The sequence below is a fragment of the Plodia interpunctella genome, chromosome 25 (genome assembly GCF_027563975.2).
Source record: "Plodia interpunctella isolate USDA-ARS_2022_Savannah chromosome 25, ilPloInte3.2, whole genome shotgun sequence".
Lineage (NCBI taxonomy): Eukaryota > Metazoa > Arthropoda > Insecta > Lepidoptera > Pyralidae > Plodia > Plodia interpunctella.
In genome coordinates, this window is record NC_071318.1 from 4,863,924 (window position 1) to 5,152,281 (window position 288,358).

General features: G+C 35.0%; 5 protein-coding genes and 1 long non-coding RNA gene across 15 annotated transcripts; 2 read left to right on the forward strand and 4 right to left on the reverse strand.

The window, feature by feature from the left end:
* Positions 1-52,355: 52,355 nt before the first annotated feature.
* LOC128680875 (uncharacterized) lies at positions 52,356-77,738 on the reverse strand. The gene is made up of 2 exons (XR_008405907.1): positions 77,453-77,738; positions 52,356-52,923 (listed from the first exon to the last, which is right to left on the reverse strand). It is a non-coding gene; the product is annotated as an uncharacterized LOC128680875 (long non-coding RNA).
* A 5,419-nt stretch (positions 77,739-83,157) lies between these two features.
* Positions 83,158-126,269, reverse strand: Myb (Myb oncogene-like). Of its 6 annotated transcripts, XM_053764082.2 has the most exons (17): positions 126,069-126,269; positions 123,711-123,824; positions 105,287-105,416; positions 104,740-104,889; positions 100,612-100,709; positions 99,395-99,529; positions 98,498-98,645; positions 97,903-98,108; positions 97,152-97,249; positions 96,856-96,992; positions 96,276-96,392; positions 95,601-95,668; positions 94,358-94,553; positions 93,443-93,625; positions 91,823-91,996; positions 87,678-87,797; positions 83,158-86,701 (listed from the first exon to the last, which is right to left on the reverse strand). In XM_053764082.2, the coding sequence occupies exons 1-17, from the start codon at positions 126,089-126,091 to the stop codon at positions 86,582-86,584; spliced, it is 2,217 nt and encodes a 738-aa protein (XP_053620057.1). In that variant the 5' UTR covers positions 126,092-126,269; the 3' UTR covers positions 83,158-86,581. The 6 variants fall into 6 exon arrangements, with proteins under 6 accessions (XP_053620057.1, XP_053620053.1, XP_053620052.1 ...); XM_053764078.2 differs by lacking the exons at positions 83,158-86,701; positions 87,678-87,797 and having other exon boundaries at positions 89,181-91,996; positions 95,601-95,665; XM_053764077.2 differs by lacking the exons at positions 83,158-86,701; positions 87,678-87,797 and having other exon boundaries at positions 89,181-91,996.
* A 2,507-nt stretch (positions 126,270-128,776) lies between these two features.
* On the forward strand, positions 128,777-132,451 carry Hus1-like. Its single transcript, XM_053764171.1, has 6 exons — positions 128,777-128,943; positions 129,031-129,237; positions 129,827-129,927; positions 130,386-130,496; positions 131,304-131,481; positions 131,852-132,451. Exons 1-6 carry the CDS (start codon positions 128,892-128,894, stop codon positions 132,079-132,081), a joined length of 879 nt encoding a protein of 292 aa, XP_053620146.1. The 5' UTR covers positions 128,777-128,891; the 3' UTR covers positions 132,082-132,451.
* On the reverse strand, positions 132,444-146,688 carry Nup62 (Nucleoporin 62kD). Of its 2 annotated transcripts, XM_053764168.1 has the most exons (13): positions 146,464-146,688; positions 146,251-146,316; positions 145,938-146,054; positions 144,050-144,171; positions 143,713-143,782; positions 142,957-143,057; positions 141,851-141,956; positions 139,867-140,544; positions 138,414-138,495; positions 137,337-137,502; positions 136,203-136,375; positions 135,063-135,174; positions 132,444-133,899 (listed from the first exon to the last, which is right to left on the reverse strand). In XM_053764168.1, exons 1-13 carry the CDS (start codon positions 146,534-146,536, stop codon positions 133,741-133,743), a joined length of 2,025 nt encoding a protein of 674 aa, XP_053620143.1. In that variant the 5' UTR covers positions 146,537-146,688; the 3' UTR covers positions 132,444-133,740. The 2 variants fall into 2 exon arrangements, with proteins under 2 accessions (XP_053620143.1, XP_053620144.1); XM_053764169.1 differs by lacking the exons at positions 145,938-146,054; positions 146,251-146,316; positions 146,464-146,688 and adding an exon at positions 145,091-145,248.
* A 1,277-nt stretch (positions 146,689-147,965) lies between these two features.
* Positions 147,966-164,607, reverse strand: LOC128680909 (E3 ubiquitin-protein ligase MARCHF1-like). Of its 2 annotated transcripts, none has more exons than XM_053764391.1 (5): positions 163,773-164,607; positions 162,766-162,876; positions 159,948-160,035; positions 152,263-152,365; positions 147,966-148,649 (listed from the first exon to the last, which is right to left on the reverse strand). In XM_053764391.1, the coding sequence occupies exons 1-5, from the start codon at positions 164,492-164,494 to the stop codon at positions 148,441-148,443; spliced, it is 1,233 nt and encodes a 410-aa protein (XP_053620366.1). In that variant the 5' UTR covers positions 164,495-164,607; the 3' UTR covers positions 147,966-148,440. The 2 variants fall into 2 exon arrangements, with proteins under 2 accessions (XP_053620366.1, XP_053620365.1); XM_053764390.1 differs by having other exon boundaries at positions 152,233-152,365.
* Positions 164,608-182,291: 17,684 nt separating this feature from the next.
* Positions 182,292-200,079, forward strand: LOC128680879 (uncharacterized). Of its 3 annotated transcripts, XM_053764350.1 has the most exons (6): positions 182,292-182,387; positions 186,565-186,751; positions 193,982-194,141; positions 197,522-197,695; positions 198,175-198,341; positions 199,479-200,079. In XM_053764350.1, the coding sequence occupies exons 2-6, from the start codon at positions 186,584-186,586 to the stop codon at positions 199,620-199,622; spliced, it is 813 nt and encodes a 270-aa protein (XP_053620325.1). In that variant the 5' UTR covers positions 182,292-182,387; positions 186,565-186,583; the 3' UTR covers positions 199,623-200,079. The 3 variants fall into 3 exon arrangements, with proteins under 3 accessions (XP_053620325.1, XP_053620324.1, XP_064292884.1); XM_053764349.1 differs by lacking the exon at positions 182,292-182,387 and having other exon boundaries at positions 186,498-186,751; XM_064436814.1 differs by lacking the exons at positions 182,292-182,387; positions 186,565-186,751 and adding an exon at positions 193,422-193,504.
* The last annotated feature ends 88,279 nt before the right edge of the window (positions 200,080-288,358 follow it).

A 288,358-nucleotide genomic window follows, 5' to 3' on the forward strand; every position in this document is an offset into this window, starting at 1 on the left:
TGCCGAATCCGCCAAATTTCAGTGAATTGTTTCACGATAATATGTACAATGTGGCTTAAAGTTCTCCATCTCAACATTATTGTTCTATCCAGCAATGTTTACAGGTCAATGGCATCATGATAGTTTTTACTTCGGAAAGTTTGCTGGGACATCGTTATTTACCAGCTGGCTTGTGTTAAATCACCCAACTTCGGTAAATAAATACGTTGAGTTTGGACGTGTTTATGGATCAAACTGGAATTTTATTCCCTTGGAGGCTTTCAATTTTACGTAAGTGTAATGTGGGTGAGCTAGGTAGATGAGAACTATTAACTATTATCTAGATGAATTGAATGAAAGTGCCTTTGATTGCCGGGAAGAAATTGCTCATAGCGATGAGGGATACACGGGTTATACTTGATATCGAACATCGATGTATCTATTGTCTAAATATTGTCATGTTGCTACGTCTACAGTCCTTCAGAATGACATTCTGAATTTCGACACGGTCTCAACTTCGAAAAACCCACGGAAATAGTAGGTACTCACTCCGTTGGAGTTAATATGGAAATATAATTCCACTAAAAAACCAAAGTTTGACACTAATTTCATCAAAAGCTAAATAAATAATAAATATATAAGGACAAATCACACAGATGGAGTTCGCCCCAAAGTAAGTTCGAGACTTGTGTTATGGGATACGAACTCAACGGTACTATATTTTATAACAAATACATATATAGATAAACATCCAAGACCCGGGCCAATCAGAAAAAGATCATTTTCTATCATGATCCGACCGGGGATCGAACCCGGGCTCCCTCGGTTCAGAGGCAAGCACTTTACCACTGCGCTACCGAGCTCATCAAAAGTCACACAAAACCACATCAAAAGTCATGGAATCACTTCATATTACACTTCACTATTTGCACATACAGTATGCGTATATAACTAACCATTCAAGCCTGGAGATAAAGACAATTGAACAACAATAGAATAGAAGTCTGATCGGCCCGCATGGGAACTTAGGTCATTAATGGGGTAGATGACAAATTTTCATATTGATGACTATTTGAAGGCCCTTGTAAGAATGCTGCTAGATCATTATTATCTTCATCATCAGTATAATCTTAATAAGTCTGTATATATACATATATATATTACTAGCTTCGCCTCGAGGCTTCGCTCCCGTGCGAATTTCGGGATAAATGATACCCTATGTGTTTCAGGTTATATTCTACCCGTGTAACAAATTTCATAACAATGTGTCCAGTAGATTTTGCGTAAAAGAGTAACAAACATAAATACATAAACAGATCCTCACAAACTTTCGTGTTTATAATATTAGTAGTATCTAGAGGATACAAACTTTTTACTATTTTCTGACCTTGTAATTTACCCTATCATAGATTTTCAGGCATATGGCTAAACCTTCAATCCCGGAAAAATTACTGTACCCGTGGGGAAACGCGGTCAAAGCCGCGGGTACAAAGCTAGTTTCTAATAAACTATCTGATGTGACAGAATATCATGTATTTCACAAACAATCTGACCTATATGCAACGGTGATAAAGGCGAATTTGCATTGATTTTAACTGGTTATACTAGTCTAGCGTATCCAATAAAACCCAGATTTTCAACGGCGGCTCTCGGCAAGTTTGCATTTAATCACATTAACGTAACTGCAACATTGGAATTTCCCGTACGAATCCATTACACTAACACGGTATATGCACATTTTAGTATACCAGGAAATATGCTAGTTTGGTTACTCTAATTTTGACTCTCTGAGCGTTTACTTCCTTAGCCACAAAGCTTCCTTATACTTTTCTACTTTTTCTGCTATTTGCACGATCATTAACATCGTGATTGGTCCTAGTTAGTTTTATCTACTGCACTAACGCTTCTTTAGTGAGTAACGTTTTCGTGATTGATTGATTGATGTATTGTGTGATTTTTTTTTCTATTTTTCTTTGATCCAATAAAGAGTGTTGTATGGTTAACATTTTTTTTTTAGAACTATTCATTTAATTTCAACGTGAAACCGTTGTCTGAAAACCGTAAAACCTTCGTCTTATATCATTCGATATGAGAGTAATGACGGTTTTTCATTTGCAGATAAATCATCAATATGAGTGTAAGATAGGTTCTTCCAATGTTTGCTTTCGAAAACAAGTAATCTATGAGAAGTAGCATGATTCGAAATAGTTTAATTTTTGTTTTCTGTAAAAAAAAATGATAAATAAATAAACTTACCCTGTTATTCATTTAAAAGTTAAAACATACTTTAAGCTACTGGTATGCTGTGTCTCTATCTCTGTCAATGGCAAATATTATAAAGTGAGATAATGACAAAAAATATTAATTTTTTTTTATGCTAAAACGCGGTAAAATTTGTATTCTAGGAATAAAATTACCTACACATAAAAATATTCTGCTTAAAAACAGTTTCATAAATAACTTCCTGTCAGAACACTAAACTCGAAATCCAGGATTCAGTTCAGCGGAGTCGATCGATCAAACCTCACAGAGCGTCAAGTTAACACACTGAATACCCGAAATCCAGAATTCAGTTCAGCGGAGTCGATCAATCAAACCTCACAGAGCGTCAAGTTAACACACTGAATACGCCCCTCCTCCATCTCAGTTCATCAGCCATACAAATGCATCCAGTACCCATTGACTTGCATACAGAATTTATAATAACAAAGTTTACGTACAAGTCGTATCGACCAATGCGTTTTTATGTCGCACAGTGCAACTTTGCTATTTACATATCAACATCGAGTCGAGTCGATGTGAAACGCAGCGAACCAATCACATTGCGGTGTGGTTGTCGTTGCGTCACAATTGAGCACTATGATTGGCAAGCTCGATTGTGAGACGTGAATTGCACTTGGCCCTCTGGGAGAGAATCGTCGAGAGTTTTCGAAATGAGACACAGCAAGCCGAATATACAGACCGACAGAAACTGTGCTATGCTGTGCTTACTATTAAACTTAGCTAAAATTCGAAAATAAATAGAATTTTGTATGTCAAAAGATTAGATTAAGTATAGACATAAATTCATTAGGAAATTCTATTGATTTAGGTGTCTATCGGAACGACGATCGCTGAGAAGAAATTGTGAAAGAACTCATTTAATCTACTTAACTTTTGGCGTTACTTAATTATGTATTAAATAACAGGTATTAAACGCGCACATACCTTTTCTAAGTTTGGAAAATAGAAAAGGTATGTGCTTATTTAATCTATTAGTCCCTTCAGGGCTTGATACAAATGAAGTATAAAGTATTTACTTTCGATTTTCAATACTTTACGTGGAATAAAATCTTACTAATTACTATTATAAATGCGAAAGTTTGTGATGATGTATGTATGTATATGTACCTATATTTGTTACTCTAAAATACGCAAAATATATTTTGAGAATAATTTCAGTGGTTCCAACACAAATTCATAAAACAAATCTATGAGTGGGTTGCACCAGTCAACTTTGACGTCAACTTTAACCTGCGCGCTGCCGACAAGACAAAATGGCGTACTTTGCGCTGTTCTACGCAGGCTAAATTTAAAAAAATGATGAGGTCCAACCCACCATTTATTAGAAACAATGTTGAACTGACTCATGTATAGTAGTGATTTTCGTTGACCACCACTTGCTTTCGGTGAAGGAAAACATCGTGAGGAAACCTGCATACGTGGTGGACGGTTTAATTCACTAATGTGTATGCGACTACTTGCCACTAAGTGGCCACTAAGTGATGTCAAATGCCTTTAGGCGACGTGAATTAAATCGGACACCGCAGTGTTAGCAATAACACGCTCGATATGAATGAATTCAAAGCTTCAAAGTCGCTTTTGAGAATAGTTTCAACACAATTTCATAATACGAGTCTGTATGTAAGGAATCCCTTTGAATTCTACCCAATTCCTCTAAGCTATTTGGTTTGTGCTATTACTATATTATGTCGTATTTTAGTCAAAGCCCGTAATCCTATTGCTAGTAGTTTGTCATATCTTAATTCCAAGAATTAGAATTTCAACATTCCTGCGGCTGCATAACCTTGCGGCTTCGCGGCGTATTCCCGGTTGCATATAAGTCTATGACGTCGCGAAGCCCGTCAGAGTTAGCGTAAAAGATGGAACTCAAAATGTTGAAATTACGGTTGTGATTTTACGATCGTCCGAGCTGCTCGACGTCCTTGTGAATGCTATTGTTGCGGCTGTCATTGCTTTAAATCTCTTAATCGCCTCGTACGACATCCACGGGAGGATATGGAGTGCTCATACTCGTATTTTAGGGCGCATACTGACATATATATTGCATATTGACAAGCTCAGAAAATTGTAAAAAAATATAGAATCTTGATAAAATAGATATTTAGGACCATAATGATAATTAATAGACTGTAACAATGCAGCTGGATCTAAATACGAAGATTTAAAGTTGATTGGAAAGTCCATTTTCAAAAAGTTTGAAATTATAAAAATAAATTTAACCACCATTAAAAAAAATCATACAAATTGTATCAACTTTTAATTAAGAAGTCATCACCATAAACGTAATAACTAATTGATGTAGCTGTTGAACATTTTAGCACGTTGTGACGTCACTCCTACATGTCACTTAGTACGGAGCGTTTGGACGAGTCCAAAAATGTGTGATTTTATTTTTGCCATATCTTTGAATGCATTGTAAATTATCTATCTCTATAATTGTTTTCACAGGTGTTTCAATTAATATAAGGGCCCTGGAATTGTCATCAAAACAAAAACTTTGTCTAGTTGACCTGTTACAATATAACATTTGTATAATTCCCGTCTCATTCAAATTTATGGCAACACGCCTTTTCGTATTTATCAAGCCATAAGCATCAATTTCTCTACATGACTGAACTTTGCCAATAAATTATAAGGGGCTCTTCATACCGGCGGCGTAGGCGTAATACAGTGCATACTTCGCCGCCCACGTGTGAAGACGCCTTAATGATAAATGAAACTTGACGGTGCATATAAAGTCTTGACGAGATGTGTTATTTCAGATTTAATAATTACTACCTTTTGCACGCTAAATAGTGCAGATAGATTAATAACTTTAGTATAGATGTGAGGATAGGTTCCAAGATAATGTAAATTTAGATTTGTGTGTATTGATCTATCTAGAAATAGGCTTCGCGGGCGATGAACCTTGGTGGTCACCGACGTGTTCCAGTAACAGTGAAAAAGGATTAATGGCATTGGTAATGGTTAAGACCTGTGCGTCAAGAGATCCAATGTTCTAATCCTACGTGTGCCACATTAGTTTGTATACCAATATGACTCATGTATAGTAGTTTTCATAGACCACCACTTGCTTCCGGTGAAGGAAAACATCCTTGAAAGAAAAAATCCTTGGAGCCTTAACTAAACTCCGGTTAAGAAACCTGCACACTGGGTGATTGTTATTAACTTGTGTGTGAAATAGAGAGGGCAAGGGCAAACCACTCCATTAATAATGCCAAGAAAGTTGTTGTGTGTTTTTCATTCCACGTAATGACCACGACGTGTAAAAATCCGTTTCCCATGGAAATTTCAGGAAATCCCTTCTTAGTGCGCTCCTACACTATCCTAGGAACCTACACACCAAATTTTCTACGCCCAGTAGTTTCGGCTGTGCGTTGTCCATCAATCAGTCAATCAGTCACTCAGTAACGCAAGAGTTTTATACATATAGATTTTAACTATTACACACATTACAAAGTTATAGAAAAATATCTGGAGAAGTGCATGAGTGTATGAGCAATGTTAGGGTTTTCAGGTATTTTCTACACATGTATGTACACAGAGACGTATATTTACTTCCAGACTTCATAAGTACTCGTAAAACAGTTTATATATAATATTTCCAGTAGAAAAGACCACGATTAGGTATAATACTCTGAGAAATGCGGACGCTAAAGTGTTGAGTTGCGTTGATTGTATGAGTGCTTTTATTTACCATGACAAACCAGCAAGGTATGGCAAATCCGCCAAGTTTGACGAACTGGACGGCGATAGTGTGGAGCCGGCATTAAAATTAAATAAAATTTGCGATGATAAACACCACTATAACACTGGGAGTATTATATAATCTGTAACTATAAGATGAAGCTAAACACGTTAGAAGCTCGACCGTGATAACGCCCAAGTCACTTTTAATTACTTTTTCGTCATGGTCGTTCACTCTTGACAGAGTGGCCGTGATTATTGGTCGGAATTTTCGAACTTAACTGCTGTATTAGTATTGTATAGTATTGTAAAGTATTTATTCCGGTCTACAGTTTCTCTTGAACATTCAATTACTTTTGATGAGATCGAGCCATTTCATAGGTGATCGGTCACCTCCCGCTTGCCTTCAATATGACCTGGATAATTAGACGCTCCATCGCGTTATCATTACGGATGACGTGTCCGAAGAATTTCAGAATTTTTAATTGCACAATTAATAATAATAAATACGTAATATGTAGGGACAAATCACACAAATTGAGTTACCCCCAAAGTAAGTTCGACACTTGTGTTATGGGATACTAACTCAACGATATCATATTTTATAACATATACATATATAGATAAACATACAAGACCCGGGCCAATCAGAAGAAGATCATTTTCCATCATGACCCGACCGGGGATCAAACCCGGGACCTCTTGGTTCAGAGGCAAGTACTGCGCAACCAAAGTCGTCATTTACTTTATAGCTTTTAAATATAGCGACGTCATGGAATATTATCTAAGATCTGACAAGCAGATTACGCATCCAGTCTATTGCATGGAGCACGTACGTTGGATTTTCCATCGACATCGCGTAATGTAGGAAGAAGCCTTTAAATCTTGTTAAGTTCGGTTGAGAGGTACGCCAAGTTGTTTTAGCTTTGTAAACTGAATTTGCATACGTATGAGGTAGAAATAAACTGAAACAATGTATATGTAAACTCTAAAAGAAATGTCTTTACTATTGATGTAATCAGGACTGAAGGCGTGAAGCTGGTGATGTTGTAGAATAGAAATAAATATATAAATTGGATCTTTGCAGCCACTTTGTCATAAAATACTTCGATAGAAACCACGATGGCTTGTGGTTCTCTAGAATAGGACCACTCCATATCCACACTTGGAAATCGTAAGAGGCGACTAAATGACAGCCTAGGCAGCTGATATATGTATAAGATGATAGAGATAAGTTTGTTACCTTTTCAAGCTTTATATACTCAACTAGTCTTCTTATAATTTCGCATAAATGTAGTTTAGTATGTACCTAGTTAGAAAGTACAGAGACGAACATGGGGTATCTTTCTGCTCCCGTGTGCGGGAAACAGCTAAATAAATATAAAAATTGCCAATGCAGAAGTTGTTTAACATTTTAAACCACAAAATTACGTCTCGCACGCTCTATCGCTGACAACAGATGGGGTGTGAACAGGCTTCTACACTTGGACGCGAGCCAGCTGTAACATATGACAAGACACCAACATGAAAGAGACTAGATAATGGAGTTAGACAAAATGTAACAACATTGTATATAAAATGTTTATTTCATTTAAAAAAATAATTCAGTTTCGATGATGTGCTGTTAAAAAATAAAAATTTAATTTATTTCGACAGTTGTCTTCCTCGATACAAATTTGCTGTTGCTTTGCAGCTAAATCTTTAGGTTGAATAACCTCACTTTATTATTTAAGTGCAAAGTGCAGGTGACGCTTGAAAAGCTTAATAGCAGCCACACATAGAAGAAAATCGTATCCTGGAAACAGTTAGCCTTTTAGTACATATCTACTATTATTATAAAGAGGTAAGCGTTTGTGAGTTTGTATGTTTGAGGCGGGTAATCTCCGAAAGTACCGAACTAATTTCAGAAATTATTTCACTATTACAAAGGTTATCCAAGATTGCTTGCTATTTTACCTCAAAATTCCCACGGAAGCGAAGCCCCGTGTAACATCTAGTTTATATATAAGTAATATAATATAAATAAGTACTTTACAACCCGCATTTTTCCAGTTTCTTGCTAAAAAGTGGCAAACCTGACTATTGAAAGGTTTGTCCCGGACTGCACTACAAAAAAAGGTCAAGTTCTTAAATTTTTCTTTGAAACAGGATTCACTAGAATCTCATTCACTCACTTCTCTACATAATTAAGTAATTACGAATCTTGTACTTAATTTCAAACTGTCTAAGTTGCAACATTCGCTTGGTCTACACAGCAATAAATTTGAACCATCCGTTACGGCTTGAAGGTATAGTAGTGTAGTCCCTGGAAACGAATACATATTACGTTTATTTGCCTTATTTGTGTACTGGTGTATAATTCAGTGCGATAAAATATTGGAACTACGCTTTTTCGTTTTTATCGTTTTCTTTTTTCAATTCATGCAGATGTTCCATATCCTCTCATGATAGTCATCGGCAAAAATTTAACGCACCGCTCCCATTAAATTGGTACAGTAGTTTTGGAGATTACCCGCCTCGAATATACAAACTCACAAACGCTTACCTCTTTATAATAATAGTATATAGATAGGGGGCTAAAAATAAAGTACATAACATAAAAGCATAATAAATCAGTGTACGAACCAAACAAACACAGCATTTTATATCCAAATAGAAATGCGACCACGGGGATTAGAGTTGCCAAACGGATAGCCCTCTACCGAAGAGCATATCGATAGATTTATTGACGGCAGTTAAATTAATACTATCATCAACTAAATGTTGATCGGGGCTTCGCTCCCGTGGGAATTTTGAGATAAAATATAGACTATAGCAATCTTGGGTATAATGTACCATTCTAATGGTGAAAGAATTTTTGAAATCAGTTCGGTAGTTTCGGAGATTACCCGCCTCAAACATACAATCTCATAAACGCTTACCTCTTTATAATAATAGTATATATTAGCGACCCGCTCCGGCTTCGCACGGGTGCAATATCATGCATGTTACATATGCATATAAACCTTCCTTTGAAATGACTCTATCTATTTAATATTATTTTGATCTCTTCTTCATAGTCTAAGGGTCGTGGTCATTACGTGGTATTAACACACACAACAACTTTCTTGGCACTATTAATGGAGTGGTTTGCTAATGCCGTCTCCATTTCACACGCTAGTTAATAATTAGGTATTAACCAGTGTGCAGGTAGGAAACCTGCACGATGTTTTCCTTCACCCGAAAATGATTTCCATTCTATATTTTGATACACAACTAATATTATAAATCCTTAATTTATACTATTTCCCTCTACTATCCAACATAAGTATCGATATAATCGACATAATCGATATATATATATATATATATATATAGTTTTTAGTATCGATATAATCGATATATATATATATATATATATATATATATATATATATATATATATATATATATAGTATTGCTATATGTTGATAGTATTGCTATATGTAAACATATCGATACCATCGACAGCGCAAAATATTCAAGACCAACTATCGATAAATCAAGCTATCTTCGTTATGGCAACACTAGACCGGAGAAATGAATAGATGCGCTTTAAAAGGGAATGCATTTCTGTTCGGTTGGAATCCGGCTTCTCGTATTGAATGCAAGAATGTATGCAGTTAAATGCATTTGTTGAAATCATTGTGAAACACCGCAAACTTGTTTGTCATAAATACAACAAACGACTATTTACAAACTAAACTAGCGTTTACCCGCGACTTCGCCCGCGTTGGTTCGTGCGTCCGTTCCTAAATTATATTGTCAATATCTCGGGTTCTAAGCAACGTATCGCGATGAAACCTATACCGGATTTTATTAAGTTAGACTATCCGCTACACAACTTTCAAAACCGCATCCAATTCCATCCAGTAGTTTTTACGTGATGCGTGAACGATACAGACAGACAGACATGAAGAAAATAAATATATGTATAAATAACCTAGCTCAAATGAAGACACCTAGGAGACAGCCAGGAGACAATAATCCCCTAGGTCGCATTGTATAATCTGTGCCCTGAAAGCCAAGACACGCCATGACGTCAGAATACCGGAGCAAGACAAGCTATTAAGAGTATTGTGTTGCATTTAGTAAATTGACTCGAGCAATTAAATCGGACAAAGTGAAGGAAACAGATTTTTAACGAACTGCATTTTTTGCCATTGCAATGCAAGGTCAAGATTGGTTGATACACACCCAGTGTTGCCACCCAACAGGATATAACGATTTCTTTCCTTCATTTTCTTGACAGACTGTAGGTAGGTCCCTATTTATATTAATACTTTATGTAGACAGAGCAAGCTTTTTAGCTTGCTTATTGTTTATTGGCTTGCTCCTACTAGTTTTAATCATTATCAGCATGAATTTGTTTCAATCAATCAAAGAATATAAACTTTTCCACCTACTAGACTAGAATACAATTGCTAGATTATCTATATACATAAACTAGCACCCCGTCCCGACTTCGCTCTGGTAAAATAAATTACACATCTAAATCTTCCTCAGGAATCAATCTACCTACTAGTGAAAACCACATGAAAATCCGTGCAGTAGTTGTTGAGTTTATCGCGAACAAGCACAAGCATATTGTTTAGGTTCATTTGAAATTTAATAGTGGGACAAAAGTCAGTGGTACGAACGAAGAATGAATCAGACAGACAGACAGACGCAGTGGACTTTGTTTTATAATATGTAACGAAACGAAAAACAATTGTTTACATGATATAAACATGTAGGATCGATTGACTATAACCTACAAAAGATACTAAACTCTGTAATCCTTCCACGTAGCTTTTTTTCAATGAAATTTGTTTTCAGATAATGTCAAATGGTACTACTAAATCAGTCTTAATTCTCCTCGATCAGTCTATAAGCTGCCGTCCTTACAAACTGCCTCATTTACTGTGGATTGGACTTCGATCGCTTACAAAACACTTTCATTGGGTCGATCAATACTATTAGACGATCTTGTGTCACTTTGCCTCTCAAAGATTGACATTGCATGCTCTACGAATGTAAGGATACAACAACTGAGGATATAGTGTGGTCCTATTCTAGGGCGGAACCACACTGCCCTAATTTACATAGAATAATAAATCGTTACTATACGATGAAGGGCGAAGTGCGGGTTTGCATATCACTTCTCACCGTCGAATTGATTCGAAATCAGACGAACCAATCACATTGCCCAATTGTGACGCAACGACAACCACACTGCAATGTCATTGGTTCGCTGCGTCACACTTCTATTCTCCAGTGGATTTCGTACGAGGCTACTAATGGTCATATAGGTTTGCAGCTGATAGGCATCAAAAGCATTCCCATGGAGGCAGGTGGTTGTGAAATTACCGTCGAATGTTCAAAATATCAAGGTTATTTATGTTGTTTGTTTTCTGTTAGGTAACTAAGATCCATTAATTAATCCTTGTGATTGTGTGTATGTGTTTATATGTTTGTAGACTTACTTGAACGATTGTTATGAAATTTGTTACACGGGTAGAATATAATCTAGAATAACACAAAGGTACTTTTGATCAATAATCCCGGGGCGCACCATTATAAATGCTAAAGTAAGTTTGTTTGTTACCTCTTCACGCTCTATCTACTCAACCAACTTCTTGTAATTTCGCTTACCTATATATAGTTTGAAGTATGCAGAAGGACATTGGGTACTTTTCATCCCGGAATAATAATTGTTCCCGCGGGAAATTTACGCGGGCGAAGCCGTGGGCAAAAGTAAGTATATAATATATCAGACGAACACATGTAAAGTACCTACTAAGTACAGACTGTTTACTTGTTATGTATATATCATTAGTAGTATGCAAACAAGGATAGAACATATTGATCTGTAATCTCCATACATAATTAGTGTGCAATGATCCAGCTCAGCTGTGATTGGCTAATTTCATGATGCTTCTCTCACGCTATTATCCTTTCTCTCATCTTTGCGTGTTCTAGATTATATTCGGAGCTGAGACGCCGTAAAGCTGAAAATCATTGTAATAATACATACTTAATTACAGTTTTTACATCGCAATTAAAAAATGCAACCAATAAGAGACATATTGTTAATGAGACAGAATGTTATATATTTACGTTAGAATTAAATCAAGTATTTATTTATAGAACACGTTAGTTACCCTACTAAAACTAAAGGAAAAAAAACAGGTAAATTCATTTCCCGCGCGGTAAGCACTTAAGCGCTATTCTCATTACTGTAAACGTATTTGATCAATTTTTATAGAAACGAATAATCAAAATATGTGGATTTCGTATTTATAACTAAATAAGCGAATATACATTATCTGCAGTAATTAAATGTCAAATTCGTAATTAAGTTGACTTAATCAACAGTTTATTGGATATTGTCATTCTTTTATGACAATATCCAATAATCTGTTCATTAAGTCAACTTAATAATAAAAGACTAAATGGTATATATAAATCAAACGGTATTGTAGCGATACATAACATTGATGCCGACTTCTATATATTCTTTCTTCTTTTTTCAATATAATTTAAATTTAACCTATAACCACACTACGGCGAAACTGCAGAAATATTTTGAAACCACCTCTTAAATGATTCAAAATGCTACTTTCAGATTGTTATTACAGCAGAATCCCTCGGGATGTTATGACGTCACAAGACGTGAAGCGACAATTGTACGACAAACCCCAGGGGATCATAGCTATTGTTGTGAAGAGATCTTGACAATGCGTATTTTTATTTCAATTGAAACGGGAAATGCTATACTCGGATTATTTATTTATGTTTATTACATAATGTTCAACCTGTCTTATGTAGTCTTATGCTGTGTCTCTGTTCATCCTCCTACTTCTCCTCTATGTATCCTCAAAACAACCAATATCTACAAATTTACCAGATTTGAGAATTGAAGAATATAATCATGCAATATGTGTTTTGAATGTTTCCGATTATATATGGTTGTGTAAAGCGAGCCGGTAATTCGTTTAGATGATAAAGAATGCTTTAAAATGTACCACGTTTAAAATGATAGACTAAATCCTAGAAGAAATGGAAACAGCATCTAACACACCCACCTTAATCGAAGCTCCTCGCTCGCTTCCATATTCATGGTATACATTAGCTAATTGATAGTAGCGCAGATGCTGCCACTACATTTGACAGGACACATTCAGTTTAATGCCCCAAGTGCCAACATGACTCCCGGAGTGGATTAGCTACTTAGCTTGCAAGTTAGGCTTTAAGCATTAATGTGTAGAAGTTTTTAACGCAAGGGTTTCATCGCACAGGGCTTGCGGAGCATCGATTTGCCATATAAATCTAATGTACAAGATACATCACGTCTTTATCTCTTACGGGTACACAGAGCCGAGTTGCGAAACCCGAAAGCATCGTTGACCTGTATGTAGTATCAGCTTGCGCTCCCAGAACTGACAAAGAAGAGACATAGTTAAGTCCAAAATAATATTCAAAAAGTTATTATGATTAGTATGATGAAGCGGTGGTGGTGTATAGGGTAAGCCGCCCACCGAAAGGTCCCAGGTTCGAATCCTACTCGTGACACAGAGTTTGTATTTATAGTTTTCATAGACCACCACTTTTAAGCCATAATTTAATATAGATGTTTCATGGCATAATGATTTTTAAGCATAACGTTCGTACGCATAACGGTTTACATATAATTATTTGAAACTTAACTAACCTGCCCTAAAAGTTAATCCTGCCACATTTACCCGTCTGCCAAATATCTATTACGTGTCAGACCTATTATGCCAAAATATTTTATGCTAAACAAAAGTAGAACAAAATAAATTCGCTGCTTTAGAACGAAAGTGACTTAATTCAAAATCTCAACTTTTTGGGAAATCGCAAAATAAGATTTCATGTTTATTAATTTTTTCATAAGTTAAAGTATATTTCTGAAACGAAGTATGTTAATTGTCTTTTTATGTTTGACATGGTTTCATTAACTATTAGGCTTGATAATAATTGTCTTTTTTTCAAATTATTTTGATAAATAATATTTTAAAATAACGATTTTCAAAAACTAGTCACTATAAGGTCACCCTTTGACCGAACTTATTCTATAAGAGTTTGACTTAATATGAATTAGGTCAGTTTCATTTTAATAACTTAAAATTTATGTGTGGCATTTTGAGTAATATGTCATTTTTGTATTAAAATAAGATTAAGTTGTTTACTAATAAGTCATTTTGATAAAAACTATTTAATAATAAAACCCAAGATTGTGTTCAAGTTATTTATTGTATTGAAATAATAACATATTTTATAGTATTGTTCAGAGTTCTGCCTGCCTGCATTTGGCATATACAAGGTATACCACTACCTCCGTCATAGCCGTTAGGTATGCATAGGGTACCCCAATTAAAGTCACTTCAGAATAATCATTTGACAGGGAAAAATAAAAAAAAAACAATATAAAAAATAATAACAAATAATCAAAATAAGTGAACATTGCGGCATCGTATCAATCGCTCACGCACGAATCAGCTATGAGCCGTTAGTTTGTGTGTGTGTATCGCTATAGTGAAAGCGCTATGCGGCGATGCGAAGGGCACTGTTCATTGCACGTTTTAAATTTTAGCGTTAGTTTAGATAGGGAATTCTTTAATATTTTTATGAGGTTTCTTTGGATGAAATGACGGTTAAATGATAAATTATATAAATTTGCGAAAAAAAAAAAATTCAATCCAACTTCATTATCTCGGAAACTATTGACTCCAGGTATGGATTCTTGGGGGAAAATGTTCATATTAATAGGGAGATGACATGGGTTTCGGCTATATCGAAGGTAATGTTACACCTGTACAGCAGTAACAATTTGTATCAAAATAAACTCATAGTACCTAATATTCCTAAGATTGTGATAATAATATACATAATAATTAGGTATTAATGTTTTTCTTAACTCCATAAGACCTTTTCTTGTATTTTCCGATAACTTCAGTTTTCTCGAAACACTTTCAACACAAGGCATCTTCTTCCTTTTGTTTCTCATGTTGACGCGCTAGTCTTTTGTCTTCAGTATAACTGGTCTTATAATAAAATACAAAAGGTTCATTTTTTACAAACCTTAAAACGCGTATTTTACATCACCCCACAAAATCTGCTCCTTGTCATCATTGTCCTCATTGAAATTGTAGCCCCACTCGTTTTGCAAAGCTTTCAAATCTAACATAGTATCATAGCTCATAGCTAAAGAAAAATGCTGAACCTTGAGAGGTGTCCCAATTTTTAGAGCTCTTAATTAAGCTTATAATATTTATATATCGATAAGGTGGACAAATTGGGCCCGATTTTAAGTTTTTTTTATTTATTTTTCAATGAGGGAGTGAACATTATCGTCCTCATTTTGCGTGTGCCCAGTAATAAGATATTTATTTATTATTGACCCAATGTGAAATTTCGCTATTATATAATGCATAAAATGACGTTATATATTTATTTTTATTCTGTCCTGAGCAGCCGCTGCGAGGGTACCGAGGGTTGTGGTTCTGTATCAGTTGATATTAAAGACTGGGAAATAAAATCACTTCCTGAATTCTTATGTTCTTGTTGATGATTCTGATGAAATGTTCTTGTTGATGATTCTGATCCAAGAACCTAAACATATATACATATGGCTTATATGTATATATGTTTAGGTTCTTGGATAGCTAAGAAGTTAACTGAGGAATGAAGTGGTGGTTCATTTGTAGCTAGAGAATCGATCGAGTTTAAGAAAGAGAAACTTCGAAAAGTGGTACTTTTATTTACCTCACCAGATAACTATCTGGGTCCCTTTTAGGCTCATTGATAAGTGTTACTGCACGATAAGCAGTCACTATTGTCTTTGCCAGTCTATTACAGGGTACTCCTAACTGTTACTTGTGGTACAGATTAATAATTGTATTCAGTCTCAGATAGATTCTTCAGCTAAAATGTTTACAGAGGTGATTAATGATCTTCGATTTTGAAAAAATAGTTTAAATTAGTATTATACATACTTCTAATAATTTCTGGCAACGCATTCTAAAAATAAATACTTAAATAGTTACAGGCTCTATTAGATTCAAACGGTAAGGTTCTTCATGCATGATTTTCAAGAACTGGCGTGTTTTTATCAAACGACGCATTCGGGGAAATGTTTTTTATATTAAATTGTGTTTCCTGAAATAGCAAAAAATAGAGTGCATGTCATCAAAAGCAGCAAACCAAATCTCAAAAATATGTGTTAATAATAAATTATGTTATGCTCTCAATATTAACCATTCAATTCGTGTTTTTATGCTTACTCTACTTCCAACTTCCACCAACCTTAAACCCGCGCTAACCTTGACAAGTCACATATGAGTAGGTATACCTACTTACCGACGTTTTAATACACCAACATCCTCAATATCAGTAAAAGTGATAGAACACATAAAATACGTTTCACAAAAGACTTTCAGTGAGGAAAAATGACATAATGATAATCTAAACAAAACCGGAACTTAAATATTTTCAGGAAATATAAAACGAAGTATGCTTACCTGCTGCTTTTGTTAATTTACTTCTTCGTCCACATTCTTTCTTTTTCTATCATTTTCCAAAATCATGAGCGTTCTCCGTTTTATCTTTCACGAATAACAAAAAAAATCTTATGACCTAAAATAAAAAGCTTATGCCACTATTAGAATAAAATCGACTGAAATCCTATAAGGACGGTATTAACAATAGCAGTTTTTATATAAAAGTGATTTAATCCATAATAGGACAAAGAACATAAGAAAAGTTTTGTAGAAAAGTGTCTTATTTATCGTTAAGTCATGACATACAAAACAATTTTAGTAATAAAGTGACGTAAGTGCGAATAAGTCGTATATATTATGACAATATTCGGAAGAATAACGAGTTAAAACCTGTTAGGTCAATTTAATTCTTACCCTTTTTTGGAATGAAAATGTCTCAAGCGTCAATCGGTCACTTTATTTGCGTTCGGTCAACGTGTTGCGCTTGCGGTTGCGGAAATATCACCAAAAGAGGCGTTGACGTTCCGATCCAGGAGCCCTCGGCGCTCAGTTAGAAAGCGACCAAAATAGAGCGTTCGTACTCTTCTAACACAGTTGGGGCAGTTTCTGATTCATTATGCGATAGAATACGATGTGTAGAGTCGTTCGATGACCTTAAGTCAATTTAAAGATTTTTTGAGTTAAGTCGGTTTCATTCTAACTAAGCGAATTATGTGAAACAAAGGGACCCCATTTTTTATATGTCGCGAAATTTCTTGTTAGGTATAGATTTGTATCAGAATATGGTAAATCCCATGTGTATTCAGTATCAATACATTTCAGCTCTGTAAACAATAGGTTTTGTACGTAAATATTTTCTTTACCCATATATTTCGTGTTCCGAATCCAGGATATGTAGATTGGTAGGATTGAATATACAGGTGTCTAACGCATAACCTTCCAAAGGCGCATAAGGTACATAGAGACAAACATCTTTTGTTCTACGACTTTTGTCTAAACGTAATAAATACAAAAAAAACCTTTTTAGTTTTAATGTCGTTTCTATAAAACGTTAACTCTATGTTCGATTCCGATACATAACGCTACTGTACTGTCTCGTATTGCTTGGCTATTACATAGAGTTAACATGTGTAGAAACGCAAATTAGATTGTATTTTTTTATTTGAAAAAAAAAACTACGAATCACGAAAAGTCGTTGAATAAAAGTTGCTTGTTTTGATGTACCCAAGTAGTCTTTAGGAGGTTTTGCGTTTGATACCAGTAGGTAACAGTGTATATAATACGACCACCTGCGCGAGTTGATTCGCCCTTTTTTGAAGTACTTCTTTCAATGCCAAATTTAATCGAAATCGGTCCAGTAGTTTTTATATTGAATCGTTACTAACCAAAATTTCTTGTTCTTCTTGATAATATTAGAAGAGATTTTTGAAAAAGCATTTTTCTGTTAGTTCAAGCTAATTAGAGTTATCAATGACAGCGGTGGTGGTGTAATTGTTAAGATGCCCGCATGTGAACTGATAGGATAGGTCCCAAATTCGAATCCTACTCATGCCAATGACTTTCAAATTATGAAGATTTGTGCCGTATTTTTGTGACTGCTGCATTACGTCAACCCTCTTTGCGAATGCTGTTGTTGCTTAATGCCAAGACCTTTAGGCCTACCACATTATATTGGATTGCTAAAATAAAATAAAAGTATCTTCATAAAGCTATTTACGAAAAAAATATGAACAAAGTAAGAAGTCCTTTTTTTATAGCAATTGCTGAACCGACTGAATATTTCTTTGACGAGTGTCTTGCAATTAAAGTGAAAGAATTCGATTGTATACAGCCTTTGAATCTTTGAAAAGAATGCTTACGAATACCGATTTTACGTCTTTAGTAAAAAAGTTAAAAATAGAATGGCACTTTTCACAGTAAATACGGAAACGTAAAATAATATTGGCACAAAGTGTCTGTTGCTATATTAATTTGAAGAGAAAATGTAACTTTCTATTTATTTTATATTTTCATTAAAAATAAAATATATTTATTCGACATCAAATTCCATGTTTGAACTCGTAAGTGAAAGTAAGTACGTAATTGAAGTCGAACCTACCTGAAAATATTGTATGAAAATCCATTGTTCAATTGATATCCGGGTTATATTAATTAATTGATTAATAACCCGGTCGAAATAAATGTGAACCTCGCTGCATACAAACGTCATTTAGACAGATCCAAAAATAATTCCGTAGTGTTACATGAATATTTAATGACAGCAATGAGTATTCTTTTTTTGATTGAAGTTTTTTTCACAGAAGACTGGCAGGAAATATTATTACCTATATGTTTTACTGCGTATGTGAATATCTGCTCGATGGACGTCGTTGTAATTATTTATGTATTGGAATTTTATTTCTTTTTATTATCGCCGTAGGCAGGTTTCGTATAAAGTATCACTTGAAAGAAAGTACGGTTCAGAACTTTGTGTTTGCGACCCTCGACTAACGCCTCGGGTCGGTACTTTAATCTTGAAAAAAAATTGCATTCACCATGAGATCACAAACAGTCACTACTTTTCATTAGTCCATGATTTCATAAAACCCGAATACCCACATAACACATTTTTGATGAATTTTGGTGTACGGGTAAAATGTATGCCAAAATTTTTTCCGCTCGAAATTCTTATAATTTACAATTAAAACATTTTTTCCAAAATTTCGATTCAATGTTATTTATACGACGACCTCCATGGCTTAATGGTCATCATGCCGGACTGCTACAGTGGAAGTCCCGGGTTCGAATCCCGGTCAGGTCAACATGAAAAATGATCTTTTTCAGATTGACCTGGGTCTTGGATGTTTATCTATATATGTATATGTTATAGAATATAGTATCGTTGAGTTAGTAGCCCATAACACTAGTTTCGAACTTACTTTGGGGCTAACTCAATCTGTGTCATTTGTCCCTATTTATTTATTATTTATTACATAAATATATAAAAAATATGACTTTTAAGTTCTTATAAAATCGCCAAGGCTACAAACCTAAGAGTAACTTCGACAATCATTACGTACTTTGAAGGATATTCTGCAACTTTATTAAGTAGCTTTCACGAAAGTTACGGTAAAGATCTTTGCACAATTTATCGAAAGCTTTTTCAAGAGTCTTTACACAGTTAAATGTGATGCGAATAATTATTATTTACAAGATTTTTTTTTAAATTGCAAGGTATTTATGTATGTTCGAGTGGACTCTTGTAACTCAATTTTCAAGCAGATATGCAACCGATTGAGCTGAAATTTTGTACACACGTTTATTTTGAATGACGATGGAATATTACGATAAGCATAACGTGATGGTGCACCCAGGATTCCATTCCATAAAAACAAAATATTTTATCGCCTATGTTATGTATAAACTAGCGACCCGAGGCGGCTTTGCTCGGGTAAAGACATCATAAATTATACACCTAAACCATCCACAGGACACTGTCTATTAGTGAAAACCGCATGAAAATTCGAGCAGTCGTTTTGGAGTTTATCGCACGACAGACAGTCGGGGCAGAGGACTTAATTTTATAATTTTTAAGTAAAACAACTCAAAGTAAAACCATTATAATTCGGATACTTCCTTATAGTTAAATATTTAATACCCTCTCATTACAGAGTGGGGGCTGATTTCTTTTGGTTGGTAGGTACTTGAATAAATTACGACGGACCCTTTTTAATGGACTTTTTTATGTAAATAGGTGTCACGATAAAAAAGGTTAATTGTTTGTGTACGAATTTCATTTTTTACTACGTTTTTACGAAGCGCGTGTTGGATGGGAGTAAAATGATAAGTATTTAATAAAAATAATTTTCGCCTCATTTTATATTAGACCTATTAATAATATAACCTATTACACCTATTAATATAATTCGTTTTTTGCTTTAAAAAAAACTAGCAGAATACGAAATATAAAGAACTAGATTATTTACCGCGGCTTCGCCAGCGTAAATTTCCCACTGAAAACTAAATGTATGCAAAATTTCAAGAAAATTTATTGAGCTGATAAAGCTTAAAGAGGTAACAAATAAACTTACTTTCGCATTCATAATATTAGTAAGGATATATCCCAATCCCAACTAATATTATAAATGAAAAAGTAAGTTTGTTTGTTACCTCTTCACGCATTATCTACTGGACCGATTGTTATGATATACAAACAAAGTCATGTAGCAAAAGTAGGATTCTAACCTAAGACCTTTCGATCACAGGACGGACCACTGCACCTTCAAGCATATATATTCGATGCAAAATTCAACCATTTCTGCTTAAAACTATCCAACTTCACTTCTTCCGCGTTTAAATTAATGAAACTTTTTACAAAGCAGTATGTTAAAGTATTTGCGTCAGATTTTTATCTATCGTGTTCAATAAAAAAATCGCCAGAGGTTTAATCTGAAACTATATCGATTTGGATTTATTCATGGAACGCTCGAAAAAGCGCACACCGTCAAAGCTTCATGAAAATCTAATCGGTGTGATCACACGGCAGTCTCTTATGGCGCGCTGTTAGAATAGGGTGACAATATTTTCGCAGATATGTGGGATATTTTTCGTCATAAATTCCAATGTCGTTGCCTTCGTCACCAATCTAAGAACACTCGGGCAGCTAAAACGATAACGATACCCCAATTATATATATCCGTTCATCGGTTTTGAAGATATGAGGTAATAAATAACATACATATATACAAGATACGCGCGAAAAACAGTATCCTTCCTTTGCAGTCGGGTAAAAGTCAAATCCATGGGCACCCTACCTGGTCGGCCAATATTCGTTACATGTATTATTCAGTTTCATTACTTCGCTCAACAATAAATCGAACTGCTTTTATCCATAGATTTTCTTGTTTATGTCTGTTTGGTTTACATTATTATGTAATCTGTGACTGTACATACTTTTCACTTACTTTGCCCTTAAATTTTTGGGTTTTACACACAAGGGGTAAAATGTGACCCTATTATGGACTTCGTTATCCGTCTGTCTGTCCATCTATCACCAGGCTTTATCTCATGAACCGTGATAGTCAGATCTTTAAAATCTTAGCGATAAACTCAAAAAGGACTACAATGTAAGTACAACAGTGCAAGTATGAATTGAAAAACATAGTTTGGGAAGACTGGGACACATAGTACAGACATAGGACGTAATTAATTAGAACGAAGTCTCGGACATTAGGTATATATATTGTAATATGATTTACTAACTTTACCTTTTGTCCGCGCTTTCGTCCGCGAGATATTGCCACGGGAACATTTATTTTTCCAGGATGAATGTTACCCTATGTCCTTCTCCGTACTTCACACTACATGTATGCAAAATTTTAAACAGATTGTTTGAGTAGATTAAGCGTAAGAGGTTACTCATAAACTTACTATCGCGTTTATAATATTAGTAACCAGCTAAATTAGCCAAACAAGTATATGTTAGCCTAATAAAGATTAGGTACGTTAGTCATTACACGTCACATCTTCAACGCCTTAATAAGAGGAGCATAGACATTACAAATAGACATAGACAATAACAGACATAAACCTTGCAATCTCAAAGGAGATTTATATTACTGATAAAAAATTATACATAAATTTATATTTATAAAATGGTATGCCCTTCTGACGTGATAGGGACCAACACTGTTTGAATGAGTTTCTTTCGGCATTTCTTCTCAGCAGTGGTCGTTCCGAAATGCTAGTAGTTTGTAGCATTGGTAAATATCATTTAATTTAGAATATGACATGGAAAAGTGACCGTGAAGGCCTAATTTCTGAATAAATTATTTGATTTTTATTTTTTTGATTTTCAACCCACTTCTCGACCTAGAAAGTGATAAGTTTATGTTAAGTTAATGAACAGAACTGAATCGAAAAGGGATCTAAAGAATATCCTTAATGTAAGGAAAAAGATTTGTTTCATCATTCAATAGAATTGCCTTTAAGAGCCATTAAGTTAATCCGCTTATACCTCTACCAAGATGGCGGATTCGAGCGCGATGTAAGTAAAATGTTCAACGTACATTGCTCGTCTGCGGCGTGGGGATCCGCCCTAGAATAGGGCCACTCGATATCCTCCGTCTACGAATTGTCTATAGGACTTTGACAGCCGATTGACAACAATCGTATTCCCAAGAAGAGATCACAACAGGCTGGCTTTAAAATCATAACCAAATCAAAATTTTCAAAATCTTCAAAGTTTTCAAAATTTTATGGTGTGTTTTTTACGCGTACCTTGGACTTTGGGGTGTCACAGCTCAGAATGTGACCGGGAACACGACAACATCAGAAAGAGACACATAGCCTCGGAAGCTGATGGACAACAATCGCATTCCCAAAGAGAGTTGATGTCAGGCAGGCGGCCGATTGTAAAATCTCAGGTTCAAAATTCGTATATCGTTAATTTTTTACGCTGATCCTTGCCTTTGTCCATCACCACTCAAGATATTCTACACAATCTCAAGATTGAAAAAGCTTATAAATAAATCTTATTAACCCTTCGATCCTGGAGATAATAATACAATTGAACAACAATAGAATAGATAGGTTAAATATACATAATCCTTACATATTATTATTAAAACGAAAAACTACTACACGAATTTCACCAATCGGTTTTCACCAATAGATAGCGTGATTCCTGAGGAAGAGTTAGGGGTATAATTTATTATGTAGTAGCCGGGGGCCACTAGTATTATAATATAGTTAACGCAGCAATGTATTAACAACATAACTGATCCGCCATTTTCTTTCTCACTCACTCCAAGCGAGAAACACAGGCGAGGAGAAAAAGTAATCAGGCATAAAGACTCATGCCGATAAGGAGCCACTTTCTTGCGATAAATTAATATGATTCCCGATCCAAGAGCCCAGTTGATAATGCATTTGCGATGCTTTTATGGTTCTGTTGCTGAATAAAAGATCGGATACATTCTGGATGTCGTCATGGATAATATGGTCGATGATCTGATAACTAATGATGCCGAAGATTGTGCAAATTGGAGGAGAATCACAGATATAACAACATTACTTCGATAGAATGTTACACACAGATATAGATACAGAAGGATATTAAGGTTTTCAGAAAAATGCCATTTTTGACACAATTTAATGTTTATAGTTGTCAGATTTTCTGATTCAATAGTGTATATATAGAAAGACGCTTCTCGTTTCGAAAAATTAAAATTGCGCAGCGAGAAAAATACCCTACAGAACCATCTGTAGAACAAAATATCATGCTACCGTTTTTTCTGTTTTTCCTCATTTTGCTGACGTATTCCTCTATTACCGTCATTTAAATATGATGGAATAATTTCAGCCGATTTGTAAGCATAGCCTTTGTCAGCGAAATTTTTCTCTCGTGGCAATGTTTTTCTAAAATGTTTGATAAAATTTTTGGGTTACGATATAAAAATTAAACAATAGTGATCGTGAATGAATAGTGTTCTATTGATCACGTTTCTATTAATCACTATTTCTTTATTTCAAATTTCTTTATTCAATATAGGATGATATACATCACTTATTGACGTAAAAAAAATTACTTAAACTAAGTCTACTGCCGACTTCCAAAGCGCAGGTGAAGAAGTGAAGAAGAAGCGGCGCAACAATCTTCACCGCAGCCTTTTCTCCAAAGACGTCAATTAACAAATGTAGGTCTTATACATTTATTTATTTATTTATCATACTAATATTATAAATGCGAAAGTTTGTGTTTGTTACTCTCTCACGCAAAATCTACTGGACAGATTGTTATGAAATTTGGTCCACGGGTAGAATATAACCTACTATAATACATAGGGTATTTTATATTTTATCCTGAAATTCCCACGGGAGCGAAGCCCCGGGGCGCAGCTATTATATATATATATGTTTACTTATATAGCCACCTATCAGGTAGGTTGCTTTGCTAAACTATCACTATGACAAGAATCTCCAATTGTCCTAGCCATTGATAAAATTATATATTTCTTTTATCTAGGTCCTAAACCTTTTCCCAAAATAATTATCAGAAAAGCTGTAAATTTCTCTAAAATTATTCATTCTCAAGACAAAAAGTAACAGAAGTCTTATTAAGATCCGAAAAATTCTGAGACACGTGCCTTCGTTATTTTCGATAAAAACAAAACAAAACGCGCCCACTTCGCCCCATTGTTCTGAAATGAAAGCCTATGGAGCATTCTAAATTTTTACCCCTTATATCTTTCAATTAGATCCTAACAACATAACCTATTTATTGCAACGACGGTGTTGTTTGAAACAGTGGTGGTCCAGTTAGTATGTGTCTGATCGAAAAATCCCAGGTTCGAATCCTACTCGTGCCATGATTTTGTATAACAGTCTGACTCGTATGTAGAAGTTTTCACAGACCATCACTTGCTTCCTTAAAGGTCTGGGAGCGAAGAAAAAGCAAAGAATTTGCTGCTTCTCTTCCTGCGTACATTATAATGGTAAATCAAGGGCTGTAAACTGGATACTGTTGTCAAAGGCGATAGGCAAGTCACCAATCCCTATACCTATCTCAATAAAGCTAAATGTGGTCTTTATGTTTCGTAACTCTTGTCCCTGTCTTAAGGCGTAAAGACCACTTACTTGTAGTGAAGGAAAACATCGTGAGGAAGTATGGTTTATCTCACAAATGTGTGTCAATAATTTAGTTTCCAGACATTGTGTTAAAGCTTTTAGCTTACTTTTGAGGGTCATAGATTTTTTAATCGATGTGATCGAAGTGTCGCGACGCAGTCACACAAAATATTTTTTTTTTAATTTTAAGAGCACCGAATCGAAAGAGACAAATGGAATATGCTAGATTTGAAAGCCGCTGGCCATGAGCAATTATTGTTGTAAAATGGAACAATGAAAGTACTGTGGCCATTTGTTGCAGAATTAGCAGATCCAAATATTTCACTAGCAATTGTGTACAATTCAATTGTATTACGCAATTAGGTTAACTAGTAATGACTTGAGTAGGTAATTGTTGTGTAATAGCTGCGCCCCTATGCTTCGCTCCCGTGGTAATTTCGGGATAAGTAGTATAGTATGTGTGGGTAATACCCTATGTATTATTCCAGGTTTTATTCTACCCGTGTAGCTAATTTCATAACAATCCGTCCAGTAAATTTTGCGTGAGAGTAACAAATATATATAGAAAACATCCTCACAAACTTTCGCATTTATAATATGTGGCCTTCCAAATCAAAATTGGGCCTTATGCGGCTGGCATTTAGGTCTTTATTGCCGTTGTTCGAATACAAAACAGCGGCAATAACGGCGTAAATACCGGGCGCTATAAGGTCCCTTTTGATTTGGACGAGCACATATTAGTTTTACAAGTAAACCTGAATCGGTCATTACTTGTAATAAGTACGTAAACAATCTCGCAGCACTAGAAAGATGACATAAGTAATATAATAAATCTGTGTCTGATATCATGCTGACAACATCAACAAGTTATTTGTTACATGAGTTTTAAGAACTCAATAAAACTGATTTCTTAAGTTGTTATTGCCCTGATCCTGTCCTTGCATTCGTACTCCATGTTTGTGTCTTCGCGTTATCTAACGTCACCCGCTCGCCTCGCCTGCAATCCACATTGAGTGTTTATCGTTGGAACGAATAATAAACAATGATTTATTTTTGTGTATGAAAGTAAAATTTTACGAAATCAAAACTCATCGACTATCTGATATTGCGCGGTTGCTGGTGTTTTAAAAACAACCCTATAAGTATAATTAAATGTTTAATGAATTAATTTATTCAATCCGTCAGAAATTATTAACATCCCTGAACGAAAGGGGTATAATCTACCCCTGCAACATCTAATCCACTGATTATTTCCTCAAATTACAAGCAGTTTCGGAATTTCAATCTTGTTTACATAAATACTAATGGCCGCTGGAAAATTACGCTTCAAAATTTTCTTGACGTTTTTGGTACGTGGATGTAAATGAAATAAAAACATATTTGTACTAAAAAATACATATTATTATTGTGTAAAAGGAATCGGAAAAGCACTCAGAGAGAGAAATAGTAAATACAATAAATAATCCATATTTTTCTTTTATCTGTGAACTAAACCACATTTTCATTCAAAAATACTGAACAAACTATATGTGTAACGTAATACGAACGAAAAGAATTTTTTAAAAGTGCATACTGTTCTTAAAAAAAGAGTTACTAGAATTTTAAAAACATTTTCATAACAAAATGGGAATTGAATTTTTCATTAAAAGAGATGAACACATTAGCTCGCGCCAGTACAAATAGTTGAGAGACTGCAAAAGGAGTATTTAATGTACAGTCAACGAGAAAACTGTTTCCGCCCGGTCCTTGCAGAAGCGTTCTTCATATCGAGTGTGTTATTGCTAACACTGGTGTCAGATTTCATTCGAATCACCTAAGCATCTGGCATGACTTTTACGACTACTTACTGCCATCTAGTGGCAGGTAGTCGCGTACACACAAGGGAACTAAACTGTCAACCAGTGTGTAGATTTCCTCACAATGTTTTCCTTCACCGGAGCGGTGATGTATGTAAAAAGTGGTGATTTATGAAAAGTACTATTATAAGTCAGATTGGTATACAAACTCATATGGCACGAGTAGGATACGAACCTGAGACCTTTCGATGAAACGGTGGTGGTGTAATGGTAAGACGCAGAAGCGTTGAGGCCTGATTACGTCCGGACTGAAGGGACAAACCCAAGAAGTGTTGGCTAGACGTTATCGTCAAGAATATGCGTGTCAATTGTCTTCTAAGTTGATATACTGAAAACGAAGCGAAGTCGAAGAGAAAAAGTAGAAAAACGGACTCGCAACAAATTAGCGAATGGCTCGCCATCAGCTCTCGTCTTGTTAATGTAAATAATGTATACGAGTATTTCTTTATTAAAGCTTATTTTCAATTAAAGTTACCTTGCCTTGTTGGAGCGGTATAGTGCGATTATTTCACCGATATCGGTTAAACAACTGCAAAAGAAAATGGAAACGTATTATTAGATTTATTGCTGGTATTTTTTGATTGTCATTTCTGAATTCTCACGCTGTTGCTTTTCTAAATAAATAAATATATAACAAATGGTATAAAACAAATAGCTTCCCGCGGTCTGTCTTTATGTAGATATGCTTAATTTTTTAAAATCCGCAACGAATTTTGATGTTTTTTTATAGATAGCGTTATTAAAGGGGATGTTTTATATGTGTATAACATCCATAATATTTCACCGGTGCGAAGTCGGAGCGGGTCGTTAGTTAATTATAAACAGTTTGTCATCGACTGTACCTATTAGTTATGCTCTAATGCATACTATTTTGCTTTGTGTATTCTCCGTTTTATATAAGAGTTTCACATAGTTTCCGCGAAGCGAAGATATTTAGATTTATGTTTCTTTTAATAGGAATTCACGTCCTTTGTTACTATTAAGTACTTATTTTTAGGCGTCTTAAGCACTTACTATGTTTAAAAATGTAGGTACTTCTTTGAATCTTGAAATATTTAATGATACATTCTTTACTATTTTTTTATTCCAGTAAGTTTATTATCCTTATGAATCTCATTTTTCCAGTGGTACCTAGAGCTCCGTTAATAGATAAAAATTGATTTTTCAGTACTATACACTTCCCCAACACTCCAAGAAGAAAAACCGTCCATCTTAATATTTAATTAACCGAAATTCTAATCCATTTTGCCGTTCTAATGAAGGGACACGAAAAATCACTCGACCTGATAAAATCACCTAATAGATTAATGGACCAAGAAGTAGGTAGACTAATTATACCACTGCCTTGGATAATATCACAGGCAAAATAGTACAGTACAGTGTTCAATCTGAAGCAGAAGTACTGGTACTACCGCGTAGATCGTAAAAGGCAATTAAGGGAAAAGGTTTTAAAAGGTTTAAGACGAAAGTCTAGAAAACTGCCGCTATTTATTTCGGTGTCTATTTCATAAATCCGATGCCATTTCTAAACGAGTTTTTTTTTTTACTTGGCCTTAATATTTGGGGCCAAATACAAATCAACTTAGGGCAAAAATATATTTTTAGTACATACAAAAAATATATTTTTGCCCTAAGTTGACATACATTCGAAAGTTATCGCGTTACTAACATACATATGTTCGCATACATACATAGGTATATGTATTCGAACCGCTGTTGGTCTTTAAAAATATAAAAGGTACATAGGACGAAATCCGATTTGTAATATTCACATATTTTTTAAAATGTGTTGTGTTCGCGAGGTCTAAGTTGACAGCTAACTAGTTTAACCTCATTTAAAAGTTAAATGCTCTTTTAGAAAAGGAAAATCACCGTCTAATGAGTTAATGGTCCGATCCACTTATCCTGCTGATCTGTTGCTCGATGATCCGATATACATCCACAAACATTTGAATACACAATTTCAACAATCGAAATGAAAAAGCAGAGTCCACATAATCCACCCGTAGCGAGGGTGGATAGTTACACCTCAACTAAAATGCTTCTAAAACGCTTCACTCTCTAAGTGCATAATCGACTATTTCTCCCAGTCTCGTATGCTAAAGTTACGTTATCATTACTAGACGTATCGTGTTCTGTAAACGATATTGTACAGGAGGCGTTAGACCGAAATCCATAAATTGCGCGGCCTTGGGCTTGTCATAATTCGAGTATATATTGTTGGCATACTAATGTAGACACGACAACTCGTATCTTTTCTACGTCTTTTTTGCAATAAAAGGTTACATAAATATCTAGTTTTTTTCTGTAAAAAGTCAAGTTTATCTATATCCAAACTTCATAATTACATAAAATAGCCCACTTTACGTTTTTCCGCGCAGGTTAAAGTTAACATCAAAATTGACTGATGCATGCAACCGAACCTTAAGTTCTAAGTGTAATTTTTAGACGTCAATAAGTGATGTGTATCATCCTAACATGAATAAAGAATTCTGAATTTGACCCTATCTATCCATTTGTAAATCTGTGATTATCTACCTGAATCACGTTTCCAATCGCTACAACCTCTCTCTGGAGCTTATCATTATTATGACACGTCGGAGCTAGATACTTAAGATTTCAATATTGATAGAATACAAGTTATGTATTGTTATTGAAATATGTCTTGTTTTAATCATTCCTCGCCTACTATTTTCAATTTCCGACACTACAAAAATATTTGAGAACAGAAGGAATATTGTTAACAAACACGAACTAACACCATTTCTGTGTGGGTATTTTAAAACGGCAGAATTGCAAATATGCAAATTTATTCTGCAATGCAATAATTAAGAACGCCTACCTCATACACCCTGGTTTACTCGGCAATGTAAACATTACCGAAACTCCCGACTGCACAGGATGGCGCAGTTTCAACATTGATTCGACTGTTTGCTGACTGGAATTTTAGACGCATTTTGATAAGCACCTATTTCAATTAGCACCTCAAATATCTGACATTCGCCAGAAATATTATATATAGAAAATAAACTCTCTCTCTCACTTATCTATGCGTGTTGCCGTTAAATCGGATTCATCCGGTTAATCAGATTTTAAAATAAAACCTTATTAAATGAATAATTTCAAGTTTATGTGGCATCCCGTTTTACAATAAAACACAAGTTTATTTGTTAGACAAATTAAAAGCCGCCGACTTTCAATATTCATTTCGCTACAAATTGTGAACGGCTGATTTTCATGAAACATGGCTTCTTAGCTATGTTAGATAATTTTATCCGGAGTGTAAGAACACTCGGGATAAAATTATATATGACACAAAAAAAAACTAAACGAAAATCGGTTCATTCGTTTGATCCATAGACAGACACGTTAAATTTATAACACACCTCTTTTTGCATCGGGCGTTAAGAACAAACAAACCCGATCAGGTTTAGTGATGACTAAATAAACCTCATCTATATTAATGAAAAGAATTATATTTTCGCTTTTAAACATGATAAAAGTAACTTGACACAGGGTTATTTATTAAATATTTAAACTGCATTAAAAAGATAAAAAGCTTAGAAACATTCATGACGACCTCGGTGGCGCAGTGGTAAAACGCTTGCCTCTGAACCGAGAGGTCTCGGGTTCGATCCCCGATCGGGTCATGATGGAAAATGATCTTTTTCTTATTGGCACGAGTCTAAGATGTATATCTATATGTGTATTTGTCACAAAATATAGTATCTTTGAGTTAGTATCCCATAACACAAGTCTCGAACTTACTTTGGGGCTAGCACAATCTGTGTGATTTGTTCTAATATATTTATTTATTCAGCGGAGGGATACTTTGTATTATTACATTATGGTGGATACTTTAACAGTGCTAATAAAATCCTGAATGACACGACAGGATTTCAAAAGCTTGGAATAACCCAATTTGATCAATGGATTGTGTAATGTTAGTCTATTCTGTGTATGTCGTACAAGGCGACTAAGGCAAGCTTTAAAAGGATGGGCAACAATAGTATTCCAAATTTCAATAAGGGTTAACGTTAGCAGGCCTCCTGTATGTAAAATTACAGCAAAATCTTTGAAATTTTCACGTTTACTAGCGGCCCGTCCCGGCTTCGCTCGGGTGAAAACATAATAAATTATACACGTAAACCTTCCTTAGGAATCACAATAACTATTGGTGAAAACCACATGAAAATCCATGCAGTAGTTTTTGAGTTTACCACGAAAAAACAGAGAGACGCGGCTGTCTTTGTTTTATAATATGTAGTAAGTATTTCGTATGCTGGGGTTTGCGACTAGACAACGACACACATGACAAGAGCTCAAAGTGAACCTCTGTGGGCATGGGTTCGATTCCCGCTCGATTCCAAAATATTTTTATCTCATTATAATTTTCAAAATTAGGCTTAGCCGGTTACAATATTACGTGATTATCCTTACATTTTATAAAACAAAGTCGTCTGCCGTGTCTGTCTGTCTGTTCGCGATAAACTCAAAAATTACTGCACGGATTTTCACCAATAGATAGTGTGGTTCCTGAGGAAGGTTTAGGTGTATAATTTATTATGTTTTTACTCGAGCGAGGCCGGAACGGGCGGCTAGTTGTGTATACAAAATCTAGCAATATACCAGTAGGTATATTCCTGCATTTCACAATCTTAAACTATCGTATAGCCTCGAAACGTTCGGTGCATGTCATCTGACCCAAAATCCGATACAGTTGAACTGAAACCATCAGTTTGGCTATAGTTTAGTGCCCACTGAACCCGGAAAATTCGACCTAAAAGCATATTATTTTACCTACAAGCATAACATTATAAATACAAAAGTTTTTCTATCGCTCTGCTTGTCTGTTCCGCTTTTACGGCAAAACCGCTAGATCGATTTTCATGACATTTGGTATGCATTTAAACGTCATGCCAAATGCATACCGAATACTTATGCTTACATGTGTTACCAAATGTCATGAAAACCGACATGATTTTCATACAAACTTTCACCCCCTAACCACAAATGGGGGTTGAAAGTTTGTAGGTATGAAAATCATGTCGGTTCCGCTTTCGCAGAGAAATTCAACCGGCCGCGGGCAAAAGCTAGTATACAATAAATTTAAATACATAATGAACTTGAAAAAACAATATTGATCTTATAGTTTTTATGAACGCGCTAAAAGTAATGTCAAAAATTTTCATTTTGTTTTTTTTTTCTGAATCTTTTTTATGGCCAGCAGTGTAATACATTATTTGCAATTAGTTTTTTTTTAACACAAAACTTGTTGGTTAAATATTCTTTTTTAGATAACATTTATGCACGGGGAGTACATTTTGCGCCAACCTCATAATTAAAAACAGATAAAGAAGAAGAAACGTAATGAAAAATTATTAGGGCTGAATACTGCTTCCCAAAAGTCACCAAAAGTACATGTGGTGTTATATAAATCTATTGGGATCGAAAAAACGTCAGAGTTTGAAAAGCGGCTTTCATAATTTATCACTAGCCACGATTCTGATTCGGAACTGAATGCAATATGCACCTGCCATCTGGGATCATACGTCGTGCGGACTGCATATATTGCTTGCTTATGTAAACGCGCATAAAACTGACGGAATTATGTTTTATTATTATTGAAATGTTTAGTTTTCTTTAGGGATTTTTTCCATCTGAGCATTCTTTCCTCAGCCGTCGGAGCCCAGGGTCCGCTACAAATACAGATGTCTACGTATATATGCCTTACTGTTATTCCTTGGCGTAGACGCGGAGGAGTGAGGTGGTGAAACTATCTGCGACGATTAGTCTCGCGTGGGGCCGCCGGAGCCAGCAGCGCCGCCGGGCGGAGCCGTGATAGAAACTTTGTCTTTGACATAAAGTTGCCATGAAATAAAAAACTAAATAAACGTAGGTAATTTTTATTAACAATCTTTCAAGTGATTGACAAACAGTGACACGACAATAATCATGTCCAGGCAATGTGATAGATGGTTCAATTTATTTCGCCCGAAATGGCATGTCCACATTCGAAGTGTCCGGGCATTATAAATAATGTTAATTTAGTCACCTGGTTCATAACATACTCACTACAGTAGTGCCCTACTTACAATTTCAAACGGGAATATGTATATACGAACTCAAATATCTGAATCGTTTCAAATCCCATAGTGCACCAACTAGGGTGTTCATCAATTCTGAATTCCCAGGATAATCAATACACTATACAATGTTAAATATGAAATAATTTACCTATCCTTACAATACTTGTTTGTGATTCAAATAAAATCTCATGGTAATTGCGAATTCTAAACCAGCAAATCAAGTACAATGAAAAATCAGTCTAAATCAGTAAAAATTAATCCCACGAGGATTAATTTTGAAGTATTTTTGTAATTTTCATGTTGAATATGAAAGATTATTATTTTTGTGGCACATTTTATAAGTGAGAAATCCTCAATTTACATACCTATTATTAGATTTTTTATCTGATCTGATGAACGGTTCGGGCTGAAACCGAACTTCGAGAGAACTTCTGTTAATTATTCTCTCAAAATATGACATATATATACAATTTCATTAATCCCAAAAAATACGAAACACTTTGTACCTGAGTATCTTTTCAATTTGGTTTTTTATCGGTGATAGACTAATATAGGAACATATCAATAGATAAGTAGCGTAGCGTGTATGGTTCCCGCCTTACAATAAAATCGCCGATATCATTCGAGGTGACCAAGGGGTATAAACACTTAACGGCTAATAGACATCAACAGCATCCCCTAAGATTGACGACAAGCAGGCTTATCAGTCACAAATCAGCTATTTTAAATATGGCGAGTAGTGTGGCGGCGTGTAGCTCCGTCCTAGAATAGGATTACTCCATACTCTTGGATGTCGTACGAGGCGACTATGGGACACATAGCCTAGGCAGCTGATAGGCAACAATAGCATTCCCAATTGATTGAAAACAGGCCAGTTGTAAAACCACAACCAAATTTTCTAAATTTTAAGGTTGTTTTTACGCTGACCTCAGGCTTAGAGGCGTTAGCCGACGACAGAGAGCCATAAAATACATACATTATTATACCTTCTTCCAATGCGAGATGGACACCCTACTCTGCCTAACATACCACATAGCGATCGGTTCTGTGCAAACAATTCACAGTGCTAATATTTATTCACAAAGCTAGCTGGAACTCTCAAACTGTAACTAAAAACTCACATAAGTATTTCTATTTTTATTGGAAATTGAAATGCCAATACACAATGATTACGACGAAAATTATTGTATATATATTATTTTTTTTCTAGTAAATAAATAAAAAGCTTGCTTGTTGAGCAAATATTTTTTATAATTTGCGAAAATACGGAAAGTTTCTTCAAGGGTTTGCCAAGATTTTGGACAGACAGATGAAACTAAATAATATTTTATACAATATTGTTAAACCTCGCATATATTTGACCCCTAATCTAAAGTACATTAAGACGAATTACTTGTACTAAAAGATTTTCGCACAATCTCGACAAAAGGACACTTAAATTACACCTAATCCATTACCGTTTGACATCTATGGCTTGAATCACAACCTTATTTGGTCTACTCATGAAGCTCTTATTACATGGGAATAAGGTTTAATCCTGAATGATGAGGTTTAGTTTGTTGACTATAGGATTATTGTGAATCATCTATCATAGAGCCTTTTGATGTCGTGTAGGTCTAGAAAATGATACATGGCTAGACATTCAAGGACATATAAACTTCATAAAAGGTAATTTTCTTTGAAAATAGAAGATGAAATCTTTAAATTTTAAAGGTTATTTTTTTACATGGATCACGGGCTTCGGGACATCACAACTAGGAATGAAACTGATACCTATTTGCCTCATCGACCACCACCTGCTTCTTGTGAAGGAAAACATCGCGAGGAATCCTGCACACTGGTTAATTATTAACTTGCGTATGAAATGGAGAAGGCAATGGCAAACCACTCCATTAATAGTGCCAAGAAAGTTGTTGTGTGTGTGTTTCATTCCACGTAATGATGACCACGACTCTCACGCCATGAGGAATACGACTATGAAAAAGAAAAATTAACCAAAGCTGGAAATATGCTTAGAGTTCTTATAGCAGAGACGAAAGAAACGATTTATGTTTTTGACATAGGGATGTCAAAAATCGCTTCATTTGTCACAAAAAAGGGTTTTTGCTTTGCTTATATAATAAAAGGTACCAGAATTTCCATAGCAAAATTTAACTGGACACGTCTTCGTGAGCAGTAAAATAAATTCTGTTTTTAGCCAACTAAAATCTCGGATGCAACTTTTGCACAAGTTTATACCATACAACACTCATAGTTTTGTCCTATATAAAAAAAGTTAGCTGCACCACTAACTAGCTTTATCATTTTTACTAATTATTTTACGAAAAATAATTACGTTTTTAATATTATACGTATTTTTTAAAGCACCATTGACTATCAAATACACTTTCCGGATAAAAACTTCCCTATACCAGCTACCTCATACAGTTTCATAAAAATTTACTTACAAACTTTCACTCAAACTTTACTCAAAACTTTTGCAAAAACAAAAAAAATCTTACCCTTCACTTTAACTGTGATTATAATTAAAAACTCTGATATTTTGTTATATAATCCTTTATCTATAAGGATGAAGCGGTGGTGATAAACGCTCGCCTGTGAACCGAAAGGTCACAGGTTCGAATTCTACTCGTGAGTTTTTATACCAATCTGACACATGTATGTAGTTTCATAGACCAACTCCTTCCGATCAAGGAAAACAGCGTGAGGAAACCTGCACTCTAGCCGATAATTTATCATCTAGTGTGTGAAATGGATAAGGCAATGGCAAAGAACTCCATTAATGCCAAAAAAGTCGTTATGTGTGCTTCATTCCACTTAATGACCACGACTCACAGTAATATTCCTCATGGCTGACATGAGGAATATTACTGAAGGGGAGGAGTGTAGCATTAATAGCGAGAATGTGCTAATTTAATACATTATTTTAAAAGGGGCATGTGGGGCTAAGCACATGAGACGAAAGCGGTACAAACCGTTTCGCATTGTATTCGAAACTGAACAAGTACGTCTAAAAACATCGCTTGTTGAATCAACCTTATACGCTTACACTTAAGAGTCATGATATATTTTTACAGTTGTGAAAGCACTAGTATAAATCTTCCCCGGTCTGTTTCCCTCTTTTAGTACTGTGACATAATAGACACTAGTTTTAACTACTCTTTTTGAATATTTGTAGCTTCATTAACATGTTTTAGTGTGAGGAATGTACTTTGTTTCGATTTAAGAAGGATTTTCCAAATTTTTTTAAAATTTGCCAACTGAATTCAGTTTTTAATTTAATTTGTATGCCCAGCAGGCCTACCATCAACATTTACAGAACGATTCCAATGCAACTCAGTTCAATTTAGGCAGCTAAAATGAATCGCATTCATACTAAAAATTAAGTCGATGGTACGAATTTGCGATGCAGTTCAGTTTAGGTCGTAAAGTGGATCGCGTTAAGAGATGATGGTAAACCCCCTTGTCTCTCTCTCTCATCTATCTGTTTTTCCGGTTTCTTCCCCAGCCTTAAAGCGTTGAAGCCCAGGGTCCGCTTTCCTTTTTTATAGCCTGTTTTATGTGTCACACAGCTGGACAAAATATATTTATGCAAAATAGTTAATAATCCAAAGATGGGCGAGTAAGTGAGAAATTCACGCGGGCGAAGCCGCAAGTAGCTTTGTAAAACCACGTGCACTATGAGATATAAGTATATTAACAGAGGAATCAAACCACAGGAGATTTATAACGTGAATGGCTCGCAGCCTCGGGCTGACTGGATGATATGTCTTTATTAGGTTTCGAGTTTCAGCGAAAAAACCTTTGGACAACGGACGACAAAATGGCGGATAGTAATATTATGAAAAAGCATTTTGTTGGGAAAATTCATAATTCTTACGTAGCTCTAATTACCATAAATATATCTAAACGGATTTTTTATACATGACACACATGCTTTTTAACTTATTTTTGAAAATAACAATGAGATGAGAAAATCTGGAATTGAACCCGCTCTCCTGTTGAGACAGGGGTTCAATTTCCGCTCGATTAAAGATTTTTTTCAAAAAACATAATTTCTTGCTTGTAACAGTGGGGTATGTTGATTAGTTAAGACTCTCTAATGAAAATACTGCACGTCGGCGTAAGACGTAATTCAGCCGAATTGACATGGTGTCGATAGCTTAGTGGTTAAGAGCACTATCCCGAATAGACAGGGTCTCGGGTTCAATTCCCGCTCGATTCCAGAATTTTTTCATCTCATTATTATATATCGCAGATAGTATGGAGCCTACATATAAGAGCCATGTCCCATTGCTACCTTTCGCTCCATCGTCCACGGTCACGTTGACGGATCAACGCAGAACAACGCACGTCGAAACCTATAGAAAACAACGGAGCACGACTGAACAACGGGGCGTTGCTCTAAGTCAAAATGATTGGAAATATAAAACAAATCAAACATAAATACATGTAATAAAAAATAAATATATTATAAAAGTAGGGCGATGTAGAAACAGTATAGTGTAAGAATAAAAATAAAGTGTCTGTTTGTTTTTGTCTTTATTCTAACGGAGCATCTACACTATAAGAGATGCCGAAATGATACCTTAGCAAAAGTGGTTCAGACTGGTAAGCATTTTTAATTGAGGTATAAAAATGGAAGATCTTGAACATCTGATGTGAAACAGAGAAACTTGCTAGTTTCATAATTATATAATTAATTGTAAAGTAATTATAATAATTATATTAGGACAAATCACACAGATTGAGATAGCCCCAAAGTAAGTTCGAGACTTGTGTTATGGGATACTAACTCAACGATACTATATTTTATAACAAATACCATATATCCAATATCCATATATCCAATATCCAAGACCCGGATCAATCAGAAAAAGATCATTTTCCATCATGACCCGACCGGGGATCGAACCCGGGATCTCTCGGTTCAGTGACAATAACTTTACCACTGCGCCACCGAGGTCGTCATATATAAATATTTGTTAAATACAGCTATAAAATCTGGCAACCACAGATTATATAATACTTCTAGTAGCATAACTAAGTGACAAACAACTTCACTTTCGTATTTATAATTCACCGAAGTCATAGAGTCCACGCGAACGAAGTCGCGGGCATCACTCTAGCAACCAATAAAATGAACTCTTCACTCAAACTCGCGATTGAACAATTTGCAAGTCCCACTCGTGCGCTGCAAACTCAGCTAAGTTAACGTAGTCGAAGTGCAAAAGAAAGGCTGTCCTCTTCAGGAGTTGGGAAACTTGCAAAAATAGCAAGTGTACAGATATAATAACGTTATACGAGTTGTTGTTAACTAGTTATTCGCCACGAACTTAAACATCGCATACACAATTTTGATGAGTTTTTACAAAAATGTGAATTTTTCAATAACGACTTAACCGATTTTGATGCCCCACGAACGTAATTATTACTATATTGACAGATCCTACATACCTTTTAAATTTCATCTAAATCAGACCAACGGTTCGAAAGTTATCGCGTTACAAACAAACATACATACATATGGAAACTAGCATGATTCCATTTTTAAATGGTTTTACTTAGCTCAGGCCGTTTTTACTGATTCTTGTCAATCTAGTATCCAGATTGTTCTAGGACCATGTTAATAAATGGAAACGAAGTTATTAATAAAATAAAATATATTTGAGAAAACTGTATGTATTTTTGCAATAAAAATGTATGAACAGATATTAAATCCACTAACAATTAAAATAAAATATTAATAAAGGGGGCCAAAGGCCTTAACGCGACCGGTCGACGCTCCTTATTAGGTTGGTATGAAACCGAGAAAACTCACAGGAGTGGTAGAAGAGGGGTCTCATAAGCTTAGTAAGGTGTACGTAAATATTTTTTATTCAGGGTCTTTGATGGAGATTTTGATATTTTACTCAAAACATTTTTATATTGGAGAATCACAATTGAAGAAGGTCAACTACGTTTAATATCTATTCTCTTTATATTTTGTATCAACAGACTCTAACATTGTAAACTTACAAGAGTCAAGAACTAAAGAAGTAATTCTGGAGCGAACTCAATTGCACTTGCACATATAATTACTTTTATCATGTCTAAATAGCTCTTTGTGCACGGCAAATTCTTATCGAAGAAAAATCTCTTGATAGATATTCGACCAAATGCAAGCATGCTTCGATTAATCAAAACGATGACTTTGTCAACTATATAATGGAACTACCACAACGTCAACTGGCATATTCTTGACGAGGAAATATCTCTTGAATTAATATCCGAAATTGGGGGTAAACCAAACGCAAGCAGGCTTCGATTAATTGATTAAAATCTCATTGACTAACGATTCGCCAGCTGCAGTCGATTCGGTCATTATCGAGCATCTGCATTTCTTGACGAGCTAATTATCTTGACAGACCTAAGTCGTGTAAGTAAAAATACGGTACTTTGCCAAAATGGACAGTGGTAAAATCATTGTTACAGGACATTGGGTGACAGTCTCGTATATCGATTTAAATAGAAACAAATGAAAAAAATACTTTTCTATAGGTTTACGAGGTCATTTAATAACGATTCAGAGTTAGAACACGTAACTCATGTAACTCAAGTTAACTGACCTACGCCTGACACGGCAGATCTAGATTCAATCTTGATAGTGTGTAGATAGTCCTCTAACGAGAGGCATCGCTATCCTAAAGACAGTCGCCATATTTCCTCCGGTTAAGCAGTAAAGAGGACGTAACAACTTCAAATTGGCTTCGATTAATGAAATTGACATATGTATATAGACTAACGATTCGCCAGCTGCAGTCGATTCGGTCATTACCGAACATCAACTGGCAATACTGGCTATAGCTATTATTGTTTGACAAGTCATTACCGCGGTCATTAGTTCTACCGGCGAGTTATCATACTGTGAATTAACTGCGCTATAACTGGGATGATGGATGGCTGTGGTGCAGTTTATGTAGCACTAGCGACTGGGCCCGGCTTCACACGGGGTCGTTTGTGTCTATAAACCTTCGGGAATAGATTGTCTAAATAACATTGAAAACTGTTGTTGTGTGAGTTGCGTGGTTTAGAAGAAGACTACGAAACATAATGACGCAGTAGGCGATTTTTTTATACTATGTAGTGATTAGCGATACTTCGCCATGTGGTGTATATTTCTAAAAAATCTTTGATTAGGCTTAGAATAGTTATTCTTTGTTTTATCTCGCTCTATCACTGTACTGGAAAAAGTGACAGAGACAAAACGAAAATAACTTTCCAAGCCCAATCAGAAGTGGGTGACTTTTTTTCAAATGTTCCTATCTCTCTTTTGGCAATTAAAAGTAATAGTCTAACTTTTATAATATGTAAGGTTATAAATTTATTTTGGGAAACAAGTGCGTGTAAGAAGGTATGGTGTGAGTTATTGGAACTCAATTGTCCCGGGCCTAGCGGTCATAGTAGAGAATAAAACATGAACTTTACCCGGATACTATGAATAATTTCCGAGGGATTTACAATATTCACTATCGATGTGGCTATTTTTATCCGATGCGGAAAAAAGTAGCGATTAGGAAGGGCTATATTTGATACTCAGTTACAGAAGATTTTATTATGTGTACCGTATCTAATGAAATACAGTACACAAATATACTTTTGATTTTAATTTGTGTACCGTATCTCATTAGATACAGTACACATACCTAATAAAATGTCCTATTCTAAGCGATTTGACTTTTGCAATGCAAAATTTTAATCAAACTGGACGTATTCCTTCAAATCCAGCTCATCTTGGCCCAAATAGCTCACGGGCTTAGCATAAAATACATGCGAGCTATAAATCCTCTCATTTCTGGGGTGGGATTAATTCGTCAGTCGGCGGCAATCCATTACTGAGTGACGGGGTTGTAGATGAACAGACGCTAGAAGTGAATTTTCATAATAATAATACTAGAAAACTCAAATTTCATAACACTAATACCATAAAAATCAAATTGATTTTTATTTTTCACGAGTAGGATTCGAACCTGGGATCAAGTAATTTTGTGTAGATTCCCTGGGGCAATATATAGACAGCACTTATCGGATTTACCGAAATTACCGACGGATACGAGACAACAGAACGGAATCAATCTGAATTTATGTAGGTGTAAGAAGTCGCGAGCAAAAGCTAGTGAGTTATATTGTAACAGATGTATAAATAAATTTATCGTACTTAGCTATTTTTGAATCGGGTTTTTGACATAACTTGTAAAGAGTTTTATAAATTTGCCTGCTGCAAACTGTCGCACAAACAGTTGACCAAACACGTGTTTTCATGTACGTACATTGCTGGATTTTCCACAAGAAATCTAAAGAAAAGTATCAGTGCCTCGTCTAGATTTTTGTATCTGTGACCTCATCACTCCACCGAAGGATCGTAATGTAAAGGCTTTCAAAGAAATCAGACTGGATTCGAGATATTAGATACATTAATGTACTTAGTGCTGTCGCGTTTATCTTTGGATATTACGATATATATATACTTGTATTCTAGAGACTCGCGTATTGTAAAAATTGATTGGCACGCGCGCGTTTTTACGAGCCATCCAATTTCGTGCCCAAAGGGCCCGTGGCCCTACTACATGAAATTTGGTATGAATAGTTAAAGAACCCCGTTCAAACAGAGGGCACCTTTTTAAAAAAAAAATCAACCCCCAATAATCTATAATGGGGGGGGGTGAAAGTTTGTATGAAAATCATGTCTGTTCCATTTTCGCAGAGAAAATCACGCGAGCGAAGCTGCGGGCAATAGCTAGTATAGTCATAATAGTAAAGGTGATTAGACCGCCATTTGTATTTACTGTTGGTAAGTTTTGGAAAAATAAAAAATATCCATAATTAAAAGAAAAGCAAAATTTAAAAAAACTTCTTTATTAAATTTAGGATGATATACATCACTTATTGATGTCATAAATAAAATTACATAATCTAAGTCACCGTCGACTTCCAAATCGCAGATGAAGAAGATGCATCCCTAAAGCAAAAATCAAAGCTATTTCATATAATATTCAATCGCGAATGCAATCGAAAACGAACATTCTCGATAACGACAACATTCATTAGCTACAAAATTGTTGCAAGCACAAATGTACAGTTGGCAGGGCTCCATATCGAGAACATATCCTGAACTTCATGATTAATGTGCCACCAGCACGAATATCAAACAGAATGTTATAGTGTTGCAAAATCGTAGACATAGAAACCAATAGACCCCATCACAAAGACTCACTAATGTTCTCCATTCGGGGCTATGACGCCGCGAATCCCAGGGTCAGCGAAAGCGGTCAAAAATAAACCTTAAAATTTTGCAAATTTCACTATGACTTTAGAATATGGTCGTTAACCTTCTTTGAGAATGCTATTGTTTCCTATCAGTTGACAAGGCTTTGTGTCCCTTAGTCGCCTCATACGATATCCATTGGAGCATATGGAGCAATTCTAGGGCGGAACCACACGCGGCCCCGACAATAAGACTAAGAAAACATATAGACGACGGACGAGTGTAGACCTAACTGAAAAATAAATTTTTCATGTTTTGATATTCGCTCGTCTATTTTTTACGACATCTGTGGTGCATCTATATATGTATTTGTTATAAAATATAGTATCGTTGAGTTAGTATCCCATAACACAAGTCTCGAACTTACTTTGGGGCTAGCTCAATCTGTGTAATGTGTCTTTTATATTTATTTATTTTTGCGACTTTCCAAAACACACGCGGGTCCAACACCCGCATTCACACGCGATGTATTTTTTTTTTTAATGGGCGACACTCAACGGCCCACACTATGATATTTTTTAAGAAATGGAAACAACAAAAAGTTAAATCTTCATTCATGATGAATGGCTCTGTCAAAACGTCAACTTTTCGCATCAAACTAAATTAGTTCGCAGTGATTCAGTCGATCCATCATCCTGATTGGGTTTTGGGATTCGGAAACTTTTACATTTTGAGTTTTGAGCATTACTTTTTTACCTTTAAAAATGTATTACTTGTGGAATTTCGGAGTAAGAAATACCCTATGTGCTATACAAGCTTCCAGCAATTTTTTCAATATGAAATGTGGCCTATGACGTCACCGTGCCCTCGCGTCGTACAGCGTTCCGTCGGACACCTAGATCGCTGATTTTGTATCGATCGTAGCAAGTGAAAATTCAGAATCTTTCAGTAAACGTTTCATCTCTTGCAACTAACTTTAATTCCATATACAAGACGGATAATTCCCAACGCCCTCTGCAGTTTAAATGCAATAAGAAAGTCTCAATAACCCGACACTGGATCTTAATCTACGGAACTTTGTGCTGTTATAACTTAATTAAAGTGCGAATTGAACAAGATAAAATAATTCAGAAAAGTCTGTTATACCCTTCAGTTTGTTTTTGAGTGTTAATATGATAAGAATTTTTGCTTGGCGATAAACCGAGTAAGAAATCGGACTCGGAAAGTTGTGAAGTTGTCCAGTCTTACGTCTATCTGGTATCCACAATCACAAATACCGGAAGCTGTGAAGAGGAAATCAAAAGACGATGTGCCGTGGCACGATCGGCCGTGGAAAAGTTCACGAAAATATAGAAAGATCGCCGAATAGCCAAAAATACCAAGGTTCGTTTAATGAGATGCTTAATATTCCCTATTTTCATGTACGGAGCTGAAATATGGACGATCCGTCAAAAAGATGGTAAAAAGATTGACGCCCTTGAAATGTGGTGTTGGAGACGGTTACTGAGGATTAAATGGACTGCTCATCGCACAAACGTTTCCATTCTACAAGAGCTTCGTATCAAACAAAGACTTTCGTCGATTGCACAAGTACAAATCCTGAAAATGTTTGGACATATCAACCGCAACGTAAGCTCCTCGGAACGATTAATGGTATAAGGAAGAATAGAAGGTCAACGTTCTCAAGATAAACAGATCTCATTAAAACATCGACGAAGGGTTCCCTAACGGAGTGTACACGTAGTGCTATGAATAGGGAGAAGTGGAGAAATATCACAAAAGCCGCAACAAGCATAACGGATGATCCATAACCACGACCACTCCGTCAGGAGTACACGACTGAGAAGAGATAAGAATAAGAACGTTATAAGTAACATTCTTATTCTTATCATCTAGAATAAGAACGTTATAAGTAACGTTCTTATTCTTACGTTCTTGTTCTTATAAGAACGTTATAAGTAACGTTCTTATTCTTATCATCTACTATTCTTTTATCTATGAGTATCCCCTAAATCCGATTATCATTATGTTTAAGACAGCAAGAAGTATATCTTTGTCATAAGAGGATATATCAAAATTGTCATTCCCGTATTCTGTAGTAAAACTAATAAGTTATGCCTGCATTTGGGTACACACTATCACCGAACTGAGATGCGCGGATGAAAGCATTGCGTATAGATTGTATTAACCCCAAGGAAAATCAAGCAATGTACGTCGTAACCGCAAAGTTTACCGAACTGTTTGCCGGTAGTGTATAGTCAACATTAGACATATTTCTAAATGCATAGAATATTCACTGCTTACTGTTATGTATGTTGAAAATGCTAATAAAAACAAGATATACAATTTCAAACAGAATGTTGTATTGACGTCGGTGTTAATTTCGGTGTGTCGACTGTCGAATTTCGCACGAAATCTATCGAGTACAGTGAAACAGTGACCCACAAATGTCAGTCTCACATAGCGTATAAAAATTTGAGTGTAGACAAAAAAAAGTTCTGTTTTGCTCTAACATACGACAGTCTCTCTCTCTCTCATATCTTATTGAGAAACTATCTTTCGCCCGCGGCTCCGCCCGCGTAAATTTCCCACGCAAGCAATTTTTTTTTTCGGGGTGAAAGTACCATTCATGTATGATACTTCAAACTACATGTATGAAAATTTTCAAGAAGATTGGTTTAGTCTATAGAGCGTGAAGAGGTAATAAAAAAAAATACTTTCTCATAAATTAGTCTTCAAAGGCACTATATCACGTCACATTCAAAATTAAATAATATTTACCAAAGCATTTCGGAATAACTACTGCTGTGAAGAAATGCCGAAAAAAACTCATTTAAACAGTGTTAGTCCAAAGCGTCTTTAGTGTGTTGTTCCCTTATTTTTATTATTTCTAAACGCAGTTTTTAGTATTATTTCTAACAAGTACTTACCTAATTAAAAATATATATATATATAATTACTTTTATATTTTTAAAAGTTTTCAACCTTAATTATGGCGTATAAATAATAAATATAATAATAAAATATTCTTTCCACACTTCACACGTCATTACCATATTTACTCTGCTACCCATATACAATTTTAATGTTCCTAAAAGTGCATTCTATTTAGGATCCGTTCGCACTGACGCTTTTAATGCAATGTCGTGTGAATACTTCATTATACGTACACTTTCTTGTCAAAAGCCTTTAGACAGCCTAAACTACTACTATTCTCTCCGTGTACTAAACTTTGTCAAAAATCGTACATCCGTTTTTGGTTTGGTTGATTATTATCAACTTGAGCGTAAAATGGAGAAGGCAATGGAAAACCACTTCATTAATAGTGCCAAGAAAGTCGTTGTGTGTATTTCATTCCACGTAATGACCTTGAACCTCAGCCATTAATACGACTATGAAGAGATGTAGTCGTCTCTAGTTTTATTATCATAAATACCTAATACGTTATTAACATATAAATGGCTTTACATTTTGTCAAAATATTGTAACAAAACATCCAGTGTACCGTGCCTCTGCACTCCAGAAATGCAGCTCTCGTTTCAAAACTTTTTAAATTCCCCATGCAACGGTGTTTTCAGAAAAACCCAGCGAATCCAGGCCTGTATTTGCATAGAAATGTAACGAACAAGTAAAAAAACTAGTGCTACTTTGAAATATTTGCGTTTTGTTTGTGGGAAACAGTTATATTAAAATTTTTAAATTCTTTAAGTATTTTGCTTTTCATCACTTTTCGTAAACGTTTCATCTCTTGCAACTAACTTTAATTCCATATACAAGACGGATAATTCTCAACGCCCTCTGCAGTTTAAATGCAATAAGAAAGTCTCAATAACCCGACACTGGATCTTAATCTACGGAACTTTGTGCTGTTATAACTTAATTAAAGTGCGAATTGAACAAGATAAAATAATTAAGAAAAGTCTGTTATACCCTTCAGTTTGTTTTTGCGTGTTAATATGATAAGAATTTTGGCTTGGCGATAAACCGAGTAAGAAATCGTACAACAAGTAAAAAAACTAGTGCTACTTTGAAATATTTGCGTTTTGTTTGTGGGAAACAGTTATATTAAAATTTTTAAATTCTTTATTTTGCTTATTCTAATACTATATTACTAGTAGTATAATGAGGTAGAAGAGCTCTCTCTTCATAGTAGTATTTCCTCATGGCTAAGGGTTGTGGTTCTTACGTGGAATGAAACACATACAACCACTTTTCTGGCACTATGAATGGAGTGATGTGCCATTGCCTAAAGAGAAGAACAAAATATGTATGTATAAATTGTCTAAATTAACTTTTTTTATATTTGTTCATCGTGTTGTAAAAGGGATTATACTTATTTTAAATTCCAAGGTTTTTTCAATGTTTTGATATTTCGAACAAAACATTGAAAAAATCACGGAATTTAAAAGAAAAATACCGTATAATAGACAATGCTTTTTCGATAATTCGTCAATTTATTAATAATCTCGAACTCGATTTTCCTTGACTAAATCTATATATATATCTCTTGCGTTACTGACTGACAGACAACGACCAACGCACAGCTGAAACTACTGGGCCTAGAAAGCTGAAATTTGGTGTGTAGGTTCCTAGGACAGAAGGAGGGATTTCCTGAAATTCCCACGGGAAACGGATTTTCACTCACATCGAAGTTGTGGGCAAAAATATATTTATTGTAATAAAATTCTGCTTATTACAATAATTATAATTATAGATACTTTCATACTGGTCAATATCATAACCCTCATTTTCGCTTCGCCGTAATCGCGTGAAAGAAAATCCAGGAAAATCTCATCTAAACTTCATAAGATCAATGGAATTATTCACAAAAATTGCCATTGGAAGAATCTCCCTTTGAAAGGGGGAGAAAGGAAGCAGTAAACATTCGGAAAGTAGGCAGAAAAGGCTGAGAACGAATTTGATTGACACTGGGGAGCTAAGAAAGTAACGGAGGAACCAATATTTTAGGGTTTCACTATTTTAATCTTGTGGTACACCATCCACGGAAGCTTATGGAGTGATCGTATTCTATTCATTATTAGCAATTTGAAGCGATGGTGGTGTAATGGTCAAGACGCCCGCCAGTGAATCAAAAGGTCCCAGGTTCGAATCGTACGTATTCCACATGAGTTTACGTACTAATTACTCATGTCTAGTATTTTACCAATAAACTAGTGTACAGGTTATGAAGTCTGGTATTTTAGTAGAATTACACTTGGAATAATACATAGGGTACTTTTCTCCACAAATTCCCACGGGAGCGAAGCCCCTGGGCGCATCTAGTAGTATAGTTACGAGCTTACTCCATTTACTTACAAGTTCGCTGAGTGACATTGAGGGACGCTATTTTGTCATGTTTAATTCATGAGACGAGAAAGCAACTTCAAGAAAAACATGTTTTAATTGGATGTTTTTCTCTTTTGGGACATTTCAGCTGAACAGACTGGTTTTATCGTAACAAAGCTAGTTTTTCTAAACACGAATTGTTTTCCTTGTCATATTATTTATGTGGTAATATCATAAAAAATACTAATATTACATAAACTCTGATGACGGTTTCAGAGTCTGTTCTCTTGACGCACATATAGCGGGCATTGACGAATTAGAATTATCATGTGAAAAACCCATATCAATACTCGATCGATACGATATCTTTCCGTCTCTGTCCCCGGTGGTCCCTGTCTGACGTCTACCTTTCTCGGCGCTTATTAGGTGCCAATGCTATTATCCTTAGTCACCTCGTATGGCGGTACAACTACGGGAGAATATTCTGGGACGGGAATCACATGCCTTTTTGCTTCCTATGTGGTGTTAATGCAAGAAAATTTATGATTTTGGTTAGATAGCTTAACGGGAGGATCGAGCAACGACAGGGATGATATGCGTGCCATGGTCCGACAGCTAGGGATGCCGACGACCGTGCGAAATGGAGACGAAAATCTAGGAAAGCGGATCCTAGGCTCCAACGCTCAACGGCTAAGGGAGCGGCTAAGGGAGGAACCGGTATCATTCCCAAAGAGGATTCACGTTTAGGCGGGCAGCCGGTTGTAATATCACAGCCGAATCTGCAAAATTTCCAGGTTTTTTACGGTGACCCCAGATTTCGCGGCGTCACAACCCCGAACGAAACCGGGAACATCCGGAGATGAGAGAGAAACCTTCGTTAATAAATTGCCTAAATAACAGTGAAAACTGCACCAAAATCGGTTCCCGTTTTTGAAAAAACGAAGCTTAAAAACAAAGACACGACGAGCTTTGTTTTATATGTTGTAATGCTATCAATAGCCGAGAAAGAGACAATACCATTAAAGACGCATAAGAAACGCCATTTTAAACCACTTAATCTCAATCGAAATACGTTAAGGATGAGACAGAATCCCAGATAATTGTTTCCCGACTCAGTTTTAAGGGTTCTTTGTTAGCCACCATCTTTTATGCGAACTCTTTTAACAGTAACAAGATTAATTGGAAGATTTGTATAGACGAAGAAAGGGATTTACGTTTTCGGGGAGGGATTGTGGTATTTTATAAATATTTTTTCCTGCTTTTCTTATCGAGTTGCAAGGTCAATCAACTACATACCTTGATATCAAAATTTCTAAAACAAATTGATAGTATTTTTTTTTTTATTTGATTATAAATTTTTATGTGGTGGTTCTTAGGTGTGTTTGATCAAAATCGGTTCAGCCGTTCAAAAGTTGTAGCGAAATGAATATTGAAAGTCGGGGTTTTTTTAATTTGTCTAACAAATAAACTTGTAATGGCTGATCAATATACGCCGGCCTCTCACATGAGGGTCATGGGTTCGATTCCAAACGCGGTCTGTTATTTGTATATGTTTTTATATAATATTTGTCTGTGTTTATTGCTGTATTGTGCCTTCTGTGTCCATCGAACCGGCCATAGATCAACAACAAAAAAATTGTGTGGGTCGTTGAGTGTTGTCCATTTAATTTTATCCTTGCCTTTCATAAATATTCGCCGTGTGATGAAAAGATTCTTTGATAGATAACATTTCAAACACAGCAACGATCTAATAAACACAATTACCCATTTTACCTTGACTGAAAATCGAACCCAGGTCCTATAAATTCCGAAACAGTTTATCGCTACGCAACAAAGGTTATATATATAGTAACTTCATAATGAACTCTCAAAAGCTACCGAACCACGTGATGGACTAACGTGATTGCCACTCGTACGTAATTGTATTTTTCCCAAGTTTTCCGGAGTTTTCCTAACGCGGGAAAAGTTTCCCATCTATCGAATAAGCCTCCACAAAACCTCTTTACTTGCTCCCGCCTCTAAATCAATAAACGAAACCCACTTTTCGGGAAGTCGGTGTTGCAGGAAAACCACGGTAAGTTCGAAGTAGGACTAAAATCTAAGTTAGTGTTCATTTTTAAACGGATATTATAAGTTTGACCGCTAAGTGTGTCTGTCTGTGTACGTGGCACCGTAGTCATCAACGGGTGAACCGATTTGAATGCGGTTTTTTTTATTTGATAGCTAATTTATATGCTTTATGGTGGTATAATTTATGGTGGTTCTAATATATGTTTGATCAAAATCTCTTCAGCCGTTCAAAAGTTGTAGCGAAATGAATATTGAAAGTCGGTGTTTTTTATTATTTGTCTAACAAATAAACACGTGTGTTTATAATTCGGAAGCGTTGGCTTTGTAACTTCAATTTAGTTAGACACTAATTATGTAGCCAAATATCATTTGAGTATGTTGATTGCAAGTGTCTAGATTTTTTTATGTGAATTTTTATATGTGAAAATAAAGACGGCTGAAATACAAAGGTTAACTTTTTCAACGACATGGCTGGTAAAAGTTAAACAGCTAAGTGCATGTATTAAAAACAAAAAACAATAGACATATTTTGAGTTTGTATATACCTACCACCATATCAAATCTTTTCTTCCCATAAGGATAAATTGAAGTCAAACGAACTCAAAAGTCAAGATATTTCCCAGGAAGTAAAAAAAAAATTGTCGCCTACATTGCTGGTTTTTCATTGCGGAGCTCTCATACAAACCACGCAATGTTCAATCATTCGTGTCGCCATGGTCACAATTTGCTAAAGATAAGGAAAAATACGAATTTGTATCATTACGAGTATATGTTTAACAGTCTTACAGAATGCGAGATAAGAGAATGACTGAGATTTTAATTCATTACTTTTAAGAAATGAAATTAACGCGGGCGTATCCGCCGTCAAAAGCTAATAGGAAATAAATCCTAACTACACACAGGCGAACCAGAATTAAAAGTAACCCATATCACGTACAAACTTCGTAAACGGGAGCGAAGTAATCAACTTGCAACCTGATTTTCTGTGTTCCTAACATCATTCCTTGGAGACATAAGTCCAGTAATTGAATATTACGACTCGAAAACTTCCTAATTTATTTTACGATATTACGATACGATTGATTTTACTTTTTTTTTTGGACTAATTTTTGGTTTTGGATTAATTTTTGGTTTCTACCTCAGTCGTATACGTAAAGCATCAGCGATTTAAGAGACATGTTCGCTTTTAACGTTAAAACCCTCAATTGTACTGATATATTTTTGAAAATTTTTGTCTCCTTTTTATATGGTGTTCTTTTCACTGCCTGCAACAGCCTGCTTTTTGAGGTTTTTAGTTTTTCCTTTTGCGGATTCTTCTTCATTATCGTATTTTCTCATGGATGAGGGTCATTACGTGGAATAAAACACACATAACAACTTTCTTGGCACTATTAATGGAGTGTTTTGCTATTGTCTTCTCCATTTCACACAATTTTATCAACCAGTGTGCAGGTTTCCTCACGATGTTTTCCTTCACCGGAAGCAAGTGGTGGTCTATGAAAACTACTGTACATAAGTCATATTGGTATACAAACTAATGTGGCACACGTAGGATTCGAACATGGGACCTCTTGATGCACAGGTGTTAACCATTACCAATGCCATTAATCCTTTTTCACTGTTACTAGAACACGTCGGTAACCACCAAGGTTCATCGCCCGCGAAGCCTATTTCTAGATAGATCAATACACACAAATCTAAATTAACTTTATCTTGGAACCTATCCTCACATCTATACTAAAGTTATTAATCTATCTGCACTATCTAGGTACTTCTAGATAGATATAAAAACATTATTTGTGACAATTACAGACATAAGAAATAGAAAAATACATAGAAGCTATTTAATTATAAATTGAGTTTGAAAGAAATTTCTCATATTGCAACAAAATCTTAGGATTTGCCGAAAGGATTAAGGCTTTTTCACATAGTTATTAAAGTTTCTTATATGGTAATCCTATTTTGTACTACCTATATTGGAACTTGGAATAACAGTCACGAGACTGAAAAATAAACTGAAGCAAGTCTTCCTCGCAATTTCCCGTGTATAACGATTTAAACACAGTATTTTATATTCCTACCCTATATTGCAAAACGTTCAGGCTGTCAATCCTATTTCCTTTTTTAAATATTAATTCATCTTTTCGTCGTCCATAATTTGTAAAAATGTATTTACTATTGGTTCTCGAAATATAAATGTATAAGAATATCCGACTTCTTGACAGGCCGGCAACACTGCATGATACTTGTTCCTAGGCACCGGTAATAGTCATGTCAGATGCCTTTACGCAACTTTACGCGTTTATAGTCGTATATTTTTTTTTTTATTTGGGACAATAAATTGCAGTACAATTTTTAAATTACTCTAACTTACAATTTACGTTTAAAGTATTTTTAATTGTACGCCTATAACACTGTCCACGGATTGAATACAATAAAATGAAAACACTGCGAGGACTTGGAAAATACAAATATGTGTCTGTGAAGACTTATGTGTGCATATTTTGTAAGTAGCAACTTTTAAGTCTTCACAGACACATATTTTTACAGCAGTAATAAGTTTTACTGTGTTTTATTACAATAATATTGTGACACTATGTCCCGCCAATGGTAATACAAAATTATATTACAAAAATTAAAATACAATGTACATGCATTAAAAAAATATTTAAAGTTATATTCATATATTAATTCATATGTTAGTAAAATGTTGTGTTAGCAATAAAACACTCGATAAGAAAGAATTTGATAGTACATTTTTCAAAGTGAAATTCATTGTACAATGTATTATTTTCGAGAAAAAATGGTATCGCCTTCCTATCGAGGGCTCGCACAGTTCAGTGAGTAAAATAATCGACTTAAACTTTGTCCAAGGCTTCATTCATTTAATTAAGAGAGAGAAGTTTTCGAGCTCGCGTAAACTAATCAGTAAGTCGCGGTTGGCATTTATTTGGATTGGCAAGATGGCGGACTCGATGTACTCCGAAATTTTAAGATTCAACCTCTTCTCGGTTTCTAGTGGCAACCTAAGTAGCAAAATATTTCTGTAAGTACTAAGTAGGTATATTAGATTGAAGTTTTTTTTTTTAACATTTTTGATTTATGATTTCAATGTTGTCAGAGAGATCTTATGTTGCATTCAATGCGTGACAAAAAATGCTCATTAAGAAAACTGTTGCGGAGTTCACTCGCCAGGAGTCAATCATAATCAATAACAAAGCATATCACAATTATGCAAACTTAACGCTTCAAAATTGAATTTCAAGATTCCAGCCGAACATCTCGTAGTTATAAAATAAATTCTGCAAAAATAATAAGAGAGAGAAATTAGTTTCATTTATACGACCTATGTACCAGGCCCTACTTCTGTTATTACAGTACGTAATATTTTACAGATAAACCCATATGACTAATGCTAACTCGCTCAAATAATTTTGTTCGAGATCATAGAAACCAATAACAGTCGGGTTTGAATCTCTATGATTTGCCGCAACATTTTATTGGATGAAATATTTTAGCGCGATGTCAAAACTGTGTCAGCAAAAGTAAACCACAACGCGGTGTGGCCACAACCTTAGAGTTACAAATTCTATAAACTTAAGTTTATCCCGAAAGTTTCAAGTTAAAATTTAAGTTCGGACTGTCCTTGTTGTCCAAAACAACGGAAACTTGCAAACTTTACAAGATTGTTTCATAATAAGCGTGAGATTCATCCATCCACACTTTAAACAACGTAATGGTTGAAGGATTTTACGCTGTTCATGGAATTCGGAGAACCTGAATAGCGCTGTGAACTTTTAGTAAGGGACACATCGAAACATAGATTAATTTTCAAAATTTCTGCGGCGAAATATCAAAATACCAAAAGATCATTAAATATTTAATGTTAGGACACTTGAGAAACACACTGCGTCTGAGAAAGTTAAGTAAAATCAGAAAACGCTTGAGACAGAGTTAAATTCTATAGGACAGAATATACATTATTGCATATACACATAACATACATTTCGTTAACACAACATCCTAATCATGCATTTTAATTATTTTTCTTTCGCTCCTAGGCTGGCTGGTCTGGGAAGCAAGTTACCTATTGTATAACTAATTTACACAGAGTACATCTGTGAGCTGGTACTAGAGCATCTCATGAATATTCCGCGTTCAGATTAATGTCCATTTTCTGTCTACCTAGATTTATTGTGGACGAGCTGAAGGCCCGAGTTACGATTGTGACGTCACTGGACCCAACTTAGGGTCTATTCCCAGTTCTTCACACATTAGAGCCGAACAAGGGCCGTGGCAGCGCTTCGTTGCATAATGCGCCTTTTGCAAGATCTCTTGAAGGCGAAGTGCGGGCTTTTCACTTCTCACTATCGAATCGATTCGAAATGAGACGCAGCGAACCAATCACATTGCGGTATGGTTGTCGTTGTCACAATGGCGACATGTAAATTTTAGCAAAGTCGCACCACGCACACTGGTCGTATAGTGTGCTTTTCGCATAATGTATAATAAATATCGCAAATTGGCCCTTTTCACAAATAGTCCCTTTTCGCAAAATATACTCATGTTTTTTTATCATGGTTTCATTTAATCAATAATAAAACTAATGCTGAATGTTTTCCTGCTAGTAAAAGTAATTACTTTAATTTCAAAAAATACGGAACCACCATCACTGAGGAACAATGAGAAAAACTAAAAACCAGTTGAAAAAAACTTAATTCAGAATCCAACCTAACTAACGTACGTATCCTCATGCATATTCCGTTCTCGGGAGATTTATAGCCCGTTTTCCGTCTGGCTAGATTTACGGGCGCACGGACGGATGGACCCCTGCTTAGGATGGTAGTCCATAGCTGAGCTACGCGAAGTGCAGCGCTAACTCGATCTAACTACTCTACTCTACTCTAGTGTTAACATGCTGCTATCCATTGTTACGTAAGCTAAAGGCTAAGCTGCGTCCAGGAATAAAAATAGTAGAGTAACTTGCATACAAAACAGTGTGGTTCAATGTTCAATTCTAGTATCACATGATTTTAATCCATTTCTTTTAATTCTTCGGCACACTATTCACAATACCTTCTGCCAATCGAGATATAGATCTGCCAAAATAAGTTCACGAAAACGTAAGACATTTTGTAACTTCTGTAACTCAGACGTGAAGCTCATTTGCAAACTATCTCCATGTCTATTAAAAATAATAAAACCTAAATTATTTACAATAATTTAATTTGATATTTCAATTTCAATAATTTGATTTAGTTTTTTTTTTTGTAATTTTACAGCACATTTGTACTTACTTTCCTATTTACTGTCTCTTTCTTTTGTCTGTGTGCATAAATGAAATAAATATAACGGCAGCTATACACCTCATATCTATGTAAAAGTCGCTTCCCAGGTGGGTGCAAGCTTTGCTATTTGTGACTGCGAAGCGTGAGTCGGCCTTAACGGTCCTTGCGGAATCGAAATGTGCCTAATGAGATTCGGAGCTTTAATTAATGTATGTATATGTTACGGCTAAATCCCGAAGTGCGGCTAGACCTGGGTTCAGCCGGCTAGACCTAAGTTCAGCCGGCTAGACCTAAGTTCAGCCGGCTAGACCTAAGTTCAGCCGGCTAGATCTAAGTTCAGCCGGCTAGATCTAAGTTCAGCCGGCTAGACCTAAGTTCAGCCGGCTAGATCTAAGTTCAGCCGGCTAGACCTAAGTTCAGCCGGCTAGATCTAAGTTCAGCCGGCTAGATCTAAGTTCAGCCGGCTAGACCTAAGTTCAGCCGGCTAGACCTAAGTTCAGCCGGCTAGACCTAAGTTCAGCCGGCTAGACCTAAGTTCAGCCGGCTAGATCTAAGTTCAGCCGGCTAGATCTAAGTTCAGCCGGCTAGACCTAAGTTCAGCCGGCTAGATCTAAGTTCAGCCGGCTAGATCTAAGTTCAGCCGGCTAGACCTAAGTTCAGCCGGCTAGACCTAAGTCCAGCCGGTCTCAATGATATTCCTAGGAGTAGCCTGATTATGTTCGGCCAGATCTAGGTTCAGCCTTTATCGTAGACCAAGGTGCAGTCGGTCGCATACGGTTCAATGTAATAAGATTCAATTTAAGTTTAAGTTAATTCGTATACATGCATCCTTATTTAATAATATACTATCTGTATCCCGGGGTTTCGTTCCCATGGGATCTCTCTCTCTCTCTCTCTCATCTGTTTTTCCGGTTCCTTCCTCAGCTGGTGAGCATCGAAGTCCAAGGTCCGTTTTCCCAATGTTTCGTCTCCACTTCGCACGGTCATCGATCTCTAGTTGTCAGACCATTGGCACGCATATCATCCTTGACGACTTCAAGACTTCTTGGGTTTATCCCTTCTGCCTTCTTTTTTACTTTGACCCGGGACTTCGCAGCGTCACAGCCCCGAAAGTAACTAGGAACGAAACAGAGATAGTTCCGAAGATTACGCATACCTACGCGTACACATATTGTCCGTTACTAGTATTCTTCTTCATAGTCTCATATTCCTCATGGCTGAGGGTCGTGGTTATTACGTGGAATGAAACACACACAATAACTTTCTTGGCATTATTAATGGAGTGGTTTACCATTGCCTTCTCCATTTCACACACAAGTTAATAAGAATCGACCAATGTGCAGGTTTCCTCACGATGTTTTCCTTCATAGGACTAGTATTAGGGATGTCAAAATGAAATTTCGCCTCCATTCTAAATGGCTCGACGGCCATACTGGAATAAGTCTCCATGGAATCCCGGGATATTCATGAGGACGTCTACTCAATGCATTATGGGAGATTAATTAGACGATTCATTTAATCTTTTTATAAAGCTTTTATTTTTTTTCCGAAAATAAACTTGATTTTTTGTATACTTTTTGGCCATGTACCTTTAAGTACTTTGTTATACTGTCAGAAAAAAAAAAGTAAAACACTGTGAAACATGTTAGGCCCTTCTGGCATGTTAGGGATCAACACTGTTTAAGTGATTTTCTTTCGGCATTTCTTCTCAGCAGTGACCATTCCGAAACATCAGTAGTTAGTAGCTTTTTGAGAAATTATTATACAATATTAAATTTTAAGTGTGAAATCGTGCCTGTGAAGGCCTAATTTCAGTTACAAATGATTTGATTTAAGATAGAAGAGTATTAAAGTACCTATTTCAATGTGTGTGTTTTTATCCATCCATCTCGGAGTAACTCAGCGAATCCATAATATGCAGTAACTCTTACTGCATCTATATCTTTTAACCCCAGACGACAGAAAGAAGGGAATTATAAGTTTAACGTGCCTGTGTATCTGTCTGTCCATGGCATCGTATCAGTCAAACGGTTGAACCGATTTTAATCTAGTTTTTTTTTTATTTGAACGTGAATTTAATCGTGTTCTTAGCTGTACTGTGCTGTGATTGGAAAATGTGCGTTCAGTTGTTGTGCGTGTATCTCATCGAAGCATGAGTTATTTCCTTTAATTTATAATTTAGTTTTTATTACGAGTCTATATATAGCGTATTATATAAGGTTACAAATTTAAATAGAAAATCTAATAGGCTTTTCGGTCAGTGGTTCAATCCCTCTCATAAGATAGAATTCTCCGTCTCAGACCGTCAAATGTAATCCTTGTCCGTCCGTCCGTACACACATATTACTGGACGGAAGGCGGATGCTATAAATTCGAGCACGAATATGCATGGAGATAGGAATATATATTCCGGTACATATCACACTGTACACTGTAGAATATTACGCTACTAGGTATGTAAGGATGTATGTACATATACTATGTACATTAGGCTAGGTGATAATTGTTTTAGCTGATACGTGATTCGCGAACAAAAGACAGACAGACATAAATAAAAAACAAATCGTTTTGGCTTCTATTCGTCCCATATCCCATAAAAAGATGAGTATTTTTTTTAATATCTCCTATGTACAGACATAGCTCACTTACCGCCTTATTAATAGACATTTAATTCTCTGAATAGGCTTGGAGTAATTTTTCTTTCTTTAGTCCCTCTCTCTCTTTTCAGCATTTAACATTGATAGAACGAGACAATGCGAAGAACAATTCCGAGGCTAATCGGAGAATAATGTTTTTATTAATAATGGGGTTACAGTTTTATCATCATATCGAGTGTTATTGCTAACACTGGTGTCAAATTTTATTACATCATCAATTAATTTAAGAACTTTGTTCTTGTCGGTGGAGCATTTTTCATCTAATTCTGTCCTCAGCCATCGATTTCATCTCCCTACACGACACGAGCTCCGCCTTCTCTTATTTTATTTAAGTTGCCTAAATTACAGTTTTATTATCTACATAGATTAGATTTTTGTCTAAACCAGTTTTATCATCAAGTAATAATCGAAACAAACTTTACCGACAAGAAATTATTATAAGAACCCTATTTTTTGTTTATTTCCTGGTTCCCCAACCCAAACACCTGACGAGCGACCAGTCCTCCAATTATGACATAATTTCACCCATTTCCCCGAAAAGGAACCCTAAAACAACTATTTGATCTTTTAAAACTTATTTGGTAATGTACAAAGCGTTACACATACATCTAGTCGGAAAGCTTGCAATTAATCGTCCATATAAAATATTCATGAGGGCCTACATTTATTCAGACCACATGTCAGGACGAAATCTCCTTTTCATCCCTTTTAATGGCAATTTGTGTAATAAAATTAAAGCAAAATTAAGTAAATAAATAATATTTATTTATTTATTTACTTTACATATATTTATATTAGTACAAATCACACAGATGAGCTAGCCCCAAAGTAAGTTCGAGACTTGTGTTATGGGATACTAACTCAACGATACTATATTTTATAACAAATACATATATAGACAAACTTCAAAGATTCGGGTCAATCAGAAGTAGGAGCTAATATTTTTTGTAATAACTTCGCGACTAGTTTTAGCCCGCGGCTCTTTGAGTGTCAGCTCTGTAGAAAGGAAAAAGTAAATCATCATGTGTATATAATAGTGTTCCATATTCAGAAATATAACGAAGTATGGTATTTCTATGCTGAGAATAGCTTGTATAATCAAAATAAAGGTATTTTTTTTTGTAATAAAGCTAAGGCAAAAATAGTATTTTTGTATAGTCCTATTAATATTATCAATGCGAAAGTTTGGTGACAATGTATGTATGTTACTTTTGCATAATCTACTGGACACATTGTTATGAAATGGTACACGGGTAGAATATAACCTAGAATAACATATAGGGTACTTTTTATCCCGAAATTCCAAAGGAGGGGCGCAGCCAATATTTTATATATCACGAAACGAATACAAATTTTGTTTATCTTTATGAGAAATGTATAATTAGTTTCGAATAGTCTAGTCGACGTATACCCAATTTCATTTAGGGCTGTGACGCCACGAAGCCTAAGAAACTAAACTGAACATTTTGGAGATTTGGCATGAATGATATTATCATTCAATGATATTATCATTCATGCCAAATCTCCAAAATGTTCAGTTTAGTTTCTTAGGATCACGTCATATGCTATTCCAGGGCGGAACCACAAAAGTTGTTCGTGGACTGTATTAATAATTAAGTTATAACCGGAACCGGTCCATCCAGATGCATGGATACAGAAGCTACATGACAGATGGTAACCGACAGTCCCTAACCAAAAAGGCAAAGAGTCCACTGTGTCCGATTCTGTCCGGTTGGACACATTGAAACTGTTGGGTTCGGATGAGATTTTGCGTCGTTAAACGTCACTTATAGAGAGAATTAAAGTTCCTTTTAAGTATGATAGATCACTGATCGATCAAGCGCTGATCATTTTTCATTTAATTACGTTGTCGAATTATTACGTTCTTGCAAAAACTCGTGCTAACCCCACTGGACTGAGGCTTTAAACATATTTTTCTATTGTCAATGATTTATACAAACTTTTATTGTATATGTAAGTTCGAATGGAATCTTGTAACTCAGTTTTGAAGCAGATATCTTCAACCGATTGAGCTGGATTTTGTATACACGTTTAGTTTGAATGTAAATACATTATTATGATATGCATAACTGGTTGGTGCACCCAGAAACAGCTACCGAAGAGGGAACTCCTCTACGGTTTACTGCACGGAAATATTTTTTTTAACATTGAATATAAAAGATCTCTCTGACGATACTTGTGTTAAAAATCACATTTATGTAAAAAAAATAGATTGCACTCCGGGTCCGGCAGTGCCGGCAGAAAGTATTTGGTTACCTTCCATTAATTGGTTACCGGGAGTTTTTCCAGTAACCAATATGAGTGACAAAGACTGTTTCAAATCTGTAACAGACTATATTCGTCCGGATCTTTGCCCATAACAACGTAACCTCTTTATAGTGGAGCTGCAGCTCGTGCCACATGTCACCCTGTCATTTATCCCAGAAATCCCGAGTCTCCGGGAATAAACCCAGGGATACACACACGAGAACCACGGATTAAAAATAAAAAGTGTATTATGGCCAGTACTTTATGAAAATACTTAAGTGGGTGAACGGGTGAATGAATCCTTTATTGTACTAGTAATGATACAGAAGATATAATCGTTATCAATAGTACCTACGTATTGATTGTCTTCTCAATCATCATCATCTAGTGGAGTAACGATTTCAACTTTTACCCAACTTCTTACTTCTCTCGAGGACGATTTTCCGCAGTTAGGCTTCTTGTCTGGGCCCTTTCTGTGTGCGGAGTCTGAGCCGCTGATCATTCCACTGATTCCGCTGATCGCCACTCCAGCTCCATTAGGAAGCGGAACTTTTACCCAAATTCTTTTAGCTTTTAAAAAATATATTTCCAGACTTCCTTCTTATCGAATATGTTCTTCACTATTATTCTTTTATTAAAGTAATCAAAAAGCATCAGACATTACTTTTACGACCCGCATCTAGCGATAACTACACGCATACACACTAGTGAACTAAATTGTCAACCAGTGTGCAAGATTCAGGTTCATGTATGAATGTGTTTACATTAATAAATTACAATTCAATTAGAAAAATCTGTCGTACTTGGGTGATAATCTTTTACACTGAAACTTGGTTTAAACATAGAAATAGGAGCTTTACCAGTCAGTCCATATTTTTATTATTTTTCAACAGGTTCTTGGGTGACGTCCAACCAAATTGAATACCGTGATTTACATACTTATTTCAGCACTCAAATCGCACCTCATTTCATCTCACGATGAACTGAGATTGGTCCATTTTCATAAAATTGTATTTGAATGATGAATTTAAAAGCAGATCAAAGTAAATCGAAGTTGTTATAAAAACTCATAAACTTTCTATTTCTAGCAACGGAAAAGAATTTTTTTTAATCAAAATAAAATCATTTATTCAGAAATTAGGCCTTCACAGGCAAATATAGGCTGTTTTTGATATAATGAACTTTCCTGCCTCAACTCTAAACAAAATTGTTAGCATAACACCAGTAGTACCCAAAAAGGCAGATGAACCTGTTGCAGATATCAAAGTTTGCAATATATGCCTCTGTGTGGAACTACCTGACATGTCAGGAATACCACAGCCTCTCTGCCAAAATATCCTATGTGGTATATACTTTCATAGAAATTGTTTATTTTAGTGGTTGGTGGCTTCTTCTGGTGGTCGAGCTCCAGCATTTGGTGTGGTTACTGGTAGCTGCCCGAGTTGTCTTCATTCTATCTCCTGTAGTGAAAAATAAAACTTTCTAAAGTTTTATCTTTTTTTATATTTATATTATTTTGTGAATTTGTTTTCAACTATTTCAATATCTCATGAACATGGGCCATGAAACCGGCCATACATCTTGGAGTGGTATGTCTACTTAATAGGGCCCTTTCTTCGGCTTCGCTCGGGTAAAACCGTAATAAAAAAGTATGTTACTCCTGAAGGTTTTGTCTACAAATGTGCCAAATTTCATCAAAATCGGCCTAGTAGTTTTCGAGATTAATTACCGACAAAAATACAAGTCTTCTCCTTAGCGTCATGGCGCAAAATGTCCTTTTCTCACAATGTCCTTTCTCATGTGTTTTTCTCGAAATGTCCTTTTAAAAAAAAACTATTTTAGTCTGTCGCTTATCTAAATTATCATCAAAAACACAGGCAAGTTATTTATTAAGTTTAAGAATGTTATAAATTAATGAATAATGAATTTATAAAATTTTATACAAATAAATAAAATTAAAATAAATAAATAAAATATTAATAAATAGGCAAATATATAAATATTAATAAGTCCTTCTCCATACTTCAAATCACATATGAAAAAATTCAAGACGATTCAACACGATTGGTTGAATAGATAGAACGTAAAGAGGTAACAAACAAACTTAAGTTCGCATTTATAATATTTCAAACCTCTTCACGCTCTATCTACTCAACCAATCTTTTTAAAAAAGTTAGTTCTTAAATAAATTTACGAAATGAAACACTGGATTGTCAAGAACAAAGTTCTTAAATTACAAGAGCAGGTTAACAAATCGTCCTCAAAGCAATACGGAGAGCAGTCTTAAGAAAATATCCATCATTCGGCAACCCGTAATCCGGTTAACAGCATACGTGCCAGTGAATTTATAACCGGTAACCACTGAATATATATCTAGGGGAAAGGGCGTGTCACGGATATATGTCTTATGGAAACGGCATGAAAACTTGTACGGTTTTAGTCCAGTTTATTTGTGGTTTATTTGTTTATAATAACTGTATTGTACGAAAATAATACGTAAATTGAAATTAATACAACAAAGATTAAAACGACGAAGGACTTAGCACAATACTCTGTGCTAAGTCCTTCGTTGTACATGTATACACTTATATATATATATACTTCGTTCATGTAAGGATCTCTTTCAAATTGTGTAGTGGCGTTCAGCCTCTATAGACTTAACTGACTCTGACTTAATGACCTTTTATAGTAAAATCCTGACAATGACAGACTAAAGAAAAAAGGGGCCTGTCGACTGGGACTGAGTGCTGGACGAGACTCGGACCAAGACGTCGACGCGACTAAGAGATAAATAAAAAGTGAGTGACGCCCCTTCAAATGGCGATAGATTTATACAGTAGAGGACTCTGTGTTCATTTTATTTTTTCAAATATAATTATAATTTTAACACGAATATTTATTCGATACGGATGAAGGATACTAGAGATAGTAGAGGTACTGTGGTAAAAGACCTAATGCCACAAACAGCGCTCGTGTCACACTCATAATTCTGCAGGCGTCTATAGACTGCAGTGACCAATTACAGTCAGGTGGGATACATACCGTATTTCCCTGCTTGGTAGAAAGTTTAAAAATATATATTTTTAGGCGCGCCGCAATAAACTTCCCTTGCCTCTTTCTTTCTTCTTCTAAAATTCTTTATCTTCGCATATCCTTTTCTGTTTGTGACGACGCGAACGATGCCCGGGGTAAGCGTAAAAAATTAATAAACCTGAAAATTTAAAGATTCAGAACCAGCCGCTAGCCTGACGTCAACCCTGTTTGCCTATCAACTAATAGGCAACAATGTCATTCCCAAGGAGGCGCACTGACAGCAAGGCTGTCCCTTAGTCATCTCGTACGTCATCCACGAGAGGATATGTATAATAAATACAAACACACACACACAAGTAATAGTAACCTGTGATAGTAAGTATATGGCACTTCCATTATCATCATTACATCCGTGTAAGAACATCCTTATGCAATATATCCCGGATCCCGGAACAAGCCGGATACGTCACGGGTCACGATAACGTGTCACAGACGAACAAAACAGTCAACGGCCAACAGTAAATGAAACTACCCCTTCGCACTCCACTGCGCGTCGCGCGATAATGAAGCCGAGCATGTAATGTAGGTGCGTGTGTTACGTTTTTCAACACACTTTCAACATACAGTCTACGAGTCTGTATGTAATTTGACTCGCTCGAAAATTCAAGTAAATTCCTTATGATCTATTTGTTATATATTGTGTACAATAACTTATTAATAAATAAGGATGATAAACGTGCCAATGGTCTGACAACCGGGATAGCCGATGACCTTGCCAAGTGGCGACGAATATGTAGAAAAGCGGACCCTGGGCTCCGACGCTCAACGGCTGAGGAAGAAACTGAGACAACGCTCGTATTAAAGAGAGAGATAATTCATAAATAAATAAAATGAGCGTCAGTTCCTGACATGTGTATTTCCACGAAAATACACCTTTTTTATGTTTTCACGAATTCACTGAGCTTTTGATGTTTACTGAGGTTTGAGTCCACTGAGGCAGAAACATTTGAATAATAAATAGCAGTTAATATAACGTTTCATTAATTTTGACAAAATTTGATTGGATGATTAGGGCGTCCATCGAAAGGTGGTCGAAAGGTGCCAAGTTTAAATTATTTTTGCGCTTCAATGTTGTTGAAGCGGTGGTGGTCAAGTGGTTAAGAGCGTCCGCCTGTGACCGAAAGGTCCAAGGTTCGAATCCAATTCTTGCCACATGAGTTTTTATTTCAATCTGACTCATATATTATTATATACATACCTAACCACCACTTGCTTTCGGTGAAGGAAAACATCGTGAGGAAACCTTGTACACTGGTTGGCAGTTTAGTTCGCTAGTGTGTATGTGACTACTCGTCACTAGACGCGGCCGTAAAAGTCATGTCAGATGGCTTTAGGTGACATTAATAAAATCACACAGGAAATGAAAAAAAAATGTCATCACTATAAACACAATAATTAAGGTAGCTGACGAAAAAACATAGCCTTTATCGCTAAGAAATTACTCTAACGTGACGTCACGTTAGAGTATCATTTAGTGGAGCATTTGGACGAGTACAATAATGTGTGATTTTATTTTTGACGATCTTTGAAAAAAATACAGTACTTAATGTTGGTTGTTGTTCTAAAAGAAAATTTTCGGCTACGAAGTCTGTCATATGTGTGTCCCAATTAATATAAAAATAAAATACATTTCATACAGCAGTCTTTGGAATTAAACAAGATCCTAACACTTAACATCTAGTAAACAAATAAACTCAAATTAAAACCATAATTTATCTAGTAAGGAAGAATATAAAACAATATAGTCTGCGAAACTCGTACTTCCACAATTTCTGCCAAAAATATGACGGTACAATCTTATGTTACACATCTCCTAAACAATTGTACCCTTTAATAGACTAATAAAGTCACAAGTCGCTGAACTTAGGAACTTTGTATGTGGATGACAGATAACAAGAGATATTTTTTTAAATAATCATTTAGTTAATAAGATAGTTGCCAGTGTTATAAATGTATTCACAGAATGAAACACGATAATCAAATGTCACTTTAATGAATCAATCTTATTTGTGTTAACATTTAGTTTTTTTTTTGTTCTCAAGTATATTTGGATTCCAACATTTATAATACCCAATTTTATTGTTATTAACTATTAATTAGGTATTTAGGTCAAGGTCCAAACATTCATTAAGAAATTAAATCTTCACAAGTAAAGTAAGTTTTCAGATCGTATTCTCAGTTAAATAATATTTCTCAATCGAATTAGAATTCATTCTGAACTTTATTGAAATTAGTTATATCTTTTCACTTCCACAATCAACTTATCTTGCTCAGATAAGTTTGGAACTCATTTTGGTACAAGAAGGTTTGTTTTGACTCTGATTTATACTTTCTCGGAAATTCATTTGAATTGTTATGTACAGTCAACAGCACATGAACCTCCCCTAATTCATCGCAAACTCGTCCCTATTACCGCGGTATAAAGATACATAAAGGATAACTTAACACGCGGTCGACTGTACCTAACGTTTTGAAAATATTAATGACATGAAAAAATTACATGAAATCACTTGGCCCGGGATTCGTCCTGGGTCTTGGATGTTTGTCTATATATGTATTTGTTATAAAATATAATATCGTTGAGTTAGTATCCCATAACACAAGTCTCGAACTTACTTTGGGGCTAGCTCAATCTATGTGATTTGTCCTAATATATTTATATTTATTTATTTATTTATTTATTTTATATTTATTGTCACGTGTTGTCTTCATTACGTGAATCGATTCCGCCAGTTCTACCCCAAAATATGATCACTTCATATCCTCCCCCATATGTAGTCAGAGGTGACTAAGGGACACGTTGCCATAGCAGCTGATACGTGGCAATAGCATTCCCAAGGCGGGTTGACGTCAAACGTTCGATTTGGAAAATCACCGCCGAAACTTCTATGGTGTGTTTTTACGCTGATCATGGACTTCACGGCGTAACAGCCCCAAAAGCAACAATGAACACGAAAATGAGTGAGGAAGATGTGCAGCCCAATACATCTGTGCATATATAATGATAGTCAACTTGACAGACTTTCAACGTATTCCAGAATTAAAACACTCCAATATATTGCATCTTATTTATGCACCGGTTCATACATAACACGGCTCCTTTGAAACGGAACGTCGCATGCATCTAATGGACGGCATCAAAGCGTGTATTTAGTGCTAAAAGCGTGGAATGGAACGTGTCTGTGAATTTTGAAGGACCGTACGTAGAATATGCACGATTTCATGTGTTCTATTCCTGGGATTCTTTTATTTATTTCTGATTGATATTTTAAATTAGAACTTTGAAATAGCTTTTCCGATTTTGCGTGAATGGTCTTTCTTTCTTTTCGAGTGTGTTGATTTTTATTAAAGGCATCTGACATGACTTTTACGACTATCTATATACACCCTAATAATCTAAATAGTCAACCAATTCAACAACACTTACGCTACACTACAACAAGAAACAGCATTTGTGCTGTGTAGTTCCGCCCTAAAATATAACCAATCCATCCATATCCTCCCGTGGATGTTGTACGAGGCTACTAAGAGACACAAACCTTGACTGCTGACAGATAACAATCGCATTCGCAAGGAGGGTTAGCATCAGAAACGTGGCCGAATTTTTACACTGATCTGACGCAGCATAAAAAAATTACATCAACAATTTTAAATCATTTCCTTGAAAAATCCTTTAAAATAATGTTTTTCTTCGTTCAATAGTCTATAGATTGTATAGTACCGTCAGCACTCCAGTCCCATTTAGCGAGAGTAAACAACGGAGAACACCTGCCCTGGCCTTCATTACGTTAAAACTCGGAAAAATAGGACTCCAAGAGCCTGGACTGCTAAATATTGATATTACAGATCGATAACTTACTTAGAACAAAAGATGTTAGTCTCTATGTACCTTATGCGCCTTTAAAGTAAAAGTCAAAAATATTGCAAAAGTGTGTATATGTACATGTACATACATACAAGAATAGTAAATATAAGTAAGAGTTTCAACAGATTGCCCTTTCACGCATGCAATATTTTTCAATAACAAAGTTATCAATTTATTATATTTTGAAAGGTTATACGTTAGATATCAGTAACCTAATCATGTAAATGGTAAAAAAATGTAAATCATGACAAACTATATATGTATGTAGCAATTTGAAAAATGATAAATAATTTAAAATTCGACGTGAAAAGTGCTTGTGAATATGTCTTATTTCTGAATAAATGTTATTAAATAGAAAATACTGTTTTCGTCTATTATTCGAAAGAAAATTTTACTTATTTGGAACCGCACGCAAACGAAGTTGCAGACAAAGCTATTTCCTAATTATATTCTGTGAGTTTGACTCAAGTGACACTTCTACGCCTTCTTTAGTTTATACCCCAGCGGAGACAGTTCAATTAAGACGAACGCATTACACTAAAATGTTTCGCGTCTAGATAGAGTTGTTTTGCTTTGCAATATATTTTATTTTGTGTACGATCAACACTCCACTAAGACTACATAAAATGCAGTAAAAATATAAGAAAATAAACAGCGCCTACTACTCGAAGTTTACCCAGGTGATATTACACGGAAACATAAAATGGAAGATGCCGGCGCTAAACCAGTTCGTTTTTCATGTAATTTTTTCTGCATTGCACTATATGATTGGATAAACCACCCAGGAGAGATTTAAGATTATTTGATGTGATATTGAATTTCATTTGATGCCAGCTTCAAGCTATGCGCGAACAGTTCGCCAAACTTCGCGGATTCAGTATAAATTGCTGAATAGGGAGTATTACTGCACATTTATCCCGCCAGAGTACAGCACTGTATATTAGGTAACAAAAGCTTTGCCGCCTTTTGCTATGTCGATTAAAACGTTTATTTTAGAGTAAATTAACCTTTCATTATGTAAGCATTCGTTTGTGAAAATATACAACAATTTAGCATATTCTGGTGTCGATATATTGGGAAAAATCGTTTTCCATCAGATAAAAAAAACTTCAAAAACTATGGGATATATATACGCCTCACGCTGTAAAATTTTCGAGCCAGTCGAAAAAAAGCTCGAACACTTCACACGTGAAGACTTATTAAATAAAATATGGACTTCATACAGGTAAGATCTTTAGTCAAAATCAAGTTTATATCAGTTTATGACCACAGTTGACCAAATAATGTAGAATATAACCTAAAATAGTGTTATTATTTTCAGGATAATCCACTCAATCCTTCCTTTTCCCTTTAAACTCGCACCACGATTGCGTAGAAGGTATTTTTGGTCGTAAATCTGCAACAAAATTAGCGCTTTTTGCCTCCATTGGCAATGTTTGTGTACCTTAGTTGTACCAGTAGCGCCATCTGCGCTGAGCTTTGTATAAAATGCCCTATTGGTAGCTATTTACATATTTCTTTTATCTATAGTATTTACCTACCGTAATGTATGTACGTATGAATGCTTTTAAATAAATAAAATAAAATAAATATAAATATAAATACCTGTGATCTGTCCCATCGATTAGTGTCTTTCTCAATCTTGACATTGGCAAAATCATCGCTTGGCTGTAGCCATAAAATTAAAAAAATAAATTAAGTGAACTATTTCGATGATTCCATTAGGCTGAATTCATAGCGTATTATACTGCTATTTTAAATGGACATAATTTTACGGCTAACTAATTAGTTATATATCTATATAAACATGAATGAAACTGCGTTATCCGCTTCCAGCGCAAACCAGAAGTAAACTATTCTAAGGTTTAATTAAAAAATATCGAATGAGTTTGTCGAGGACAAACTTGCGTCCGCAAGATTTTTGTTTTTGTTCGCAATCTAGTGAATGGTTCTGGAAAAGCTGGTAGCCCTGGATCTAGGGGGAGTGGGGAGGTTGCAGGAGGGTAGTCGCCTGTAGGTAGCTTGGGTATTAAATAAAATGTATAAATTGATAACATAACGAATCACGATAATCATTTATGTCACTATAATTGACCAATTTTATTTTAAAGATATAATAGAAACTAGTTTTTGCCCGCGGCTTCGCCCGCGTGAATTTCTCTGCGCAAGCGGAATAGATACGATTTACATACAATTTTACATTAAAGGAACTTTGGGGGGGTTGACTTTTGAAAAAAAATCCTATGTTTGAACTACATGCGCATACCAAATTTCATCAAATTTAACACATTAATTTAATTTGAAAGCGAACAGACATACAGACTTTCGAATTTGAAATATTAGTATAGAGTATGGAAGTATGGATAAGAAAAGATTTTGTATTTTTAATTCTCATTATATACTAAAAAGTATAGTTGCAACGCGTTTTCTTGTCTTTGACTTTTAAAAATGTGACGTCACTCTTCTCCTTACCGTGATACCGTGAAGACTTAACCGAAACTTGTAAGTATCTAAGTTGTTACTATAAGTAGTACCTGTTACCGACAACAAAGGACGCCGAAGACCGTACGAAGTGGAGGGGAAAAAATAGAAAAAGGGCCCTGGGACCGGGAAAACAATGATATGAGAGAGAGAGAAACATGATTCGATCTGCACCTGCCTTTACGATAACTTTTAATATACAAATTCCGAATTAGTCTGAAGTATTCGTCAGCTAGGGGTTTCCATTTGACAGCGTAAACTCTGCAGCGCGTACTTTAATATCGGCCGGATAATATTTACGCTGGGAAAATGTTGCCACATGGAAAAAAAATTTTGCCCTTCTCGTAAATTATTCCGCACCGCTAGTGTTTCGAATGCGCACTTTAAAATAGGCCTGATTTTACGTAATATGAAGTCTGCTTGCCGATTTTAGATTTTCAATGTGAATTATTTTTATTTATTTTTTACAATATTAATAATTAAAGCTCCACAGTATAAATGGAAACTTAAAATAAAACAACATTTGTTCATAGCCAGAGAGGTTGATCGCGATAAATATATACTTAGTTATATATTGCAAACGATCCACAAAAATGTATGGGTGTACAACATGTTACTACGGCACAACACGGCTGAACCCAGAAGTGACCTGGGATTAGTCCCAGTGCGTACGTTCAGCTAAGCCTTTAAGGTTAAGCTTTTATCATTTCGACTAGACCTTGGCCGGTCTTCGTTGGCTACACCTAGGTGAATAGTGCTTATCTCCGGCTAGATCTAAGTGCAACTGCAACTGGTGCAACTGGTCACAGATGGTGAAGTGAAGATTCAAGATTAGGTTGTTTGTGTACATTCATTTTTTAGACATGGGTTAGTGCATTACAATTCACTTCTCACCATCGAATCTATTCGAAGTGAGACTCAGCGAACCAATCACATTGCGCAGTGTGGTTGTCGTTGCGTAACAATGGCTGATAATTAAGTCGTTATTAGCGCACATTAGGGATCAGCAGGCCTACCATCAACTTTTACGGAACGTTTCAAATGCAGCGCAGTTCAATTTAGGAACTAAAAACAGATCACACTCATACTAAAAATCAACTAGATGGTACGAATTTGCGATGCAGATAAGTTTGTCCTGATCTGGATCACATTAAGATACGATGGTAAGCCACCAGGTATAGCGACTTGATCACATTAAAAGACGATGGTAAGCCCCCAGGTATAGCGACTTGATCACATTAAGAGACGATGGTAAGCCCCCAGGTATAGCGACTTGATCACATTAAGAGACGATGGTAAGCCTCCAGGTATAGCGACTTGATCACATTCAGAGACGATGGTAAGCCTCCAGGTATAGCGACTTGATCACATTAAGAGACGATGGTAAGCCCCCAGGTATAGCGTAGTTTCAACCCCATAACAACATGCATTATGTTAACGTATCTTAATAATAACTCACGTTCAGCCCTTCGACAAACACCACTGAACTATCAGCAAAGCAGAATCGCGATACAGAATACACAAAGCGATAGCAAACATTGATCGGTGTCTGGCTGGACTCGAGTATTTCGCTGGGTAAATCTTTTGTCTCGATTATTCAATGGGCCGTGAGTTAAATAATAAGGATGATCATTCACTGGAAGGGACATCGGTTAGTGATATACAACAATCAAACCGAATATATGATGAGCTTCGTGGCGGTGTGGTTACCACGCCACGCATCTGAAGGTCCTAGGTTTGATTCCCAGAATGGGCAATTATTTGTACTTCTGATCACAGATATTTGCCACGGTTCCGGGTGTTGTGTCTGTTTTTGTGATTGTTTCCATCGAACCCACACACATATCTTTTATGAACGATCTAATAGATTTTGGAAGATTCTATTTACTCTTTTGTGAGCTATCCAATGATTATACAAAAATATTTCTCTAAAAAACTCATGCCACAGTTTACGACGTAAATACACTATAACTCTTCGTGAGCCATGTTGCGTACAAAATCACGGTTGTCCTTCTATAAATTCTCGACAGAAACAAAAGATTGACGGTAGGTAAAGTTCAAGAGACCCTGTAAACTTTTAATGATGGCGGAGTTGTCAGACTAATTCAACAGCAGTTTTAAGATTATTACATTCTGTGTTCGCATAACCTTAAAGTTTGTTGTCAACTAGGAGTTGGGTTTTCGTTATTTCAAGAACAAAATCACATCAAGCAAGATATGCCGATTTTGTTGTAAGGTTTTTAATAGGTGCTAGAAAGGGAGTTATAAGTTTAACGTGTCTGTGTATCTGTATGTCTGTTCGTGGTATTAGTAGCAAAACGGTTAAACAAATTTAGTTTTACTTTTTTTTTTCATTTGAAGAATTTAATTAAGATTTTTCTTAGCTATATTTGCAAAATTTGTGTTCAGCCGTTTGGAAACTGTCAGTTCTATTCTATTCTAAATATATTTCATTAGCTCAATATTCAAAATGGCCCAACAACAATCAGCACACTAGCGCCACCACATTTTTATCAATTTCTTTTATTTATTAGAGAAATCTTTAAAAGTAATTTGTACAAATTATGCTACACTACATAAATGATTTTATTAGAAAGTATTATAGTTTTCTATTTAGAACATTACGGGGGCAGGCAAAAGGCAACCTTTTTGACAAATAACAGTTCTTAATTAGCAATTTAAATTTAAATTGGTGCACATCTTATGTTAACAGATGTAGTCATCTAGATTTTGCAGTATCTTCGGTCTACCTGCAGTGCGGGGTAGCTGCACGAAACAAAAAGATGAAACTCTCGATAATAGACAAACAGATGAACAGACACCTTTTATTCTAATGAAGAAAATAATAACGATTATTTTTTATGTAAATATTTTTAATATTTGTTTAGTTTTACAGCATAATAATAATTTCTTTTTTTTTTTGTTAATCTATGGTCAAAGAATACCTACAACCATAGATAAAACAACGTCGTTGCCTATGACATTCTCCAGCTCTACAGCTCAAACCAAAAACCAAAAATCACCTCAATTCGTTACTCCGTTTTGACGAGAAAGACGATCAAATGAACATAGTTCCACATTTACAATATTAGTAGCTCGTAATATCACTTTTGGATCAAATCTGGGAAGTCCAATGTACAATGGGACTTTTTAGGAAATGCTTCAAAAAATATCTTCTGGAGCGACTAAATTAAGGTTAGACTGAACTTCGTCGCATGAAAATGGTTGCAAGTCAAGTACTTAGTAAACATAGTTACTAACGCAGTGGTTACGATCTGTGTGCACTTTTTGAATATACCTATTTTAATAACAATGGATAAATATTATAGAAATTTTACTAATATTTGATAGTATTTTTAGCAACATTTATGTACTTACCTAACATGTAAGTATGTTTAGTCGAGCGTATCCGCGTGCTATTGGGCTAAAACTGAAAACCAGTGTACCGCCTCACAGGCTCCCACGCTGAGGTTTAACCTTTTTTCACATACAGGAGGATTTGACCTCCTGAATGTTAGATATAAGCTCGTGTAAACCTGGTGTAATATGTATGTATTTATTTCTGTTATGTTTGTTTTAACTTTGTGTAAACAATTGTCAAATTTGTCGCCTGCATGTATGCAGTACCAGTAAATAAACGTTTTAACTATCTATCTACTAGACCAGTAATAGTTTCTCAAGATCCAACATTGATCGTAATTTATGTGGCAATTCACAAGAGAGTATATACTAACTAAACAAAGCGATCTTGTGCAAGCGGAATCTCAGAACTCAAGGAATTTGCATTATATCACGGAGATATAATAAGCGAGTTGTAACGTTCAAAACAGAATCAATATTGTTTTTAAACAAACCAATTTACATTGTAATGAAACTGCAAATTAGGAAGCGGTGGCGGTGTAATGGTTAAGACGCCCGCCTGGGAACGAGGTCCCAGGGTCGAATCCTACTCGTACCACATGAGTTTGTATGCCAATATGACTCAGGTATAGTAGTTTTCATTGACCACCACTTGGTTCCGGTGAAGGAAAACATTATTATTAACTTATGTATGAAATGGAGAAGGCAATGGCAATTAAACCACTCCATTAATAATGCCAAGAAAGTTGTTGTGTGTGTTTAATTCCACATAATGACCACGACCCTCAGCCATGAGGAATACGACTATGAAGAGAAACTGCAATGTAATAACCTGGAATAACACAAGGTACTTTTTATCCCGACACTACCACGGGAGCGGGGCACAGCTAGAGTGTCATAGATGGGTTTCTTGTAAAGTTGGGCAAACTACAAGCAGTATCCATTCGAGCCGGTTTATTGAGATTCATGACCCAGATCTTCGGCGTCCCAGCGCGAGTTTAGAATACAGGAATACTAGAACAGTATAGATATCGGGACAGCAAACAAAGTAGTTGATTGCGAGCAGCGGAGTCTTCTCTGGTGAGATTTAGTAACAATCAGTATAGCTATGAGATTATGTTTCAAACTGCACCGTTTCTCGCAGAAACCCGGGTTAACACAATTTAGTAACAGTACCTATACGAGTATTGTATGTATGGTACTGTTGCACACAACATTTACATAAGTACAATATATAAGTTTAAATTTGAATTTATTTAAAAAGCAGCCCAAGAATTTATTAATTGATATACGTTAAATGATTTTTTTAATGATACACTTAGATAAAATCATAAATTGTTGTAATTTTAGGAATTAGTATAAAATTACCTATTACTAATCTGTTGTTATTTTGTTGTTAGTTAATGCATAGCCTGGTTCTAATTATTGATTTTTGCATAGGACCCATAGTCGGTAAAACGGCTTAGTTTTTTCTTTTAACATCAAATTTGTATTAGGTACTATGACTTTTGCAAATAAATTTGGTCACGCTCGTAGTACATTCAATTGGCCGACAAAGGAGTAACATAAAACTGAGCCGATAAAAAGATGGCCGGTACGTGACCCGCGACCTCAAAGGGAACAACTTACTTTATAACATTTCTGATATTTTTTATAGGTAAGCACATTTTTATTTTCAGAGTAGCTTTTGGCTTTGGCTTCGCTCGCGTCAATTTTCCACTGGAAAAATATTTCTTTCCGGGTTAAAAGCTACCCTATGTCCTGCGTACTTCAAACTACATGTATGCACAATTTCAAGAAGTTTGAGTAGATAAAGTGTGAAGAAGTAACAAAACAAGTTACTTTCGTATTTATAATATTAGTTAGGATAAAACTATTGTTTTAAATTAAACGGAGTATATGTTCTTATGAGCATACATGATAAATATTTTATTTTACTTTATATTCAGATTCAGATTTTCACATGGAATTAGTAGGTAATACGTTGTACGGAGTACCTATCTACTAATTGTACCTAGGTACTCAGTTGTACTGCGCGCCGCTAACGTTTAGACAAAATGGCGTACCTAGGTACTTTGCATTTTTCTGTGCAGGTTAAAGTTAACGTCAAATTTGACTGATGTAACCCACTCTTAATCTATTCCTTTTTCCACTAAGATAATTATCACTTCATATTGAAAACATCACATGAAATATTCTACAAAAAAATCTACACTGAGTATAAAAATCTGCAACAAAACCAAAAGAGGTGTTTCTTTTCACTCAATGTTTCCACAATTTTCAACCTTACCCGTTTAGCATAAGAGTTTCCATTTTAAAGGAGATGTTTGATAAATAAGGCCCCATTGAAAACGGAAAAGGGTCCGGAAAGGTTCTAGAAAACCGAAACACCACTTATTCGCATCTTAAGTGACATCAGTTTGTGAGGAGGCAAAAGATTTCGAAGCTCCGACGCTCGAGATGCGGTTTCTACGAACCCTGAATATATTTGTACAAGAGTAATGGATTTGAAACGCTTTCTAGAATAGGTTATGCCAGCTCCACACTGTCGCAGAACTCGGACATAAGCCGACGCGAATGCGTGAACATTGCGTAGTTAGTATGAGTGTTTTTATTTACCGCAATGCAAAACCAGCAATGTATACCGCCAAAGTTTGACAAAATATTTGACGACGGTGTGGAGCCGGCATTAGAATATTCTCAAATTATTATGTAGAATTTTTTTTAAGAGGAACTTATGTATTATTATAAATTTTTATTTATGACTAGCTGCAGCTCGCTGTGTTACCCGCGTTATTGTAAAGAAAAAAACTAGTTAATATTAGTTTTTAGTCTACTTTGTAATGCGTCTGAAAGACTTTTCGACCAAATACGCGAATCGCGTACCTACTTTTGGGATAAAAACTACCCTATGTGTTAATCCAAGGTACCAGTTACACTTAATAGGTGATGTGATGATGGTCAACCTGTTCCGGTCACGGCGACAACTTCAATGAATGCAATGTTGAATTGACTGGTGTGTTGCGTGTACTGGGAAAAGTTTTCATAGATTTATTGAAGATAGAAAAGACGATCAAGAATCATATTTGCGACCAACTTCTCTGTATTTAAAAGTGAAATTTTTATCTATTTCTCTGCTACATATTTTAAAACAAAGTCCCCCGCAGCCGCATCTGTCTGTCTGTCTGTTAGCGATAAACTCGGAAAGTACTGGACGAATTTTCAAACAGTTTTCAACAACGGGGAGAGAGTTCCCTGAAGAAGGTTTGGGGGTATAATTTATTATATTTTACTTGAGCGAAGCTAGGGCGGGCCGCTAGTATAATAAAATCGAATCCCATCATAACTGAAGGAAATGGAAGGCAAAAGATTGTCGAAAGATAAAAGTTCATTTCATTTGGTTACCCGTTATTTTCAGTTCGTTGGTTCCGAAACGTACGGCCAAAGGTTTTACGGGTAGTAAATATACTTTGAATTCGTATATAAGTACAGTCCACTTCAAGCTACCCAAATTCATCGCAAACTCGCCGCTTACCATAGGGGTTCATGCAGGGTAGCTTGATGTGCTGTTGACTGTACATATTATATAGATAATTACTTAACAAGCAATTTGAAATATGGCACAAAGGTGAAAGCATAGGTTTTTTATTACGGTTTTACTCCTGTACGGACATGATTTCTTTCTCACGTGTAATAAGATATAACCGATAAAACCTTGTCCAAAACTATTTTTTTGTCAAAATTTTGAATTTTCTCAAGAAACTTTTAGCTAATTTAATATTAAAACCGTTCTATACTTCAACGAACGAAAATCTTGACACGGTACATTAAACTGCATCGAATTGCAGCAATATAAAACTTTACGTGATCTTGAAACGGAACCGTTTCAGTTTTATTGAGGAAATCATTCGAAATGAAACGGGCATTACAGAGGCTTTCGACCAAATGACCTTTTAGACGATTAACTGCTTTTAGGCTGCGCACGGACATCAAGATAGCATACGAAATATTCGTTTTTTTAATACATTCGAAAATATAAATTTTACGATAAGGATAAATATTTATTTGGTACATTTACAAAACACGTTACGATAGGTTTTTCCATTTAGTAGTCTACAAATGATCTGTACTTCCCAATATAACGAAATGGATCAAGTAAACTCTTTTTAATTTGACCTCTTTCAGTTGTATTTAATTTTTATTTGGAAAAAAAAACAGAAAGTTTCTGAAATATCGAAAAATTACACTTGTCACGAGTTGTTGCCATCAAGTAAAATCAGATACATTTTTCACACAGAATTGATTAAATATAATCTGATTGAAAACATTCATTAGATACAGATACTATACTATAGCACGTCTATATCCTTTACGGGGCAGACAGAGCCAGAAGTTGACACAGAAAAATCTCGAAAATGTATGGCGGGGTTTGTTGGTGGAATTGATAGTAACACGCGAAGCGGTAGTGGTGTAATGGTTATGACGCCCGCCTGTGGATCGAAAGGTCCCAGGTTCGAATCCTACTCGTGCCACATGAGTTTGTATACAAATTTGACTCATGTATAGTAGTTTTCATCGTCCACCACTTGCTTCCTGGTGAAGGAAAACATCGTGAGGAAACCTGCACATTGGTTCATACTTATTAACTTGTGTGTGAAATTGAGAAGGCAATGGGAAACCACTCCATTAATAATGCCAAGAAAGTTGTTGTGTTTCATTCCACGTAATAACCACGACCCTCAGCCATGAGGAATACGACTATGAAGAAGAAGTGACAGGTTGCTAGGCTAGCTCAGAGAAGATTCGGAAATGTACATACCTTTCCTGTGATTGACTTTTACAATCTGCGCGGGAGGAGAAGCAGCTGGCGCGTTCTATGGTTTTCTTTCGCTCGCAGACTAGCATGAATGATAACACTTTTTAGCGTTTTTTGTAACCCGACTCGCTTGCGGGATGCCTTAGGCTTGAAGAGTCTCCGAAGATATAACTTTAATGATGAACATTATATTAGATTCCCTTCTCGTAAATTTTCATCTTTTGTGTAACTAAACTCGACTTCGTTACTTTACAGTACTTTAAATTAATTAATTTCATTTCAACTGTCATTTGGTAAACAAATAAATGTCAGAAACATTTTTTACTTATTTTTGACACAAGCCTTTATTATTGTCAGAGAGATCTGATTTCATGGAATTAGTAGAAACTTGTACGAAGTACTTACTAAATCCGTGTCTTATTTATCTAGTACTTATTCATTTTATATAGAAAATTTTGATTCTAACTTATTCAAGAAAATTAATATTTTGTCTAACTTTATAATAGTTGACTTGCATTCGTGTGGCGTGTGGTCCCGCCCTAGAATAGGACCACTCCATATCCTCCCGTGGATGTCGTACGAGGCGACTAAGGGGCACAAAGTCTTCGCTACTGATAAGCAATAATATTATTCCCAAGGAGAGTTAACGTAAGGCAGGCGGACGGTTGTAAAATAATAGCATTAATCTTAAAAATTGTAAGGTTTATTTTTAGGCTGGTCTTCGCGGCGTCATAGCCCCGAAGGCGGCGGGAACACGCGAAGATGAGAGACTGAGTTAACTTGGACTTATACAGGCTTTTTAACAGCTTATTTATAACTAAGTACTTCTTATATAAAATAACTTGATGTCTGTCCCACGGGCTTCGCGGGGAGTTTGGTACTTTTAGGCGCAAGACACATGCGCAAAAGACACTTGCGCGCAATCACTTGCGCGAAAAAAAAATTGCGCACAAAGAAACTTGCGCGCAAGAAAGGTGCGCGACAGCACTTGCGCGCTAGAAACTTGCACGCAAGAACTTGGGCGAAAGAACTTGCGCGATAGAACTTACGCGAAAGAAACGTGCGCTCAAGAACTTGCGCGTAACGCAACGCAACGCCTTTTATTAGCGCAAGTGTCCTGATACGCTTCGCGGGTAATAGTGGCCTATGTAGTGACCGTTTCATATATCTCTGTGCCAAATTTCATCAAAATCGGCCCAGTACTTTTTGAGTTTATTAATTACAAACAAATAAACTAAAACACAAATCTTTTCTCTTTATAATATTAGTGATTGACTAATACTTTGGTACAGGTTCCGATCAAAAATCCACAAATATATAATATACCTTGCAAATTTAAAACTTAAACAGCAAAACAACGATTACATTTACAACTCGTACAAAACAGAGCGTTTACTCAAGAAACTAAAAAAATAATTTTAAAATCTTCGCTGAGAAGACGAGTTTTCTCAAATAATGACGTCTAGAAATTACACCATTATTATGCTCGAACGGAGACAGGATCTGCAACGTAGCTTGTTACAGTGGCGACACACGTTTGTATATTACGCATTAAAAAATATAGTGACAAATTACACACAGATTGAGTTTGCCCCACGAAGTATATAACTAAGTATACAGTATATATACCAATATATACCGTGGTTTGCTTCAAAGTAAGTTCCAGACTTGTGTTATGATATACTAACTCAACGATACTATATTCTATAACATATTACATTATATAGATAAACATCAAAGAAATGAAAAAGTTCATTTTCTATGTTGACCTGACCGGGGATCGAACCCGGGACCTGCAGTGTAGCGGTCCAGCAAGACGACCATTAGGTCTTGTCAGTGGTCTTCATCCTTCTGTTTTTCACATCCATTATAATAATTTATGAATTGGTTTTTGAAAAAAATATCCTAGCCTACATTTGAACGGGGTTCTTTAAATTTCATCAAAACCGGTGCAGCGGTTTAGCCGTGAAAGCGTGACAGACAGACTTGCACATTAATAATATTAAGTATGAATGTAGCACGAAGCGCGCCCGTAATTCGCCAAGCTAACTCACTTAGGTATTTACTTTAAAATAGTTGAAGCTGCAGCCGACGAAGTTTGGCGACTAATATGTATTGCACAAGTTTTGTTCGCAGAACTTTCTGGTTAATCTTTATTGCAAGGGAGTTAATTAAAAATGGAGGCAACTCGCGTATTTTATTAAATTACAATCGACAGCTAATCAAGCTACCGGAAGCCATTGCAAACCGCCTGATATTATAGCCGTATAGAGATAACACGTCACACTTATTGCTGGTTTAAACTAGGTTTAAACTAAGATTAGTATAAATTATGTTTTATTCACGTATTTTTGTCACGGTAAATTCTCGAAAAGCTGTTGTTTGCAAATGACGCTTATAGAAGTACTTATCAACGTCTTAGGTAGGTTTATATTTTCTCCAACATATAACGTACACTGCAATAGTATGATCATTTTCTTCACTATATTGGCAATACCATTGATTGGAGACCACTCCAATCCAGATGGTTTCCTAACTTAGCCAGGTTATATGTATATTGTATAACCCGGACAATAAATATCAGTCAGACCGACTTTACTAAATTCAAGCATTGACATGCAATCTTAATTGAACCGGTTTCTCCTCCAATTTATAACTATTCGAGACGGCATAGCGTCCAATCAATATCGAACTTTATGTCTTTAGTGAGACGGTTCAATTTGGAATAACAATTTAAATTTGCTAATATAGCTAGCGGTAGAATATTGTAAGATCGTTCGTTAGGGAAGACATTGTGAAGCCATTTAGTTAGCCCACGAATCGCAAATTCCTATATATAACTCTCATTTTAGATAGTTAACTGAATCTGAATCACAGTCTCTATTTTAGAAACTACAAAACTAAACTGAACTACAAAAATAAAAACGAACAAAAACAAATGGATATTTGGACAATGGATACTTCATATGGGCTAAGTAGGTATATGAAGAGCATTAGGCAAGGATGCCGAAACGGGGCCCCGACGCTAAACGGCTGTGAAAGAAACTGGGACAACGCTCAGATGAGATAGGACAATTTTTTCTAATAGGTTAAAAAATTACCTATATTTTTTTACCACAATCAATCACAGTTATTCTTCCTTTTCTAATTCACAGGGCGATTGTCGCCCAGTGACCATGAACCTTTGTAACAAACCTTTGTCCGAAACGGCTGGGAAATAGAAAACGTATGTGCGCGTTTAATACCTGTTATTTAGTATATAATTATGCAACGCGAATGTTTAAAAGTAGTTAATGTATGCCAAATCCGCCAATGTACAGCCGGCATAAAAATTATTAGCTTTCTCATCGCTTGGCTCGCTATATAACACAAACTAAACTTATTAATTCCATCTCATGCTAATAGGTCTCGCTTCGCGCCAGAAAGCAATTTCAAGACGTTTCGTTTATAAACTAATAGTATATTGCACTGTGATGAGTTTCAGATAGTTTCTAGAGATAGCGCGTCATTACTTTCAACTATATAAAACTGAACGTGCTATCTACGCCATTTAGTTACTTACTTAGACGTGAAAGGCCCTTTTGTAAAGTAGACTAGACAAATTATGTATTTTCAATTATATTTAAGTACTATTTTTTTTGTTTTGATTAAACCAAAATTGTTTGTTCTAATAAAACCAAAATTGAATTCACACGATATCACGACACGTCATTACGTGTTCCATATAAGTTTTCGTTTTTGACATAAAAGTAAGTACAGGTCTACCACTTTTATAAGTTACACCGATGTACCTGCGCAGAAGTCTAATTTTTGTACGACACGAAAATATTTTAGCCGCGTAAGTAAGTAAGTATTTTAGTATTTTACCCGCGAACAGAGCTGTCCGCTATTAGCTGACGCGTACGCGCTATGTCTGGAGTTCGCGCCGTCTCGCGTCGTTCGCACGAATCATTGAATTTTAAGACTTATGTAATATGGTCGTTATTTTATTGAGTTTGTATTCGGTTTGATTCGGCGGTAGGACGCGCTATTCTGCGCCGTCGAATATTGCCGATGTAACTTATAAACGTGGTAGTACTGTACTTATCTGATTTGATTAGCGGGAAAGTAGGCAGTCAACTCCTATTTAATTCACTACCGAACAGATATTCACGTGGTTTTTGTGTGATGACCAGAGGGTAGTAGTGTATCTAAACGGAATATCTCGTTATTCGTTAGACAGGCTACATATTTCGTGCGATTGCAAGTTTAACGCCACAGAGGTTGACAGAAGTATGTTTAACAATTAATACAAATGTTAAAACTTACCGTATGTAAAATATTATCTTCGCTAACGCACTTAAGTACCACATAAAGCCATGATTGAGGTCTAGAAATTCTTCAAAATTCGCTTTCTCAGTATACCCTTTCACTAAAATGTCCTTTCCTCTAAAAAGGCCACAATTAAGAAAAAGGACATTTTTCAGCCGAGAGACATTTTGAGAAACGGAGATTATATGGACTTCAACAAAAGCCTGTTAACTCCACAAATGACTAAGTACTTACTCGTAATTATGTACTTATTTAATTAACTTAGAATGAACTTAATAATTTATCGCAACTTTATTTAAATATTTAATTATCAGGATTACACTTAGATTGCATTGAGATAATATTTTATAGGGACGACAAAACAACACAAAACATTTCAGAAAATATGTTTGATAAACACATGCAAAATATTTTGAGCACTGCACTTATTAAATAGGTAGTGCGTAGATACAGTCAACAGCACATCAAGTTACCCTAATTCATAACAAACCCGCCGTTATTACCGCGCCATAGACTTTCATGCAGGGTAACTTGATGAGCTGTTAACTGTACAAGGAATATCGTCCCTTTAACGAGGCACTTTTTAAAAAAAGGTCATTTTCCTTCACTGCCAAATTTGCCGCCCTAATCTCCAGCCTACATACAATTTCTACTTTCTATAATACTAATAGAAGGAAAAACTAACTAACAGCCTTCCTTACAAGGTATTCTCCATGTCAATTCGTGTGATTTAATTCTATATCAGTTTTGGAGCTCTGGATTTTATAATAATATTACTGTCGAGATTACTGTGATTAAGGGCATTGTCTGTCAGGATTTGCAGAATGAAAACAAAGTTAAACATACTTTTACAATACCAGTTGCCCCTGAGGCTTCGCTTCCGTGGGAATTTCGAGATAAACAGTAGGTACCCTGTGTTTTTCTAGGATAGGTTATATCCACCCGTGTACCAAATTTCATAACCCGTCCAGTAGATTTTACGTGAAAGAGTAACAAATATACATAGATCCACATAAACTTTCGCATTTATAATATTGGTAGAATTTGTATAGTATATTTAATATACTAATCTATAGTCAAAGCATTACTTTCATAAATTAGACCTTCACAAGCACTTATTCACGACATATTCTAATTTAAAATTCTTAGTCTTTTTTAAATAAGTACGTATAAAAGTTTAGCAATTTTCATCATCACTAATAGTATAAAACGAAGTCGCTTGCCGCGTCTGTCTGTTTCTAAGCTTTCTCCTTCAACGCAAACGATTTTGACGCAGTTTTTACTGTTATTAAGACAATATATTAACTAGGGTTTATACATACAAAACAGCCGTGCGAAGACGGGGCAGGTCGCTAGTATAACAATAGAAAATCCTGAAATTAAAATAAAACTAATAATTAAAATCCAATCCTTTATTTCCACCAAGCTAAAACCTTCTTACTTAATGTATTTACAATTACGGTAGTCACATATTAAAACAGGTATAGTCTTTGTATAAAATACCATATATATGGCAGAGTAATAAGGAAACACACAAACTTTAAAATAAGGTACGTAACTGCCGGTTCTCAAAATTGTAATTTGAACTTTATGAAAAGGGAAATAAAGTCGAAAATTACTAGATATTTACTGTTCTTCACTTTTGAACCAATATACTACATTTCTGAGTAAAGTTATCTTGGTATAAAATTAAATGTATAAATGCATTAATATAATGAAACACGATAATCAAATGTCACTTTTCTTGATCAATTTATTGTTATTGTCATTTAGAGCCTATATCAGCACTATGTGTTAAAGTGTCATATTGTAATCTGACATAAACCGCTCGATAAATCTAATTGAAGTTAATTTCCACTTAACCATATCATACACTTGTTAAACACAATTTTTAACATCATCTGTTCGATAGATACTTTAATAGCAAGCTGTGAAACAGGTCCATATTTTTTTAGTTCTCAATAATGAATAGTTGATACGGTTAAAAGAAATGTGACGTCTCGTGTTCCCTACTATCATATAAGAATCATGATTTTCGACATTTAGCAAAAAATAATCTACGCAATAGTTTTGTATATTTCGCCTGTACTGAAGAATACTTTGTCAGAACAAGATAGCAGTATATTCGTTGTTTTCAATTTTTCTTGCTTCGTCAGAAACGAATTATAGTGTTACAAAATAGCATATCTATATATTTTGAGAAACCGATAGCACTATTTTAGGTAAATAATTTAAAAGCGAACAGGCAGAATAAAAATACAGAATAGACAATACAAAATAAAACGTAAAATAAAGTTATTTTAAAGTTAACATAATTAAATCGTTTATAAATATTGCTTCGCTTACTAAACGCTAGAATTAGAATTATCTAAATACTATTTTAAACTCAATGGGCGTATCTAGACATCTTTCCTAGGAGGGGCCTACAGTATTTTTAGGTCATAATTATGTAACCTTTCGGTTTTTTCTAAAAATTCCGACGTAATGTACTGAGCACGAGTATATAATGACATCTCAAATGTTTTACACCACATTTTTTGTAACATTTGCACAATGACATCCATGGTGAAAATGCTGCAGTGGAGTTTGCGCGCTTCTTCTTCATTTGCGCTTTGGATGAAATGAATTTTAAATATATGCAACTATTCGTAAGCCACAAAATTATGAAGATTTAAAAGTGTTACTAATACTGCCTACTTACTTAAATAAAAATATTTTTGACATGTTGATCTAATTGAAAAAAAAATATTTTGATATGCCGATTTCAATAATCACGGTGCAACTCTAATATTTTTCCGTTATTTTTCTGTTTCTTTTTAACAAATAAAATATGAAAATAGACCTTACTTATTGCGATTCCGTGCTCAAAAATTTTTCATATCGGTTTATAATAATTTTGTTTTAATATCAAAATGCAAGGAAACTTACGCCGAATAGATATTACTCAAATCAAACAAAATCTATTTTTATGAAAAATTTAACTAATACAAGTATTATTGTAAAAATATATATTTTAATTGCTATACCATTATGGTAATGTTTTATCATTAAATTTGTACTGTAACGGTTCTATATTACTCTATCAATTTTTAGGAATAAAAAAGAAATTAACTATTAGCCTGTGTTTTCAAACTAATTTATAAATACTTAAAAAATAATATTTATAAAGGAATTTGAATAATAGCAAGTTGCCAATCAAGACTCGACTTTACTATTTATTTTGGTAAAAAAGACTTTCCGAGATTGTATTTATACATGCGATCAGTATGCATGCAAGATTTTTTTTTACTTATACCCGAACCTGAAAAATGTGTTTTAGATAGCCAAATGAATATGCTACAAAACTCCATAATTTACTAAATTTTATCATTTTTCGATAAAATAGACGATACCTAATAAAAATATTCTAAACAAAATATTTACAAAAAAAGAAACTTATACAATAAAAACTTATTCCAAAACTTGACACAATATGGCGGAATGAAGATATATTATTGTAAATACAGCTTGATTTTCTGAATAATAAGCATATGAAAATGGGGTAAGCTAAATATATACAATACCTATATGTGAACTCAATAAATATGAAATAGAATGTTTTACTCTGTTTTCCGATTTTACGTGTAATGGAGCAGGTCATTCTTATGAGCGTTTCGAATGCCGCGGCTGCGCTATCATTACAATTTTACAAATTATAAAGACAAGAATCAATTTTATTGCCATACTTTATGAAGTAATTGACCTATACAACCTAATGTTAGTTTTACTAATATTTGATTTTAGAAATCCCTTAAGAAAATTGACGAATTGTTAAAACACTCGTAGGAATGACCAGTAACCAATTGCGGAGAGGTGTGGCGCGCTGTGATTGGCCGAAATATTTAATTGGCTGAAACATTTTCACGCAATGTAAATATTTCGATTTCTGCGCAGGTACATCAAAACAAGAAAACAAAATATTTTAGAATTTGTTGCTTTTTTCAGTATTATTATATTGACCTACTGGTCAAACAATCAACCATTAACTTATTTATATAAAAACATAATCTAAATCACACGTTTATTTACATACTCCGTAGGTTTACATAATTAAATAACAAACATAATAAACCTTAAGCTCGGCTTAAATCATTAGAAAAGTAATAAAAGCGTGATTCAAGTGAATATATAAATAGCAACATTGCTAATGTTTATACAGGCTGACTTTTAAAACCCGTCCAAAAAAGTTTAATAGTATTTTGTTGTTTTTTTTAATGTTCATTTGTTTTATGCATACTGTTTTACTAAACAAACCTGTGGGGGCTAGCACGAAATTCAGCGACTATGTAATCGTTTCGGCAAGGTCTAAATATATATGGAGAAATAACAGTTCCTCTTACGTACGATAGAGGCCCTGGTCATTTTTTCATATAAATTTTGTCGATGTCGATAGAATTACATTTTCGCAAAAAACTCGTGCTAGCGCTGCCCTGATGTGAAAATTTGGTCGGTGTTCAAAAAGATAACTTGTATATTGACAATACAAAGGTTTAAAACATTCAGTATAACCGAATTTCAACTTCATGTAAGTTATTCATAAAGACTAATTTACAATGACGAATCAGATGTTGCCTTCGCCAAACACGGCAAGGCAGTGCGCGTAGCTAGATTAATAATTTTAGTTTTGATAAATAAACTCTTCATTAGTGCATGGTTTAGCATTGTTTTGAAACAAAATGTTCACTAAGTCAAGTTTTATGACATCAAACGGGCGGCAAAACTTAATTCCGCCCCGGGCAGCGATGGATACGCTACGCCACTGCCAGTAAACATCAAAGTAATCTAGAAGTTAAGGGAGCGGGGTTTTAAAGCTGATTTCCTCAGATACTGATGGGCTAACACCGTCAAATCTAACTGGTCCTGTGTTTTGCCGCAAGCGAATAACTCCCACTTTGGTTCGTCCTGTAATTAAATGTATAGAATGTTATAATGTATCAAATAATTAAAAATAAGTACTTGCCTGTATATAAAAAGTATAAATAAATTAACATAATGAAACACAATAAACCAATGTCACTTTAAATGATCCTATGATTATTATTTCTAGTATAATTGAAACGCTTTTTAAAACATTTGTGACGTCCCTTGTCATACCAGCCGAATAAATTTGTTTGTTTTTGACACACAGAAAAAGTATTTGATTTGACTTAATGACAAATACCGTTATAACGTATTGTGCAACAAATATAACAAGATGTTGCCAATATTTGTTGCAATTGTTTGCAATATTTATAACTAACAGATGATTGCAGCACCGCCCGCGATGGCCTATATTTAAACACTGGTCCTTAACTAAATCGAAATTTCATTGAAACTCTATATATTGTATGTAAATTTGTATAGGATTTGCAATGGTCTTGGTAAGGTTAATATATTTTTGTAATGAGTACAACTCATAACCAATCACATTGCGGTGTGGTTGTCGTTGCGTCATAATGGCACACTGTGATTGGTTAGCTGCGTCTCACGGCGAGTCGACTCGATGGTAAATAGGAAAGTCGCGCTACGCACACAGAAGTTCATAAACGCCAGTGCGTATTATTTTTTATAATATGTAAAGATAAAGACTATTATTTATATGGCATTTGCCCGCGTTTCCGCTAGTTTCTTAGCTTTTGTTTTATTACTGATAAAAATATATACATAAATTTATATTTAAAAAATGGTAAGCCCTTCTGGCATAATAGGGACCAACACTATTTGAATTAGGTCTTTCGGCATTTCTTCTCAGCAATGGTCGTTCCGAAATGCTAGTAGTTTGTAGCTTTGGTAAACATCATTTAATTTAAAATATGACGTGAAAAAGTACCTATGAAAGCGTAATGTCTAAATAAATGATTTGATTTTATGAAAATAATCAGAAATTAAGAATACAAACCATAAACACACTGTAGAAGGACGTGGAGACCGACTTCTCCTCTATGGTCGGCTCTTGGTCGAACTTGATGGAGCGCACGGCCGACTTCTTGACCACCAGCGGCGATCCGGCTCGAGGGACCTGGTTTGTTATTGGCTTCATACACTACTAGATCATTAATGAATGAATAAAATAATAATGGTGGCATGGTAGGGACCAACACTTTTAAAATGAGTTTCTTTAGGCATGTCTTCTCAGCAGTTGTCGTTCCGAAATGCCAGTAGTTTGTAGCTTGTGAGAAATTACTATTTAATATAAAAATTGACATGAAAAAGTGCCTGTGAAGGTCTAATTTCTGAATAAACGTTTTGAATTTGAATCATTCACAAAGATGTTCATGCCGGCTCCACATTATCGGTAAAACAGTTCGCCAAATTATGCTGTTTTTACGTACATTGCTGGTTTCTTGTTGCAGTAAATACACGATCTCATACAAAATACACAATATTCGTGTCGGCGTGTGTCTGAGTTCGGCGATAGTGCGGAGCCGGTTAAAAAGGGAAAAGTAGCTAAAAAAACCCAATTGCCAAAAGCGAAAACTTTCAAATATAATTTTGAGATATCATTTCATTCTAACATTGGTTACCATTGGCAGAAAGGTTAGCAATCCATACTTTGCTTCAAGGAACTCGACAACATTAGTTTATTTAAGCATTCTATTATTCGCGGATGTTCCGCGCCTGTCTATCTTAATTAAATTACTGGCCATAAGACTAAGATTTTAGTTTATGAGCAAAAAATAAATTCATATGCGAAGATTTTGCTTTTTGCTCTGGAGCATAAGAAGAGCTAATTTTAAGCTTACATCCGAAACAAAACGTGAAACTTTACGAACATGAACAGTGAAAATTTACTTTACGTCACTAATGACGTAGAGTAAATTTTCACTGTTTATGTTCGTAAAGTTTTACGTCTAGCCTAAGCTAGACGTACTTGTCAATTTGTACTCTACCATTTATATTGCAGTATATAAATTACTTTGATTTCATTTTCTGTATATTAGAGCTGTCCCTTTTCCTCTCTTATATTTTAGGCACTTCTCTTTCTTATATAAGCGAAACGAAAGATATAACGACGTCTACAGTTATGTCAGTCCACTATTGATTTTTTTCTGTTGTTAATGTTTAGACAGTGGACATATTCCACAGAGAATTTGAGGGTGATATTTGACTTGTGATCTATATTTATATATATTTATCTGCAGTCCTGGTTGTGATGTGCCCGTTTCTGTGTTTTATGATGTATTAGTAATTTTATAAGGACCTCTTATTAATAAAAAAGTTATTCACTTTAAGCTAAAGTATGTTTTCTCTCGTTCTCCAAATATTGCAAAGTGCAAGTCACAAAACATACTTTAGCTTATATAGTATAAGTGCTGTATTTTTTATGAATAAGAGGTTTTAACACATATTTCGTGATATTAGATATTCGACTTGCTACTATGTGGGTTGAAAAAATAGACAGTTATACTATTGAAAATACATTTATTGAAATAAAAAATGACATTGGACTCAATGGGCGATGGAGTGGGCTATATACAATATTGACAGTGACTAAAGTACTCATAGAAAAAAAAGTACAGTAAAAAAAAACACAATTCGATAATACAAAAAGTTGCCATAATACAAAAGAAAAATCTACCACTACAGAATAAATTAAAACATTTCAACATAAATAAGTAACAAAAACAATCGTTTCAACAAGAGAAATAAATAGGTTTTTATAAAATAATAAAAAAATATGCAGATTCAACACTGGCCTGTCAATATTGCTGGGAAAGGATTTGGCGGGAACGGAACGCAAGAGCGGAGGGGAAGGGGATTTTTTTTTTGGTAATGTCATTTGTTTATTTCAAACAAAGTATCCTTAAGTATAGCTGCCGTCTATATTAAAATTGTTACAAATTTAACAAATGAATAAATAATCATTCACAACCGACGCGGACAGCGCAAAATTTTGATCTTAGTCAAAAAAATAGTTACGAATAAAAAAATGTTATCTATGCAAATTACAAAGCAAAATATTAGACTTTCAAAAAAAATAAATACAGGGAAGGGATTGGACCTAACAAAGGAATGTTAGTACCCCGAATATTTTATAGGTTTTTTTAACGTGTCCTTTCAGCCATTTTGAAAACACTGCAATTGACCGTTGATCACACAATATTTTATTTCAATTCACGAATTATAAAACTAACCTAGAAATTAATACTTGAAATGCCTAAATTGTACTTTAATACTAACGTTAAAACGATTTGGTGATTGGTAAACTTGAGGTATACATTTTTTTTTTTGTAGAAAACTAATCTTAAAAACCTAAAACTTTACCAATATATTAAAAAAATCATTCATTTGATGAAAATTTCATCTTTGGTGTCTTACTACCTAATTCCGTTATACGTAAGTTTGGTGCACTTATATTAAATTATAAAAAAAAATAAACGCGATTGTTTTATATTAACTTATTTAGTATGCTTAGATAACACGATTTAAATATTTACACCATTAAAATTAACGTACGATTAAATTTAATTGATAAAAATCCTGATTCAATATTATTAACAACAGTTTTTTTTTATTTTTACAAAGTGGCAACTATTTCGCACACAAAATAATTACAGCGAAGAAAATAACGTTAATTTTTGTCAAGCTGTAGTCATTGTATTGTTAGTGCAAAGATTTTAATATTTTATATTGTGTTAGATTTAGATATCGTGCAAAATTATTTTAGAACCAAATCCCAGCTTTTATTTCATTTTTTATGTACAGATCACATATCAAGTTATTAGGCCAAACACGAAAATTCTTGTTATAGTTATGCTAACCGTATTTACTACGAATATAACCCGAATGATTACTCATAAGAATACTCTTCAAATAAAAACCAGCTTTAATTTCTCTAGACTAAGATTCATTTTCAAGTGATATAATTCCTCGGGGAAATAAGAGATAAAAACTCTAGGGACAGAAAGAAGTGCTCAGTCCATGAATTCGTCGGGATATAGAACTTTCTTATTTGTAAGCAAATACGGTCACCATATCTTTTTTATCTAATGAGGTATTTTCAAGCTCGCAGTGTAGCCGATAATAATAGCGGCGAATTTGCAACGAATTTGGGAAGCTTGATGTGCAGTTTACTGTACATTGTAGATCTCATAATATTAGATAACACAAGATCTTCATTTTCTGCCGTTTAATGATTCGACATAATATAATTTCTCTTGGTTATTATATTATTGTCAAAACGGTGGTTATTATCGGTGGCTTTGCATCTCAAAGCCCCATATCTAAAACCATTTTAGTAAAAAAATATGTATTTCATATTTTGTTTGGCGAATATCATACGAATAAAGTTTCATTTAGTAACTTTACATCGCTAGCAAGATAAACAAAATCTGACCATAAAATCAGAATAAATCATTAATTACATTACTGTATTTCCTCGTCTAACAATTTCCCAAAAGGTTGTCTAGAAGAAATTGCTTACAGCGATAAGGCCGCCGCCTTTTGCACATTGTATCTATACCATGATGTCATGTTATGTGTGATTACATTTTGTACTTATGTATACTATGCAATTAATTTGTTAAATAAAGAATTTTTGTATTGTATTGTAATTAACGTAAACAATTATAAATTTCATTCCAGCGCATATATTCCCCAATACAAATATACTAAGCGTATTCACTCAACATAGCTCCCGAACATATTATAATAATCACTGGAAAACAGCTCCTCTGTTTGTTCCTCTTTATTATCCCACCATTGGTTTTCTTTATCAACTTTGTTAGTATTACAAATTTTATTAGTCAAAATCTCATCAAGCCTTGAAGTCGATGGTTTTTGATTAGTAACTTTATAAATATGATCTGCTAAAGCGTTAGCTAAAACTTCTTTTGGTGCTATTAAATTTTCGCAGTTAATTTCATTAGTCGTTATTGTCCTAATCCTATCTGCATTCAATCTTGTAAAAGATCTGGGCGATTCGTTTAATACATTATTATCGATATTAGTAATATCTCTGAATACTGTGTTTTCGGGGTACAAATTTGGGTACAAGATATCGTTATAGGGGCTGGGTAGGGGGTTAATAGACCTGTGTTGTACCTTGGTTTTGTTCGTGATGACCGTTTCGATGTCTAGGTCTTCGTATTGGCTGGTGTTCGGGGTGTTTTCCGCACTCATGAGGCTGTGGAGGCTCGTGGACTCTTCCAGTATGGAGTTCTTGACGATGGACGGCGGTGAGAACATCACTGAGCTATCGCCGGCCAGAGTTTTGCTCTGGAAATATTAATAATTAAATTTATCAGTTATTTAATTTAGTTTATAAGAAATTTCTTGATTTTTAAATATATTTGTCAAATAATACTTTAATGAAAAGAAGGGAAAAAAATTACATAATTTTTTTCAAAAAAAAAGCATAGTGTTGACCTGGTTGGAAATATTTGTATAGAAAGTCTGTCTGTTACACTTTCACGGCCAGACCGCTGGGCCGATTTTAATCAAATTCGGAATAGATATAACCTCAAGGTCACATATAAGCTAATGAAGGCAAAGACGCGGACAACACCTACTTCTGATATATATTTTTTAAGCGACCAAAAAAGAGTTTGAGAGGGGTTCTAAATTAATCGCGATTTTTATTATTCTTGACCATTCTCTTTTAATTGTTACAGTTAGAGTCTTTTAGTATAGCACATCAAGTTACCCTGTATGAACCTCTATGGCGAGGTATTCGTGGCGAGTTTGCAATGATTTTGGGTAGGTTGATGTGCTGTTGACTGTGCATTACAGTTTTATTAACCTTGCTGATACTATCTATGTATGTGTACAGTAATTCATAGGGTTGTTTAAATTTGTCACAAAGTAAATTCATCACGTTTTTAAAACTTCATATGTCGAAAGTTAATTCGTCACATGCATTTAAAAGTGTGTGTCAGTTCGTCATAGATAGGTTGCAATTTACAATTCTCGATATGGAAACTTGACGAATTAACTTAAGAAAAAAACGTGTTGCACTCTGGGAGTGCCGGCAGAAGTGAAAACTTGAATATTAAAGTCGTGCACTATTGACGTCTTACTAATTTCCGATTATGTGTCCTGACGCAAGTTAAACATGTTTTACATCTCTCATATTCGGTAAGTAGGTTCTTATTACCCCCAAATGGGGCTTGTAAGTGACCAATTAGTGCTCTAGAGTAGTAAGTAATTTTTTTTAAAAATTCACTCTTTCAAAAAGTTCTAATAACTGGCAATAGATATCATGCATTCAGCTCAATGACCAAAGAGGTGGCTTCGCTATTCAGCCTTGTCTTCGTATTTATATATCGTATAATAGTTATCAATTTTAAATAGGTAACGAATATTATTAAAATTAAATGTTCGGTTCTTTTTAATGAAAAAAAGGCGGAAATAGGTTTGTTTTTGTTTTTTTTATAATTATGTTTTACTTCACAATGGAGATGTAAAGCAGAGTAGTTGGCTCGAGTGTAAGCATCAATTGCACCCTCGAATATCTCGGGCTGCAATTGATGCTTTATAGCCCTTGGCTACTAATCCACTATTACCAATCACAAAAAGTGCACAACGCCGCTAAAGAAGAGTTTACATTTCAAAAATTAAAAATTAGGTGTGACAAACTTGCACGTACTTTTTTTCAGTGACGACGAATTTACTATGTGGCAAATGTACAACAGTATAGACATATAGAGACATAGAGATACTGACAGGAGTCTCGAGAACGAAAGCGAGGTCGGGCACGCGTCCGGCGCGCGGCGTGCTGGTGAGCCCGGCCCAGCGCGCGGCCAGCGCCTTGCGCGCGCGTCGTCCCGCCCCCGCCCCCGCCCCCGCGCCCGGCAGGTTCTCCTTGCCGGGCTCCCGCTTCAGGCTGCCGATGCCGGAGTCCTCCATCTGACCCAACAAACTTGTGCTTGGACTTCTCATCGATTTCGATTCTAATGTTATTTAGGTGACATGTCACACGCGCTTTTTTTTTTCTCAATTAAATTATGAAAATAAAACAAAGGGAATTGAATCCACGGATCTGTCTATCCGAGAGACTATTCTAGAATTTTTACATCTGTATATTATTTTCAAAAATATCTTAGTCTTTCGATTTCGACATAGACAGACATAAAAGGATAAACATTTTATGGAATCGAGCGGGAATTGAACCCATCTATCTATCCGGGACTATTCCAATTTTTAAGTTAATTTTAATGAAAAATGATTTTATTTTCACAACACATAAAATAAATATATGTTGGAAGTTATGTTCCTATAGACGACATAGTAACCTTTATTATAACTCAGTAATTTGTCTACTATCATACAAATTTCCCCATATGATACCAATAATAAAGACCATTGTCCTAAAACTTTTAATATGATAGAAACTTCAGAAAACCAGACCCGGAGCTCCAAAGCTATATGGCTGAGGTAACAGAAAACCATAACACCTATAGAAAGGACATTTTGAAAAACACATATTTTGGAAAAGGGACATTCCGAACTTCATCACATCTTTTACATGCCAACAATCTCACAATCAAGCATACCAAAGACCATTAGTAACTTCAGAATACTGGACCCTGAACTCCAAAGTTAAATTACTGAAGAAACAACATATAAATAAAGACTAACCGGTACATTGTGCTGTTCCTGGTCCGCAGTAGCAGACAGCATGGAGTCGTTGAGCTGCACAGTGTTGTCTGAGCTCTGCTCCCGTTTGATCATCTCCGTGATGTCCTCCACGAGGCAGTTGGGGCTGGAGGGCTCGTACTTGAGCCCTGATTTCTTGCCTATTTCAGCCATCGCTATCTTGAACGGTGTTGGGGTCCTGGAATGAAATTTATATTAAGCGTTTCGACTATTGTAAACTAGCGCTATTAATCAAAGATAATATGCCCCAAGCGACAAAAAATTGTACTATAAAAGACCATAGAACGTTTTTTGAAATACCATTTACAGTCCTATAATAAGTCCTATAAAGTGGCGCAATTATGGCACTCATACGTGTTAAAACGAATCTATAGCTGTGTTGCAAATGACATTTTAGTCCATTACAATCGATGTAAGTGTGAGTTACGGCTCTAAATAATAATATAGTGGCTCCCATAAACCAGTAGGCGCCTAAATTCGCAATACCTGTAATAGGTGACGACTAAGATAAAATAGCACTAATTGTAATGACTTTAAGATCATTGTAACACTTGGTTGACGAATAAATAATATGAATATATAAACTAGTTGTTCGCCGCGAACTTAAGACCTCGCGAACACAATAAATATTTCATGAGTTTTTACAAAATTGTGAATATTTCAATGACGACTTAACGATTTTGTTGCCCCGCGAACGAACGAAAATTCTATTGACAGATTTTACATCTTTTAAATTTAATCAAATTCAGATCAAATTCATATCTTTTATTCAGAAATTAGACCTTCACAGGCACTTTTTCACGTCAAAATTCATATTAAATAGTGATTTCTCACAAGCTACAATCTACTGTTCAAAAGTTATCGCATTACAAACATACATACAAAAAATATATTTTTGCACAAGTTGATTTGTAGACATCGCACACAATCCACTAGTGTGACACTAAGCACACTTTTATCAATTTCTAAGCGAAAAAAAAATTTTGACACGACATCAACAATCTCAGTAGAAAATATTATAGTTTTCTACAATACAATATGGACACAGTTGACTAAACAGATTTCGGTGGCAACCATTTTCGATTTAGTCTAACGGTGACTACATAATAGTTTTTACTATTTTTTTTATCTAGTGTGGCATAATCGGTTAACATTTCTTGTTACACTAAGAAATAAAAGTAATCGATAAAAATTTATAGATATATAACATCTTAATGATACTTACTTAGGAGTATCGTTGTCTCTGAGGTTGGGCGTGGGCGTGTGCAGCAGCGGCGACGACGACCACTCCTGCTGGGAAGAAACACATCACATTCATTAAATTCAATCCTAACTTGGTATTATAAATGTGAAAATAAGTTTATTTGTTAGCTCTTTACGCTGTATCTATTCAACCAATCTTCTTGAAATTTTGCATACATGTAGTTTGAAGTACGGAGAAGGACATAGGCATAGAGACATACCTTTCACAACTCCGAAACGGACATTTTCTATTGTTCTGAGATACAAGCATCTGCTTAGTTCAGACATGTTACAGCACCAGCAGACCCTATTAATGTTATTGCACGTTATTTTCTACCCGTGTATCTAATAACAATCGGTTTAGTACATAATTCGTGAAGAGGTAACAAATAAACAAACTTACTATCGCATATAATAAAATTCTTTATTCAATTCTTACAGGATAATAATTAACAGTAAATAAGTATATAAATAAAAGGATTACAAATAAGGTGCCTGAACTAGGATGTAAATAAATCACCCTGTGTTTCAGGCGTCAAAAGCTACAATAATCACAAATTAACAATCAATTGCATACATTATAGGAAAAGTAAATAATAATTACATTTAAAATAAATAAAAGAAATTATAATAAGAATAATAATAAGATATTAGTTACCTTGGCGTGGCTGGCCCTGAGCGGCGAGGAGTCCTGGTGCAGCGGGGAGTTGAGGAACTGCGACGGACTGAACGGCAGCGCCTTGATGGGAGTGACGCCGTCTCCCGCCGTCCACACCTGACACACCGCACATTCGGTTGGTTTTACAATCTATCTATATCTATACATGTAACGGTACATTTTGTTAATCTCTAATATAACAATAATATTTTTTTATTCAAGACTTTTGTCCATTTTTGTTATTTTTTATTTATTTATTTCAAACAAACAAAATACAATTATAAACACACTATAGCACCTAAAACTGTGTAATGGTGTATCTAGGCGCTGCACATTCGCATTAATATACAGAAAATAACACTTCTCGCATAACCATAGATATTAAATTTTTATATGAAAAAAAAAACAATGATCACTAATAGTCATAGAATAAAGTAGTCTTTAGGAGGTTTTGCATTTAATACCAGTAACCCTGTATATATGATTACCAATGATCATTCTACGTTTTCGCTTCAAGACCATACACGTATTTTAAAGGAAGAAATTATATAAAATGAGCGGATACAATACTTTAACTCACATTGTTAGTGGGTTTCTTTGGTTTCCTCCTCAAAATGGGCGGAGGGCTGTTGGAGTCCAGCGTCTTGTTGCCGGGGGAGCTGTACACGGAGGGCACCACGATCTCTGTGATCGGCTCCGACTGGATCGCGTACGTCACTGGGAGATTACATTTTAATGTGTCCATCTATCATTATATTTAGAAATAAGTGAAAAGTTTTAGTAGACATTTTGTGGCAAATACATGGAATTAGTAGGTAGACCTACTCCGGTACGAAGTACTTACTAAATCCATGGACAAATATTATAAACACTTACCGCCATGTTGGTTATCGTTATCGTTCTCGTTGGAAGTTGAAGCGCTGAACAAACTCCGAAGCGGAGATTCCGCCGGGAAAGTCTCCATATTCACAAATCTAGAGAATTAAAATAAATCCTAATTATTATTATAATTTTTGTTATTCACACTAGTTTAGTGTGATTGTGAAGAAATAGGCGGCAAGACTAACTTTGAAAAAGGTGTGTTGAGATATTTGTCATTGTATCTTATATGTAAAAAAAAATGTATTCGCGAGGTTTACGTTCGCGGCGAACGACTAGTATTATAAATGCGAAAGTATGTTTGTTACATCTTCACGCTCTATCTAATCTTCTTAAAATTTCGCATACGTATAGTCTGAACTACGGACACACCTTTCATCCCAGAACAATAGACTCCGGTGGGAAAACACGCGAGCGAAATCGCGGGCAATAAGCTTGTTGCCCTCGGGTTCGCCCGGTAGTTGAATTTAGGTACTTTAATACTCATCATCATTATATCGAGTGTGTTATTGCTAACACTGGTGTCAGATTTTAATCAAGTCTCCACTTGTGCAGGTTTCCTCACGATATTTTCCTTCACGGGAAGCAAGTGGTGATTGATGATAACTACTATACATGAGTCAGATTGGTATATAAACTCATATTGGCACGAGTAGGACACGAACCTGAGACCTTTCGATCGACAGACGGGCGTCTTAACCACTACCTTACACCACCGCCGCTACAATACTAAATCTCTTCGACTCACTTGATGGGAGAGTCCACGATTTGGCAGTCAGCGGCGACCAATCCCCCGCGGTCCGGGCTGGCCTGCCTTACCACGGGCCGCTGCTGCTGCAGACTGGACAGCTGCTCCTTCAGCAGCTGCCGGAAGTGCTGCATCTGTTTGGACGGCGGCTGGCTGCTTGACGATGAGGTGCTTTGTGTGGACTCGTTGAGGTTTTCCGACCATTGCTGTGAGGATAGGATAACGGTATGTTTATTTTTATTGTATTAGTATTTGATGTATGTTACGTTTTTGTCTAGTAAATTATGTAACTGTAAACGCTGTGCTGTTGTAGCTTTTGTAATAACATATTGGAGATTGAGAAAATATTTAGTTTATTTACACGATGTTTTCACACAGTCCCGATGCAATTGCAATTAAACGCAACAGTTGCAAAAAAAAAAAAACATCAATAAAAATGCCCAAACAGAAACAAAAAAAAAATCCAGTATTAATTACAAAAAAAAACTTCTAAAAACAAAAAAAAAATACTACAAAAACATTTTTTTTTAATTATTTTTTTTATGTCAATTTATTGATTTTCGTAAACGTAAACAATAAAAATCCATCAACTAACGTCGTTGTAGACAACGTGCAGGCTGTCGTCGCCGGCGCCCGCGCGCCGCGCGCGCTTGCGGCGGACGCTCTCGAAGCTCTCGAGCAAGTCCGGCTCGTACTTACGGCGCATGGTCGAGTTCCAGTGGTTCTTTATCGCGTTGTCCGTCCTGGGGACGCATTTATTTATTTCAAAACTTGTGTAAAACAGAACAAATTATACAGACGTAACGTCTTTAGTATGGGACAAATGTCTGGTTAGGTCGCTCCCAAATTTATTTTTTCATATTTACTTATTCATAAGTAAACAAAACAGTAAGTTGGATACATACACATGAAATATATGAACATCACTTAGTTTCTACGAATTAACCAAACCGACCAACAATATGCCAACAAAATTTAACATTAAATTTTGCTCACACAAATTACAGTTAAGTGAAAACAATGCAATGAATATATAGGGAACAAGAGGGATACAATACAAAAATGATAATTTTAAATGCTGGCGGTCTGACAACTAGGGATGAACTATGACCGTGCGAAGTGGAGAGACGAAAACGGACCCTGGGCCCCGACGCTCAACGGCTGGGGAAAGAACTCAAATGAGAGAACTCCCAGACCAGCATGGAAGCAGGGAACAATAGCATTTTCAAAGAGGTTTGACTTCAGACAGGCAGTTGTAAAATAACAGCGGAATCAACCTCCTAACCAACATAACTAGATAGAAAAAAGTCTCGTCGCATCCCGCATTCTGTCTATCCTTATACGCAACGGATTTTGATGCAAGTTTTTTTAATAGATAGGATTATTCAAGAGGAAGCTTTAGGTGTATAATTTATCATGGTTTTACCCGAGCGAAGCCGGGACGAGTAGCGCTAGTCTGGAATAAATCCGTTGAATGGAAAAAAAAACTTACCTTCCAGGAAGTAATTTTGCAATCTTCGCCCATTGGTTCCCTAGAAGCTTGTGAGCCTGGTATATAATCCTATCTTCATGTTCCGTCCACGCAGTTTTCTTTATTGACGGGTTGAGGTGATTGTGCCAACGTTCTCTGAAAATATATTTGAAAATCAAATATCACACATTTCTAGCTGTGAAAAGTTATTAGTGGCTTATTTCGTTTAGTATTTGAACACTTTTATCATGGATAAATACATGTCACACATGCTTTTTTAACTTTTGAAAATAATAATGAGATGAAAAAAATTCTGGGAATCGAGCGGGAATTGAACCCGCGCGCCCCTGCCTATCCGGGACAGTGCTCTTGACCACTGAGCTATAGAGACCATGTCAGTTCGGCCGAATTAATTCATCTCTTTCGTCTTACGCCGACGTACAGTATTTTCATTAAAGAGTAGTAGGTACTCTTAACTAATCAACATACCCCACTTTTATCTTACTGTTATTGTTTTTACCATTTTAATTATTCATACTTCCTATTATTTGAATCCATTTTATTTCTTAAATATCACTGTGAACGCCAGTGGTAAGACACAGCGGTCTTCATTAATACCTACTAATACATCTAATGTCACTTAATAAATGAATTATGAATTACTAGTTATAAAATTAAGAGAAACTTTATACAAACTGAGTTTGAATAGAAAAGTTCCTTAATAGTTGGAAAATTAGTGTATTGCTCCTGAGTACTGCAGCACACACACCCATAATCACCTTTTTGTACTTACCCACTTTTTGTTTTATTTTTAATTATATTTTTTTATTATATGTGTGTCTGTAGTTTTTTGAATAAAGTTATTTCTATTCTGTTCTATAAATGTTTGAAACAGTATTCCATTTGGTCCCGCAAATGGACAAAACTTAAAGACTGTCTGAGACGTAATAAATAAAATAACATGAACTAAATATATCTAACTTACGTTGTGTAGACACATGAAACTTAGTAATTCACATGTAAACATTACAAACTAAAAACCGGCAATATACCATCGGCAAACAGTTCGCCGAATTTTCGCCGGTTTTAACGTACATTGATTTTTTTTTTCGAGTTAGTAAACCATAACACAAGTCTCGAACTTACTTTGGCGCCGACTCAATAATTATTTATCTATTATTTATTTAATTATATTTATATCCCATAAGGTAATACGATATTCTTAAACAAGTAATTACCTGCACTGTTTTCCTATCCTGCCCTTTAAATGCCGCGCGATAAGCGTCCACTTTTTCGGTCCGTATTTAGCAACCAACTCCGTTACCTTCTCGTCCTCCTGGAAAAACGAACACAAAATAGGTTAATACCCATTTTAAATTCAAATATTTTATTGTAATTCATATGAAAGTACTATTAGTGTTCTTAGCTAGCTATAATACACTGGTTAAAAATACGAGTAAGTAAAATGCGAACCCTGTAGCGCATTATGCAAAATTGTGGAGAGGAATTGTGCGCGAGATAATTTATAATTAACATAAACAATATACCTACAGGATTTTCCAAAATACCTGTACACATACGATGTATACGATCTCATGTGTGATGTATAAACTCAAAAACCACCGGACGGATTTTTGTACGGATTTCTACAATAGATAGTGTAATTCCTGAGGAAGGTTTAGATGTATATTTTATTATGGTTTTATCCGAGCGAAGCCGGGACGACCCGCTAGACGAATATAAACAAAGTTTTTTGATTGAGTCCTAACATTAAAGATTTCGAAGCTGTAGAATAAAAGCTAGTATATGTATGTGAAACCAAATATATCCCCCACAAAATAATAGGTACTACCTTCCGTTAATTACATTTAACTGCCAGTCAAAATGTATGGGTCATTTGAGATAACACGAGCCGCATTTGCGTGTTCAATAACACGGAGCGTTTAAACCAATTTTGAATGATGAGAAATCGATTTGTTCCAATCATCGATATTAGATCATACCGTGGTATCTACCAAGAGTACGTTGCGATTTTTATGCTGTTTCGATACGGCATGGGTATAAACATGTTTGAGTATATGAATTTGTAGAAATTGGAAGAAATAGACTGTTTGATCTCGGATAATTAACTAGGATATGCTTCTTCCTTCTAACTTTCTTTCAATGATATATCTAAAAAAGGTACCGTGTCGTATCTCCACATTGTCGTCGAACAGTTTGCCAAACTTTGTCGGATTCGGTATACATTGCTGGTTTTTCATTGCGGTAAACAAAAGCACTCATACTAACTACGCAAGTTCACGCATTCGCGTTGGCTAAAGTGTGGAGCTGGCATGACATGTTAGTAAATGTAGTCGAATCGCGCGAAGACATTTTATATCAATGTTTCGCTTTTTTGAACCGGACACTGACAATATTACGTAATAGTACCGCAGCGAAACGAACCAGCTGATCGAGTCGGTTGAAATTCGTATTTTTCGCCCGCCTCGCTGACCTTGTAAACAGACATTTTCACACGAAGATGTTTGTCTTTTTGTCGATCCTTTTTATCGATGAATGGGCCTCTTTAGGGATTAAGCCGGCTCCATATTATTGGCTAACTGTACGCCAAACTAGGTGGTTTCGACGTACATTGCTCGATTTTCGTTACGGCAAGAAAAAGGTCAAATAAAAACTTTGCAATGTACGGTCATTTGCGTGAGCATTTATTACTGGAGCCGGAATAGATTGTAATGACTACACATAAGCCATGAGGTATCTACATTGCTCAGTTTTTCTTTGCTTTGGTATAAAGATCACATTAAAACTAAGCAATGTACGTCGAAAGATATCGGTCATGTAAAGGAAGCTGCTTGGCAGATCCGATGTATAAATTAAGATAGGAAAGTTTTTACGCGATTTTAATTGAGATCATGATTAATCATAATTCATTGACTAGGTACGCTTTGATATTTTCCGTGTTATATACCTAATGTTCAAAAGATTATTTTATAGGCGAAATCAGTTAATACAAACAATGAATTGTTGAAAACTTTTTTAAATCTTCAGCATCTCTTTTGACAATTTTTATTTAGTTGTTTTATGTCTTGTCGTGATGTCCAATTAACCAGAATGGGCACACAACGCAATACTACATTAATTAAAATTTAAGTACATACCTATCTAATCTTTATTTTAATGACGAAAAAATTGACGCTGTCTTTATATTTATTTTATTACACGTGACCTGTAGCTGTGCCCAAGTATATTTTGTCAATGTACTTTAAAATTTAAATCTAATCAAGATTATTTTCTTCAATAAATATTGAGAGAAAAAAAAGATAATTAAAGGCAGTCCCATCTCATGTCCGATAAGTTCACATGTCCCTACATCATAGACATATAATCAAACTGTAAAGTGAGATATACATATTACCTATGCATAAGAAAAAATATTTAATGGGGGGTCTCACATGGGAATAATAGTTTATAATGTAACTGTTATTTTACATCCATGTAGGTATATGAGACAGACAGTTTCTCCACGCGTAACAGAAAAAAAGCTTGGCCGAGCCAAGGCCAGATACCATATGCCACAGTATATGTATGTAATACCTATACGAGGAAAAGTTACGTCAACTTTGGGGACCTCTTTTGTTGGGTGACTGGGTGCTCCACGAATACTGTGGAGTCATAAATACAAACGACTTAAGGAGGTTATAAAAAGTCTTCTATTCGTAACCGTGAAGAAAAATAAAATCTTCTGTGTGACACGTGTGTCAGAGATTCGACACCCATAGATTCCTGAGTATGTACACGAAATCGCAAGAAAAACACTGCTCGCTCGTAGATATCTTACAATACTCGATCTAAACCGTAGGTTTAAACACCTTATTGCAGTTCCTATTGTAACAACTGTCGTTTGGTCTAATAAAATCTTGCAAGTTGAATTTCACCTACTTCCGTTAGTCCTGTTGAAGTTTTCACGACACTTCAGTTTCCAATGCATTATCGTGATAAACATGACCTGATAGTGCACCCCGGATCGGCTCCTAACCAAAGAACTCCTCAACGGTTACTGCACGGACATGGCTTTATGTCACGTGTTGAATGCAATAAGATCTCTCTGATGACAAGAAAACTTGTATAAAAAAACAACTTAAAAAAACTTCCCCGTATCAAAAGCAAGTGCACCTAGAAAGTTTACATATAAATGGTTAGTTTAAGAATACATAGCATTTTCTGTTTCAACTTTAAGCATCCATGAATAACAAATAAGTCCTCGGTTTATTTTTGATACTCAATTTTATGTAAAGGCCTGAGGCAGTCCACTCCCTGATATCACCATTTGGTGACACACCTTAATACATTCTCATTTATAAAACCGTGTGAAGACATGGATTCTCTCGAATTTTTGACACGTGTTTCCTGACCGTCGTATTTTCCTTTTAAACACAACTTCATACTCAATATTGTTTTGTGTATCATACATACAAAAAACTAGCAGAACTTAATGGCATGATAGCTATGATCTAAGATTTTACTCATAAGTAACTTTTGTGTATAAAGCTATTTGGACTTGAATTTCGGAATGAAGTTTATTTAAGTACAATAAGTTTAACTTCGATTAAGGTTTAATAACAAAAAAAGCAATACAAATTGGTGTCAAAAATAATAAAAAAATAAGCTTACAAAACCAGCTATGATTATACAAAATTTAAAAGTAATGAAGTACTTATTTAGAAGAAGCATTAATGTAAACGAATTCTATGAAATAGATGTGTTAGTTATTTAGCGACAACATCACAATAATATTAATTATGCAAGAATCCTATACACAGTGTAGCCGACCTGTGAGTCAACTTCCCCTTGCATTAACTATGGCAGATGCTATTGTTTTACTGTTTGTTTATTGCGTATTTGTATTGTGCTATTTTTAGATAATCTTTTGGGAAAATACTGCAAATAAACCCATCTCTATATAGGACAAATCACACATTTTTACAAAAATCCATAATTCCGAAATAATATTGTAAATTTCAATGTTTGTCACAGTCAAACCGTTGAAGCAGATTTGATAAAATTTATTAAATATGCATATATTTAAAGAGTTTATACTTAAGCAACTTTTTTTTTTAATTTCTACGACCAGAAACCAGAAATGTGGGAGAAAGTTTGCAATACCAAATCAAAGGGTCAAGATTGGTTGATATACACCCAGTGTTGCCAGCCAGGACGACACAGCACCCTCAATTATTTTCTATTATTTATAGACAGACTGTGTAACAACACAACATTGTATTACCAGACAGGCCTCAGTTAGCCACAGCTACTGATGGTCACGATCTTCAGACGACTTTGGTGATGATATAAAACAAACAACTCACCTCCTTGGTCCAAGGACCTTTGACTAGTTCTGGGTTGACGACCTTCGTCCACCGCTGCTGGCACTGGACGTCGGATCTGTCTTTGAACTGGGCCGCTATCAGGTCCCAGTTCTCAGTGTACATCTTCACGTACATTTTTAATCGCTTATCCTGTAAAACAACAAATACTAATGAATAAAAGGAACAAGTCATTTCAACTTCTTTAATCCCCCTGCTGATCATACGCAATTCAATCTTGAAATCCTCGAAACTCACCGCCATATTCTCTACACTCTTACTTAATTACCTCAACTTTCCATCTTCCTTTCTACCCCTATACTACATATATTTTTCTGCGACCTAGAACTTGATGACAGCCTGCGCTTTGTTAAGACAAAACGCAGGCTTTGAGAACTGGAAGAACTCCAGTCCCTAAATTCTCAGATCTCCCATCAACATCAATCATTTTTAAATTAATATTTTCTGCCTCCCAGATCCCTCTCTTAGCTCCGCGTCCTCGAATTCTCGAAACGCTCATCATCAAATTCTCAAAATTCTAACAACTAACCTCATCTTTGGTCCACCTCCCCTTATTGATATTCTTCCGCGACCCAGAAATTTTGGTTGCAACCGGCACATCGTCGTAGTTCGTCGAGTCCTCTGAATACTCGCTTGTTTCGGACTCATAGCCGCTTCGTCTGTTGACAAAAATAATATTTTATCAGCTCAAACACATTAAGCTCAGGACATAATCTAATTTGCAGGAAGCAAATTATACTGAAATATATTTAATCCTCTTGGAAAGAGATGCTTTGTAAGGTAAGATTTACTTTCATCATCAAATTATTGGTGGGAAAAACGAGACCACAAACTGTCAACAGAACGATTCTGATTAAAATATATTAAAATAATAAATGTTTAAAGAAACTTAATCACCTATTAATTAATAATGAGCTAACAAAGGTTAAAAGCATTCACCAGACATCTTAATATTTAGTTTCCTTTAGGAATTTACCAATTTGGAATGTAAGTGTGTCTTAAGAGTGTTTAAATGTTTACATAGGTTTACAACTTTAGCTGAAATATGTAACTTAACAATAATGATAAGGTAAACAAACATTATTTCGTTAATTATGTAGTCATAAAAGGTGTCTTATCTAAGTCTGATAAAACGCCTTTGTTCGTGAAAGCTTAAGATTATACTAAACATCACAAACTAACTTTAACTCTCACACCTTTATATAGATCAAATCACAAATCAAAATGGAAACATTTTTAATTAATCAGTGTTAAATTAAGAACAACCAAAAATACTAAGATTGATTTAATTTAATTCAGTAACTTAAATTCTACTGCCTACATATTTCATACCCTCATATTAATCATTATATAACACAACGTGGCAAACCAAATCTTTAGAAAAAGTTATACGTTAAGCCATTGCAGAAATAACCACCTTAGTGCTGGCTGTCTTCTCCCGGTCACGTTTTAAAATAGAACTAAAAAACTTGCAGATGTATTGTATTGAATCCTGTTTATCCTCGGATAAGGATCATAACTTCACGTCTGCTTACGTAATGAGTAGTCGTCACACGTACTTTTATTATTAGCGTAACTATGATTAACTAAGTTTCTATCTAAGATTATCTAAGTTACTTAGAATGAGAGTCTATAGGTACTTTATTACTTTTGGTAAATATAGAAATTTTATAATACAAAATAATGGTTTAAGCTATCTTAGTTATAGTAGTAACATCTCCGGCAGCTTTGGCAGTTGAAATTGAATTTGTAGCTTTAAGAATCATAAATTATTAGAATTCAATTCGAATATTATTAAAATTCGACATAAAATGGTGTCTTTCCTGAACAAACGTCGATTTTAATTTAACCTCTTTATTGTGAAAAAGCTAGTATTAATGCATAGCTGAAACTATAACCAGAGACTGAAATCAAGAGACATAATTCTTAAAATGCTTAAGCAATATTGTCCGTCAACATACAAACCAAATTGCTAATCTTTCTACACTGTGTAAAACTTGCAGGTAGGCCGTACCTGATTAAGTACCTAATTACGTTTTTTAGATGATATAATTGCAACAAATATTATACCTCAAAGTCCTCAAGACACTTTGCATTTACTTATAGAAATTTTATTATAGGAAGAAAAAACGTAATTTTCACAATACATGTCGAGTAGATAGCAAGCATGGGTATTGCTTGCTGTGGTCAAATTGATGAAACCTGCTACACAGATTCCAAGAATTTGCAATGGAGATAATGTAGTAAAAAAATACATTGGCGCCTAAATTCATATTCAATTGGTAGACATCAATTCTCAGAATAGGGCAAGTACTTTTTTTCTGGCCCTGTAAGCGTACTCTGTGGTAAACATGTGGTAACTAAAATTGATGCTTACTGCTGAAGAGATAAATGTTATGATTGCTTGCAGTACTGATCCAAAGAACGCCGAAGGATCCTAGCACGAAACAAGATCTCGTAATAGGTGTGGAAAAATAACTCATACCGGTTTAAGATAGATATATGAACAGACTTTCGATGAGGTAAGAATGAAATAAAAAATAATGGCAAACAATTTCGCACAGTTTTCAAGTCAGCTGATAGCATAACACGTTTTTATGCCATTCATTTGATAAACTAGATGTCTTAAACTATTCAATGCGTCACCATTTAAAGAATTAATGGGGTCTTCGATCAATTTAAAATCAAGATTTAATACTATGAGGTTAAATAGTACCTAATGCGTTAATAAAACAACATCGTTTCGCCCATTTCAAGAATTTTGATTTGATAGAACAGTCAATCTGTATGATCATCAAACTCACTCATATTCATATAACATCACGTCGAATTATCCAAAAAGAGATGCGTAGTAGATCCTCATCGAACAACACTCCATTATTTACATCAACACATACATTATTTTTACAAAAATTAACACAATCACAAATTAAATTGCACACAAAACGACGCCTCGACGATTTCCCGCCAAAACAATTCCAATCACATTGCTCCACGCACAAGCGTCGCGCGCGCATTCAATCTCCCGACTAAAGGCATAATAAAGATAAAGAAAAATTCAGTCCCTTGTTCCCACACTCACACAACAAAAATTCACGGACACACCTACACGAGCCGCATACGCAAGACATAATAAGGGTGAACGGATCGACAAAAACCCCAGAAGCGAAAACGGGATAGCGAATACAATAATATTGAAAACGAGCAGGATGAAGAATCAGGTACAAAAATCCTACCCTACAGTGGGAATGTGTGACGCAACGTAAGCGAAGGAAAGCAGGTGTAAGCAACTGGTATGTAAAAGGAACAAAGAAAATCTATCTTATATGCTTCTTGTCGGATAGGTCAGCAATAGAAAAAAATTAATGAAAGTCATACGAGCAATAAATTCAAAAGAAGGTAGTCTAATTAAAACCCTGCATGAACTTATATAAATAGAAAAATACATGCTAAATACATTTACAATTGAACTTTTTAACAATTGAAATGAAAACTTAATAAAAACAATATTTTTTATAATGAAATCATACAAGTAGATTCTAAATTCAGAATTTTCGAACTTGTGGAAATTCAGTATCCCCTGATACTTTAGAAATAACTGGAATTCAGTAGAGGACAACATCGGTGTTTGCAAAAAAAAATCAACAAAAACTACAGAATTTTAAAATGAATAGCGGATGCTACGGTAATTTCGAACGGGAATGTGTTTTTGCGATTGGGGTGGGGTGGGACGCACGCAAATATCCAATACCAATACTGAAAGCATTTTGAATCAGACTTAAAACACTTTCTATTTCTTTCTTACTAAAAATGTCTTCATTTACAAACCGTATTGATTACATACATTAAATATATATACTTGAACATTCTCATTTCCTGTCGTAGGCACAACGATAACATTTTTTTTTTTATAGGAAGGCAAAAGTTTAAGGGCATTGCCAGATACGAGTATGATTTGATCTAATCAAAAATTTTGATAAGGTAAACTTTTCACATCGATATTATATTTATGATATTCCGTAAGTTTTCGACATTTTAAAAAGACATCTCATTAGAAGATATCAATGGAAGCAGTTTCTCAACGAGTAGATTAGATCCAAACAGCTGCCTGGAGGTCAAATTATAATAAAACGAGAGACCAACATAACAAGAACTTCAATAATGACAAACTAGAGGCACATAATGAAAAAATACTCCTAAAGGTGTAACTATAGTAGTTAAGTCCAGTTAAGCACATGTTCCTAGCAATAGAATTCATAATAAAAGTAATTGTGTATAATGTTTAGGGTTTTAATTAAAATGAGGAAGTCATTTCCACCTGTTCCTTGGCGCGATGATTTTGATGTCCGATTGTGTCAGAGAACGGAAGCTAAGGTTCTGAAATTATAGAGCGTAACTAAAGATACTTGGATATTTTCTGAATCTTAGATCATTTTTTTGTAACATAGAAGAATTAGTGTCTACTCTTTAATGACGAAATTGACAACGATGATCACTGATTACAAACGTGTTAACAGTAGGATAGTGCCCACTATGTAGTTCCTATATCATGATTCCTTTTTTTGGAGGATTTGAAAAAAATAATCTCAAAATCGATCGATCGAAAACACTTTATCTCAAAACGTAAGTTAGACAATAACATTGCTCAACAAACTTACATTTTTATTTTATACGTCATATTAACTTGATATTATTCTGATTCTGCTCTAATACTTCATCGACATCCTATTGTATCGCGTAATTAACCACAATAATAACATGAACCTTTGTCTTTTACGGAGGGTCAAACGTAGACTTTACAAAAGACAAGGGATATAGCAAAAAATGTCATCGAAGGGTTCCTTAAGGAAATGTCCTGTTAACTCACGCATCGCCCGTGCTTCCTGTGTTGTCCCCTTTTTTATGTATTGATGTATATTAGCACTTTAGGGCTTCTCAGAAGCAAGTTTATATTGAGCAACTTGAACAATGAAAACGCTTACAAGAACGATGTCCATCCAATCCAATGTTAAATAGTTTATGTACTTTTATATTTCTGTAATGCATTACCATCATTCGAAACAGTCACTATCCTAATGACTCGAAGTTGTTATGGATTTAGTGACATTGGAGAAAGTAAAGGCAACATGCAATAGTTCAGGAATTTGGTTTGGTATATCACGTCACGTATTACACTTTAACGATGACCGATATTATGAGTTACAGAAATATTATCAGCGTAATTATAATATTCAATTTCAACAATATATTTAGGTCATTCATGATAAGCTCCAAATATTATGTTAACATGTTACGACAAGTACTTACTATGAAATTCAAGTATGACTGTGAATGAATGAATACAACTGTTATTTTGTCATAACCAAGCCTCAAAAATACTCCTAATCTAGAAGTTAATATTAACAATACCAGTTCTTGGTATACGTATGCGCCCACCTTAAAATTTTGGAAAATTATTGAAAACGAAGAAACCATGGACTGGTGATGTCTTAGAAAAATATATATTTAACAGCTGTTTCTATGCTTTCAACAATAGAAAACCCAAAATCGCTAACCTACTCAACAAATATAATAACATGTAAGTGATGTAATACATGTACCTAAAGATGTTGATAAGGCACCATGGCTTCTCAGAAAATTATATTATTTTGTACGCTAAGATTTCAAACTACATTACTGTATCAAATTAAACGATTATACCCACAGGCTTACAACGGAGTCGAGTTCAATTTGCAAAACTAAAAGATATGGTTTCAGCTCTTATATGTGAGATAAAATAGTCACAAAGGCACAGAATGTTAACATTGTTATTAAAATTAGTCTTTCTGCCAGAGTATATAAGAATGAAGTTACGATGAACAATTAACAGAAACACTTCAGCTAAACGCTGTAACATATTTCGACCGATTAACTACTTGAATGAGTCATATTTTCAGCTGAAAATAACCATTACTGTTTTTTGTTATTAGTTTGGTGGTGTGGTGACATAAATATGTCCTTGTAGTAATTGGAATAACCATATCCAAATCAGAAAATATAGAATTCGTCGAAAATCTCAGAAATCCCTTTGTTTCTCTAGTTTATCATACATATCTTTCTTCGATTGCTCCAGACTATACATCATTAGAGGTTTACTTAAGCTGCGCATATACATTTATTGTAAAACAACACCGGAATCTGTGTGAGAAAGCAACCCAGAAAGTCATGTGGTCGACGTGTGGCCTTGCGTAATCCAATACGTGGCCAATCAAGTGGACTGGAACTGATTGTGTGCTTCCTTGGAGAGATGACTGGGATTGTTTTACATGTCATGCTGGAGACAACATATTCCAAATAGGAGACATGTAAAAAAATCTTCTTCGTGTCGATCAAATTAATTGGGACTTCTTACGTAATAATTGGCCACATCCAAAACTATTATTTTTGCCTTCTATTATATCTCCTAACGTGCATAAATCTGGGCAAGATGGACAGACGAAAACGTGTGACATTGTCTGCAACTCAATGGCACTAAATTGCGATCTACCTGCGATAAAAGAAAAGGTAGAAATATAAGATCCGCAGAAGATCTGAATATCTTCGTAAATAAAACTGTGGTAAAAACACAAATTTTATCATACACCCATCGGCATGAAATAAATAATGATCATAACATCTTGACCTTTAGGTCCAAATATTTATCTCTGAAGACTGTTGAATGATGTGACGTGATGTTGAATTTTGCACTACTATAGTAAGTATACTACCAAACAAGTTATCTTGTATAGTTTCAATTTTAACTAAAATAAAGAAAATACGCATATTTTCTATCTTGTCACATATGTCCTTGAAACTGGAACCAATCAACCGGAGGGACAAAAAAAGAGATAAAATATCATAGACGGAGAGGCAAAAAACGAAGATTGAAATAAAACAGAGACAGTTTTGAAGCAACGAGGACTATCCAGGTTGTGCATATCAAAATTACGCAATTTCTACTATGAAGCATTTTCAGACAGGGGATAAATACACGAAATTTTTTTTAATGTGGATAAATCCACGATCCACCAAAAGCAAAGCAGATCTATTTTGTATACTACCCTATTCTTCCTTCATAACGATGAAAGCACGTCTCAAAAATGCGATAAACTACAATTTCCTCAGAAAAAAACATTCGAAAACTTCGTGACGCTATATTCATTCACCTGAGCTTATTCACCCAGGTGAACTAAACACACTTTTAGCAACATTCAAAAGATGAAATATACACATAGACTATGATTAATAACCCCATAGAAAAGAGACAATAGAAACAGGTTATTTTCCCTTCTAACATAGACAAATAGACATAGGCCTGAAAGGATCTAAACTCACCCAGGATTAAATTACAATAGACGAAGACCAAGGGGTTGCATGCGAATTTTTCAAAGTCCTTGTCTATTCATTTTATGAGGTCCAATTCTCACGCGGATATTTAAAATGATCTGGTCATGTGCAAAAATTATGCATTTGTGTTTTTAATGGACTGTCAGAATTGGGAATAAATTAGAAGACCCATTCAAAAATAATACATCAAATATTAACAATATAGAGTTTCATTAACCATGTGGATATTTTCCATTCTCTCATCAATATGTGCCACTAAGAAAACAAATCAATAGTTCACATTTTTTTTTCAAATGTCATCTTTCACTACGATTCAGTCTATTGAAGAGGATGGCTGGTCAGAAGGAAACCCAAGAAGTGATGTCAAGGATGGTATACGTGCTAATAATCAAACAATTAAGTTAAGCATACAAAGGCTGTGCGAAGTGGAGAAGAAAAAGTCGATGGCTGCGAATGAATAGAAGAAAACGCTCAGATCAGAGAGAGATCTAGCTCAGATAGAATAAGTTTATGTCCATATGTGTTCTTGTGGCTAAGATGATGATCATAAGCAATCATCTTTGTATTAATGACGTAAGTACAGTATACTGATAACTAGAACAAAATCATGGAGACCTTAAACTTCTTAATCATCAGGGAGACTTGTAAATATTATTGAATTTAATATAGAAACAACTAGTGTCAAAAGTGCACAAAAAAATTCTGGAAGTAACTTCCGTATATTTTTTTTAGAAACAAATGTGTGAATGTCCCGGCCATATGCCGCGGATGACACACGGGCCCCTTTGAACTTTTTGCTTGTTAAAGCTGACGTGTGTTCAGCAAATCGTCTTGTTTATCTGCAAAAAGATAACATTTAGTCAACTGCTTTGTTCTTATTACCATTAAACAATTCAAAACAAAAAACGTATTCGTCGTAGAATTGTCCAAAATGGCTTTGTTAGAGGAAAAGTCTGGCCAAGACTTAATTTAAGACTGTGGCACAAATACATTATATTTATATAAATATGCATTAAAAAAATAATTAATAACGCTATTTTACCTATACAGCTGGTTTGCGATAATTATCAAAACAGAAATCTTCAATTCCAAATTCAAAATCGAAGTTGAAAACGCTGGCGACTTTTATGATAAAAAATTTATTGTCAAAGTACAAAGGTCCACCAAGGGTGTTCACCTGGACATTTTCCCCTATATTCCTCAAGATTAATGTCTCAAGACGTAGTACAATGACTCGCCCCCGCGCACATGGCCTGACATTTCTCTACCCCCTGTATTTCGTATTTTTTATACTTCCTCCCCTTATTATATCGTTTTACAATTACAGGCTAGCACGCGCTGTAAAGGTGTTTAGAGAAAGCTGTAATGAACCATTTGTTTATAATTATTTTTACCATTTTTAACATTTTTTAGGTTGACCTTAACAACAAACTTACGCCTTTTTCAGTAGTTTCGAGAAATAGCTCTAGTGTTGGCTTTGGCGATTTTGAAAGGAACTGTGCCATAAAACGTGGCCATAATTCACACAACCCAGTTTATGTGAAACAGATTGAAAGCGAGGGGCCTCCTAAGAGGAAGATTGTGTTTATGGTATGAGGTCATTGTTCCAAGCGCCAGGCTTAAATTGCTATACTTTATTATTTTATCGCGCAAGTGATGACTCTACCGCCCGGCGGCAAAATTCCTGTGTAGGTAGGATAAAAAAAAAGAAAAATTATCATTTGATTTCAAAAACGTTCGAAAGTCAACGACCGGACCGGGGCGTAGTGTTGGGAATTCGCATAAGAATGCGGTCCCGGGTGAATCGAGTTCCGCAATGTCTCGACTCGATTGCAGACTTTATTCACCGAACAAGAGCAGGTGATGAGCCATCTGGCCTTAACCACGTGTCAACGAACGGCAAATTTACGATGCCGATTAGCAATTAAGGGAATATGGATTTCCGAACGGTATCTTGAATGGAACGTTTTTTGAACGCTAATGTGTTAATTTTCGCTAACCCATTTCGCTGGTGGTCTATCATAAATCAATTAAAATAAAAATATTAATCATCTTATTGGTTTTCGAAGGCCGTTTCACTACAACAACTGTGGTGTTAGAATCTATGGCTCAATATTCTTATACAGTCTAGGGGCACGGAAATGCCCCGCCAATCTAATTTTCGTAAATAATTATTCCAATTTTCAGATACGATTCGGACATAATAGAACAGATGCTAATGTTACACTAATTTACTAAACATTTTACTAAGAAAAAACCAACCTGTCATCGTCGGGCATACATTACCATAACACATGCCGGAATGACCGAAATACTTGATCAAATGTACCGCGTATCGATTTATCGTGGTAGTATAGTGAATCGACCGGGAGCGACCATCTGCGCCCCCCACGCACAAAGCTACGTTGATTGCCACGCAGCTGCGCATGCGCCGCCACCGGGGGATGCCGCCGACCAATAACAAAACGCCGTCAGACCCCGGGATAATTCTATCATTGGTTCATCTCTAGTCTACCCAGGTGATTAAGCCCACGCTATTATGATGATAATTTCGTGTATTATTTTAATGCATTTTTTAACTCAACATTACATTTCTGTTCTATTTATTAGATACTAAACAATTGCAAAGTATTGTCCCAACCGTCAAGTTTCTCTATTCGTTGCGTCGCGCGCGTCGATTAGATTATTATACACAGTGGCTACACACAATCGACGAACTCGGACCGACGCGAATTAACTCCTAGAAATATTGCTTAGTTTGTATGAGATATTTTATTTATTGCAAGGAAAAACCAGCAATGTACGTCGAAAACACCAAATTTGATGTACTGAGCAATATTTCCATCTTCAATCAGTTTCTTATTTCCAAATCATATAACCTGAAAACTGTGTACTGTCAATTTTCACCATCGTTCCAATAACAAAAATCACAGAATTAGTAGGTAGATACTGTTGTACCTTCGTACTTACTAAATCCATGGAAAAATCAACTAAATAACGCTCAGTGACGCTTCCGCCAAAGCCGTAGTAGCTTAACTTGCGAATTTCCTGTCATCAAAGTTTCAAATAAATAATAGATAACTAAACTCGTTCTTAATTTATAGAAGTGCAAATGACCCATTTAAAAGGGCAATGCACTTTCGAGATTTTGAGAATCTTCACAATAGAAATTCCCCTTTGAAAGGAGTACATTACTAAGAACGGAAACAGGTATGAAAGAGTTGTTCACTGCAATACTGAGCATGTTTGTTTTAAAAATATTCGTCTTCGTTATTGAAACGTTCGAGACTTTAACCTACTCATCACAGTCAAATTCTTCATTGACATAAAGGAGATATTTAATAATAATCTAGATCTACGGACGTAATGTTATATTCCAGACATTAAATAAAATAAAGAGATATATACATGAATATGCAAAGATGTTTAAATAAAGATACTGTATCGGAAATAAATACATGAAACATTTAGCTTTAATAAGAATGTTGACATTAAGAAAGAGACATGAAGCAAGTACAATAGACGACAACTATAAGATACCCAACATCATTCGACCACCATTACGATCATGGGAACCACAGAATTAAAAAAGACGCGTCATCTGAATCGCTTACAAATTTGGACAGTCTAAAACCTGAGAGACATGCAACGCAAGTTACCCTCATGTCCAAATTGAGAGCCCCTTTTTTTACTCGTGGGAATCCAGTGTTACCTGCATGGGGTGTTTTTTACCCTTACATTAATTATAAGTGCAATAAATAACAATCAGTATTTTGATTCCATTCACGCGTGATTGGATAATTCGATTTGGGAATTACCATATATCAAGTGTCAGCTTTTTGAATTACTTTTTGATAAGGATGCACTGAACACGTTTCAGGCAAGCTTAAAACTTTTAATTAACAAAAATAAGTACTAGATGACATTCAGTATCTTACATGTTTAAAAAGTAAACTTTTTTGTAGATAACACAAGTCATTTTAATGTAAAAGTGCTTAGTAGACAATAAATACAAGCTAAAAAACAACAAAGCAAGGAACAAGTCATCGATAAAAGGCCAGAAAAATATCGTAGGTTGGAAGAGCCTATATAGTTTCGACGACAGAAGTCTCTGTTTTAGACGTATTCACACCAAAAAAAGAACAATTGATTTTAGCCACAAATAAGTCTACTGACAATAAGTCAGGGTTCCCAAGCCCTCATATCCTTAGCCCAGCTGAGCATGACATCACGTGCAATATGGCCGTCACGCTTGTTAATACCTAAACGATAACCATTAAAAGAATTAATTTAATAATAATGAAAAGAACTTTACATGGTCTAATGATGTTGCTACCATTTGCATCTTGTGTTATGGTTTTTTTTTTATGCGTCGTTGAAGTGAACAGGTTTTATCCTGGATGACATGGAATGTTGAAACACTAGACAGGGTTATAATGATGGAAATGGAACTGGATACTCTATAAAATGAAAAGGAATGTTGAGCTTGAATGGAAATCACGTTCTGAACACACAGATTCTATTTGCGAGCTGAAGTTTAACAAAGCGATAATTATTAATATAAAATGGAAGACGGTGGTTGGGGGATAAGAAAAAGAGGAGAATTCGACACTTCGATAGTAACTATTACTTGATGTACTATGTTATATTAAAATGGTAATATCAAATAGACATTTCTTTCTTTCATAAGACCTATCGGTCATTCCAGGTAGCTATAGAGAGATGAAGTACTGAGAAACTTAAAAGCCCTTTAAGGGTAGCAAGAAATAGCGCAGAATAGGAAAAAGTAGAAAATTCTAATTAAGAGGCCTCTGTTTCTAGAATTATCTACTCTTGATGATCCTCTTTAGATTGTAAATCCAGTGAAGTACAAAAACCCAAAATCCAAACCAAAGTTTAATATAACAAGATGATCTGCTAGCTAACCATTTGTTTCACCTATCCGAAGTTATAACTATGACAGATGGCTAACCTAATACTAGTCTATTACAAACACAGACGTTTTGAAATAACATTATTTCAGCTGCAATCTAATACAAACTATCCAGTCCCGTAAAATCGATTACAAATACGCCTTCCATATGTTAGTCGGAAACAATTCAAATCGATAATAATTCAAAACCCTCATGTCGGAACCCTTCATAAGTAAAGGTGAAGTTAACATTAAAATTGTCTAGAACATGTGGGTTCAAGATACGAATGTTTGAACACTTATGGCCCGCATAGCAGTAGGTAAAGATGTTACATTGTATTTTTATATCATTTTATTGTGGCAAATGATTTTTTTTTATTATTATTCGCGCTTTTCTTTATCTTCTCAATATTCCTTCTGATGGATGGTGATTCCTTCTAGTACTCTGCAATAGGCTCGAAGTCTTTATTGCTTTATTATTATATTCTTTATAGCCAAAATTAAAATTTCAAAAGCTATTTACTACATCAAATTTGTTTTGTTGTACCAAGCTTGATAAATAGGAGGAAGTCTGATATGAACTAAGCCCCTATAGTGATTGTAAGTACTTAACTGTTGTAACAGGAAACATGTATATAAAGTACATGGCTTTGCAAGTTCTTTGCTACAGAAGATACATGTATTTCCATCCTTATATTGTTTTATCGCTTGATATTAAGTATTTGTTCACGCGAATATATTGTGAGTATTTATCATCAACCACTAGATCAACAAAAATAATAAAAATGGTATCAACTGTTAATGAATGAAAAGGTGAACATACGAGAAAATCAAATATTTTGTTTATTTTTTATGACCAATATTATTGTCTTAGCTAAGGAATCATAAAAATGCCTCAACATATTACATTTTCAAGAAATGTCTGACTCATGATAGTAAATAAAAACCCCATTTGAATATATACGATTGTGCTATCTCCGGTGCATATTTAAGTTCGTAGGGTTCGCATCGGCACGCGTCGACACAGTCGCGCAACTCCTACGCATCGGTTGGGATCTATATTCATCCTTTGTGAACTTAAGATCAGCTGATTCTGATTGGTTGTGAAAGTTATACGCATACTTTTAAATAGTTACACGGTAAATTATAGTTTTAACGCCATTTCTTGCATAGTTTGCGACCGGTCAAATCCAATCCAATCCACTGTGGAGCTTTAAAAAATTGGCTTATTTCAACTTAGTACTTCTTTGAATGCACTCTTGCACAGCTCTTTGAATAGATATTTACCAGAACTTGAGACATGTTAACTAGTTACATAAGAATCAAGTAAATAAATATATTTAACACTTGGAAGAATGAAAACGGTTAGAATCGTATAAGTACAACTTTAATACGATGATAAGATTTATGTCAAATAGGGAGGGAAACATTCCAATAAAAAATATCGACACGACAACGTCAAGCCCCGATCTCTTTCGCCAAAAAATCGTATAGAACACTGATGAACTTTGACATGGATACAAGACCGACCTATGTACCTTATTCAAAATCGAAAGGGCATATTGCAAATCTGTCTCGCTCCAACAAAAGAACTAGGCTGAAACTTTTGTTCGGAGACGAATTCAGAAAATAATAGGCTCCCCCAATTTCTTAAGTCCCCTTGCAAAGTATTACAATATTTCTTCTACAGAGCAAACAGCTGGTCTATTGAATGCCTTTTGTTGAATGGAAAAAAAAATGCCGTCCTTTGAACCACGTGGTCGGAAATTCGACTGGTTCCTTCATAGATAATTCCCTGATAAATATTATTATCTGACTCGGTCGTCGATACATCAAACTTTGCGCAATGTGATTGTATGACATTCACCTTATTCTAAACCGGGATATTTGCACATGGATTTGTGATTCGGGAACAGAACATTGAACTTTTCAAATTTGTGATTTTTTCTTTATTATTTCATAGTATTCTGCGCTCTTGTCCTTTTCTAATAACTGATTTATGAATCCTTTTTTTTAACTTTCACATGTCACTTGTTCGCTTGTATGTTGAATAATGTCATGTCATATACTTAATAATCTATTGATTGATATTTATGTGAATGAAAAAATACCGCAAAGAAACAACCAATTTCCTTCAACATTACGTGTAACAAAGTAAACATCTAAAATGTCAACATTGCTATACATTTACAACCACCTCATAAAAAAGGGAGTTATTAAAGATACTAGTTGCAGCAGTTGCACTCGTGTGAAAGTGCCGTCCTGCACTCACCCCAATTACATTGGTATTCATAGAAGAGTCGATGTTAGATAAGGATGGGGAGACTATCGATATTAACGATAAACTTATCGTAGATACCGAACACTGAATAGTTCGCTTCGCTGGAATAACCACGAATGACAAAACAAAATACGTTTAAAATGTTCTTGTTTAAAATGCTTTCAAATTAAGAAAATAAACGTGTATTGGTTCTATAGGTGTATTTTCATTATTATACATTACATTTATTTATTTTATCATTGAGAAGACACATGTATATCTCACTTCACAATCGACAAAAAAAATTGCTAAACTTTATTTCCAACATATAGGGGGAAATATCGATATCGCGGGGCCATCACTGGGTAGCACCTTGCCAGCCATCTGCCGACGCACATGAAATAATTAAGGCATTGGGGGTACCACCCTCTGTCGTGGTCGTTTACCCCCAGGTAAAGAGGGGTGGCGTGGTCAATGTACTTGCATTATTGTTCATCAAGTATTCTCTCACGGTTAAGTTTTTATTGTCATCTTATGGTCGACTTGATAGCGCATGTAAACAATTTATTGGTGATATGGTAATCTTGAAAAAACTATGATGGGAAAGAAATTAAAAATCACATTTCAAGTGGATAACTTAAGTACTTACATCTCACAAATGGTCAGAGAAAAATCTTGCTGGAAAAGTTTATCTTCGATTTTTATTTGTATAACCTGCCTTAAGACTATGTAATGTACTAACAAAATACCAAATTCTTTATATTTTTACAGGCAAAAATCAGAAAATTAAGAAAGATGTTATAAAAAACATAACAAAAAATAAGCCCAAATATCTAGACTTAATTTTTAATTTACATACTTAATCAGAATAATATCAATAGGCTCGTTTATCATTCGGTTAACATGACTCAGAGCTAAATATATACTTTTTGTATCACTCATAAAAACAGTAACAAAAAAGCGAAGATAATATAATTCCTCTCGCGAATTACAGGATTCAAGGTTACGCTTGAGGCCTCATTTTTGAATGGAAGCTTCATGTCTCCATTCAACTGGCGTGCTTAGTGACTAGCGAATTCCTTCGCACCCACGCACGAAGGCTGTATAAGAAGTAAACACACATTTCATGCTTATCTAAAGTTGATTTGAATGACTTGACTGGTTGCTCAGGATAAGAATAGGGACGCCATAACAAAGTCAAAATATTTTTATTAAAAGGCAATATTCATAGCACTTTTAAATCATCATAATATCATGACTTGCAAACTATTTAAAGTCAGTAACGTATTCACCGAGAGCCTTATGTTGAAAATTTTGTTGAAGCTGGGAAGGGAAGGATAAAATCCTATTTAACTTTTGGACTAACTAGAATGCAACTAGTGTAATGTGTTAAGTGTTAGTTAACCCAATCTGGAATTAAGTTTACTCGCTTTTTACAGCGCATAATACATACATATTTTCACGTGGTAGATCATACAATGGCTAGAAAGTTTAAAAGCAGGCTAAAAATGGAAAAGGGGATCTCGAAATCGTCGACGGCTTACGTTTTAGTTACTTCGTATCTTCTATCATCAAACATGCAATTTCAAGTTCGAATATAGTAAGTAGAAATTAATTTTATCGACTATTATATTGTTAATCTGACCCATTACTAGTCGAGGCTATCTTTGATCATTTCTCATGCCGCTCTATAATAAATAGCTGCCCAGCCCTGATTGTAGATAACCTGGCGGCACGAGCAGGAGTCAAGAATTTTGGCAAGAATAACCTAAGAATTTTAGTACGTGAGACATTGGTGTCCGATCCAAGGTCTCGGAAAGCACGCAAGATTATCCGGACGAGTTCAAGGTCGCCGGAGGTCCGAATATTCAAATTTGCCGTTTGGTAATAGCAATAAGGATTTTGTAACTTGATGTTCAATTGTTAGATAGTTGACAATCAATGAACGAGTTTATCGTTTCGAAAAGCACGCCTTTCCGAAGTTGAACTTCTCATTATTACGATATTATAGGTATCCTTATATTAGAGAATTTTCGGCATTTTGAGTCGGAACCTAATAATTTATAGAAATAATTTTTAGCCATACATACCTAGGGGTATGTATGGCTAGAAATTCTTTCATATTTTAGGTACTTAGACTAAGTTAAATTATTTTACGTGAAATGGGAAATTGGTAGGCCACACGCGTGTGACACCGCTGGTGTTCAGGCACTGATAGGCTGTGGTGAATGTGGTGATCACTTATAACATCAGAGGGGCCGCATGCCACCTATATAAAAAATCATTGCAAATCTGGATCTTATGTCATTTTCAAGGAAATGTCATCAGAAAATCAGGGATCAAATCCACACCACCAAATCCAGTCTTCAAACTGTGCGTCGTCGTAGTCGTGTCGTGGTCGATAACAAGAAATAAGTAAATAAGAAAGTACCTAATAAAGGAAGGAACTCCACCAAGTGAACTCTTCACTGGCGTGTGGTACCTGTGGTTCCAGCTCTAGGATAGGACCACTCCATATCCTCCCTTAGATGTAGGTACGAGGCGACCAAGGATAAACAGGTATGAGAGAAAGAGCAAGCAATTTAAGGAGAATTCAGCCACTATTTTTGTTACCACTCTGTAAATGTAATGAATATACCTATATTTTTTCATTTCTTTTTCGATTTATAGGTGGCACGAGTTTTTCAGAATGTAACCCATATCATATCTTGCGAAAGTAATTACCTACCTACCTACCTTTTGTACCTACGTTTTGATTATTCTACACAACTATTCGATTTGCCCAAATAAAATAAATACCTATAGGTACCTATAGGTAATAGGTATTTACCTAGGTAAGTTTGAGACGTAGACTTGATGTTCCTACTAAGCCAGTAGTAGTCGGTTTATAAGTTAGGTACCTACCTACCTATAAATCGATGGTAGGTATACAGGTACTCCTACTCTGCTGCGCCCGGGTGGGGGTGCCGTGGGAATAGCGTTATAAACGATGCAATATTTGAGAAAATACGGAAAATATCCCGTAGTCGGCTGTAGGTAACATTGTAACAAATTTAAAAAAAAAAAACAAAAATATTACTTGCATAGTAAATTAAGAGCTTTAAATCATAGGGTTTCAGCATATGGAAATTACGTAAAATTCATGGTCAATATGAATAAATACGACCGTGGAGAGTGAGTGCATAAACTGCATTCAGAAATGTGGGTAACAATAAAATAAAACTCACTTTCTGCGGCTGTTAGCACCGGCGTTCGAATTTTCACTCGAAAACGTGAAGGACTCGCCAAAAATCCGATATTGCAATTCGTCCCCATCATCGATTTGATATTGCATCTCTCACAACTGTTGCAGGGCGCGATGACGTATCAAAACACCCCTATTTCTATTAATCATTATGCATTTTTAACAAAATCACTCCATTACAATCACCGACGTGAAATAACCTCAAACTTTTCCCGCGAGAATGAAAAGAAATCGCATAGACTAAAGAATTACTTTTTTATTTTATATTTTTTAAATAATCATCATAACACCAAGGAATCACGGTCGTATCGCGCGCGGAGCCGGACTGACTAAACGAGGTTTTGAGCAGGCGAATCGAAGTTTTACCTCGCCTCCCCGACCCCCTTCGAAGTTGCTTTGCTATTCAATGAGTAGTACATAAGTTAGGTAGGTACCTTTAACTACAAATAAAATAATAAAATGCATTTTATTGCATGCATTTAACTACTATCAGGCAGGTGGAGTGGTTTTATTTGTAAAAAGAAAAATATATTTCTGCTAATTAAAACGTAGTATCTAGTTAGGTAGGTACATACCTAAAGCAACCTAGGACAAACCTAAAAGCTTTCTTTGACAGAATTAAAAATTATATGGTTATATACTACACTAGCTTTTGCCCGCGGCTTCACCTGTGTGAATTTCCCACGGGACCAGTTATTTTTCCGTACCTAAACGTACTCTACCCTATATCCTTCGCCGTACTTCAAACTAACAAACTTATTTTCACATTTATACCTAATATTAGTTGGGATTACATGCCTATTTCGATGTACCTATATTTGTATTAGACATTACTAATATAAATTCAGCATATGTATAGGTACGTAACTTATATTTTCCAGCTGAGTGGGTATTTCAAAAAGTTAAGTGCAGGGTAGGAATTTCGAAAAGTTCACATTTTAATCGTTTTTAAATTGAAAGAAAGCAATCAACATAATATTAATATTATATTTTTTTTACAAAAAGACTTTTTTTAAACTTGAAAACCAGATGATGTAATGTAATAGGTATGTGAATATGTATATAAAATAATCTATATTTGATATTGTAGGTATACATATCAAACGTAAAGGAAATTTTGTTAGTAAGTAGTTAATTAAATTTTAAAAAGTACATATTAAGTAAGTACTCACTCTTGCTTCACAATGACGTAATCCTGATCAGCCTCTGAAGACAACTTGGCCTGCAATATCTTCAGTTTCTCTATCTGGATCTGTATGTATGACTTAGTTTCATCCTCCATTGCGCTGCGGAAGAAAATGTCAAAATATCAGGCATAAAATAAATCATTCAAGTGAGAATTTTTTATTTTTATGCATTTGTCTATTCGATTTTCACAAAAAAAAAATAATTTAAAAAAACTACAGTGTATCGAATTTTTTGTAAAACATATTTAGTATCCTAAAAACTTGCAATTAATGTTTCTTAATGTAGAACTAAACTAAATATGTATTGTGGGCGAAATGCTAGTAAAGATTGGGGATGCAATTTTGAAATAGAAAATGCATTTAGAATAAAATAACGTTCTCTTCTATAGCTAGCATACCTATAGGAAGTTTGGAAATTAAGTAAGAAAGGTCTGTATGTGTTCTGTATATAATAAATAAATATATAGGTATAAATGCCCAACCTAATGCGTGCCCAGATTTATAATAGGTATGGAATTCTAATGCACGTCTACATTCATGCGTTAGGTACCTACTATCGAATAATCCATAGCATTGAAATTATCGACCGTATCGATAATTCACTAAGTTTAAACTAAAATTCAATCGATAGTCACCGAATCGATCGGCGTCGGCGACACTAGCTCGGTAATTTATTTAAACATTGGTCGAGTTGAACGGTTGAACGGACGAGTTTGTTACAAATCATGCCAGTGCTTTGCAGCTTCGACATTTGATATGACAAAAACTGCCAGTATACAATTTTAATTTTCGGTGAACATTATGTTTGAGTAAATATATTTTGGACAATCCTGCAATGTTTTACCATTATTTTTCCAATGCATCACAATTTTGAGATATTTTATGTGAAAATACCAAATTTCAAAATTGGTTTCTAATCTAATCTATATATAACAAAATAATATTTGTTTATTCTATCAGCTATGTTAATTACGTATAAGTGTCAAAACTATAATTTAAATGGAATTTGTGTGACAGTAAGTTCGAAAACTCTGAACTCACTTTCATTCATTGTAATACTACAAATAGGTACCTACCTAAATATATTTATATTTCTACATTATTATCAAGTTCAACTGAACTTCACTAAGTTTAAATAGATGATTATACCTAACTAGGTATAATCATCTCGACCGATTCGAAATTATTCAATTAAAAGTATAGTGAGTTTTTTAAATCTTTATTTATTTTGGAGATATGTCAGTCCCATCGAATTAAAAGTTTGCGGTACATTACTAGTGATTATGTGTCTGAGTTGTATGCTGTATACCTAAAGATTTTTCATATATTTTACTCTAATTTTGAGTGACAAAATTAAAATTTAGGTAAATTTCATATTATTGTACCTACCTATATTTTTAATCATATTACATTGTAATAATAAGTTTTAAGTCTTGTAAAGTATAGAACTATATGGATAGGTACAATACAATCTCGAAATTTGAGAGAAACAAATATTTAAATTTATTTGATCGAAATACAAAACATCAACAAATTCAATGTTGTCACAGCATGTAGGTAGTCATTCACCCAAAGTGAAGAATCTTTACGATAGAGGACTGGCATGCTTTTGATTCACTCGCCCAGTGTGACCTTCCTTGTTTCAATAAAATTTTGTCTATTAATTCCTTTATTACGACTGTAATTCATCTACATTGTGTGGATATTGTGTGATATTTGCCAATTAACGTGCAACTATTCTCATAATAGCAAATGAAAAGGAATTGACGCGTTTGACCTCATTCTCGCGATAACAACAATCTTAGATAAAAATAACCTCTCGCGGCCATCGCGTAATGTCTAAACAACTCCCTGCTCTCTCAGAAAGTCTATGGAACATATGTTTAAAGTAAAAATGAATAGAAAATGTGCACTATTTACAACAACTTGTTTAGTCCGCGGCTACATGTTGCGCAACGTAATGGACGACGACATTGAACCTCGATATTGCACGATCGTTCTACAAAGAAAGCTAACGTGGATGTCGTGTTTCGAAAAGAACATTCATCTACTCTCGGTTTTTTTCTTATGACACCCTCAATAAACCTCAATAATATTACCTTTCAAAAATAGAATCCGTTATTATTCGAAGATCCAAATTCGAAGTAAATACGTTATTCCAACGGTATTGCAGGATTGAAACTTGTCCCTCTATTCACAACTTTACAACAAAATATGCATAAATAGAACATTAGAAATGATTGCACATTTATGCAAGTGAAATAGTAAAACGATTTTGATAACTAAGGAAATGCGTTCATGGAATTGCATTCGTAATGACAACATTATTGATCGACCACATACCTTGAGATCGCATTATTCGCCATAAAAACTGATCGTTTTGTAGAAATATTGTTAAATATATAATTCCTAATAATAAATAAGCTATTTAAATTAATTATCTACTTTGAATTGCACAATAAATTAGTAAAAATAAATAAAAACTTTTCAAGTCATATAACCACAAATTCGTTATTTTTCGTTACATTATCAAATGGCGAAGTTAACTTTCTCGCTCTTTCGTGGTTAATAATACCTAGTGGGAAGGAGATGAAAGATATTAGGTACCGTAAATAGAAAACCTATTTTCTTAGAGGCGCCATCTTGAGCGGAAATGACAGCAACACCTTGTCTTTGGTATTAAAAGTTGCCAGTTAATATATAATAAATACTACTATTTATCATTGATGATTTGTTTTAAACTTTAAATTATGATATTTAACAAAAATGTTGTGATTCCATATGATGGTACTTGGTATGATTAAACCAAACAAGCTGCCCGTCCCGGCTTCGTTCGGTTCGTGTTTTAATGTTTTTTAAATAAGTAGTTAGGAAAAAAGTCGGAAAACGAGGAAAAAAAAATGCCCTTTAACTTTTATAACACGGCCTCTGGCCGTGGAAATCGTGTTCCTTGTTTTTCTATTACCTATACATATATCTTTACATATTATAAAAATGTGCCTTGGACCGAGACCGGTGGAAGAATAAGGGAAGGGAAGAATGAGACCTTTGTCTAGCAGTGGGACAGGTCATCAAAAGGTTAAAAATAACGCGTTGTCACAGTTGCATTTGTGTATTTGTATGTACGCGGAAAAATTAAAAAAACGACCGGACGGATTTTTGCACGGTTTTCACATAGATATGAAGGTTACACCTAGTATAATTTATTATGGTTTTGCTCAAGCTTGCCAAGTGAAAACAGTATATTATAACAACATCTACTAGTAATAGGGCATATTACGCAAAGCTCAGCGCAGATGGTGCTACAGGTACAACTAGGGTTAGCAAACATTGCCAATGGAGGCAAAAATTCGCCAATTTTCAATATTATTGAAGATTACGACTAAAATATCTTCTTCGCAACCATGGTGCGAGTTTAAAAGAAGGATTTAGTGGATTATTGAATAGGCACACAAACACAAAAGTCAACACAAAGTGTTAAATATAAGACATCATTTGCTAAATAATTAAAGACCATTGTAAAACACAATACCTTTATTATAAATTATTGAACACTATTGATATCACATTGCACTACTTATTTTTGGAATTGGGATATGTAGATATATTATTTTCGACCACCACTTCTTCAATATAATTCATTAACTACTTCCAGTCAAAAACTATTCAAATCAAAAAGATAAACACAAAAACCGTCTATAGGGTTAACTTCATATACAACGACACATATTATTTGATTTTTAGCTTCACGTTTAGCAGCTCTTTGTCACTTTTGAACACTCTTTTAAGACTTCAATTTTAGACCATGAGAAAACTGAAGGGCGATTAACTGGTCCTGAAATTAATAACACCATTTTAGGTTATGTTCTGCATATTTGATCAACTGTGGTGATAAACTGATAAACTTGATTTTGACTGAAAGCCTTACCTGTATGAAGTCCATATTTTCATAAGTCGTCAGGTGTGTGAAGTGTTCCGAGCATATTTTTGACCATTTACTGGCTCGAAAATTTTGCAGCGTGTGGCGGTTTCCCATAGTTATCTTTTGGAAAACGATATTTACCAATATTTCGGCACCCGAATATACTACCTTGTACCTATAACTTTTCACAAAATTTTGCTTACATAATGAAATGATTAATAAAGTACACTAAAACAAAAGTTTTAATCGACTTAGCAAAAGGCGGCAAAGCTTTTGTGTACCTAACATACAGTCCTGTACTCTGGCGGGATAAATGCACAGTAATAGGTACTTCCTATTTACGTCGAAACCGCCGAGTTTGACGAACTGTTTGCAAATTGTGTATAGCATCTAGAAAGAAAGAGAGAAAGAAAGAAATCATTTATTCGGCAAAAACATAAAATCAAAACATTAAATAACTTAAAGGTAAAGTATAAAGGAGTATCGAATATAGATCGAATACAATATGTCAACCAAAATGGCGACCAGCTCAGCATGGTGCCATGGTATCGAGCCAAGGAGCTGATTTTCAACTGGAACCAAGTAAAAAAGTAGGTAAGGTGTCAAAATAAACAAGTTAATATATACGGAAACAGAAACAAACAACAGCAAACATTAGGACTAGATAGGAGACTAATGTACAAGTGTAGTGAAATAATGTTAATTTGATGGAAGGTATATACATAGGATATTATTTGTGGAATTAAACATAAACTGACTGAGGAAAAAATGAAAAAAAAGGATAATAAAGATAAATTACATGGAAGCTATGGAAAAAATATATAAATTATAAATATAATTAAACTAAAAATAATTCAATGTATCAATTGCCCTCAATTTGTCGCAATAAAGTGAACTCTTTGATGCGTTTACGGAATATTGTAACAGATGACAGATGACATTATAGGTAGTAAGGAAAGAATATGCCAATAACAATGGCGACGAAACCCTATTCGTCTGGCTCCTAGCCACTTGAGTTCATTTTAATGAAACCAACAACGACTGTAACATCAAAAATATATAGCAGTAATTATGATTCATTATATGGTAGCACCGATGAAAACAACAAATGATTGTCTATGGAACATTTGATTTGTTGTGACGTTGACAGACTGACATAATATCAACAAATAAAAACGCCCGCGAAAATAAAATAGGTATTCATTCTCACATCACATTATATCCTTATTTTCTAAGAGATAACAATGAAATTTCGAGCAGTAATGATAGATGCTGGACCTATGCGTGAATTTACAAGTAAAAATACTGTTTATATTTTAATTTATATTCCATAACCTTCATGTTACATAGGTACAAGATTAATGATTATTTAAAAAATTTTAGATATAGTTACAACAATATCGAAGCTATCAAAAGAATGCGTCTTACGTGTGGCTAGTGACCAACTGTACTTCATTGTGAGCGATGAAACCAATGGACCTGGCCCTCCTGTTTTGTGGTGTGAGGTTCCACAGGCTATGTTCTTCTCGGAGTACCAAATGATTGGGCTGGATGACGACCATAAAGATATTTATTTGGGATTCAGTTCAGGTGAATGATCAATTTAAATCGATTTTTATGTGGAGAGTTTATTTATTTTTAGGAAAATCAAAGGTTTCTACATAACACATACCAACTGGTCTTTGCTAATAATGACAAAAGTAGCTTAATTTTATGAATTTAATTTTTTATACGACGTGTATAAAAATGGAGAAGAAAAAGTAGGAAAAACATTCCTCTGACGGACTCTGACGCTCAATGGAAGGAAGGAACTGGGTAATGCTCCGATGAGATGATGATAATGAACAACTTTGGGTTTCTGTCCCACAGAAATTGTATATTATTTTGTTTCCATCTTAGTATATCAACTTGGTGAAACAAATTAGTGAAGACCAATAGGATGTCCACATTAATAGTACAGTACAGTATAGCATTAATAGTAGTTTGAATTCTGTCTTTGCATCATCACACCTCTCCAGCATGTATTTGTTTCTGTTTGTAATGAATAAACTCATGCTGATTTTGATGAAATTTGCCACAGTGATACACAAAACCTTAAGGAATGACATTGGGTACCTTTTTATTATGGTTTTACCTGAGCGAAGCCAGGGTGGGCCGCTAATATATTTTTTGTTTTCAGCAAATCTAGCGAGATCACTGGTTGTGTTGAAAACTGCAAAGTCTTTGAAAATGAAGTTGACTAAGAAGCAGTGTCCTTGTCTCACATTGGAAATTGAAACAGTTTGTAACATACATTTTATTTCCATTTTGATAATTATTCCATATCATGAACTTTTGTGGAAGCCAATCTCATACAAAATAGTGACAGTCGTAAAAGTCCTGTCATAGCCTTTTGGTGACTTGAATAAAATCTGACTCCAGCATTAGCTATCATATATTGATACCTCCTACTAGAGTGAAAAAAAATATAAAGACACAAATTATAAAAATTTGCACCAAGTGTAGTTGAATTGTCTAGATGTATATAAAATTGTAGATAATTTTTATAAATGAGAAAAATATATTTTACATTGCATATAACACTTCCTTGGGTAAACCTAAAGAAACTTCATAGAGTATAATATTCGTAAGCTGGCATAGTCGATTCATTCAACTGAAGCATCGAAAAACATATTAACCTATCTTCGGATGGTAGTGATTAATGTTTAATACAAAAAGATAATTTTATATAATTTCAGCTATCGTCAACATCCCAACAAACCAGACAGGTCACCCACGACATCCCAGTCGCAGTAATACCCAGAAAGATGTGGTCTGACTTCCATGAGCCCAATGTCCCAGATCCTGATGTGAGTAGTTGCTGGTTAATAGGACTACTTGGGATATATAATCTTAGGACTTTGAAAGTAATTGAAGAATTGGGTGAATTGGACCAAAATTGGGAGGACCAACCAATAGTTTTCTTAATCATTATATTTACTAGAGGCATGTCTAGGCTTTGCTCAGGTTAAACTGTAATCATCAATATATATAAAAATCTTGCGTCACTGATTGACTGATTGACAGACAACGCACAGCCGAAACTACTGGGCGTAGAAAGCTGAAATTTGGTGTGTAGGTTCCTAGGACAGTGTAGGGGAGCACTAAGAAGGGATTTCCTGAAATTTACACGGGAAACGGACAGTCTTTACTCACGTACGAAGATGTGAGCAAAAGCTAGTAAATTATAAATCTTAACCTTCTTCAGGAATCGCGCTATCCATTGGTGAAAACGACATGAAAATCTACGCGCCAGAACAAACACCAATCTGGTTGTAGTCCTCCCAATTTTTGACCTACACCTTACACCTAAACTCTCAAGGATCACACAATATTATCCCAACTAATATTATAAATGCGACAGTAAGTATGTTAACACTTCTCGCATTATCTACTGGACCTATTGTTATGAAATTTGGTGCACGGGTAGGAAATAACCTGGAATAACACATAGGCTACTTTTTATCGCGAAATTCCCATTGGAGCGAAGCCCCGGGGCGCAGCTACACATAAAAATCCGTTGATAGTTTTTGTTGTATCGCGTTCATATAACCAGATATGACAGACATATTTTTATTATACTCGTATGTAATGATTGTAATATTTTTAATTTTCAGGTATCAATAGAACTGCCACCACTAAAGCAACTCCGTACAACAGTGGACCGGATGAAAACTATGGCACCAGAAGTAGTGATCCGAGCTTCAGCTGAGGGTAGACTGACTCTGCAGATCAAGACGGACATGGCTAAAGTGTCTACACGGTTTAAAGATTTGAGAGTGGATGCCTTTGCAGGTCAGTTCATAGAATAAGAGAGAATTGGAAATGCTATTTTGTTGCTTATCTTGCCAAGACTTTGTGTCCCTTAGTCGCCTCTTACGACATCCACTGGAGGTTATGAGGTTGTATTTCTCTTGCCAAGACTTTGTGTCCCTTAGTCGCCTCGTACGACATCCACGAGAGGATACGAGGTTGCCTATCTTGCCAAGACTGTGTCCCTTAGTCGCCTTGTACGACATTCACGGGAGGATATGGAATGGTCCTATTCGGATCATTCTCACTTGTTCCATGGAACTATTTGCCGGTGGAACTAGTGAGATTGATCCTCCTGTTCTAGGGCGGAACCACACCACATTGAACATACCAGAATTTTACTCTATTGCAGGCCCAATTGAACATTCTGATTCGGAAACTGAGACCCAAATCAATGAAGACATATCCAGAGTATGTTATTGTCGTGTCGATGCCAAAAAGCTGTCAATGTTTCTAAGCGCGGACCAGATATCACACAAAAGAACTGTGTGTAGTGTAGTGCATAGGAAATTGGTGATTTTGTGTTTGCACACTGAAGAGAATGTTAAATTGCAGTGTTTTATTACTGGCATTGTGTATTAACTTTACCCTGGTTCTACCATTATAGACGACAAAGATTGTGCGCATTAAAAATAGAAACCTAATAAAATTGTTGCAGTTTGTATGTAACATTTATATTATTATTATATTAGTTGCGCCCCGGGGCTTCGCTCCCGTGGGAATTTCGGGATGAAAATACCCTGTGCTATTCCAGGTTATATTCCACCACCAGTGTATCAAATTTCATAGATTTTGTGTGAAAGAGTAACAAACATACACACATACATTCTCGCAACTGTCGCATTTATAATATTTATAAGAAAAGTGTTTTGTGATAAATGCGTGGCATGTTATTTTTTAATTAATAATAATAAACAAATATTTCATAAATAAAACTTGTTGGATTTCAAAATATCTTTTATTTGTAATGAAATTAAATTTTAATTTAATAATTTACAATAACATTAATCCTTCAATGTCACTTTTTTAATTAACATTATGTAAAAAATTGAAATGGTAATTAAAATTGAACAAAAACGATTTTCATAAACAACTTTCAAACTGCAATTAATTCACGTTTGATTATTTTTTTATTAAAAAAATGAGCAAAGATTACAAATGACTTTTTGAAAAAAGAAAAGTAACTAGTATTGACATGCAATTTGAAGAAAATTAATTGGTATATAACAACCATGGAATTAGCAGGTACTAACAGTACTTACTAAATCCATGATAACAGCTTTGTTCAGAATGTCAAGTTCAACCATATTTAATATGCCTCATTTTGTGCTAGCGGGTATTTGATTTAAAAAAAGTAGAAATATAAAACATTTTAAACCATAATAACGAAAGATTTACCAAATATAATTCTGGCTGGGCATATATAGATTAAACTATCATCTCCATACAACTTCAATGGGATGGAAAACACAGTTTATCGGTGTCGTCGAGAAATGTCAGATTCTTAATGATATGATTTCCACATATTTACACATTTGGCGTTTAAATCTTGTCATTTTCAGAATCTTACATTTACTAATAAGACTAAAGTGACACGCCCCATTGTTCAGTCGCGCTCCGTTGCGACGACGGAGCACGTTGTGGCTCTGTTGTTTTCTATAGCTTGTGACACAGATGTGCGACGAGGCGCAACTGAGCATTGTGGCATGGCTCTTACTACTTTATAAAACAACTAGCTCTTGCCCGCCACTTCGCCCGCGTGAATTTATTTGCGAAAGCGGAACAGTCGATTTTCATACAAACTTCCACCCCCCATTATAGTAATTTGGGGGGTTGATTTTTGGAAAAAGGAGCCTATGTTTGATCGGGGGTCCGTAACTACATGCATACCAAATTTCATCAAAATTGGTCCAGCGGTTTAGACGTGAAAGCGGAACAAACAGACACATAGACAAACTTTCGCATTTATAATATTAGTTTGGATTATACGTCCGTTGGAAACTCCTTCAATTTCAGTGCAGATTTAAAGACTGGTGCACACCAAACACATTTTTGTTTGGAATTTGTACTGGTTGCGTAAACGTCTATATTCATTTATAGTGGTGTAAGGGTAGGTGGGTGATGACTATAATAAGACTTGTAAGACAAAACAGAGTTACATGGAACAGACGTTACAATTCCATAAAAAACGCGGTGACGCACCCGCCTTTGCAAAATAAAAAAATAATTTTTGAAATATTTTTAATTATAAGTGAGCTGGAAAGACCTCTCGTTGTCGCGTCGCAGAGTGTCGTGCGTTGCCTTGAGCTGGTCGAGCTTGTTGGAGATGTGTGCGATGGAGTTGTCCACCCACTGCATTGACGACATATGGGCGTTGAGGATGCGACCTATTTGGACAATCTGAAAGAAGACATACATTTTCACCTCTCATGTTCGTTAAGTTATTATGATAGGATTGACGACCTCGGTGGCGCAGTGGTAAAGTGCTTGCCTCTGAACCGTAAGGTCCCGGGTTCGATCCCCGGTCGGGTCATGATGGAAAATTATTTTTTTCTGATCGGCCCGGGTCTTGGATGTTTATCTATATATGTATATGTTATAAAATATAGTTCGTTGAGTTAGTATCCCATAACAGAAATCTCGAACTTTGGGGCTAGCTCAATTTGTGTGATTTGTCCTAATATATTTATATTTATTATTATTATAGTATGTACGCTACGTATGTATTTACTTACGTATACGTATGTATTTGTTGGACAAATTAAAAAACCCCCGACTTTCAATATTCATTTCGCTACGACTTTTGAACGGCTGAACCGATTTTTATGAAACATGGCTAAGAACACGCGGGATAAAATTATCTATGACACAAAAAAAAAAAACTAAACGAAAATCGGTTCATGCGTTTGGGAGCTACGACACTCCTGAGGGTGTTGTCGGAAAGGGTTGATAGCCCATTTCTGAAGTACTGGTCATCCTTACATGTCCAAAACAACAACCTGCATTTTAATTTTTACTAACATAGTTGTTTAAATCTCTTACTAATATAATATGGACTTGTATATTGTGCATAGTCTGAAATAAATATTTTCATTTCATAAACTTATAACACCCCTCTTTTTGTGTCGGGGGTTAAAAATCAAATCATTTATTCACAAATAAGGCCTTCACAGGCACTTTTTCACGTCATATTCCAAATTAAATTATATTTACCTAAGATACAAACTACTAGAAAAAATACTCAAAAACAACAAAAAACTCTAAAAAATAAATTCATAGTGAGGTGCTATTTATGATTCAACCGGGAAAGTAGGAGTGCTTCATAAAGGAGATTGCATGTGTGATCTTTTAGTTCTTTTAAAACTTTTAGACTCAGAGTTCCAAAAAATCCTTTAAAATGGATTAAATCGAACACAAAAGTGGAAAAAGATCCATTAATGCATATTCGCGTTAGCTTAAAGTAATGAAAAGTGTAAAACAAGTTACTTTAGACCTTATCCCTGAGTGACATAAGGTACTTTTTTACTCTATTTCGAAGCGAAGTGACATATAAACACACTCACCGGGTCATTACTGTCCTGACTTCTGTTCGTCTCATTCAAATGCTCTATAACTTCTTTCAGGTCTTCAGACATCTGTCGCAGCTGCGTATCAAGATTCTCCGCTAACGAATACCTGTATAACATTTTTTATTCAATGAGAGAATTTAATTGTAAACCAAATCAAATCATTCAGAAATCAGACCTTCTCAGGCACTTTCGCGTCAAATTTTATATTAAACAATAATTTATTTATATATATCCAGACCTATTTATATATTTTGACGACCTCGGTGGCGCAGTGGTAAAGTTCTTGCCACTGAACCGAGAGGTCCCGGGTTCGATCCCCGGTCGGGTCATGATGGAAAATGATATTTTTCTGATTGGCCCGGGTCTTGGATGTTTATCTATATATGTATATGTTATAAAAATATAGTATCGTTGAGTTAGTATCCTATAACACAAGTCTCGAACTTACTTTGGGGCTAGCTCAATCTGTGTGATTTGTCCTAATATATTTATTTATTTATTTATTATATTTATTTATCACAAGCTACAAACTACTGGCATTTCGGAACGACCACTGCTGAGAAGAAATGCCGAAAGAAACAAATTTTAACAGTGTTGGACTGAATCATACGAGAAGGGCTTACCATTATTGTTTCTTACAAGTATTTATAGAGCTAAAACTTGACACAAAATACTAAGAAAAATATATAGACGAGATGGACGAGTAGTGATTTTCGCACTTATTACTTTTGATCGATTTATTCACAAGTTTCTCAGGTTTCCTTTAATTTGAACAGCCATATAATTTAAGAGTTTTGATCCTTAAAGTGAACATTTTGTTTTAGCACGGATTAGTTGTTCTAAAAATAAAAAACCTAACTTGTATGGATCAGCTGATTTTTTATCGCGATATCGTGCACTGAGCATACAGATAAAAAGATGTTAATCCATATTAAATTATAAAGCGAAAAGATCTGTATTTTTATTTAATAAACTCAAAATCTACTAGACCGATTTTGATGAAATTTGACACAGAGATAGACGAAATCTTCAGGAGTAACATGGCTACTTTTTTATCATTGTTTTACCCGAATGAAGCCGGGGCTGGCTGCTAGTGATTATATAAAAAAGTCAGTCTGTATGTGCAGTACATACATGTGTTCCCGCTCGGCGTCGCGTGCGCAGTCGCCGGCGGCCGGCAGCAGCGCGTGCAGCGGCGCCAGCAGCTCCTCCAGCTCGCGTTGCTGCGCTAGGACAAACTCCAGCTCGTGCTCGAGGCTCTCCTGCTCGTTCTTCACCGTCTGCACGGCGTCGTTCAGCTCCACTATCTGCAAATAAATCATTATATATGTATATCGACATACAGGTTATTGGTCTTTAAAACTCTTGGCTCTGTGTACACCGTGAGAGACTAATAGTATTTGAAACGTACGATCGAGTCAGCCGTAAATTAAGTTCGAGACTTGTATTATGGGATACTAGCTGGGCCTCGGGGCTTCGCTTTCGTGGGAATTCCGGGTTACATGGATAACACTGCAGCTAGTCCTAATATTATAAATGCGAAAACATCTTCACGCATTATCTACTGGACCGATTATTATGAAATTTGGTACACGGGTAAAAAATAACCTGAAATAACATATAGGGTACTTTGTATCCCGAAATTCCCACGGGAGCACGGGAGTAAATAAATAAGTGAACTCTGGCGCGGGCTGTCATTAGTGTTTACAAAATTTAATTTTTACCATACACAGTAATCAATTTAATTACCCTATTTTATAAATAAGTACAGTACTGCTACAATGTTAATTATATAAATGTTTAATAAAATGAAAGATTATTTATTTAAAAAAAAAGTCGTACACTAATGAAACGCTACACGTCGCGTTCAAACTGTAACGCAGCTACGCTTTGTTTGGAATCTCTTTCAACGTATTCCGCATGCGCTGGCACGTTTGGATCTACTGTTATAAATTTTAAAATTCTAAATCCGCTCGAACACTTTGACGCGTAAACATTACGATCAAGCTAGCGAGGCAAGAGGGTGGCCGTGATAAATTTATAAACATTAAATAAATAATAAGAACAGACCCGATAGGGGTAAATGCTGCATTTATTGTGAATATATATAATGTATCACCTAATCTCTATTTTAGATTTTTAATTTATATTTAATTGTTCTAGGTCTTGCCTTAAGTTTTATAATAAACTTACTTTACTACTGTCTATTTACTATCCAACCCACGATAAAACCCCGACAAAACGCTCGTGAAATTCACCCATAAATACCTTTTCACCGTTGGCTATGAGCAGTCTGTCCCAAGCGTTGATCTGTGTAGCTTGGTTTATGAAAGTTTTCTCCTGTTCCTCCAGCTCTAGCGTCCACTTGTTTATATTCTCCTCCAACTGGGCGAAGGTGATTGACGTAATCTGAGCAGGGGGCGCTGCTGTCGTGCTGAAAAGAGTTTGAACAGTGCAAATACCAAAATCTAAATACGTTATTCGGCAAATTTTCACTTTAAATAAAAATTATAGCGTGCAGGCTCCGACCCTGGATATCAATACATCCGCGGGGAACCTGCGTCACTTGTTCGCATTTTTGTATGTAGCGTAACGTTAAAAAATAATTTTTTTCATAACATACTAATATACATCACAGGAAATGAACAAAATGTTAATATTACAAAGGTACATTAAATAAAAAATTATTATATATTACATATTGATGACTATTACAAGGTAACAGATTAATATAATTTAATGCATGAAAACAATTTATATCTTATAGAATTCAAATTAATTATACTCATATACATAAATAAAACTAAATACATTGCGTTATAATAATAAAATTAATGAATAGCTGTAAAATTATAATTTAAAATATATTTCTTGTATACAAATTTGTGATAGAATAAAGGCTATTTTTATTAATTTTCTTATTTTATTACAAGGATCATCATATCGTGTGTGGTATCTGGTGTTAGATTTAATTCATGTCGCCTAAAGGCATCTGATGTGACTTTACGACTACCTACCTCGCCATCCAGTGGCTGGCAGTCGTATACAGACTAGTGATACTAGTGTAGTGCAACTGTGGGTAGTACAACAGCTGGTAGTACAACTGCGGGTAGTACAACAGCTGGTAGTACAACTGCGGGTAGTACAACAGCTGGTAGTACAACTGCGGGTAGTACCACAGCTGGTAGTACAACTGCGGGTAGTACAACAGCTGGTAGCTCAACTGCGGGTAGTATAACAGCTGGTAGTACAACTGCGTGTAGTATAACAGCTGTTAGTACAACTGCGTGTAGTATAACAGCTGGTAGTACAACTGCGGATAGTACAAAAGCTGGTACTACTTACGTGGTGGCCGTGGTGAGGGTGGGCATAGCCGCGGAAGTCGCTTTCCCGAGAGCTGTTATACCGCTCGGGGCTGTGATGGATGCTGAAACGTGACAATAATAAGACTTAAAACATCTAAAATCAACTCGTTGTTCCCCGAGGTCGTTGTTCGTTGAGACATGATCATTTTGTATACCGCAACACATACACGTCAATTGTATGTGCACTTAAATATTGTACTTGTGTTGTTGTTTGATGTATTTTATTTACATTTGTAATATTGTTAAACTTTATTCTATTTCATTAAATTTTTATGTAATTGTAAGCTGTATATATATGTGTTTTTATGTATTTGTAATTCTCTTTCTGCAAAATAAATAATGTTTTTAATCAATCTATCTCACTAAAAATGAAACCCTAAATAATCCTATTCACATATGAATTGAAACGTACTTCGATTTTAGTTAAAGTTAGGTGTATGCAAGCTACTTTTAGAACAGTTCAAATAGATTACTTTTTACCTCGAAAAAGAAGCTGAAATGGCGCCAATTAAAAAACAGACAAACAATTCAAACTTAGATTGATTACATTTTCATCTGAACATTTTAATACAATCATAAACATTACATAAACGAATCGATTTTTTTCGTTGCAGACTAAAGTGAAACAAATTATTCTTATTATTTAAATCTAACTTGGGCGAAGTCGCGGGCAAACGCTAGTATGTAACTAAAAGCCACTATTTCGGCAATTAGCAATACTATTAAGCTCAATTTGACAATAATTTGTATATTAAACATGATAATGTTGTAGACTAGAAATTTATGTCATTTCAGATTTTGATAAGTGTACCATGTCAAAAATGTGTCAATTTTTTTTTTCAGAATATTGACTAATTAGTGACATAGGCTACGTTTTGCCGCGAGATTAGCCTCTCTTCATAGTCGTATTTCCTCATGGCGTATGGTCGTGGTCAATAAGTGGAAGACACACAACTTTCTTGGCACGAATGGAGTGGTTTGCCTACTACTATTAAGAGATTCCTTCTCCATTACACACAAAAGTTAATAATCAACCAGAGTGCAGGTTTCCTCACGACGTTTTCCTTCACCGGAAGCAGGTAGTGGTACTGGTGGTTTATGAAAACTACTATACATGAATATATACTATAATGAAAGATTGGTATTCAAACTCATGTGGACACGAGTAGGATGTCTGTTCCGCTTTCACGGCTAAACCGCTGGACCGATTTTAATGATATTTGGTATGCATCTATATGCATACCAAATATCATTAAACTATTTTAACTAAACTAAAACTAACTAAACTATTTAAAGACTCCCTTTAAAACTTAGGGTAGATTTTTTCAAAAATCAACTTCCAATTGTCTATAATAGTAGTAACGCTTTCGCAGAATAACTCACGCGGGCGAACCCGCTGGCAAAAGCTAGTATACTAATATAACTTTACTCACCAGCAGTAGATGCCGCTGTGGTCGCTGTCAGTTTAGTTCCAAAACCGAGTCCACCCGAGCTTGTAGTTCCAAAACCGAGTCCGGAGCCCAAACTTGATTGAGTCGTTGCAAAACTAAGTCCAGTCGATGCTGGTGCAGACGTTGCAGGCAAACTAAGCCCAGTCGTTGTGGCACTAAAACTTGGTGCTGTAGTACCACTAGTACCGAAACCGAGTCCACTCGAAGTAGTCGTTCCGAATGATTGATTTCCAAAACCAGCGGACGTTGTTGTTGTTCCAAAACTGACTGGTGTTGAAGTTGTTCCGAAGCCGAACGATGGAGTTGAACTTCCAAGAGCAGTAGCCGTTGTTCCGATATTCGTTCCAGATGTTCCAATACTCGTTCCAGTTGTACCAAGACTGGTTCCGGTTATTCCGAGACTCGATGTGGTTCCAATCGTTCCTAGGCTAGTTCCAAGCGTGCTTCCAGTAGTTCCTAGGGTGATTCCAGTAGTTCCTAGGGTGCTTCCAGTGGTTCCTAGGGTACTTCCAGTGGTTCCAAGACTAGTTCCCGTTATGCCGAGGCCAGTGGTACCAGTGGTCCCTAAGCCAGTGGTGCCAAAACTTGGTTGTGTTGACGGTTGAGATGTGGGTTGACTCGGGAGGGAAAATGATGATGTTGTGGCACCAAATAACGGAGCTGAAATTTTTTTATAAATACACATAAATTAATATATTTTTTAAAATCCACTTTTATAATATCTGTACATACATTAAACTACAATTAATTAAAAAAACAAATTATACCAAACTTATATGCCTCATGACTAAGGGTGCTACTGTGCTGGTCTCAATAGGGAGATTCTAGTATCTGCTTTTCGTGTGAGATCAGGTCATGTTCCAGTTAACAAGTTTTATTTTCTTACTAAAAAAGCCCATTCGGATGCATGTAATGTGTGCAATAAAACTGAAGATTTGCTTCATGTTTTGTTGGAATGTGATCAGTACTCAAGCTTAAGAAATAAACTCCTGCGTGATCTCTGTTTGGGCGATGGTGAGATTAACATTACGTTGAACAAACCGTTGTCTCGGGAGGCCAGATGTATTAGTATATACATTCTGGAGAGGGGTGATGACGCAAAGACAGACATAATAGCAAATAAAATGGAATTTCCCCATGAGGCTGGCATAGTCGCACCAAGCAACTGAAGCCTCGACACAAAATAGATTTAAAAAAAAAATGACTAAGGGTCATTGCGTGGAATGAAACACACACAACTACTTTCTTGGCACTATTAATACAGAGGATTGTATTGTCCATTTCACACACAAGTTGATACTCAACCAAAGTGCTCTCACGATGTTCTCCTTCACCGGAAGCAAGTGGTGGTCGATGAAAACTACTATACATGAGTTAGATTGGTATACAAACTAACTTGTGTCACACAAGTAGGATTCGAACCTGGATACTTTCAGTTTACAGGTGAGTCTTAACTTTTACACCACCACCGCTTAATGTGATCTTCGCTGAGCTGTACAAATTGGCAAAACTCCTTAGGAGTCTTTGCTTTAAGCATAATTAAAATAACTATATATATATGTATTTAGAGTTAGTTATTATAATAGTCTATAAAAGCAGTTTTGGTATTTTTAATAAAATAAATAATGCTGCCAACCTTTTGGACATGTTATCCGTGGGCAATTTGATTTTAATTTTGTTTTATATTTTCGTTTATTCTGAATTTAAATTTAATTAAAATTGTAATTTATTGAAATTTTTCTGGAACCGAGCAGGAATTGAACCCAGGTCCTTGTCCATCCGGAAGTGCTCTTAACCACTGAACTATAGAGACAATGCCAGTTCGGCCGAATCATTCAGAATTATATCACACAAATGTTTAAAGTTAAATAAAAATTATGATAAAAAAGGTGCAATGCTCTAATAAATAATGATATAATGCCATAAAGGCTGGCAGCATTGCAAGAGAAACAGATAGAAGCATTACCCGCACTAGTGGTACTCGTAGTAGTACCAAAGCCCGGTGGCGCGGTGCCACCGAAACTGAACGAAGGCTTCGGAGCTGCAAATGACGTTGCCGTTTGCGGGGCCGACTGGCAATCGAGAACATGAATATTAAGTAATTATTGTACATATTTATAGTCGTATTCCTCATGGCTGAGGGCCGTGGTTTACGTGGACTGAAACACACACAACAACTTTCTTGGCATTATTAATGGAGTGGTTTGCCATTGCTTTCACAATTCCACACGCAAAGTTAATAATCAACCAATGTGCAGATTTCCTCACGATGTTTACCTTTACCGGAAGCAAGTGGTGGTTAATGAAAACTACTATACATGAGTAGGATTCGAACCTTTCGATCCACAGGCGGGCGTCTTAACCATCACATCACCACCGCTTCATTGTACATAGCACCGCTTTAATGTACATAGTTTCCTATATATTAAACGACAGGTATTAAACGCATACATACCTTTTTTATTTCCCAGACGTTTCGACCGTTATAAGGGCCTGTGGTCGCTGGGAGATTCAAAGGTATGTGCGCGTTTAATACATGTTGTAATTATGAAACAAGAAAGTTTAAAAGCAGTCATAGTTTCCTGTTTTTAAGTTTTACATTCATGTTACTAGCTTAGCTGCGCCCTGGGGATTCGCTCCCGTGGAAATTTCGGGATAAAAAGTACCCATGTGTTCTTCTTCCAGGTTATATTGTACCCGTGTACGAAATTTCACAACAATCCGTCAAGTAGATTTTGAGTGAAAGAGTAACAAACATACACACATACATCGTCACAAACTTTCGCATTTATGATCTTAGTAGGATTAAGTTGTGTACAATAAATGGTCTTCCGCGAATATCGTGTAATTTAAAATAAAATACAATAAAACACAGTAGGTACAAAAATTAAGAAATTACAATTAAATATTAATATTAAATAAATACCTACATAGAATTCTATTATTACAAATGTCAGATATTATTACAATTTTTATTGTTCGATACATACAGACTCTCAAATATTTAATTAGCAAGCGGTGAAATAAGCTCTTATGAGTAAATACTAAAGCTGATAATTAAGAAACACTTACAACTGTAGACTGCGGCAATGCTGAAAACCCAGAAGTGGGAGTGGAGAAGCTCGGAGCCTTGCCGAATGAGAACGAACCTGAGCCGAACGAATTGTTCGCCGCTAAAAAAATAATAATTAATCTCGGTTAATTTATTAATTGGCCTTACTTTAGTCACAATGTAATAAAGAGTCTTCTTGTACAATTATTTAAATCTACTTATTTAAAAATAATACTTTTCCAGTAGACCAGTGAGAGAAGTGATTAATTTTTAAAATTTTCTTCAAAATATACTTTAAGATTACATTATCATTATGGAGATGCGCGGCAATTCAATATAATATTTATATTCAATATAATATAGACCATTGAGCAAGGTATGGTGGTGGCGTGTAAGTAAACATTTTGACGAAGCATACTGCGGACTGCGGATTCTTCTTTTATATATTTTGACCACATAAAATAAATTGTTTTAAAAGCTATCTTTAAGATTACAAAATCATTCGTTGTTTGAGGAAATCTTTCCTATAAAATCCTGACATTCTCTCCAACCGGATTTGCAAAATCCAACCGGAATCCTGAGAAGTGTTCAAAAATCCCGAAATTTTGATATACGGAAATCCTATGTAAGAGGAATAATAAAATATTACAAAAGCCTTTATTTCTATCAATGCATTTCCTAAAGTCATTAGAGTTTCACTTTGTCATATCTAATACAATATTAGACAAAGAAAAATAAATGTAAAAGTACGAGGAATATGTTGGTAAAAATATTACCTTGAGTGGTTGCGGCCGGCTGTTGCGGTGGCGTGGCGGCGCCACCGAAAGAAACGTTTTGTGGTGCATTCTTACGACAAACAAAAACAACAATTAATTATAACATAAAATTAGGTATAAAAAGATATAAAGTTATTAAAAAATAGATTTTGGGTTTAAAGATAATTATTTTTCTCATAAAGAATTACATAATTCACTTGGTATGAGAACTACAACTAAGTGTCCTATATGTACAATTTTATATAACACGCGCATTTTGGGGGGTTTAACACCATTTTAACACCATACATAGGTTACAAATTGATGTTGTTTTGACAAATAAAAATAAGAAAAATACCTGTGTATTTAGCTGAAAGCTTGGTTTGCCTACGGTTTGATTAGGAGGCGATTGGAAGCCACTAAAATTGAGTGGCTTGTTTGCCCCGAAAACTCCAGTAGCTGTAGACGATGGTGGAGCAACTGTGAATTTGAAAGATTTGCAAAAAAATTAGTACATACAAATTGTTAAGGCCCTTTCTAACTGCACACTAGCGCCACCGTCACATTCTCAACAATTTCAGATTTCTTACGAAAAATACAATATGATATTGATTTATTTGTGCCACACACCACCACCGCTTCGACCACACCAGATAAAGAATTTTATTAGAAAGTGTATAAAAGCCCATTGTGTCAATGTTTCTTATTGTTTAATTTGTTTAAAATATACAGATGCTCTCATGGCCTATTCATCTGTGAGGGCTATGTTTTTGTAAGTAAATGTTATGTTTTGTCGTCGCTCTCGCTTTTGTTCTCTCTCTCGTCGCTCAACGGTGACAGCTGAAAATCAGCGTTGCTCCTTCCGAGCAACATGTGCTGCGGTGTAACCTATTTGTGTTTCTTTGGCACACATATGTATGTACTTTTAGATATAAGTTAGTTTTATAGTCTGTTTTATGTTGTATAATGTGTGTGTGTAACAGTTGAATAAAGAAATGTTTTATCTATCTTATGCCGGCTGTTTGCCAAATTATGGCGCTGTCGACGTGCATTGCATGTTTTTCCTTGAAGTAAATAAAAGCGCTCATATAAACTGCGCAATGTATTCTCATTCTCGTCGGCTGAGTTTTTTGATGGTGTGACTATAGAATTGATTAAGATTACTATGGAATCAAAGAAATTGAAAACTCTGTTTACTATCGTGTTATTTCTATACCATATACATTGTTATTCAACTGTAAGTTAATATTTTTCGCTATAGCATCTGTTTTGTCAATAATCATCAAAACAAATAAAATAAAAACCCCGCAAATGCACATTCATCAAATAAAACAAAAATAAAAATCATGACTCTGTGATTGAAACTGTCAACTTTGAGATGAGCAAAAGAAATACTCACTTTTTTTTCTATTATCCAACATGTACCTTTTCATTATTTTTTTATTTTATCACATTATAACAACACATAATTTATTTTAAAACTAAAATCATAGAAAAAGAAGCTGTTACAAACAAATCTGCAGCTCAAAGTCACGAATTTGATATAATTAAAAAATATAAGTACCCACAAATTTCAAACATTACTTAATGTTCATTCTACACATATAAAAATGAGAATTATAATACCCTTCTGTTATGTCAATTATAGAATACCCTACTTGCTATCTGCTTTACTATAATTATATTATATTTTTTTATATGTTTTGTGACAAGTAGGTGATGTGTTGAAGAGTTACTAAGTTGCTAACAAAATTCTAAATTGTTTTACATAAAGTTACTTTAAGATTATTACTGTAAAAAGTTAATGCATGTCAGTTTTCAGAAGAATCAGTGTTAGGAATGAACGCTTCTAATTTATCATTAATATGTTAAATTAATTTCAATATTTTTTGTTAATAATTTCTCAGCACTTTTTATCATCAAACTTGTGTACTGTCATGCAGTTGTCTTTTTTAGTTTTGTTAGTCTTTAAATGCCTTTGATTTTAGTTTTAATAACACACTGTACGGGTGGTTCTCAGTGTTTCAACCACCTTTGACGCATTTCACAAATTTTCAAAGTTAAATTAGTTTTACTGTACGATTTTGAAATTATTAATCTGTACTGTGGTAAAGTAAAATTATGAATAATTGATTTTGGATATAATTCCTCCCTCAAGAAAATTCATGAACAGACAGTGCGGCCGCAAAAGTCTAGACTCTGAGAACCATCTGTAAAAGAAAGAAATACTGTAACAAGATATTTACATAGTGATGATGTTGACGATGGGGCAGCAGTAGTGGTCTTTGCACCACCAAATGCAAAGCTCCCAAATGCCGGTGCACTTGTAGTCTGACTTGTGAAGTTAAAAGCTGGCTTGTTATCTGTAGATGAAATATTTGAAAAATAAATATTTCATATGTATTTCAGATTAGATATCACGTTATGTATGACATCAACTTTATTATATATATCATTATGTGTCAATTCAAGGTACTTATAAGTGCAAAAACAACAATAAACATTGTAGCAATAAATCCCTTACAACATTTCTACAAATATCTAGGTCTTCTAAGTTACCTGTTGTAGCTGCTGCACCAGTTCCACCAAACAGTGGTTTATTATCACCACCTCCAAAGGAAAAGCCTGAAAAGTATCTATTGTTAAATTTTGAGGTTACATTATAAACTTCAATGTTATTTTTTTAAATGCAATGTAACATTAATGTTTCCCGAAAATCAGATTAATACGATGATAAAGACGGATAGTAATAGAAATAAATACAAAAAATACCTGTGGAAACAGTGTTAGAGCCAAATGTACTACCACCAGCAGTTGTGGTCGCAGATCCAAAGCTAAAACTCATGGTGTCCTGAAAAACTACAATTACTATTACTCAAAAAATAAGTAGGGTTATAAATAACGATTAAGATTACGTTATTTATTTCTATATATTAAGTAATTTTTGTGCAAAACGTTGCATCAACAAACGGCGTACTATCAACAAAATGCCGCCATTGTCTGTCAAACAAATTGAACAAAACTCGAACTTAATCAAATGTCATTCCAACCATCAATGTCAAATCGGTGACAATATTTTTCTTTTAAAGGAAGTAAAGTGTGTATATGTGATGTGCCACTGAGAAATTCTCTGTTCTCGGTTTCCTCTCTTATGAATTTCCGCAGATTTCCAAGAGAAACTCTCACCGGATATTTCAGGGGAATTATCTGAAGATTATGTGACTGTTTCCGTGCATTATCTAAAATTTTCAAAAACATCACATACGTTACGTAGTAATATGGAGAGTGGTTAATTCCCAATAAATCGTATCTCGTACACATTACCTAGTAGCCTACAGTGGCGGCAATAGACCACATGTAACGTCGGCGACACAAAGTTGCGAGGCCTCTTTAATTTCCCAATAAAAAAAAGCGAAGTACAACAACTGAGTACCTACAACCAACAAGATTTAATATATCAAACCCCCTAATTTGCATTAATTTTACACCTATAGAAATTCTACGAAAGCGTCGTCGTACGTTACCTAACACCTACCATTTATTCAGCGGGTTTAAATAGCCGAAATCTAGGTCTGGCGGCTCGCCAGACTGTGTAGCGGTTGTTGCAAATCATCCATAGTGCCTATTATATGTAAACGGCGATGAAACGACGTGTAAACAAGGCAGATTGTAAGAGTGGAGGATTTATCGTGCGATTTGGTGAATTGCTTGATTGGTTGGTTGATTTAAATGTGACGTTCCATGAAAAGAAGGGCAGGCACTGACCTCCATATTATGTATACACTTGTATATAATATGGAGGTTAGTGGGGTAGGGCAGTCGATAAGTACGGTGTATTAGCGCATGTAAAATAAATACGAGCAATTGAAACGTCATTATAAGCTACCTCATCCAGAAGGTTCAAGACGTCACATATACCTAACATCAGGTGGAACTATTTATAATGGAATTAGGTACCTACTGGGAATAATGGGATTTGTGTTCTTGATGTTAAAAAATAATAATATAGAACCTATGATACCGGTAGGGCAAGGTGAGACCACGATTAACAAGGTCTTGGATTTCATAGAGTGTCTTTCTTTATTGTCTAACGAAATTCATCAAATCATGCATTGTCATGAAGACAAGAAAATTTCAACTCTGTTCTGTGTGTTAACTTACAAAATTTTATTATAAAAACAGACAAGATAAGGTTATAGACAATTTAAATTATCAGCTTGTAAGAAGTGACGTTTCAAATGGAAAATAATAGACAAATGAAACAAATATTAAATCTAAGTATTAGTTTAATTACAACATCACCCTTGGCATTAAGATTGGTTATTTATTTCTAAATGCAAATATTGTGTATAGAGAACGAATGATTGAATGAAATTTTCCGGGACACCACAGACCGCTGTCCGTTGATGATTTGCCAATTTTCCCGCGGTTTTATAGTTTACGTTCACAATACTTTGCGGATTTTAAATAATGTTACAACTGGTTACAATACATTTAGTAGATACAATTAAATACATTTTAAACTGTATGATACATATGTCATATCATAGAAAATACGTTCGCGATTTTTCTACAGAAATTTTTGACACATTCCAGATTCAAACATTTCCCGCCGAGAACCATTGACAATCACCATAAATAATTTCAAATGATTTAAAAATACGTTTTAACAAAAAATCAATCTTTCGCATTTCTTCGCATCACGGCGATGAAGATATTTTGATCTTGTGAATTCAAGTTTAACTCTTCTCAGACCACGTTATACCTCGCTCTGGGCACAAAAGGCACAGGATTTGCGTCTGGACTGAGAAGAAGTCGAACATTAACATTGGCCCTTCGCCATCTGTTCCACATCACGTAATGGTCTTTCCACAGTAAGTACACAGTGACTGAATAGCCGCACAGCACTATAGCCATGAAGAAATCCATTGCTGTTTCCGTGATGCGATGCGATATACCTGTGGAAAGGCATTCGGTTGAGAAAATTTAAAAAGGTAGGTGAGATAACAATAAAATATCGTGCAAAGTTTCACACACCAAACTCATTTGTATTTTAATATATTTAAGTATAGGCACCTATAAGGATTTTGCAATCATACGGCATATCCTATCTGTATAAAAAAGTTAACGCTTTTAACACTCAGTTAATAAGATAGGTACGTTAACTAAGTCACATCTAAACGAATACTATACAAGGAGAAATATTTTGTATTCATCATTGTATGAAGATGTGTTAATCTAATTTAGATTATATAAATAGGTATAAGGTATAATACCATCCGGATTGGAACAGATGTTAAATCGATATAAAGAAACTCAGACGAAAATAATTCTCTTATTCTTAACAACCATCTCTTTATTTAGGAGAGAAAGATGCGAGAAAAGATGTCAAATTATATTTTACCATTTCCATGAATAGCGCAAACCAATACAGTCTGATACACATTACACACTCGAATAATGGATCCTTGCGCGAATGATGAAAAAGAAATTGAATTGTCAAAATTTCCACAGCCATCGAGAAATGGAAAAATTGTGTTTCATTAGATTAAGCGGAGTTGATTGATATGTCTGCTGGGACAAAAATGATGACGCATCTCGAGTGTGGATATATGAAAAAATAGGTTTTTTTTCTTCTGTTTGTGATATGGTGTTGCATTAAGTTAAAAGATGTAATGCTGTATAACGAAGAAGACATTATTGCAAAATATAGACGTAGGTATAACATTGATGGAGTGTTTCATAAGAGTTAAGTATGAATTCCAAATTAATAATTTAGTAATATTTTAATTTATTATTTTAGTTTTAATTTTTAATTTTAACTTATAGTACATATGTTGTACGTATAAAAAGTTAAATTATAATTAAAATAAACAATTATTTAAAAAAAAAAACAAAATTGTAAGTTACGATTCTCGAACAAAGATTTTGCAAATAGGCAGGTGTACATCCGAAAAAAAAAATGTTTAATTTATTCATCGCGGGAACTCGGACGGGGAAGACAGTTCGATTGATTTTTTTTTCAATTAACAAAGAACATTTTTGTCAAATAACAAAGAAAAGTGTCAGCTTGTGTGTGTCTTAGTAGGTACTAATTATTTATATACCTACATGAACTTTCGTAGGTATATACACTGAACATATCCTTATCCTATATATAATATATTTATTTATTTATTTATTATATTTATTATCCTTAGGTAAAAAAAGTCCTCAGCCGCTTCTGTCTGCACGCGATATACTCAAAACTACTGCTCGGTTTTTTATGCGATTTTCAATAATACATATTGTTATTCCCGAGGAAGACTTAGGTGTATAATTTATTATATTTTTACCCGAACGAAGCCAAGACGGGCCACTAGTGTACCTACTTATAATTTAAATCGATTTATATAAAAAACATGATTCTTAAGCTCAACCCACATGAACGTAACACGCTTCAAGGTTAATTAACCATTGTGTCAAGAGTATTTTGAGTCCAAAGAGCGATTACAACCCCACATCCAAGTTTGCGTGGTCGTAACCATATGCCATTCTGAGATACAGACAAACACACATACATCTGTCGACATTATATAGCATTCATCAAGAGTAATTTTGAAACTCCCAACATCTTTATGTCGGTGATTGAAGTTTTGTCGTAAACAAACAGGGAATATAAAATCACAAGACAAAATTCTACGCGAGTTTATTTGAGTTTGGGAAATGATACGGCCATTAAGCTTTATGGTTCGAAAGTTAAAGTTTTTGAAATAAGCATACGTGCATATGGCCAGTGCGAAGAAAATAGAATAAAATAAATAAAAATAAAAATAGGACAATCTCATGGGTAATGTTGTCATACGTTATTCATAGAAAAGTTAAAGCATCCTATATCGTACTAATATTATAAATGCGAAAGTTTGTGATGATGAAGAAATGTATGTATGTTTGTTACTCTTTTACCTACGCCAAATCTACTGGACTAATTGTTAGGAAATTTGAAACACGGGTGAAATATAACCTGGAACACATTAGGCTACTTTTTATCTCGAAATTCCCACGAGGGCGAAGCTCCGGGGCGCAGCTAGTATACTATATGCTAAAATATGTTTTGTCACTTTAAAATATTTGAAATTGTCAGAAAGAGACAAAACCTGCTTTAGCTTAAAGCATGTTTTATCTTTTTTAATAATAAAAAAGATAAATGTATAATTGCATTAACATAATGAAACACAATTATCAAATGTCACTTTGATTTGTTACTTTCCAACTAGGAAACAACTTTTTCCTAATGTCAACAAAAAATGGGGTTTGTATGACAGTGAAATGTGACGTCGAGTGGTGTGTTTTTGGCATGGAATTAGTAGGTACTTCGAAGTAGTTACTAAATCCATGGTTTTTGGTGGGAAAAGTTTTGTAAACTGCCTATAAAATATGCTGTCTGTCACCCAGGACATCATTATTTGTATATTAGTTATATAATACGTGCGTATATAATGTAAATATCTTATCAAAAAGAAAAACATATTACCCATTTCATAGCTGCACCTGGAGTCGGGATCTATGTGTAAATAAACTATATCAAAAATATCTAGTTGTCTAGTCTATGGCAACAACAACAATACAATAAAATACTTATATACTTGAATAGTTAGTAACAAAAAGTATATAAAATATACTAATACTAAAATATTGCATTTTTTTTGAAAAATATTCAACAAACTAAAAAACAGTAGAGCTAGTATGAATATTTGCAAGTTATTGTAACGACAACATCATATAATTGGAAAATTAATAGTTCCTTTTACAATAGACGCGATGTTGATTTTCCATTTAAATTTTGTCAACATTCATGAAATTGTAGAAATATGAACGCAGCTACAAACAACCATAAACATAAGTGTTGGAACGCATTCCTTGTCACTATTAAAAAAATATATAACTACGCCATTTTATCGTTTTGCAAAGCTCGGTATTTTATTTCAAGTTTAGCTCGCATTTCCACCTTAATCTATCAGTTTTATTAGAAATATTCATAACAAGCGGCAAGTCCCGGCTTCTCTCGGGTCAAACTACAACAAATTATACACCTAAACCTTCCTCAGGAATCACATTATTTATTTTAAAAACCCGTATCACAATCCGTTGCGTAAGGATCTAAGGATACAGATATCAGGAAGAGATTTACTTTTATACTACATACATACATATGTAGTGAAGTGATGATAGTTATATTCACAAAACTCGTGCTAGCACCACAGGCCCGCTCATGCAGTAGTAATCATGATTACATATATATAGACAAGGATAATCACATGATTGGCGATCGAAATTGAAAAAAAAAATGAAGTATTTTTCCTGTTAAATTTATTCAACAGCAGCGACGCTTTTACCGGAATATATGCATGAGTTTCTTGCCTTGTGCCTTTAACGTATTTGCCTCTAAATTGTTGTCAAAGACAATACAGATTAAAAGCGAACTAAATATTTAAAATCTTCCAGATACTGACAGGAATACTTACTAAAAAAAAATAAAAATAATTAAAAAATAAAACACACCTTCCTCTTTTCTACTTGCGTCAAGCTTACCAAATTTGTTGCCTTCGATAACAAAGTATTGAGTGCCAACGATGCATACCGCCAGTAGGCCTGCTGTTACAGTGGATAGGAGCCAGAAAATCAGGCAGTCCGACTGAAAACAGAAAACAAATCCAATAACAACACACACAAAGTTGAAATTCCAATGCGGCAGGCGAAATAAAAATTCGCAAGTATTAAACATGAATTCTGATGAACGTTATTACGCCATTTCAAGACTACACATGGGCCCGTTAACTTGATAATACACATTCCGTTTTACTGTATTCATAAAGCGAAATCTCTTTGTTTTAAATAAGTGTAAACCAGCCTAGCGAAATTGGACTTGCGAGAGACAGACGGACAGAGCTATTTTTCGTCTGGATTTTCTGAAATATAAAGATTTGTATTATTCATTTCATAGATGACGCATTATCGTATGTTTATTTAAACTTTATTGCTAACTTAAAAAGTGAGTTATTAGAGGACTATTAAGATTCATTTTAAAAAAACGCGCCTTTCTAAATGTCATGTCACTCATTGTTAGCATCTTGTTATAGATTTTCCCGCCCTTTTCCTACTCAGTGATATTACGATACGGAATGTTGGGCGTTGGACCTATTTTCATAAAATAAATAATTCTTATAAAAGTAAACTGCCTTCAATTATTCAAATTTTAATATGGACTTAATGCCGTGGCATTCTTTGCCATTCAAACCTTGGAACCGAACAGACAAAAGCGAAAATGGCTTTCTTCACTTGGCTTCAATTGACGACAAAAAATTATTTGTAGCCAAGTCTACTGATCCAAAGCGACGCTGGAGAAGAAACGGCGCAACTAAGAACGAAGAATTTTCCACAATCCGTAAGCGCAACAAACTTCTTCCTTTTCTTCGTGAAATAAAACAAAAGTTGGGCCTTTAAAAACTAAGTGGAGCAATGTACATTAACTGAAACGTCATAATGAATATGTAATGTTACACGTCAAGTTTAATTTAATTAGAAAGTGCACAACCTAGTAAGAATATAGAACATATTTGGTTTTTACCAGCTATGAAGAATTTGTATAGCCAATAATGAAGAAATTTCAAAGATGCATCACAAAGTGAGCTAATAATTATTTTTCGAAGTTCTATCTAAATTCTTAGGATTTCTCAATCGAAAAAGGTCGATCGATCAAACTTTTTCGATTGAATATCTTTGAAAACTTGTGAAGAATAATAATTGGGGGGAAAAATATGATTCGACCGTGAATTTTTATCGACTGCACGAGAATCGGGCTTCAGTTCATCGCCCTACCAAATATTTGTAACAGGATTTCTTAGATAAATGAAGTCATAGTCGTTGGATATCTTCCAAAATACGTTTCAGCTTTTACTAGCTAAAGTAAGTACATAGAAAAACTAGGTATGTCCGTTCTTATTTATATTTATTAATACACCACTAAGACTTGTAACACGGTCAATTCGGAATAATAATTAATTGAAATCGGTAAAGTAAATATCAGATTCACTGTAATTGAAAATTAAAATTCGTATCGAATCGTGATTACTGCTGTAATTTATCGCTGTTGCCCATTAAATTTACAAATTTATTTGACCAATATGACATTTTCAATATTGCCAGTTTCGGGCCCAAATGGTTTAAATACTTCTAAACTATGTTCTATAATATGTCGAATTATCTTCAAGTCGCATACGCGTAATTACGTCGTGTTGGAATTTCATCGTTGCTCTCATACTTATATAGCCTGAAATTACATACACATAAATAAATAAGTATATTTACTTGTATTTAGAAGTTTTGATAGACCACAATTTGTATCCAGTGAAGGAAAACATCGTGAGGAAATCTGCAATCAGGTTGATGATTTATCAGCTAATGTGCTATGATAGTTATACTATTAATTTTTGGCATATCGTGTAAAAAAGGAAAACGAGTGGACGCAATGGCGTCATATGTTTATATATCATGGTTGCCGCCCTATTACTTGTCTTGCAGTCCAATACCACTTCAAATTTTCTTGTTGAGAATATAGCTTGCACAGTATTACATACTCGTATTAACACAAGTCCTAGAGAGATTAGATTTAATACGAGTATGCGCGTCCCCGGGATTACATTGTCTATGACGTGACTGAATCAATAACGCTTCGTGCTTAATTATATTAATTATATCCGATTTATGTTTGACAGCGATTAATTTTGTGCTAACATTCATATATAGGTATATACTTAATATTGCCAGGGGCTTCGCTTCCGCGGGAATTTTGGGATAAAATATAGTCTATAGCAATTTTGGATAATGTGTATCTTTCTAATGGTGAATTTTTGAAATCGGTACGGTATTTCATTACCCGTCTCAAACATACAAACTCACAAACGCGTACTTCTTTGTAATAGTATAGAATTGTCCTGAGGGCTTACTATCATTTCTTAATGAGATCCAGTTTACGACCTAAACTGATCTGCATCGCAAATTCGTACCATTAAGTTAATTACTATGTAATGCAATTGTCAAAACATATAATGTGCTAGCTGCTTCTACCGCACATGTAAATTGTAAAAGCCAAATAAGGGAAAGGGCTATAAACTGCAGATTCTTCCTATAGTTGATAGGCTAGTATCCTATCACTACTTTTATTTCCGTAATGATATTTTTGTAAAAGATTATGTGACACATATGTTTTAACATCTTTTCACAGCCAATGGAAAGCAAGTATTATGGAAAGTCGTGTGTATCTGTATGTTCTTCTTATTTGAATATGGTAACCATAATTATAAGCTCAACAGAATTCAAGCCAGCTCTTTAAATGTAGTCTTATCCTGATCAAGTCTGCGGATAATTTTCGACTGTTTTGACTCCCAGGAGTACCTATTTCGTTCACCGTCATTATCCTCATTCAAATTTCCACACAGACAAGGGTTTTTTTTTACTATCCTAATTTATAAAGAACAATCCGTGTTGGGTGTAGTTTAAAATATTATCAATATTTCCTTTTTTAAGTTTTCAGAATAGTTCTTTAATTTGAAGGACGATGACGAAATCAAAATGCTTAAAAATTCACCATCGACCGTCCACTCTTTGATGTTTTTGATCCAAGACATCTTGCATTCAAGACATCATCCCAACGTAGTAATTTGACGGAGATTGTACTGGGAGCTCCTCAATATAACCAAGTAAATGGGATATGGATGGAAACGGTATAAGATATATGATAGTGTCATAGGCCAGGACATGTGACTGATTCGCGCAAACAATTTATAATCTGTGAACCCGTGTCCAAAATAGATCGCCAGCGCTCTCAGGCTGGTATAATATTTCATCATCTACCTACTTTGACCGCAAGGTAAGGGCCTGTCCACACGATCCTTTGCTACAAGTCGCTTGTACAGACTGTGTGACAGTAATTTGATAAAGCTAACGTGAGAAATAGGAATTTGGTACTTATGCGCGAAAGCCACTTGATACGGATAAATAGTTGTTATTACTTAATGAAAAACGTCACACGCGCGTTGTCTACTTTGTGGCTTAGGGTCTTTTTGCTACAGCTATTGATGATTACATAATGTATTATCTCTTTCTCATTTCTACATATTTTTCGTTGCATTCAGGGCTGTGACACCGCGAAGCCCGAGCGTAATAAATAACCTTAAAATATGAATCTCCTGTAATTTTAAGCCGACCGCCTGTGTGACGTCAACGCTTTTTAGAAATGTTATTATTGTCTATCTGTCAAGGCTATGTCCCTTGGTCGCACAACATCCACAAGAGGATATGGAATGGTCCTAATCTAGGGCGGAACCATCTCGAAGACACTTTCACCTTTCACTTGTTAATGTTGTCCTAGCCTTTATATAGTAACCAAGATTACTGGAATAAATGACTATTATGTTATATTTTATTATTTATTAATTTATCGCACCAAATCGCCCCGTGTGCACAATTCACAATATCAGCGGCTTCAAAGATGGCTGACACGTCATCTGAAGTGATGCGACATGCTCATATTGGATTTGTCCCTTCTGTCAGTCGCGGCATCTTTCACACGTCACTGCTTGTTTGTTATTGGCTTTCAGGATTAGGCGCGTTATGTCTGTCATAGACTAGAGATTCGTTTTGATTTTGTTTTTTTTTTTATTAGTCTGTGATAACGTTGAAGGCTTTTTCCAAGCTTTTTTTTGCACTTGCAAAACCTGAAATTTTACACACACACGTTTAGTTTGGATGACAATGCATTATTATGATATGAATGACCTGATTGTGGACCCAGGAACGTCTCAAAACTTGGTAACCCTTCAACGGTTTACTGCTCATGATTTTTTGGTTGAATGCAATAAGATCTTTGTGACAACAATAAAAGCTTGTGTCAAAAATTTCATTTTTGTAAAAAACTTCTTGTTTATTTATCTCACTTTTGTTGATAAAAATGGAAATAGATATTATTAACAATTTTGTTCGTAATGAAAAACATCAAAAACTGTAGGAATCCGCGATATTTACAATAGCAAGTTATCAGGGGACGCACGTAAATAAACGCGGCTGAAGCCGTGGACAATATAAATATTTCAACAACGGAGTTTTCATAATTCCCACGGACGAGACGAGAAAACATTCATAATATATGGTTAAAATAATACCTTCATAACGCCCTTGTACAGTGAACCCCATAAAAAGTACATTACACGACGATAAATAACCAAAGCAGAGCTCACATCCAGCAAATCCTACTAATCCACAATTTATTCACAGATACAGATGTGCGCAGGTCACAGAGAGAAGGAAATGTTTGTTATACCGGCAACACAATATCGTCGAACTCGGACTGATGTCGATTCCAATGCATGAACATTGCGTAGTATGTATGAGTATTTTATTTGCCGTCAATGAAAAACCAGCAATGAATTCCGAAGTTCGGCGAACTGGACAGATACAGTGTGGAGCCACAAATAGATATAATCTCATCGTATCCCTTGATTTGGATCGTCTTTGTTCTAAACTTAGCCTTGACTGGATGGATGAGATGAGGGTCTTTCCACATGTCTAAAAAAAAGGATTGGAATTCCCAAAATCCCACAATTTAAGGATTTTCAAGGCAAGAGTGAATAGGAATTTTTTGAGGTTATATTGTCCTCATCATTGCTTCCCATCTGGCTAGAATGAGGTAAAAGGCATTCAATTTTTCAATAAAAAAAAAAAACAGTCACACATCTTTATACCTTACGGGATAGACAGAGCCAAGGGTTGCAAAACTCGAAAGCCAAGTTAAGCTGTATGGCGGGCTTATTGGTGAAATTAAGATTAATTAGTGACAGGTTGTTAGCTCATCGCCTATGAGTTAGGACATAAAATAGGCTTAAAAGTGGCAATGTATACTATTATTATAAAGAGGTGAGCGTTTGTAAGTTTTATATGTTTGAGGCGGGTAATCTTCGTAACTACCGAAGCGATTTCAAAAATTCTTTCACCATTAGATAGGTACATTATCCGACATTGCTATAGGCTATGTTTTATCTTAAAATTCCCATAGGAGCGAAGCCCCGGGCAACACTTATTAAACCATATTAGCAACATTTTATTTCTCTGTTCCGTGGTAGTTGTGACGTATGCATATATCTCCGTCTTCCTTTCACCATCACTATAACCGTAGCATAATATATCCCGAAGGCGACATGGGAACGACAATAAACAAACTTTTACGACGCGAACAGCCCTTTAAACGTCGGCCAGCGATTCTGTATCGCCTAAAAATAGTGGTAAAATAGTAGAAAATAGTGGAAAAAAATTTGAAGTGCACAAAATGCGAAGACTGATTGCGAGCGGCGGTTATAAATGGACTGTAAGTTAAGGGCGACGCACACTAGCTTATAAAACGCTTGGATTACAGTGCCGCGTTTAATAAACGGACAGTTATTGAATTGTTTATGTAGCAGTGTATGCCAGATGTAAATATAAAAGAATTTATATGGACAAATCACATAGGTAGAATAAGCACCAAAGTAAGTTCGAGACAATTGTTATGGTATGGTATCCTTACATCCTTACATATTTTTAAAACAAAGTCCACTTCAGCGTCTGTCTGTCTGTCTGTTCGCGATAAACTCATAAACTGAGGCATGAATTTTCATGCGGTTTTCATCAATAGATAGTGTGAATCCAGAGGAAGGTTTAGGTGTATAATTTATTATGTTTTTACCCGAGCGAAGCCGGGACGGGCCGCTAGTACTAACTAAATGGTAGGTTATATATATGTAGGTTATATTGGTCTTTATTTCCCTAGCAAACATTGGTTTAACTAGTATATTATTTATTAGTACATACCATCCAATAGTACATAGTGTATACCTACTAAAATTTCATAATTACACTACATTACAGTACATTCGAGCTGTCACGCACATACAGTTTCAAACTGGGTAATAAAATTGTGTTGTTATGGATGTGACCAATTTCTTAAAAGCCATTCTATTATTCTTTATTATACTGAACTGTAATATTAATTATTATACTGTGCCGTGGTGCAGTAATAGTATCAAACTCAATTAAAGTCAATATTCAACAGTCTCCGAACTTATTCAAACCAAACCACTTCAATATACGAGCGTTTTTCTATCCCAATACGATACCGTCCTTCAGGAGAGAGTACGTGTGAGCCGGGACGCTGAAAATGGCATCCACCTGCAAACGGCGCCTATTACTAGGATATGGGGGAATTGCCTGGCCCCGCTTTGGCGTATATGTAACGATAGTAATAATACTATGCTGCATACGTTCGATTAGAATGGATATTACAATCACATTCAAATCCAAATTCAAATCATTTATTCAGAAATTAGAACTTCACAGGCACTTTTTCTCGTCAATTTTTATATTTATGGTTATTTCTCACAAGCTATAAAGTTCTGGCATTACGGAACGACCAATGTTGAGAAGAAATGCCGAAAGAAACTCATTTGAACAGTGTTGGTCCCTATCATGCCAGAAGGGCTTACCATTATTGTTTCTTACAATGTTTTTCTAATAATATATAAAAGTACATAATGTACATAGTAAAAGGTATGTCAAAACAGGTTATGATTGTGATCAGAGTGCTGATTATACTATTACCTTACATAAAAATATATGAGAAACGAGATGACCAGTTCCACCTTCCCAGGCCAGTCGTCAACTAGCATTTTGTTTATTCATATGTAGATCTTTATTTATTTGTTATATTTTATGACACAATAGCAGATCATTAGGCTGATGCGTGCGTGTCTTGAAGTTTTTAAAGTTTGGAGATTTTATCCAATCTGTTATCAAAACTGTTGATTGAAGGTACAGTGACAACATTCTCATTGATATATAGATTTTTTTATTTAATTTTATTTAATTTGCATTTTATCGTTCGGTAATAGACTGTTCCTTTCAGGAGCATATTTTCTTATTTTATATATGCCCTATTTTATTTATGTCTTAGCTGAAGCTTTGAAATTACGTCATACTCGTATAACTTACCGAAGGGAAAACATTCCGAATTTCGACAGTTCAATATTTCGACGTGTGAGATCGTGTCGAAATAATTATTAAGGATGAAGTCTTTATTGCACATAAAAAATACATATCGCATACATACCTAACGTAATGTTGTTAAATGGTGCTTTTAATTTTTTAAGTTTTTATTTATTTATGTGTCTTAATATACCCAATATCTTTACCTGCAAATGGCTCCTATTCCGAGGATTTCCGAACCACAACCTCAGAGCTTGCAGGACTGTGTACCGTGGTGTTCTTATGGCTGGATAACTGGAAATAATTGGTCTGCATGAGGTTTTGTTATACTGTTTTTTAAGACTACCAACCCAATACCAATTAATGTCGATTAACCAGTGACTGTATCAGACGTCTACAAGCAGTTTGTAAGAAAAGTTATTGTCGTACGATTCAGAGTGGGTTGTACAGTCAACAACACATCAACCTACCCAAATTCGTTGCAAACTCATCTCTATTACCGCGCCATAGAGGTTCATGTAGGGTAACTTGATGTCCTGTTGACTGTACCAGTCAAATTTGATGTTGGTTTTAACCTGCACAAAGAAACGCATTTAGTCTAAACGTCGGTGGCGCGCAGGTTAAAGTCTGCGTCAAAGTGACTGGTGCAACTCACCCTAAGACGTTAAAGTCAATATTTTCGTGACAACAATTTAAAATACATAATCCTTACATATTATAAAACAAAGTCTTCTGCTGCGTCTGTCTGTCTGTGTGTTTGCGATAAACACAAAAACTGCACAGATTTTCATGCGGTTTTCACCAATAGATAGTGTGATTTCTGAGGAAGGTTTAGTGTATAATTTATTGTGTACACGAGCGAAGTCCGGACGGGCCACTAATGAAAAATAAACACCACAAAGCTCGTCATAGTCGCTCGCTACGTCGTAGGCACAAGCAACGATTGCTACGACTACTGTAGCAGTGCTACGAAATTCGTAGCACTATGTTCCCGATAGTATAAATGTAGGCTACGGTACATTCGTATAATTAATTTATCCCAATTTCCCAATTCCCTATGCAATTTTTGACAAAGAATTGAATAATTAGGTCCTGTTTCTCCACTTTCTGATAAAATATTATATTATAATCTGACAGATAAAAGTATATATCTGCCTGACGCAATTGGACAGTTAGCTCTATGTATGTGTGTATTTATGTTTGTACTCTAGAAATAAAAATGAAAAATTAATATTTCAGACTGGAAATAAGATACCTATGAAGATAAGGGATAATTTATCCCAAAAATATTAAGCAAAAGGGCTAACGATGATTGGCGGGGTATCTTCGGTAATTAAGTATTTAGGGGATTTTATTAAGAGCTCTTTTTAATTATGTTGATGTTACACTTAACTTTTTTGATGACCTAATATTATTTTCTAATTCTTATTTTTTAATTGTATCCAATGATTAATTTAATTATTTTTTGGATGAAAATTTGGTTATGACCGATTTCTAATGGAGAATTGATAGTAATATTTAAAATGCAAGTTTGTCTGTCACGCTTTTACAACTAAACCGCTGCGGGGATGTATTTAATGAAATTTAGAAAAGATAACATATAACATCAAATACATGGGCAGAGCTGCGCGCGATAGCTAGTTTATCTAAATCAAAATTTGTATTTAGAAATATATTTTACAATCTGACTAGCACCATTGAAGAACATGTTCAGTTTGAAATATTATATTTTTGTTCCAAAAAACCACTTCACTTGAAAACCTAATTAGCTTGAAAATCATATTTGATATGAGCTTTGAGCATTTCCCTGTTCATTCATTCGCGTTCGGGAAAAACTGAAACTATCACTACAAAACTGAAACATCGTAAAATTGAGCAATAACCAGTTATAACTAGTACGAAATGAGCCGGTTAAAACAGGATCGAATTAAAAATGGCCGCCGAAGTTGCGAGTCGCTCGGACGTGCAGCCAAATGGCAATTACTATCCAATGAGGTTTATTAGGGTGTACGAAACATATTACAAACTGTGATTTATATTACGTGCTACAAAAATATAGCATATAAATATGTTATTTGTATTGACAGAAATAATGATATTTTTGTAAATGAGCCTTCTAAATATGCAAATACAAAAGTCTTGTAAAAAATATAAAGACTAAGTTTTATATTTGATTTGTGATTAATGGGTGATGTAATTAGAAGTTATGGTGAAATTATATAACTATTTTGTAAACACAATGAACTAAAATTAAAATATAAGACGTATGTACACATACAAAAATAAATAGACTTTAGTTTTACTACACATTTTTACCGTCCGTGACACTAAAATTTCATTCCAAATTGCAAAAATTTAATCATTTCCGTTTACTCTTTATCTTCTGCTCTGAAATTACCCAGAATTTCCTTATAAATTGATAGAAGCGATCCTTACAAATGCATCTGAGCGTCTCAAGTTTGTATTTATGCGTCCTAATATCTCAGGAATGTGTGAATAGTTCTCTGCGAAATTACAAATGGGAATACTCGAACACTAAGAATTCGTAGCTGAGGGTATGCGTTGTAGCGGTGCTACGACAGCTGCATCGGCTACGAGCGTAGTGCTACGAGTTTTGCAGATTGTTTAATCTTACGTTGTGTATTTTATTTAAATGTTTGCTGCATTTTGCTTTCAAATATATTTTTCAAATGTGCATTTTGTGAAACTTTGAGAAAATTGTTTCCGATGTTTGTATATCTGACCGCTATTTATCAAAATAAAGTGAATAAAATTGTAGATCGTCTTAGATGTCATGACTATGAATAATGGACAAGACGTAGAATAATTGAATATAATCTATCCACTTACTTATCACTGAAATAGTTTTTATTGATGTTATAAAATCAATTTTCTGCTAATTTCTGTATACATTGAATAGTTTGTTCTTTATCTGTGGACGTCCAATCAATAGGACCTTATGGCGCCCGGCACTTACTCCATTATTGTCGTTGCCGTTCTATGCATGGAGAGTAAGGATTTTACCTGAATCCACAGAGCTCACAATGATTCCTGCCGACTTGGTTCAACCAGCGCTCTAGACAGCTCAGGTGCACATTAGCCAGGGAGCCTTTGCAGTTACACGGAGAAATTAATCTGAAAACCAAAAAGAGTGCCATCTTTCGAAAAAGGCAAAAAGAGGAATTTTTCTCGAGTCTCGCTAAATGAACCGTAAGGTGGAATTCGAATTAGTGCACACAATTCTTTTTTCTTGTATAACGTATTTCAAATCCTTAATTCACATTCATGACATATGTCGCGTGTGGATTCGCTCGTGGCGTGTGGTTCCGCCCTAAAACATTACACTCCTAACCCTACTGTGGGCGTCGTACGAGGCGACTATGGAAAACATAGGCATAGCTGGCAACAATTGCATTCTCAGAGAAGCTCAGGCAGGCAGCCGGCAATGAAATCATAGCCAATCGTCGGGCTTTGGGCGCGAAGATGACATAGAGATATTAGTAAACTCTTGAAATTTTATACCAATGACATTGAAACTTGAGAAAAAGGCGAGACATCCATTACTTACGATTAATGAATTACTACTTTGGAAAGCAAATGTCAAAACTAAGTTAAGTTCTTACTTAGCGAAGGCGGTTACTAATTGAAATAATCTATTTTTGATGTAGATTAGAATTTAAAATAAAATAATAAAAGTGTTAAAGTTAGAAATTTGTGACTATAAATAATTTGATAAATCACCATTTCTACTAGTCATAATGAAATTGTTTAAGATCTAATAATTACTCTTTCACTAGACAATAAATTGAATAGTAATCAATTAAATTTATATTTGTATTTTCTTTTGTAGGATTTCTGGAAACAAAGCGATATGATACAAAAATAATATTTTCCATCTTGACCTTCGTGGGGATCGAATCCTCCAGTATGCATGATGCATTAAACTTCAAGTCTTCCCTAATGACTTCTCTAGCGAAGCTCTGATGACCATTAAACCACAAAGGACATAAAAAAATTACACAACAACTAACCTCTCACGTCCTCTCGTCATACAAATTCTGCAGACATTGGAACCAATACTCGATAGTGAATCCCTCTGCGCCAATCCATATTCTGAACGCTCAGACACACTACCCGACACCTTTTTTTTATTACTCTCTGAACTAACTTTGAGTAATTTGGCATCTATTGGAGCAATGTTTGTCACGATAACCTCATTAGCAACATTTATAATCGACTCGGTTTGCACATTGCAACTACTGTTCGGCACTTCTGGTGTCACTATGGGTTGAACGTTTACTATAGTCGGTGTTTCAGTTAGAACAGTTGCTGGCAAATCTTTGTTAAATTTGAAAAATGTTGCCATAAACTTTTTTAATTCAACAAACGTTGTTACATCATCTTTTTCTGTGTTATCTTTATCTATTGGTATTGTTATTTCATTCATTATAAAAGTTTTGTTGCCTTGACTCGAATGGAAACTTATAGTTTTTAATGCGTTAGCTACATCTATTCTTGTAAAGATTTGGCGTATGTTGTGTTCTGATTTAGACTTTGCGGTTATCGGTATAGTTGGATTCGGGTTATTTGGAATAAAACCTGGTAGTGGAACTGCTCTTGAAGGGCCTGCATCATCCTGATCTGTATGTTTCTCTGTTGTTTCTTCATTTACTTTTACGTCCTTTTCCCCACGAGTTTCTACACTTTTTGTTTCTTCTCCATTCGGTTCTTCAGTAACTTTGTCTTCATCCATTAAAAATAATGAATCATTTGTGTATAAAACAGGAAAGATTGTTCAAATCTTATATGAATGATGTAGTTTTTGACAAATTGATTTTGACTTTTTTCTTGACGTTTTTTGTGACTTTTCTCAATCAAATAACTTTTTATAGTAACCTTTTTGAAGTTCCATTTTTTTTTTCAATTTTAAAATTAGTTGTTTATGGTTTTCCATGCGCATATAGTATATATATATATGATGGTTGGTTAAGAATGCAATTTTGACCATAGATTTCGAAGGGCGCGCGGGCCTGATCTTTGATTTTTATAGATTTAGAAGGGCCTCGTGCGCATTTTGACCTAAAGCTAGAGCGATTAAAAATTGAATCTTTTGTCATTCATGACGTTTCATTCATGAGAGGATACGGAGTGGTCATATTACGGCTTTCTGTAATGTTTCCGCAAAGTAATAATATTTTCATTTGTGATGTAATTTAAATTAGTTGGTATTTTAAAACCAATTAATAGAAAATGTAAAATGCACATTCGAGTTTATTTTCAGTTTGCTTCTTGACAGACCGATATCATTATAAACCAAGACACTCCAATATTTACATAGCGGCTTTATAACTTTGTTATTAATTAGTTTGTATTTGATTAAAGACAAGTTTGAACAGTTACCTAACGATTTAATTACTTCGTACTTTGCGAAGCTTCCCATTGTCTGGTGTGATCTCTCTGGACCCATTTGATTCGATGCTTACCAATTCTATAGAGAATATTTCAAATCTTTGTTTACACTCTCTCTTCTAACGGAGCGTGTTATCTCGTTTCGTCCTCAGTCGCTTGTCTTCTTCTCGTCGTCTTCACTTCGCTCGGTAGTCGGCATCCCTAGTTGTCAGACCATTACACATTCTATTTACACGTCGTATATCATAACGAAGAAGTGCTTTTACAAACACTTTAGCTAAAAATTAAATCATTTCCATAGTAATTTTCGGAGCTACTCAACGGTTTACTAAAATTCTTTTGCTAATATAAAGCTACATTATTCCTGAGTGGTACGGTATATCGTTGGTACGGGAAGGGACCAACACTGTTTGAATGAGTTTCTTTCGGAATTTCTTCTCAGCAGGGGTCGTTTCGAAATGCTAGTAGTTTGTAGCTTTGGTAATCATTTAATTTATTTATTATTATATATATAAAGAGGTAAGCGTTTGTGAGTTTGTATGTTTGAGGCGGCTAATCTCCGAAACTACTGACCCGATTTCAACAATTCTTTCACCATTAGAAAGGTACACTATCCAAGATTGCTATAGGCTTTTATCTCAAAATTCCCACGGGAGCGAAGCCCCGGGCAACATCTAGTAACTAATATTGTTTTGCAAAAATCTACATGGGCGTATTCAATTCGCATTTGGCTATATACTCATATTTGATGATTTGTCACAAATTTAGTATATTATAGCTTATTCAATATACATGTATACACGTACGGTATACATGCACACAATTACATTCAAATTGTTGAAAAAACAAAAACAAAAAAAAACAAAAATTAGTGGAGAAGGTGGTGTTTATCTCATGACCGATCAAAAGATCCCTATAACCCTGCAGCAATGAATCCTTGGGTGGCCAAAGAAATTATTGGAATCAGATATGGATTTTTATAGGGTCGAAACTCTGGTCTAAGTGAGAACGCTTAGCACTATAAAGTCTTCATTGCTATTTTCAGTTCTGTCTATAAAAGTTACCTGAGAACTTCACTGTATTGTTACTGGCACATCTAAATATTTAATGCTTCAGTTTCTTTTCTGGAATTTCTAGATAGATTGCAACTCCGAAGTGGTAAACAAAAACTTTTCTTTTCATATTAAAATTTAAATTTCCTACATGCAGTTTTAATGCTAAGAGCCATCTCTAATCCGAAACTGTCGGTGCCTATATTCGATCTTCCGAATTATAATAATATATTGCTAGCACTGATCAACAAATATATAATAAAAATTGTACTTTGTGGTTGCCAGTCTATCGCCTAAAAGTAGACAGATAATAACACTAGGTTTTGTCCGGGGCTTCGCTCCCGTGGGAATTTTGAGATAAAATAAAGCCTATAGCAATCTTGGATAGGTACCTTTCTCAGAAATTCAAATTCAAATTCAGATCATTTATTCAGAAATTAGACCTTCACAGGCACTATTTCTCGTCAATCTTTATATTTATAGTTATTTCTCACAAGCTACATACTACTGGCATTTCGGAACGACCACTGCTGAGAAGAAATGCCGAAAGAAACTCATTTGAACAGTGTTGGTCCCTATCATTCCCTATTCTAATTGTGAAATAAGTTTTAAAATCGGTTCGGTACTTTTAGAGATTACCCGCCTCAAACATACAAACTCACAAACGCTTACCTCTTTATATAATGGTGTAGATTTGTGATGTACTTATATCTATGATTTTGAAATACTACTCAGCAAGCAGAAAAGAAAAAGCCTCATAAAAATGACATGCCTAATTGTGTTTATACCTCTTTCCCTTTGATTGACTTTTACAATCTGCGCGGGAGTGTAAGCAGCTAGCACATTCTATGTTTTATTTACTTTCAGACCAGAATTGTCAGTTCTCATGCTCTGGGAGGGATATCCATCACTTTGGGATCACATTTTGACATGTGAATTTGGTGGTGCGCTTAGATAACTATTTTTATTTCTCAACTAGCGGCCTGCCCCGACTTCGCTCGAGTAAAACCATACTAAAAAGTTGCTTACGTCCCTTCTGAAGGTTTCTACTATGTCTGTGCCGAATTTCATCACAAATGGCCCACTATTTTTTGAGTTTATTTATTACAAACAAAAATCAAAAATACAATTGTATTCTCCATTTAAAATATTAGTATGGATAAAAAAATCAAATTGATATCTTGATCTATTTAATTATAACATCACTTTTATGTGTAATTAGCTTCAAGTACATTAAAAATGACATCCCAATTAAAATAATAATCATAAATCATTGAGGCCAGATGTATTTAACATAAATCTAACGTAGCTAACCCAAGCTATAATTAATAAGTCATTACCCATAACGACTGGTATAATTAGTCGTGTAATACTACAGACGCCTATTTACCTGTTCATTTACTCTAATTAGGCTTCAGATTCATGGTTATGATACTAAATTGTGTAGGTACAATGTGTTCATTGTTAATAAATTTTTACGTTCTTGGGGATAACTTAGGTTAAGACTAGAGTCTAGCGATCTAATTGAATTAAAGAACACCGATGCCGATGCGAAAAACATTTCGTAGTTAGTATTGGTGCTTTTATTTACCGCAATTAAAAACCAGCAGTGTATACCAAATTTTGCAAAGTTTGTCAAACTGTTCGACGACATTGCGGAACCGGTTTTAGGTATTTAGAAAAACATGCTTTTGTCATTACATTGGTGGCTAATGGTGAATGAAATTCTAGTTTCGGGAGAAAAGGTTTGTCACAAAATCATGACTAAACTCTTTGATATTGCTGTCAATCAGTTCAGTATTCTGGGGGCTTACTATAAACTCTTAACGCGAACCAGTTCAGGACCTAAACTTGTAAATAAAATGATCTGCATGGCAAATGCATTCTTCAAGTTAATTTTTAATATTAATGCGATTCATTTCTGGTTCTTAAATTGAACTGCTGCATTTAAATCGTTCTTTAAAAGTTGAAGTAGGTATTCTGTATTCCGTGCTCTAAATACTTTGCTTTAAATAAAGTATTTTTAATACCAAATAAACACTGACTGTAAAGAAATAATACACTCGATAAGAAGAAGAGTTTTTTCAGTATTTGAAGTAAGAAACGGGCAATACGCAAACGTTAACAATTTAATTTTCCACAAACAAAATATAACCGTACTTAACCTATAAGAGTAAGCGGTTACAAGGGAAATTCTGAACAACGTTAAAATTAATTAATTAAATAAGCATAACGTTAATTATTTTCTTACGGTTGTCGCTTTTTGGATTACGGTGTTACAGAGGAATAAATTCAGATGGTATTTAAAATATTTTCAGTTTATTGCAAACATAGATTTATGATAGCATAGATATGGCATATACGTATTGCGTAAGACTATGTGCTATGTGTGTTTTTAAGATGTAAATGAACAGAAAACAAAAAGAACTTCAATTTTACTAAAATTTCGAAATTCGGACTAGTACATACTATAGTTTTAGCCAGTTTTGGCTAGTTCCAATGCATTATGTCTGAGCAAGATGGCCAGTCGAGAATTGTGCGGTATTTTGTAAAAATTCTACAAGAAAACAGTCAGTCAATTGGATATATAATTGATCGTAGATGGAAAAATTGACACATTCGATTCTGTAGTAAGTGTAATTATTTTGACATGATGTCGGTATCTAGTTCTTTATAAATCAATGATAATAAAGGTGCCTTCTGGCCACAAGTTTTTATGAGCTAGCAATATTTTAATTAGGTTGTCCGTCCAAACTGCCACTAAACCGATGCGCGATGTTTGGTCGGCGCTATGCGACGAGACAACATTTGAAGAAATTTGGGAATAAGTATTTGATCCCAAATTCGGAATATACTGGATCACCCGGGTGAATTTAAATCTAGTTTTTTTCCGTATTTATTCTCAAAAAGTCCGCTGCAAAGTCACTTAAAAAGTTAAGATTTGTACAAACACTGAAAAATGCTGAATAAATCTATCTATAGATGTACTAAGGTTTTTCAATCTGCCAACTTGATTTTCGCCCGGATAAATTCCGCTATTTTCTGTTTCTCAACAAAAACGTAAGAAGAAATGATTTAATCGGTTTAATTTTAATAATAAACTAAGTATTACATAGTTTTTAGAATGTTATCCAGAAAATTACAAAATACATATTACTAAAATCATTACGGGTTTACTCCGGGAGTGCCGGCAGAAGTGAAAACTTGAATTAACATTTTTTGACGTCTTACAATTCTGACGACAGTTAAACATTTTTTGCCCATCGCAAAAAGTGTACAACCACTAAAGAAGTTTTCACTTCAAAAAATCTATTTTAATTCAGGCACGAACAATATTGCGGCTACGGAACTTTAATTGTAACTCTAGTACTACCCACAGGTAGGTTAACATTTCCTTGGTATTCGCTTCCTTGTAAAGGCTTGTTAGTTAAAGAGATTTAACTCCTTTGATGGACCCTATTATCCCTTGCTTGTAACAGAATAGGAACTTGAAAATATTGGTTAAAATATTTATGAATATTATTAGTAAGTTTGTGTATTTATGATTCTGTATTTCATGTACTTTTCAGTTTATTTATTTGTATATTATTAATTTATATTGGACGAGTAAGATTTTTATTTATTAAATGCACTTTATCGCACCACATTCCACACTTTCTCTGTTTAGTCTTATATTAGACTAGCTATTGTCCGCAGCTTCGCTCTCGTGAATTTTCCACGGCAACAGTTATTTTTCCGGAACGAAAGTTACCCTATGTCCTTCTCCATACATCGAACTACATGTATACAAAATTTTAAGAAGATTGGTTCAGTAGATAGAACGTGAAGAGGTAAGAAACAAACAAACAAACATACTTTAGCCTTCATAATATTAGTTAGGTTAGGTTTGGTAGAGATTTGGTGCAATAAAGTTTTAAATAAACATAAAAATAACGCAACATTGCATAATGCGATCCACGGAAACGCTTGCTGCACTTTTGACGGCCCAGGCGACTGCGGTGCGCATTAATTATATTTTACTACCTCCACGTACCCTCTACTTTGCGCAAAATACAAAACGTGTACCTATTAAGGTTGTTTTAGTGGACGTACTTACCTACATATGCCAACGTACTTGGCTACCCAAAATTCATTGCAAATTAGTCGCTATTACTGACGCATATAGTTGCTTGCAAAGTGCAACTATGTGTGAGTTTGTGTGTGCTGACCTGGGCAAATCAAATCATATCATTTATTCAGAAATTACACCGTCACAGGTCCTTTAGACGTTTTCACGTCAAATTTTGTATTATATAATATAATATTTTTCACAAACTACTGGCATTTCGGAACAACCACTGTTGAGAAGAAATGACGAAAGAAACTCATTTGAATAGTGTTGGTCCCTATCGTGCTAGAACAAACATTGACCCAAGTAACATGTACCGAGGTACCTAAGCGAGGCCTTCAAATTTCACGAATTATTGTCTTCACATCGAAATTCAAGAGTTATGTCTCTGTATTAGGCATTATAATTGTAACTACATAATCTGTCCATATGTTGATTCTTAAATAAATGCTGTTATTAAAGTACTTGTACAGTCAACAGCACTTCAACCTACCTAGATCTATTGCAAAGCCCTTATCACAGCGGCATGAAGGTCCAATAGAGGGTAACTTGACATGCGGTCGACTGTAACTTTACAATTTGTGCAATAAAAATAGCATTAATAAATAATCTGAGGGTTAGTCATATCAACACAGCTCAGAGGATGTGTTTGACGACTATTAATGCTATAAAATCTTACGTGTACTGTTTAATACAACAGGCCATTTACTGAATAATATAATATATTTAAATAATTTTGTGATACACACAAAATTGTGTGTCACAAAATTATGTGTGACTCACAAAGTGTGTCTTAGTATCTATTACGGAGCAGAAGTTAAGAGTACAGGCTTCATAAAAGCTATTAAAAAAAATACTTTGTGTTGCCAGTAACATAATGATTTTAAACAAATAAATGTTGTCCAACCGAAAGTCGGTATTGGCTCAAGTGGATGTTTCTCAGAGCATTTCGACCGCTGCGGCCGCGCTGTCATTACGATCCGTCAATTTTCTCGTGGAAGGAATAATTTCCAAAATCAATCATTCATAAAATGTACACTACCACAGTACAGATTAATTAATTTAAGACAGGTAGTAAAACTTATTCATGTGTTTGTTAAAATTTGAAAAATTGTAATGACAGCGCGGTCGCGGTTTTCGAAACGCTCTGAGTCACCCAAGTAACATGTGGCTCTAGTCAGATAACCAATTGTCTGACATCCTGCACCAGTGCGGACAAGCATTGGACTGAGTTGACCACCGAAGCGTGCTGTAATGTTAGCCACAAATTGGAACGTCCTGAGCTAACAGGCGAGCTACATCGAAGATCTGTAATTGAAATTGTAGTAATCTTGTCTATATTGGCCTTGTCTACTATGCAGTCAGCTGTGGCCGTAATGCTAGTAGCTTGTAGCTTCCTTACATAGATAGTGTAACATGTCTTTATTCTACTAATATTATACATGCGAAAGTTTGTGATTTTGACATTTGTTACTCTTTCACGCAAAATTTACTGGACCTACTACCAATTTTATGAAATTTGGTACACAGTTAGAATATAACCTCGAATAACACATAGGGTACGTTTTATCCCGAAATTCCCACGGGAGCGAAGCCCTGGGGTGCAGCTAGTATCGACATAAGGCCGCCTATTAGTTGCTGCAATTCAAAGCCCTGCGTTCGCTAAAAATCCATAATCATCCATACTAATATTATGAACTAGTTATTAACTAGCTGGTTATATTCTATCCGTGTACCAAATTTCATAACAATCCGTCCAGTAGATTTTACGTGAAAGACTAACAACACACAAATCAAGCTTTCGCATTTATACTATTAGTAGGCTTTTTTTAAACTTAAAGTGACGTTTAATTATTGTATGTTGATTATTTAAACATCTATATGATAATCAAGTAGCCAATTCTTCGACCTCGTGTACCCTCAGTCGAGCGGCTGCGACCTGTCCAAGTTCTTCATCTCGATCAACCTGATCCTGGTGGTGGCGGCCAGCGCGGTGCGGTATTAGTAGGTTGTAATGATGTGTTTATATGGTTGTCCTTTTTTTACGTCAAAATGGAGCGTTGGATTGAGGTGATTATTAGGCTGGAGATAATTAAAGCGCTGGTGAGGTTACTAACCTATAAAATCATATTAGATTTTTTCATGTTTACAATAACTGCCATATGGTGTGAAGTGTACCATTTGTTCATATTATTACCATTTGTAATTTTGTGCAATAAAGTTTTAAGTTAATAAATAATTACTTTGTACGTTGTTAAAGCCAAAATATCACAATGATAATATTCTGTGTGTACCAAAACTGATTGTAATGTGGGCGTGAATTTAATTTTATAGTTCAACCTCACATATAGTAACACGTAGAGCCTACACTAAACATATTAAGGGGTTAATCTCCTATCTACATATATAGTCTTTAGTAGATTATACATTTTAATGTTAAGTTTTCGTGATGAAAAGTGCCCTATGCCCTTCTCCATACTTCATACTACATGTATAGAATATTTCAATAAGATTGGTTGAGTAGATAAAACGTGAAGAGGTAGCAAACAAACAAATTAATTTCGTATTTACAATATTGGTTACTTAATATCTATACATATAATAAAACTGTAAGTGGGCTATGTCTGTACATAGGAGATGTTACAGAAAAATACTTTTTGTCTATAGGACTAATAGGAGCGAAAAATTTTTTTAAAAATTTTTGGCTGTCTGTCTGTATGTATATTTAACTACTCGATTGTATTTGATACATATACATAGACACGTCGGTGTCATCAGAATCGTCGCAGCCAGACGGCTGAACCGATTTTGATGTAGTTTTTTTTTATTTGAAAGAGAATTTAATCGAGAGTGTTCTGAGCTATGTTTGGAAAATGTGTGTTCAACCATCAGTTATTTTAATATGGAAACCATCAGTTATTTTAATATGGAAACCATCAGTTATTTTCTAGAGAATGCCATGGAGTCATAGGTATCTTAAGTTTTTAATTTTTCTTAAATTATTTAGTGTAGTTTGCATATCATTGTGCCCAAACACAGTCCTATTCTAATTTTGAAGTTGATTCGTGAATATTATTACCACTTATTTTAATGAGTCGGAATGGTTAATTATCCAAATACAGATTCATTAAAATTCTAAAATTTAATTTGATTCTCACAGTGCACAGAACCTGCGTGAATTTGATTATTGCCACAGAGCACAGAACCTCCGTGTCCTTATTAGCACTTGTTTCAGTCTAGTTATTATTTTCGACCAGCCTGTGGCTTCGCTTATGGATCTATCGTTGACCTCGTATATTACCACTGTGGGCAATATTCTGTGCGAATGTGAAAAAAAAATTGGATACAATGAAATTATGCTTTATAATTTGTCCACCCTTCCGACATCACGTATCATTTGCTCGACTGGAATATATAATTTTAATGGCGGTCGTTACGTGCACAATTCATATATAAATTAAAAGTATGGCCATAAAATACCTGAAATTAATTATAATTCGTGGAAATGAAGTCACATTTCATCATTAAAAATGTACAATTTTATAAGAAAATTTATTTTAGGTGGTTCATTGTTAGCTAGTAGCTACTTAACAACAACATAGCACGATGAAACTTATACCAGATTTTAAGTTAGAGCATCCGCTATACAACTATAAAAACCAAGCATCAAATTCCACAGTAGTTTTTTCGTGATGCGTAAACCAACATACAGACAAAAATTCTAAAAAAGTTTTCGCTTCTATTAGTCACATAAATACTCCCCTTAAATATTTTTCTTTTGTAGCGGGAGCCAGGTTGTCATGCTCGACCGCCACAAAGGGAAGATCTCCCCCCGCCAGACTAGGTGTTGCGCCTGAGGAACCGCACGGCTTCAACGGTATCATGTCGGAGGTTGTATATATGCTTCCAATCGAAAACGCACTGTCTGCGCGGTCTAGGCTTGTTAGCTTCTGGTAGTGAGTCGACCGTAGTGCCATCTATCCGTAGATGTCGTGAATCACTTGTATGGCTTGTTATTCGTTGCGTTTGGTCAGCTTTTTGCATCTGTGCCGTTGTGCATGTGGCGTGGTAGATGTCGCCACACTTTAATATCTCCTATGTACAGAGACAGCCCACTTACAGTTTTATTATATATGTGTATAGATAGATATAGATTGTATTAATATACATATTCTTATATTATGTATGTTAAGTTCAAATTGTAAAGTGAATCTACTAAAATATCCATAGACAAAAATTGTTTATTTCTCGATTACCAAGTGAGAAAATACGTTTTATACGTTCACCAAACACATGATGCACCCTTCATACTGTCGATTTAAATACAATGGGGAGATTGTGTGATCGAAAAACTAGGAGCATTGAAGCCAATTCGGTGATTCAGTTTTATGTGTCTCCAGGGTGGGTACAGTTAGCTTGGTATGTTGTGTGAAATGTTTACCATTCTTATGGCAAAATACACAATTTTGAACTTTTAAATGTATATAATTAGCTGCGCCCCCGGAATTTCTGGATAAAAAGTACCCTATGTGTTATTCCAGGTTATATTCTATCCATGTACTAAATTATATAACAATCCGTCCAGTAGATTTTGCGTGAAAGAGTAACAAACATACATCCTCATAAACTTTCGCATTTATAGGGCGTCTGACTGGATCACCACGATTTCGCGCCCCGCAGACTCACTTCTCTACACCCTTAGCCGCCCACGCCAATGTTGCCCCTTTGTCGCCAATCGCGGCGACTGATTTGAGGGGCCCATCCAGTGAGCGGCAAGTCATCACCTGCCACTGAATAGTCAGTTATCATGATTATGGCAGGTGACCGAACTCTTTGCAATAGCCTATTCCTAGTCCATTCAAATTTAATTCTATAGACCAGTACTTCTATCCATTATTCTGCAGTAGTTCACACTCCCGCCGAGACCTGCTCATGGGCATATCATTTTATTGGTATATCCGCGAGCGGGTTTTGGTGGGAGACCTACACAACATCAAAACTCTCCAAAGGACCTCTACGTGTTGGATCCATATCCCCACGTAAGCGTCTCAAAGGACCGGACTTAGTGCCGTGAATTTTTAAAAGAAGATATATAATAATAATAAATAAATATTAGGACAAATCACACAGATTGAGAATATTAGTATGAGTTACCTAATTCTTACCTAATTCTAACCGTCGTAATTGCTTTTCAATTACGCAAATACTCTTACGAAGTTTGATGATATTATTAAAATAGTAACAAAAACAAATTCACAAAAAAAAGACATTTTTGTCGTAAGTTCTTAATGGTTGTCAGAGAGATCTTTGTTGCATTTAATGCGTGACAAAAAAACCTTGTCCGTTCTGTAAATCATTGTGGACCTCCTCAATGATTTGCATTTCAATTCATTCCTAAAATAATAATCCATTGTCATAGAAATAAATGCGACGACATGAGAAGTTATATTTACTAACAGTTCACGGCATCACCCGCGTAAATTTCCCACGGAAACAGTAATTTTTTTCCGGGATGAAAAGTATGTCTAAATCCTATGTCCTTCCCCATACTTCAAACTACATGTATGCAGAACTTCAAGAAGATTGGTCGAGTATATAGAGCGTGAAGACGTAACAAACGAAACAACCTAACTCTCGCATTTGTATCATTAGTTGGTGATGGGAAAAGATCGCTGGGAAAAACTGGTGAAGAATAGAAGTAATTGGAAACAAAGAGGGGAGACTTTTGCCCAGCAGTGGGACATGAGAGCTACATAAAAAAATAGTTAGGATTAATATTTTTTTCAACCTTTGTCCCCTTTATCCGCAGGTGACTGTATCAAAAAAACGGGTCTTCGTGAATTCAGAGTCCCTATTACGAAACTCCATCCCTTCTTACTGTATTCGGCTCATGAACATACAATCGTAAGAAATAACACCCTTAATCGTAAAAAACAACATTGTATTGCGATTTTGCGCATCCCTTTTGCGGTTTTGAATTAACAAATTTCAGTATTATGTAACTGTACAGGGTTACTGCTATCTAACGCATAACCTTCCAAAGGCGCATAAGGTACACAGAGATTAACATCTTTTGTTCTACGACTTTTGTCCTAACATTTTCCCTTCCTTGTAATTTCAATATGTTTCTTTTTTCTCCAATTCGGTTATGAATCTCTTCTTTGCTGATTCTTTCTTTCCAGCTGATTCTCTCCAATCTCCGCCAACACCACGTCTCGAATGCTTCCAATCCTTTCCTTTTTTTTTTGTTAACGTTATCATGTCATACATCTTTTTAATTGAATTGTAAAATGACATACCCATATTCGTACGCCTACGAACATTGAACCAGCCATACGAGGCAATAATTAACCCAGTCAGGATATCCGGGTTCGAAGGAATCCTATCTCGGGATATAAATCGACCACAATGCACTGGGGTTAATAATAGCTGACCAGATGGCTAAGCGTCCAAGCTAGACTGTTCGAATCTCTAATTGTAATAACATTTCTTAATATTACTAATTTATCAAAATTGTTTGCTTAAATACCTATATAATATACCTATATTCGGCATTTTATATACTTTTTAAGTGTCATATGTATTCAATGCCGATAAAAATGATACTTATAAAACAATCAAAAATATATGAGAATCGAGTTTACCAGTTCACTTGACATTTTATCTTCCGGTCTTATGTTTAAGAAAACATACAAAGACATATATTTGCAAAAACATGAGTTTACATTATTTACAATATGCTGTGTTAAAGAAAATGAATTACTTCCATCGGCTATGGGTATGCAAATTCAAATGGAAAGCCTATGCTATCAATCAATCAATCGATATATTATATATAAAACTCTTGGTTTACTGAGTGACTGACTGACAGACAACGCACTGCCGAAACTACTTGGCGTAGAAAGCTGAAATTTGGTGTGTAGGTTCCTAGGACAGTATAGGGGAGCACTAAGGAGGGATTTCCTCAAATTCCCATGGGAAACGGGTTTTTATCACTTACGAAGTTGTGGGCAAAAGCTAGTCATTCCATAAAACAAACGAATAAATAAAAATAACACGATTATATGAATACTTTATTTAAGAGAATTAAAAGGTCGATGTATGCTTATCTTTATTAAACATAGCCCGATTGGGCTAAGTATCCTTATTGGCGCCATTTTGTGCAGCCGATCGCGACGTTAATCTGCTCGATTCTAAATAAATCGGTGGGTTTTATCGATATCCAATTAGACTGCCATTTAGTCGGATAATTATTATGTGAAATTCTATTAAACGTCTGAAAAAATGCATTTAATAGTATTATAATAGAGTCTAAACACGGATATCATTTTGTTATTAAAAAATTCTATCTGTATAGATTACGAAAGGGCGATCGGACTGTCTTGAGCAGACATAACCGGATTTAACTGGATATAACCGGGTATAACGGTAACGATTCGCGTGAGACGTGCCCGGGCATGCGACGACCGCATCCGGGTCATATCCGGATGATGTTGTGTGTGATATAAATCTGGCGTACAATAAATAGAAATTGTACCTATAGGTAAGTGTCAATTTTCTAATGGTTAAATTTTTTGCTGTTTTTATAACTTACTAGATGTTGCCCGGGGCTTCGATCCCGTGGGAATTTTGAGATTAAATAGCCTATAGCAATCTTGGATAATGTACCTTTCTAATGGTGAAATAATTTTTGAAATCGGTCCGGTAATTTCGGTGATTACCCTTCTGAAACATACAAATTCACAAACGCTTACCTCTTTATAATAATAGTATAGTATAGTTTTTCATATCAATATTTTTTTATTGTAAGTAAATGAGCATGCAAGTTGCCTGATGGTAAGCAAACACGCAGCCCGTGGACATTAGCCATCGCGGGTCACCGATGCGTTGCCGACTTTTTGAGATAGACTCTTTTCTTAAAGCCCCAATGTCGAAACTATTAGGGAACACTGCTGCTCAAAAATTATCAGAAGAAAAAATCGATAGTAACAAAGAAATTCATAGGCACTTTTTCTCGTCAATTTTTATATTTATAGTTATTTCTCACAAGCTACAAACTACTGGCATTTCAGTTTTGATTGGTCCCTATCATGCCAGAAGGGCTTACCATTATTGTTTCTTACAATGTTTTTTTTCTAATAATATACAAAAGTACATATATATATATATATATGTGTGTGACTATGACTCTATGACCTTTTAAAATAAACAATGACAGACTAATAAATAAAAAGGACTATCGACTGAGACGGAGGGCTGTCGAGTACTGGATCCAGGAGTTCCTAATTCTGCTCGAATTAAAAATTTTAACTATTCCAGCTCAAATTCCAAAAATAAAAAATAATTTTCGCTAAAAATAAAATGGCCGATAAATTGTAAATTTATTAACAAGGAAAATTCTCTTCAAGTCGCCCCTTCAAGTAGATAATTATGATATGATATTGTGATGCTGTTTTATACTTGTTAGTATGATTACCTACCATAATTGAAATTATATGAAATTATTAATTTCGCATTGAATGACTTCATTCGTTGTTAAATACATAAAATTTCCTTTACATTCAGCCCAGCTAGGCATGCAAAATTGATTAGGTGAGAGTTAAAGACTTTAATTTTTACTGATCGACATAATTAATATCCAGTCAGTGTAAAGTGATAGGTACATACTAAAATATCATTAGTATTACAATTGAGTCATCAATTATTATGTCATGATTAAAATTTGTTATACAAAAATTCCTGAATACTATAGAAACATTTGTCTACAAGCATTTCATACAACTTATTTTTAAAAGGCACCCAAGATTTAGCTCCTTCATTGAACGTGGTAATTTGTTGTATGATTATAATAATTTGACAATGATTACCTATATCGAGTGTTTCGCTTCCCGCCTCCCTCCTAGTACTTTGACAATGTTATTGTAGCCTGTCAGATGAATTTATGAATGAGTGAATTCGATCAGAATGTGTTAAAAAGTACGAAGTAGCGTTAGCAATGTTTTTGTAAATTGGAAATGTTGTTAAAATAAATAAATAAATAAATAAATAAATAAATAAAAATAATATATTAGGACAAATCACACAAATTGAGCTAGCCCCAATGTAAGTTCGAGACTTGTGTTATGGGATACTAACTCAACGATACTATATTTTATAACAAATACATATATAGATAAACATCCAAGACCCGGGTCAATCAGAAAAAGATCATTTTCCATCATGACCCGACCGGGGATCGAACCCGGGTCCTCTCGGTTCAGTGGCAAGAACTTTACCACTGCGCCACCGAGGTCGTCTAATTATTATATAATATTATTATATGTTATGATAATTAAATACTGTTATTTAATTTGAATTGTATTATTTATCTATCGCATTGGTTTATCTGTATATGATAGATTTAAGTTATTGATTAAATAAATAATAGTTATATTTTTCCTGATCACGAGATTTGATTGTGACAAACGTTCAAAGGGTAGCAAAACAATAACAACACATTTAAAAACGGAAATTTCAAATTGCCGGAAGATTTATAACTGTTACATGTCCATAACTCATAACATTTCTGGACACGTCTTATTCAGTAATGTAATGTGAGGTCCGGATGGTCGTTTACAGGGGGCCTTACCCGGATCAAATGGTACCTTTCGTAGGGCTGTCAAAATAATGAGCTAAAGTAAGACCAATTTAATGTGTCACATTTGACACCTGTCATCCTATAGCTAGAACTGTCAAAAAATGTCTGCTTTTGTTAGTATTATTTCTTTATATAGTATTTTAGTGGTATAAAGTGTTTTGTAGTTCTGATTTTGGAACAATAAATATTGTGTGCCCTCAGTTACATGGTTACTTTTATGAATTTTGACGAAGTGTCATATGTGACCAATTAAGTTGGTCCTACTTGATGTTATAATGTATAAATCATGATGACACTTCACTTTCCTATGTCTGTATATCTTATGGTTGTTTATATTTAGTTTTATGGTTTATAACTATTAATAAGTTCTATGGAATGTATAGTAATTTTAGAAGGGAGAGCTGGATAGGTTTGAACTCTTCATACTAATAATATAAATGCGAAAGTTTATGAGGATGTATGTTTGTTACTCTTTCACGCAAAATCTACTGGACGGATTGTTTTGAATTTTTGCATACGGGTAGAATAAAACCTGGAATAACACATACGGTATTTTTAATCCCGAAATTCCCACGGGAGCGCACGCCGGCGCAGCCAGTACTGTATATAACTAATTTACTCATTTTTCATTCACACATGTTACATAAACAGACTTCAAAGTTGGAAATCTGAGGACATTATGCAAAACATTTTCATACTTTCATATTCCTAACCTCACTTTAGGTTTTACCTAAATCTCCTAAACAATTTAAAAGGCCTCCGACGCAGATGCCACGAAATTCTGGGGCGTGCCAGCCCTGGATTTGTGTGAAAAATGGTTTCGGGAGACGTGTATAGTTCTTACTGGATATTTTTGGCGCCTTTTTTTGATTTCTGAAGTAAACTGTATACATTATGAATAACTTGCACTATAATATGGCCACCTATTGTGGATCTTCCATTCTAATTGTCTTTTTCAAAATAATTAAGTGTTTTTGTTAGTGTTTTTACTTACTTTAAATTCAGTTTTGGTAAATATACGATTTAAACTACAATGATTCAGATTCAGTCAAGTGTTTATGTTGTCTCACGCTCCAGTTTCGTACGAGTGCAATATTATGCATGTTATATACATATAAACCATCCTATTGAATCACTATATCTATTAAAATAAACCGTATCACGATCCGTTGCGTAGTTTAGATCTAAACATACATGGGGACAGACAGACAGCGGGAAGCGACTTTGTTTTATACTATGTATTGATGATATATAAATAATGGTGTTAGATTTATTTTAAATTGCCTCAAGGACTCATGAGATACCTTTAGGCGACAGACTTTTAGAAATAAAAAGCGGTTTACGAATGTAATCATACGTACATCTGTATACGCATATCAGACTATCGTGTGTCGATAAAGTTTTCCTTCGCTGAAAACCATCTCGATTAATATTTGAGTAAAATATTATCAAGCATATTTTTGTATAACATATTTTCTAATATACGACAAGTGTACTAACATGAATGAGTCTTAGTCAATTGAATGAATACATGTTCATTCGTTCACTCATTCAATTTGGCTGTACCAACTGCAGTCGATTAATGTGGGTGAATATCGAAGCGCGAAGCAAAAATTCGTGTCGGCTGCTTCCTTCAGCATCGACCAAACTTTATCGACTCGCTCTGTATCGATTCAAGCTTTCAGTGCTTTAGAGATGCGTGTTAAATATGAAAACCTTTTATAATTTTTGCGAGTCTAATACGTAAATGTCAAATGAGTCCGTTGTAAATATATATTTCAAATTGAAATGTAAATTAAAAATTTGAGAGACTTGGAATTGTTCCATATTGTAATAGGATATATTGTCTTACAATCTTGTTTTATTTCATTTTGCATAACAATATTGTCATATTAAAATAACTTCAGATAAATAAATAAGTGGTGATTTGATCTCGGGATTCCAGCTAAACATACACGTGTGTGTATGTTATTACACACAGTAATAATTTTCGCATTAACAATAATTGACGTGATTGAGTAACCTCAATCACGTAAAATCTGGACAAATTTCAATTAAACTTGTGACACGGATGTATTAATTCATTTATTTATAATGAGCATAATAAAATTGTGCCACAAATGATTAATAAAGAATTTGAAATTAGAACAGTGACATTTATTTATTAGTGGCTTATTTGTGCTACATATATAATCAATAAACAATTTGAAATTAGAACACAATACGAATAGGAATTTGAACGATTATTTAGGATTTCTGTATTTCACATACGGAACCATTTTTTTTACTACCAACATTTTCTATCGCTCCAGCCAGTACCGTGCAAAGTTTGACGTCTTCCGTTATTGATATTTCGTTTTTTCAAGGAAACATTTGTGCCAGTTACCCTTTCTCGATCGTCTGTCTGTTTGTGTTTTAATCAGACTAAAAGAAAACTGTGGTGAGAAGTTTTAAATTGTTCCTTAGACATACTAGTTAGGATTGTGTTTACAACGAAATTTTCTCAAGTTTTTTTTTTGTTAGTGTATGTGTAGTGACTGTATTCGCAATGTGTTTTTTGTAGTGTATTTTGGTATTTACTGTATTTTTCATATCTAGACGAAAAAGTTATACTTACACAGTGACATAGCTTCTAATTCTCGATATAGATAGATAGATATAACTTAGTATAATCCGATAGATTACTTTTTTTCTTTTTACTTTTGTAGGGAATTTTTTGTCACATATACATTAATATCTTTAAATATATTGAAAATATTTTACACATAGCTCATAAAGTAAAAATAAATGAATGTTTTGTTTTTTTTTTATGTTAAAATTCTCACAACATTAATTAATTCATTCGTATATTTGCCATTCAACACAACAATCAGAATATTTACACTTTTGAATAAATATATATTTGGTTACCTTTTGAATTGGTTATTAACGCGTTCACTAATGATCAAAGTTGATTTATTCCTATTTTACAATTTGTATTCAAAAGTAACAATTTAATTTCATTAATACGATACTGGCAAAATTTATGGTAAATTTCGCGGCAGTGACCATAAAATACGGCTTATTATGGACAAAATGAATAATAAACACTTAGAATTCACGATATTAGGGTGAATTTTCGACAATTTCTGTGGATTCGTTCGGTTCCGTACAAAATGTGGCGAAGTTTATAATAGAATAGCGTACAAATAGTTGGGATAGTTGATACTTGGCGGTTCACTATCACAGTTTTAGTATAACGTGTTATTTTATTGTGAAACATAATTTTGGAGTTGGACAGACAGACAGATAAGTAAATTTTGTTTATTTCAACCCACGCTTATTACACAACTAGTCGCCAGTTCCGGCTTCGCTCGGATAAATCTATATAAAAAAGTAGCCTATGTTACTCCTGAAGCTTTCGTTTATCACGAAATTTCATCAGAATCAGTACGTCGGTCGGTCAGAGTTTGAGTTTATTCAATAGTAATAAAAGTTGAAATCTTTTTTCTCTTTGTAATATTGATATGGATGTATAAGGGCCAACATAGGCATGTAAAATCTCAAAATATATTTATAGTTTACAAACAATAATTACAATTACTATAATTTAATATATATTTCATGTCTAGTACCCATTGGATCTTCATTGGACATTAAACATGAAAGCAAATAGGGTCCAATAAACCTTGCAGAGTCCATCCGATCTTTTAAAATTTCATGTGTTCTTTAAACTTTTTTTTAATCAAATCAATTTTATTGAAATTCTTCAAAAGATGAAGATCATGGATTTTTTTTTGTAACAGCCAGTTCTAAACACAAAGACAAATATAATTTATTTGCAAAAACATGACTTTATTAGTTCTTAAGATATTATTTCATTGTTAAGTAAATAGTTCGCACATATTCTATCGAACATACCATTGTCTAAAGACAGACATACAAAATATTAACAATAAGTAAATATTTTCCCTTCCATTATCCAAAGGGACCACAATAATTGGGAAGCATCTAATCAAGGGCTAAGTGAGAGCCATAGTTTGTTCAGTAATCAACGCATTTCATCTCTTGGCCGTGGGGTGACCACGATTTATGGAAATTGTTTACTAAAATTTTTTAAATTCACAGTTAGGTTAATTACAAATTGGATAATGAAGAGCTTCTCCTATTTCCTAATATTTGTAAATATGATCAGCTCGAAATAATTGCTTTCAATTACTGGTACGTGGATCTAAATTCAAATTCAAATCATTTATTCAGAAATTAGACCTTCACAGGCACTTTTTCTCGTCAATCTTTATATTTATAGTTATTTCTCACAAGCTACAAATTACTGGCATTTCGGAACGACCACTGCTGAGAAGAAATGCCGAAAGAAACCCATTTGAACAGTGTTGGTCCCTGTCATGCCAGATCTACCACTTCATATCTTCCCGTGGATATCGTACGAGCCTTAATTTGACAACCCTAAATGCAATCGAAGATAAGAGAAAGAAATTCTTGCAAATCCTATTTCTAAATCGTCTCTTATCGAGCATAAGTCATTTTCATTTTGTTTTCTGTTCGCACGATCCTTTGGTCATATTTCAGAGGTCTTATTTTAATAATAATCTAATGTAAGTTATCATTGTCCGAAAATAATCTTAAAACATTTATTTTGTAACATAACGACGCGCGACGATTAATCAAACGATTTTTTTGAGACGGTGACGTGATAAATTGCAGTTGGTTTGTATATTACTCTTTTTTATTCGCTTGCAAATTAACTAATGTGACAAGATTTTTTTACAAAAAATAGTACTCATGGCTACCCCAATAAAGTAATCGGAACAGGCAGGTGTAAGGATTGATTAAATAAAACAAGATTCGCTTTCCCGCGCCTAACAAGTGTATTTACTTATCCGGTGGGAATCACTTAAGGGAATATATATAGTTTGCTGTTTAACCAAGATAAACAATAGATAAGATTTTGGGCAAATCAGGGCGGAACGAGAATTCTCGATTAGAATTTCACGAATAACTCGAGTCTTATAAATAAGCAATTTAAAGAAAAGGCTTAAAAAAAAAGAATTTGATTTCTCGAGTAATATTAATTTATATATTATTTGCCAAACAAGTGCATAATTATGGCTTTAAACACAACTTCCGTCAAAATCGGTTTCCCGTGGGAATTTCAGGAAATCCCTTCTTAGTGCTCCCCTACACTCCCCAGGGAATCTACATACCAAATTTTAGCTTCCTACGCCCGGTAGTTTCGGCTGTACGTTGTCTGTCAGTCAGTCAGTCACTCAGTAACAGAAGAGTTTTATATATATAGATTACTTCTACTTCTTCTACAGTACTCGAGTAGTTGCCTTTTTCTCTGTCACGTCTAAAGGAGAAATTCCTCGAGATTTCTCTAGGCGAGAATTCTCGAGCGGGACCGTGGGTGCAATTTTTAATTTTTTATGGCAATTTATGTACCTATAGGTATATACATTCCATTTTAAGATTTCGTATTTCGCGGTAATAGGGGCGTAATTTGTAATGAAAGTGAATAGCTTTGTTGTGCCGGTGACTGTACCTGTGACTATTTTACGAGAGGCCCGTGCGGCTCGTGATTTATTTCCCCATACATTTCGGTTAATTAATACGTACGATAATGTTAACTGATGTACTTACTGCCTCACAGATATGTACTGTATTACAACTGTGGCAGGTTATAGTTCATTTTCAATTTGTTATCTTCCTTCTCTATCTATAATATCGTTCTCTCTCATCGCCGCATGTTCTCTGTTGAGTGTTGAGGTGAGACAAAAAAATTACCTTAATGAAAGATTCGGCTTTAAAATATGACGTTTATAAGCCTAAGCGAATGTTTGATTTTTGGATAAATACTTTGACTTTCAATCACTATCACTATCATCATTCTATTATTTTATTTTCTGTAACATTTAATGCATATATGTAACTATATATTAACTATATATGTAGCCTAAGTTAAGAATCTGTTACATTCATTTCTACCTCAGTTCAGCCAGCTGAAATCAGCTGTTACTCTCCTGGGTAACATATAGCTGAGCTGTAGCCTTTTTGTTACTTTATGGCACTATGTAATTGTTAGTTTTGTGTATTTTTAGTTATATTATTTTTCTTTGTCTGTAATTGTGTGAAACTGTAACAAATAAAATGTTTATCTAATATATTAGGATAAATCGCACAAATTGAGCTAGCCTCAAAGTAAGTTCTAGACTTGTGTTATGGGATACTAACTCAACGATACAATATTTTATAACAAATACATATATGGACAAACAACAAATGGATTTTGATACTGGATTTGCTACTGGTTTTCTTTACAAAATATTATATTTAAATATAATTATACGCAAAATATTTAAATAAATATTAATATTTTGTAATTAATTAGTATTATTATTCGCTTGCTACCACAGGGTTGGTCAGGATCATCTGCACTCGACTGTACAATACTCAGCAAAACGTTGGAGTTTCAACAAAAGTAATACAAACTATTAAAAAAAAAAAAAAACAACAATCACAGGAAAATTTGACAATTGACAGTAATCAAATATACATTGTTAGTAAACAAATCTCCATACTTTTTCTTTAGTTATTGTTCTGAATATTTTTCCTTCCAGTTTCAACGAATAATTAAATATGGCGAGCGGCGCCGAGGCTATGGAGAAGATGAAGCTTCTGGAAGAAAGAATAAAGGCCCCCAGTATATGGGGTAGGGTGCCATGTGGTATTAGGTTTGAGGACCTGCAAGATAAGAGATTTGAGGATGCTATTAGATTGTTGAAGAAACATTATTTGTCTGAGGATGTGAGTATTGTTGCGTGTGAATTTCGCTCCAGAATAAGCCAGTTGACAAGGTCGGAGAATTGTAAAAAATATGTATAATCATTATAATGATTTATATACTGTAACAATGCATCTGGATCGTTAAGATTTAAAGTTAAAGTATGAAAATTATAAAAACAAACTCAACACCATTATAAAAAAACTAAAATTTTGTAACGACTTCTATTAATAAGGTCATCGCCTTAAACGTACTAATATTTAATGTATGCTGTCGAACAAACACATCTTTCTTTGCGAACATTTTAGCAAGTTGTAACGTCAATTATTGTTCGTATCATTTAGTATGGAGCGTTTGGACGAGTCCAAAAATGTGGGATTTTATTTTTGTCTTATCTTTGAAAGCATTGTCATTGTCACAGTAATGTTTTCATTGGTGTTTTTATTTATATAAGAAACCTTCGAATAGTGAACTAATAAACAAACATTTGCCAATTGCGCGATGTGGAGATTACAATGCTGATTGGATAAGTTCTTTTTAATAGCATTATTCAAATTCAAAATTATTTATTTAATTTAGGTGTATATCATCCATTTATCTCTTCTCTTCATAGTCGTATTCCTCATGACTGAGCGTCGTGGTCATTACATGAAATGAAACACACGTAACAACTTTCTTGGTATTATTAATGGAGTGGTTTGCCATTGCTTTCTCCATTTCACACACAAGTTAATAATCAATCAGTGTACAGGTTTCCTCACGATGTTTGTCCTTCACCGGAAGCAAGTGGTCGATGAAAACATACATACATGAGTCAGATTGGTATACAAACTCATGTGGCACGAGTAGGATTCGAACCTGGGACATTCCGATCCACAGGCGGCCGTCTTAACCATTACACCACCACCGCTTTATCCACTTACTGATGTCAAAAAATTACTTAAAACTGCACTTTGGAAGTCTACTGCCTGTCATTTATGAAGTTTATGTGAAGAAGTGCCGACGCAACAAGCTTGTATAATTTGAATATAATTAAGTCTAATTACTGTACATTAATAGATAACATTTATTGACTGTTATATTTTATATTACCTTATAAAATATAACAGTAAACATTTTCCTGTAAAAAATTCATTCATAATAAAAGATTAGAATCTCAAGACGCTGAAAAAATTTGACGGCTAAATATAGAGGTAACAATCCAAGTTAAACTTGGAAAGATTAAAGTAACTTTTTGAGGAAAATATGTTAATGAACAAAATTACGAGTTCCTAAGATGATTCGTCTTTTTTCGACCACTTTCTTAATTAAGGACTTCCATACTGACTTTAATAGATTGGGGGTTTTCCAATCTTTTTTAACCACATTTCCGATGAGTTTTCGCTCTCGTGGGAAGTAAATATGTTATTAGTAAATCGTAAATAATTCTACGAGAACTTTAAGTTTAGATTTTACAATATAATATTATATTTTTGTTGTGATGTTTGTGAGTTCGGATCGTGAGGCGCGCATCTACCTTAAGTTGCCGCGTGATTATAAATTGAAAACCAGTAGATATATCTCTCGTTCCGATACTAAACAGTGATAGTTACAAAATATAGACACCATCTAATAAAATTGTGAAAACAGACGTTAAAAAAGTGTCCAAACTGTGGAAATATCAAGCAAATTATTAATAAAAACCGTTGGTGTTAGCTGTGTTCCTGACCTACGACAACCCGCGGCTCGCTCACAGGCGTGAGTCACCCCTGTCGGCTCGCTGAGCTGTGTCATCGTCAGAACAAAACTCCGCGGCAGTAAATAGCGATAAGTATTATGCCCGATATTAAGATCTTCATTTAGCAACAAGATAGAAAATTTTAATATGTCTTCACAGTGCGCTGGATGCAAGCAAAAATTACCTAAGAGAGAATATCTTACTTGTGCTTATTGTGATAACCAATATGATTTAGAATGTGCAAATGTATCAATTGCGCGTTTCAATAACACCATGACTGAAGCACATAAACATTCATGGAAATGCCCAGACTGCCAATGCAAAACACCAAAAACAGGAAATAATGATAACACACCAGTTTGCGAGGCAAAAAAGCCAAGCAAAGTGCACCAAGTTTTACAATGTCAGACCCAAACAAACGTAACACAGAGAAAGAAAAATCCATCAATAAGACAGGACGAAACAACCTCCTTAGAGGATTTAAGTATAATTGAAGATACTGCTTACCAACAAAACCTTGACAGCACACAAAGAAATATAAGTACAGAAATAACCGTACAAATGTTAAGTGACGTTATCGTCCAAAAGCTCCAGGAAAATAATACGAGTATTATAGCACAGATACAAAACACAATCCAGACCGAAGTACATAAAGCTGTTAATGAATTAAAAAATGAATTAAGAAATGAATTTAAAAAGGATACAGAATACTTAAAGACGGAAAACAAAAATAGGAAAATTGAAATAGATCAACTTCAGGGAAAAATTGAAACACTAACACAGGAATGCATATTACTAAAAAACGAAATGAGCAAATTAGAAGTAAAAATCGTTCCTACAGGAGAATACACATCTGAAAACAACTGTAAAAAATTTGTTTTATACGGATTTGCGGAATACTACAAAGAACCAGAACATAGCCTGCATGATAGAATACACAGAGTGTTTCAAGACTTGCTGCATGTCAACCTGACCGGCTATATCGAAGAAACACGCAGAATCGGCAGATATAATGGAAACGGAAATCGCCCACTTGTAGTAGAATTAATAAGTAAACGTATGGTCAAATATATACTGGACAACAACCACTACTTTCAAGGCACAGGTCTATCAGTTTCGGATTATCTGGACAATAATAAGAGAAAAGAGCGAAAACTCATGCGTGAAGAAATGATGCTAGCCCGACAAAGGGGATCTCATGCTATAATACGAAACAACGAACTATTTATAGATGGCGAAAAAATAAACCTTGAACATAGACTTCACACAAATCTTAACGCCAAGGAAAGTACCTCAGCTACCCTGAAAATACGAACGGAAAAAGAAGGAATAGATCAAAAGAAACATCAGCATAAAAACAACAACGACGACAACCTTCCGTCTCAAATCTATAGCAATAGTTCCTTTCGCAAATACCAATCTACCTCTTCAAATTATCTATCAGAATATGCAGAGCGTCTGCAATAAGCAAGAACAACTAGAAGCTTTCATAGACAGTAACTCGACCTACCAAGCAATATGTATATCGGAATCATGGATAACCCAAGAAAAACAAGACCTAATACACTTCACCGGGTATAAAATGGCAGGATCTTTTATAAGGAAAAACCAAGCAGGAGGAGGAGTATGCATACTGCTGCAAGATCATATTGAATACAAAGAAAAGCGAGATATCACAAATCTGTCTCTTCAGTATCGAGTGGAAGTATGCGCAGTCGAACTTGTAAAGGAAAATTTAATTATAATTCTTTTATATTGGAATGGATTAGATGAGGCCGCGTTTTACAGTCGCTTAAAGTTAATACTTAATCTTATAAATAAAAAATACTCTAAGTATAATATAGTCGTCGGCGGGGACTTTAACATAAATATTCTAAAGCGTAACAATAAATGTCTCAAACTTTTAAATCTAATGTCAGAATATAATTTTAAACAACACATCAACAAACCAACGCGTATAACAAAGACAACTTCACTCTGTCTAGATCACATATATACCAACTTCGACGATAAATTTATTATTCAAACCTCTGTAGAAGAGTTAGGTTTTTGTGACCACGCATCTACAAGTATAAATCTAAAAATTCCACAGCAAAATATAAATAACAAAACATGCTGGTATACCAAAAAACGGTTATATAATAATAAGAAAAACATATCAAATTTTAGACAAAAATTGAGTTCGATCGAGTGGAAGAACGTATTAAAACCTAATGTAAATATAAATACCAACTATGAAATATTCCATAATATATTAGATAAATTACTTAACGAAAATATACCAAAAATAAAAATAAAACTAAGAACAAACTTTAACAAATATTGGATAACAAAAGGTATAAAAATATCTTGCAAAAATAAAAGGTTATTAAAAATACTCACTCAAAAAACGAATAGTCCTATTTTAAACCAACATTACAAATCATACGAAAAAACATTAAAAAAATGTATTACTTACTCTAAAAAGTTGCATTATATAAATAGAATTAAATTAGCAAACAATAAGACGAAAGCAATGTGGAATATAATAAAAGAGCGAACGAATAAAAATAAATCTAAAGAGAAAGTAAACATTAAATTAAAAATCAATAACGCGGAATTTTCAGATCCACAACAAGTATCAAATTCTTTTAATAATTTCTTCGCGAGTATAGGCGACCCTGACCATACACCAGGCAGCAGCCGCCCGCGCCCGTGCGGTCGCTCAGTTATAAGTCCATCCGAAAATAGCATGTTCCTCGCCCCAGTAACTCCGCAAGAGGTACAAAAGGCCATAAAGAACTTAAAAAACAAAAAAAGTTTCGGAATTGATGAAATACCACCTTGTTTGTTTAAAGAATGCTATGAAGAATTAACTCAACCACTAACATTACTTATAAACCAATCTTATAGCGAAGGTATCTTTCCTAGCCTTCTAAAACAAACAATCATTAGGCCAATTCATAAAAAGGACAAAAAAAACGACCTAAATAACTATCGTCCGATAGCCCTTCTTCCAACCGCTTCGAAAATATTCGAAAAAATTATCTGCGATCGTGTTTATAAATTTTGTGAGAAATACAAATTATTTGATGAGTGCCAAAATGGTTTTCGCAAAAATCGGTCCACCACTTTGGCTGTATACAAGTATATGCGGGAAATAATAAAGATTTTAGAAAATAAACAATACGGCATTGGAATACTATTGGACATGACTAAGGCATATGATAAAGTCCAGCATAACATACTATTGAATAAATTATACGGAATAGGAATTCGCGGTACTGCACTAAACTGGTTTGCATCCTACCTACAAGACAGACAGCAGTACGTAGAAATCGAGTACTATGACTATAACACGAAGGAAATACAAACAATTCGTTCAGAAAGTAAAACTGTGAATGCATCTATCCCTCAGGGAAGTGTAGTCGGATGTCTTTTGTTTCTCATTTACATAAACGACCTACCAAAAGTTATAAAAGAACCGTGCGTCCTTTTTGCAGACGATATCTCTTTGCTCACGTCATGTAAAAATGGGACTAATATTCACAATAAATTACATTCCATACTTACCAATACTTCAAAATGGCTGAACGAACATAACTTGGATATTAACTTCAAAAAAACAAAAATTATGTGCTTCCACCCTCACCAAAAAAAGCCACTAAATATAAACTTTGAATTTAATGGAACTAAAATTGAATGCGTAAATAATTTCACTTTGCTCGGTTTAGATATAGACAATCACGTAACATGGAAAACACATATAAAAAAAATTCATTCCAAATTATCCAGTTTTGCGTACGCCCTTCGTGAAGTAAAGAAAACAACTAATATCGATGCATCTTTAACGATGTACTATGCTTATGCCTATGCCTGGCTTAATTACGGTATTATTCTTTGGGGAAACAGTCCAGACGCGCACACCCTACTCACCATGCAAAAGAAATTAATAAGAATACTTGCAAATATCCCACAATATGAAAGCTGTAAATCATATTTCCAAAAATATAATGTGCTAACAGTACCTAGTGTGTATATATTTGAAATAGCTAAATTTGTTAGGAATTATCCGGAATATTTTACAAAACTAGGTGACCTAGAAAGGAGATACCCACAACGACATAAAAATAAATTAGTAATGCTAATAAACCGTCTTCGATTAAATTCAACAAGTACGTTAATAATGTCTATAAAAATTTATAATAAATTGCCTAAACAACTGACAGAGGAAAAAAAGGATAAATTATTTTTGAGCAAATTAAAACAATACCTTATAAATAAAGCATATTATAGCGTCAATGAATTTTTAAATGAAAAATTATAAACAAATATGTAGGTTCAATATATAAAATTATTTATTTACTTATTTAATTATAATATCAAATGAAATATAAGATAAATACTGAAATAATTATTTAATTTAATATTATTATTTGAGTGCGACCTCCTCTTTTCTAACCATTTGCTGTGCCCGACAGGGTCCATAAATGTTCTAAAATGTATTGTTGTGATCTTATGTACTTTATGGTTCGCAATAAAGTATTGAGTATTGAGTATTGAGTATTTTGTGGGCTTCATAACCTCAAAAAGAAAAATAAACGGATCCCATCTAAAATACAGTTAAACGAGGCCTTTTAATTCGTTTAGTAACTCTTGGCTGTGCCTACTCTGCACGGGTTAAGGATGTGAGAAATTATTTGTGTCTTATAAAAACACTTATATTTTACATTGCATAACCTTATCAATCCGTAAGAAAAGCCAGTGCTCCAGCAGTGGTTAAACGGCTATTGATGATGATAAACTTATAAAGAGAAAACAGTGTCTATATAAAATCACTTGGAGGTCTGTCTGTCCGACTTTCATAGCTGAATTGATTCGAAAGTACTGAACATAATTGAGTAGAATTTCAATAAAAATATAGAGAGATATGAAGACAACTATAATAATCTCGGGTCTGCTGGAAGAGATTTCTTTAGAAATAAGTAGCACCTATGTATTTAAAGATTCCGTGCTATGTTTTGAGTACATGACCGTGCGACGTGGAAACAAAAAAGTAGGAAAGCGGTATAATAATCAGGTGAGAGATATATTTTGTGTGCATTCGGCAGATATTCTACTAATCCTTACAGAAATCTAGGTAGAAAAAAGGCCTCCTCTGCCGCATCTGTCTTATCTGTTCGCAATAAACTTAAAAACGACGGCACAGATTTTCATGCAGTTTTCACCAAAAGAAAGTGTGATTCCTGACGAAGGTTTAGGTGTATAATTTATTATGTTTTTACCCGAACGGGCAGCGGGCAGCTAGTGATAAAAAAAGCCTGTTTATTTCTAGGTTTAAAAATGGAAATGTACATTTCTACTATCTAAATAATACTATAAGGAATCAAAACAAAAAGTAAAAAAAAATTAAAATAAAATAAATTAACTTAGAATCCCCCTTTGGGTAAAGGCCACTATCGAGCGCCATTTATCTTTATCCTGGGCAACCCGCATCCATTCTTTTCCAGCCACTTTCACAATTGTAATCTAAAATTACTTGTCATTATTATTCTAGATAACCTATAGATCGGTGAAGATAACGGAAGACCAGGAAGGAGTGGACGAGTTCACCCACAACGCTAGGATATGGATGAAAGACAAGATGTCTTTAGCTGCCGTGAAGGAGGGCACGGACAAACTGGTCGGTGTGCTGATCATGAGAATACAGGAGAAAAGTAAGCATATTTTCTAACTAGTCAAATGGCTGTGACACAATATGTCACTATTGATGACGTTTAAGCTTGCATGACAGTGACATCTTGTGACGTCACAGTTTTAGAGTCAAAATGCAATCCAAATAGACTTTGATCAGAAAAAGAAAACAGTAAATCGCGTAATTCATAAAACTGACGAATTAAGTGACATTTAATTATCGTGTTTGATTATTGAAATACCTTCATGCATTTTATTTACCAATCCCAGTCAAATAGCCAATAAATACATAATGTATTTATTTGTAAATATGTGTAGTAGTTTTCACAGGCTACTATTTGCTTTCGGTAAAGGAGAACATCATGAGGAGACCTGCATGCACACCTGTTGAATATGTTGTTTGTTAGTTTGTATGCGATTTCTTGCCACTAGATGGCGTCGTGTCAAAATCTGACACCAGTGCAAGCAATAACATATGAGATATGAAAGAGAGATTGCCAGGAAAATTGTTATACTTATTTTTCACTCCACATAATAACGAGAATCTCGACAGAGGAAAGCAACCAAAGAAAATGAAACAAACTGTCATAGACCCATAGACCTAATAGAAACAGCGGAATCGTATAAGATATTCACAAAGATCCCTCGTCACTATTCCATTCTATTTGCGTATCGATTGAGAGTAAACGCGATTCGCCCTGTATCGGCCGTAACATTAGGGGCAGAATTCCCTGAATTCTTTGAGCCTAAATTTTTACTGCATTCGTAAAAAGAATTCCGATTCAGCTGTAAGATTTCGGGTTTGGTACAAGTCATGACCTGACCTCTGAATCACTATTCTATTTTTAGAATATTGTAAAAGTATTGATCATGGGTAGTTTTCGCCTGGCTAGAAGGGAAGAAACCCAAAAAGTGTTCGCTCGATGCCCTCAAGGATACACATGCCGATGATCTGTCAACTACGAATGCCGACTATTACAAAAACAAATTGGAAAACATTATATATATTATTGGAAAACAACCTCTGACATTCAAAGGCTGACGATGTTACCGGGAAAACGCTAAAATGAGACAAAGAGAGAGAGAGAGGGATTGATCATAGATGCACACGGAGGCGCCATTGGGTCTCCCATGAATAATGAATTGAGTTCTTTTTCTTAAGAGTCCGTCCAAACTTACTACAGTTGGGCTGAAGATGAAAACAATAAATATATATTTATGGACAAATCATACAAATTGTATTAGTCTCAAAGTACATAACATTTTGTACATACTTTCCCATTTGCCATATCTCTTTCCTGTGTCTCTGTCTCCATAAACGGTTAAAAAGCATATTATGTTAACCAATATTTGATGTTTTAAATGTTGTTAAAATGTTCTACGTAAGAAGAATTTATCCCAATTCCACTTAATTTTGTAGATTAACATTTTATGAGGTTTGATTGACTATACGATATGAATTAGGATGACAAAGACTTTACGAAATGGAAGAGTAAAAGTAAGAATAGTGAGAAGGCGGACCATAAGATCTGATTAAAGAGAGAAAGAGAGTTTCTATCTATCTCTAATTTAGAAAAGTACCTGTTAATTTCCGCTGACTCTTACTTTTAAGCCAAGATTCTTATACGTAAATTGGATTCCAAGCAGAGTCGATCGGGCGAGCTCTGTATTAGCAGAAGCCAACGTAAGGTGAACTGCCAGACACTTTTTATGCCGACTGGTACTCGTACTGTAATTGTCAATTGTAATGGGAAAGCCGGAGTGAAACGTAACCTCTTCCAACCAGAAATTGTTATTACTGAATTGTAATCTGGATTTCTTGGCCCTATTGTGAAAGTCTCGTTTTGATTTCGTTGAAAATGTTTCTCTTCACAGTTGTCTTCCTCACGGCTGAGGGTCATGATCAATTACGTGGAATTAAACACAACAACTTTCTTGGCACTATTAATGGAGTGGTTTGCCATTGCCTTCTCAATTTTATAAACAAGTTAATAATCAACCAAACTAGTTCCCTAGTTCACAATGTAAGAAATATATAGTTGTAGTAATACAAAGATATAAATGATTTGTCGATATATTCTAAATATTGCGATACAAATACCGCAAAATTAGTCCGATGCTAAACACGATTTAAACCCCACCAACCGTTGACGTTTCAGTTAGGGTTGCCAGATTAAGGTTTATCATTTTCTGGACATTTCTGGGATCACAAACGGAATAGAGTTTTGGTGGAATTCGAGATGAAATTACGTTTAACTGTTGGCTGTTATGCAAATATTTTTTCTACATAAATTGTTTATGTAAGACATGATTATTAGTTTATTTATGTTTATCTCTCAACCTCGTATTTTTAGCGTCAGCGTTAAAAGTGAACTTTACAATGGTGAAGATTCGACTGTGTCTTTGCGACCGGCCGCCTGTCTGATGTATGGGAATGTTATTATGGAATAGGGAATGTTATTCCCTGTATGTTATTGTTGTCTATCATCTGTCAAGGCATTGTCATTTTAGGCACTATATAACACACACCAGAAGCCCAATATTAGTTGACCGAGCGGGCGAAGCGAGCAAGATTTACAAATCAACTTGGGGAAAAAATACATTTTTGTATGTATTTATATGTATGTTTGTAACGCGATAACTTTCGAACCGTTGTTGGTCTGATTTTGATGAAATTTAAAAGGTGTGTAGGATCTGTCAATAGAATTTTGAAGTTCGTGGGGCAACAAAATCGGTAAAGTCGTTTTTGAAGTGTTCACAATTTTGTAAAAATGTACTGTGTTCGCGAGGTCTCAGTTCGCGGCGAACAACTAGTTTATTTATATTAGCGCTAATTATGTTAGGCTTGCTTGCTTGCGTTATTGTAATTTTGTAAAAAAAAAATAATATTTGTGAGTTTCCAAACATTAAAGGGAAATTGCTAGACACGCAAAATTCCGGAACTATTCCGGACTTTCAACCGGCCGTCTGCCGGCAACCCTAGTTTCATGAACACAACTATGCAGCAGCTGCTTTTAATTTCAATTGGTCACGTACATATAGTGATGCGCAATTGTCAGACCTACAGTGGATTATTTTCAAAGCGACCAATTGCGAGACTGTATGTACTTATTACCAGCACACTAACGCCACTATGACGTTTTAATCAATTTTGTTTTATCAGCGACAACTATAAAGCTATAATATTTATATGTGCGTGTATTTTTGAATTAAGAATATATTTTTTATAGTATTTTATGCATACGCCAGTCTGCCTCTAAGTGCCACCTATCCTCTCACGGGTCTACTGGAAGAGATTTAGTTTGAAATAAGTGGCATCCTTGTACTCATTTTTATAATGTTAAGTTTTTTTCTGTATATAATTTGATAAGTTAAGTAAATAATTAAAAATGTGTGTCTTTAGGTGCCTTCTCCCGCACATTCAGCCGAGTGAAGCTAACCCATAACCCACTTTACTCCACTGTAATGACGTTCTATAACACCATAGAGAAACCGGTGGACATCTTCAAACGGCTCGACGTGAGGAAGTACTTCAAGATATACCTACTGGCTTTGAAGTCTCGGTACAGGCATAGAGGTTAGTGTTTTTGAGTTTATCGCGTTCAAACAGACGCGACAGGGGGACTTTTTATAATAATTGTATTTTCTCCAACAAGTTTTACATGTTATAGGGCTACTAGGGGTTGGTGTGATTGAGAACATTTTGAGAATAAATTCGAATTTGTAATTATTTATGTTACATTATTACAATTATGATACTTATTGACGTCAAAAATGTACTTAAAACTAAGTCTACCCCCGACTTCCAAAGCGCAAGTGAAGAACAAGCGGCGCAACAAACTTCACCGCAACTTTTTCTCCAAGGACTTCTGTCTGTTTGTCTGTTCAACTTTAGTTAAATACCATCTTTCACTTTTTTTCTTTAATAGTCAACCCCCAAATGACTATAAGGGGTTGAAAGTTTGTATGAAAATCATGCTTGTTTCAAATTCACGCGGGCAAATGCTGGTTGTGACTTAAATGAATTACATTAAAGAACCGGCGTTCTGTATTCAGGCATAGCCAAGGAGATGTTGAAGGCGGCCATATTGCTTTGTGCTAACGCGAACGTACCCGCCATCACCGGTATATTCACTACGAGCCGTGCGCAGACGGTCGCTGAGGAGCTTGGCTTTGAGAAGTATAATGAGATTTATTACATCAGATACCTAATCGACGAGAAGGTATGTTCGATTTAAGAATACGTTCTTTATAAAAATTACATTTTTGACACAAGCTGTTGTTGTTGTCTGAGCGATTTTGCGTGACGAAAACATCATGGCCGCGCGTGCAGTAAACCATTGAAAGGTCCCTCGTCTGGAACCGTTCCTTAGTGAACCTTCAGGTCATGCTGCTAATAATGCATTGTCATCGAAAATAAACGTGTGTAAAATTTTAGCTCAATCGGTTGAAGATATCTGCTTCAAAATTTAGCTGCAAGATTTCTCCTGAATACATACTTACATATAGTGCAAGTAAAATAAAAGCTTGTAAATATATCTCTCTTATCATCACGTGTTGCATTCACGGCTATGGCGCCTGAAGCATTGAGTCCGCTTAAAAAATGAACGTTTAAATTTTGGAGATTTGGCTCTGATTTCCGGCCTTCTGCCTGAACCATGCAATGCAATTATTGTTGCCTATCAATTGCCAGGGTTATATGTCCCTTACTCGCCTCTTATGACTCTTACTAATCTTCTGACGAGTCAGGAGGGAAACAAACACAAAATTATACCAGTGTTTCCTTGCGGTATTGAGATAAATATAATTATGAAATGAAAACTGGGATATAAAAGTTGCCAAACTTTGTACCAGAACTTCAGATATTCATTTCGAGCGGATGTGGAGTGGAGGATTCTAACTTTCATTCCGTACAAACAACTTTGACGACCTCGGTGACGAAGTGGTAAAGTGCTTGCCTCTGAACCGAGAGATCCCGGGTTCGATCCCCGGTCAGGTCTTGATGGAAAATGATCTTTTTCTGATTAGCCCGGGTCTTGGATGTTTATCTATATACGTATATGTTATAAAATATAGTATCGTTAAGTTTTCCTAACTCAGTATTAAGTATTCCTAACTCAGAATTGAGTTAATATTTCTAACTTAGAATACTAACACATCCAAGACCCGGGCCAATTAGAAAAATATCATTTTCCATCATGACCCGACCGGGGATCGATGGTGTGAAGTGAAATGCAAATAAGCACTACGCCCCCAGGTCACGTGTTCTGATGCGAGTTTAACATTTTTTACCCACCGCAAAAAGTGCACAACGCCGCTGAAGAAGTTTTAACTTCAAAAACAAATTGTCTGCCCAACAGATAGTATTCCACGACGCGGGCTTGGGTAACTACGGCGCGGCTTTGATGGGGTTCAGGATACCAGACGTCCACGAGCAGGTGGAGGCGAAGAAGCAGCAGTCTTCTAGGTTTAACATCAAACCGATGGACGAAGAAGAAGAATAAATAACTGTGAAATAATTGGTTTCCTCTAGATTAAATAGACTAGACTAGGCTGTTAATTATAAATATTTAGTTGTTATTATAATAATTATTTTATAAATTATTATAAAGATCAAATGAAAAATTATCTATACTATAAATTCTACTAATATTTTTGCACATTGTGAGGATTTATGTGTGTATTTTTGTTAAACTTTCACACAAAATCTACTGGATGGATTGTTATAACATTTGGTACACGGGTCGAAATAACACATAGGGTACTTTCTTTCCCGAAATTCTCATGAAAGCGAAGCTCCGAGTCGCAGCTATTTATTTATAAAGATTTTCATATTCAAATATGAAGCAGAGGCTTGCTAATTAAGTTATCTGGCGAGTCTCGCTCTTCCTTATCCTTATCCTTACACATTATAAAGCAGTCCTCTGCCGCGTCTGTCTGTCTTTACGCGATTAACTCTAAAAATACTGCACGGGTTCTCATGCGGTTTTCACCAATAGATTGTATGATTCCTGAGGAAGGTTTAGGTGTGTAATTTATTATGTTTTTACTCGAGCGAAGCCGGGGAGGGGCACTAGTTCACGATGTTTCGGTCTTCGATATTCTTAGTTGTCAGATCGTTGGCGCGCATATTATCCTCGACGAACTCAAGTCAAGACTATTTTACAAATGTTTAATGAACCAATTTAGAAAAACAAACGATTTTTATTATGATCTTAAAGATTCAATCCACAGAATGATGAATACAATAAGATGTAGAAGAATAATTGTCTTTATACCTTCCGAGGTAGACAGAGTAAAAAGTCGCGAAAAATCGATATTCATTTTCGCTCTTCTAGAACTTGTAATTGATTAATCATCTGAATTTCTAATCAGCCATATTGTCAATATCATTTTATTTCAATAAATTTAGAATAAATTTTAATAGGATATATTTGTTGTGCTGATTTTGTTATGTCGTAAGGCATATGTTACATAAATTATGTTATTGTTATATTTTAATTAGTTATAATAATTAATAATAAAATGTTTTTCTCATTTGTTATTTCCTTTTTACTAGTTTTAGACTTCGCTCACTTCATCGAAACAACTCTCTCTCTCTGTTTGTTTGTTTACGCATCACCCATAAACTACTGAATGGAATTGGATACGGTTTTCACAGTGGCATAGCGGATCTAACTTAAAATCTGGTATAGGTTTAAAACCCGAGATATTGATAATAATAAATTATGAGCGGAAGCACGGACAAACGCGGGTGAAAGCATAATCTAGTTAGATTCACCTGTAGATTTACCTGAAGAGATGAAAGCATAGGATTGGCTCACTTTTGCCATGCGACGATTAACTTTATGGGTCCATCGTAAAGTTTCAAGTGCCAAGCTATTCGGAACGATAAAAAACGCAATTTTGTGAAACATTGTCGCTTTACGTGTTATATATTTTGATATGCCGTTTTAGCAGCTATGAGAGTGAACCGCAGAATCAAATAAAGAATAATATAATATAATAGGAGTGTTGACGGCGTGGATTCGAATTTTAATGTGTAAATGAGCTTTACATCAACAGAATCCACTGCGGTTGTCATTTTTATAAAGTGATAATGTCTATTCTAGTCATTTATAACAATACAATAAAATCAAACGACACAGTAATGTTTACTCCAGCCATTTGCTTCAACGGTAAACATTATAAATTAAATTCTTTCCAATAACCAGCCTTTTTTTTTCTTTGCAACTTTTTAAATGAGGTTTCGCTAAAATTTTCATAACAAAAATAACTTATTTAATCTAACTTTGGTGAGTTGTCTCGATAAGGATCTTAATTTTTTCATTCGCCACACCGCTTCGGAACAGCCATTTTTGATTTTGACATAAAAATATCGGAGCTGCGTTTAAATATCCTTGAACTCATAAAAATAGCTAGCATCGCTCAGGTAAAAACACAATAAATTATATACCTAAATCTTCAGGAATCACACTATCTATTAGTGGAAACTTTATGAAAATCCGTACTTTTGTTTTTGAGTTTATCGCGACAGCCGCGGCAGATAGAAGACCTTGTTGAACTATGTGTTGTGTCCACATCCTCGGTTGTTTTTGGTAAATGATACCAGTGAGACTGGTGAATATATGACAACTATATTCTATTTAAATGGATTTGTTACACATGCTTTTTAACTTGTTTTTGAAAATTATGAGATGAAAAAAATCTGGAATCGAGCGGGAACTTTATTTTATTTAACTATTAATAAACAAAGAATAATATGTCGTTGTATAGACCCTGTAGTTACACGTTCCTCTTGGACGTGATGTGCTGACACGTTACATGAAAATAGGACTGACATAGCTATTTCATGTCCACTAAAACACATCACGTCTAGGGACGCAATATAATAATATGAAAGGATGTAAGTGGTTCTCAGTGGTTAAACCATCCGTCTAGATCCAAAGCATTTTACCTAATTTAAGCTATGGACTTCGTATTCATTAGGGATTTTTTGCTTATGGAATTCGAAGCGGCGGTGGTCCAGTCTCAGTTTAATTGACGACATCAAATTTTACCGCGAATATTAATATTCGACTAGTTATGTGTTAGTTATGTGTATATTCCAACAGATAGTTCTGTAGGTAGCCTCACACGGTCGGTCAATGCAGACGTTGGCCGCCCTTATGGAGTCTAGGTATGAAAAATTGAAAATAATATATGTGAAGTATTAACATCTTACGTTATATATTTTCTACTCCGGAATCCTCCACAGTTCTTTATTCGCTGTAAGTTTTCTAAAAAAGAAAATGAATATTTTCAAGGAATATTCAAGTGATAGGTAAGTAAGTATTGATATCTTTTTCTGTCCGAAAGTAAAGCGCAAACTTGAATCCATAAAACATTTTATGCCTTATTCTAACTAAAGCCGTTCCGTTGACAAGGCAAATCACATTTACGAAATAATTTAATAAGATATTCGAAACGCCGGATTGCCGATGTCAATCAAAATTATTGTGTAGAAAGAGAAGAGGCTATAGAACAGAGGGGGATACATTTATTTTGAAGTTTAATCAAGACAATCAATTTCAATTAGTCATTTTAGCTTGGTTTTAGTGGTAGGAGCTATCTTGTTTTCAATGCGGCATATACTTATTAAAAGAAATAACCTTTCTTCCATCATATTCCAGATTTTCGATCTCATTTAATATCTGCGATAAATGTTAAAGTGGGTTTTGTATGTTCCCCTTCAAGCTTCTATTCTAATAATGTAATCAACAGTGAAATATTATTTCAAGTAATCATACACCTTTAATCTTTGAAAATATACTGTCCTCGTGGAAAATTGATGCGAACGAAGCCGCGGGCAAGCTAGTTCAATATACACTGGCAATCTTAAGTTTATTTTGAACTTGTTTTTTTTTTGGTTAACGCATTTGCGAAAGGCCAGCTACCATGGCACGGCATATTATGGTTAGCGGAGACCAGACCATTTTGTTTCAAGCATTAAATTTGTTTTTATTTGTACTGTGCTGTATGTATTATTATGTTTGAGCAAATATACGTTTTTCTTTCTTTCTAAAAAGACCGGACGGAATTTTGTATCGGTTTTCATCAATGGATAGTGTGATTGCTTGGAATGTTTGGGTGTAATTATTATGGTTTAACGCGAGCGAAGCAAAGACGAGCCAATAGTTGTGTGATAAAATAAATAAATAAATGTATTAGGACAAATCGCACAGATCGAGTTAGTATCCCATAACACAAGTCTCGAACTTACTTTGGGGCTAGCTCAATCTGTGTAATTTGTCCCAATATATTTATTTATTATTTATTATATGTCTGGACAGCGATTGATGTGTGCGAGTGATTAGTTGGCTGTGTAGTAACGTAAGAGCTTAGTTAATTAGGATTCTGATTGTGATCAATCAAATTTTCCTTGAGAAAATATTAATAAAATCTCCAAAATTGTTTATAACCCTCATCCTAACTAATATTATAAATGCGAAAGTAAGTTAGGTACCTCTGCTCGCTTTATATAATTACCAATCTTTTTGAAATTTTGCGTACATATTTGAAGTATGGAGAAGGACTTAGGATACCTTTTATTCCGGAAAATAACTGTTCGCGTGGGAAATTAACGTGGGCGAAATCGCGGGCGAAATCTAGTTATGTATTAAACATTTATGTATTTTAATATAACGGTGCCATATCAATAATAACCGCTTTCACAAACTCTAAAATGGATTCAAATGAATCGAGTTTGTCGCAAATGTCTTTCATTAGTTAATAAAATTATTGGATTGACCTCAATTTTGTGTTACTCCGTTTGGAGTTAATTTGGAAGAGGAAATTAACTTTTGGATTGATTTGATGTAAGCATTATTCAGTGTAGCAGTGGTAACATTCTTGCCTCTGAACCGAGAGGTCCCGGGTTCGATCCCCGGTCGGGTCATGATAGAAAATGATCTTTTTCTGATTGGCCCGGGTCTTGGATGTTTATCTATATATGTTATAAAATATAGTATCGTTGAGTTAGTTGTTTCGAACTTTGGGGCTAGCTTAATCTGTGTAATTTGTCCTAATATATTTATTTATTGAATAAATTCTTCTTCTTTTCGAGTGTGTTTAATGCTAACACTATGGCGTCAGATTTTATTCAAGTCGCCTAAAGCCATCTGACATATAACTACATATATTAACGGGACTTAGCACGAACTTTTTAAAATTAATATCGCTGATGTTTCAACGATCTTGCAGTCCCCGTGGTCGCAGCGAGATTGGACATCTGACATGACTTAAACGACTACCTACCACCATCTAGTGGCAAGTCGTCGCATACACACTCGTGAACTGAAACTGTAAACCAGTGTGCAGGTTACCTTACCATGTTTTCTTTCAACGGAAGCAAGTGGTGTGGAGTGGTCATACTCTAGGGCGGAACCACGCGCTTTAAAACGGTAATAACAGCAAATGAAAATTGTTATCTTTACAGGCAGGTAATTTTATCGACATAAGGCGATGTTACCCGCATTCGGCAAAATTATATTGCTGCGCGAACAATAAATAAAATAATAATAAATAAATAAATGTTTATTTCGGACGTAATCCATATATTGTTAGTAATTTACAAAGTAACTTAAAACTAGTGTTAGTAACAGAAAACAGTACTTATCCAAAAATATCACACATAAGACACAAAACAGTACGTCCTACCAGCTAGGATCCCACCCCCTGGTCACCGGTATTTGTACATCCACCGTGGTGTGAAGACGAATCCAGTGAGACAGTAATGGGGAGTCCCATCGGTCGGTTAGGACACGGATAATATTATTTGAGCTGGAACGTAATCGCATTAAAAGAGCCGCACATCGCTTTCTAATAATTGCATAGAAGCAATCAGTATTGGCGTCGGCAAACATTTTAGACGCGCTGCAAAAACGCGGCAGCCCAAACAATATTCTGAACGCGTCATTGTATTGAACGCGCAAAGCGTTGTATGCGCGCTGCGTATAGTCCGCCCACAGACTGCACGTGTAGAAGGACTGACAGTAAGCTTTAAAAAGTGTCACCTTAACATCCTTGCTACAACGCGCGAATCTGCGGGCTAACATATTACAGCGCACAGCCATCGCTCTGCGCTCGCGCTCAATATCCAAGTTATCACTTAACGTATCGGTTATCCAATGGCCCAGATACTTAAACTTATCCACTTTGTTCAATTCTGTGCCACACACCCGTACTGGCGTAGTGGTATAAGTTTTAGCCCCAGACTTGAAAATTAAAAATTCACTTTTGCGGGCATTATATCTGAGCCCATGAGATTCCGCATACGTCTCGCAGATGTTTATCAGCCTCTGCAGTGCACCGATCGAAGGGCTCAACAGCACCATATCGTCGGCGTATCCAATGTTGTTAATACACACCCCGTCTATGTGACAACCTATGTTGGTGCTGTTGAGCTCCCCAATCAGTCGGTTCATATACAGGTTGAACAGCTTCGGTGAGCTCATTCCCCCCTGCCTCACCCCGCATTCCAACCTATATACGTCCGAGTGCACGCCAGCCCACCTCACACTGTTCCTCTGGTTACTATACCAATATTTAAATATTGATATAACATCCCGAGGCAGCGTAGTGTCGTTAGCCATCTTTTCCCAGAGTACATCATATGCGATGGAATCAAACGCTTTTGAGTAGTCCAGGAAACAGGCAAAAACTGGTGTCTTCCTCTTTGTATAATACTGCACAGTTTGCTTGAGACATAGGATCGCGTTTTCGGTAGACAGGCCAGGTCTAAAGCCAAATTGGTTATCGTGCAAGTCAATATGCGCTCCCAAATGTTTGTCAAGCAGACTGTCCAGTACTTTGGCTATTACAGTGGCGAGTGAGATAGGCCTATAGTTCGTCAGATCTGAAGCATCACCAGTTCTATTTTTCAATATAGGTACGACAACTGTATACATTAAATCGGCGGGCAGGTGACAATGGCTAATACATAAATTAAACAATAAGGCCAGAACCCTGGGAAGGTGCACTCCTGCGTGCTTCAGGTGCTCAATGCTGAGGCCGTCATGTCCAGGAGACTTGCCTCTGTCCATTTTATCAATAATAATGGATATCTCCTTCGCAGAAAAACGCACAATCTGACCTGTCTCATGACTACACTCAGCATCTTGCACCCTCGTCACTGGTTCGAGATGTGGCTGAACCTGAAAGTGTCGCTGAAAAACATTTGTGATATCACGTGGGTCCGTTACACCCGCCACGCTCACAGGGAGACTCGGTGTAGGGTTGAGTCTGTTAGTGTTTTTCCAGAATTTCCCAAACTGTTTTTTACTATGATTTTGAGCAATTATATTAAGTTTTATCTGTTTTTCATTATCTTGACAGTACTTTAGTTTAGACCTGAATGATTTTCTTGATTCACACATTTTTGAATAAATATAACCTGTGCCAGGTTTACCATAAGTTAACCAAGTTTTATACCAATACCGAGCCTCCCTATGAGCGCCACTGACATGTTTATTCCAGCCAGGAACGCACTGAAATTTCTTCTTATTTCTAGCACCTCTATATGTAATCTGAGCAGCCTCCGAGAGAATACAGACGATATTGTTGTACAATTCGTCAATTAATAATTTATGATTTCGATCAGGACACAATTTATCAGCACATTCCATAAATTCGGACGGAAAATGAATTTCTTTAAGCTTGGAATGACAAAATTCATGATATTTATCTATCTGACACGTATCCCTTTCCCCCCAACGTACTGTATTCTGCGGAGTATTTGATAACAATATTTTAGGCTTGATAGCATTAATATTACACTCAATTGACATTGGGATGTGATCAGACCAATACACACCATGGACTACTGACACATTCAATACGGTTGCACGGGCCGCAGCAGTCACTACGCAGTGGTCTAGCCACCTCAAACACCCATACACGTCACTAACAAAAGTATAGGTATCGCTTGGTAATAAGTCCATGTCAATGCACGACCAATACTGTTCAGTACAAAAATTCAATAGTTCTAAGGAAAATTGCTCACCGGGATGTGCGTTGAAGTCGCCCAGAATGAACACTGTTTCCACATCATTACTTTCAACAATAGCGTAGATTTCACTCATGCACTCCGTAAACTCAACTAAATTTTCTTTGCAATCGGTTGGCATGTACACTGTTATAACCAAAAACGAACGCTCACCCTGTGTTATTTTAATAGCCGCGAGACGCACACTTCCGCATGTTAGCACTGATACACACGGGAATACCGCTTTCCGCCACAACAACGCAACTCCCCCATACGGTCGACCTCTCAGCACTCCAGCGGATGTGTCCACGGCAGAATTGCCTGTAAACGCGAAGTTGTCGTCTATGCTGCCCAGAAACTGGATATCATGCGGTAGTAGCCACGTCTCTTGAAGCGCAACTATGTCGGCCTTCTGACACAAGGATCTCACACAATCCACTGATCGCACTACGTTTTTGCAGTTAAAACTAATCATTTTAGTTGTTGTTGTAACTGACATTATTTATGTGTATTTTTACTCGATAATCCGGGTAAGCCTCCGTTCGTTCCACCAAAGTCGATAAAACGTCGGAATGCAATTCCCTCTGGCCAAAAATCATTTTTCAAAAACAAATCAATATTTTGTTTGGGAACGAATACTTTATAGGCATCATAATCCTTCAATACTTTCATATTCACTTTTACTAGCGTAACAGGAATGTTTACTTTTTTATGTACATAGTTAGCAATGTCACTCACTGTCGTTGCCTTCGAAACGTTGTAAATATAAATAGCAACCTTAGTAGCGGCGGCCTTAAAGTTGGTGCTATCGCCAACCACTGCACTTCCTCTTTTTGCTGCAAATCGATTACGCTTTCTGTTTTGCACCGGTATCCACTTCCCCTCTTCTGACGTCGACTCACCCTCCGGTAGAAGTTCTGACGATGTCAGTGTTTTTATTTCGCATAGATCGGTCTGGTTCGGGCCGGCAGTGTGTCGCGGCGGAGCAGGCTCGGGCGATAAGCAGACGTCATGAGTCATCAATGCATCGCAAGTATCACGGTCCGCTACCGGTTTGTCAGCTGATCCGGCGTCGACATCGCTCTTAGATACGTTCATAGTTTGCGTTGGTGTAAGTGATTCTACACTACCTTCAATTATTGGGCGGTACCTGCAGACATTTTTTGACGAAAGATGATGATTTATTGATATGTCTTGTTCAATATGTGCTGGAGGCAATCCCATGGGGCCACTATCATATTCAAAACTGTCCACTAAGCACGCCCCTCGCTTATAGTTTACTTTACTTTGAAAGTTGTTAACAATGGAAGCTTTTTTCAAGTTCTCAATCTCCAATTTTAGCTCCTCCAATTGCCTTTTGGAGACACACTCCTCTTTTAAATAGTCTATATCATAGCGCATCTTTAAGTTGTCTTTTAATAACCGAGTTACATCGACATGGTCAAATGTCACTGGTGGCAATTTGTGCAACTCTCTGGCGACAAAAACGGGTATTTCTTCAGGACGTAATTCTTTGAGAACACAAATAATGTCGTCGATATCTCTAAGAGCTTTTCCCTGCCTCTTTCTTATCTTTTTTCTTTTTGCCGTTGATATGGACTCAAATAATAGATCCTTAGCAAGCTTTATATCATTTTCCGAAAAACCGGTAACACATAGACGACCAAGACTTTCTTCGTCCATCACTTCAATTTTATTTGATATAAAAGCTAACACTTCGTTTATCACAATGTTACACGACGAACACTTTAACAATTTCGACATTGTCACAAAAATAATGCACGCAAAGCACGCACTCACACAACGCGCGCACCGCGCGTACTCGATGGCTTTCGTTATGGTAAATTCTGAAAGGTCTACTACACACGATATAGTCAAAGTCGATATAGTTTGATTCGAGAACGTTCTATATTACAGGATTTACTGAATTTTTAAATTATAAAAATATAATTTAAAAATTCACCCAAAACAATAGATCGCGACGAATAGAGAATGTCCTACTTTTTTTTAGGTCGGTTAAAAAATATGAAGTTTAAATAAATAATGTATATAAAAAAAAATATTTACGGTAATTGACATAGGCCACATATTTTCCCGCCAATAACAATGTGTAATAAGTCTGCGTAGGAGAAATTGGTCACACAGAAATCTGAGTTTTTTTAAATCCGATCATACATACATAAACCGCTTTTTCGTGGCCCCAGGATTTGTCGTTATACTGTTATACAGTAATTACTATTATACTATATACATATAGACACTAGTAGTATAACCGTTATGCGTCATTGAGGGAGAAATCAATCTAGTAATCCCATTTCTATGTTCAATAACGTATCCCCATTCTTCTGTATTCGTCATAGACCAACTTTTTAGTGTTCGATGTATGTTCGATAAGAATGTCGTCAAGGAATATAATGAATGATATGCGTGCCAATGGGCTGACAACTAGGGATGCCGACGACCGTGCGATGTGGAGACGGAAAAGTAGGGAAGCGGACGTTGGGCTCCGACGCTCAACGGCTGAGGAGGTAACGCTCAGATGAGAACCATATATGAGAAATCGACTACTCAACTCATAATCGTCGAGTAGTCGAAATTAAAATAAATAATTCAACGCGAAGATTTGCAACGCGTATTCCAAGTCAGCCAATTTGTAAAAGTTCCAAAGACAAATAAAAATAAAGGCTCACAGTTAGCTCAGTAATTTCGCAAACGGAGCCAAGTTTGATGACTGAAGGGCAACTTTCTGTTTTCCCTCACTCGGTTTTGTTTTGTTTCCGAAAGAAATGAGGCGGAATGATGAGTTTACAACACAAGTTCTTTTTTCTATACTCGTTTGATGACCTCCGTGGCGGTTATCATGCCAGACTACTGCCACTGGAGGTCCCGGGTTCGATCCCAGATCAGGTCAAGATGAAGAAAATTGTGTTTTTGAGATTGACCTGGGTCTTGGATGTTTATTTATATGTTATAGAATATAGTATCGTTGAATTAGTATCCAATAACACAGGATCTAACTCAATCTGTGTAATAAGTATATCACAGTATGTAAATTCGTCCTCCTAATTTTTAATATAAAATATGTATAAGACCTATATTTGTTAATTGACGTCCTTGGAGAAAAGGCTGCGGTGAATATATATATATATATTGTGTGACAATTTTCAATAATTTTATTGGAAATACAACTTTTATTATATTTTTAATAATGATGTAAATTCGTCCTCCTAATTTTTAATATATGTATAAGACCTATATATATTTGTTAATTGACGTCCTTGGAGAAAAGGTCAAAAAAAATTTTTTGCCGTCAATAAGTGATGTATATATCATCCAAAATTGAATAAAGAATTTTGAATTTGAATTTGAACTGAAGTTTCTATTAATATAAGGGACTTTGAATGGTCATTAAAAAATGTCTACTTTATTCATAAAAGATTGGCTGGTTTTCAAGAGGAAAACACCCCTTTAATATAAAAGTCGTCACCTCATTTTATTCTGTATGGTTTGCGTTGAGAGTGCGTAATATACCTATCGCTTTTGAAATTCCAAAAATCCTATAGGGACCTCCCGAAAATCCGACCAAAATTGCAACTTCGTAACAGAATGTTTCTTTCAGAAGGCCAATAAAATTGGTAGGCGTTATACGGCCTTTTTACGACCAACAGCTGTAATAAAAACTAGCCGTAAAGTTAATTTGATGTTCTTGACACTTCTTTTTGTGTCCATTTGTGTTACGACTGTTTTAATTAATTCGTCGCTTGTAATTTGAATGAATGACGAAATGAATGAATGATGATATGTTTGGTTTTAGTTTTTTTTATGTCAATACCAAAAAACCACGGATAATGTTCTTTTCGATTTGATTAGGTTTTATATTCGTTACACTGACCACAGATGAAAAAATGATGCGTTCTTAGTTTAAAATATTTTTTCACATTGACAGATTCCCGCCGGTTGTCTTGTTTAACATATTGTTATTTTTTATGAATAAAACTTTTTATAATTAAATTTGATTATTTGTTATTTACCTGCTGTGTTAGTGGTAAAAACCAAAATTAATAAAATGAATGAACTTGGTAAAAAAATAATATTCTTTATAACCTAATTTTTCTACCTAGTCTCCCAGTACATCACATTGAGGAGTTCCATCCTTGAGATCGCAGATTATGGGTACTGCGACATTGCCATTCACATCACCCTCGAGTCGACTCACAGTGAGACGCGACTAACAAATCTAGTCTAAAATGTGATTGGTTATAACAGTGTGCCATTGTGACGCAACGACAACCACACCGCAATATTATTGGTTCGCTGCGACTCACTTCGAATCGATTCGATAGTGAGGTCAGGTCAGGTGAAACTAAAAAGCAATGCGTCACTTATCATTATCAGATCTGTAGCCCGTTTCTGGGCACAGTCATGTTATAAATAAATTGTAACTTAATAACAAAATATCATACCACTAACGCCATCTATTGATGTATGAGTATAAACCTGTCTACTTTACTCTATGTTTATAAATAAAATGTTAGTCTGTTGCGATCCACCTAGCGAGTTTATTTTATTAAGTCACTCATAGCTCTTACCAATTTCCCGTGAATGATTAAAAAATACAGTACACCCCTCATGCCCCGACACACAACTATATTTCAACATGGCGTCACAAACAAACAAATTGATTCCATTCCCGATAAAAACAGAGCGATAAAGCTTTTACAGTTTCATGTTTATTATGGACGAATGCTTTTGCCCAATTGTAACTTTTCGATGTTGCAAGCGAAATAACCCTTCTAAATTCATTTCGGGTTCAGATTCTATTCAAGTGCCCTAAAGGCATCTGACATGACTTTTACCTACCGCCAGATCGAGTGGCAAGTAGTCTACACACTAGTGAACTGAAATGTCCACCAATAATGAGCAGGCTTAAAAAATACCTTAAAAATTTAAGATTCGGCTGTGTTACAACCGGCCGCCTGTCTGGCGTCTACCCTCCTTGGGATTGTTTCCTATCTGCTGCCTACGCTGTGTGTTCCTTAGTCGCCACGTACAGTCGACTGAAAATCAAGTCATCCAGCCTGGATCTTTATGCCACGGTAATAGGGTCGAGTTTGTAATGAATTTGGGTAGCTTCATGTACTGTTGACTGTACGACATCCAAGGAGGATATGGAGTGGTGCTATTCTAGGGCGGAACCACACGCCACCATCCACCGCCAGCTATTGTACACGTCCTTTAACCAATTTTTCCTGCATGGGTTAAAATCTAGTCTAAAATTAACACGAAACTGATATGCTGATCAGGTCAGTCAACCGTAAGACATGATAACGTGTATGCAGAGTTTCGCCGTGATAATTTCGAACTGAAAATAGGCAAGCTAATATCCTACACATCTAGACAAAAATACAACTGAATATACTATAGGGAGGCTGGGACTGGATTGGATATTAAATTAATTTATACAGTAGTAGTAATAGTGCCCACAACTTCGTATGTGAGTAAAAATCCGTTTCCCGTGGTAATTTCTGGAAATCCCTGCTCCCCTACACTGTCCTAGGAACATACACACCAAATTTCAGCTTTCTACACCTAGTAGTTTTGGGTGTGCGTTGTCTGTCAATCAGTCAGTCAGACACTCAGTAACGGAACAGTTTTATATAATATTGATAAAACTAAGTCTCCCCTAGATATCTGTCCCTATATGCTTAGATCTTTAAAACTACGCAACTGATGTTGATGCGGGTTTTCTGACAGATAGTGTCATGCCAAAGGTAGGTTTATGTATTTTATTTATTATATTAGTTTTACCCGAGCAAAGTCGGGACGGTAAATAAATAAATATATTAGGACAAATCACACAGATTGAGCTAGCCCCAAAGTAAGTTTGAGACTTGTGTTATGGGATACTAACTCAACGATACTATATTTTAGAACAAAAGAACAAATACTTATATAGATAAACATCCAAGACCCGGGCCAATCAGAAAAATATCATTTTCCATCATGACCCGACCGGGCATCGAACCCGGGACCTTTCGGTTCAGTGGCAAGAACTTTACCACTGCGCCACCGAGGTCGAGGTAAAAGTAATACACAAACAAACATAAGCTACCACGGGTCCACGGGTGGAGATACGCGCTAATCAATTAATCAAATTAGCGCGTATCTCCACCCGTTGTAGCCTTCTTTATAATAATAGTGTAGGGTCATGCATACCTACCTATCTATATACAAAATGTATTTATCGACATCGCGTCGCAAGCGGTGACTCGTATATAATCTGTACCTATTGTATTAAGCACAAGTAGTCTGACCCAGACGCTTGAATAATGCGCAAGTAAATTTATTTGTAATTTTTGTCTTATTTTAATTTAATTAATTTATTTGGGCATATCCACAAACTATGTTACGTAATTGATTTTATTAATTATAGTGTGAGAATACCAGTCGTTTATGAAACCAATAGCCATAATTATTATGTTTATAAATTGGTCATTATAATAATTGCTCGTTCCCCGACGGTATTTTATTGTGTTTGTCGCACTTAACTATAATATTTTATTATAATTTATGTCAATTAAAGGTACCTATATATTACGTGTTTAGTAAATATACCCCAGCACTACATTGGTGACCCCGACGTGATGTAAATACATTTTGTATATAGGTAGGTAGGTATGCATGACCCTACAATAGTATAGATTCTATTATTATAAAGAAGTAAGCGTTTGTGAGCGTGTATGTTTGAGGCGGGTAATCTCCGAAACTACTGAACCGATTTCAAAAATTCTTTCACCATTAGAAAGGTACAGTATCCAAGATTGCTATAGGCTCTATTTTATCTCAAAATTCCTATGGGAGCGAAGCCCCGGGCAACATCTAGTTTATTATAAAACAGTAATCTCTCTTTCACAATCTACTAAGCGAAGCCCCAGGGCGCAGCATATATATGTCAAATGTGTGTTCAGTTCACATTTAACGTAGAACAGTCAGATACATGCCGCTTTGAACCTTTATCGTCGAAATAGGACGGCTATTTACGTACGTCTGTGCTTATGAAAACATATGAAAATATATTGTGAGTTTGATTGTGACGTTTTAGTAAAATATCTGCTATATTGTTTGTAAAATAGTCAAAGCATTCTTCAAGCTAAAGTACTTATGTTTTGTCATAATATGTGGTCATCCAAATTAAAAGGGACATACGACCTTATTGCCGTTGTTTTGTATTGGAACAACGGCCATAAATATACAAGTGCTAGCCGCCATAAGGTCCCTTTTTGTTTGGGCAACCACATATTTTATACTTTACAATATTTGACATTGACAGAACAAAACAAAATATTACCTATGTTTAGGTAAAAGAGATACCAACCTATAATTATCAGTCCTACTGAATATACAAATAAAATTTCATTAAAATCGGTCTAGCTGTTTCGGAGTAGTAATATGGCAACTAACACTGTGACACAAAAGATATAACTTCACGTCCTTCACCTTCACATTCTCACACTTTAACACGTCAAATTTTAAAGTATTTCCCAAAAAGATACAAACTTCTGGCATTTCGGAAATTAATTTACTTTAACAGTCATATTATTGTGTATATATTTGTTATTTTTTATATAATATAGTATCGTTGAGTTAGTAACCCATAACACAAGTCTCGAACTTACTAAGGGGGTAACTTAAACATTGTGATTTGTATATATTTATTTATTGATTATTTACTTGCGGTACCGTCCCGATTTATATTCCGTATGTTTCCAGGTTCAAGGCACGCTATTGGTTGGTACTTTGTCTTCGAAGCTTACTTGTTTGTAATGTAAATGCAAATTCTTTCAAAGTTTCAAATAAACTAAATCATAGGTATTACCGAGCCGAATGATGCCTTTTTTAACCCTCGGCGCAAAAAGAAGGGTGTCATAACTTTGACCGTTAAGTGTGTCTGTCTCTCTGTATACGTGGCACTGTAGCTTTAACTGTAAACCGGTTTGGATTCGACTTTTTTTATTTGATAGCTTATTTTTATGCGGTAGTTCTTAGATAGTTTGATCAAAATCGGTTCAGCCATTCAAAAGTTATAGCGGAATGAATATTGATTGTCGGGTGTTTTTTTATTTGTCTAGCAAATAAATTTGTTTCATTGTTTTGGCGTCTTCATTGTTTCTTGAAATCACTTTGATCTGAAGGCAAGGGCGTGGGTTCGATTCCCGCTCGAGTCGAGACTTTTTTACAAGCTTTTATTTAGTTTCACCTGCAAACATTGGGAGATGTTTGCTTGTCTGTCTGTAATCGAATATTGCAAGTTAGATTTCTCCTACTTCCTGTAGTCCTACAGAGTTGAAATTTCACACGTCGCTTCAGTTTCCATGACAGTGCATCACTATGATAAGCATCACCAGATAATGCACCCAGGATCGGCTCCCAACGAGGGAACTCCTCAACGGTTTACAGCACGGTCATGGGTGTTTTGTCAGGCGTTAAATGTACACTAGATCTCTCTGACGACAATAAAATGTTGTGGCAAAGATGACATTTTTGTAAAAAAACCTGTTTATATATAAATATATTAGGACAAATCACACAGATTGAGCTAGCCCCAAAGTAAGTTCGAGACTTGTGTTATGGGATACTATCTCAACGATACTATATTTTATAACAAATACCATATATAGATAAACATCCAAGACCCGGGCCAATCAGGAAAAGATCATTTTCCATCATGACCCGACCGGGTATTGAACCCGGGACCTCTCGGTTCAGTGGCAAGAACCTTACCACTGCGCCATCGACGTCGTCAATTATAATATGTAACGTTATGGATGTTCATAATGCATGCCTTTTCTCATGAAACGTTACATATGTGCAAGTCATGCAAATGCTATCAAATTATATTAACGTAGTCAATAACATGTTTTATTCATTAAATTACCATTTGTAACAATGAAGAGACGTTACTAGTGTTGGGGCGACCCCATCGATATAGCCTATCGATATACGCTACGCTATTGAAAGACCATCGATAGTCTGGCAATAGTGGAACTATCATTGGTATCGTAATTTATTGATTGGAGGTTAAATAAATTGACAGTTTTGCCTCATTGTGAGTTATCTTCTTATTTTTATTAGGTAGGTATTGTTTAAAGCATCGTATCACTGAAAGAAAGTAAATTCACATTTCATTTGTTTACCTACATTTGCAATAAATAATTTGATTTGATTTGATTTGTTTACCTACATCTGCAATAAATAATTTGATTTGATTTGATTTCATTTGTTTACCTACATTTGCAATAAATAATTTGATTTGATTTGATTTCATTCGTCTCAATATACATCATCGTTACATTGTTATTTTAATTCCTCGATGCTGCTATTGTTTTAATGTAGATTTATCTAATTTAACTGTTCGTTTAGTATCTATTATATGTATAGGTATTATCTATGGTTCTAAACTTCAATAGTATAGTACTGGTAACTATCGCTAGTAGGTGCACACCAATCAATGGATAGTCTGTGGTTAATATAAATCATCGATACTACCGACAACGTTATCGATAGTTGAGATATAAGTCAACCATCGATCATGAATCTGTCTCTTTTTCGACAACACTAAAGCTACAATATTTCCGAAAGCGAACAGAATTTAGTTCGGTCAGTAATGAAAAGACCCAATTTGCTACATCTCTATAAGTATTCGTAGTATTATCGATGTGTGGTTCACATATAGTTCACCTAATTTCATTTAAGTCCCATATTGAGGTAGTTTTCTACTAGAGCTATACTATATTATATATTAAACGACAGGTATTAAACGCGAACATACCTTTTTTATTTCACAGTCTGGGAAATAAAAAAGGTATATGCGCGTTTAATACCTGTAATGATGCAACGCGGATGTTTAAAAGTAGCTGCAAGTTAAATAACAGCATATCGGTAATATACCTATTATTATATTAAAGGCGTTAAACAATATTACAATATTGTTTAACGCCTTCAATATAAACCTTTAATATAACGCCTTTAATATATTACCGATATTTTTATACATCGGTAATATACCTATTATTATATTAAAGGCGTTAAACAATATTACTATATTGTTTAACGCCTTTAATATAATAATATATTACCGATATTTATTTAACTTGCAGCTACTTTTAAACTACCGCGTTGCATCATTACAGGTATTAAACGCGCACATACCTTTTTTGTTTCCCAGACTGTGAAATAAAAAAGGTATGTGTAGTAATATTGTTTAGCGCCTTTAATATAATAATATATTACAGAACTAAAATGAAAATGTAATATATAGGAACGTTGTGGTCTTATTTGAAAAATTCTATTATTTTTTATATGCTGTTATTTAACTTGCACTGAATGTTAAGTTGCAGTGTATTTATATTGTTCTAGATGTTGCCCGGGGCTTCACTCCAATGGGAATTTTGAGATAAAATATAGCCTATAGTAATCATGGACCTTTGTAAAAGAATTTTTTCAAATCGGTTCGGTAGTTTCGGTGATTACTCGCCTCAAACATACAAACTCACAAACGCTTACCTCTTTATAATAATAATATAGATGTTCGGGTGGAATCTTGCAATTCAATTTTGAAGCAGATATCTTCAACTGATTGAGCTTAGATTTTGTGTACACTTGTGTGTATCCAGGATCGCCTCCCGACGAGGGAATTACTCAACTATAATATACTTATAAAAGTATTTTCATATTTCAGTATTATAGACTAGCGGTCCGTCCCGGCTTCGCTCGGGTAAAACCATAATAAATTATACACCCAGACTTCCCTCACAATCTATTCGTAAAAACTATACAAAACTCCGTCTTTGAGTTTATCTCGTTCATACAGACAGACTTCTTTTTATAATATGTAAGGATTTATGTAACATATTTAGTTAACTATTTTACGTACTACATTCTAGTGGACATGAGCCTTTTTAAGATACCTAAAACGTCGCATGCCAATGTCAACCACAACAAGAATACCATAGAGTCCATTTTAGATTGAATATTACAACGATGTGTCGATACAGTACAGTGAAAATCTAATTTTCTTTGCCGATGGACATTTCACCTAAAAGAGAATACGTAATTTTTTTTTCTCGGAACTTTGTGAATAATTTACGTCATTGAGAGTAATTCGATTGTTATTTGAGTGTTTGAAAGTATAGCTTTCATAGGCTATATAATATATTATCTCAAAATGCCCACGGGAGCGAAGCCCCGGGCTTCAGTAAATGATAAAGGTTTTAGTTGACATAGAATTAGAAATATTTAGAAATAGATAGAAGTTCCATCTGCCTTAAAATTGAATATTGTTCTCAATCACTCATCTTCAGATTTCGCGGGGGGCTATGACTCCGGGAGTGAGGCGATTGTGTCTGCTGCTCTGACACTCACTAAAATCATGTCAATGCGTTATATATGAAAAACTAGTTGATAATTAATAAATTCAAAACTTAGGGTTAAATTTGTTTTATTCTCTCTTACCTAATCCACCCACCAAATCCACAAATTAGGTACCGAAGTACCTGGTCTAGTAGTGCAAATTAGGTACCTAAGTACCTCATTTGTACTAATTTGTAGGTTTCCCAAGATTTTTGGGATATCAGCAAAAAGTTACTTTTATTGTATGGTTCTTGACTTTGGGGATAAAACGTTAAAAAAGTATCATTTTAAAAATAAACAATGCTTTTACCTTTTGAGCTTATATTTACAAGTTAATTAACTTGCAACGTGACGTTGTGTGTTGCTACAGGGAATTGAGATGCATTCCACACGAACAGACATAGGTTTATTCGGGTGGAATTACAACTCAATTTGAAGCAGATTGTTGGACAGTTTAGTTTACTAGTGTGTATGCAACTTGCCAATAGTTGGCGGTAGGTCAAGAAAAAGTCATGTCAGATGCCTTTAGGCCACTTGAATAATATCTGACACCACTGTTAGCAGTAACACACTCGAAATCATGATGATAATTTGAAGCAGATATCTTCAACCGATTGAGCTGAAATTTTGTACACACGTAATTGGGCGACAATATATTATTAGGACAAATCACACAGATTGAGCTAGCCCCAAAGTAAGCTCGAGACTTGTGTTATGAGATACTAACTCAACGCTACTATATTTTATAACAAATACATATATAGATAAACATCCAAGACCCGGGCCAATCAGAGAAAGATCATTTTCCATCATGACCCGAAGCAAGTGGTGGTCTATGAAAAGTACTTAATATCCATGAGTCAGATTGGTATACAAACCCATTTGGCACGAGTAGGATTTGAACCTGGATCCTTCGATTCACAAGCGTCTTAACTATTACTACATCACCGCTTCAAACTATTATTTATTGACATGAATACAAACAAACGCAAATTATTGTCTCCTTTACCTCCGATAAATGCTATTACAAAAATCTATCGAAACACGTAATTGATAAATGATGTATGCGAACAAGGAAAACAGTTATTATGCCATAAATTATACTTATATTACGAGTTCGGCCATTTAACACGACCGGTGTTTTAATGTAACGATTCCCGCGTAAAAATCCGCCATTTTTTTTTGGGAATATCGGAATGTTATACGGAGTAACTCAGGGAATTTATATGTGAGTAGAGTAAAAATATTTTGTTTCCGGTTTCATCTTATAATGTGTGTTATTGTTATACATAATTATTATAATACAAAGTCTTCTACCGCGTCTGTCTGTCAGCGATAATCACAAAAACTACTTTAAATATAAACCGCATAAAAATCCGTGCAGGGTTTTCATGCGATTTTCACCAATAGGTAGGTGTGGTTCCTGAGGAAGGTTCAGGTATATAATTTATTATGCTTTTACCCGAGCAAAGCCGGGTTTACCCAATTATACTTTATTATAAATTAATTATATATAAAAATCGTCAATGTCTCACAGAATGTGTTCAATGTCACACATTATAAATTTAGTGCGATAGTGGTTCAACTTTTGGTGAGACTATAATCAAAGTTCCACTAATATTATAAACACGAAAGTTTGTGAGGATATATATGTGTACGTGTCTATGTGTGTTTGTTACTCTTTCACGCAAAATCTATTGGATTGTTATGAAATTTGGTGCACGGGTAGAACATAACCTGGGATAACACATACGGTACTTTTTATCCCTACTATCAGTAGTACAATTGGTACGCTGGCTTTGCACGAAAGTGTATTATACTTTAAAATTAATATCAAATCATTTCGGAAATTAGAGCTTCACATGCACTTTTTCACATCAAATGTTGTATTATATTAATATTTCAGAAAGCTACAAACTACTAGGTATACATTAGCTAACTTGTTTATCTACAACAATTTGTTTGAAATCCCAACACTAAATTATATATTTTTTTTACTATAGCAACATTTACGCTCACATTTAAAAAGGTTTTCTCTTCCTCTTTGTCTTTCATGCAAATAAAAAGTGCTCCGAAGTAAGCTGGTTAAATAAATATGCCGTTATTTAACCAGCTCCGAAAAGCAATAATAATGTACCACGAGCCATCATTTACACGCAATAGTTTATCTATTGTGTCTCCGATTCTCCGCGATCGACGGATTAAAATTTCTTATAAACTTCATGAACACAAAGCTATACTTTTGCATTGGAATAAATGTCTGAGTAACACTTTGAATTTCCAGTCGCATTCAAGAGAATTAAGTAGCAACTCCGCAATGCATAAGAAAAAAAATACTTCACTTAACTAGGAAAGGCGGAACACGACTCCATTGATAACTTATAAAGTTACACTCTATATTTCCACGATAAAGATCTGAGGAAATAAAATTTGCAAGTTGTATGAAGTCGCGGCGAGTTTCGAGTTGTTCTGGATCTATAAGGCGGAGAGAATAAGTGTGTTCCACAGGTAAAGTCGGGACACACTGGTGATCGGTTCGTACAACATGCAAAAACTGTAGGAACTTTGAATTTTATACAGGGTGACTTTTTATATATTGGCAATATTTTGTCTACATGCTCAGTCCATGATTCTTATTATTAACTCCGTAATCGCGAAAAAAATCAGCTGTTCTATACAAAATTAAATATCTAACTTGTGGGAAATGTATGGATCAGCTGATTTTTTTCTCAGATCAGCTGGTCTGCCAATGTATAAGAAATCACCTGTATAGTGTATAAATGAATATTTTATCGGAGGTATTTATGAGGAGGAGGCTTATTCTTATTTAGTGTTTGTTTGTGGTTGAGTTCTTTATATATGTATACGTAAGTATGGTAGCAATGTATATAAATATTGTTACGAATATGGGCAGTATAATTAGTATATGTTATATATAGCTACGTTACATATTATTCCGTATACATTGTTCCAGGTTATATTCTACCAAATTTCATAACAATCCATCTAAATGTATCATTTTGGGAGAGTAACAAACATACATACTTACATCCTCACATACTTTCGCGTTTATAATATTACTGCTAGATATTAGTAATATTATAAAGAAAAAGAAAAAAAACTATTTAAAGTAGGTACTGTAAATTGTTTATTTTTTCTTTACTTAAGTATGTATAACAGCGACTGTAACTTAAATTGCACACCATTCTACGGTAAAGCATGTTGAGACGAAGTGTTTTAAGATTTTATGTATCAATTTACACGTGTTTTTGCAAATAAAATACTTATTTAGGACTAGATGTTGTCCGGGGCTTCGCTCCTGTGGGTATTTTGAGATAAAATATAGCTTATAGCAATCTTTTAATGGTGAAACAATTTTTGAAATCGATTCGGTAGTTTCGGAGATTACCCGCCTCAAACATACAAACTCACAATTGCTTACCTCTTTATAACAATAGTATAGATATATTGGGCGTAAAAAGAACCTGCTAGTGATTTTTGACAGCCGTGTGTGTAACTCTCGGGATTTGGTCCGGGATAACCAACGTCGACGCACGCGAGGGATTCCCCGTTCCGATCGTGTACAGGTTATACTGATTTATCTGCTCCGTCTGAACCAGTAACTGCTGAATTGAATTGTTTTATCCTTACTGTATCGATATGTAGTAACTAGCGAAGTTATATTTAGTTCTAGAGTCCGTATCGAGCGTTTTATAAATACTGATGTATTCAAGCCGTCTTTTTAGCGACAGAATGTACAAATAGCAGGTACAGGTTATACTGATTTATATGCGCTGTTTGAATCAGCAACTGTTTTACTGAAATGTTTTATCTTCACTACTAGCTGCGTCCGGGGCTTCGCTCCCGTGGGAATTTGGGAATAAAAAGTACCCTATGTGTTATTCCAGGTTATATTCTACCAGTGTACCAAATTCAACAACAATCGGTCCAGTAGATTTTGCATGAAAGAGTAACAAACATACACACATATTTGTAATATTAGTGGGTTGAGCATTCCATATTCTCCAATGGATGACGTATGAGAAAAAAACTAAAAATATATACATTACACTGCCTCTCTGTAATTGGTTTCTGTATTAACAAATAGAGATGTGCGCGTGTGGTGGAATAATGAATTGATTTTTTAAAGTTTTTAATCAATTTATATATACAACATCTCTATGTGGTTCAATATTGAAGAAATCTTTTCAACGAATATTTAATTTAACTATAATAATACAACCAAATATGTTACAAAAAATAATATAATGACACTTTTCACATCGGAAAATCTACTGTTTCCGTAAAAAAATCATATGACAAAAGTTAGTAATGCCCACTATACACTATCGGCAAACAGTTTTGAAACTTTAGCGGACATGTCAAATCAAATCAAATCAAATCAAATCATTTATTCAGAAATTAGATCTTCTCAAGCACTTTTTCACGTCAATTTTTATATGATATAGTTATTTCTCACAAGCTACAAACTACTGGAATTTCGGAACGATCAATGTTGAGAAGAAATGCCGAAAGAAACTCATTTGAACAGTGTTGGTCCCTATCATGCCAGAAGGGCTTACCATTATTGTTTCTTACAATGCTTTTTCCAATAACATATCAAAGTACATAATGTCACATACATGTACATAGACAAAAAGTATATCAAAACATGTTATGATTGTGATCAGAGTGCTGAATAATATATATACTTACACAAAAATATATGAGAAACGAGATGACCAGTTCTCTCTGGCAGCACCCGGTCACCAGTTGACGCATGGGTCAGCCAACGCGTAGCTCAACCATAATAGAGGGAACCTCACGACCCGGCCCACGCCACTACCGTCCATTTGAGTGAGCATGACACACTCGATTCCCATGAATTAATAATTACAATTCTTATTCGTTGAAATAGAATTATAATTCAGACACTTGAAAATCACGAATCACGTACATGTTTTACAAATAAAATTTAAATGTCACAATATTATGAATTATTATAATAAAAATAAATATTATATATAAAAAATTAAACAAAAATTAGGAGATCATGTGTGGAGTGGCAAAGTTGTCGGGAGGATCCATATGTTTTTATCAGTCAAATAGGCGTTAAGTGTGTATACGCTTTATGCATTAAATTTCTCTTAACATACGTGGCTACATTGATGGTTTTTCTTTAGTTAAATAAAAGCTCTCATACAAACTACGAAATAAATAAAAATAAATAAATAAATATATTACTACAAATCACACAGATTGAGCTAGCCCCAAAGTAAGTTCGAGACTTGTGTTATGGGGTACTAACTCAACGATACTATATTTTATAACAAATACATACATAGATAAACATCCAAGACCCGGAATCTTCATTCGAATTTTCCCGGAAAGAGAAAAAATCTTCGTGCATTCGCGTCGACATTTGACGGAGTTCGGCTGTAGTGTGTAGCCGGCAAGAAGCAACAGACATTCCAGTAAATAACCTTTATATAATCCACGAAATCCCATAAAACCCAGATATTGGAACAAAGACCACGTATTAAGACTGGCAAAAGAGTACTATTCATTTTGTCCAGATATTTTTTCATTATCTCCGAAAACCCGCAGTTGCTCCAGTTTTCGTGGCCCATTAAATATAATATGAAACATATATGCTTGTAATATCCGCTGTTCTATTTCGCATTATATGTACTTTTAGGGTTCCGTTCTTCAAAAGGTAAAAACCTTAGGACCACTTCGTTGTCCGTCTGTCGAGACCCTTACCTGAGGTGCGCTTAGAGGTATCAAATTGAAATTTGCGACAAATACTTGACAGTTACTATCAGCTGTCAATAAATAAAAGTTGTAAGTCAACACGATCAAAAGATATGATCATATATGTCACATATCATGCGATTTCACAAGGGAATCAAAACATTATATCAAATCAAATCGTTTATTTAGAAATCACACCTTTACAGGCCGTCATATTCTAAGTAAAATAATATTTACCAAAGCGACTAGTATTTCGGAACGATCATTTACGAGTATGAGAAGAAATGCCGAAAGAAACTAATTTAAACAGTGTTGGTCATGTCAGAAGGGCTTACCATTTTTTAAATATAAATTTACATATAATTTTTTCTCAGTAATATGACAATGTAAGGTATACTGAAACATATTAAGATTGTGAACGAAGTGCTGATCAAAAGAAAAACAATTTTAGGGAACTTATTACGCGATTCCAATTCGCACTTAACCGGCTTTTTTAATCTCCGGCGAGGAAAGGGATTAATATTCGTTAGGTTTTGTTTATCTGTCTGTTAATCATGAAGATATTGGAATTTGTTCCAATTTGTTTTCAAAAAGTTTATTATAATTAGGTAGGCAAGTTAGAAGTTTTTTATTCAAAATCGCGTTTTGTTCTTTAAACCTAAATCTTCATCAGAAATCACATATATTCCTTTTATCTACGGTGGAAACCGTATAAAAATGTGTACTGTATAGTTTTTGAGTTTATCGCAGACAGACAGACACGACATAGGACTTTGTCTTATAATATGTAGTGATATTTCATGTCTCATCTATAATAATATTATAAAAAGTTTGTATGTTTGAGGCGGGTAATCTCCGTATTCCTATGAACCGATTTCAAAAATTCTTTCACCATGGCTATATTTTATCTCAAAATTCCCACGGGAGCGAAGCCCCGGGCAATATCTAGTGATGGCATAAAGATATGTCTGAAAATAGAAAGATAGACTAACTAATCTATCTTTCTATGTATCTACAGACTAATGACACTGATGTTATAAATGTGACAGTAAGTTTGTTTGGTACCTCTTCACGCTCTATCTACTCACAGGGAGATTTAATTGCAAACATAACTTACATATTTAAAAACAAAGTCCTAGCATCTGTCTCTCTGCTCGCGATAAACTCAAAAACTTCTGTACGGATTTTCATGCGGTTTTCACCAAAAGGTATTGCGATTCCCGAGGAAGGTTTAGATGTAATATTTATTATCTTTTTACCCAGGGCTAGTAACTTTATATATAACATCTGTAACATACGACATCTTAACTCACTCCCGCCTCCAAATATCGGATCTGTAACAAATAAATTCTCCCAACACCCTTTCCATCATACGGGTATTTTTTGCGCTCAAACAAACACACAGACACGTGAAAAATTAGACTTTATTGACTAGTTTTAGAGTATTATTTCCCTTGATCGTGTTTAGGAGAGGATCACGTGGAACTAATTCGAACTGTTGGCAAATATTTGTAAGGAACTTGAGGAGACCTATCACCATAGACATGATAAATAGGTAGATACAGTGTGCATTCATGTTCTTATATTAATTGTGTTATATTAACTACTAGCTGTTTATCCGCGACTTCGTCAGCGTAGTTCTGATAGCGTAATTATATTTTTTGTAATTAATATGTTGACCAATATTTTCGTGTGATAGCCAATTATGTAGTCTTTAATTAAATATGTTTTTCATTGCACATCGTATTTTATGGGTTGATTTTTGAAAAAAGTAACTAAAGAGCACTGTCCCGGATAGACAGGGGCGCGGGTTCAATTCCCGCTCGATTCCAGAATTTTTTCATCTCATTATTATTTTCAAAAATATGTTAAAAAGCATGTGACAAATCCATTTAAAAAAAAAGTAATTTGAACGTGAATTTTTGAATACATGCTGTAACACTTTTATGTTTTAACGTTTTTTTTATTTTCATTTCGGAACTCTTTCATTCTGTTTGTCTATTATTTTGGTTCTTGATAATGTCTTGTCATGGTCTTGTATGTCAAACTGAAAGATTGGTTGATTATATTCTAATGTGTAAAGATTAAAATAAATTTTAATTTCCTATTTATCTATTAAGATAGATCTGTAATTAATTATAGGATCCCCAAATATTTTGGGTAAGAGCTACTTTTATTCTTTGTTATTATAGCTGTTATTTTGTTAGAATATAGTTCTATGTGAAAAACCTCATCATAGATAAATATTATATGTAAGCAAATCACCTATAATATCTTATCTATTTACCATCCCTTTATTTTAAATAGCGTGTAGCTAATTAATAGCATGCAATTACTTTCTTCCCATAGGGATTTACGCTCCGGTACCGGATTTCCCTTCATCCTACGGCCGCACTTTGAAGATATTGTCTTTCCCTAAGTTTCCTTGATGTCTGGCTGATTTGGAGGATTAAAGGATGTGGTGTTTTTGTTTAGAGACCTTTTTATCAATCGGGATGTGTTAATATTTTGTTACCCACCTATTTAACGGTATTCTTCCATTTCCTTTTAATTACATTTTCTAAAATTAAAGTCTGTCATTTTTGTATCGAAGTCATTTTTGTTATCTTTTCCTTACTAGATTAGAATAAATGTGACATTTGGCGCCCAACGTTGGGCCTCCTTTAATCCTCCAAATCAGCCAGACATCAAGGAAACTTAGGGAAAGACAATATCTTCAAAGTGCGGCCGTAGGATGAAGGGAAATCCGGTACCGGAGCGTAAATCCCTATGGGAAGAAAGTAATTGCATGCTATTAATTAGCTACACGCTATTTAAAATAAAGGGATGGTAAATAGATAAGATATTATAGGTGATTTGCTTACATATAATATTTATCTATGATGAGGTTTTTCACATAGAACTATATTCTAACAAAATAACAGCTATAATAACAAAGAATAAAAGTAGCTCTTACCCAAAATATTTGGGGATCCTATAATTAATTACAGATCTATCTTAATAGATAAATAGGAAATTAAAATTTATTTTAATCTTTACACATTAGAATATAATCAACCAATCTTTCAGTTTGACATACAAGACCATGACAAGACATTATCAAGAACCAAAATAATAGACAAACAGAATGAAAGAGTTCCGAAATGAAAATAAAAAAAACGTTAAAACATAAAAGTGTTACAATGCATACCAAATTTAATCAAAATCAATATCGATGTGCAGTTTAGCGGAAGCCGTGAAAGCGGAACAGACAGACAAACAGACTTTCGCATTTATAATATTAAGGATTATTAGTCACGATCACAACAGGCCGAGATTATAATCTAATCAGATTTATATCTGTGGCACGTTTACAATGGTAGGTAGATAGAAGCGTTTGAGTTACCAACTTCGTATATTAGAGTCGGTGGTCGACAATATTAGTAGTATAGTAGCTAATCGACTCAATCATGTTGTAGTAATATCGTGGTTCAACTTGATGTAACTAGGTACTAACTTGAAAGTCTATTCCGAATTCTCCCGCGGATATTATACGACGATGAATTAACAGCTGATATGCCACAACAGGATCCGCAAAGAGGGTTGACGTCAGACAGGCGTGATTATGCTTTTATAACCAATCGGTTATAAAAGCATAATCATGTTTTAAAAATTTAATGGTTTTCGAAAATAATACAGAGATTAAAATATTCTGGAATCGAGGAGGAATCGAACCCGCGCCCCTGTCTATCCGGGACAGTGCTCTTGGCAAAAGCCCCCCCCCCTTTGTTTCCAACCACTCCTATTCCCAGTTGTTGCCATTCCTTATCGAAATGTGATATGTAAATTAAAATTCATATAATTCAGAAATTTTACCTTTTCAGGCATATTTTTCACCTAACTTTTATAATGTTTAAAGAGTATCTCAAAAAGCTACGAACTAATGTAGGTACTGACATTTCGGAACGAACACCGCTGAGAAGAAATGCCGAAAGAAACTCATTGAACTGTGTTCGTCCCTATAATGGCAGATGAGATTACCATTGTCGTTTCTTGCATATTTTTTTTCTAATACTATAACAAAGTACATGGTCAAAAAGTATACAAATTACTGTAATCGAGTGCTGGTGGAAAAAATATATATGTGTTTATATCGAACAATCCAATAGTATCGATATTATATTAGTTTGAGGCTAACTCAATCTGTGTAATTTATCCCTATATATTTATTGCTTTTAACTATTGCAAGAACAATCGATACTACATACATATTCTATTAAGTTATTTTTTCGACGACAAGGCTTAATATTTAATTTTTCATGTTTGTTGTTGCTTGCGAAGCTTTAACAACGAACTGTGGTCTATAGAAAAAAAAAACCTTCACAAAACAAAAATATAGTAACAATCACAAGCGACGAGAGAACAAAAATACGAATTCCTTAACAAAAGAAATGCAAACAGCCCATGCTAATACCCATGAATCACTGAAAGCACCTTAAAAAGCTTCCGCGAGGCGGAACGGGGTGTTAAGTTCATAAAAAGCTTCATAAAAAGCTAATTTTGAAAGTTCGTTGTTGTGGTTCACGTGATTCCAGCACTATTTATATTATAGAAACACCAGTGAAAAAATACTGTGATAGTGACAATACTTTCAATGCAGTGCTAGAAACACTATTTACAGTGCGAATGAACTAATTTGTTGAAACTTATTTGGTATCGGTGTCCTTGTGTTTTGTTTGGTGTAACAATATAAATGAGTTCTTTTTTCTTCTTCATAGTATAAAACAAACTCGCTTCCCGCTGTGTGTCAGTTTTAAATATACATAGTAGACATACTATGTATGCCTAAATATTTAAAACTGCGCAACGGATTTTGATGCGTTTTTTTTTTTTTAGATATCATGATTCAAGAGGAAATTTTTTGTAGATCACAATTTTTTTATTTTGATGACAACTCGAAAGCCTTTATATTATAGTAAGACCAGTGAGAAAATACTGTGATAATGACAATACTTTCAATGCTATGATAAAAATAAAATCACACATTCCGGACCAAAACGCTTTATACGAATCATTTATTCTTATAATGACACCGTCAGCTCAAAGGCAAGCGAGCAAGAGGATGCAGAACTGTATAGAAAGCATACTAGGAGTAGTCCAGTGAAGGAAAACATCGTGAGGAAACCTGCACACTGGTTGGTTATTATTAACTTGTGAAATGGGGAAGGCAACGGCAAACCACTCCATTAATAATGCCAAGAAAGTTGTTGATTTCACGTAATGACTACGACCCTCAGCCATGAGGAATACGACTATGAAGAGTGCACAGATTGCCAACAAAATTAATCCAATATCTAGCCACTGCTATGTTGATTTTGAACAAACTTCAGTTCTCGATGCGAATGCAATTATATGGTGGTGTAGCGCTTTAAAATGGATTTTTTGGGCTGTTTTTCATCGAAACGGTTTGGGGTCGATTCCGGGTGCGGTACAGGCCGGATGATCGATGGCAGACGCGCCTGCCGATGTTAGGGTGTGGTCATAGTTATGAGCGGAGAGATTTGTAGTAACTAGCATTATTTGTAACTTATCATATTAATTTAATTTCCATTGCAAATAGTGAGAACGATAATTTTGACTTTAAATATAAAAAATATATCTGTAAACTGTGTTTCATATTGTTACTTTTAACTTCACTCTCATTTTAATGCTAATATGCGTATTTATTTATTGTATAAGCGAAATAACATATACTTAATACGATGTCTATATTATCCTTTGTGTGCGTTGTTAAATGAGTTTCTTTCCGCGTATCTTCTAAGCAGTGTTCAGCAATTTTTTTTGAAATTTAACTAAAATATTATTTCAAACGGTGCTTGAGAAAGTCTAACTTCTCAGTAAATGCGTTGATTTTTTCCTCTCGTCTCTAAAGCCGTAAACAAAACATAATGTTTCAGCCGACGTGTCGCTATACTCAAACGAGAAATTCCACCGCTTCGGTTCCCGCTCGTCTCGACAACGAAACTTCTCCCTAAGCGGAGAATATGAATACAGTATATGTTTTAGCCGATACGACACTAAACTCGAACAAGAAACGCCACCGCTTCCGCTGCTCTCGTCAATGAAAACTCTGCCTTAGCGGAGGCCATGAATAAGGCATATGTTTCGGCCGATACGAGCCCTAACGTGCGCGATATGACAAAAGGAACCGGATTTTTGGGTTTGAATTTATCGAAATTTATTACTACGTATACGTAGAAACTTTGTAGATTAAACTTTTTTCTATTACGAAAAAAATATGCGTCATTTGCTCGGGAGTGCTGTCGACAGTTCACAGAATCACTCTCCATCGAAAGCACGTTTCGCCGAAAAATTTTGTGTCTTAACTACATTTTTTGAGATTTATTTATTTATTTATTTATTTAGCTAAATACAACGGTACACAATATGTATCCTTTTAAAGTATTTAGTAAGAAAAAATAAGCACTTACAAAAATTTCTTAGAGAAACATAATATTTATAATATTATCATCCTAAAAACTAAAATCGTCATTTTTTTGTAAAGAATTTTCGGGAGAGAATGTTGTTTATCATTAAGTTTGCCATTTATTTAAAAGTATGTTTTTACTTGGAACAATAAAGATTAACAAATAAATAAAAGAAAAGTATTTGACGGGAAAATTCACTATTTCACATGAGCTTCACTTTATCATCTACTTTTTGCAGTATTTAGCATACGAATTTACACCTTTACGTGCCGTCATTACGGTTTATTTTTTATTGAAACTTTAGTTGGAGATATGGTATTTTTGATTGGGAAATAAATGTAATATGATGTATGAGAAACGGCATACGTTTTAACCCAAAGCGTGGAACGTGGATTAAGGGGTTTTCTGGAATGGACAGACACACACTTTTTTATTCATATGTCATGTATTATATGTTTATTTTACAGTATAGTATTTTCTTGTGTGCTCTGATAATGTGTATATATAAGTACCTATATGGAAAATATTTGAATATAAAAGTTTACATTGGATGTGCTACCGCAAATAATAAGGATATATTTATGAATTTTATGATTTACTAGTGAACCCGCTCCGGCTTCGTACGGGTACATATAAATCTGCTGTAAAAAATTTTGAGTAGGTACCTAATGTTGAATTATTTTTAATTTTCTATATCGATAAAAAAAATCTTAAATGAAGTTAGTTGCATTTCGCTGTTTGACGTTAATATAATTGTATTTAATATAGTAATTTAATAAGAAAATTCTTGGCAAGTCTGAGTGCTATCAACTAAAGAAGTAAAATATTTCAAAGCTATGTATAAAGTAATTGAGAAGGTACTTTACAATTCATACTTAACTCAAAGACGTAAAGCACTATAAGATCACAAAAACATAATTTGTGTTATTTAAAAAATATACTTTTGTTTGTAGAATTTTCATTATTTCTTATTTATGACGCGAAGTGCAAAGACTTTTTAGTTGTTGAAGTTTATTTATGACGTAAAATTTAAGAGGGCTCACTAGCGCCATTTTTATAAATTTTAGATACTAGCTGCATTCCGCGTTTTTACACGCTGTTTATCATTCAATATTATTATACTTATTTAAAAAAATACTTACGTTTTTAATTTTTTCGCACAGTGGCACCATCTACATTAAAAAGCGCCATAGACCTTCAGATCTTTTGACCAAATAGGTACTAAGTACTTTTATCCCGAATTGAAATGGTTTAAAAATAAGTTTTTTTTTGTAGCCCGTGAACATCTACTAACAATTATTACTTTTAAATAAATAAATATAAATAAATTGACCTAGTTGTCGCTAATATAGAGGTGTAACAAGTTTATTTGTTAGACATATAACTATTCATTTGGCTACAACTTTTGAACGGCTGAACCGATTTTCATGAAACATGGCTAAGAATACTCCGGATAAAAATATCTATAACCAAAAAAAAAAAAACTAAACGAAAATAGGTTCATCCGTTTGGGAGCTACGATGCCACAAACATATACACATTTACACAGACAAACACGGTAAACTTATAACACCCCTCTTTCTGCGTCGGGGTTTAATGAAAATACATTAATCTACAGAACCCTATGAACTTCCAGGAATTCTTATTCTCGAATCGAAATCGAAGCCTGTAATATTATTGGGTTCAGTACAAATCCAGAGGACACATTCAATTTCACGGTTTGCCAGGTCGCTTCATAAACAGCTTTCTTCCTTTTACAAAAAGAGTATCACTAGTTTATGAAAGGTTGTGGTGCTCTTGACTTGTAAGGATCATCATAGCACTGACGCCCTACTAATATTTTAAATGCGAAATTTATGTGTATTGTGTATTTTTGTTACTATTTCACGCAAAATCTACTGGACGGATTGTTATGAAATTTGGTACAACGGTAGCATATAATCTGGAATAACACATAGCGTACTTATTATCCCGAAATTTCCACGGGAACGAAGCCTTGTGGCGCAACTATAAATTATATTTTTTTACTGAGGAAAATTTTAAATTTTTTGATTTGAGATTCGGCTGCGATTCGGGTCGCATAGAAACAAACCTTATGAAACGTCCATTTTTATATATTCCTAGGGGTGCCTTTAATTCTAAACATAACGTTGTTACATAATGTATAAGAAAATCTTCTCATCTGGTTTATAACAGAACCAAAGATTAAATAGTGAATCAGTAAATATGTGAATAAGTTCATATAAATCCGATCATTAAACCACATTTCCATAAGTCCATTGGAAGTCGACTTAATCCTTTAGAATTAGTGATTCATTGCCACGATAAAAGTGACAATTAAAATTGAGATTATGGACAATTCGAGTGTGTGCAGTGGAGCTGCATCTTTATGGCTGGTATTAAAATCTAGACTATGGAATCTAACACTATCTTTTATGCTCCCTATTGTGTTCGCGACTTTGACGCTGTCAAGCCCAAGGAAACTTGAAAAATAACTTTCAAATTTTCAAGTTTCGGTTGTGGTTTTACAACAGGCCGCCTACATGACGTCGACTCGATTGGGAATGCTATTAGATTTTTAAAAATAAAATTATTAACTTAAAATCTGATATAGGTTTCGTGTTACGTGATACGTGGCTGAGAACCCGAGATATTGACAATAATAAGTGATGAGCGGGTGAAGACACAAAGTTATGCGGGCGAAGCCGCGTGCAAAAGCTGGTTTCTGAACAATTGAAACTTTGATTTTGGCTTTGAAAGGCCTGATGAGCTTGGTCAATGTATCGTGTAGAGTTACATCACTTCCTTATTTATTCTATTGGTGCACACAAGTTGACAACTTAAACTACCTACTATGTAATAGAACTAGCTTTTGCCCACAACTTCGTATGTGAGTAAAAATCCGTTTCCCGTGGGAATTTCAGGAAATCTCTTCTTAGTGCTCCCCTGCACTCCCCAGGGACCCACATGCCAGATTTCAGCTTCCTACGCCCAGTAGTTTCGACTGTACGTTGTCTGTCAGTCAGTCAGTCACTCAGTAACTGAAGATTTTTATATTGATAGAACTATGATATACTATAACTATGGAACTAGGCTAGTTATAAGACCAGGAATGGATACAAGAAAACAAAATAAATAGGTATATACACTAATAATTAACTAAATATAAGAAATATATGAAAGAGTTTAAATTGCATTGTCTGTAAAAGTACGTAAAGAATAGAGATTATGAACAGGGCCAAGCGCGCTCAGAGACGCGAGTAAATTGTTGTTACTTCCTAAAAGTCGTATCTGAGTATCGGTAAACAAACTAATAACTGAAAAGCAATTAGTGATACACAAACTATCAAATAGTTCAATGCATTGATACGTCGAGATAGTCCGCTAGTTCGCTTTCAATTTCCGTTGCTATCCGATCTGAGTACAGGGTCGAACCTCGCGAGTCCGTGGTGCAATTTATAAGAGGTCAAAGCAAGTTTATTGTTAGACAAATTAAAAAAAAAAACCCTACTTTCAATATTTATTTCGCTACAACTTTCGATCGGCTGAGCCGATTTTGATCAAATATATCTTAGAACCACGGCATAAAAATTAGTTATCGAATAATAAAAAAAAAACATCTAAATCGGCTCACCCGTTGATGAACTACGGTGTCAAGTATACAGACAGACAGTCACACTTAGTGGTCAAACTTATAACACGCCTCTTTTTGCGTCGGGGGTTAAAAAACAGAATATGACCATTTCATATCTTCCCTTGGATGTCGTAGTAGGTGACAAATGATAGCTGATAGGTAACAATAGCATTCCCATGAAGGGTTGACGTCAAGCAGGCTGCCGGTTGTAAATCACAGCCGAATCCTCAAAATTATTATCTTATGCTGAACCGAGCTTCGCGTCGTCACAGCAGATACTTATTCACTCGCAAGGTGGTCTTGTTCTGGCTAGAAATCCGAGTCCACGTAGTTTTATTACACGTGCAGGCCAGATAACGTCGTTTTGCTTTTATTTTAGCGGAGATGTACGCTTAGTTGTGGCCTCTCTATCTCCCAGACCAGCATGGAAGTCCTTCCTCTTTTGACGGGTCAAATCGCTGTCACGATACAACATGCACCGCACAACACCTCAAACTTTATCTAAACTGAGCGATTCGTAAGTTAGGCCAAGTTGTATAGCTACTTTGTTTATAAAGTTACACTTTATAGTCGCTGTAGACCGTTTTATGTATCTTCGGAAGTTGCGCGATGGTTTTATGACTTCCAAAGCTGTTGCCTTTCGAATGTCAATTTTATTTTTTCCGTTGTTAAATTTGGACTTCGGAAAACTGCAGTTTGATGAGAGTTCGGGAAATGACTGTGGGAAGTTTTTATTGCAATTCGGTGTTAAATATTGAATCTGGAACCCGCTATGTTCATGTTTTTATGGCTGCTGCAAAACGGCATTGACTTTTCTATTTGTTTCACTGATGTCAGTTTGTCATATTTAATTTGCTTGATATTTACTTGCATACATTTAACGTTAATTCATCACAAATATATCATAACTTTTTATTCTTTTACGTAACGTAACTTCCGCCTGATCCTGGTGGAAGTTGCCGGGCGAACTGAAAAAGTGCTGGCTTGATGTCGTCAAGGACGATATGCGTGCCAATGGTCTGACAACTAGGGTGCCGAAAACCATGCAAGGTGTAGAAGAAGAAGGAGAACGGTTCGGATAACCATAGGTTTACTCTCTACTACTGAGGAAGTAACCGGCAAAACTCTCAGATGAGAAGATTATGATGAATCTACAGAGACCCGATGCGACGATCAAAATGATAAGAATAAATAAATAAATCACACAGATTGAGCTAGCCCCAAAGTAAGTTCGAGACTTATGTTATGGGATACTAACTCAACGACACTATATTTTATAACAAATACATATAAATATAGATAAACATCCAAGACGCGGGCCAATAAGCAAAAGATCATTTTTCCATCATGATCGGACCGGGGATCGAACCCGGGACCACACGGTTCATAGGCAAGCACTTTACCACTGCACCACAGAGGTCGTCAATCGTCAAAGAATATTTTCATATCTTATGCCACATTCACTGACACGTCACATTTAACGCTAGTTAACGGTATTTCAATGGTCCCATTGAAATACCGTTAACTAGCGTTGTAGCGACTCGAGTGGCCACAACAAATGCTGAAGTGATCTCTTGTTTCTTGTTTGTCCCATGTTATAATGTTCAGTTTTTTTGTCTGTTTTGTGTTGTGCTGTTTTAAATTTTGGCAATAAAAAATTTTATATAAGAATCTAATAGCAATTTAATTGCTATTAAAACTACACTAAATTAAAAGAAAAACTCTTGTTTTAACTAAATAATAAATTATAATACCAAATAATACTTAATTGTAAGCAGACACTTAAACGCATACCAAGCAAGGATATCGCATTACTGAAATATCCCGAAGGAACCATCTTCAGTAAGTTGTGAAAATTTTCAGTTATAACCGTCCTCGCGATGTACCTCTGTGACTCCATTAAAAATGATTATAACGTTACAATTATAACAATAATTAATTTTCAATGTTAAAATTGAAGCTCACTGTAACATCATATTTTTATAATTTTAACTTTAAGCTATTTGTTTAATACCATATTAACAATCAAACATTACACACAGACAAATAATTATTTTAAATTAAATTACCTTATACAATTACTACTATTAATTCTACTCTGATGAATTGGGTGCTAACCTGGGTCCCTTGCTTTCGAATTATACTACACAGAACACATGCAATATTTGTATGCCAGGATTACACATTTCACAAATAATGTCCAAGATAAAGAATGAGAAATTTGATCACAACACTACTCTTATAGTAGCCATAGGCAATAGTAAAAATGTCTCTCGTGGAGATTTATTAAACTGTAAAAATGTTCTGGCAGAAATTGAAAAATCGGGTGTTGGCCAAATAGTTTTAGTTCTCTTCCCATATATTAAAAATTATTCTAACAACAAGTATATCCATACATTGAATACATGTTTATATAACCTCACTTGGGATTTAAAAAAGATTTATATTTTAGATTTAAATAAATATATTAATAACTGCTTTTACAACAATGGTACTGTGTACCTGCCCCATAGACATAAGTCGACTATTGCTAAACTTTTAGCATACAATATTTATAGACCCGTTATATCAAATATAACGAAGTCACCAGATATTAGTACTAGTACTAATAATTTAGTTTTAAACTAGGTAATAAGACAGAGGTGAAACCTTCTTTTATAAACCTTGTTCATCAAAATATACAGGGTTTCACCAGCAAATATAATGAAATTTGTTTATTCTTGGAACATAGAGAGGTTGATATTTTTTGTGTTACAGAACATTTTTTTAAAAATGAAATTAAATTAGCTTTTCCAAATAAATATATAGTAGGAAGTACATTCCTAAGACAAAGTTCTGAACACGGAGGGTCCTTAATTTTAATTAATAGAAATTATAAGCATAAAGAAAGGAAAGACATAGTACGGTTGTCAGTTGAATGCAAAATAGAACTTTCCTGTGTAGAGTTGGATAAATACATTATTATTTGTGCTTACAGACCTCCTACAGCCTGTTATGAAACTCTTTTAGATGTTTTAGAGGAAGCCCTCAGGCGAGTTACCTCCAGCAATAAGCACATAGTTTTATGTGGTGATTTTAATATAGACATTTTGATTTCATGTTCTGAAAGCAATGGCTTTAAAAATTTGCTCGATTCATTTAATTTAAAGCACACATTCTTTGAACCCACTAGGATAACCTCGACCTCAGCCAAATGTATAGATAATATTTTCTGTGATTGTACTGTTTCTGAAGGAAAGCTGTTCGCCTGTCTGGGGTCTGACCACCTGGGCCAACAAGTGTCACTTATTCGTAACGAAGAGTCTAACCTTATCTCCGCTCCTGTAATCCGTAGGCCGTTAACTAAGTACCGCAAAATGCGTTTTCGCGAAACCATAAATAAGAAATTGCCTGAATTAGATTTAACTAAAAATCCTAATGAACATTATAATAAGATTTTTAATACAGTGGAAACAGAATTCAAAAAAACTTTTCCTCTTAAGACCTTTAATAATAAAGTGAAACTTAAATTTTGCGATTGGGCTACAAATGGTATTTATATTAGCAGAAACAAGTTGTATGAACTTTATGGTCAAAAACAGTATAATTTTAATGCGGAATTTATATCATATGTTAAACGTTACTCTAAAACTTTTAAAAAGGTATGTTCAACAGCAAAATCTTTATATTTAACTTATAAAATAAAAAATTCTAATGACAAAATCAAAACAGCTTGGTCAATCATTAATAAAGAAACCGGCAAGTTTAACCCACGCGACAACAATATTTCTTTAAAAGTTGGTGATAAAACCATTAATTCAAATGACGAAGTGGCCAACGAATTCAATAACTTCTTTGCCAATATTTCTAAAAATATTACGGGCTCCCTTTCGTCTTGTCCCAGTGCTGCAGATGATTTATTAAAAAGAAATGCCTCAGATCCTAAATCTACCTTCCGATTTAGACATATTTCTCCTGAAGAATTATTATCTGCTTACAAAGCACTCAACATGAAAAATACAGAGGTTCTGTGGGGTATATCTGTCTCAGTGCTTAGCACTATTATTGATCTGATTGCTCCCCACTTAACTATTATATTCAATAATTGCATCTCAGATGGAGTTTTCCCTGACCTCATGAAAATCAGCAAAATTATACCTCTTTTCAAACAGGGCGCTAAAAACGATCCCACTAATTACAGACCCATTTCTATTCTACCTGCATTAAGTAAAATTTTTGAAAAGCTAATTTTAACTCAATTAGTTTCTTATTTTAACATAAACAAAATATTACACAATAGTCAATTCGGTTTCACTAAAGGTCGTTCCACTACTGATGCAGCAGCCACTCTAGTTGGAATTATCAATGATGCTTGGGAAGCCGGACAGGATGTTATAGGTGTATTTTGTGACCTTTCAAAAGCTTTTGACTGTGTCGACCACAACATACTGAAAAATAAGCTTAAATTCTATGGTGTCACTGGAGCGGCCCTTGATGTACTATCTTCTTACTTAGACAATAGAACTCAGAAAGTAGAAATTAATAGAGCAGCCTCTAACAGCGCTCCTGTGCACATGGGCGTGCCTCAAGGCTCCATTATTGGTCCTTTTCTATTTCTAGTTTATATAAATGATCTTCCTTGTCTTGCCCAACAATTGTGTGATGTAATTTTATTTGCTGACGACACGTCACTACTGTTTAAAGTTGATAGAAAAAGTAGAAATTATAACAATGTAAGCAACATTATGTCACTTGTGCTTGAATGGTTTACAACTAATAACCTGGCTTTAAACACAGACAAGACCAAGTGTATTAAGTTCTCTCTTTCAAACGCACCCCAACTTGATATTCCTTTAGTAGTTAATGGTAAAGTATTAGAATGGGTACACAGTGCCAAGTTCTTGGGCATTACTGTGGATAGTAAGTTTAAGTGGGATAAACATATTGAAATCACGGCCAAAAAACTTAGTTCGGCAGCTTTTGCAGTGAGAAGGATCAGACAGTGTACAAACATCGAAACAGCTAGGCTCGTGTATTACAGCTACTTTCATAGCATAATGTCCTACGGATTATTGTTATGGGGTAATGCAGCTGACATAGGAAAAATTTTTGTTTTACAGAAACGAGCAATTCGTTTTATTTATGGGCTTAAGCCACGGGATTCCTTGCGAGAATTATTCAAATCGATAAATATTATGACTGTTGCATCTCAGTACATCTTCGACGTACTTATTTTTGTTAAATCTAACTTACACCTGTATAAAACATTGAGCGATGTTAACAGTGTAGTCACTCGTAATAGGCATAAACTTTGTATGAACAGATTCCGACTTAAAAAGGTTAGGCGGTCTTTCGTGGGTCAAAGTGTTAAATTGTTCAATAAACTCCCTGTAGAGGCTATTAACTTGCCAATGCCAAAATTTAAATCATATATTAAAAATGCTTTAATGGCTAATGCTTATTACACGATTAGCGACTATTTAAATGATAAAAAACCTTGGACCCTTCCTAAAACTTCCACCTCTCACACTTGATTTTAATTTTTTTTTTTTAGTTATGAAGTTGTAGAAAGGTAAAAACTCAAATCGAACCTTTTTTTCTGGTAATTTATTTTAATAAAGAAAAAAAACCATATGAATGCAAAGGAACTAACTTTCAGCTGAATTATAGGCCAATACCGAAACTGTTTCACATTCGTCTGCCTGTCTGACGTTAATCCTCCTTGGGAATATTATTATTTTATATCAATAACAGAGGTTTTGTGTTCCTTAATCTATTAACATTACAGCCACTCCATATCACCACATCCTAAAATGGGACCAATTATTCTATATATAATTCTCATTATACCCAGTCTTAACTTCCTAACTAATATTATAAATGCGAAAGTAAGTCTGTTTCTTTGTTACCTCTTCAAGCTCTATCTACTCAACCAATCTTCTTTAATTTTTACAGGTACCCTAGTACCTGTCATCCTGGAAAAATAGCTGTTTCCGTAGGATATTCATGCGGTCGAAGCCGCGAACAAAAGCTAGTTATATATTATTCCTAAAATAAATTAATATTACGAGATATGGAGTGGTCCCATTTTTGGAGCGGAACAACACGCCAATAAACACATAATTACCTGTAGAACTGCCGTGTCTATCTACTCTTGCCAGCTCTGTGCCAATTCCTATAACTTTTCCGACGTATAATGGGTGAACACCTTAATGGCGCAAAGGTGAAGTTTCGATAAGATTTCTCACAAGTCAATACGTAATTTAACTTATTACCAAGCCAATTCTCTGAAATTTCTGGAAATAAACGAACTGAGCGCGATTTTCGCATTTATTTACTGACAAAATACTTAAATTATATGTAAAAACTTTTAAAACACCTCTCTGTCCCTCTATGCTTGCCAGCATTGTATGCTCTCTAATTTTTTGGCCATGTGCCGCCTGCCTGACCCTCCTTGGGAATGCCATCGTTACCTATCAGCCTAGGCTGATGGCAACGATGCCTTAGTGGACTAATACGACATCCACGGGAGGGTATGGAGTGGTCCTATTCTAGGGCGGAACCACACGCAGTTATGGAACGCCATACATAAACAGTCCATGTCTTGCAGTTTGGTTGATTTCTGATGCATGCATACAATTTATTACATGTCACAAAAAGCAGCGTTTTTCAGACCAATACGGCCCACTTGTTAAAAGAAAGAAACTCCACGTAAATTACGAACGTAAAACGCGCAAAAAATAACCTACATACACGACGGAAATGAAAAGGTAAGTACAAAAGCATTAAATACTTAATAATCCTTAAGTACAAAGGCATAGAGTGCTGGCTGCCGCGATATTTTTCTTAATTACACATGTTTTTAGCCAGGGTTGGATCATGTGAAATGCCGGCTGTAGTCTAAGAGACATTACGACTTTTTAAAAAGTTACATTTTAAATAAATAAATACATTTCATTCTAAAATGCTGAGTCAATTTTTGTTTTATATTTAATATTGTGGCATTTTATTTAAACATTGCACTCATAGTTTCACCTGTTTGAGATCTAATGCAAATAGATACTTGGCAAAGTCAATTTGCAAAATTAACATGGCTTGCAGGTATTCTGTAGCAGGTTTACCTATTAATTAATTAAGGCGACGTATTGGAAATTTAAATTGTAATGATTTCTAATTTTTTTAAATAATTACTACATATAAATGATGTTCTACAACGTATTCTTCATTTCGAATAAAGTCCGTGCGGAAAAACGATTTGTTAAATTTTATCCTGTATACTGAAACTGTATATATATATAAACATAGGTTGATTGATTGCAAAACTAATACTTACTTCACAACCATCCTAATCTAGTAACAATATTTTATAATACACGTTTTGACGTGACAACGTCTTAAATTAGGTTGCGTCTGGGGGAGTCACTTATGAAAAAATGTAACGCCCGGTAACGTTACGATGAGTCACCGAACGAGAGAGAGGCCCGCCGAATGCCTTGCGTCTCTCTCCCACTCAACTATGATCGGTCTGCCGCGCGCGTAAAAAGACGTTGTCACGTAAAATCTTCGCCCGTGAAACCGACTTTACAGGCAACCATTTTTTTTTTAATCACATCATGCTTTTTCTACAGGTTCTTTGCTGATATTCTGAAGGTAAATAAAATAAATAAATATATTAGGACAAATCACACAGATTGAACATGCCTCAAAATAAGTTCAAGACTTGTGTTATAAATACTAACTCAACGATACTATTTACATACCTACTATACATATCGTATTACAACGATATATTTTATAAGAAATACATATATAGATAAACATCCATGACCCGGGCCAATCAGAAAAAGATAATTTTCCATCATGACCCCACCGGGGATCGAACCCGGAACTCTCGGTTCAGAGGAAAGCACTTTATCACTGCGCCAATGAGGTCGTCAAAGGCCAATCCTATTTCTGGGTTCCCGTTGCGGGCGAGTACAGCAAATGGCGTGAGTATAAAACACCCCAAGATTTGACGTGCCTCGGCACCAAGGGTGCTATCTGATAGTAAAAAAGCCTTAAAAGTCTTTTCCCAGCATTAAGACACGACATAAAATGACAAAAAAAATGCTCTCACCTCCTGGACTATATTTAGCCTGCAGCAATCGAGTGCACACGATCGTTGCATTTCACTGCGCGACGTTTTCCACTCGGAGACATAAACCTTGCTTATAAAAGGCCTTTTTATAACGTGTGTTTCGGGTGCTTGTTTCCTGCGACACAGTTTCGTGAATGTTCCTATATATATATATATATATATATATATATATATATATATATATATATATATATATATATATAAAGGAATATTTGGTGTTTCAAATAAAAACTGTATGATGTTATGGCATAATTTTTATTAATAGACACGAATTATATTCACGGATGGACAAATTATATACATGGATGTAGGATGTAATAATACTGCTGACTGAGACCTTGACTGAGTCCTTGGACCCTGAGCTTCCGACGTCACGGCCTTCAGTTTTTTAAAGGTGGAAAGTGACACGGCTACAATTTGACATGAACAAAGACGAGTGCAACAGATAGTAAATAGATAAAATAACCCATTATTGATCCTATTTTTAACCCCCCGGCGTAAAAAGAGGGGTGTTATAAGATTGACCGGTAATATGTGTCTGTCTGTCTGGCATACAGACAGACGTCTGTGTACGTGGCACCGTAGCTCATCAAATTGTATTTTTTTATTTTATTTAATAGCAAATTTTTATGCGGTGCATCTTAGATGTTTGATCTAAATCTGTTCAGCCGTTCAAAAGTTGTAGAGAAATGATTATTAAAAGTTTTGTCTAACAAATAAACTTGTATATTTTAAACACAAAACCGTATAAAACCATGATTTCCAGATAATGCTGATGTTATAAATTTTAAACAAATCCCTTCGGATTTTGCGGAAATATTAAACTGAAGACACCCGAGGGTGCTTGTTTATATACGTTCGTAATATAGACTCTGTATTTATTAGCATAGAGGCGATTTTTAATGGAATTTGTGGCTTCGAAATCTGCTTTTTATTAGTTCGAGAGTAGAGATTATACACTATTTCCCTGAAGCTAATTTAAGATAGGTAATATGAATTTCAGATTTTCATATTTTCACTTCGAAATTATTTATATTTTTTTGTTTATGCTATATCCGAAAACCATTTTGGTATTATGATTGTTACGTGAGTTTTAAATGCAATTGAAGGTGTTTTATACTTTTGCTCGCGACTTTGTCCGCGTCAATTATATATACCAAAAAGGTGTAAACTGTTTCGGAAACGGCAACCTTCGACCAATTATTAATTGCTGATAACAATGTTTTTAAGTTTTATACAGAAGTATTTTTTACTAATTATGTACTAGCTGCGCCCCGGGGCTTCGCTCCCGTGGGAAATTCAGTATTAAAAGTACTCTATGTGTTATTATATTCCACCCGTGAACCAAATTTTATAATGTAACAGTCTATAAGTTTCGTGTGTACGTACATACATCCTAACAAATATTATAAATGCGAAAGTAAGTATGTTTGTTTATTACCTCTTCACGCTGAAACCAATATTGTTGAAATTTTCTATAAATATAGTTTGAAATATGGAGCAAGATATAGGGTACCTTTCATCCCGGAAATAAAATGTTTCCGTGGGAAATTTACGCGGGCGATACCGCGGGCAAAAGCTAGTTGACAAATATATAAAACTACGCCAAAAGGAAGGTAGCCAATGGTTATATAAATCTCTTCATAAATCTCACCTTTGGCTACTGTTGAAAATCTTTATTGTTATTCTGTAAAAATATGATTTTATTTTGTTGTAATTCTTCGTCCAAATCATAGATGGCGATATTAGAAATTCAAACGCGCCATGGTTTGTTTTTCACAGTAGTACATAATATTTCGAATATGTCACAGTTGTTGCTTACAAACTAAAAACATTCTGGGTATTTGTGTGTTTTTTTCTTTTCTTGTGGCGCCACCAAGCAACCGTATTCAACAGCTACCAATGTATATTTTATAATCTGTTACGCAAAAGAATAAAAAATCCCCTTTCACGCAATTCATTTTCAATTAAGTTTTTAACAACACACATGATATTTTCAGGAACTAAATTTGTCACCCTATCTGGTTTACAACAACTTCGTATAAAAAATTCGTCCATTTTTTTAACTATTCACATTCAAACCGGTTCAGTCATCGGAATACAAATAGCGCGATTGAAAATTGATTCCGAGAATAAAAACCCGGAAAAAAGCATGTATAATTTTTTTACCGGGTTTAAAAGTTTACCAGTGAAATTTGATCTACTGTAGTAAACTATTTGAACTGTTAACAAACAACGCAAAAAATATTCCTTCTCCATTAAAATGTATAATTCTCTATGTGATTTAACTCCATTGGGTTTGTAAGCCTACTAGCGGCACCCCGCGGCTTCGCTCGCGTAGGCGTTTCGGGATAAAAAGTATCCTATGTATTATTGAAGGTTATTTTCACCCGTGTACCAAATTTCATAACAATCGACCTTTCATAACAATAACCTGTGATCGAAAGGTCCCAGGTTCGTATCCTAATCGTGCCATATGACTTGTATACCAATTTTACTCATGTATCTGGTCTGGACTCCGCAAGTCAAGCAAAAAAAAAAGGGAAGGCCTGAATTACTTCGAGAAAAGGATGGTACTCCTTTTCTCGAAGTAATTCAGGCCAATTTCGAACCCCCAATAACTTCGGTGTGGATAAAACAGGAAGCCTGCATTTTCAGTAACTAAGCAGGTATTGTATAAACACTGTAAATTTCATTCAATAGTAGTTTTCATAGACTACCACCCGTTTCTGGTGTAGGAAAACATCGTGAGGAAACACTAATGTGTATACTTCTAGTTGCCAAGTTTACATAGTATAAGTAATACATCGAACTAACACATAACATCGCGTTGACAAAGCACCGTTAACACATAGTATGTACCATAAGAATATAGGAATAAGGTGTTCGGTATAACAAAAAAAGTTTCGCTGACACGTACCAATTTTATATCATGTTGGTACAGAGCATATTGTTAAAATTTGTACACTGAATGAAAAATTACCCTGTAAAACTGTTTTTATGCGGTCCATTCATTGAAATAAAATGAAAACAAACAAGTTACTGGCTTCTGTGTGTTGTGTACATAAATTGTTTTGAATTTAGGTTATTTTGACGGTGAAATTAGGCAGTTTAAACATGTATGTAGGTAACCGGTTTGCTAATTAGTAACAATTGTTTAAAAATGAATACATATTTAAAAAATATATAGACAAACTAGTGGCCCTTGCCGGCTTCGCTCTTATAAAAACATAATAAATTATACATTTCTCTGGAATCACACTATCTATTGGTGAAAACCGCATGAAAATCCATGCATCAGTTTTCGAGTTTATCGCGAACAGACAGACAGACGCAGAAGTGCACTTTGTTTTATCATTATGTAATAATAAAAATAAGGATAATACAGGTTGAGTTAGCTCCAAAATAAGTTCGAGACTTGTGTTATGGGATACTAACTTAACTTTTATATGTATTCCATCATTATATACATAGACACCTAAGACCTAGATACGAATTGTATTATTGTATCCCAACTAATATCATAAATGTGAAAGTAAGTTTGTTTGTTACCTCTTCACGCATTATCTACTGGATCGATTGTTATGAAATTTGGTACACGGGTGAAAATAACCTTCAATAATACATAGGATACTTTTTATCCCGAAACGCCTACGCGAGCGAAGCCGCGGGGTGCCGCTAGTAGGCTTACAAACCCAATGGAGTTAAATCACATAGAGAATTATACATTTTAATGGAGAAGGAATATTTTTTGCGTTGTTTGTTAACAGTTCAAATAGTTTACTACAGTAGATCAAATTTCACTGGTAAACTTTTAAACCCGGTAAAAAAATTATACATGCTTTTTTCCGGGTTTTTATTCTCGGAATCAATTTTCAATCGCGCTATTTGTATTCCGATGACTGAACCGGTTTGAATGTGAATAGTTAAAAAAATGGACGAATTTTTTATACGAAGTTGTTGTAAACCAGATAGGGTGACAAATTTAGTTCCTGAAAATATCATGTGTGTTGTTAAAAACTTAATTGAAAATGAATTGCGTGAAAGGGGATTTTTTATTCTTTTGCGTAACAGATTATAAAATATACATTGGTAGCTGTTGAATACGGTTGCTTGGTGGCGCCACAAGAAAAGAAAAAAACACACAAATACCCAGAATGTTTTTAGTTTGTAAGCAACAACTGTGACATATTCGAAATATTATGTACTACTGTGAAAAACAAACCATGGCGCGTTTGAATTTCTAATATCGCCATCTATGATTTGGACGAAGAATTACAACAAAATAAAATCATATTTTTACAGAATAACAATAAAGATTTTCAACAGTAGCCAAAGGTGAGATTTATGAAGAGATTTATATAACCATTGGCTACCTTCCTTTTGGCGTAGTTTTATATATTTGTCAACTAGCTTTTGCCCGCGGTATCGCCCGCGTAAATTTCCCACGGAAACATTTTATTTCCGGGATGAAAGGTACCCTATATCTTGCTCCATATTTCAAACTATATTTATAGAAAATTTCAACAATATTGGTTTCAGCGTGAAGAGGTAATAAACAAACATACTTACTTTCGCATTTATAATATTTGTTAGGATGTATGTACGTACACACGAAACTTATAGACTGTTACATTATAAAATTTGGTTCACGGGTGGAATATAATAACACATAGAGTACTTTTAATACTGAATTTCCCACGGGAGCGAAGCCCCGGGGCGCAGCTAGTACATAATTAGTAAAAAATACTTCTGTATAAAACTTAAAAACATTGTTATCAGCAATTAATAATTGGTCGAAGGTTGCCGTTTCCGAAACAGTTTACACCTTTTTGGTATATATAATTGACGCGGACAAAGTCGCGAGCAAAAGTATAAAACACCTTCAATTGCATTTAAAACTCACGTAACAATCATAATACCAAAATGGTTTTCGGATATAGCATAAACAAAAAAATATAAATAATTTCGAAGTGAAAATATGAAAATCTGAAATTCATATTACCTATCTTAAATTAGCTTCAGGGAAATAGTGTATAATCTCTACTCTCGAACTAATAAAAAGCAGATTTCGAAGCCACAAATTCCATTAAAAATCGCCTCTATGCTAATAAATACAGAGTCTATATTACGAACGTATATAAACAAGCACCCTCGGGTGTCTTCAGTTTAATATTTCCGCAAAATCCGAAGGGATTTGTTTAAAATTTATAACATCAGCATTATCTGGAAATCATGGTTTTATACGGTTTTGTGTTTAAAATATACAAGTTTATTTGTTAGACAAAACTTTTAATAATCATTTCTCTACAACTTTTGAACGGCTGAACAGATTTAGATCAAACATCTAAGATGCACCGCATAAAAATTTGCTATTAAATAAAATAAAAAAATACAATTTGATGAGCTACGGTGCCACGTACACAGACGTCTGTCTGTATGCCAGACAGACAGACACATATTACCGGTCAATCTTATAACACCCCTCTTTTTACGCCGGGGGGTTAAAAATAGGATCAATAATGGGTTATTTTATCTATTTACTATCTGTTGCACTCGTCTTTGTTCATGTCAAATTGTAGCCGTGTCACTTTCCACCTTTAAAAAACTGAAGGCCGTGACGTCGGAAGCTCAGGGTCCAAGGACTCAGTCAAGGTCTCAGTCAGCAGTATTATTACATCCTACATCCATGTATATAATTTGTCCATCCGTGAATATAATTCGTGTCTATTAATAAAAATTATGCCATAACATCATACAGTTTTTATTTGAAACACCAAATATTCCTTTTATATATATATATATATATATATATATATATATATATATATAGGAACATTCACGAAACTGTGTCGCAGGAAACAAGCACCCGAAACACACGTTATAAAAAGGCCTTTTATAAGCAAGGTTTATGTCTCCGAGTGGAAAACGTCGCGCAGTGAAATGCAACGATCGTGTGCACTCGATTGCTGCAGGCTAAATATAGTCCAGGAGGTGAGAGCATTTTTTTTGTCATTTTATGTCGTGTCTTAATGCTGGGAAAAGACTTTTAAGGCTTTTTTACTATCAGATAGCACCCTTGGTGCCGAGGCACGTCAAATCTTGGGGTGTTTTATACTCACGCCATTTGCTGTACTCGCCCGCAACGGGAACCCAGAAATAGGATTGGCCTTTGACGACCTCATTGGCGCAGTGATAAAGTGCTTTCCTCTGAACCGAGAGTTCCGGGTTCGATCCCCGGTGGGGTCATGATGGAAAATTATCTTTTTCTGATTGGCCCGGGTCATGGATGTTTATCTATATATGTATTTCTTATAAAATATATCGTTGTAATACGATATGTATAGTAGGTATGTAAATAGCATCGTTGAGTTAGTATTTATAACACAAGTCTTGAACTTATTTTGAGGCATGTTCAATCTGTGTGATTTGTCCTAATATATTTATTTATTTTATTTACCTTCAGAATATCAGCAAAGAACCTGTAGAAAAAGCATGATGTGATTAAAAAAAAAATGGTTGCCTGTAAAGTCGGTTTCACGGGCGAAGATTTTACGTGACAACGTCTTTTTACGCGCGCGGCAGACCGATCATAGTTGAGTGGGAGAGAGACGCAAGGCATTCGGCGGGCCTCTCTCTCGTTCGGTGACTCATCGTAACGTTACCGGGCGTTACATTTTTTCATAAGTGACTCCCCCAGACGCAACCTAATTTAAGACGTTGTCACGTCAAAACGTGTATTATAAAATATTGTTACTAGATTAGGATGGTTGTGAAGTAAGTATTAGTTTTGCAATCAATCAACCTATGTTTATATATATATACAGTTTCAGTATACAGGATAAAATTTAACAAATCGTTTTTCCGCACGGACTTTATTCGAAATGAAGAATACGTTGTAGAACATCATTTATATGTAGTAATTATTTAAAAAAATTAGAAATCATTACAATTTAAATTTCCAATACGTCGCCTTAATTAATTAATAGGTAAACCTGCTACAGAATACCTGCAATCCATGTTAATTTTGCAAATTGACTTTGCCAAGTATCTATTTGCATTAGATCTCAAACAGGTGAAACTATGAGTGCAATGTTTAAATAAAATGCCACAATATTAAATATAAAACAAAAATTGACTCAGCATTTTAGAATGAAATGTGTTTTATTTAAAATGTTACTTTGTAAAAAGTCGTAATGTCTCTTAGACTACAGCCGGCATTTCACATGATCCAACCCTGGCTAAAAACATGTGTAATTAAGAAAAATATCGCGGCAGCCAGCACTCTATGCCTTTGTACTTAAGGATTATTAAGTATTTAATGCTTTTGTACTTACCTTTTCATTTCCGTCGTGTATGTAGGTTATTTTTTGCGCGTTTTACGTTCGTAATTTACGTGGAGTTTCTTTCTTTTATCAAGTGGGCCGTATTGGTCTGAAAAACGCTGCTTTTTGTGACATGTAATAAATTGTATGCATACATCAGAAATCAACCAAACTGCATGATATGGACTGTTTATGTATGGCGTTCCATAACTGCGTGTGGTTCCGCCCTAGAATAGGACCACTCCATACCCTCCCGTGGATGTCGTATTAGTCCACTAAGGCATCGTTGCCATCAGCCTAGGCTGATAGGCAACGATTGCATTCCCAAGGAGGGTCAGGCAGGCGGCACATGGCCAAAAAATAAGAGAGCCTACAATGCTGGCAAGCATAGAGGGACAGAGAGGTGTTTTAAAAGTTTTTACATATAATTTAAGTATTTTGTCAGTAAATAAATGCGAAAATCGCGCTCAGTTCGTTTATTTCCAGAAATTTCAGAGAATTGGCTTGGTAATAAGTTAAATTACGTATTGACTTGTGAGAAATCTTATCGAAACTTCACCTTTGCGCCATTAAGGTGTTCACCCATTATACGTCGGAAAAGTTATAGGAATTGGCACAGAGCTGGCAAGAGTAGATAGACGCGGCAGTTCTACAGGTAATTCTGTGTTTATTGGCGTGTTGTTCCGCTCCAAAAATGGGACCACTCCATATCTCGTAATATAACTAGCTTTTGTTCGCGGCTTCGACCGCATGAATATCCTACGGAAACAGCTATTTTTCCAGGATGACAGGTACTAGGGTACCTGTAAAAATTAAAGAAGATTGGTTGAGTAGATAGAGCTTGAAGAGGTAACAAAGAAACAGACTTACTTTCGCATTTATAATATTAGTTAGGAAGTTAAGACTGGGTATAATGAGAATTATATATAGAATAATTGGTCCCATTTTAGGATGTGGTGATATGGAGTGGCTGTAATGTTAATAGATTAAGGAACACAAAACCTCTGTTATTGATATAAAATAATAATATTCCCAAGGAGGATTAACGTCAGACAGGCAGACGAATGTGAAACAGTTTCGGTATTGGCCTATAATTCAGCTGAAAGTTAGTTCCTTTGCATTCATATGGTTTTTTTTTCTTTATTAAAATAAATTACCAGAAAAAAGGTTCGATTTGAGTTTTTACCTTTCTACAACTTCATAACGTACGCTACCAAACACAAGAATAAGATCATTTCGTATGCCTATTTAAATGGGCATTACGAAGCCCATAAATTATATGAAAAAGTAACACCAGAGCTTGTACCTAGCCAGATTTATGCGGGGCTAAGCCCGAAAACCTTGGCCTAAGTCCGCCATTTTGTTTTGCTTAGCGCCCGTTACAAAAAGTACGTGTTTTATATTTAAAAGTGTTAATGAATTCTTTTGATGTCTAGGTTTAGGAGAGAAGATTAAGCAGGTGTTAACGCGAAAATTACAGTTCGCTTAAAATACTTTTTTTAAATGTTTATTTTATATGTCTTTCAAGATCTTACATCTTAATTCTTAGGTTATTTTTATAAATATACAAATGCCGTGAAATGTTTATTATTATTTTCCGAAATACAGTCTTTTGTTTCGCGAAGTAATCGTGCCTTATTATTTTTGTAGGAAAAACAGTAACAAAAGCTTTTATTGTTAGTAGAATGATCTTTCAAAGCGTGACAAAAAGTCATGTTGCGACGCGTTAAACCGTTGTGGATTTCCCTCGTTGGGAGCCGATCCTGGGTACACCAACTGTTCATAATGATGCGTGGTCATGGAAACTGAAGCCACGTGGTAAATTTCAACTCCGTTGGACAAGGTTTGATAACAGACAGATAAACATCGGGACAGGTGAAACTAAATAAAAGTATGTAAATATAAGTTTTGTTACACCTATCTTTTTTGTCGGGGCAAAAATACAACAAAACTCATTAATAATTACATCTGAAATCAATTTAGACTAGACTCGAATCGAGTAAAATTACCGATAACATGGAAAATCTAATCAATTAACAGCTACTTCTAATGTAAGGTCTCGTGTAATTATATAATTATAGGCATTAATTAATTTGATTGTGGTAATTAAAATTGTAATTCAGATGTTAATTGCTTTGGTAATATATTTATACAATCACTAGTTTATGCTCGCGGCTAGGCGTGAATTTCAGTTCTTAAAAGGAATCGAAGTAAAATTTCAGTTATTCTTTTATCGCGTATTTTAAGACTGGTAAAATTTATTTATACGAATTAGTAATTGTTCCAAGTCATCTTTAGTTAAATTCCCCGTTTCCCGCTACATGTCTCGTTCCGAAACTTGTCCTGTCCCGTTTCCTGCAATATTTCCCATCCCATTTCCCACTACGTGACCCACTCCCGCTTTCCGTAACTGAATATCTAAGCTAAAGCAGATTGACCACTGCTGAGAAGAAATGCCGAAAGAAGCTCATTTGAACTGTGTGGCTTTTACCATTGTTTCTTACATATTTTTTTACTAATAGTAGAACAAAGTAGAGGTGTATGAAAATATGTTATGATTGTGATCAGAGTACTGATAAAAAAATATAGATATATAACACAATTAATCACACAAAAATATATAAAAAAGACATATAGAAAAAATAACAAAGAACTAATGCAATATTATCGACCTATAGCTTTAAATTCTATATTTTCAAAGGTTTATGAAAAACATTTTTCCAACCAATTAAACGTCTATTTTGAAGATAAAAAAATTTTGTGTAATGAACAAAAGGGGTTTCGTCGTAATAAAAATATAAATATGGCCATCTATGATTTTTTGAAAATTGTATTAACTGAAGTTAACATCAGAAAACCCATATGCTCTATATATTGTGATATGACACAAGCTTTTGACTATGTTCAACATGACATACTATTACACAAGTTAGAAGCGTACGGAATTAGGGGTAATGTGTTAAATTTAATAAAATCATATTTATCTAATCGTAAACAGTTAACAGAAATTTCAAAATTCAATCCTAAAACACAATCGGAACAACATTACTTATCAACTGAACGTTCTGTATTATATGGTGTTCCACAAGGTAGTGTGCTTGGGCCCCTTCTTTTCATAATATATATTAACGATCTTCCAAACACTACCAAACATAATATGACTTTATTTGCGGACGATAGCACGGTAACAATAAAATGTAATGATGTAAATATTTATCAATTAGATATTAATGCAACTTTAACATGCATAATTGAATGGCTTGATAATAATAATTTAAAGATAAATCTTGACAAAACCAATATAATGCATTTTAGTCAAAGACCGCTTGATACGGAAAATTATAAAATAGAATATCAAGGCCATGTGTTGAAAGAAGTTGATTCAACAAAATTTCTAGGGCTAACTATAGATTCTAAATTAAACTGGAAACCCCATATAGATGGTCTTAGTAAAAGACTTAGTAGTTCGGCGTTTGTACTATTTAAACTCTCAAATGAATTAAACATAAAAGCGCTTCTTACAGCTTATCATGGTTTAGTGGAATCAATACTTAGATATGGAATAATTTTTTGGGGCAATTCGACGGATAAGGATATAGCTTTTAAAATGCAAAAACGCTGTATTCGCGCAATGTTTAGACTCCAAAGCACTGATAGTTGTCAGCCGTTTTTTAAAGAACACAAAATTCTTACACTTCCGTCACTTTACATACTTGAGGTAGCAACATTTGTGAAAACCAATGCTCATTTATTCCCTCGTCTAGCTGATGTTGTATTGAGGAATCATCGAGATATCTATCGATTATGCATGCACCCATCAAAAACTGCTTTACTCGGTAATAGCATAGTATGTATGGCACCGAAAATTTACAACAAAATTCCAAATCAATATAAAAGCTTAAATTTAAATCTATTTAAAAAGCACCTCAAGTCTTTATTAACTGATAAATGTTATTATACTTTAAATGATTTCTTTAATGATAGACTCGGATAGAATTTAGGGCTAGTATAGTACATTATAGTTCATTATAGTTTGTTTTGGATTTGTAGTGGATAGCATGCTCCTCTTTATTTAATTATATTTGCATACCTATATTCGGTAAAACGTGTAGGTCTAATTCATTTTGACTATTTGTACTCATGTTTTTGGCAAATAAATGTTTTCTTTCTTTCTTTCTTTCTTTCTTTCTCATTATATGACAAATACACAACACAGTTACGCAATTGAACAATTAAACAACGATCTAAATCCGTTCGCAGCGTAAGTTCGGATCGTCCAACTGAAACTACTCACAGATAACGTTATTTATTATTGGATATTGTGCAACTTGGACCTCTGTACAACTCATTGTTCTACTATTCTTAATACTTCCATTACTAATATTACAAGCTTTTATTTAGTTTCACTTGTCACGTTGTCTGTAGAAATAATCAACTTCGATTTCTCCTACTTCAGAGTTGAAATTTCCCACATCTGAATGAGTGTCCGTCTGTGGTTGAATGGCCTCATAATTGAATCCTATTCGCGTCTTGTGAGTTTTTGTATCAATCTGACTTATGTATAGTAAATTTTCATCGACCACCACATGCTTCCGATGAGAGAAAACATCGTGCGGCAATCACCGCACTGATAGACTGTTTAGTTCATTAGAGTATTTGTGTTTTGCTTGTCATTAGATGGCGGTTGTCGTAAAAGCCATGTTAGATGCTTTTAGGATGCTTGAAGCAATAACAAACTCGATAAGATGAAGGAAACGAAAAATAATTGCTATTATGACACTATCTGTTACAACTTTCTTTGGATCTGTCGCAGAAAAGTAAAAAGGATAACAGAAAAATCCTAAGACATTTTGGATTAGAAAACCTTTTAGCGGTTCAAAGAGAATTAATAGTATTTTTTGATTAATCCAATTACCACTTTGAGTGTAAATCGCTTGGTGTTTTGTCTAGGGTTGTTATCGGTAAGTGATTTCGGATCTGGATACGGATATAGTCGTATTATTTTTAGCATTACAATAAATAATAAAATAAAAAAAAATGCTAAAAAATAAAAAAGTAAGGTTATACTTTGCACGCACATAGCTCTGTATAACCTAATAACCTACCTAGACCTAGTTAAATCATAATTTATAATTTGTAATTACAATTTGTACTCAATTTGTTTTTTTAAGTTTAGTATAAGATTAAGTTTAAAAATTTGTTAGATAGATTAATGACAAATGATAATGTAGGTAAATAAATACTTTTAGTATTAATTCAGTCTGTTGTACTTTTACAAATGTTTGTGCAATCAAAATATATAACAATTGCTATATACCTGCTTTGACTTTTCACGTTTGTTTAATACGTCAGTTAGAAAATGTTACATTTAAAATTATAGTGAAAACTCTATCAAATTCTTTTGTGTTGTTTAGGAGTAGTTACTTGTCACACAAGCGACTGTGAAGAGAGAATTTATAACCACCAGTTAAAACCGGTTTTTTACCAGTTAAAACCGGTTTACCGGTATTCAGGTATGACAACCGATATGACTTAATTTTTGTTTAATTGATTTAAAATTGTTTAATTTTTTAATGATTGATTTTCGTAACAATTTATTGTTTCGGATATCCGGTTCAGTTTCGGTTATGAAGCGTAGCATCCCTAGTTTTGAGAACCGCCTCGGGCTGGCAATTAAATGGTGTCCTGTTTCTCCAATTTAAAAGGATAATGCCCTCAAGAAACTGAGATGAGCCTTGGAAGTCGCAAAAGATTTCGTTTAATTAGGGAGTTAGATGTTTTTCTTTTCTATTTCGCGATATAATTTACCCTATAACGTTGTACGAGTAGAACATTTTTAATTCTCAGTTAAAACGTTTACCTAAGTATTAGAGATAGCAAATATTTACGTAGATATTACTTGCTTTACTGTTTTAAATGTCTATTGTATTATTATGCTTAAGTTTTAAATTACAGGAGTATATTGTTTCAATATTCGTATAAATTAGTGTCACAGATATTCTAGTTTGAGAGTTATGGATACAAATATCTGTTCATTGGTAACTGTTTCTTTAATCAAGTCACTTGCGTAAGCTCACATGATGCTTCACGCGAATCGAAATACAGGTTAGCACCTAGCTCGATCGCGAGCCGCTAATTGTGGACCGAGCGGGTTTGCACACATAATAATTGTACATTTTGTAACTTAGTTCTAAGGAACACTATCAATAAATTTGTTTTTATTTTATTTTGTGTGTATTAAACTTATTTTGTACGAGCTAGCATTGTACAATATCAGCATTTCACATAATTCAAATAATTCTATGGAATTTTGTATTCAGTTCGTGACCGTTAATCATTATCATCAAACCAGTTTTTGACCGCGGCTTCGCTCGCGCGATTTCCCACGAGAGCACTTATTTTCCGGGATGAAAGGTACCCTATGTCCTTTTCCGTACTTCATACTACATGCTACATGTATGTAAAATTTCAAGAAGATTGGTTGACTAGATAGAGCGTGAAGAGATGACAAATAAACTTACTTTCGCATTTATAATATCAAATTACCTTTTAGTATCGGTCGATTGTAGCGTGTGATTATTCAATATATTTTTCAATATATTTTTATCAGTTTAACAAGTGTAACTTAGTATTGGTTAAGTTTCGGCAACCTGAATCTTGGTCCTTCGAGCCGGATATTATATAGAAATGAACGTGTTCTTAAATTTATTTTAAAACATTTTTACCTGAAATATAATAACTGTTCGTTACGTCACTCCAATTTTAATCTGTTGCATCCAGATCTTCTCGATCGCCCACCTTGCTATGCGGCAGCCATTTGAACTTGAGAACTTTGGTGCACAAATAAATAAAAATACCTACACGAAAAATACCTGAAAGAAACGCTACAAACGGTTATTTACGTTCGTTACTTAAATATAATTTCTTGCACTAAACTTAACCCCAGCTAAAACCGGTCTATATAAATTGAAACTTGCTCATCCCTATAACTTAGGGTTACCGTTATAAATAACCTTTATGCGTTCGTAAGGCTGTATCGCCATAAAAATATATCATAGGCCGAACCATTCGTCTGTTATGTATCAGGTAAAGCTTTTAGAAATTCAATCGCTAGATCTGTGATGTGAAAACTTCATTAGCGGCGTTGTGCACTTTTTAAAATAAATAAAATAGTCATTTTTTCCAGTAATCTTGGTTACAATACAAGGCTGGGACTTTCCAGTGATTACTCTAATGATACTCGCGATGCGAATGAACTGCTACTTCCTTAAAATTTTGACATAAAGTCTACAATTGTGAATGTATTATATTTATGCATATTTGAAGAAAATGGAAACAAACATGTATTAAGTAAAAGAAATAAATAAAAAGGATCTAATTTACGGTACGAATGAATGTGAGACCATATAATGTGTGCGTGTGTAAGTTGAGGTAATTATATAGTGTGTTTGGTGTGCGAGAATTAGCTGTATGTGTGGGAGAAATAAATAAAAAGTGCCAAATTTACGGTATGAATGAATGTGAGACCATATAATGTGTGTGTGTGTAAGTTGAGGTAAATATATAGTGTGTTTGGTGTGCGAGAATTAGTGGTATGTGTGAATGGTATTATTTTTGTGTCAGATTTTTCTGCCCTCGACTGCACAGCTGCCGCGGACGCGAGATATGTAACTTCGCTGTGAATATGTAACTTCAACGAAGTGTACCTCAAGATTCATTCATATGGAGTGTGGTATTGCTAAAACTGGTATCAGATATTAAAGTCGCCTAAAGGAATCTGACATGACCTTTTTTACCTACCGCCATCTAGTGGCAAGTAGTCTACATGAGTCAGACTTCTAATACAAACTCATATGTTATGAGTAGGATTCGAACCTGGGACCATTCGATTACACGCGGACGGTTTTACCCACTCGGCTACCACCGCTTCAATTTAGATATATAACAAGATATAGAACACTATATAATAGAACTTATAGTTCTATTATATAACAACTTAAGGTAGCCTAGAACATAATTCAGGGCACGGACAAACCCGCGTGATGGGCATAGTGTAGACCCGTGGGATGTCCGGCTACTGGCATATAACTTGAAGATTTTATTGATCGGCTCACGTATTCGTCAGGTGTGAGTCCGTTTCGGCTATATTAATTAGCGATATATAGAATGACCATCAAAATCGGTGCGACCGTAGATAAACAAATATTTATAATATGGTGCGACCATAATAGATTACCTAAATAAATAATAAATAAATAAATACATAAATAAATATATTAGGACTAATCACACAGATTGAGCTAGCCTCAAAGTAAGTTCGAGACTTGTGTTATGGGATACTAACTCAACGATACTAAATTTTATAACAAATACATATATAGATAAACATCCAAGACCCGGGCCAATCAGAAAAAGATCATTTTCCATCATGACCCGACCGGGGATCGAATCCGGGACCTCTCGGTTCAGTGGCAAGAACTTGACCACTGCGCCACCGAGGTCGTCAAATAGTACCTAAATGAGTCATAAAATCTAAAAAATTAGATAAAAAACCCAAAAATGACAAATGTTCCTCTTATTTTAGTCGTGACTGTAATTTAAATTGAACTACGAAATCAATTTTTGTAAATGATCACCAAATTTTCACAAAATGTTACCATACGGTACGTATTTAAAAGTGATTATTCGCTGTTAGTAAATTTATAAGTACATATAAATAAATATATCTAGCAGGTTTAAATACTAGTTTCGCTGAACGGTTTGCCTTCTCCACTTCACACACTAGGTGTTAAATCATCAACTAGAGTGCTGGTTTCCTCACGATGTTTTCCTTCACTGGATGCAAGTGGTGGTCTATTATATAATTCATTTAGTTAGATTATACACAAACTCATGTGGCACGAGTATGATTCGAACTGGAAACCCTTCGTATAACTGACCTGCGTCTTAACGTGTAGTTTTAGTTCATTTTAGGGTTAATTTCTCGATCGTTTAGTTAAAAAAAACATTAACGGAAAATTATTATTTCTTCAATACGGGCCCAAACGACACAGCACCCGGATCCTACTTGAATTCTTATGAGCGTTCCGCAGTACGGACCGAGCGATTTTACATCAGTACCGGCCCGTAATGTTGAATGGAATATGTTATGTTGGAATTTATGAAATGTGATAGAAACGGAACGTACTCGGCAATACACTGCTGTTATTCAGACATGTAGGCCACGTATGCCATTTTTTGACTACTAAAAGGATAAAAATTAGATCATTATCTGCTTAGGAATTCGCGATATCAGTCGTCGCGTAGTTCTATTGAATCCATACATATTATGCACACCCTGTTGCCCGCAGTAGTGTTTTTTTAGAATTATTGACTGTCTGTCTGTATGTATGTTTGTTCGCGCATCACGCATAAACTACTGGATGAAATTAGATGTGGTTTTCATAGTTATATAGCGGAAAGTCTTAACTTAAAATGTGGTATAAGTTTCATCGCGATTCGTTGCTTAGAACACGAGATTTTAACAATAATATTTTAAGAGCGGACGCATCAAACAAATGCGAGTGAAGCCGCGGACAAAAGCTAGTATTTAAATAAACCTTCCCAAGATCCCAAGGTTTTCAAACAAAGATGTCAAAATTGCCACTAAGTCCACCACGAACTAATATCGAGACGAAATTGGGAATTAATTATACTTGACATTATGCATCTACCATGGCGAATCTGAAAAGTGTATAAATCAAACAGTCACCACCTGTCGTGGCGGCTTTTATTAAAAAAGTTCCCATTGTTGAAAGAATTTAATTCGGAATTTTTGACCTAGAGTGAAAATGGCGTTGGTACAGAGGAAAACACGTGTAGTTTCTTGAACTTTTTCTTGACCGAAAAGCACGGTTATTATCTTATCGAAATCGTATGTACACTTCTGATTAACTACTCAAATGATTTCCAAAATTATTTCACTAGGAAACCATAATATTCGTAAGTTACATATGGAAGTTCAGTAGTTTAGATTACCGTTAATAAAAAGGCCAACTTGACTATATTAAAGATGCACATCAGTCAACTTTGACTAATGTGACGTGACAAGAGCATAAGACAATTAGTTTAAAAGTTAATCGTCTCTAAGAGAAGGTTTCACCTGTCAACTTTGACGTTAACGTAAACCTGCGCGCTGTCCTCTTTTGCGTTGGTTTGCGCAAAATTGACTGATGCAATTCACCCTAAGATATTTTTACGATGCTTATCTTCCGCACCCTAATTGTTTTATGCTCTTCTTCATTTCAGAATTAAATCTTTGAGCGCGTATAATGCGGCGCGATTAAGTCTTTCAAACACTCAAATACCTAGTTTGTGGGATTAAAATATTGCTTTAAAGTTCCAAAGTACAAGCTTATTGGAAAACAGTTTTGAGATACGACATAACTTATTTCATAAATAAATAATAAATAAACATATTAGAACAAATCATACAGATTGAGCTAGCCCCATAGTAGGTCCGCTCTCTGGTCTTGGGTTCACAAATGCTTGTCTGCAGTGTTGTGCTCATTTCTGCGAGCCGCGATACAAGCTCAGTGCGTAGTATCAGTTGTTAAGTATTATCCAATTATTCTTTACTAGCACCCTATTTATAAGTGTTAATTGTAATTTGAAACTTCGCATAATTATCTGCCTCGGGTACCGTATCTTCGTTGAAGCGGTGGTGGTGTAATGGTTAAGACGCCCGCCTGTGAATCGAAAGGTCTCAGGTTCGCATCCTACTCTTGCCATATGAGTTTGTATATCAATCTGACTCATATATAGTAGTTTTCATAGACCACCACTTGCTTCCGATGAAGGAAAACATTGTGAACCTGCACACTGGTGGACAGTTTAGTTCACTATTGTGTATGCGACTGCCTGCCGCTAGATGGCGGTAAGTAGTCGTAAAGTCATGTCAGATGCCTTTAGGAGACTTGAATAATATCTGACACCAGTGTTAGCAATACCACACTCGATATGATAATGTTGATGACCGTATCTTCATCATCATTAACAGCCATTTAAACGTCCCCACTGTTGGGGCACAAGCCTTTCTTATGGATATTTAATCCCACGCAATAGGCTGTAGCAACAAGAGTATATTCAAAATAGTAAACAAGTATAAAAAAAATGCTTTATCTATATCATTATTGTAAAGAGGTAAGCGTTTGTGAGTTTGTATATTTGAGGCGGGTAATCTCCGAAAGTACTGAACCGATTTCAAAAATTCTTTCACCATTATCCGATATTGCTATAGGCTATATTTTATCTCAAATATCCCACGGGAGCGAAGCCCCGGGCAGCATCTAGTGTCGTATAATCTGGCGATAATCTCGGTGTGTCCAGGTAGCTCTGAACGATGACTATCGAGAAACTAATACCTGTCCATTGCTGGTCGAAGCCAAACGCCAAGGTATAAAATATAAATTGTATGGAAAAATATCAAATTTACTTCATTTTATTAATTTCAATCAGCTGCGGTGTCATCCGAGTAATTATTTTTGAAAAATACGTTCACTTTTTTGTACACAGTAGCGCCATCTACTTTACAAAGCGACATCGACTATCGGACATATTGACCAAATCCTATGGGAATAGCGACTTTCGTTCTAAAATAAAGGCACTTTTAGGCCCGAAATTACCAAATTCATAGGTACCAAATACAAGGTACCGAATTTCATAAAAATGGGCGCAGCTGTATTAAGGTGACGAAGAAACAAACATACTCACAAACTTTCGCATTGAAAATATTATTGGGATTTCTTCTTGTGGGATAGAAGTTATAGCACCGTACAATTGTTTTCACAGACCATCATTTAATAATTGAACGGTAATCTAAATGAGTCGCAGCGAACCAATCACATCGCGGTGTGGTTGTCGTTGTGTCAAAATGGCGCACTGTTATTGGTTAGCTGCATCTCACTGCAAATAGAATCAATAGTGAGATGGCAACTCGCACTACGCACACACTCTTACACAGATGAGACTAGCTGGGCCTAAGTAATTACCCTTTCTTTAATAATATAAGTAGCCTGACTTATGAAGTAGATATACTGTATATAAAAATGTACCGCGCTTTTTCAGTAACCGACCGTTTGTTAATCACCCACGATACAGACCTGTGTATAGTTCGGGGATGACCTTTCGGGAGGAAGATTGGAAGAAGACCGCCTTTTATCGAACTTCTCTTACTTGTTTTAACATACTTTGTTGATTAAGGCAATTATAGGACCATTTTATTACTATTTTTATGTTTCTCCATGTTTCTTCATTTCAATTCACGGCATTAAGTCCGGCGTGGGGATACAGATCCAACACGTAGAGGCCCTTTGGAGAGTTTTGATGTTGTGTAGGTCTCCCGCCAGAACCCGCACCCGGATATACCAATGAAATGATATGCCCATGAGAAGGTCTCAGTATTTTTATTAATATTATTTGTTTTTGGCTGCGCCATATCTAACTTCTCGCTAATGTGTACCATGACTCGACAATGCTTGCCAAAAGTTATTTATATTCAATGCCTCACACTGAGGCTTCGCCATGAAGCGCCATCTATTATTCTTATTAAATACCCATAAAGTGTATTGCTTTGTGTGGAATTAGGTTTTGGAAGAAAGAGGCTTAAGATAAAGTAAAGAATTTCAGAAAATCGACCTTTATAGCCGTTTTTGGGGGTCAAATTTTATCGTGAACTGGTACCGTACCTAGTCTATGTTTAATTTTGAGTTGATATATTCCAAACAAATATGATCAAAAACGGCCGATCATGAGGTAACCTGCACACTGGTTGATTATCAACTTGTGTGTGAAATGGAGAAGGCAATGGTAAATCACTCCATTAATAGGGCCAAGAAAGTTGTTGTGTGTGTTTCATTCCACGAACCTCGGCCATGAGGAATATGACTAAAGAGTTTTGATGCGAATTGAATGACGTCAGTAGTTATTTCAGCAGTAACTATCAAATCTGGTTTAGTTCCAGTTTTTTTGTGGGTTTAAATCGTTTTACAAATAACTTGAAACAATGCTGACGACTACAACGTAATATTTTATTGTCGTATTGAAAATATCCATCATTGGGTGGCGATCGGGAGATTTATTTACAAAATCCATACTTTAATCCATACTGTCTATCTGTCTGTTTCGCTTTCACGGCGAAATGGCACGGCAATTTAGTATGCATGTAGTTATGGACTCCCATTTAAACATAGACTAGGTTATTTGTCAATAATCCACTCCCATATGTCTGTAATGGGGGGTGATAGTTTGAGGGTGAATTTCACGACTGTTTGAACGCGGCGTTTCATTAATGTCGCACATTTTTTTCGAATAAAGAATATATATTTTTTTTCATTTAAACATTTATAAAATTAACATTGTACCAGTACTTTACTTTTTTATAAAATATGATAATTAATTAAATTGATTACTGTGTATGGTACAATTTAATAAATACTAATGATAGCCCGCGGCGGCGTTCAAAACGCTCGTGAAATTCACCCTTGAATGAATATTATGTCTGTTCCGCTTTCGTAAAGAAATTAGCGCGGGCTAAAGCTAAATTTTTCGAGAATAAAATTCGCCATTTTATTGGTGCGTTTTCGTTCAACCGTTCAATTAAGCTGTTTATTCTCGAATGAAATCTGTATTTTTAAAGTCTTGTTAAAATGTTATGAGTTGAGATTACATTGAGTTAATAATAATAGAACGTAGAATTGATGTCAAATTTAAATCTTCAGAAAGAAGGTGAAGTTTTTTGCGTTACTTTGTCTTCACGTGCGCTTTTGAATGTCAATAGCGATGATTAAAATTCATTCACTATGGTATGGTGTAATTTAATTATTAATGCATTATCGAAGCAAGAAAATGAAAAGGATAGCCAAGAAGAGCATTCTTAGATGAAATAAAAGAGAAGGCGGAGCTCGTGTCGTGTAGGGAGGTGAAATCAATGGCTGATGACAGAATTAGATGGAAAATGCTCCACCGACAAGAACAAAGTTCTTAAATTAATTGAATGATTGATCTAATACTTGTTTTATTATTCTAATATTTTTCATTCCATTGGTGGTTTTTGTTCAATCAAGGTAGGTATAGGAATTCGTGTTTAATATTTTGATTTCTTTGTATGTGTACATATATGGTTAGGTACATAACTCATAAGTGAATATGTTAACATATTAAAACACTTGGCAATTCTTGCCTCGTTTTCGCATTGGTGTAGTTTTTAATGTCGTCTCTATGTAAATATTATATCAATGGAAAACGTAAATTTCGTTGTAACTTTTTACAGCGCTTTTAAAACGTACGTCTGTCATATTATTGTTCGGGTATCACAGATGATAAATACCCATATTGTATTAAATCGTTTTTAACCCCCGACGCAAAAAGAGGGGTGTTATAAGTTTGACCGCTAAGTATGTCTTTCTGTATACGTGGCACGGTAGCTCATCAACGGATGAATCTATATGGATGAGGATTTTTTTTATTTAATAGCGAATTTTTATGCGGTGGTTCTTAGATATGTTTGATCAAAATCGGTTCAGCCGTTCGAAAGTTGTAGCGAAATGAATGTTGAAAGTCGGGGGTTTTTTAATTTGTCTAACAAATGAACTTGTGTATGGTGTACTGATACAACAAATTGTCCTATATGCATTATAACACGAGAGCATATTTGAAGTCGGGTAAGGGCGAAGCACGGGTTTGCTTATTACTTCTCATTGAGTCGATTCGCAGTGAGAACCAATAACATTGCAGTGTGGTTGTCGTTGCGTCACAATGGCTCACTGTGATTGGCTAGCTGCGTCTCACAATCGACTCGATGGGAAGATGTAATTATAGCAAAGCCGCACTACGCGTATTCAAAATTATCTTTCTTAAACTTGGTTCGTGAAAACACGAGAGTGATGCACGGCGATTGCGCCGTGTACATACATTTATATAATTTCTAGCTGCGCCCCGGGGCTTCGCTCCCATGGGAATTTCGGGATAAAAAGTAAGTATGTATTATTCCAGATTATATTCTATCCGTGTACCAAATTTTATAATAATCCGTCCACTAAATTTTGCGTGAAAGAGTTACAAACATACATACATTCTTATAATATTTAGCATTTATAATATTAGTAGGATTTCGGATAGCTTTTGCACGCGGCTTTGCCTTTGTCAATTTCACATGCGAGCAGTAAGTAGGTTTTATTCTATATGAAAGGTTTGTTAACCTTTCATTAACCTTTCATTAAAGGTTTGTTATTTTTCCTAGAGGTCGATTGATGTTGTTACATCAATCGACCTCTAGGAAAAATAATTTCTCCGAAATATCCAACTGTGACAAAAAATATGTACGTAAAATTTTAATAATTCACAATTACAACATCTTCAATTTCCACGATTCAAACATTAAAGCCAAGTTAGAACGGTTCATTAAACAATATAAAGGGAAATTGTTAAGGTGTGTCCTGAGAGTGGAGATGTAGCTGGCAGCGGAGTTGTGCCATAAGCGGAAGCGATTTGTGTCCTCACAAGTCACACGTGTTTGTATACTTATTTGACTCGTGTATTTAGTAGTTTACATTGACCGTCACTTGCTTCCCGAAGGAGAAAATCGCAAAGAAACCTGTACACTGGTTGACAGGTTAAGTTCAATAGTATATATGCAACTACTTGCCCCAAGTTATCGGTAGGCAGGCGAAAAAGTAATGCTAGATGCCTTTAGGCGACTTGAATAACATCTGACAGCAGTGTTACCAGTAACACACTCGAAAAGGAAGAGGAAAGCTGCCAAGCCACTCAAGCCTTGACATTCCTTACTTGAATGAATATTAATAGTCTCGTAACGGACGAAAGTGATTATTAACCGCCATCGCTTATGACTTACGCCGCAAAACAGGGCGTTGCCTTATCGACATTACTAAGTCCACTTGCTTCAAATAAAAAGTCTTTGAAATTTCAATTAAACGCATTTAGCTTCAGCTCGCCATCGCTTTGCAGGATGATCTAATTGCATTTTAATGTTATATATACCGCTACGTTTAGTTATTTGAAACTAGCGATCTGTCCCGGCTTCGCTCGGATAAAGCCATAATAAATTATACACCAAAACCTTCCTTAGGAATCACACTATCTATTGGTGAAAACAGTACAAAAAACCGTCCGGTAGTTTTTGAGTTTATCGCGTTCATAATTATTCATTATTTGCATTTTGCTTATATCAAAATGTGTGATTTTGTGTATCAAAATGGTAATAATTTTTGGGAAATACTATTTTATAACTTCCGTAAGTGAAGATCTGATTCAAAGCTATGACTTCTTTGATCGATTAATTTTTCTGGTAATAATAATAATAATAAATATATTAGGACAAATCACACAGATTGAGCTAGCCCCAAAGAAAGTTTGAGACTTGTGTTATGGGATACTAACTCAACGATACTATATTTTATAACAAATACATATATAGATAAACATCCAAGACCCGGGCCAATCAGAAAAAGATCATTTTCCATCGTGACCCGACCGGGGATCGAACCCGGGACCTCTCGGTTCAGTGGCTAGAACCTTACCACTGCGCCACCGATATCGTCAACAATGCCTGAATACAACAATTTAATACAAACTTTGACTGCGTCAACGTCTGTCAATGTGAATTTCACCCGGGATCAGTATTGTTTTCCGGAATAAATGGTAGTACTTGAATGGGCATGGTATACCTTACAATTTGAAAGCGCGATTCTAGCATTTGTCCATCTTATAATTCAACAGAAACCATTATCAGTTTTGAAGGAGATAGCGGGAAAAAATGAATACAATCCATCACGTATCTGCAGCGTCATCAATCATTGCGCATGTGGCGCCGCTGGCCCGGAAACTATGGAAACTAGTTGCACATATGTTAGATCAATCATAACAGATATTGTTACGCCAGTTTTGTTCTGGGATCTCGCTCCTGTGGGAATTTTGGGAAAAGCTTACTTGATTGAGATTTTAAAGAGTTTTAGCTATAAAATAAATTGATCAAAATGTGGTAGAGGCGTTCGTATGCGGGTTGTTGTCTGGTTTTAAAAAAATCGCCTGACACATGGAATTCTATGATTAGGCTCCGGAAAAAGTTAACCGAAGCAAAAAACACATTTTTTTATTAGAAATAGCTTTGGCCCGCGGCTCTGCCCGCGTTTATATCTCTGTGAAATCTCTGTTATTTTACAACCGACTATCGTACCTGCGTGATGACTCTCCTTAGGAACACCGTTGTTGCCTATCAGTCAAGACTACATATCCCTAAGTCGCTTCGTACGTTATCCAGGAGGAACCCAGAAGTATTTGTATAGAGTGGTCTAGGGCGGGAATTACACCATCACAAGCTAGTACAAATAGATATAACCTAAAAGAACCAGCAAACAGAATATCGAACACAAACTGTTTGCAAGTTATTCACACACAGATGTATCTGTCGATTTCATAAAAATATCGGAAATAAAATGTTTCTCCCGCGCTCGTCGGTCGACGGAAAATGGAGTCCGCTCGAGTGTCGTCATCGAAATATAAGCCGGGATTTATTTCCAACAAAATTTTGCCCGCGACTTCGTCCGTGTGATTTTCTCTGCGAAAACGGAACAGACATAACATTTTCATACAAATTTTCACTCCCAAATAAAATGTACATAGTACCCCATGTGTTATTCCAGGTTATATACTATCCGTGTACCAAATTTAATAACAATCCATTTGGTAGATTTCGCGTGAAAGAGTAACAAACATACACGCATATTTCCTCTCGAACTTTCGCATTTAGAATATTAGGATTAGATTGTCACTAAAGACGAGACGAGAAAACGCACGTTATCTTACTTATAGAAATCTACGTGACGGTAGCAAAACGGCCAAGCTACACGTTTTAACTAGAATGTAGTGTATGTGAAGTTAGGTCTGGTAAAGTTAGGGCGCATATATCAAGAATCTTTGCTCTGCATGAGTACTGACCACTTTTTCATACATTTTAACTAAGCAAACTAGACTCGTCTTGGTAACATGAAAATGTTTTTGGTGGGATTTCTTTGACTTTGAAGCAAATTTATTTAATTCAATTTGTAACAGTGATATAACCTCAATATTTAACCCAGAGTGAGCTATAATAGAAATTATTTCGGAACATAATCACCCGAGCGAGAGGGAAGTATTTAGGGCAATAATTGAACGCAGTAATGAAGTCTCATTCATTACGTACGAGACGGACTTATGTGAGGGAGACGTGTTTAAGAATGAGATAGAATATGTAGGGTTTTCCAGAAGTTTAGTCATTACGTTGAATTTTACGGAAATACTTTCGTGTGTCGTACGTTACGCGGTTTATGGAGTAATGATTCGGAAAATATTTACTTTTAACAATATTGGTTAAACTTTAAGGGTGAGTTGTACCAGTCAACTTTGACGTTGACTTTCACCCGCGTATAAACATCTTGTAGTAGCTTCACATGCAGTCGACTGTACCTATATAAATATGAATAGGTATAGATTATAATATCAAACGGAACACTTCACGTGTTCACTTGACCGAGGGTGCAAATCTAATACTCTTGTCGTGGTGTACGGGTCAAGTGACTTGGTAACTATTTAAATTAAAAATTCTTTATTCAACATATAACGATAATATCACGTTTATTTCACGTCGAAAATTTAATTAAAACTAAGTCTATTGCCGACTTTCAAAGCGCAGGTGAAGAAGAAGCGGCGCAACAAACTTCACCGCAGCCTTTTCTCCAAATACATCAATTAGCAAATGTGATACAATCGTAACTTTATACCATCTCAAATTTCTAAGCAATTACGTAAAACAATACATATTCAAACTGTGGTATTGGACCATTAGGCAGATAAACTCAAAATTATGTCTTTCTGGGTTCTTTACTTTGTAAGATCGTATCTTGGCTAATTGAGACACCATCTTACAACCACAAGGTATCTACGCGTCTGCGCTGAGGCAACCAGTCCGCTTCCGTGATACACTTTTTTCTAAGATCTGTCGTTTTCTAAGATTTATCGTTTACTGAGTAGATGATAAATTAGAGTGCTGGTTTCTTCACGATGTTTTCCTTCACCGGCTATCAAAACCACCTGTACATAAGCCAGATTGGTATACAAACTCATATGGCACGTGTAGGACTCAAACTGGGCATCGTAGCCATTGAACCACCACCGCTTCATGGGAATATTGCTACCTATCAGTTGTTAATACTTCTTATCCCTTTGTAGTATAGTTGTACATCCATGGGAACATAGTTATCCTAAATTAAGACTAGATTAGTATTGGGGCCGCAGGGGAAGAGGAGTGCCCGTATTGAGGTGTGCCGCTCTCCCTAACCTCTGCGGCCAAAATGAGATAGGGAGCGCCGCTACCTTCGGTCTGCTTCCAGACTGGATGGTATGTGGCTCACCTGGTTGGTGCCTCAAGGCAACGCCGGGGGGCGTCGTGGTAGAATACTCGCGATCCCATGGCACTCCCAGTAATGGCAGGTGCGGAAACGGCGCAGGGGGTTTAGTGGGTAGTCAGGGCACTCGGCCCGGGAGTCCCACACTCTGCGGGACCCGTCCTAACCTTCCCTAGGTTATATATATATATATACCCATATTTGATATACGCTTATTTACTTTCACCATTATTATCGTAATTTACTTTCATGAGTAAATAAGCGAATGTCCTAAAATTAATATTGGATGTTGGGCAGCCAAGGGTTCTAAGAATAGAGGAAGACCTAAGAAGAAATTGATAGAGTTTGTCAAGGATAGTATGAACAGGAAAGGAGTATCAATGGATATGGCAAATGACAGAACGAAATGGAAGGAACTTACATACTGTGCCGACCCCGCATGAGTGGGATAAGGTCAAGAAGAAGAAGAAGTTGAGCAGCCACCTAATTTCTCATAAGACATAAGATATAATAACCCAGTGTACAACTGACCATAGAATTTTAATAGCGGGTGCAAGACGTAATTCCACAGTAATGGCTTCTTTTAATCTCACCGGGATTAATATTGTGCAAATTAGGCTTTCGAAAACCATAAATATTCAAACGGAGCTTTTTAATCTCCATTTTTGTTTCAAGACGTTCATTACAAGGCAGGTGAAATTTGTTAATTTCCTATCCTGTTGTATACTAGGGCACCGTGCCTCAAATAAAAAAATTAAACTCGAAAATGACAGTAAACTCAATTTTGTGTAATTTCTTTATTGATGACTTTTGAGAAAATGCTGCTTTGAAGTTTGTTGCGCCGCTTCTGCGCCTGCGATTTGGAAGTCGGCAGTAGACTTTTAAAGAAGGTTTTAAGTAATTTTGCGACGTTAATAAAATATGTATATCATCCTACGTTGAATAATGAATTTTGAATTTGGATTCATATTCTGAATCAGGTTCTCGTTGGACGATCTTAAATTCTGATATACACCATTAGTACATAATAATATACACAGTTTAAAATTGTGAATTCTTTTATTTAAAATCTAGGAAATAACCTACACGCTTACTAATGCTAATGGCTTCACATTTGTTCTTATTACTGGTATGAAAGTTTTGGCGTACTGCACATGACCCAGCTATAAATATACCTCAATTTAAGAGATTTAACTACAGCTCGTTGCATCAAAATGTGTAAAGTTTCAAACTTAGCATAATTGCATCACCTCAGATATATGTTGGTCTAGATACCACACCTTGATATATCTAACATATATTATTTTAATGAAATAGTGTGGACACTATTAATGGAGTGTTTTACCATTGCCTTCTCCATTTCACTCACAAGTAAATAATCAACGAATGTGCAGGTTACCTCACGATGTTTTCCTTCACCGGAAGCAAGTGTTTGTTGGTCAATGAAAACTACTATACAAGAGTCAGATTGGTATAAAAGCTAATATGGGACGAGTAAGATTCGAACCTGGGACCTTTCGATCCACAGGTGGTTTTAACCATTACACCAACACCGCTTCTATTGTGGGATTAGAAAATAATTTATTACCGCATAGTTTATGATTTTCATTATGAAATGCAAAAATGAAACCTCTCTAAGTTAGTTAAGTCAATAATGGAAGGACACATCACACTCAAAATCGCCAAAATAGATATTAAACACTGAAGATGCAATTTATTACAAATAGACGACATTCCCCGGGTTCCTTAATGAATGATCTTAATGTATGTGTTTTTTATTTGAAAAGTTTTTGTGTAGTAGATTACAGATGTAACTACAAATCGTCCTAGAGGTAGCTTTAGGTACTTGTGGAATGTCACGTCACATTGGTATATAGCCGGCTACTCACTATCACCGAACAGTGTGTGTAATGTGTGTGTAATGACAACCTCGGATGTGCAATGTGATTGGTTAGCGATGGTGAAATTCAAACCCGCACTTCGCTCTCAGATGCCGATGAAAATGAATAAACATTGCGTAGGTTGCATGAGTTTTTATTGTAATCAATAATAAAAAACCGTTTTTAGTAATGTACTTGTTATATACTTTCCATTTAGATCGAATAGAAGCTGAACACGAGACCTCCATAGTTACGGACTGGTGTGGTAGTTGAAAAAGAGGTTGAAAATATGACACCTGTCATCTTGGCATGCGGTATCTGGAATAATATAAATCAACGCATGTATTACCGAAAGTGCAAAGAATTGCGAATCTAGATAAGCAATTGCCTACGCTAACGACTCAAGTTTTGTAGCGGTTTTTGCGCAATTTGCTTTATATTGTATGTGTTATGTATGAGCCTTGCAGTTTTTTTATACTGCAAGGAGGCCCACGTGATGGTAAATGGACGCAACACCAGGGGGTGACAAGCGTATGTTGCCTACTTTGTGGCGTAATGTCTTTTGCTTCAGTATCCTCCAATTACTGTTTTCAAAACACAACAAAAGCCAAGTATCACTCACTGTTTGGCGGTTGAAATATATGGAGGCTGAGATATCCAAGAGTCCAACCTTTGGTCAGATGGAAAGCTGGTGGTCTAGTGGTTATAAAGTTCGTCTGTAATGATGGAAAATGATCTTTTTCTGATTGGCCCGGGTCTTGGATGTTTATCTATATATGTATTTGTTATAAAATATAGTATCGTTGAGTTAGTATCCCATAACACAAGTCTCGAACTTACTTTGGGGCTAGCTCAATCTGTGTGATTTGTCCTAATATATTTATTTATTTATTTATTTTTTATTTAATCGCATGTTTGACGACCTCGGTGGCGCAGTGGTATAGTTCTTGCCACTGAACCGACTGACTCCCGGGTTCGATCCCCGGTCGGGTCATGATAGAAAATGATCTTTTTCTGATTGGCCCGGGTCTTGGATGTTTATCTATATATGTATTTGTTATAAAATATAGTATCGTTGAGTTAGTATCCCATAACACAAGTCTCGAACTTACTTTGGGGCTAGCTCAATCTGTGTGATTTGTCCTAATATATTATTTATTTATTTATGTTAGGTTCAAAAATCCTATTCGTTTCACATCAGTATGTATACCGATTCGGCCAACGGGCCGGGTCGTGAGGTTCCCTCTATTGAGGCTAAGATTCGCGTTGGTTGAAAATAATTGACAGTATATGAAAACATATTTGAACCTACAATATCACTGTGACTTACCTATAAGTTTATTAGTGGCCAGTGTACTGAACAAAAAAACTGAACAAGAATTCATATAAAAAGTCATAGATTCGGTCAGTTTACAATATTTTTTATTATTTTTTATGTAGCTCTCAGGTCCCACTGCTGGACAAATGCCTCCCCACTTTGTTTCCAACATTTTTATGTTTTTATTTTTATTTTTATTTTTCGTTTATGATTATTAAAGAACAATAAAAAACTATATACATTTGGAAACGAACCTCAGAGCCAATGACATGTTTTCATGCAAGTATATATAAAGTTATACTCTTAAACAGACATACTTAATAGTGAAAAAGGGTTTAAAATCACTATACACAGAATAAAGCAAGTCTTCTTGGAAAAGGGACTTTCCTGTTTGATTCTAAAGCTTTCATCTTTTAAAATACACAATGGATTTTCGTGCAGTTTTTATTGTTATTTAGACAATTTATTCCCGAAGGTTTATGCATACATGACCTCATGCAAAGGCGGGCTAGGTTGCTAGTTAAATATAAACTGTTGTGTTGTTGCCTAAAGGATTACTAGCTAATACAGAAGACAACAGCGTAAAATGTATTGTTTGCAAGAAGCTCTGTTGGATTCCATTAAAACGTCTTACTTGTTATTTTCTTCTATGTTTTGCCCTCTGCAGTACACTAGTGTTGTGTTGTTATGTCAAATTTAATTTTGAAAGACTTGGATCTTCTGTAATATCATGGCTTCTCCCTTTTAGGGCACTAACACCAGCTCCCATGTTTAAAAACTTCTTTTAATTTATGGCTAAACTAAAAATTATGTTCAAAATTGTGGATTATTATTGTTACACTATCGCAATTATTTTGGTATCAAACGATAGAACTTTTGTCTAGTAGAAAATCATAGTAGAAAACCTAGAATTCAATATGGCCGCAAAATCACAAGTTACATATTAAATTGACAATGTTTTAAAAATGTATTATAATAAATGAAAACAATAAAATCTTTGTTCAAAAAAATCCCTTGTTTATAATCCTTTCTCTTGATTGATTTTTACAATTTGCGCTTCGATCTCAGACCAGCTTGGAAGATCGTAAAAGAAATGAGAAAAATATCGACATTATCCTATCACTACGTGTACCGGTTGAACTTTGTCGCAGTAAAGTTAAAGTTGTTTTAAACTCGAAAGCTTTAGCACAAACGTATCGAATCGAAGAATATCTAAGAGTGTTGTCTACGATTATACAATAAAACCTTAAACTGATAAAATAAAGCTGGAAATCTCTTTATTATGTTTTGTTTTTTTTTTTTAAGTTTATATTTTTATTTTGCTTAGTTTACTTTAGTAAATAACTTTTTCCCGCGTCTTCTCATTTGGTTGTCATTTGGGGGATTGATTTAGAAAATATAACTAGCCTTTTGAACATGGGTCTTTCACTAGATGCATGTCAAATTTCATCAAAATCGGTCCAAAGGTTAAGCCGGGAAAGGAACAGACAGACCGACAGACTTTTGCATTTTTAATAATTACATGGAAGTATGGATTTTTCAAATAACATGAGCCTAATCATACAGACTGAGTTAGAATACTGATTCAATGAAACTATATTTTATACATAATATAAAGATAGACATACAAGACCCAGGTCAACTGAAAAAGATCATTTAGCGTTTTACGATTGCATTGATTAAATAGCTGTTTCCTAGTGGGTTACACCACTCAACTTTTACGTCAAATTAACCTGCTCAGATAAACGCAAAGTACGCCATTTAATCTAAACGTCAGCGGCGCGCAGGTGAAATTCAACGTTAAAGTTGACTGGCGCAATTCAATTATTCAATTGATTCTAACAGTCTAATAAATCATTACCGCTGAAAATGTTATAATCTTCAACTCAACAAACATTAAACTCAGCGAAGTACAGAGTTAATTTTGACAAGTTAAATAATAAACTGCTCCAGACAATTGTAAGGCAACGGAAGTCGTTACATAATGATCCAGCATTAAACGTTCCGAATTCGAAATTTGATTCGAAACAAATTTTCAAATTGAATAAAATGTTTAGCTTGCTCAAGACTTCTCTTCTTTTATAAAATTCTGTACACTGAACAGCACATCAACCTACCCAAGTTCATTGCAAACTCGCCGCTATTGCTAGAGGTTCGTGCAGGCTAATTTGATATGCTGTTGACTGTACAACGATATTAAGGACAAGAACGGATTATGAACTTTAATTTTAATGAAATTCAGTCAACTTTATTGTATAGGACATTGAAGTTCATTTCATGATCATCCATCATTAAAGGACATTAAAGTATTTTTTTTTTGCTTTTTATAATTTTAAACCATTGTCATTTTAATATGTATCTTGTGATTTTGCGGCCATATTGAATTCTAGGTTTTCTACTATGATTTTCATTTAAACTCAGTAACTTTAATAATAAAGTTAAAAATATTGTATGATTATACTAGATGTTGCACGTGGCTACACTACCGTGGGAATTTTGCCTATAAATAGCATAAAGCAATCTTGGATAATGTACCTCTCTAATGGTGAAAGAATTATTGAAATCGGTTCGGTAGTTTCGTAGATGACCCGCCTCAAACATCGCACACAAAACATCGCTACACACTCACAATAGTAGTATAGATTGGTTACAATTTTTGCCGCATTGTTTTTATTTGTTGTTTTCCCTGTTTCCCCGCTTGCCATTAAAATATCTGACAGTCGTTATAGGTAACATATCGAACATATAACGTTAAGACTTGTGTTAAGGCAGATTACAATAATGATATTTTATCAGAGAGTCGAGAAACAAGCCCTAATTCTTTTTTTTTGCGGAGCCCTATTGTATAAAATTTCTATAATTATTATATCAACTAGCTCTTGCCCGCGGTATCGCTCGCGTGATTTTATCTGCAAAGCGGAACAGACGATTTTCATACAATCTTTCACCCCCCATTATAGTCATTTTGGGGTTGATTTTAAAAAAAAAGTAGTCTATATATAAAAGTGTAAAAGTAGCCTATACATGCATACCAAATTTCATTACAATTGGTCCAGCGGATTAGCCGTTAGAGTGGAACAGACAGACTTTATATAGTATGGATTAGTATGGCTAGTGGAGGTAACGTTATATATCATCCCAACTAATAATATTGTAAATGCGAATGTAAGTATGTTTATTTGTTACCTTCTTCACCCTTAGCTGATTGTATAGAATATGCCTTCGGGTTTAGGCATGTTATTTTTTCCCTAATAATTTTGTCTCCTTACCAAAAATTGTTCGGCCACGCGAACGAAGTCGCGGGCATCAGTTAGTTTATAAATAAGTTAAACCTATAGTATAATATTTTTAACTATTTGAAATTATTATTTATTTATAAAACCTTTTAGATCAACAGGACAAAAAAATATATTTAATTTTTAAATTGAGAACACAACGTTTTATTCCTAAATTAAGTGAATCCCCAATTTTCAGCTAGAATATTCCATAGCAATATGAGCCCATTTCCTTTAGGATTAAAGATCAATATTGCAAATGAGCTTCATGAATATGTATGTTTGTTTAGCATTCTTTCGCTTCGGTAAATCTTGATGTACTTGCTCAAGAAATGATTCTTCTATTGTATCTCTCTCTTATTCCTATATTGACAAAAACTTTTTTAAACAGTTGCAACACATCCCACTGCTGGGCAAAAGCCTCCCCACTCAATATTCCATGTATCCCTGTCTATGGTCTTTTCCATCCATGTCTTGTCGAAATCTTTAAGTTAGTCCGACCATCTTATACCTAAATATCAAAAGTTTGAATATTTAGTAGTGATTTTACGATCGACCGCCTACATGACGTCTACCCTCTGCTATCACTTTTTATCCTTTATTCACTTTGTACGACATCAACGGGAGGATATTATGAAGTGGTCCAATTCTAGAGAGATATGTATTAAGGTAGATGATACTTTAGATTAACATAAAGGGCACTTTTTATCCCGAAAATACGCGATTCCCGTGGGAGTAGTCGGCCATAATCTTGGCGTTTTATATAGTAGATGGCGCTACTGCGATGCATAGAAAAGTAACTATTTATTTTATAATTACGCGGGTAACATCGCGGGTTGCAGCTAGTGAAAATAAATCAGTTCTATTCATAGACCGATCTTAACCAATCAACGTCCACCTTCCAAATATTTCCGTGTCAGCTGTACAATTTGTATGTAACCCGACTGAGACCATTGTGCCTCACGCTTGACTGCATACAAGTACTGTTAGTGATGGCAGCGTACACTCGATTAAGATTTATCGATTATTTTTAACTATCCAGTATTTTTTAGAGTAAGTTGCATTAGTCAACTTTGACGAAAATTTAATCAGCGTGCCACCGACTTTATTGGATTTTATTGGTGACTTTATATAGTTAAAATGACATTATTTGCGTTATTCTGCGTAGGTAAGATAACGTCAAAGTGGACTGGTGCAACCCACTCTTGATTTACAAACCAATAATAGCTAAACGTATGTGCCATATTGGAAATTATAATCTACAACACCTAATTCAAATACATTTTATTTCCTGACACCGGGACCCAAATAAAATCCCACCCATCAATTAATTCAGTTCAAACCTCTACTAATATAGAAAAAGCATAATCCTTTTCTCCGAACACATGCCCACTATCGATATCGATAAAATCTGCTCCCCTTGTCACAATCCTTAGCCCAGAGACGACACGTTAATGGCGCGCCACTTCGCTCATTTTCCACTGTTCCCGCGTTATTTTATCTTCGTGTCAAGCGCCCTCCGCCATTGTGGTTTTATTTTTATTTTATCGCTCGTCGCGTTCGAAATACAAAATTTATAGTGCTGCCAGTGCTATCATTCAGGTGTTGAAACTTCATAAATTCTCTCAGCTTCTTGATGGACAGTATTTATTGTCGTGTATTTTCTATTGTTATTTTTCAATATATCGATATATAAGTCTGTGGAGAAATCTATCTTTTTCACAAATATAAATAAAATATTCGATTTATGAATTTAAGATATATTGTATTACCTGTACTGTACCTTTAAAAGGTTTTTTATAGATATTTGAAAACTAAAGATTATTTATTTAGATAAAAAATATATCACTGTGTTCTTCTTTTAAACATTGACTGTGCCTCTGTAAACAATTCCGCGTCAGAAATAATATTGTGACAATAAAATATATCCTACCTCACAATTACACACATGCCTCAAATTCACTTCTTTTCGAGCGTTATTGCTAACACTGGGGTCAGATTTTATTCCAATCGCCTAAAGGCATCTGACACGACTTTTAAGACCAACCGACATCTAGTGGCAAGTAGTCGCATACACACAAGTGAACTTAAATTGTCATTAACTGAATTTCACAGAAATCTGTTCTAAACAAGTCGCATAATTTACCTGTAGAAAAATTACATTGTGTGCAGGAAAGCGGACGGGCTAGCTGCTGAGGAAGTAACCCAATAAACGTTCAATTGAGAAGTACAACTTTAGCATTAATAACGTTTCTACTTTGGAAGTAGGTATATTGCTACACGAGTACGATATATACAAAGAACTTTTCCGAGTCGATTTAGGAAGTCTTCGTAGGCACTGCAAATTACTTTTACATCCATCTAATGACAATTTAATGGGACAAACCCGCAAAGAAAATTAAGTTAGAGAGTCGATCGGATTAGAAACGGATTGTCCCGGATCATTTCTTATTGAGGAAATAAATATTTCTAAATTGTCGCTTCCGTGGCTTTTATTAATCCCGATGCAAAAAGTAAGTGTGTCTACCTGTCTGTGTACGTGCAACCGTAGCTCATCAATGGGTGAACCGATTTGGATAACGTTTTTTTTTATTTGATAAATAATTTTTACCTGGTGGTTCTTAGATATGTTTGATCAAAATCGGATCAGCCGTTCGAAAGTTGTGGCGAAATGAGTATTGAAAGTCGGGGTGTTTTTAATTTGTCTAACAAATAAACTTGTTTTTTTGTCAATACTTTATTAAATCCACAAAGATGATAAAATGTAGTCCTTACTTAATATAAAACAAAACTCTTTGCCGCGTCTGTCTGTTGGCGATAAACTCAAAAACGACTGCACGGATTTTAATGTAATTTTTACTAACAGATAATTTGATTTTTAAGAAACAACTGGATGGGGATGGCCCAGGACAGAAATAGTTGGTGTAGACGGAAGGAGGCCTAACCCAGCAGTGGGTCACGGAGGGCTGCAGATGATGAGCTTCGAGGAATACCTCAGCTTAGCAAATTAGTAATAAATTTGTGTGTTATACAGATATAAATAAATAAATAAATATATTAGGACAAATCACACAGATTGACCCCCAAAGTAAGTTCTAGACTTATGTTATGGGATACTATATTTTACTTACTATGCTCAACGATACTATATTTTATAACAAATACATATATAGATAAATGTCCAAGACTGGGGACAATCCGAAAAAGATCTTTTTCCATCATGACCTGACCGGGGAACGAACCCGGGACCTCTCGGTTCATGACAAGCACTTTACCACTGCGCCACCGAGGTTGTCATATGTTTGTTTATGTTAGAGGATAGCAGGGTCGTTGCTTCAATAATATTGTATTGTCAAAGTTTATTTACAAAAAGCAATAAGAATACATCAGAACAACTGTAAAACTTGTTCGCGTCTCAGGTGAAGTAATGACATTTATGCAAACTTACACAAAGGATGCGGTGGTCGGTTAAATTGCTTGGTTTTAGTCCGGGAGCTAGAAGAGATATTTCGATATGAGTGCTTATTAAAGTTACTATACTGGTTGCACCCCGGAGCTTCGATCCCGTGGGAATTTCGGGATAAAAGGTATCCTATGTGTTATTTCAGGTTATTTTCTACCCGTCCACTAAATTTGATAACAATTGGTCCAGTAGATAAAGCGTGAAGAGGTAACAAACAAACAAACTTACTTTTGCATTTATAATATTAATTGGTATCTACGATGGAACATGAGATTCACAAAGACTCAATCACGAGACAAACTAGCGCAAATGTACGCGGAGACGCGGCGCGCCGGTTAAAATCAACGTCAAATTTGATGGTGCAACTCACCCTAAGTCCTATTGTATGTGTATCTGTGCCATACTTAGTTCAATTGGCGAAATATTTATGAGTGAAAAGTCACTTGGATATTAAGTCAAGTTTGTAACACGAGAACCAATAGTTCAAAAGTCAACCGTTTCTTGGTCAACCGTGTCAGAGAGACAAACACCACACTGTCTCTTAGACTATCTCTGGAAACTTCGAGAACGAATGGTAGACTACGCAGTTTGTTACGTTTTGTTTTCGAAGCGCAGTCTATAGTGCTCAGCAAACATCCTAGTGTGAACTCGGTTAAAGTTTCAGATGACCTACTGAGTTCGAATTTAAAGATTTAGCGCCAGTGATCGAAACTTTTGGATAACATGTTCTTTTTGTGTACTAAAATATAAAAAAAACTAGCCGCCCGTCCCGGCTTTGCTCGGATAAAAACAATGAAATATACTCCTAAACCCTACTCTGGTATTATCTATTGGTGAAAACCGCATGAAAATCCGTGCAGTAGTTTTTGAGTTTATCGCGAACAGACAGACAGAGGCGGCAGAGAACTCCGTGAGAGGATAAGGACTGGTATTATTTTAGAGCACACGACGTTATTACTCGTACAATCAAGCAAACTAATTTATCACCGAGTGTTTCTCAGATGGTTTCGAACGCTGCAGCCGCGCTGTCGATTTTTCAATATGTTAAACACAGACAAGAATTAGTTTTACTAGGTATCTGAATTAAAAATAATTAATCTGTACTGTAAAATTGTCATTTAAATTGACGCTTTTAAAATTCATCATTCCTATAAGAATTAATTCCACAGAGGTAAGGATTATTCTGGAACTTTCCAAGACTGCCGGTAGGAAATTAGAGGTACCTGAGACTCATTTAAATTTCATATCCAAGTTGCATTCGCTCTTCTAGCAAACTTTACAAGTTTGTCCAAGTCACTTCTTTCTTCGAATGTTTTTACATAAATTGATATAACTTTTCGATGCATTTAGTATGAAATTATGATGATTATAAATGCGAAAACTATTCGAGATTCCATTTTCAAAAGTTCTTTTGTTTTTAATATCTTAAATCAATTAAGCGGGAATGCTTCGAGAATTCTTTTATTGGAAAAGTTGTTCGGATTTTTAGCGAAGAAACAATGAAAGATTTGTATGGCAGTAAGTATTCAGACTTCAAGTCTGAATACTTACTGCCATTCAGTAAGTATTCAGACTTTAAGTCTGAATACTTACTATATAGAAGGTTATACTATTATACCGAAACTTAAATAGAAAATTAGTTCGGTATTGTTTTTGAAAAGCATAAATATTAAATACCGCTAAAACAATTACGTCAGCATCAAATATTTAGGTCATTTAAAATGGTTTTTTTCTTCACTGATGAAAATTTTCATTGGTAAAATTATATTTAATAGAAAAGTTTTTATATGATTTTGTTCGATGCGAACTGCAAGTAGTAAGCTGGCGTATGGTTTCCGCCCTACAATAGGGGCACTCTATATCCATCCGTAGACGGTATTAAAACCTTGACAGCTGAAAGGCAGTAACGCAATTCTCAAAGACGTTGGTAGTCATACAGGTAGGTCGTTTCTTCTTCATAGTCGTATTCATGGCTGAGGGTAGTGGTTATTACGTGGAATGAAACACACACAACAACTTTCTTGGCATTAATAATGAAGTGGTTTGCCATTGCCTTCTCCATCGTCGTTCAGGTCGTTTAAACAGAGCCAAATCAACGAAGAAAGTCTAAAAAATAAATTTTAAACGTAAATTTTTGTGCACAAACCCGGACTTCGGGCGCCACAACTGTTAGCTCAGAAAGAAAACTGGAATACGCGAGGATGAAAGAGAGAGAGAGAGTACTTACGTGTTGTAAAATTTTGGACACGGTTACATAGTGTCACAGACAAATAAACAAATGACAGTTGTCCAGCGAGTGGGCTAGTTGAATCCTGGTGCCTGTTAATAGCAAGCGTTCAATTACTTCTGGAGTACTGTACGGGTCTGTGGTACAATTGTGCAGATCCCAGCGAGTATACAAGTACAATGTGAAGCTGTTACTATCACTGGACTTTTAAGTGTTGTAGCGCAGCTACGCATTGTTTGGAATCTCTTTCGATGTATTTCGCCTGCGCTGGCACATTTGGATTTACGGTCATACATTTTAAAATTCTAAATCCGTTCGAACACTTTGACGCGTAAACATTACGATCAAGCTAGCGAGGCAAGAGGGTGACCGTGATAAATTTATAAACATTAAATAAAATAATAAGAACAGGCCCAATAAGGGTAAGTGCTGCATTTATTGTGAATATATATAACGTATCACCTAATCTCTATTTTAGATTTTTAATTTATATTTAATTGTTCTAGGTCTTACCTTAAGTTTTATAATAAACTTACTTTACTACCTACTGCCTAGCGCCTATTTACTATCCAACGCACGATAAAACCCCGACAGTGTGTTATAGGATTTGGGATCTTTTGATCACAGGCGTCTTAACCAGTTGGGAGGTTGAGGGTATCATAAACCGAATGAGCTGATATTTTATACACACGTTTAGTTTGACATTTAGATCATGACCTGTTAGTGCACCCCGGGAATGGTTCCAGACGTGGGAACTCCTTAACTATTTACAGCACGGACATGATTTGAATGAAAAAAAAACTTATTTTGATATTGTTTAAGAAATTTATTATGATCCGTGTATGTACAGATCATTGTTAGTATGATAAAAGGTATTGTCGCACACCAGTTCAATTATAATAAAAATACTTCTTTTCGAGTTGGAATGTCTATATGTTCGCTCAAAAATCACTGAACGTATTTTTTGCGGTTGTCACCAATAGATAATGTGATTCTATATATATATATATATATATATATATATATATATATATATATATATATATATATATATATATATATATATATATATATATATATATAACAACCGCAAAAAATAATAGATCTACTAAGGAAGGTTATGGGCGTTGGGCGTATAATATTATGTTTTTACCCTAGCAAATTCCTAAGGGTCAAAAAATCTAAATAAAATGTATTAAAAAATAAAAAATTAGACCTTCAGACACTTTTGCACGTCATATTCTAAATTAAACAATATTTACCAAAGCTACAAACTATTAGTTTAGTTCGTTAGTAGCCTAGATACTGAAAAAAATTACTGCGTTAGTAACTTGAACCACAACCCACGGTCCGGCCTCTCTTCCATTACTCGGATGCGTTGCGTAGTATTGTTTGTGGAAATAACATGTTTGCATTGAAAAAGCTATTGTTCTCTCCACATGGGGAACATGGAAAAATGACAATTAATCAGTACAAGAGAACCTGAGGAAAAAGTGTAAAACATCACGTCCTGGATTGAGTTGCATTTTGTTTTTCCAAAATATAATGTCATTTGTAATTGTAACTCGCTGCGCCCCGGGGCTTCGCTCCAGTGGGAATTTCGGGACAAAAAGATATGTCCTTCTCCGTACTTCAAACTACGAGTATGCAAAATTTTAAGAGGATTGGTTGAGCAGGTAAAGCGTAAAGATATAACATACAAACTTTCTTTCGCATTTATAATATTAGTTAGGATTGAATTTTGTTTGTACGTACTTACTGCAAAATTTTTACATTAAGAATTCTTTCTCCGCGTCGACATTTTCCGAATACATTTAGTAGGGATCTTCATGGCAAGAGACAATAAACATTTTTTGAGTTAGCGCGTTCCATCCTAGATTTCATCTTCGCTTTAGTGTAGACTGAGGTAAAATGCATAAAAAAAATTTGGATCACAATAAACGAGTGTACACTACTTTTTCTGTAATAAGTTATGTAAAGCAAAACTCTTCTTATTATCTAACTTTACATGCCGCAAATTTACAAATATATAATTTTACAATTATAACATTAATTAACTCATAATTTGTACAGTTAGATGCGTACAGTTTTAATTCGTAAGCAAATATTTTTTTTATATACTACCAAACAGGCAAACCGGCATGTGGCCCACCTGATGGTAAGTGGTCACCACAACCTATCAACGCCTGCAACACCAGGGCTGTCACACGCGCGTTGCCTACTTTGTGGCCTAGAATCTGTTGCCACAGTGCCCTGTAATCACACCGCACTCTCTCGCCCTTCAAACCGGAACACAACAATGTAAGCACTGCTGTTTGGCGACAGAAATAAATAGATAATAATAATAGTGTTACTCCTAAATCTCACCAAACTGTTCACCAGTCTTCTAGATATACACCATATCTAGAAGGCCCAGACTGGTGAACAGTGATTTAGGAATAACATTATAAAACCTTATGCAGTGATATTAAACACACAGACAATTTACTGCTACCGACTCTTAAAAACTCATCTTTTTCTTCTACTACTACTAACAACTGTCTACGTTTAGCCACAAGCCCGCGAGAGGGTGAATCTCCAAAACTGTTTAGGAGATAAATAAAAAACAAACACAATGATACTAACAAAAATGTCTACTTCGAAATCATGAAGTACTTAAACAGTGACTTTATTGTTTGTGTAACCAAATTACAAAAGTATAATTACAATTGTAAATAATAAAAAGATTCCAGCACTTAGCCGTTCGGAAGGGTTCCAAGAAGGCTGGCAGCAACATCCCTTTGAATCGTTGTGGTAATTCTTTGTGCAAGGTAACAGTCCGCCCTTGGATTGCCCGTTACGGAGACGAGCTGAAATTTCAGTCACAAAAGATTATGCCTCAGGACTAATAGGCCCATCGTCTCAATAGCAAAGGGCACACAAATATAGCTCGACTCCAAGTACTTCCTGTGCTTCAAAAACGCGGTAAAATTAAGTAAATTAAATAGGTACTTACGTGAGACTGAATAAATATATCCCAAGTCGCACTTGGCTGTTTTTTTTCTACAAAATGTTTCTATCTAAAGTGGATTTTAAAGTGAAAAGTTTCGTTTTATCTGTGGATAAAGCGGTTTTAGTCCGGTGTCTAAAAAAAATCTTACTTGCATCTTTTTTTAATCCCCGACGCGAAAAGAGGGCTGTTATAAGTTTGATCGCTAAGTGTGTCTGTCTGTCTGTGTACATTGGCACCGTAGCTCATCAACGGGTGAACTGATTTGAATGCGGTTTTCTTATTTGATAGCTAATTTTTATGTTATGGTCTTAGATATGTTTGACCAAAACTGGTTCAGCCGATCAAAAGTTGTAGCGAAATGAATATTGAAAGTCGGTTTTTTTAAAGCTTGAAACAAAAAACTTTTATGTCATCATAAATTCGCTGTGTTTTATTAAAATTTTGGCGAAAAAATTATACTCAAACCGGATACTGTTACGGTCAAGCACTTCGGACCGGATATCCGGATGTCAAAGCTGTGTGCCAGAGGTTGGATCTTTAGAATGAAATTTTATCGCCATCACGGAATATTTCGATCCAAACGTTGAATTACACATATCCATACTAATATATAAATATAGAGGAAAGATTTGTAACGATATGTTTGTAACGAATAAACTCAAAAACCACTGGACCGATTTTGTTGAAATTTGACACAGGGACAGACGAAAACTTCAGGAGTGGCATAGTACTACTTTAGTATGGTTTTACAGACGTCTAGAATAATATATTTTGCTTTATACAAACTTTGTTATCAGAAAGGGAGAGTTTCTCATTAGAAAGGGTTATCAGTTAACCCACACTCTAAAAAAGGCGTGTCGAGGAAATTTGTGAAATGGTGCCGGAATGGGAGGACCGTTTCTCGTCTGGTGACCCAACCAGAAAATAATATTCTCATTAGGAAAGTACATTGTTAATGATTGTCGCTATTACTTTTTATCCCGACATCAGTTCAGTTCACTAGTGTGTATGCGACTACCTACATGCCACTAAAAGGCGGTAGGCAGTCGTAAAACTCATGTCAGATGCCTTTAGGCGACTTGAATAAAATCTGACACCAGTGTTAGCAATAACACACTCGACGTGAATGAATCCCGATAATCTATAACAAAGCCACGGGACGCATCTAGTAAACATAATGGTATAGGAAAAAAAATTTGTAATAAACGCTCGAAAACCAAATTTATGTCTACACAAGCCATATGCGGCCCGTGTCCGGCCCGTTAGTATGTTATAAAAGGGCATATATCATTTTGGGTCGCGTTGGGTTAGGACCATTAAAAGCCACAGGTTTTTCCAGATTTTTATTATGACCTGGATTATAAAGTACTGATACACTGTCCCTCTCTCTCATCTGAGCGTTTTCTCGGTTTCTACCTCAGCCGTTGACCCATTGTCCGCTTTCCTATTTTTCGTCTCCACTTCGCACGATCGGCGGCATCCTTAGTTATTAGACCATTGTCACGCATATCATCATGACGACATATCAAGCCAGCACTTGTTGGGTTTGTGCCTTCTGCCAGGGACAGGCGGGTGCAGACATTTGTTCCATATTGTAACTTGAATAAATATATTAGGACAAATCACACAGATTGAGCTAGCCCCAAAGTAAGTTCGAGACTTGTGTTATAGGATACTAACTCAACGATACTATATTTTATAACATATACATATATAAATAAACATCCAAGACCCGAGCCAATCAGAAAAAGATCATTTTCCATCATGACCCGACCGGGAATCGAACCCGGGACCTCTCGATTCAGAGGCAAGCACTTTACAACTGCGCCACCGAGGTCGTCAATGTGTCGTCAAATAGTCGTGAATGTAGTGATGTAATCATTACGAGTATGTTACAGTCGTTAACCTCATGATTTTATAAAAAAAATGTAGGAAAGTCTACTACCGACTACCAATTATACTCAAATATTAGCACAGGTGAACAAACTTCACTGCAGCCTCAAAACAACTTTTTATAATGGACGAAACTTGTCAATATCTTTTTCATATGACACGTGTAAAATTTGAAATGGAAATACAAACATCACACAACAAAGAATGAAATGTGTTGTTGAAAAATTAAAAAAAATAAGTGACTATCTATGTATTGTGAGATATTTTGTGTCCATATTTCTCACATGGAAAAAACTATACATAAAACTATATAATTAAAACGTTCAATTTTGACACAATTCAATTGTAAATCGGATTGCGCACTGAACAGGAAAAGTAAAGACTGTTAGCAATAAAATGATTAAACTTTATTAGTTAAAAAAGACTGAATTTTAAGAGACTAAAATATTAGAAATCAAGATACATTTTTAGAGTGATCATTTTTACACTCGAACTTTTTTTATAAAAGAAATTATTTTTTATCTACTAAGGCTACGAGCCTATCGATCTTCGCGGCGTAGTCGTCGCTATGCTAGTCCAACATCTGGAGGTCCTAGATTCGATTTCCAGCGTGTATAAATGTTTGTACTTCTGATCACAAATATTTGTTTTTGTTTCTGAGTGTGTTGTGTTTTTGTGTTTGTTTCCAAGTGGACCACTACTAACGCCCGGCTTAGTATTTAGTGTAGGCACCGATTGTATAAGAACTGGTTGCACCAGTCAACTTTATCGTTAATTGGAACCAGCGCGACGTTGACTTTTAAACAAAAATCTGCGCTGGTTAAACCCACCTTCATATCAGATGTGTTATCAATGTTGCACTCAAGTGGAAAAACATAAGACTGCCGGTAGTCTTGGCCATTCACTTTTGTCAATTCACGAGCAAAATTATGTTCTACAAATAAAATTAAAATATGAATTAAATAAATATATTAGGACAAATCACACAGATTGAGCTAGCCCCAAAGCAAGTTCGAGACTTGTGTTATGGGATACTAACTCAACGATACTATATTTTATAACAAATACATATATAGATAAAAATCCAAGACCCGGGCCAATCAGAAAAAGATCATTTTCCATTATGACCCGACCGGGGATCGAACCCGGGACCTCTCGGTTCAGAGGCAAGCACTTTACCACTGCGCCACCGAGGTCGTCGAATAAAACAACTTGTAAACAAAAAATAAAACAACTAGATTTACACAGACACTCAGTCTTTACTTTTTGCCCGTTCTATCTGAGCTTGTCGCAATATTTTCCCACGTCGCCATTGATTGCAAACACAAAGAACATTATTTATTGAACAATACCATTTACCAATACGTCACCAATACCGTTTTTATTATAATCTAAATATTACCTATTGGTCAGGTACAGTCGACTGCAAAAACACAAGTTCTTGAATTTGTAGTACTGTGATGGAGTGGGAAAATTTGATTTGTATGTAAAATATACAATATCTTTATTCATAAAGAACAAGAATAATATTTTTTTCTTATGCAAAGAAATAGCTTAGATTGTCAGTTTTTATATTATTTAGATTACAATAATAGTGATTAGGATACAAATAAAAGTTAATTTAAAAAAAACATTCCATTAAATACAAATATTTTTTTGTAATATTTCACATGATTTATTAAAGTTTGAAATTGTATTACCAATAATATCTTCTGGCATCTAAACGAAATAATTTCACACATGGGTTACCTTTAAATCGTAAAAATTCGACGTGACATTCTTATTTAGATGCATGGAGTCGAAACCCGATCCAACAATCTGAATACCAGATGTAGATCTTTCTCTATTTCTGTCGCAGATCACAGAAAGAAGGAGATATGGTTATACATACTAACATTCTGTCTGTCTGTTCTTCTTCTCTTCGTTTCCCGGCCAAACTGCTGAACCGATTTTGCTGAAATTTGGTATGCATGTTGTTAGAGAATACCGTTCAAATACAGGTTACTTTTTTTTTCAAAATGAAC

Bases quoted from the DNA above. Each gene is read 5' to 3' on its own strand.
- Myb (XM_053764077.2), bottom strand. From the start codon at position 126,091: ATGGCGAATAATGCGATCTCAAG. The intron at 105,417-123,710 runs GTGAGTACTTAC...TTTTGTCAACAG, and splicing joins TACGTCATTGTGAAGCAAGA to ACGAAGCGGCTATGAGTCCG. The intron at 98,109-98,497 runs GTTAGTTGATGG...CTATCCTCACAG, and splicing joins TGCACGTTGTCTACAACGAC to CAATGGTCGGAAAACCTCAA.
- Hus1-like (XM_053764171.1), top strand. From the start codon at position 128,892: ATGAAATTTCGAGCAGTAATGATAGATGCTGGACCTATGCGTGAATTT. The intron at 128,944-129,030 runs GTAAAAATACTG...AAAAAATTTTAG, and splicing joins ACCTATGCGTGAATTTACAA to ATATAGTTACAACAATATCG. The intron at 129,238-129,826 runs GTGAATGATCAA...TTTTGTTTTCAG, and splicing joins TTATTTGGGATTCAGTTCAG to CAAATCTAGCGAGATCACTG.
- Nup62 (XM_053764168.1), bottom strand. From the start codon at position 146,536: ATGAGTTTTAGCTTTGGATCTGCGACCACAACTGCTGGTGGTAGTACA. The intron at 140,545-141,850 runs GTAATGCTTCTA...AAAAAATTTCAG, and splicing joins TACGAGTACCACTAGTGCGG to CTCCGTTATTTGGTGCCACA. The intron at 136,376-137,336 runs GTATTTATGGGT...ATTTATTTGCAG, and splicing joins TCATAGCCAACGGTGAAAAG to ATAGTGGAGCTGAACGACGC.
- LOC128680909 (XM_053764390.1), bottom strand. From the start codon at position 164,494: ATGGATGAAGACAAAGTTACTGAAGAACCGAATGGAGAAGAAACAAAA. The intron at 162,877-163,772 runs GTTAGTTGTTGT...TTTGGTTTTCAG, and splicing joins ATGACGAGAGGACGTGAGAG to ATTAATTTCTCCGTGTAACT. The intron at 148,650-152,232 runs GTGTGTTTTATT...GCCTTTCCACAG, and splicing joins CGCAAGTAGAAAAGAGGAAG to GTATATCGCATCGCATCACG.
- LOC128680879 (XM_053764350.1), top strand. From the start codon at position 186,584: ATGGCGAGCGGCGCCGAGGCTATGGAGAAGATGAAGCTTCTGGAAGAA. The intron at 194,142-197,521 runs GTAAGCATATTT...GTGTGTCTTTAG, and splicing joins CATGAGAATACAGGAGAAAA to GTGCCTTCTCCCGCACATTC. The intron at 198,342-199,478 runs GTATGTTCGATT...TCTGCCCAACAG, and splicing joins GATACCTAATCGACGAGAAG to ATAGTATTCCACGACGCGGG.